General features: G+C 47.5%; 7 protein-coding genes and 1 long non-coding RNA gene across 11 annotated transcripts; 7 read left to right on the top strand and 1 right to left on the bottom strand.

Moving 5' to 3' along the window:
• The first annotated feature begins 1,483 nt into the window (after positions 1 to 1,483).
• LOC135911656 (solute carrier family 22 member 7-like) lies at positions 1,484 to 4,183 on the top strand. Its single transcript, XM_065443992.1, has 2 exons — positions 1,484 to 1,492; positions 2,786 to 4,183. Exons 1-2 carry the CDS (start codon positions 1,484 to 1,486, stop codon positions 4,181 to 4,183), a joined length of 1,407 nt encoding a protein of 468 aa, XP_065300064.1.
• A 50,151-nt stretch (positions 4,184 to 54,334) lies between these two features.
• Positions 54,335 to 59,725, top strand: LOC135911686 (solute carrier family 22 member 7-like). Its single transcript, XM_065444030.1, has 2 exons — positions 54,335 to 54,745; positions 58,124 to 59,725. Exons 1-2 carry the CDS (start codon positions 54,395 to 54,397, stop codon positions 59,663 to 59,665), a joined length of 1,893 nt encoding a protein of 630 aa, XP_065300102.1. The 5' UTR covers positions 54,335 to 54,394; the 3' UTR covers positions 59,666 to 59,725.
• Positions 59,726 to 80,214: 20,489 nt separating this feature from the next.
• LOC135911667 (solute carrier family 22 member 7-like) lies at positions 80,215 to 85,920 on the top strand. The gene is made up of 2 exons (XM_065444004.2): positions 80,215 to 80,821; positions 84,185 to 85,920. The coding sequence occupies exons 1-2, from the start codon at positions 80,471 to 80,473 to the stop codon at positions 85,724 to 85,726; spliced, it is 1,893 nt and encodes a 630-aa protein (XP_065300076.1). The 5' UTR covers positions 80,215 to 80,470; the 3' UTR covers positions 85,727 to 85,920.
• Positions 85,921 to 124,646: 38,726 nt separating this feature from the next.
• Positions 124,647 to 130,041, top strand: LOC135911685 (solute carrier family 22 member 7-like). The gene is made up of 2 exons (XM_065444029.1): positions 124,647 to 124,811; positions 128,192 to 130,041. Exons 1-2 carry the CDS (start codon positions 124,647 to 124,649, stop codon positions 129,731 to 129,733), a joined length of 1,707 nt encoding a protein of 568 aa, XP_065300101.1. The 3' UTR covers positions 129,734 to 130,041.
• An 11,729-nt stretch (positions 130,042 to 141,770) lies between these two features.
• Positions 141,771 to 153,771, top strand: LOC135911666 (uncharacterized). Its single transcript, XM_065444003.1, has 6 exons — positions 141,771 to 141,906; positions 143,463 to 143,566; positions 144,186 to 144,248; positions 144,694 to 144,756; positions 146,117 to 146,170; positions 153,628 to 153,771. Exons 1-6 carry the CDS (start codon positions 141,819 to 141,821, stop codon positions 153,715 to 153,717), a joined length of 462 nt encoding a protein of 153 aa, XP_065300075.1. The 5' UTR covers positions 141,771 to 141,818; the 3' UTR covers positions 153,718 to 153,771.
• A 10,480-nt stretch (positions 153,772 to 164,251) lies between these two features.
• Positions 164,252 to 172,988, top strand: LOC135911665 (uncharacterized). The gene is made up of 6 exons (XM_065444002.1): positions 164,252 to 164,586; positions 168,656 to 168,759; positions 170,906 to 170,968; positions 171,895 to 171,957; positions 172,089 to 172,142; positions 172,746 to 172,988. The coding sequence occupies exons 1-6, from the start codon at positions 164,499 to 164,501 to the stop codon at positions 172,833 to 172,835; spliced, it is 462 nt and encodes a 153-aa protein (XP_065300074.1). The 5' UTR covers positions 164,252 to 164,498; the 3' UTR covers positions 172,836 to 172,988.
• Positions 172,989 to 177,737: 4,749 nt separating this feature from the next.
• On the top strand, positions 177,738 to 274,405 carry LOC135911683 (phospholipid-transporting ATPase ABCA3-like). Of its 4 annotated transcripts, none has more exons than XM_065444026.1 (27): positions 177,738 to 177,860; positions 181,397 to 181,748; positions 184,591 to 184,869; positions 188,116 to 188,303; positions 191,432 to 191,596; positions 192,195 to 192,444; positions 197,829 to 198,029; positions 199,702 to 199,880; positions 205,488 to 205,616; positions 208,429 to 208,546; positions 217,573 to 217,727; positions 223,629 to 223,784; positions 226,172 to 226,382; positions 229,128 to 229,380; positions 233,830 to 233,882; positions 236,181 to 236,449; positions 238,737 to 238,924; positions 240,182 to 240,342; positions 242,056 to 242,352; positions 245,264 to 245,389; positions 249,509 to 249,787; positions 251,984 to 252,281; positions 254,998 to 255,181; positions 256,705 to 256,895; positions 258,014 to 258,187; positions 266,282 to 266,495; positions 273,816 to 274,404. In XM_065444026.1, exons 2-27 carry the CDS (start codon positions 181,454 to 181,456, stop codon positions 274,188 to 274,190), a joined length of 5,388 nt encoding a protein of 1,795 aa, XP_065300098.1. In that variant the 5' UTR covers positions 177,738 to 177,860; positions 181,397 to 181,453; the 3' UTR covers positions 274,191 to 274,404. The 4 variants fall into 4 exon arrangements, with proteins under 4 accessions (XP_065300098.1, XP_065300097.1, XP_065300099.1 ...); XM_065444025.1 differs by having other exon boundaries at positions 177,828 to 177,860; positions 181,377 to 181,748; XM_065444027.1 differs by lacking the exon at positions 205,488 to 205,616 and having other exon boundaries at positions 177,828 to 177,860; positions 181,377 to 181,748; positions 273,816 to 274,405.
• An 8,615-nt stretch (positions 274,406 to 283,020) lies between these two features.
• Positions 283,021 to 287,617, bottom strand: LOC135911682 (uncharacterized). Its single transcript, XR_010567420.1, has 3 exons — positions 287,461 to 287,617; positions 285,029 to 285,140; positions 283,021 to 283,179 (listed from the first exon to the last, which is right to left on the bottom strand). It is a non-coding gene; the product is annotated as an uncharacterized lncRNA (long non-coding RNA).
• Between the last annotated feature and the right edge of the window lie 741 nt (positions 287,618 to 288,358).

The raw sequence follows: 288,358 nt of genomic DNA, 5'->3' as shown, positions 1-288,358 counted from the left end.
AAACGGAGGCGCGCATAACGATGACGCTGATAAGCCTGAAGCATCCATCATACCCACTACGAAGGACGCGCCTATACGACGGTGTCGGCGGCAGCGATGTTGTCCGTAAGAAAACCACGCATTCCGATCCACGCGTACCCTCCGCTTGGCGCATCCATGGACGTTACTGAACTAAGTTAATTTGTCAAAGCAAGATGCTTCAGAAAACTCGTAAAGTATGAAATCTACACGAAGTCGAGATATGATAGCGTCGCATTGTCATTTGGATATACGAGAAAACACCATCCTGATACGCGGAAACGCAACCGCAAACGCCTTTTCCACCTGCCGTTTGAGGTCCATCTTTAGTAGGAGCGGCGCGCCCCAGGAAGCTCGCCTTCGTGCACAGCGTTCACCTGCAGCGTTTCTCGGAAAACATTGTGGCTACATAAACTGCAGTTGCCGGCAAGCGTGAGAAACTGTAAGGGATCTTTGAATGCTATGGCCTTCGCCTCTTAAAGACAAAACTTAAGCGACCTCCTAACGTCTTCTTTTATATTATTATTGCTCACTTGTCATCAGATCACACTTGACTAGTGCTAAAAATACATGGCTCATTTGTCTGTGCAGTACTATAAGATGAATTGACAATACTCCAACTCTTTCAACATACTCAATCACTCCGGATTTTCACTAAATAAATTGTACACCTTTTAAATGTATCAAATACTTCGTCGTCGTGCGCTACAGTTTTGAACGGAACAAATGGTGCCACTGACGGCACGGAGTGGTACTAATAAGTGGACTCTAAGCAAGATCGCAGCCGGCGGAAAGCATGACAGATCGCAAAGACTACGGTGCATAGCGGACAGAGATATGTGCCGACGCGTCATTTTGGCGTTGATGCTAGAAGTTAAAGAAAAATTAAACAGGTAGCGGTCACCGATCATATTCCGTCGAAATATTTATAGGACTTCAACTGAACTCATGAGCACAGCGCAGGCGGTTTCTTTCTTGTTCGTTTCTTCGTCCATGTCTCGCATCATCGCCAATGGCTGGCATCATTATAAACACTTATATCACGCAGAATTCTGAACTGGATGAGCGTCTTCAACTGTACGATTGACGTAAAACAGTCAATCTCTCTCCCGTAGCTCAAATAGTGTTCGGAGTGCAATCTGGGAGCATTGATTCGTTTAGACAATGGGGTCCCCACAAGAATGACCACGTTCTAGCCTGTTTTCCTGCTGGATGTTTACAATTACACTAACGATGCAAAAACAATGTCAGACTAAAATTTCGAGTGGCAATTGATAACGTGTGCCTCAAAGGGCACTACGACGCATTGCAATACCCAATCCCCTGTAGAACAATAGAGGTACATCCAACAGACATTATAAACAGCGTAAAAACGGCGAGCAAATTCGATGTGTCTTTCAGCAAGCCTGTTCATCACTCAACCGTGTACAGACATGATGTCCGCCTAGAGCCAATAATTGGGAACATGACCGGGGTATTAAGACATGATACAATTTCGGCTTCGCGCCTTGATCTCAACACATTTTGCTTAAACGAAAACTCTCGCGGGCATTCCTGACCGGAACGACAGGCATTCAGCGCTAGCGTAACCCATGGTCCAGATAACGTAGCGATTCCATTCCAATTCCAGATGACTGAATAATCGCCGGAATCTGATAGTTGTCAACAGAGAATCATAGAAACGAAGAGGAAGCAGCGAAACTAATCTTTACATAATTTCTTCTTAGGTTTCTGGCTCAGTGGATATGCGTCGTACTGTAAGCGATTGTTTTTTCTTTTTTTTTTGCAGTTTTACTGTAAAAAATTGATACCGTATGAAAGCGGGAACGGTACATTGGTTGGTGCTTAGCTTAAAATTTATAAATCGCACTCATTTCGTGAATTCAGCCACACTTTTGGTTATAACACGAATGCTGAGACCTGAGCAGGCTGATAGATTAGTTCAAACGAGTTCACCTAAGAAAATCAGGGATAAATTAAAACGGTGATGATGGACGATAAATATGAGCTCAAGATTGGTCAGTTTATGTTCTTAATATTTTCCTCTACTTCTGCATTCTTTATCAATGAAGCTAGTGCAGTATATTCATGAACAATGGTCCCCCTTAATGAGCACTAGTAGTAGCTGCTTTTACTTCAGCTTATATTTACTCAGTTTGCCAATCTATCCATCCTTCAGCCATATGGTCTATAACGATCAAAATTTCTGGATGCCAATGCAATTGTATGTCTCCGAGAGACATTTCCAAGTCTTTCAAGCATCTCTAGCAGAAAATGACGAGAAGATGGCAACACAAGGAAGAAGGCACTTACTTTCCTATCCACGATGCCCTCTGCACACAACTTTTGCTTGTCAACTGTTAACGCTTTTCGTTCGCTGATAATGGAAAAGTGGAAAAACGGGAACTGGAAAAACCTGAGGCAAGAAATCTTCAAGTTTAATTCTCATCTATGTCGTTGTCGGATCCCGCCGGTTGTATATTTCCATAGGCAGGACGTTCATTCCTGCATACAAGACCATTATTTATCTTTGAAAGCACATGGCGACGTCATGGTCCTAGATATCACGGTTCTGATGCAATTCACGCTAACTCAAGAGGCATCACGCATACAGCGACCCAGCCTACGAGTCTCTCAGTGATCGATATTTCTCTCGAACCTATTTTATTTCGATTGTGCAGACTTTTCTATAAACGTCAAGGAGTATTTGCTAAGGAGTATTTGCTAAGGGGCGATTGACGTCTTCGTTTATCTCCTTCTTTTTCAGGGAGAAGACCAGGACGAGCGTAGCATAGTACCCTGCAATCGGTGGGACTACGACACCGAGAAAGACGGCGAAAGCATCGTCAGCATGTGGAACTTGGTGTGCACTCGCGACTGGCTCTACTCCGTTTCGCAATCCGCGTTTGGACTGGCCCCCATGCTATTAGTTCCCATCGCTGGAATCGCAGCAGACCGCGTGGGTCGCAGACCAGTCTTGTCGATGTGCGCCATCTCCACATTGCTCAGCAGCCTGGTGGCCGCGGCGTCCCCCTCCGCGGGAATGTTCATCCTGTCGCGCATTGTCACTGCTGCCACGGCAAGCGCAACCATGCTGATGGCTGCAATTGTGCTCTACGAAGTTACCGGAAGTCAGCACCGGGCTCCCTATACCCTAATAGCCACCGGCGGGGGCGTACTTGTTACGCCTCCGCTGGTGCAGCTTCTTTCGACGCTCAAGCCAAGGTGGGTGCTCTCACAAGCCCTGCTCGTCACGGTCTCGGCGATAATGGTCTCTTGGTGCTATTACCTTGATGAGTCCCCCGTTTGGCAGATTGCCGCGTGGAGGCTACGGGCAGCTGAACTCACCGTACTCCGAGCAGCGCGGGTGAACAGGATAGAAGCTCGCAAGGCCACAGCAACATTTCAGGCATTGAAACAGCAGCTCCTGAAGCGAGACGCCAACACCACGTCGGTGACTGCTGGTATCACGAGCACAGCCCGTTCGGCTTCCCTTCGGCGGCGCGCATTTTCTGCACTCGTGACGTGGTTTAGCGTGAGCTTTGCAGTTTATGCCTCAAGCTTGGGTAGCCCGCTTGAAGAACTGTGGGCTCTCGCATCTTTTCTATGCAATGGGCTCATTCTCATCATAGTCATCTATGGCATGAAGCAACGAGGCCACCGCGTGACTCTGTCAGGCCTACTCGCTTTCCTCGGCGGCTCAAGCGTGCTGCAGATGGTTCTTTCGCATTGGCCCTGGGCCGCCGCACTTCCTCTGCCGAGAATAATGATGTCGGGCGCGTCGATGATTGCCATGTGTCTGAACTACGCCTACACCGCGGAGGTGTACCCTACGACGATGCGGTGCGTGGGACTTTGCCTATCGTACTCCTTCGGCCGGCTTGGCGTGCTTCTGGCTACACGGCTCGTAGCATCCTTGCACAAAGAACAGCTCTTGGTCGTTGGGGCCATCACGACAGCGTTGGCATTTGCGAGCGCAGTAGCGGTCCAGTGTCTTCCCGAAGTATATGTCGAGAAGAAGCCCGCCGAAGTCCACCCAGTTCTGAGCGAAGAGCAGCGTAAGGAAGCACTTAAAACATCTTTGACATCCACTACGGAGTCGCAGACGTCCCTCAAGCCACACAAACCGGGCAAGCGTCATAGCCGACGCAAGAGGATTTATTAATTAATTTATGAGGTTTTACGTGCCAAAACCACTTTCTGATTATGAGGCACGCCGTAGTGGAAGACTCCGGAAATTTCGACCACCTGGGGTTCTTTAACGTGCACCTAAATGTAAGTACACGGGTGTTTTCGCATTTCGCCCCCATCGAAATGCGGCCGCCGTGGCCGGGATTCGATCCCGCGACCTCGTGCTCAGCAGCCTAACACCATAGCCACTGAGCAACCACGGCGGGTGACGCAAGAGGAAAGCAAGCTCAAAACGCGGTACCGCGACCGAAATTTCAGCGGCAGCATCGGCAGGGGCAACATCGCCAGCGGCAGCCTGTTCCCAAGAGCAAAGTGTTGGCCCTCCTGAGCTAGCCTCAACGATGCCCGTGTGCAAAACGCCATCGCAATATCTCAAGAGCATCGAATATATGCGGGCTGATTAAGGAACACGTAACTTCATTTTTTTTTATTTTCGCGAACTCCAAGCCTTTACTATCCTTAGCTCAATTGATTTTGCGGTCAAGGGTTATTAGTGAATTCGGATACCTTCTGCTGCATTGTTTTTGTGGGCACATGTTCTTCACCTTTCCTTTCTTGTTATCAGTGCGTGTGAGTTATATACCAGTGGCTGCTTAAGGCAGATTTGCTGGCGCAGCTAATCTTTAAAGCCTTATTATAGCGTCTCGCGCATTCAAAAGGTAAAAGGTGTTAATTCTCAGCTGCCATATGAGTCTCATTCAATCTACCCACTGCATACTTAAGGTTCACGGGCTTTTTTTTTCTTCCTCAGTAATATTAGCATAAATAGTGCAAGGTAGCAGAGCCGTGCTTCTGTGAAACTTCCCACACTGTTAGAAAAAATGTTGTATCGGGTGCAGTTTAGACTAGAATCTATACCAAGTACTACTTCGAAACTGCCTGCTTGCTACCTTGGATAATTCGGTCTTAGTAGGAGATACATTTATTTAGCAGTTACAAGGTTTTACGGACCGCTAACTAAAAATCTCGAGCAAGTGCCCCTACCCATGCAACCACCCTATCTCCACTTTTGAGTGATTTGGAATAAGTACCAACTATCGAGCAGCTATTGCCAATTGTGTTGATGGGGATGATAATGATGATGATCGGGCAACTGCTCTTCCTTTTCTTCACCCTGTTCACCGCTATATGCGTTCTCACCGGACCACTTGGCTGCAGACTTTTTTGTCAATATTTACAAAATTGCATTTTAAATTACACAAACTGATGCAATTATTGAGAAAGAAATTGTTTAAGCGCACTTCTGCTGAGGCCCAATAGCTCACCGTAGCGAGGTGCATGCATAGCCATAGCTTTCGTCAGTCGCCACTTTCGTGAAATGTGCGAAGTGCAGTGCTTTGGAATATACGCGACGTAGCAGGCAAGAATGAATTCGTATACAGTGAAAAAGAAAGGTTAAGGTTGTGGAATAGTATCGGCGAACTGGGAGAAATGTGCGCGCAACTGCGCACCGTTTGGGAAGTTATATGCAATGACAAATGGAAAGGGCTTGCACCTTTGCCTCCTCGCCATTTGTGTCGGCCATCAACCTTCCAATTTTTTGGCAGCCAGTGTCTGAAAAATAGCGAAGAGCAAGGCGTGGGTAGGGTGGCTAGAATAGTGTGGGGCTGCATAATACTAGTGCGATTACCGGGTAATTAGTACTTGTTGCTAACAAATGCCAAGGCTAACATCGAGGAGCCAGCCAGCCAGCTTACCGCCGTGCCGACCGCCCAGCCCTATCATGTCACCGCCGCTGGTGACACAAACATTGCCTATAGGCCTCGTGCACTGCCTATAGAGGCGCCACTAATAGCCACCTAGCGGGCGCTTCCAACAATACGCGCGGGAGCAGTAGCAGACGACAACGCTTTGCAGCAAGGGTGACTGAAGTTCGCGGCTGCGATTTGTCCTTTGTTCGGGCGCCAGACTGCTTCTTCTGCGGTGACAGCTGTAGGGAAGGCGCAGACCTCTGTGGGAGCGCGTATGAACAATTGTTACCGGTGTTTGAAGCAACGTGGTCCACATACGCGCCAGGTGCGTCCCGCAGACAAACGCCATGAAGACCATTTACATGAAGTGGAGCTCATGTAAACTAGCCGACAAATTTTGTTGACTAATGCGATGTCTCGACCCTTGCCCTTCTACCCTTGCCGCAATGCTGCTTCTGCGCCTCAATAATAAGCACCCGTCATTAATGCAGACTTAGATAACAAATCCGCACGGTGCGATGTCTGCATATGCCGTTGTGATTTTTCTGCCGATGAATACATGTGACGCCACCGAATAAGTGTAGTGAAAGTCGCCTGAAGAAGAATAATTGCGAATTTATTGATAGAAACGCGTACACCATAGTCAACGAAGCCACCAAACGCACGGGTTAATAAAAGTGCGTGTTAGCGCTGTACCGCCGATGAACTGCCGTTCGCGCTGCAGTTTTCGCAATTTTAAATTCCCTAAGGGAGCTGCTTGGAAACGTACAAAGCTATAGTCTGACTAACTTTGCAGTACTTTTTTGAAATGTTACTAGAGAGAGGTGTGACATGATATATTTAAAGGCAGAGCAGCGCCAGTCAAATTAGATCCAGCGCTGGCGGCAAGGCCAGGATTAGTCCTATGCGGCATAAGCATAATAAGAAATAATTCAGTTGAGTACAAAATTCACTTGCAGGAAACGACTACGTTGTGAAACAAACATATCACTCGACGTGTTAAGTCTGCTCAGACAGCATCAAGGTGTGATGACTTACCAAACGTGACGCGAACCATTCAGCGAAAAATGGAACAAAAATACCATATGCAGGAACTATGAGCAATTATCGCCCTGAGCTACCTATTTTCTAAACACATTTCCCAAAAAACCACAATATCTAAGATGCCATCGGGCGAAATGAATAAAGCTGTTAAAGAAGCACTTGCTTGGTGTCATTCCGATAAGGCACAGCGTGATTTATACCCTTTACAAACGAGGCAGGGTGAAAACCTCGCAGCTCAAAATAATCAAGAGTTATGCATGAAGCAACTAGCAACAGTTAAACATGTGCGAAACCACGCATAATATAGATGTAAAAACATGAAGTGCGCGACAGCTGGTGCGAGGATTTACCGGGCCACATAAAACTAACAATTTCAGATCTTGCAAACTTCTGTAGCTTTAACATGCAACACAATGCGCCCATGCCGTCGTGCTGCCTAGCTAGCCCAACGCGGTAAAGAAGCGGAAAACAATATAAGCGGCAAACGGCATTCCGAACTTTAGCGAAATGCCTTTAAACCGCATGTTGCACACTGCAGAAGAACTTCATCGCTTACGCGACCAACTACAATCGAGTAAAAAAATAATAAAAAAAAGAAAATACACCGAAGCGACAAAGGAAAGGATGGGAACAAGAAATTGCGCACCGAAGCGACGATCCATTGCCACCGTTGCTCCTGCTGATGAGGCTTTGCGGGGAATCATTAGAACCGTATCGCCGGCACGTTTTCGCCGGTATTTGAGCCCCCCACCCTGCAACAATTCTTCTTCGTCATTCTTCCGAAGCTTTGGCCATCCCACACATGCGAAAGGTGTTGCCTATTTTGCTCTGAAAACACGAATAATACGGAGAAGCACAATCAGCGACGCAACAAACTACGGCGTGCTACGGCGCGCGGCTCGCTCCTCTCCCGTGCGTTTTGCGCAAGGCCGCCACCAGTGGCGCGGCCATCGGCGAGCACTCCGCGTATAGTATTTATTGCGATAACAATTATATGGCACTCCAGGTGCATTTCTGCCGTCGGCGTGATGTTTCATATGAGGTCCATGTACGGTTACATCGTCGCCGCGTGCCGTATGTGAGAGAGAAAGCACGCAAGCGTGAGCCGATGGTGGTGGCGCAATGTCGCACAATGCAAGGGAGGAAAGTGGGCAGAAAGCATGCCGTCTTCCGTCGCGCGCAAGGCACTGGGCGGACAGGGGGGTTTCTAAGGGGGGTTTCCTCCGGCGGCAGCTGCATAAAGCCACGACTGCGCAGGTCATATCTTTAAAGTGATCTGTGATAGCGACAGATCACAGGTGTCTCTCGATGGCTCATATCTTCGTGTGCACGTCTCACTGCTGTTTGCATTGAAGCAATAGGTAGCACGAAGGTCACCTCGCTCACTGCTGCTGCCGTGCTTCCTTGCACCAGCGTTTTGATAGCGAGCATTCGCGGTCATCAAGTGTGACGTGTTCATGGTTGCCTGTGCGTGCGTGACAGCATGCTTGTTAATTTACTTGCTAAGCGAATGTTTGCATGCTTATACGGCCGAAAAAACTAGTATCCCTAATTCATATAGCTCTCTAGTAATTTGCTATCGCTTTTGATGCTTTGCTTTGCGGGCGATGCAGTGACTTTTTTACATAAAACAGTTACCGGCAGAATAAACTCTTGTCTTAATATAATCTTTCATGAAAAATGCTTACGATTATTAAGTCAGAGTACCAACGAGAACTGCAGCACAGTCGAACCGGGCTATGTCGAACGCTATGTCGAACTCGCAAAAAAATGCCAATCAGTTCGATATAGAGCATAATTCTATATAAGCCTGGTAAATAATTGGATGTCATAAAAGCACATACCATTTACAAATTCACTTTATTGGTGAAACTAGCTGAGTTTCGCATGAAATGGTACTGCATTTTCTTCTGCTTGGGCAATTTCGCTGCCTGCGACGCACGCACTTTTTCCCATTGTCTAAGCAGTCGGAGCAGCTGAGGCTGCAACCATCCGCATTCGCGCAAAAGCACCGGACTAGTGCGGGCGCACCAATCACTTCGGAGGATGGGGGTGAAGGACCGTCATTTCTTTCCTCATTGTGCCCACTTTCATTTGTGCTCGGTACGGTGTCTGCAATGTAGTCTTTGTTTTAGGGCTTTCCCGTGGTCGCGACACCATCATTTGCACTCACAAACTCGTCCACCATCGATTTGTCAACGGCTTCCGGAAATTCTGACAGCTCGCTCCAAACTTTGCAGTCATCACTTTGCAGTGATGTCAAATTTGCAGTCATCACCGAGCATGCGGAAGCCGGCACGGCTGAAGCAATTTCGGGTGAACCACTCGTACACGAACCGTACGTAATACACGTCGGGCGCCACGGGCACCGGGTCGCGAGTTTCGCCGCTTTGGCCCTAATCTCGCCCTTCAAGATTGTGCAGAGAGTGCTCCTCGGAATCTTGAACGCTGCGGGGACACCCGACTTCTCACCGCGTTCGACCCGATTTATTATTTCGAGCTTCACGACGAAAGGCGAATTCTGCAGCTTCATCACGGCAACACTGCGGCAGAAGGCCCCCAAGACACACACACAATAAACCAGAAAAGCAGCAAGACAACTCGCACTTTCGCTATCTTGCGCGACGAGGGCACATGAGCCTATGATTGGCTATCCGAGCACGCGCTGCGGGCAGGCCAGGATCATTTTTTGCAGGTTGTGTCGCCGGTTCGTCCAAGGCAGCACGGTCGCGATAGGGAGAGCAGTTCAATGGAGGCTGGACTAGCGGCACTGACATTAGTGGTTTTTCTGATTACTCTTTTAATAAAATTTATCTATCGTTCTCTTAAATACTACACGCCGAAACAAAGCAACAGTGCTCGCATTCGATCCCAAAAATGAGGAATATATATATATATGTATATATATATATATATATATATATATATGTGTGTGTGTGTGTGTGTGTGTGTGCGTGTGTGTGTGTGTGTGTGTGTGTGTGTGTGTGTGAGGGAGAGAGAGAGTGAAAGAGGCAGAGAGATTTCACCGGGAAAAAATTGGCGTGTTGAGAAAATCCCGAAAGTCGACAGCATGCGAATACTTGGACTCCACATTCACAAAGACGGATCGGGAGCTGCCAGCCTACCGAGACTAGAACGCACCCTTTCGCAAATAACGCACCTCGTCAAAGGGATCTCAAGCCAAAGAAGCGGGCTCAAGGAGCAAGACACTCTAAGAATAATCGCACGTGTCCCGCGCAACATGCATCCCATATATCACAAGCGTTGAAGACAGGCTAGAGCCAACGCCATCAAACGAAGTTTCAAGCATGACCCGAATGCCCGCTACACCGACGAGGCCAAGTATCCGCATCGAAATGCGTGCGCTCTGAGCGTCGCAGACTCCCAAGGCTTCGAGCTAGCATCGGCAACGATCAAGGCACGCAACCCGGGAACGGCTGCAGAAGCGGCAATCGCTCTCTCCACCACCACATTCACAGACGCAGCGGTTACATTCACCGACTCTCACACAGCCTGCAGAAACTTCTTGAGGGGCCGCATCTCGGCCGATGTACTTCAGAGGAAGCCCTCCGCTCCCGCACCACTGCGTAACGTGGGTACCCGGACACGAGGGACTAGAGGGGAACGAAGCGGACCACGCCGCTGCCCGCGAGCACGTCAGCCGGGTTCCACTCTCCCCACGCGCTCTCGGACCCGTGACAGAAGAGGCGGAGGCCGTACCCACCAACTATTCGGCCATATTGCAACATTACAGGCTCGAGCGTCAAGTGTACCCTCCACCACACCCTAAACTCGACAGAGAAGAAAGCCTGATCCTTAGACGCCTGCAAAGTGATACGTACACGCACGGAACGATAATGCATCGCCTCTACCCGACGCTCCACGGCTACCTCTGCCCACTTTGCAGCGTACCCGACACTCTGGCACACATGCTCCTAGAATTCCCGTCACAGGAAGGTAGCGAAACGCAACCAGAAACACACGCAAAACGAGCAATAGAAGCAAACGACCTATTCGAAACGTGGCAGGCCAAGCTAACTCTCGGGGACCTGTAAGACCAACGACAACTCGTCACCAGGGCCAAGAGGGCAGTCGAAGCCAGAGGGTTCCTGAACTAAGGAGCCTTCCCACCTTAGGGTGATACCCGGCCTCGCTCGGGACACTGTTTCCTTTAATAAACGTTTCTCTCTCTCTCTCTGAGAAAATTGCATGAACAGGCCTGGAGTGCGACCTGATCCCGGTGACCAGAACCAGTAACGCAATCTGTCACCAGAGAAGGATGGGCCACCCTGGTACAGTACTTGGCGACAGCCTCCTATATGAATACAACAATCAAACCTCGGCCCTCAGTTCCCAGCAGCCGCGAAGCAACTGACCACGGCGGCGGTCAGATATGTGACGCAGCAGAGCGTGCTAAGAATACCTGGGTCCGAACAGGCTGCCATTGGAATCTGAACTTGGCAACGTTTAACGCTAGAATGTTATCTAGTGAGGCGAGTCTAGCAGTGTTATTGGAGGAATTAGAGGGTAGTAAATTGAATATAATAGGGCTCAGTGAGATTAGGGGGACAAAAGAAGCATATGCAGGGCTAAAAAGCGGGCACGTCCTGTGCTACCAGGGCTTAACGGAGAGACGATAACTGGGAGTCGGATTCCTGTTTAATAAGGACATAAGTGGTAACATACAGGAATTATATAGCATTAACGAGAGGGTGGCATGTCTTGTTGTGAAACTTAATAAGAGGCACAAATTGAAGGTCGTACAGGTCTATAGCCCTACAGCCAGTCACGATGACCAGTAAGTCGAAAGCATTTATGAAGGCATGGAATCCGCGATAGGTAAAGTGGAAACAAAATGCACTATACTGATGGGCGACTACAATTCCAAGGTAGGCAAGAAGCAGGCTGGAGACAAGTCAGTGGGGGAATATGGCATAGGCTCCAGGAATAGCAGGGGAGAGTTATTAGTAGAGTTTGCAGAACAGAATAGTAGGCGGATAATGAATACCTTCTTCCGCAAGCGGGATAGCCGAAAGTGGACGTGGAAGAGGCCAAATGGGGAGACTAGAAATGAAATAGCCTTTATACTCTGCGCCAACCCTGGCATCATACAAGATGTGGACGTGTTTCGGCAAGGTGCGTTGCAGTGACCATAGGATGGTAAGAACTCGAATTAGCCTATAGACTTGAGGAGCGAACGGAAGAAATTGGTACATAAGAAGCGAATCAATGAGTTAGCGGTAAGGGGGAAAACAGAAGAATTCCGGATCAAGCTACAGAACAGGTATTCGGCTTTAACTCAGGAAGAAGACCTTAGTGTTGAAGCTATGCACGGCACTCTTATGGGCATCATTAAACAGTGTGCAATAGAAGTCGGTGGTCACTCCGTTAGACAGGATACCTGTAAGCTATCGCAGGAAACGAAATATCTGATCAAGAAACGCCAATGTATGAAAGCCACTAACCCTACAGCTAGAATAGAACTGGAAGAACTTTCTAAGTTAATCAACAAGCGTAAGACAGCTAACATAAGGAACTATAATATGGATAGAATTGAACATGTTCTCAGGAACGGAGGAAGCCTAAAAGCTGTGAAGAAGAAACTAGGAATAGGCAAGAATCAGTTGTATGCGTTAAGAGACAAAGCCGGTAATATCATTACTAATATGGATGACACAGTTCAAGTGGCTCAGGAGCTCTATAGATATTTGTACAGTACCAGTAGCACCCACGACGATAGTGCGAGAGCCAATAGTCTAGAGTAATTTCAAATCCCACAAGTAACGCCGGAAGAAATGAAGAACGTGTCGGGAGCTATGCAAAGGTCGAAGGTAGCAGCGGAGGACAGGTAACAGCAGATTTGTTGAAGGATGGTGGGCAGATTCTTCTAGAAAAACTCGCCACCCTGTATGCGCAATGCCTCATGACTTCGAGTGTACCAGCATCTTGGAAGAACGCTAACATAATCCTAATCCATGAGAAAGGGGACGCCAAAGAGTTCAGAAATTATAGACCGATCAGCTTACTGTCCATTGCCTACAAAATATTTACTAAGGTAATCGCAAAATGAATCAGGAACACCTTATGCTTCTGTCAACCAAAGGACCAGGTAGGATTCCGTAAAGGCGACTCAACAATAGACCATATCCATACTATCAATCAGGTGATAGAGAAATGTGCGGAATATAACCAACCCTTATAGCTTTCATTGATTCGCGAAAAAGCGTTTGATTCAGTCGAAATCCCAGCAATCATGGAGGCATTACGGAATCAGGGTGTAGACGAGCCATACGTAAAAACACTGAAAGATTTCTTAAGCGGCTCCACAGCCACCGTAGTCCTCCATAAAGAAAGCAACAAAATCCCAAAAAAAAAAGCGTCAGACAGGGAAATACGATCTCTCCAATGCTATTCACAGCGTGTTTACAGGAGGTATTCCGAGACCTGGATTGGGAAGAAATGGGGATAAAAGTTAATGGAGAATACCTTAGTAACTTGCGATTCGCTGATAATATTGCCTTGCTTAGTAACTCAGGGGACCAACTACAATGCATGCTCACTGACCTGAAGAGGCAAAGCAGAAGAGTGGGTCTAAAAATTAATCTGCAGAAAACTAAAGTAATGTTTAATAGTCCCGGAAGAGAACAGCAGGTTACGATAGGTAGTAAGGCACTGGAAGTGGTAAGGGAATACATCTAATTAGGACAGGTAATGACTGTGGATCCGGAACAGGAGATTGAAATAATCAGAAGAATAGGAATAGGCTGGAGTGCGTTTGGCAGGCATTCTCAGATCACGAACTGCAGGTTGCCATTATCCATCAAGAGAAAAGTGCGTAACAGCTGCGTCTTATCAGTACTCAGGTACGGGGCAGAAACCCGGAGGCTTACGAAACGAGTTCTACTTAAATTGAGGAAGGCCCAACGCGTTATGGAAAGAAGAATGATAGGTGTAACGTTAACGTATAAGAAAAGAGCAGATTATGTGAGGGAACAAACGCGAGTTAATGACATCTTAGTTGAAATCAAGAAATGGACATGGGCTGGACATGTAATGAGGAGGGAAGATAACCGATGGTAATTAATGGTTATGGAGTGGATTCCAAGCGAAGGAATGCGTAGCAGGGGGCGTTAGAAAGCTTGGTGGGCGGATGCGATTAAGAAGTTTGCAGGGACAACATGGCCACAATTAGTACATGACCGGGGTAGTTGGAGAAGTATGTTAGAGGCCTTTGCCCTGCAGTGGGCGTAACCAGGCTGATGATAATGATGATGAACTAAAAGGCACTTCCTCTCCCATACATGCTTTGTTATTCGTGTTGTAGCTGTCTTAATGGGATTGTTTCACAAACTATAGTCCTTATCAATATGGTGTTTGAATATTCATATGCTGAGTTGTAGTGCACTTGTGCGCAGACTGTACCTTCTACAAATATAGGAAGGAAGGAAATCAACTTTAATCAGGTCCTGCAGGCCACGAGAGCTTTGGGCTCTCATGGAGTGGGCGTCTCCCACGACGGAACCGGGAGGTTGAGTTTCCTGGCGGCGTCGTGGACCTGCTGGACGGCCCAGAGTTGGAGAGCGAGTTCTTCACTCCGGATTCCCTCTTCAAACTTGCGCTTGTCCTGGTCGTAGTTTACGTGAGCTTGCGAGCACGGCCAGAGTAAATGATATACGTTAAGGGATGTATTGCAATTGGTGCAATGAGACTTGTCGTAGAGCTCAGGCATGTAATGGTGTAATCTATTTTGAGTGGGGTATGTGTCTGTTTGTAGCATTCTGAGTGTAACCCCTTGAGCTCGAGTGAGCGTGCGGTGTGGCGTGCTATACTGTCTGCGTTGTAGGTAGTAGTGTTTAGTGCTTTCATTGTATGTAGTGGGCGCGTCCTTATTCTCCGAGTGGTTGGGTGAAGCCGCGCGGTCTGTAAGCGCGCGCGCAGCCTCGTGTGCCGCCTCGTTAAGGTTGAGGACGTCGCCGATCTTTGGTCCTAATTTGTTGATGCGTCCGATGGCATAAGTTCCGCCGGTGCAACCTGTGCTCCTCATGACCCCGCGCACCATCAACCCAAATGGCTGGCACGCGGATCGTTCATCCTGCTCGAAATACGTGATAAGAAGATCCTATCCTATTTTGTTGACGCGGCACAGTACCTGACAAGGAAGGCCTTCGTTGCCACCACGATCCATAAGCAAAGTCAAGTCAGAAACGCTCTCACAGTCAAGACCCGCAAGTCCGAGAAAACAGAACAGGTTGCCATCGCACTCATGCTCACAGACCCGACCACCACCCACGTCTACAACGATTCACGCTCGGCCGTCAAAGCCTTTCAGAAAGGAGCCGTTGCAAGCCAAGCACTACAAATAATCAATAGATACGCACCGCTGCAGCATCACACCATCTGCTGGTTCCCGGCACACCTCGGATAGATCGAGGACGCCCCTCGCAATCTCAATGAGATGGCTCACAGGAGCGCGCGAGACCTAACCCTCTGCGACGCCACCTATTCTGGTCGTGACCATCCCAGCGAGAATCGGGACCCTCCCTCCAGATACAACGAGATCATAAAGCACTTTTATCTAGACCGCAGAGTATACAGCACACCTCACAATAAGCTCACCAGGCCTCAAGCACTGACGTTCAGAATGCTTCAAACAAACACGTACCCCACGCAGAACAGACTACATCACTACATGCCTGACCTATACAAAACATCATATTACGAAAATTACCAGAGCACACTAGACGTACATCACTTGCTCTGGCCGTGTGGTCGGACCCACGCAAACAAGGATCAAGACTCCGTGAGGCTGCAAGAAGCATTATGTAGCATGGACCAGGCGGAGCAGCTCTGGGCTGTCCAGCGAGCCCACGATGGGTCCAGGAAGTTACAACTCCCGGTCGCAACGTGGGAGTGGCCCGCTCTATGGGACCTTGCGCCCCGTAGCTCGCAGGACCTTTCAATAAAGCTACTCCATCCATCAATGTCTTTGGGCATACGGGGTGGTCATTTTTAGTTTTCGTGAACTTTCAAAAATCGCCTCTTGTGCACAAGGTAATTTTATTCCTTCAGCTGTATTATTCGGAGGTTCACATCACTGGTACAAGAAATCGAAGTACTCATTCGAATAAATGAAAAATAACCAATTATCTATTTAATAAATAACTTTATGGCACATATTGTAATTTAAGAATTGTAGCCAGCGTGATTGCAGGGCGTGTCTACCTGGATTGACATTCGAGTATGACACCACATTTGGGATATGTGCCACCAAACTCACCTTAAGAATGCACTATTTTTCCACTTGCTTTTTCTAGCAAAAACATTTAAAATTTATTGAGTCATGAAATAACTGGTGCGCACATTTATTTCATCCGACAATTTGGGCAATGATATCTCGAAACATGTGTGATCCTGGAGTTTCATTTCAAGAGGATGCGGCAAGGCAAACTCCCCGGCTACGATTTGTAAAATGCAATTTGTGCCGCAAAGTCAAGCTAATTAGTTTCTTTTTTAGTTAGCTGAATGTGTGTTTCGAGTTCTCGTATTCATAATCTGCGCCTCTTCAATAAAGCAGCTCAAATAGAAGCATTGGGCTATCTGCAACAGGCAATTTTTGAAAATCCCGGGAACCTTTAAAGCAATCATTCCCGTATGTGCACATATATAAGGTCGTTCTTCGAAACATATTGCGTACGTAGCATCTTGAACATTGTTCCGTGCGATGCGTTGTGCATCTTCGTCGGTTTTTTTTTTCTTTTTGTACAGTGCAGTCTATTACGCGCAACCTGATCCGGCCACACTAAACCCTTTGGTGCCATCATTTTATCGCCGTTAAATCTAACTAAACTCGGTGTTATAGCGATTCCCGTTTTCTTGTTGTGTTTTTGCTTGTTTCGCAAACTGGTTTATAACCCACTTTCAGCAAACCAGCGACCTAAATGATTCTTTGCAATGATATTGCCCTTTGTAAACAAAACAGGTCCTACTAAGTCAGTTGTCTAGCAAATGTCACTAGACAACTGTCGTTACTATGTATGGTTCGTAAACACTATACCGGTGCTAGTCCTATGTGCAAGCGCGTTTGCGCAGTAAATGGTGCTACCTGTGCAATTACTTCCCATGGTTACCAGGGTCTTCGTAAACTTTGGGACAAGCCTTTATTACCTTTGAGTTAGAAAGTGGCACGACCCTTCATTAATTGTATGGGTTTAACAGTTTTCCGCTACAGCGATATGTGAAGTGCGGTCCATTGTTAAAGTGAGCACTCAAATGTTTCGCTCTCACTTTCCTGGCGCCCTTGCCGCATATGGCTGCAGAGCAGTAGCAGTGCACTCCAAAGGTGTGTCTAAAGGAGCCACAACTACCAACCACAAGTTATCTTGCGCGTTCGCTGCACTCAAGTATCCCCTTTAACAGTAGGTCCCAGTGCACAAGTGTTCAAAAGAGGCATTCATTTCGTCGACTTCCGCTAATATGGACATCTACAGGACTGCCTCCTTGTGGCAGCCAACTTCCATTAGCATTGGAACATTGAAGTGCCGCTGTAGGGTGGAGCTAGGCTTTAATATTGGCGGTGTGCAGATGGCGCTTCTCGTTTAATGATCGTTGCCAAACATAACTTTTCGAGTCGTTCACCTTGGCCGTCAAATTTGAATAACTTTCGTATTAGGTAACCTGTTGTCACAACTGACCGGTAGGTGCAGAGGTATGTCTTATCGGAATCTAAAGACTTTGGTCTTTCTTTGCTGTTCACGCCTAGCACCATGTGCTAATTGAGTGAGTGAGTGAGTGAGTGAGTGAGTGAGTGAGTGAGTGAGTGAGTGAGTGAGTGAGTGAGTGAGTGAGTGAGTGAGTGAGTGAGTGAGTCAGTGAGTGAGTCAGTGAGTGAGTGAGTGAGTGAGTGAGTGAGTGAGTGAGTGAGTGAGTGAGTGAGTGAGTGAGTGAGTGAGTGAGTGAGTGAGTGAGTGAGTGAGTGAGTGAGTGAGTGAGTGAGTGAGTGAGTGAGTGAGTGAGTGAGTGAGTGAGTGAGTGAGCGAGCGAGCGAGGAAACTTTAGTGCAGGCCCGGCGAGGACGCGAACTTGTCGCACGCCCGGCTAGTCACACGTCGGGACCGGCAGGTCTAGCCCACCAGCCCGGTCACGGGCACGCCGGACAGCTAGGGTTTGCTTTTCTAGAGCGGGGCTACGCATAAGCGAGTCCCACTCCTCCTTGATGAACTTGGGTGTGTCGACCCGGACCCCCAGAGCGTGTGCGCTAGAGTGGAGGTCTGCCCGCAGGACGGGCACGCGTCGTCGCCATACACGTCGGGGTAAGCCTCGTGCACAACGGACTTGCAGGGATATGTGCTGGTCTGTAGACGTATAAGCGAAACAGCTCGTGCCCTATTTAACTTGTGATGAGAGGTTGGAAAAACCCTTCTAGACATGTAGAAGAATTTTATAATGTCGTTGTGAGTAGCGGGAGCGTTCCTGTGTTCGTATAGGGGAAGGGGAGTCAGCGATTCCTACAGAGGAAGCGCGGTCAGAGAGATCGCATTTCCTCTGTAAGGATCACATGGACTCGAGAAACTAGGACGAGCAGCTTGCTTGGTGATGCGACCCTTATGGAAAGCCCTAACTGCCGTTTTGGAATCACTATATATCTCGAACCCACGACCGTCTAGCAGGACGAGGGCGATGGCGGCTTCCTCGGCGACTCCAGTGTCTGAAGGGCGAATCGACGCGCTATTAGAAATCTTGCCGCCGGAGCCAACCGCTACGACGGCAAAGGTCTTCCCATCGCTGTACTCCGTGGCGTCGATGAAGCTTGCTATGATGTCTTGTTGCTTGATGCGTTTGAGGATCGCTGCTGCTCTGGCCTTGCGTCTGCCCTCATTGTAGACGCGATCGACGTTTCGGGGTACAGGGGTCACTTCGAACTTGTCTCGAATGCACCTAAGGATCGGGGTACTGACAACTCAGTGTAGACAACCTCCGTCCTATTTCCTTAACGTCATGTCTAGGCAAAACTATAGAACATGTCATCCTAAATCGACTCACGAAATACGTTGAGCAGAACAAGATCCCCCTATACAACTTGATCGGCTTTCGTCCAAGGCTGTCAACTCAGGATGCTATGCTGCTGATCAAACATCAACTTATACAGGCCAGCCCAGCGCATACGAAAACTCTTTTCGGAATGGATGTGGAAAAAGCTCTTCATCGTATAAAGCATAAGGCAATACTTGTGGTTCTCTCGGAGATGGGTTTAGGTAAGAGGCTTTTTAACATTATTAAGGACTTTCTTAGAAATAGAACTGCACAACTCATGCTGGGTGAGCTTAAATCAGAAGCTAAGAATTTGGGAAATAGGGGCACTCCACAAGGGGCTGTGCTCTCTCCCATGCTATTCAATTTAGCAATGTCCAAGGTAGCAAGATATCTGAAGAAAATTGCGGGTATACATTATGTGATATATGCCGACGACATAACCATATGGATTGCCAAGGGCAATGTAGGACAGACAGAGACCAGATTACAGGAAAGTTTATACGTTGTAGAGAACACACTGAAAGACATGGGGTTGAAATGCTCGGCAGCCAAATCGGAACTCTTAGTCATTAAACACCGCAGAAAAGGTCGTAAACCAAGAGGTCGCATTCCGGAAAATGAGCCAATAGTGTGCTTATACACTAATGAAGGATCCGCAATCAGGCTAGTTGAAAAAAATCAAGGTTCTTGGGTATCACATATACGGAAACAATACTAACTGTAGAACAATACAACATATCTCGAATAAAGCAGATGAAGTCATTAGGTTAATAAGGAGAATTGCCAATAGACACAGAGGCTTAGGGGAAGACAGCGCTCTGAGGCTAATACATGCCTTTGCTCTCTGTCACTTCGCTTATATGGCTGGATTATTCAAATGGAAGCAGTCAGAACTTAACAAACTTCATGTGATGCTCAGGAAGCTCCTTAAAGTAGCCCTAGGGATACTCAGTAACGCTGCAACCGACAAACTCATGAGTCTAGGGGTGCACAACACAATGGAAGAAATTGCGGAAGCCCAACAGCTAGCGCAACACGAATGATTGACAAAGTTACGAGCTGGCAGGAACCTATACAGGCAATAGGTGCAGAACTGAATACATCAAGGAGCCCAATAGAGGCTGAAGTAGAATTAAGGACTCAGGTTAGGAACAAGATCAGAACCAACCCTCTCCCCAGAAACATGCATCCAGAATATAATGTCGAAAGGAGAAAGGCAAAAGCTAATGCACTCTTGCGGGAAATAAAGCAGCAGAACCAACTGGCACCTATAGTTGATGCTGCCTGGGTGGAAGGTAAAGAAGCATATACGGCCACTGTATCAAGTTATCAAGGGGAGGTGCAACACGCTCTCACTACTTTTACCAAGGACCCCACGGTGGCGGAACAAGCGGCAATCGCTCTAGCCATCAGGAGTAATAATTGGGCCTGCATTTACAGTGATTCGAAATCCGCTGTAAAGTGTTTTGATAAAGGCTACGTAGCTGGAATTGCAGCTAAACTTTTTGAAAACATTGGGATTATGACAATTGAAATCCGATGGCTTTCTGCGCATATGGGGAAAGTGGAGGAGACTCGGGTAAACCTCAACGAAGTCGCTCATGACTTGGCACGAGGACTTGCTAACCGTGACAGTCACAACCGAGCCGTTCACCATCGATCCAGGGAATCTAGAGATCATTAATTTACATACAATGACGTTACCAAACATTACTATTTAGGACGCAGACAATTCCCATTGCCACATTCAAAACTGAACGGGGCTCAGGCAGTCTCACTGTGCTTATTGCAAACGGGCACATATCCCACACCGCACACCATTAATAAAATATATCCAGAGGGGGAGATTGTAATGGCATCATTGGAATCAGACATATGCTGGCGGGGTGCCCCGTGGCTCTCCCCAACCTCGTTGTAGAATGGACACAGTGGGAGAAAAGGATTCGAAGCCCATTGTTTCAGGACCGACTAAAGGCAGTCCAGAGGGCCCATGATGTCGCTGAAAGGCTTGGCCTATCAGTACCAACTTGGGAGATTTTGGCTTGGGAAGTCGAGCCTCCGGACCTCATTACAATAAAAGTTTTCACACACACACTGACCATCGCGAATGCCGTAGGTCGGTAACCCAGCTCTTCGAGGATGCGTTTACCTGCTGCTGTGGTGGTCACGCGAAGGAATTGCGTGCGTTCTTGGGCTTCGGCAATCTCCACGGTGGTATGTACCCCCAGCTTGAGGTGATCCTCGCTATGGGCCCTGATGGATAGCTCGAGAGCCCTCTTCACTACTTTGCGTATCACAGCGTTGAGCTTGTCTCGCTCCACTCTGAGCCATTTGTGCATAGAAATCGTGTACGTGAAGTGGCAAAGTACGACGGCGTTGATTAGCCTGAGGAGATCGTTTTCCTCCACACCTCGGTGCTGGCTTGCGATTCTGCGAACGAGGCGGAAAGCGTCCGTTTTCGCGATGATCTTGTGAACAGCCGTTCCGTTCCCGCCGTTGAATTCTACAAACATGCCCAGTACCGAATGACGTCGGCCCTAGGTATCACCCCTCCAGCACCTACTCACCCCCCCCCCCCCCCGTCAGAAGTGCGAAGACTGATGCTGCTTTCGGAGACTGGCGTCCAATCTTTGGGTCTGCCTCCCTTCTCTTTTCTGTAAAGAAGAAGCTCCGACCTGGCGGGGGAGCATAGAAGCGCGGTGGAGCGGAGATACTCCTGGATCACGTCAATCGCCTCCTGCATGGCTTCTTCAACTTTGCCCTTGCAGCCGCCGGAGCACCATACGGTGATGTCGTCGGCGTAGATGATGTGCTTGACGTCCTCGACGCGTGCCAACCTCTCGCAAACACCAATCATGCAGATGTTAAAGGGGTTGGGAAAATCCCCTTCCACCTCACACTCCATCACAAAGTACGTGGTAGAGCCACCGACGAAAAGAGGCGGGCGAGCGATGCCTCGTCACGCAAACTCTGACATGGTTTGGCTCAACACATAGTCACGGCGCAGTCCAAAGAAAAACGGCAATAAATGTCGCAAACCTTCACCCACCGATAAAAGTCAGGTATCGGCGTGTTTCTCTTCACTTAGCGGATTCGAAAATGTGGAAAGTTCAGGGGTACGCGCACCCCGAATTTCCCAACGCCAACGAGCTGGCGCACGGACGCGCGCGCCGACTCACGCACAGCGGCGATCGTGGCGAGTGAAGTGGCGGGAAGGGAGGGCCGAGTGAGCCTGAACCACATATGACGCGGTTCACTCGGCTTCTGCTTTCTGTCAAATTTTTCGGATGTTTTGGGCGGAGGGGAGCACCGAGACCCGCTGCTCACCTTCAACGAAATAACAATGCACTGGCAGCTGTCGAGGAGGACCTTCCCGCTCCCCCAAGATAAACTCACTAGACCACACTCATCGATATTCAGAATGCTTCAGGCAGGGTCGTTCCCCTCGAGAGGCAGACTGAGCTGTTATTCACCAGAAGTAGAGCCGCAATGTCCGGATTGTGGCGAATCGTACTGCTCGCTAGCGCGCATGCTTTGGCAATGCTCAGCGTTAAGCGGCACTGTGTTCGCTAAAGAAGAAGACTGGGTGGACGCCCTGCGAAACGACGACCACCAGACCCAGCTCCGGGCCGTCGAGAGGGCTCACGAAAGGGTGGAGGCTCACGGGCTTCCCGTCCCAACGTGGGTGCGGCCCGCAACCCCTGTCGACGACTAAACCAAAAGTGGGTGGGGAGGGGTTTCTCATAACTCAATAAAGTTTTTTCCTCCTCCTCAGGGGTACACGCTCGAAAAACATCTGAAAAAGTTGGCAGAAAGCAGAAGCCGAGTGAACCACGTCATATGTGGTTCAGGCTCACTACTGCCCTCCTCACCATGTGCTAATTGCCCCATGCCTACGGTGATATCATCACCTCTATTCTAAAGCTTTACGTTCGCAAGGAAACAATGGAAATAGCGAGAAATTTAAGGAGCACCAGCTAATCACTCCTGCCTGTGTGACTGTATGTAGGAATAAATTCCAGCAATAATTCAGCAATATTCCAACAATAATTCAGCAATAAATTCCAGAAATAAATTAGGTGTAAAATGCTTCGATGTATGATTACATGTATATTTGTTAATGCGTAAGCTTTAAATTTCGTCGACGTGTCTCCTGTAGTTATGAGGGCCACCCCGATTCGTGTTATGATAACACTAACACCTCCCAAAGACAGTACAAAATATTCAGTTGGTTAATGTATATGCAAACAAGGAGAAAGGCGGTTAAAGGAAGGGCCCGATTTTTATTAGTCATATCATCAGAAGCCAACAAGCAGTCACACCAAGGACAACCTAGCTGAAATTACTTGTGCCTAATAAATGAAACAAACAAGCGATACATTATTGTAAATGAAAGTGGATGAAGAAACAACTTGCCGCAGGTGGGGGGAACGATCCCACAACCTTCGCATGTCGCGTGCGATGCTCTACCAATGGAGCTACCGCAGTGCCATTTCCCCATCCACTTTCTTGGGTATTTCTGTTTCCTACTAGAGCGCTGGCAGTGTAAGCCAGCACCACCACTCATACACCTTGGTGGCAGATAAGAAACATAGTTTCTGCCCCAGGCGTCACGAGGAAGTGAATTTTTCGGGCTATAGGACGTGATTGTGTCGTGCTATATATGTGCGTGTGCATGCGTGCGCGAGTGAGTGTGCGTGTGCGAGTGAGTGTGCGTGTGCGTGTGTGAGTGAGTGTGCGTGTGCGAGTGAGTGTGCGTGTGCGTGTGCGAGTGAGTGTGCGCGTGCGTGTGAGTGTGTGCGCGTGTGCGAGTGAGTGTGCGTGTGCGTGTGCGTGTGCGTGTGCGCGTGTGTGCGTGTGTGCGTGTGTGTGTGTGTGTGTGTGTGTGTGTGTGTGTGTGTGTGTGTGTGTGTGTGTGTGTGTGTGTGTGTGTGTGTGTGTGTGTGTGTGTGTGTGTGTGTGTGCCGGAGTAGTCACGCGGCTAGAATTAGTGTGTGGTATCTGGCCGTAACCGCATAGCAGAATAGAGGTACCGCCTATCTGTTACCTACCCTCCTGTGGCTTGCAGTTTTTTAAAGCACGGTCGAATAGGCGGAAAGAATATGGGTCAGCTGTGCTGAGTTAGGAGATTTGTTAAAGTTTTTTAACAATTTATTCACTGCATCATCACCATCAGCCCATATTTATGTCCACTGCAGGGTAATACCCTTCCTATTGCGCTAGATGATTCCAACTTTCACCAGCAACTATTCTGATTTCTTCACTTCACCTAGTTTTCTGCCTTCCTCGACTGCGCTTCCCTTCCCATGGCACTCATTCTTTAACTCTCATGAACCACTTGTTATCCACCTTACGCAATACATGGCCTGTCCTGCTCGGTATTGTGCCTTAATATCAACTACAATGTCAGCTATCTTCCTTTGCTCCTTTCTTCCTGTCTCTCAACGCAACACCTAACATTTTTCGTTCAATCGCACTTTGCGTGGTCGTTAACTTGTTCTCCACTTTCTTTGTTAACCTTCAAGTTTCTACCCCATATGTCAGCATCGGTGGATTGGAACGATTGTAGTTTTCTTTTCAACCACAGTGGTTTGTTCTCGGTAAGGATTTGTTAATGTCTTCCGTATGCACTCGAACCTGTTCTATTCATCATCATCATGATCATCATAATTAGCCTTTCTTATGTCCACTGCAGGACGAAGGCCTCTCCCTGCGATCTCCAATTACCCCTGTCATGCGCCAACAGATTCGAACTAGCGCCCGCGAATTTCCAAACTTCATCGCTCCACTTAGTCTTCTGCCGTCCTCGACTGCGTTTCCCTTCTCTTGGTACCCATTCTCTAAACCCAATGGTCCAGCGGTTATCTAACCGGCGCATTACATGACCTGCCCAGTTCAATTTCTTTCTCTTGATCCGTTTGCTCTCTGATCCAAACCGCTCTCTTTCTCTCTCTTAACGTTATGTCTAGCAATCTTCCTTCCATCGCTCTTTGCGCGGTCCATACCTTAAAAAATTATATTATGGGGTTTTACGTGCCAAAACCACTTTCTGATTATGAGGCACGCCGTAGTGGAGGACTCCGGAAATTTCGACCACCTGGGGTTCTTTAACGTGCACCTAAATCTAAGTACACGGCTGTTTTCGCATTTCGCCCCCATCGAAATGAGGCCGCCGTGGCCGGGATTCAATCCCGCGACCTCGTGCTCAGCAGCCTAACTCCATAGGGCCCTTACCTTGTTCGCAAGCTTCTTTGTCATTCTCGAACTATCTGCCCCACGGTCCTATTGCGATAACAATTATAGAGACACTCCGAACGCACTTCAGGCATTCCAGGTGTCGTTGGCGTCGCCGTCACCGTAATAATAATATTTGGGGTTTTACGTGCCAAAACCACTTTCTGATTATGAGGCACGCCGTAGTGGAGGACTCCGGAAATTTCGACCCCCTGGGGTTCTTTAACGTGCACCTAAATCTAAGCACACGGGTGTTTTCGCATTTCGCCCCCATCGAAATGCGGCCGCTGTGGCCGGGATTCGATCCCGCGACCTCGTGCTCAGCAGCCCAACACCATAGCCACTGAGCAACCACGGCGGGTGCCGTCACCGTAAGTTTCCTTATAAGGACCATGCGTATCATGGCTCATTCACACCGGCGACTTGAGGAGGTCGCGCGACCATTTGCACCTCGCGATCAAGAAGCAACCGAAGGCAACTGATGTTCACACAGGCAAGCCCGGCTGAACGCGACCCGCTAGTCGCAATCCCGGAGATTATCGTTCTCAGCGAAAACTCTCGGAATCTACGCGGAATTTGCCGCGACGCGGGAGGAGGCACGATGTAGACACATGAAAGATTACTTACAGTGCGCCGCTGATTGGTTTATCAGTTTTGCGACCACGGTCGCATGACTGAAAAATTGCGCAGAGAGCGACTGGCCCAAAATGGACCCTTTTCGAGAAAAGCGACCTTTTCCGACCATTTGCGACTGGTCGCTTTGCGATCAACTTGGTCGCGCGACCACTGTCAGTCGCCGGTGTGAATGAGCCCTTAATACTTTAGCCGCGTACCCTGTGCTATATGTGTGAGAGAAAGCGTGCGAGGGTGAGCCGGCGAACGCGAATGTACGTCGCGCGCGCCAGTGAAGGAGGCGGGGAGGAAGCGCGCCGTCCTGCGTCGCGCGCAAGGATCCGTAAGGAGGGTAGGGAGAGGAGCTGGGCTTGCGTTTTACTACCGGCGGCTCGGGTGACCGCGCGCAGTGTTTTCCCGCTTACCTCGCGTTGATGCGAGACGCAGCACGAATGTCAATTCGCACACGGCTGCTGCCAGGCTTCCCGATCGACTCCAGCGTTCTGACAGCGAGTTTCCGCGGTCATCGAATGAGAAGTGAGCATGTCTGCCTGTGCACGCGTGAGACCATGCTTGTTAATTTACTTAGTATGCCTATTTTTGCGAGTGTATAGAAGCGATAAAACTAGTATCCTTACTTCGTTTACCTAGCTGTGAACTAATTCACTGTCGCAATCTCGGTGCTTTGACTTCCTGGTTAAACTGCAACTTCGTTAATCCTTCTGTAAATTTACTTTTGGTGATCACGGTCCCCTGTGAGTAACTAACTTAGCTAGACGTACTCCTGTAAGACACTAAAGGATGGCTGGCGATCCTCAATTCTTCCCTTCTTAAGTTATTGAAAATTATGATTGTCTTTTCCGTATTATACTGCAACCTTACTTTTCTACTTTCTCTGTTAAGGTTCCCAATCATTTGTTCTAATTTGTCTCCGGTGTTGTTGAACAGTACAATGTGATCTGCGAACCGAAGGTTGCTGAGATATTCGCCGTTTATCCTCACTCCTAAATCTTCCCTGTCTAATCCTTTGTATACTAATTCTAAGCATACAATAAAAAGCATTGGCGAGATTGCGTCTCTTTGCCTGACCGCTATCTTGATAAGTAACTTTCTACTTTTTTTGTGGAGAATCAAGATAACTGTGTAATCTTCGTAGATATTTCCCAAGGATTCTCCTCTGCCTCCTGTACTCCTTGATTACGCAATGTATCTATGACTGCTAGTATCTTTATTGGATCAAATGTCTTTTCATAAGCTATGAAAACCATACAGAAAAATTAATTGTACTCTGAAGATTTCTCGCTTACCTGACTGATAACACGGATGAGATCCACTGTAGAATGTCCCTTCCTGAAGCCAGCCTGTTCTCTTGCTTGATTGAAGTCAACCGTTGCCCTGATTCTTTTGGTAAGTATCTTTGTGAATAATCTCAACAATATTGAAAAAAAAGCGAGTTCGCCTACAATTACTAAATTATTTATCGTATTCCTTATTTTGGGTTAGTGTAATGTTGGCATTCTTCCAGCTCTTTGGCACATTTGAAGTCATGAAGCATTGCGCATGAAGGGCCACAAGCTTTTCAAGCATGACATTTCCTTCATTTTTGAATAAATCGATTGTTTGTCATGTTCTCCTGCCGCGTGTCCACGGCTCATATCTTGAAAGGCACTTCTAACTTCATCTCTAGTTATAGAAAGAGCCTGTTTATCCAGTTCATCTCTACTTCAAAAGAACATAGCATGGTTGTTCGTGGTACTGTACAGGTCTATATGAAATTATTCTGTTGCTTTAATTATATCATTGAAATTGCACATGACTATATCCTGCTTGTCTTTCATTGGATAGATCTTAGGATGTCGTATGCCAAGATTTCTTTTCACTGATTTCATGCTGCCGCCATTCTTTACTGCTTCCTCAAGTTTCCCATGGTATCACTTACGTTCTTGTTGTCGTTATTGTTTATTGATTTGTTCGGTATTAATTTTTGTATCCCATAAATCCGCATTCTATACAAAAGCAATATAACTTAATGGGGGGATACACTTTAGACCCACCAATGTGAGAGTGTCCCCATTTTGGTATCAGACTATATTTTTAAGCTTTAAAACGAAATAACGGCGAGCAATGTCTTAGAGATCCTGCGCGATACGCCACAAAAGGACAACCTTCAGCGTTTGTCGCTCCAAAGCCGCTGTCCGTTGCACTCGGACTACTCACCAGCACAGTGCACGAGCGATGGTGTTCATGAGCACACAGCGCATTACAACAGCAAAAGGCAAAATGCTTAGCCGATTGAGCGGAGCGTGAGGATGCGTTTTCCTTTCTTCAGCGAAATGCGCTGCACGTCTCACCCGTATCTTCTGACCTAACCTTTCAGGCGCAGTCAGCACATCAGTGTTGATAGCGTGACAACGCGGCGGCGGCGATGGCGCCTTGAGTGTCCATATAATTGCTATCACAATACAGTGGCGTAGATGACTACGATAACTGCAGTAGCTGTTTCCGATTCGGAACTGAAACGGCGGTCCATCGGCTGTGATTGCTACTCAGGCAAAAAAGTTAATTGTGACACGTACGTATCAGGGCAAAGCGATACAAACAAACAACTCCCAAGCCGCGTTTAGATGAATGCGACAGCATCACATCGCACTTCCGAGCGCACATGGGATAGGCGATGGAGCGTCGTTTACATATAGCTCATTAACTCTTCTGGGAACCTAGCGCCACATGCGTGAGACGACTCGGGCCCGTAAATCTACCCTCGCCTGGCGCATTAATGCGATGCGCCTTCCCGGGGCATTACAGCTGTTTACATGAACGCGATGCGCTAGAAATGCGACGCGATTCGCCACTAGCCGTGTTTACATGAATGCGACAGTAGCAAATCAAATATTCCAGCGTATCACAATTAATGCGATGCAACACCGTTTTCATGTAACGCCTCACCCCTGGTGCTATGGTGGCATCACACGCTGTCGCACATCGCAGCCAAAGCAGCGCATCAGACGCGTCCGACGCCACGCCACGTGGCGGCTTGGCGAGCGCTGCAAATTCGAACCAAATTCCATTTTCCTGGATTCCTAACGCGATGCGGTCACAGTTACATGCACTGCGAAAGTCGACTTCCTCGTATCAATCCATCCGTCTGGCGCATTCACGTGGCGCGCTTTCCTAGGGCATTATATTCGTGTACTCGTAGATGGTAGCGATTCGACTGTCCCATTCATCTAAGCACGGCTCCACATGTCCAGAAAAAATTTGGCAGAGACACTTAAGACTGCTTACGGGCCGGAACGGGAAAGCATTATAGTCGCTTTGGCAAAATGTTTTTGATCGATGTTTTCGGCATGAATTAAACAATTAAAGCGATAGGAGCACGCTTCCCCGACGCAAGGCATTTCCACGGTTCTGGTTGAATAAAGTTGTGCCTGGTGTGTGCAATGAAGCACGCACTAGGATACATGTGCATCGACTGAGCTCCTGAACTACACTTTGCAATGTGGTGAACGCGCTCTAAAGAGTGGGTGCGGAACCTCAAAGAGGTAGACGTAATTCTCACGTATTCCTCTTGCAGTTACCCCTAAATATCACGCAAACGTACCTCAAAATGGAAAACTCTGTAAAACTTTAGCGGTCACATGATTTGCTCTATTTTCTAAAAGTGTTTTGCGGCTTTTGTGGTTTGTGTTCTTCTGACAATTCTCATAGTTCATCTTGCCTGCATTTTCTTCTTTTGGCTTTCGGTGTTGGTTACTTCGATGTCAGAAATGCTATGTCTCACTGATAGGCGCATTCTGCTCATCACGTTAAACTATACCGTGAGTTCAGAGAGAGAAATTGAATCCACGAAAAATAGACGACGTATATTTCTCGAAGACATAGTAATCTCCAAGCACCGCAAGTTTTTCGTCGAATGTACGAGGGCGAAGTATTTCGAGCAGACTACAGTGACCGAGAACCGCAAGCGGAAAATTGCCATATTGAAGATAGCCGCTTGCCGATTATGCCTTTTTTCCAAAAGCCCATATAATCATACGGGATTCTGTATAAGAACTCACATGTTTCCATATAAACCCACCTGAGGAACATGATTATACAATAAGGCATATGTGTCGTTTTCAATGTGGTAATAATTTATTGCACTTTTGTAACTACTGCTCCATCATTAAGCGCGACAGCGTTAAGAGCCCCGTGTCGCATATTCTCCGTCGTCGGCGTCCGGTGCCGGCGTCCCCGTGTGTGAAAATTGCCTTTATGTCGAAGTGTGCGTCGATGCCATGCCTTGCTGCATGACACGCTGTATATGCGGGTTGTATTACCACGCCATTCTGTCACTAAAGTTGCTGCTACCTTGCCTTGCATTCGTGACAAAGTGTTTCCTCGCAATTTTTAGAATGTCACCGCACAAACTAATGTCATGAAACAACACACCGAGAGCACGAGCATCTTATGTGAACTCTTCTCAGACTGAAATATTGAAAGTGCGAAACAATAGTAGAAATGTGAAAATGACGAAATTTTACAGCGCATCTGAACGCAACCTCCGGTATCGGCTAACAAAAGACGCCGTGTTTCTACAAAAAAAAAAAGCTCGCCTTTATGCATAGCGTTCAGGGCCAGCGTTTCCAGGTAAATTTTAGGGTTACATAAGCTGCACTCCGCGCGAAGCGCGAGAAGCATTCAGAAATCTTTTAATGCAATCCCATTCCACTCTTAAAGGTGAAGCCTAAGCGTCCTCCAATTTTTTCTTTCTAATATAGGATAAAATTCAAGACTTCTTGACCGGTGGAATTTCACGCCGGAAACCTCAAGCTCCCCGAACACAAGCTCGGCAGTACTGGTACTACACAGGGTTCGGTCAACTCACCGTTGCTCTTTAACCTCGTCATGATCGGGGTAGCGAACGCAGTAGCGGGGACCGGCGTCCGGCATACGATCTACGCCGACGACATTACCCTGTGGGCGGCCGGCGGCACTGACGCCACCATCGAGCAACAGCTGCCAGCGGCGCTTACCACCATCGAGCAGTACCTTGACGGCACAGGCCTAATGGGTTCGCCCACGAAATCCGAGCTGTTCGTCCTCATACCACTTCAACCAGGACGGAAACGCGCTCCCCGTCGGGAGTGTGATCACATCAAGATTGTGACTGCATCGGGGCAACGCATCCCCGAAGTTCCCAAGATCAGGGTCCTGGGCCTGCTGCTCAACAAGAGCGGCTGCAACGACGAGACCATCGACAAGCTTACCACCAAGGCAATGGACGCCATCCGGCTCATAAATCGAGTCTCTACACGACGGGCGGGAATGCGTGAAGACAGTCTCATGCGCCTTGTCCCGCCGTTCGTGATCAGTTACATCACCTACGTTGCAGCCTACCTCAACTGGCACGTCACTGACAGGACAAAGATCAACACGCTGATCAGATGGGCTTACAAGACGGCGCTGGGTTTGATGGAGACCACGAGTACGGCTCGGCTCTTGCAGCTCGGCGTCCATAACACCCTAGAAGAAATAGCCGAAGCGCAGCTCACCGCGAAATTCGAGCGCTGCTCTACTACCAAGACGAGCCGAAATATACTGACGTCCCTCGGTTACAACCCACAAGCTCCCAGCTGGCAACCCTGCGAGATCACAGATGAGGCGCGGGCCCACATTTACGTGGACCCCATCCCCAAGAACATGCACCCAGAGTACAACCATGAACGGCGGCAGGCGCGGGCCAAAGCCCATCTCAAACAACACGCCCAAGACCCGCACGCCCGGTACGTGGCCGCCGCGGAATACAAGCGGGAAGGCTTCGCGGCAGTGGTCGTTGCGGCGGCTACCGGCACCAAGACAACGGCAGCGAGCGTGCGGTGCACGAACGCCACAGACGCTGAGGAGGTTGCTATCGCTCTGGCGATCACCTAGGCCGAGTGTCGCACCGTGCTCAGCGACTCGAGGAATGCCGTGCGCAACTTTGCCAAGCGGAGAATATGCGCGCCGGCGGCCGCCATCATCGGCAATCTCCAACTTCAAGACCGCGGCAGCACCTTCCGTATCAAGTGGTTCCCGGCGCACGCCGGCGAGTGTGCATCCTCACCGAACCACAAAGAGATGGCCCATTCGGCGGCGTGAGCGCTTACTTTGCGCGCCCCCGAGAGTGACCGTTTCGTGTGGTTCGAAACCAAGGACAGATTTACTAGTTATGCCGAAGTAACCACGTGTTACCGCTTAGCTCGACGGACAATGCCACCTCCCCACCCGGCACTCAGTCGGGAGGAGGCCGTAATCCTAAGGCAAATACAGACCGCGTCACTCCTCGCCACCGCAATGCTGCACGTGCTTCACCCGGAGCTCCATCAGAGTGAGCTGTGCGGTGTTTGTGCAGCGGGTCCGGCGGACCAATGGCACATCATGTGGGACTGTGCCAGGTTCCCGACGGCAGCTACCTCCAGGACTTACCCGCCCGAACTTCAAAGTGCAGTGCAGTCTGCAGACAAGGACTCCCAACTATGGGGCGTTCAGCAGGCCCGGGATGCGCTCGAAAAGCACATGCCTCATGACCCGCTACAAACGGACCCAACTGGGCTATTGCAGAGTAGGGTTTAACCCCGGGTCGACGCTTGGCCAGCGTCACGACGCGTTAAGCCGTCGTTTGCCGGCACTTTATTAATGTTATCCCTATCCTATCCTATAGGATAAAAGCTTCAAGAGATATCACACTGTTAATAATCTTCTAGCTTCTTTTCATTGAAGAACTAGACAGTTTTGGCCGAAAGGCTAAGCGTTGATATTGATGGCAAGGTGTAGCGTTCCTGTTGAACTTCAAGGACGATGTTCTAACTTTACTCGAGGGCACCATGTCAGCGTGATGGTATTCGCGAGGGCGCTGCTGGTGGGCAGGAGAAACAGCGCCCTTGCAGCCCCAAGCGCCTCACACTGGTGGCGTGCCAGGAGCGCCACCAGAGGTGTTGCAGACATCGCACCTCATGGCCCCATAAATGAGAGCGATGGGAACCGGTTGGCAATAATAAGTGCCAAGTGAAAAATTTCTTAACGTTACTTGGATGCTATAGCTCTCCGTTCGGCTAAGATAAGTGCATACGCACACCAACTCAGCATGAATGCTCTAGTATACATGCAGTGCGCAAGCGCACAGCGTCCATGCCGGCAGCAGAACGCTGACCGGTCTCCGGGCTCCGCCATCGATCTGATTCAACGGAGCATTGGCGGTCAGTCAGGTCTGCTTTATTTTTTTGTAGTGTCAAGAATGGCGAGCTGCGAAACAAGATTGCCACACAGTTACGACAGGGCGACACGACGCGCACCTCTCCCTCTCCGTCGCTGCAGCTGGGAGGCGTTCAAAGAAGCGGCCTTTGCGCTGGAATCCGCCGCCTTCCACCCGCCCCATCGACATTGCGACGGAACTAGTTCGGCGTGTGTGATCAATGATTCCGGAGTTCCCCAACGCGGAGCTGATTTGACACGCATGGACAAGCTGCCGTGGGGACGACGTATTTTGGTGCGTCTCACGCTTCGGCGGGGCACGGAACAACGAGCGACCCTCGATCAGCACCGATAGTTCCCGGAACGGCACCCCGCCAACGCCGTCGTCGGGCATCAGAGCGCGGTTGCCTTTGTGTCTGTAAACTGATCTGCAGAGCAGCGGCGAGTTGGTGATGAGTAAACGAACAGTCGCCGCGTCATAGGACCGGCGGATCGAGTGTATAAAAACTGTGGTTGTGCGAGTGCTGGGGACACTTCTCTTGAGCAGTCATGTTAGACTGAGACACTTCTCTTGAGCAGTCATGTTAGACTGAGACACTTCTCTTGAGCAGTCATGTGAGACTGAGTCACTTCTCTCATGCAGTCATGTTGGACTGATACTCTTTTTCTCAAGCAGTCATGTTAGACTGAGTTAATTTCTGTAAATAAACCCCTTTTCCTCGTTCTCGATGAGAAATAGTTCTTCACTTCATCAACGATCTCAGCGTAAATAAGTTGGACGACGGCATGGGCCAGCTACCTTCGAATTCATGCCGTACTCCATTCTTGGCAAAGGACCACGGACGATGGGATTCAGCCCCCAATCCTGACAACTGGTGGCAGCGGTGGGATGGACTTTGCGACATGGTGCTGTATCTGCGGTGAGTGCTTGGTTTTTGCTTTGACTCTCTAGGCTTCATTTTGTGGTTGTTCTGTTTAGAACAGTAGGGAAGCTAGATTGTTGTGTGTTAGCTAGGTTGTGTTTTCCTAGCTAGATTTAGAGAGCAGAATCAAGGCAGTAAAGCAGCAGTCATGGAGTTAAGGACACTGCTGAGAGACGAGTTGTTGATTGTTGGTGAGGAACTGGGCCTAGATGTACGCAAGGAAATGCTCAAATCGGAATTATTGGAGCTAATTTCCAATCAGGCCAGTGAGGCAGATATTGAAATGGGAATGGAACTTCTCAAAAAAAGAGAGAAACGGGAAAGAGAATGAGAAGAACGGGACAGAGAAAAACGAGAGAGAGAGGAACGCGATAAAGACCGCGAGTTAAGAAAAATGCAACTTGAACTTGAAAACAGACGTTTGGAGTTGTCTCAAGGAAGTGAAGGCGCTCTGGGTCGATCAAGTGAGGCAGAATCGTACCGCATGGACAGGCTATTAAAGCCATTTGAGGTCGGGACCGACATAGGCTTGTTCCTAAGCAATTTTGAAAGGACTTGCGAGAAGATGAACTTCGGCCCGAGTACATGGCCACAGCGGTTGCTGTCTATGTTGCCGTGTGAGGCGGCGGAAGTAATCGCCAGATTGAGTGTGCAGGATGCATATGATTATGCGAAAGTTAAGGCTAGTCTCCTGAAGAAATACCGCCTTTCAGCCGAAGCTTTTCGGCAAAGGGTTAGGGGCACAGGCAAGAAAGATAGCGAGGGCTATCCGGAGTTTGCATATAGCTTAAAGGCCAACCTAGTCGAGTGGCTTAAAAGCGCGGAAGCGTACGACAGCAGAGACATGATCATTGAATGCATGTGTCTAGAGCAGTTTTACAAAACCATCCCCCAAGCTGTGAAACTGTGGGTGCAAAACAGAGGTAATGTAAACACTGTGGAAAGGGCTGCTGAATTAGCCGAAGAGTACGCAACCCGTAGAAAGTTGAACGCCGAGGAGGGAAACTGGGACGGTCGAAATGGACCGCGGAAACCATTTCCGTTCAAAAAGGGTGCGCAAACTAGACGATCGAAGCCTGTAGACATGGCTGAAAAGCCCGCAGAAAAGAGCGAGGAGTAACTTAACGGAGAAACCGCACAAAAAGAACAGAAAGAAAATTCGAATCTGTTAGACCAATTCGCTGTTACAAATGCCACAAACTGGTACATATAGCTGTAAACTGCGAGAAGTCTAGCGTAGTTTTTTTTCCTACGTGGAGGAAAAGGATGAGAATATGGAACTTTTAAGTCCATATCTCCACGACCTGCAAGTTAATGGAAAACCATGCCGAGTGCTAAGAGACAGTGCCGCCACGCTGGACATTGTCCATCCGTCTTACGTGATGGTAGATGACTTCACCGGAGAAGTAGCATGTGCTAAGAGATTTATTAGCAACGGGCGCGAACGGGGTAGCTGTCACAAGCGTTCGGCGAAAGACAGCAACCACGAGCTCATGCCGGTAGCGATGGTGCTGTGGCGCAGGCGGCTACTCTTCTTCGTTACAATCGCCCTCCGCAGAAAAAGGCGCCATCCTGGCGGCTCAAGGCGAAGAGACTACTATTGGGTCGTAGTACGGCTTAAGGCGAGAGACGTGGACAAGTTCGCGGCCGCGATGGCGTAGGTCCGTCGATGGCGTGAGGGGCTCTACGATGTAATTGACGGAGGACGTTTGCTCGAGAACGCGGTAGGGTCCTAGGTACTTTGCGACAAGTTTTGAGGAGAGGCCGGGTGTAGTAGCGGGTACCCGAAGCCATACGAGAGAGCCAGGCAAAAAAGTTGGTGCAGAACGGCCGGCAGGTTGACGGGATTGCTGCTGCCACTGGTCCTCGGTGGAAAAAGAGCGGGCAAGCTGGCGGCATTCCTCAGCATGACGAGCAGCTTCAGATAGCGGAGTACTTTCGGACGCGTCAGGTGTATATGACAGAATAGTATCGAGAGTAGTAGAAGGTTCTCGTCCGTATAGGAGAAAGTAAGGGGAAAAACCAGTAGTTGCCTGGGTCGCAGTATTGTACGCATACGTCACGAAAGGGAGAACTTGGTCCCAGTTTGAATGATCAGAGGCGACGTACATGGAGAGCATATCGCCAAGAGTACGGTTGAAGCGCTCGGTCATGCCGTTAGTTTGCGGATGGTACGCTGTACTGGTGCGGTGAACGATTCGGCATTCGTCGAGTAGTGCCTTCAAAGCATCGGAAAGAAAGGCGCGGCCTCTGTCGCTCAGAAGTTCGCGAGGGGCACCGTGGCGAAGAACGAAATGTCGTAATAGGAACGATGCAACGTCGCGGGCGGTGGCAGTCGGCAGAGCAGCTGTTTCAGCATAGCGGGTTAAGTGATCCACTGCAACAGTAATCCAGCGGTTGCCTGCTGGTGTGGAGGGTAGCGGTCCGTAGATGTCTATGCCAACACGATCAAAAGGCCGACGAGGGCAGGGAAGGGGTTGTGACGGGTAGACTTGTCCGGGAGGTAATTTTCGGCGTTGGCACGGAGCGCAGGAGCGAATGAACTTTCTGACGTAGTTATACATGCCTCGCCAATAAAATGGGATGCGTAGTCGAGCATAGGTCTTGAAGAGGCCGGCATGTGCGCACTGAGGGTTTGCGTGGAAAGCGTCGCAGATAAGGTCACGGAGATGGCGGGGTATCACTAGAAGCCACTTGCGACCGTCAGAGAGGTAATTACGACGATAAAGAAGGCCGTCGCGAATGCAGAAGTGGGTAGCCTGGCGGCGAAGAGCGCGCGATGGTGATGAGGTGGATGGATCAGAAAGGATGCTGATGAGAGCACTGATCCAGGGATCCTTGCGCTGCTCCGACGGCATGTTGCGCAGTGCATGAGATGGAACTGTGGGCTCAAGGGCGGATAGGCAAGCGCAGTCAGCGGAGACCGGTGAGCGAGAAAGGGCGTCAGCGTCCGTGTGTTTGCGGCCGGAACGGCAGAGGACGCGGATGTCGTACTCCTGTAGCTTAAGGGCCCAGCGAGCAAGTCGGCCAGATGGGTCCTTAAGGGTAGACAGCCAACAAAGGGCGTGATGGTCAGTGATGACATCGAAAGGGTGACCATACAAATAAGGACGGAATTTTCCAAGGGCCCAAATAATGGCTAAACACTCTTTCTCTGTAACAGAGTAATTAGCCTCGGCCTTTGTCAGAGTTCGGCTCGCGTAGGCAACGACATATTCATCAAAGCCCGCTTTTCGTTGTGCGAGTACGGCGCCAAGTCCGATGCCGCTGGCATCGGTGTGGACCTCTGTGGGCGCTGCAGGATCGAAGTGGCGGAGGATAGGTGGCGAGGTTAGCAGGCGGCGTAATTTCGTGAAGGCGTCATCACAGGCGGGCGACCAAGCGGAAAGTTCTTTGTCGCCACTTAGAAGGGCTGTCAGGGGTGCACTTATGGAAGCGAAATTTCGAATGAAACGTCGGAAGTATGAGCATAAACCAAGAAAACTTTCAAGCTCTTTTAACTTCTTTGGTTGCGGAAAGTCGGTGACAGCGCGGAGCTTGGCTGGATCCGGAAGGACGCCGTCTCGTGATACAACATGGCCAAGAATAGGGAGCTTTCGGGCACCAAAACGACATTTTTTTAAGTTAAGTTGAAGTCCCGCGACAGTAAGGCATTTGAGAACTTGCTCGAGACGGCTGAGATGGGTTTGGAAATCAGCGGAAAAGACAACTACGTCATCCAGGTAGCATAAACATGTGTTCCATTTGAGGCCGCGTAAAATATTATCCATCATTCTCTCAAAAGTGGCGGGAGCATTGCACAGGCCGAAAGGCATTACGATGAATTCGTACAATCCGTCAGGTGTCACAAATGCTGTTTTAGGTCGATCAGATGGTGCCAAGGGGACTTGCCAGTATCCGGAACGTAAATCCAGCGAAGAAAAGAATTCAGCTCCCTGCAAACAGTCGAGGGCGTCGTCGATGCGCGGTAACGGGTAAACGTCCTTGCGCGTTATCTTGTTCAGACGTCGGTAGTCGACGCAGAATCGAATAGAGCCATCCTTTTTCTTAACGAGGACGACCGGTGATGCCCAGGGACTGTTGGAAGGCTGCACAACGCCACGCTTGAGCATGTCAGCAACCTGGTGGTCAATGACACGGCGCTCAGAGGCGGAAACTCGGTAAGGGCGCTGCCGTAAAGGTGCGTGACTGCCGGTATCTATTTGGTGAAAAACGGTCGATGTGCGGCCCAAACCGGAAGCATGGCTGTCGAAAGAAGCGCGGAACCTCTGCAGGAGAGCAATAAGCTGGCTTCGTTCTGAAGATGACGTGCCATCGTCGATGGAGCAGTGGAAAGCGTCGAGGAGTGACTGATCAACCGCAGAGTCACAAGTAAGTGCGCCAAGGCCCGCAGAAGTAGAAACGGCAGGAGTGTCAAAGATGCAAAAGGTGTCGACTGGTTGAACAAGGCCTAGGCATTCACCATGAGATAAAGCTAAAGGGCAGGCTGTGGGATTGTCGACGACCATTTTCGTGACGCCATTGCGAAGAGTAAGGAGAGCAAAGGGCAGCGGAGAACATCGGCGGCGAATGAACAGCTCAGAGGGCGTAAAGAAAACAGTGGCATCAGAAATAGCGGCGCACGACACAGGCACAAGCAGGGAAGAGCGTGGAGGGACGGAATTGTGTTCGGAAACAAACAGTTTAACACTGGAAGGGTCGTTGTCGATAGGCTCGACGTCTGGAAGTGCAGAAAGTTCGAGTTCGGCGTGACAACAGTCAATAACGGCGTTATTATTTGCAAGGAAGTCCCAGCCTAATATGATGTCATGGGAACAAGTGGGCAGCACGACGAATTCGACGGTATACAGTAGACCTAGAATGAAGACGCGAGCAGTACAGGCAGCGAGAGGCGTTATATTTTGAGCGTTCGCGGTTCGAAGGGAGAAGTCGGAGAGAGGCGTCAAAACCTTTCGTAGTGTGCGGCAGAGTTCGGCGGAAATTACGGATACGGCGGCTCCTGTATCTACAAGCGCCAGGACGGCGATTCCTTCGACAGAGACTTCGATGACGTTGGCTGGAGAGGGACGAGGACTTGGGCATTGCGACGTGGACGCAGTTCGTGCCTCGGGAACTGCGGCCATCAGTTTTCCTGCTCGGTGGACGCGGGACGACGCCGCATCGGAGAAAGCGAGCGACGGCGGGGAGATGGTGAGCGGCGAGTAGAGGCGGTTGGCCGGTCAGGGGAAAAGGAAGAAGTAGGAAGGCTGGAAGGCGACGAGGAAAACGGAGCGGGAAAGGTGGCGCCCGCCGGATGTTCTGAAGAGGAGGCAGGCCACGACGACAATGGCGCGCCACGTGACCAGCACCACCGCAAGCAAAACATATTGGGCGGTCATCGAAGGGGCGCCACTGGTGGGGGTAAGGTCCGAGTCGCGGTTGAGGATTCGGAAAAGGCTGTCGGTCGGGCAGCGGCATAGGAGGAAAATGCCGGCGGTCGTGAAGCGGCATAGATGGCGGCAAAAATGTCGGTGGTCGATGCATAGAGGGCGGCAGGGGCGCTTGTGGACGAGATCGGGAAACTGCTTCAGCGTAAGTGAGAGGAGCCGTGACTGGTGGCTGCTCAACGGCTGGAGGAACGGCTTGAGAGACTTGTTCTTGAATGAAGTCGCGGATCGTAGGATGCAAAGCAGGGGGTGGTTCCTGGACAGAAGATATCAACGATAGCTGGCGGGCGACCTCTGCGCGAACGAATTCCTGGATTTTGACGAAGAGAGTAGCATGGTTGTAGTCGTCGACCCCAAGGCTGGATAGAGAGTCGGCGGGCGGGGTGGGACGTCGGGTGTGAAGCCGTTGCCTGCGCAACTCGTCGTAACTCTGGCACAATTCGATGACTTCAGCGACAGAGTGAGGACTCTTCGATAATAACATTTGAAATGCGTCGTCCTGAATACCCTTCATTATATGTTTGATCTTCTCCTCCTCTGACATTGACGCATTCACCCGTTTGCAAAGGTCGACAATGTCCTCAATGTAGCTCGTGAAGTTTTCTCCGGTCTCTTGGGAACGTGTGCGCAAACGTTGTTCTGCACGAAGCTTTCTTACTGCAGGCCGACCAAAAACTTGGGTAAAGTTGGTCTTGAAGACCAACCACGAAGTGAGGTCGGCTTCATGGTTGAGAAACCATAGTTTCGCAACGTCCGTAAGATAAAAGGCGACGTTTCTCAACTTGGTAACGTCGTCCCACTGGTTATGGGCACTCACTCGCTCATAAGACGAGATCCAATCTTCAACGTCTTTGTCATCTGTGCCGGAGAAGATAGGGGGATCTCGCTGACGCAAGGCACCGGCACAAACCAAGGTGGCCGGCGCCGTTGGAGGAGCTGGAGGAGTGCGTGCGTCGTCGGGCATGATGGGGGGTAGAGTGCGACTCCGAAGTTCCAGGGTGGTCGAAACCCAGCACGTCCACCACTTGCTAAGAGATTTATTAGCAACGGGCGCGAACGGGGTAGCTGTCACAAGCGTTCGGCGAAAGACAGCAACCACGAGCTCATGCCGGTAGCGATGGTGCTGTGGCGCAGGCGGCTACTCTTCTTCGTTACACATGGATAAAACAAGTTGTAGAAGAACACAGCGTGTGTCTGCCCATGGCCAAAGTCAAAATCAGTGGACCATTCGGGGAGCTAGAGACTGAGGCTGCAGTTTCCAAATTTTTGTCACTGCAGTATCCCTACATCTTTTCGAATCGTTCGAATCAGTTACTGCGTGACAGAGGGCTCAAACTGGGAGAGGGCATAGTACAGGCATTGACCAGAGGCCAAGCTCGTAAGATCGCGGCGCTTTCGGCTGAAAATGCTCAAGCTCCTCCAGCTGAAGCAGAAAAGGGGATAGCTTCAATACCCGAATCCGAGCTAGGCCCGAGGGACAAAAGAACAGTTGAGGAGAGCCTGCCAGTTGACCAGCTCAATGAGAGCGTAGCACTAGAGTGTCAGAGTTCTAGCCTGCAGGAAGAGCAAGCAGACGCGCTCACAAGCGAGACAGGGTCGTTATTATCACCGGCCTCAAAGAACTTTGATCAACTCTTACGCGTGGATAGAGAGTCACTGGCAGCTGAGCAAAAGAATGATGAGAGCTTAGCTAAATTACGTGACACAGCTAAAGAAGGCATTGCTAGGCGCAACATAACGATACATGAGAGAGGAGGATTGTTGCATCGGCATTACAGAGATCGAAAGGGTAGGATTTTAGATCAGTTAGTCATACCTACTAAGTATAGGGAGGACCTTTTGAGTCTTTGTCATGGAAATGGGTGGTCCGGCCACCTAGGCATAAACAAATCAAAGGAAAGATTGCTTATGGAATACTACTGGCCTGGCTGTTTCAAAGATGTAGAAAACTTTGTAAGATCATGCGACGCCTGCCAGCGTTCTGGTAAACCAGGAGAGACATGGAAAGCTCCACTGAAGGTAGTCCCCTTAATAACAGAGCCTTTCAGACGACTTGTAATAGACACGGTAGGGCCTCTTCCAAAAACAAAATCAGGCTACAGGTACTTGTTTACCATGCTGTGTCCGGCTACCAAGTTTCCAGAAGCAATCCCTTTGAAAGAGCTCAGCTCCACCGAAGTAGTAGACGCACTTTTGACAGTGTTTGCACGAGTTGGGTTTCCAGCCGAAATTCAGGCAGATCAAGGGTCAGTATTCACGAGCGCACTGACTTCCACATTCTTGCAAAAGTGCGGGGTAAAGTTAATACACAGTTCTGTCTATCACCCTCAGTCAAACAGTGTAGAGAGGTGGCATTCGGTGCTTAAGCGAGTTTTGCGTGCGCTCTGTTACAAGCACAAGGAGGACTGGGAGAACTGTCTTCCGGCAACTTTGTTTGCTTTGCGAACGGTTCCACATGAGGCGGCAGGGTTCTCACCAGCAGAACTAGTGTATGAGAGGACACTCCGTTCTCCACTGAGAATGTTAAGAGAGATGTGGGAAGAAAGAGGGGAGATTCCGACAGTGGTTGAATACGAGCTAAATTTACTGGAACGGCTAAGCGCAACCCGAGAACTAGTCGGAAAGAACATGGAAATAGCTCAAAGGAACGCCAAATTCTATTACGACAAGAATGCGAGGCTTCGTACGTTTAAAGTCGACTTAACGATGAAACCGGAAAAGTGTAGGTTTGGTTGTTCGCAGGTTACTTATCTGGGCCATGTTGTCGGTCAGGACATGAGACGGCCGGCTGAGCTGAAAATAGCTACGATTGGAGAATTTTCTCAGCCGCGCCCGAAAACGGACCTTCGTTCATTTTTGGGACTTGTGGGGTACTATCAACGGTACATTCCGAATTACTCGCAATTGGCAAGTCCATTAACAGACGCCCTCCGAAAGGGAGCACCGAGTAACGTACACTGGGATAAGGACAAAGAGAACGCTTTCCAAAGTTTGAAAACGCTATTGGTTTCTCGCCCTGTGCTTCGCGCACCAGACTACACAAAAGAATTCATAGTTCAATGCGACGCAAGCGACAGAGGTATGGGCGTGGTACTTAGTCAGGTCGGCGACGATAACGAGGAGCATCCTATCCTCTACGCCAGCCGTAAACTAAATGTAAGAGAGGAAGCCTACAGCGCTTCAGAGAAGGAATGCGCTTGTTTGGTTTGGGCCGCCCAGAAGTTGTCGTGTTACTTGTACGGAGCGAAGTTCATCTTCGAGACCGACCACTGTCCTCTGACGTGGCTCAATCAAACGTCACACAAAAACGGCCGCTTGCTCCGATGGAGCCTCACTCTCCAAGAGTACAACTTCTCCGTTAGATATAAGAAGGGAAAGTTTCATAGCAATGCGGATGGTTTGAGCAGGCTAATTTGAATTCTGCGTTTGAGGGTCCCGCCTAAATTTTAGGGTTACTAGTGTTAGCTTTTCTTTAGGCGAAGAAAATCCCCTCTCATTCAGCAGCATTCCCTCCATTAATTGCTGAATTTGTCAGCAGGAATTTGCTTCAGAAATTGGCATAGTGAAATGTAGCATTTTTTTTGTTTCTGCAATTATGTTGTTGTTGTTTTTTTTTGAAGCCTAGCGAGTCTAAAGTAAGAGCCAATGCACGTCATCTCGGCGCAGAGCCGTGTTGTGGGGTTCATTTTGCAGTTGCCTGTCCTTGTTGGATGTTTTGGGGCGGTGACATCAATGCACAAGTGGTCGCTGCGAGCCAAGACATCAATCCCCCCTCCCTGACCAGCAGCCGTTCTCTTCCTGCCTAGCGGTTGTCAGCGCTAGACAGTCGAGACTTTCCGGGCCATGGAGGTGCTGTCAAGAATGGCGAGCTGCGAAACAAGATTGCCACACAGTTACGACAGGGCGACACGACGCGCACCTCTCCCTCTCCGTCGCTGCAGCTGGGAGGCGTTCAAAGAAGCGGCCTTTGCGCTGGAATCCGCCGCCTTCCACCCGCCCCATCGACATTGTGACGGAACTAGTTCGGCGTGTGTGAACAATGATTCCGGAGTTCCCCAACGCGGAGCTGATTTGACACGCATGGACAAGCTGCCGTGGGGACGACGTATTTTGGTGCGTCTCACGCTTCGGCGGGGCACGGAACAACGAGCGACCCTCGATCAGCACCGATAGTTCCCTAACGGCACCCCGCCAACGCCGTCGTCGGGCATCAGAGCGCGGTTGCCTGTGTCTGTAAACTGATCTGCAGAGCAGCGGCGAGTTGGTGATGAGTAAACGAACAGTCGCCGCGTCATAGGACCGGCGGATCGAGTGTATAAAAACTGTGGTTGTGCGAGTGCTGGGGACACTTCTCTTGAGCAGTCATGTTAGACTGAGACACTTCTCTTGAGCAGTCATGTTAGACTGAGACACTTCTCTTGAGCAGTCATGTTAGACTGAGACACTTCTCTTGAGCAGTCATGTTAGACTGAGTCACTTCTCTCATGCAGCCATGTTGGACTGATACTCTTTTTCTCAAGCAGTCATGTTACACTGAGTTAATTTCTGTGAATAAACCCCTTTTCCTCGTTCTCGATGAGAAATAGTTCTTCACTTCATCAACGATCTCAGCGTAAATAAGTTGGACGACGGCATGGGCCAGCTACCTTCGAATTCATGCCGTACTCCAATCTTGGCAAAGGACCACGGACGATGGGATTGAGCCCCCAATACTGACAGTAGCCAAGTGCACTCCACCTCTCGAATGACAACTTAAGTCGTACAGCACAAGCCACGCACGTTCCGTCAAGACCGCGACAGCAGGCCGCGGCGGCGGGAATGAGCCTCGAGTGTTCGTATATAATTGCGACCAAAATAATATTGGTTTCTTGTGATGTATTCACACGCTTTAGCGATAATCATAGACTATCTTGACTGCACCATGATTCAACACTGAATGATGACGGGGATTTCGAGGAGTCGAAGAAAAATCTGGAGGACGCTTAAGCTTCGCCTTCAAGAGTGGAACGCGAAAGCGTTCCCGTCGACCCGCCAAGGGATGTAAGACAATGGGCTACGGCGCAGCGACTACGCGCCCCGCATCGGACGCGGTGAGCGTCGAGCAACGCAGCGTTCGGCGCGGCAATGAAATGTGCGCCTGAGCAAGCGACGCACGCCTGAGCCTTAGAAACAGCTCGTTTCTAAGGCAACACCGCATTCACTAAAGGCGCGTTTGTACCGCATTGAAGCATCGAACTCGTGGCTCAGTGGACGCGTCTTGGCTACCGAAGTGGAAGGACGTGCTATCATGTGCTCCCTTGTAGGGGTGGTTTCAGCGGCCCGTGTGGGCCGTGGTATCAGGTGTACTGAAAAGCCGGCTGAAGACTACCAGGTTGTTCTGCCTCATCTGCCCACAGGTGCTTTTGTTTTAAACACCGTTTTTTCGCATGCCAATGTGAAAGCCAGGCCATATCGAGTGGAGCATGTCCGAGATAGCCTTGCACGTCTTTCGTTGCTGCCGGAAGTGGTGGCCCTCGGGGCATACCAAATGAATCACCTGTGGGCACTGACGTTTAAGGACGAGGAAGGCAAGAGGAAGATATTAGAAGCTGAAGCGTTCGACATTAAAGACCACCGCTGCATGGTCGTCGACCCGCGCGACCGAGGTGTCCGACTGAAGCTATACTGGCTGCTTCATGGCGTACCGGACGAAGACGTGCGAGTGGCTTTGGCGCCGTTTGGAAAAGTGACGGAAATTAGCAGAGACAAGTGGAAGGTCAAGGGCTGCATTGACAAAGGATCAACCACCCGCTCGGTGACGCTGAAATTAAATGTGGGCCTCACTGTGGACGACCTACCACACGAACTGCGTGTTGCTGAGGATATGGCGCTCGTCTTCGTTCCTGGCAGAGCGCCACTCTGCCTCCGATGCCGTGGCATCGGACACATCCGGCGAGAGTGCCGCGTTCCACGATGTGGGGTCTGTCGTCGCTTCGGCCACGATGATTCCCAATGTGTGCGCTCTTATGCCAGCGTTACAGGCCCACTCCAAAGGGACGTAGTATACGAGCACATGATGGACGCCGCAGATGCCGAAGAAGCTAGCAGGGAGGACAACGACGTGGCGAAGACTCCTGCAAAGCCCCTTGAACCCTCCCCAGGAGCTGTCCAGGAAGCGACCCTGGGGGGTGAGCCCTTGGCTGCAGCCCCGGAAACGAAGCCAGAGACTGCAACATGCGACGCAGGCGTGAAGGCAGCAAGCGCGTCATCGTCACTGCCGCAAGAAGTCGGCCAGGATGCAACGGACGTCGAGATGATTGCGACCGGAAGCATCGCTGCAGAGCGTGCTCACGAAGACACTGGCAATACAGGAATAACTACTGCGTCGGGCACCGGTGAACCTCCAACGAAGGCATCGACTACGCGGCGGTCTATGCGCAAACCGCAGCCGAACGTGCCGCCTGGCAGTAGGGTGGCCCCTAAAACGCCTCCGCCCTAGCGGAGGACCCGTTCCAGTAGCCTTCAACGATGACTACAAGAACCCCACAGCTTCGATGTGAGTAGGACGCTTGGCCAAGCAACCCCATGAGATGGCGTCTAACTTTAAATTTAGCCTATGCGTTGCGACATTGAATGTGCGAGGAATGTGTTCACGCAGGCGGCAGTGCCAGATTAGTCGCATGCTTTTAGAGAATGACGCTGACCTTCTGGCTGTACAAGAAACGAAAATTGAGAGTGAGGAGCAAACAGAACAGATGGTTCAAGTTTTTCGATCTAGATATAGTGTATGTGTGTGCCATGCTGTTGGACGGTCAGGAGGCTGCGTCATTTTTATTCGCAATAGCATATCGGTTGTAGAAAAAGTGTCCACCTGCGAAAGTGGGAGACTTGTAGCATGTGATTTTATTTTTGCTGGTCTACTGTGGCGCGCTGTCTGCATCTACGCACCGAACAAAATTCATGAACGCGAAATTTTGTTTAAGTATGCTGAAGGATTTTTGAAAACAGAACGACATGTTGTGTTTCTTGGGGATTTCAACTGCGTCTGTACAGCTGAAGATAATACGACGCGCCTCAAACTACGCGATAGAAGCGCTGAGCTGTTGAACGCGATAGTAATTGAGAGAGAGCTTGAGGACATTGGTTATGCAATGACGCGAGATGGCCAAGCACGGTATACGCACTTTCAAGGTGATTCCCATGCGAGGCTTGATAGAATATACGTACCGGCGAAGTTTGTACCACTGTGTTCCTCCTATGAAACACATTATCTCAGTTTTAGCGATCATAGTCTGGTCTCGATTACGATTGGCGAAAAACGAAAGAGTGTGAAGTTTAATTGGTTCCTGTGGAAGTTCAATGAAAAACTGCTGCAAGATGAATTGTTTGTCACGACAGCCAAGGAGTATCTTTCAAATGCCCTGCATACGGAAACCAACTTTTTCATATCAGTGTGGGAGCAGTTTAAATGCGACTTTAAAATTGCTGCCATCGATAGAGCATGCGTATTGCGTCACAAGGAAAGGCAACAAGAGGAACAGTTACACACTGAACTGGTGTACATGTTAGGGGTAGAACATGAAGTGCCTGGAGCGTTTAAAAAATTGGAGGACGCTTAAGCTTCGCCTTCAAGAGTGGGACGCGATAGCGTTCCCGTCGACCCGCCAAGGGGTATAAGACAATGCGCTACGGCACAGCGATCACTTACGATGCGCCCCGCATCGGACTTAGCGCCCACCTATCACGCGGTGAGCGTCGAGCAACGCAGCGTTCGGCGCGGCAACGAAACGTGCGCCTGAGCGAACGGAACGAACCAAAGAACTCGGTGTCTCGGAGGGGAAACGATCTACGCCAGCCAAACGTCGTGATCGGCACGGCCAGAGAGATAGATAGTAATCTAAACCGGGAGCACGGCGAAGCGTCGTCAGGGGAGAGGGAGTCCCGCGACGCGCCTGGCAGCGGTCCCAATGCTAGGGTGCCTCGATGCCTGCCCGCCGCGCCGCCGTTCAGGGTGGTGACAGCCCCGCGGCGCCGCCATATTGGTTTGAAGAAGCGCCTCGCGCGCCCGCCGAGCTATCGTTGCAGAGGGCAGGATTCTCACCAATCGCATCGGAAGCTGAAAATTTCTGGCATGTGTGGAATTATGCTTTCGGGCTGAAATACAGAGCTCATATTCTGTTGTAAAAAAGCACAGTAGTCATGTTGGCAGAGCGCTGCGGTGTTACAAGGAGAGGCGATTGGCGAGTCGGAATGTTAATTGAGTTTTCACTGTCGCAATATTATTTCGTTTGGACGGTGGAAAATTTTTTGACAAAACCGTTTGAGAAATTACACAACGCTTATCTGTTCACGTGTTGGTAGGCTCCCTCGAAACTTTGAAGCACATGTTTCGTTTGCTGCGTTTAACAGCAGTTCACGGCCTTATATCACAGAGTCCCAGCCGTAACACAGACGCAACACTAATTTTAAAGATGTTCTTGTGCACGCCAAACTACAGAAAAAGAATAAGTTGGGAACCAATCCCTGTGGTCGCCCCAGGTGCTCCACATGCAAACACATTCAATCCACTACTACAGTAAAAAGTACAGCGTCGAATTACACACACAAGGTAACTTCGGCTTTCACCTGCACATCAAGCAATGTAGTCTACTGTCTAGAATGCGCCGCTTGTAGCAAACAATACATAGGTGAGACCGGACAACAAATCAATACAAGACTCAATGGTCACCGCGCGGACACAAAACACAATTTACCCAAAGCAGTAGCCAGCCACTTTAATGAACATGGACATATGTTTGACAAAGCAAGGCTCTATATACTACAAACAAATTTCCGTTCCCCTCGCGAAAGGAAGTACACGGAATCATACCTCATACACAAGTTTAATTGCCTACACCCGACAGGAATTAATTTGGCACGCGGCAACTTAGAATCTTTAAAAGCTGTAACTTAAATCTGAAACTCTCATATCATCAACCAATACACAAAACACATTAGGCCACCAGCCAACTTTAATTCTTAACCTCACCTACTCTTTCATTTCGGAGGAAAAAAGGGGAGGGAGGAGGGAAAAGAAAAAAAAGAAAAAAAATTTCCTGCCTACTACTCAATTTAATGTACTCTTTCAGGATTTTACGTCTATACCAAGTGTACGATCCCCTCCTTCCATGTACACGTGCCCGTGCCCGCCTCTGCACGCGTCACCCTCCTGTTTGCTATACCGATTTCGCCCCCCCCCTTCCCCCTGCCCCCCTTTTTTAGTCCTTTTTTTTTGAAACCCCCTCGACAACACATTCCGAAGTCAATATGCCTTTTTCGGCGCCTCAACCCAGAGTATCGCCTTCTGGATGCCGCCGTAACGACACCTACGTTAAGCGCGTGGGGCAGTGCCCCTTGAAAGACCATGCCGCTGCCTTTCAGTCTCCCCACACATTGCACCGCAGACTCCTCGTCGCCACCTTAACTATTTCAAAATTACTCGACCTATTGCTTGACCGGCCGTTCTAATGCCTCAAAAACATGCCGCCAACGACTCCCCCTGAATTACTCCTAACCTTTCGCATCCCCAACACGCTCCCAAGCCCCCGTATTGCTTAAAGATTTCATTTTTCTCTTTCTTTTTCTTTCACCCCCCCCCCCTTTGTTGTGTCTTGGTACGGCCCTGGCTCCCCGCTCCTTTTTTTCCTTTTTCCCCTTTTTTCTGCTTCTATTTCTTTTCTTTCCTCTCCGCGTGCCCACTCTCACGCTCTTGTCCCTTCGTCTTGAGAATGAGGCTCACAGACGTCGGACGACAGCGCCTGTTCCCTCTTGTAATCTCTCTCTTTAAAACCAGCCGCCAGCGACAACACCCGCACGTGACGTCACTGCACTAACCCTTTAAAACTAACACGCCGAGGATGACGAGGCCGCCTTTGACGAAGATAGGTCCACCTATCGAAACGTTGGCCAGCCTGTCTGAGGTACTTCAACCCTGTTTAAAAAATTTTATACCACAGTGTGCCATTCCATCTGCCAGCCCCTTTCTTGTTTTTGGACGATAAGAATACTGTTACACTGCAAGAGCGTGTGCGAAAATGTTTTCAATGTCGGTTGCTCACGAGAGCACGAAAATGCCGCCTCACCAACTCGTCGACCGCACGGGAGACACGAGCAGCGGGCAGCAACGTCGAACCAATATGGCGGCGCGTCTGCCGAACGGCGGCGCGGAGCGGTACAAAGGCTGTCACCACCCTGAACGGCGGCGCGGCGGGCAGGCATCGAGGCACCCTACCAATGCGCGCGCGGCGCGCCTCCTGTCGGGGCAGCGCCGTACATTGAGAGGAGGGGGTCTTCTGTGTTTGCCGCAAGATGGCTCTGCGTGTGCGGAAAGCGCAGAAGAAATGCAGCGGAAACGCACTTCGCAACTCGTGTAATTGTGACTTCTGTACGTTACATGTTCATAATTACCGATATACACCGCAGTATAACTTTCCACGGCTCGTTTCGAAGGCAACACCGCATTCACTAGAGGCGCGTTTGCACCGCTTGGAAGCATCGAACTCGTGGCTGAGTGGTAGCGTCTCCGTCTCACACTCCGGAGACCCTGGTTCGATTCCCACCGGGCCAATCTTGGAAGTTGCTTTTTATTTATGAAGCGCCTGCCGTGATTTATCGCTCACGGTCAACGCGGCAAAACGCCGCAAACGCCGACGCCGACACCGACGCCGACGACACCGGCTTTTCTGCGACACGAGCTCCTTAATGGTACGTCCACACTAGCGACAAAAACGCGCGCGACACAACGCGCGCGGCGAGCGGTGCTGTCGCGCGCGGCAAGATTCACGAAAAGCGGCAGCAACGCGCGGCAAACGCGCGAATGGGTGCGAGACCCATTTTTCGCGGCAGACGCGAAACGTCCACCAATCAGAAGCGAGCCGCTTTACGAGCCGCGCTGTTGTGGCGCCACCTGTCGCATAAGCAAAGAATCATAATCTATGGGCTCTGAGACTGAACAGTGACACGCGCGCCGTAAAATCTCAGAGGCCATTTCCAGTCAAGGGGGCTGTTTTTGTTAAGCCTTACCACACCGCCACTGAGGCGTCGACGAAGAATTCGCCTCGCAATGGAGGCGTTTTTGGAAACCGTTCGCAGATATGCGTACCTCTATGATAAATCGAGCGTCGGACAAGGAGCTGCGCGCCAACCGCTGGCACATTATGGACAGCAGCTTGGCATGACAGGTGAGTAATTGGTGAAGGTGGGGAAGCTGAGTGTGCGCCTGGCCCTCAGTGTCCCTGTACCGCACTCAAAACTTTCTCGTCCGCTGTCTGGCACGTCGGCGTCGCACAAGTAAAGAACAAACAAGTATTATAGTGTTCACAGTCACCAGTAGCTCCTCGTCCGTATCCGACATGCCTGAGCGTGGCCGGCAGTGGCGCAAAAAAACACAGACACTTCCGATGGAAGACGAAATGGGCAGAACGGAGAGCGCGTTGTCGCGAGAAGTATCGAATGGAACGAGACAACGCGGGACTCCACGGGCCGCTGCCGCGTGCCGCAAAACGCGACTGTGGACTTGCCCGCACGCGTCTGCCGCGCGGGCGCTTGCCGCGTGCGGCGTGTCGCGCGCGTTTTTGTCGCTAGTGTGGGCGTACCATAACGCTATCGCGTTAAAAAGAAATACGAGAGGTGAAAGCGAAACTCGAGTTGATCGACGAAGATAAGTACCGCGGCGCAATGATAAGGGCGCGCACTGAAAAGTTGTGGCTCGGCGAAACGCCCAATAAGCATGTGCTAAGTGAAGAAAAGAAGCATGCTGCAAATAAGGAGATAAATGAAATTCAATATTACAATAAAATTACACGAGAAAGTGAAGAAATAAAACGTGCATTTGTTGATTTTTATACCGAACTTCTTGGAGGAAGAATTTATGACCCCGAGCACTTCAAAGCCCACTTTCTAACTCTTATGCCAAGATTAGAGGACACGGTTAGAGAATCACTGGAATCTGAAATTACCGTGGCCGAAATTGAAGCAGCAATCGATGACTTGGGTAATGGCAAGTCACCTGGGCCAGATGGACTGGATGCGGCCGTATACAAATTTTTTAAGGCAGAAATGGCAGTGGCTTTACACCGAGTGATCGCTGAATGCTATGAAAAAAAGCAAGCGCCTCTCTCGTTCAGGACAGCGCACGTAGTAATGATCCCCAAAACTGACGATCCTGCAAAATTACTTTCAGTTGAGTCCTACCATCCCATTAGTTTGACCAATACAGATTATAAAATATACATGAAAGTGTTAGCTAGAAGGCTCCAAAACGTTATTAAGTCCCTCGTTGGCCCGCATCAAACCTGTGGCATTAAAGGTAGAACAATTTTTACAAACATACACATAGCAAGAAGTATTCTGGAATGTTGTGACGCAATGCATGATCGCGTAGCTATGATTCAGCTAGATTTACATAAAGCGTTCGACAAAGTTGTACATGAAGTTCTGTTTTTATTGCTGGAGCACGTAAATGTTGGATCTGTAATTACTGAAGGCGTTAAAATGGTGTATCATGATTGCACAGCCAAATTAGTGATCAACAAAGAATTAAGTATGTCAATTCCTGTGCGGTCGAGTGTGAAACAAGGACGTGCGTTGTCCCCTCTAATTTTTGCGATATACTTGGAGCCATTTTGTTTACGTTTGCTTGCAACACCATGTATTCGAGGCTTCACTTTTTTCAGCAGTGAAGTTAAGGTCTTAGCGTACGCGGACGACATAGCCGTGTTTTGCACTGATGCTAGAAGCGTGCAGGAAGTTGTCAGTGTTGCTAAGGCGTTCTGCACAGCAACTGGTAGGGTGATCAGTTGGTCGAAATGCCTTGGATTTTTTTGGCATGGCAACTGGCAGAGCACCCCCGAGGTGTACTGTAATATGAATTGGAACGCCTCCCCCGGAAATTACTTCGGTGTTCCGCTAAATAACTACCTCAATGCTGATGAATATTGGTCTGAGGAAAATAAACGCGTCAAAAATGCTACCGATAAATGGGGTGGCCATAACTTTTCAATGTTCGCAAGAGCTTCCGTTTGTAATATGTTTTTAATTGCAAAAGTGTTCTACGTGTTGCAAGTGATGGCCATGGCAAGAACTTCGGTTCAAAAAATCCACCGAGTGTTTGCGACCTTTATTTGGGGATCGCAATGGGAGCGCACAAGCCGGTGCAATTTGTTTCACAAGGTGAAAAATGGTGGGCTAGGGCTCTCACACCTGTTTTTCAAGCAGCTAGTAAGCAGATTCTTCTTTGTGCGGGACCAAACTGATGTGCTTTTGAGAACTGTGATCCAGGCACGATTGCAGGATTATCTATCTGACTTTGTCGTGTCATCTGTTTCTTTTGGAGCTGGACCGCTCAGTCCTTATTTGCGTGAAGTGGTTACTTCTGTACGCCTGCTCAAGGCAAGGTTCTCATATGAATACGTGTGTGATGTCACGAAAAAGCGTTTGTATTCTGATATTCTCGATGTATTTTTACCATTACCAGTTTACCGAGCTGCCTACAGGCTAGGTCCTGAGCGCGATGTGCTAAAGCGCGTCAAAAAAATGCCAGTGAGACCCTCTGCTAAAACGTTCTTTTTTCAATTACATACCGACACTCTCCCTGTAAAGCCATGGTTACAAAGCAAAGGTCTTTTTGTACCTTGGTCGGTAAACTGCTTAGTATGTAATAAGCCAGAATCAATTGAGCATATTTTTATTGACTGCCATGACGCCGTATTTCTGTGGGACGTCCTACAAAGAACACTTAAAAAAGAATTGCCGATAAGCCCTTTTGGAATCCGGTTTCTTCCACGTGCAGAAACATTGGAAGCGCGGAGTGATATGCTAATGCTGCTTTGCATGCACAGCGTATGGAAGACGAGAATGGACATCAGACATTGTCATATACAGGCTCACTCAGCACGACACTATTTTGTTGAGAGCATTATATACACACGAGACTTGTTCAGAGCACTATGTGAACCCCCGGAATGGCTTCCTGTACTAGACCAATTGGCTTCTGTGAAGCCCTTTTAAACACCTTACACTGGCCGAGCTGTGGCTGGTGTTTTTAGAATATGTACATGTCGTGTAATTGATCTTTTTGTTTGCGTTTGTGAAAAGGCAATAAAGAAAAAAAAACTCGTGGCTCAGTGGTAGCGCCTCCGTCTCCCACTCCACAGACCCTGGTTCGATTCCTACCCAGCCCATCTTGCAAATTGTTTTTTATTCATAAAGTGCCTGCTGTGATTTATCGCTCACGGCCAACGCCGCCGACGCCGACACCAACGCCGACGACACCGGCTTTTCTGCGACAAGAGCTCCTTAACGCTGTCGCGTTAAAAAACAATTGGTCTCGAGAGCCTGCTCCAGCTGCCACTCATGATTTGACCAAGCAAAGCATTCTATCGCGCCTGGTGTGATTTATTCACCATTCCTACGCTGCGTTTCGGACATCAGGTGCAACGCTATGGAACCTACGCAAGAAGTTCGGTGACGAATGTGTGTGTCAGTGCACGCGTTCCATGCATGCTTTGCTACGCGCCAACGGCGTTCGCTAGCGCGAGCGTGCACGTGAGGATGCCGCGACGGGCTGCCAATAGAAAGGCGAAAAATAAACGCAATGAAAAACAATTTGGTCTAAAACAACGCCTCGCATATCCGTATATCACAGATTGTTTGTTTCTAATGATTAACGCTTTCAATACTGAGCGTATACAAAGAACATTTTCCCACAAGGACGTTAAAGAACATCGACTTATTTCTAAGGGCTGACGCAGCCACTGCAAAAAGTCCCTCTAGCCTCTACAGCGTTGCACCTGATGTCTGAAACAGAGTGTATTAATAGTCGCAAAGTGCCCTGCCAAAAATACTTAAACTTCCGGCTGTGAATGCATGCATGACACTAGAAGTAATCTTAGACGAAGAAGTGGAAAACGAAGAAGAAGAAGAAGACGGCCATACCTCCAAGCGCTTCTGATTCCTTGCCGGCTGATACGCCTTTTCGTGCTGTGTGATCAGTATCATGTCGGCGAAAGCGGCTGCTCATGAAGAGGCCACTCCCAAGACGGTGACCACTTCGCTCCTGGAAGGCTTCGAAAACGTGGACACGCAGGACTTAATCCAGCAGAACGTCTACATCATCCTGGGTCACGGGCGGTACCAGCGTATCGTCCTGGTCAGCACCTTGGTCGCTGTCATTGTGGTGCTGATGCACTCGTTCGCCTATTACCTCATCGGCCGTCCCGTAGACCACTGGTGCCAGCCGCCCGACGACCTGCGTTACCTCGGTGTCCAGGGCTGGAAGAACGTCGCAATACCCGTGCTGGCCGACGGCAGCTTCAGCAAGTGCACCGTATACGAGCCCCCTCTACCGGTGAGCTGTTCAGTCCCTCGCGCATTTCGTCCTACCTCACCCGGCTGTACCACGGCTGCTACATTGACGTCTTCTTGCTTAATACTTTTTTCCGAAGTGACGCAACGATTATGACGCATCCCGTAATGGACGAGTGGAAATTTCCAACCTAATCAACCTAAAATAATCTATACGGAGAATTTGGCATTGATGTTAGCTTACTATCTTTTCACAGGGCGACATGATTAAGATAGACGGTGCGGTTGCTTTTCGCGATATGAAAATGCGTATCCATGGTATCGAGATCACATGCAACAGTTTCTTCTTTCGTGCTGCCCCGAGCTTGTTGAGCATGTGTTCCGTGAAAAATAAACGGCTACATAAGGATGGTAACATGCAACCCCATGAAGCCCAGTTCCCGCGGCCTTTCGACGCATTTCTTCTTCATTTTAGATTGTCCATGTATTTGTTATTGCAATAAAGAAACTACTGCGGTTGGCCACGACAACATAATGTAAGCTACACTGACATTGTTAGCAAGACGGTGTTTTTCCTGCAAGTGTTCGTTGTCACGTTCCGGAAAACAGCGCCGGCAGCAAACGGAGGCGTGCATAACAATTACGTTAAAAATCCTCAAGAATTGATCATACCCACTGTGAAGGACGCGCCTATACGACGGTGTCGGCGGCGGCGATGTTGCCCGTTAGAAAACCACGCATTCCGATCCGCGCATACCCTCCGCTTGACGCATGCAAGGACGTTACTGAACTAAGTTAATTTGTCAAAGCAAGATGCTTCAGAAAATTCGTAAAGTATGAAATCTACACGAAGTCGAGATATGATAGCGTCGAATTGTCATTTGGATATACGAGAAAACACCATCCTGATACGCGGAAACTCAACCACAAACGCCTTTTCCACCTGCCGTTTGAGGTCAGTCTTTAGTAGGAGCGGCGCGCCCCAGGAAGCTCGCCTTCGTGCTCAGCGTTCACCTGCAGCGTTTCTCGGAAAACATTGTGGTTACATAAACTGCAGTTGCTGGCAAGCGTGAGAAACTGTAAGGGATCTTTGAATGCTATGGCGTTCCCCTCTTAAAGACAAAACTTAAGCGACCTCCTAACGTCTTCGTTTTTATTATTATTGCTCACTTGTCATCAGATCACACTTGACTAGTGATAAAAATACATGGCTTATTTGTCTGTGCAGTACTATAAAATGAATTGACACTACTCCAACTCTTTCAACATACTCAATCACTCCGGATTTTCACTCAATAAATCGTACACCTTTTAAATGTATAAAATACTTCCTATGGTCGTCGTGCGCTGCAGTTTTGAACGGAACAAATGGTGCCACTGACGGCACGGAGTGGTACTAATAAGTGGACTCTAAGCAAGATCGCGGACGGCGGAAAGCATGACAGATCGCAAAGACTACGGTGCATAGCGGACAGAGTGGGTGCCGACGCGTCATTTTGGCGTTGATGCTAGAAGTTAAAGAAATATTAAACAGGTAGCGGTCACCGATCAAATTCCGTCGAAATATTTCTAGGCCTTCAACTAAAGTCATGAGCACAGCGCAGGCGGGTTCTTTTTTGTTCGTTTCTTCGTCCATATCTGGCATCATCGCCAATGGCTGGCGTCATTAAAAATACTTATATCACGCAGAATTCTGAACTGGATGTGCGTCTTCAACTGTACGATTGACGTAAAACAGTCAATCTCTCTCCCGTAGCTCAAATAGTGTTCGGAATGCAATCTGGGAGCGTTGATTCGTTTAGACAATGGGGTCCCCACAAGAATGCGTACGTTCTAGCCTGTTTTCCTGCTGGATGTTTACAATTACACTAATGATGCAAAAACAATGTCAGAGTAAAATTTCGAGTGGCAATTGATAACGTGTGCCTCAAAGGGCACTACGACGCATTGCAATACCCAATCCCCTGTAGAACAATAGAGGTACATCCAACAGACTTTATAAACAGCGTAAAAACGGCGTGCAAATTCAATGTGTCTTTCAGCAAGCTTGCTCATCACTCAACCGTGTACAGACATGACGTCCGCCAAGAGCCATTAATTGGGAACATAACCGGGGTATTAAGACATGATACAATTTCGGCTTCGCGTCTTGATCTCAAAACATTTTGCTTAAACCAAAACTCTCGCGGGCATTCCTGACCGGAACGACAGGCATTCAGCGCTAGCGTAACCCATGGTCCAGATAACGTAGCGATGCCATTCCAATTGCAGATTACTGCATATTCGCCGGAATCTGATAATTGTCAACAGAGAATCATAGAAACGAAGAGAAAGCTGCGAAACTAATCTTTACATAATTGCTTCTCAGGTTTCTGGCTCAGTGGATATGCGTCGTACTGTAAGCGATTGTTTTTTTTTCTTTTTTTGCAGTTTTACTGTAAAAAATTCATACCTTCTGAAAGCGGGAACGGTACATTGGTTGGTGCTTAGCTTATAATTTATAAATCGCACTCATTTCGTGAATTCAGCCACACTTTTGGTTATAACACGAATGCTGAGACCTCAGCAGGCTGATAGATTAGTTTAAACGAGTTCACCTAAGAAAATCAGGGATAAATCGAAACGGCGACGATGGACAATAAATATGAGCTCAAGATTGTTCAATTTATGTTCTTAATATTTTCCTCTACTTCTGCATTCCTTATTAATGAAGCTAGTGCAGTATATTCCTGAACAATGGTCCCCCTTAATGAGCACTAGTAGTGGCTGCTTTTACTTCAGCTTATGTTTACTCAGTTTGCCAATCTATGCACCCTTCAGCCATATGGTCAATAACAATCAAAATTTCTGTATGCCAATGTAATTGTATATGTCTCCGCGAGACATTTCCGAGTCTTTCGAGCATCTCTAGCAGAAAATGACGAGAAGATGGCAACACAGGGAAGGAGGCACTTACTTTCCTATCCACGATGCCCTCTGCACACACCTTTTGCTTGTCAAATGTTAACGCTTTTCGTTCGCTGATAAGGAAAAGTGGAAAAACGGGAACTGAAAAAACCTGAGGCAAGAAATCTTCAAGTTTAATTCTCATCTATGTCGTTGTCGGATCTCGCCGGTTGTATATTTGCATAGGCAGGACGTTCATTACTGCATACAAGACCATTACTTATCTTTGAAAGCACATGGGGACGTCATGTTCCTAGCTACTACGGTTCTTATGCAATTCACGCTACCTCAAGAGGTATGACGCATACAGAGACCCAGCCTACGAGTCTCTCAGTGACCAATATTTCTCTCGAAGCTATTTTGTTTCGATTGTGCAGACTTTTCTATAAACGTCAATGAGTATTTGGTAAGAAGTTAATCAGAACACAGGTTTGTCGGGGCGATTGACGTTTTCGTTTATCTCCTTCTTTTTCAGGGAGAAGACCCGGACGAGCGTAGCATAGTACCGTGCAATCGGTGGGACTACGACACCGAGAAAGACGGCGAAAGCATCGTCAGCATGTGGAACTTGGTGTGCACTCGCGAATGGCTCTACTCCGTTTCGAAATCCACGTTTGGACTGGCCCCCATGCTATTCGTTCCCGTCGCGGGAATCGCAGCAGACCGCGTGGGTCGTAGACCAGTCTTGTCGATGTGCGCCATCTGCACATTGCTCGGCAGCCTGGTGGCCGCGGCGTCCCCCTCCACGGGAATGTTCATCCTGTCGCGTCTTGTCACTGCTGCCATGGCAAGCGCAACCATGCTGATGGCTGCAATTGTGCTCTACGAAGTTACCGGAAGTCAGCACCGGGCTCCCTATACCCTAATAGCCACCGGCGGGGGCGTACTTGTTACGCCTCCGCTGGTGCAGCTTCTTTCGACGCTCAAGCCAAGGTGGGTGCTCTCACAAGCCCTGCTCGTCACGGTCTCGGCGATAATGGTCTCTTGGTGCTATTACCTTGATGAGTCCCCCGTTTGGCAGATTGCCGCGTGGAGGCTACGGGCAGCTGAATTCACCGTACTCCGAGCAGCCCGGGTGAACAGGATAGAAGCTCGCAAGGCCACAGCAACATTTGAGGCATTGAAACAGCAGCTCCTGAAGCGAGACGCCAACACCACGTCGGTGACTGCTGGTATCACGAGCACAGTCCGTTCGGCTTCCCTTCGGCGGCGCGCATTTTCTGCACTCGTGACGTGGTTTAGCGTGAGCTTTGCACTTTATGCCTCAAGCTTGGGTAGCCCGCTCGAAGAACTGTGGGCTCTCGCATCCTTTCTATGCAATGGGCTCATTCTCATCATAGTCATCTATGGCACGAAGCAACGAGGACACCGCGTGACTCTTTCAGGCCTACTCGCTTTCCTCGGCGGCTCAAGCGTGCTGCAGATGGTCCTTTCGCATTGGTCCTGGGCCGCCGCACTTCCTCTGCCGAGAATAATGATGTCGAGCGCGTCGGGGATTGCCATGTGTCTGAACTACGCCTACACCGCGGAGGTGTACCCTACGACGATGCGGTGCGTGGGACTTTGCCTATCGTACTCCTTCGGCCGGCTTGGCGTACTTCTGGCGACATGGCTCGTAGCATCCTTGCACAAAGAACAGCTCTTGGTCGTCGGGGCCATCACGACAGCGTTGGCATTTGCGAGCGCAGTAGCGGTCCAGTGTCTTCCCGAAGTATATGTCGAGAAGAAGCCCGCCGAAGTCCACCCAGTTCTGAGCGAAGAGCAGCGTAAGGAAGCACTTAAAACATCTTTGACATCCACTACGGAGTCGCAGAAGTCCCTCAAGCCACACAAACCGGGCAAGCGTCATGGCCGACGCAAGAGGAAAGCAAGCTCAAAACGCGGTACCGCCACCGAAATTTCAGCGGCAGCATCAGCAGGGGCATTATCGCCAGCGGCAGCCTGTTCCCAAGAGGAAACTGTTGGCCGTCCTGAGATAGCCTCAACGATGCCGGTGTGCAAAACGCCATCGCTATAACTTAAGAGCATCGAATATATGCGGGCTGATTAAGAAACACGTAACTTCGATTTTTTTTTACTTTCGCGTACTCCAAGCTTTTTCTATCTTTAGCTGAATTGACTTTGCGGTCAAGGGTTATTAGTGAATTCGGATACCTTCTGCTGCATTGTTTTTGTGGGCGCAAGTTCATCACCTTTCCTTTCTTGTTCTCAGTGCGAGTGAATTATATACCAGTGGCTGCTTAAGGCAGATTTGCTGGCGCAGCTAATCTTTAAATCCTTATTATAGCGTCTCGCGCATTCAAAAGGTAAAAGGTGTTAATTCTCAGCTGCCATATAAGTCTCATTCAATGTACCCACTCGATACTTATGGTTTGCGGGCTTTCTTACTTCCTCAGTAGTATTAGCATAAATAGTGCAAGGTAGCAGAGACGTGTTTCTATGAAACTTCCTGCACTTTTAGAAAAAATGTTGTATCGGGTGCAGTTTATACTAGACTCTATACCAAGTACTACTTCGAAACTACCGGCTTGCTACCTTGGATATTTCGGACTTAGTAGGAGATACATTTATTAAGCAGTTACAAAGTTTTACGGACCGCTAACTAAAAATCCCGAGCAAGTGCCCCTACCCACGCAAGAACCCCATCTCCACTTCTGAGTGATTCGGAATAAGTACTAACTATCGAGCAGCTATTGCCACCTATGATGATGGGGATGATAATGATGATGATCGGGCAACTGCCCTTCCTTTTCTTCACCCTGTTCACCGCTATATGCGTTCTCACCGGACTACTTGGCTGCAGTCTTTTTTGTCAATATTTACAAAATGGCATATTAAATTACGTAAACTGATGCAATTATTGAGAAAGAAATTGTTTAAGCGCACTTCTGCTGATGCCCAATAGCTCACCGTAGCGAGGTATATGCATAGCCATAGCTTTCGTCAGTCGCCACTTTCGTCAAATGTGCGAAGTGCAGTGCTTTGGAATATACGCGACCTAGCAGGCAAGAATGAATCCGTATACAGTGAAAAAGAAAGGTTGAGTTTGTGGAATAGTATCGGCAAACTGGGAGAAATGTGCGCGCAACTGCGCACCGTTTGGGAAGATATATGCAATGACAAATGGAAAGGGTTATGGCTTGCACCTTTGCCTCCTCGCCATTTGCGTCGGCCATCAACCTTCCAATTTTTCGGCAGCCAGTGTCTGAAAAATAGCGAAGAGCAAGGCGTGGGTAAGGTGGCTAGAATAGTGTGGGGCTGCATAATACTAGTGCGGTTACTGGGCAATTAGTACTCGTTGCTAACAAATGATAAGGCTAACATCGAGGAGCCAGCCAGCCAGCTTCCCGCCGTGCCGACCGCCCAGCCCTATCATGTCACCGCCGCTGGTGACACAAACATTGCCTATAGGCCTCGTGCACTGCCTATAGAGGCGCCACTAATAGCCACCTAGAGGGCGCTTCCAACAATACGCGCGGGAGCAGTAGCAGACGACAACGCTTTGCAGCAAGGGTGACTGAAGTTCGCGGCTGCGATTTGTCCTTTGTTCGGGCGCCAGACTGCTTCTTCTGCGGTGACAGCTGTAGGGACAATTATGAACAAGTATGAACAAGTATGAACAATGGACAATGAACAATGGACAAGTATGAACAATTGTTACCGGTGTTTGAAGCAACGTGGTCCACACACGCGCCAGGTGCGTCCCGCAGACAAACGCCATGAAGCTCATGTAAACTAGCCGACAAATTTTGTTGACTAATGCGATGTCTTGACCGTATTTTTTTTTTCAATTCTACCCTTGCCGTAATGCTGCTTCTGCACCTCAATAATAAGCACCCGTCGTTAATGCAGACTTAGATAACAAATCCGCACGGTGCGATGTCTGCATATGCCGTTGTGATTTTTCTGCCGATGAATACATGTGACGCCGCCGAATAAGTGTAGTGAAAGTCGCCTGAAGAAGAATAATTGCGAATTTATTGATAGAAACGCGTACACCATAGTCAACGAAGCCACCAAACGCACGGGTTAAAAAAAGTGCGTGTTAGCGCTGTACTGCCGATGAACTGCCGTTCGCGCTGCAGTTTTCGCAATTTTAAATTCCCTAAGGGAGCTGCTTGGAAACGTACAAAGCTATAGTCTGACTAACTTTTCAGTACTTTTTTAAAATGTTACTAGAGAGAGGTGCGACATGATATATTTAAAGGCAGAGCAGCGCCAGTCAAATTAGATCCAGCGCTGGCCGCAAGGCCAGGTTTAGTCCTATGCGGCGTAAGCATATTAAGAAATAATTCAGTTGAGTACAAAATTCACTTGCAGGAAGCGACTACGTTGTAAAACAAACAAATCACTCGACGTGTTAAGTCTGCTCAGACAGCATCAAGGTGTGATGACTTACCAAACGTGACGCGAACTATTCAGCGAAAAATGGAACAAAAATACCATATGCAGGAACTATTAGCAATTATCGCCCTGAGCTACCTATTGTCTAAACACATTTCCCAAAAAACCACAATATCTAAGATGCCCTCGGGCGAAATGGATAAAGCTGTTAAAGAAGCACTTGCTTGGTGTCATTCCGATAAGACACAGTGTGATTTATACCCTCTACAAACGAGGCAGGGTGAAAACCTCGCAGCTCAAAAGAACCAAGAGTTATGCATGAAGCAACTAGCAACAGTTAAACATGTGCGAAACCACACATAAATTAGATGTAAAAACATGAAGTGCGCGAAAGCTGGTGCGAGGATTTACCGGGCCACATAAAACTAACAATTTCAGTTCTTGCAAACTTCTGTAGCTTTAACATACAACACAATGCGCCCATGCCGTCGTGCTGCCTAGCTAGCCCAAAGCGGTAAAGAAGCGGAAAACAATATAAGCGGCAAACGGCATTCCGAACTTTAGCGAAATGCCTTTAAACCGCATGTTGCACTGCAGACGAACTTCCTCGCTTTCGCGACTAACTACAATCGAGTAAAAAAATAATAAAAAAAGAAAATACACCGAAGCGACAAAGGAAAGGATGGGAACAAGAAATTTCGCACCGAAGCGACGATCCATTGCCACCGTTGCTCCTGCTGATGAGGCTTTGCGGGGAATAATTAGAACCGTATCGCCGGCACGCTTTCGCCGGTATTTGAGCCCCCCACCCTGCAACAATTCTTCTTCGTCATTCTTCGGAAGCTTTGGCCATCCCACACATGCGAAAGGTGTTGCCTATTTTGCTCTGAAAACACGAATAATACGGAGAAGCACTATCAGCGACGCAACAAACTACGGCGTGCTACGGCGCGCGGCTCTCGGGGACGCCTAGCACCATGTGCTAGTTGAGTGAGTGAGTGAGTGAGTGAGTGAGTGAGTGAGTGAGTGAGTGAGTGAGTGAGTGAGTGAGTGAGTGAGTGAGTGAGTGAGTGAGTGAGTGAGTGAGTGAGTGAGTGAGTGAGTGAGTGAGTGAGTCAGTGAGTGAGTGAGTGAGTGAGTGAGTGAGTGAGTGAGTGAGTGAGTGAGTGAGTGAGTGAGTGAGTGAGTGAGTGAGTGAGTGAGTGAGTGAGTGAGTGAGTGAGTGAGTGAGTGAGTGAGTGAGTGAGTGAGTGAGTGAGTGAGTGAGTGAGTGAGTGAGTGAGTGAGTGAGTGAGTGAGTGAGTGAGTGAGTGAGTGAGTGAGTGAGTGAGTGAGTGAGTGAGTGAGTGAGTGAGTGAGTGAGTGAGTGAGTGAGTGAGTGAGTGAGTGAGTGAGTGAGTGAGTGAGTGAGTGAGTGAGTGAGTGAGTGAGTGAGTGAGTGAGTGAGTGAGTGAGTGAGTGAGTGAGTGAGTGAGTGAGTGAGTGAGTGAGTGAGTGAGTGAGTGAGTGAGTGAGTGAGTGAGTGAGTGAGTGAGTGAGTGAGTGAGTGAGTGAGTGAGTGAGTGAGTGAGTGAGTGAGTGAGTGAGTGAGTGAGTGAGTGAGTGAGTGAGTGAGTGAGTGAGTGAGTGAGTGAGTGAGTGAGTGAGTGAGTGAGTGAGTGAGTGAGTGAGTGAGTGAGTGAGTGAGTGAGTGAGTGAGTGAGTGAGTGAGTGAGTGAGTGAGCGAGCGAGCGAGTGAGTGAGTGAGTGAGTGAGTGAGTGAGTGAGTGAGTGAGTGAGGAAACTTTATTGCAGGCCCGGCGAGGACGCGAACTTGTCGCACGCCCGGCTAGTCACATGTCGGGACCGGCAGGTCTAGCCCACCGGCCCGGTCGCGGGCCCGCCGGACAGCTAGGGTTTGTTTTTCTAGAGCGGGGCTACGCATAACCGAGTCCCACTCCTCCTTGATGAACTTGGGTGTGTCGACCCGGACTCCCAGAGCGTGTGCGCTAGAGTGGAGGTCTGCCCGCAGGACGGGCACGCGTCGTCGCGATACACGTCGGGGTAAACCTCGTGGAGAATGGACTTGCAGGGATATGTGCTGGTCTGTAGACGTATAAGCGAAACAGCTCGTGCCATATTTAACTTGTGATGAGGGGTTGGAAAAACCCTTCTAGACATGAAGAAGAATTTCATAACGTCGTTGTGAGTAGCGGGAGCGTTCCTGTGTTCGTATAGGGGAAGGGGAGTCAGCACTTCCTACAGAGGAAGCGCGGTCAGAAAGATGGCATTTCCTCTGTAAGGAGCACATGGACTCGAGACACTGGGACGAGCAACTTGCTTGGTGATGCGACCCTTATGGAAAGCCCTAACGGCCGTTTTGGAATCACTATATATTTCGAACCCACGACCGTCTACCAGGACGAGGGCGATCGCGGCTTCCTCGGCGACTCCAGTGTCTGAAGGGCGAATCGACGCGCTATTAGAAATCTTACCGCCGGAGCCAACCGCTACGACGGCAAAGGTCTTCCCATCGCTGTACTCCGTGGCGTCGACGAAGCTTGCTATGATGTCTTGTTGCTTGATGCGTTTGAGGATCGCTGCTGCTCTGGCTTTGCGTCTGCCCTCTTTGTAGACGCGATCGACGTTTCGGGGTACAGTGGACACTTCGAACTTGTCTCGAATGCACCTAAGTATCTCGGTACTGACAACTCACTCTAGACAACCTCCGTCCTATTTCCTTAACGTCATGTCTAGGCAAAGCTATAGAACATATCATCCTAAATCGACTCACGAAATACATTGAGCAGGACAAAATCCTCCCATACAACTTGATCGGCTTTGGTCCAGGGCTGTCAACTCAGGATGCTATGCTGCTGATCAAACATCAACTTATACAGGCCAGCCCAGCCAATACGAAAGCTCTTTTCGGATTGGATGTGGAAAAAGCTTTCGATCGTATAAAGCATAAGGCAATACTTGACGTTCTCTCGGAGATGGGTTTAGGTAAGAAACTATTTAACATGATTAAGGACTTTCTTAGAAATAGAACTGCACAACTCATGCTGGGTGAGCTTAAATCAGAAGCTAAGAATTTGGGAAATAGGGGCACTCCACAAGACGCTGTGCTCTCACACATGCTATTCAATTTAGCAATGTCCAAGGTAGCAAGAAATCTGAAGAAAATTGAGGGTATACATTGTGTGATATATGCCGACGACATAACCATATGGATTGCCAAGCGCAATGTAGGACAGAGAGAGACCAGTTTACAGGAAAGTTTATACGTTGTAGAGAACACACTGAAAGACATGGGGTTGAAATTCTCGGCAGTCAAATCGGAACTCTCAGTCATTAAACATCGCAGAAAAGGTCGTAAACCAAGAGGTTACATTCCGGAAGATGAGCCAAGAGTGTGCTTATACACTCATGAACGATCCGCAATCAGGCTAGTTGAAAAAATCAAGGTTCTTTGGTATCACATATACGGAAACAATACTAACTATAGAGCAATACAACATATCTCGAATAAAACAGATGAAGTCATTAGGTTACCAAGGAGAATTACCAATAGACACAGAGGCTTAGGAGAAGACAGTGCTTTGAGGCTAATACATGCCTTTGCTCCCTGTCACTTCACTTATGTGGCTTGATTATTCAAATGGAAGCAGGCAGAACTTAACAAACTTAATGTGATGCTCAGGAAGCTCCCTAATGTAGCCCTAGGGATACGCAGTAAAGCTGCAACCGACAAACTCAGGAGTCTAGGGGTGCACAACACAATGGAAGAAATTGCGGAAGCCCAACAGCTAGCGCAACATGATTGACAAAGTCACGAGCTGGCAGGAACATATTACAGGCAATAGGTGCAGAACTGAATACATCAAGGAGCCCAATAGAGGCTGAAGTAGAATTAAGGACTCAAGTTAGGAACAAGATCAGAACCAACCCTCTCCCCAGAAACATGCATCCAGAATACAATGTCGAAAGGAGAAAGGCAAGAGCTAAAGCACACTTGCAGGAAATAAAGCAGCAGAACCAACTGGCAGCTATAGTTGATGCTGCCTGGGTGAAAGGTAAAGAAGCATATACGGCCATTGTATCCAATTATGAAGGGGAGATGCAAGACGCTCTCACTATTTTTACCCATGGCCCCATGGTGGCGGAACAAGCGGCAATCGCTCTAGCCATCAGGAGTAATAAGTGGGCCTGCATTTACAGTGATTCGAAATCCGCTGTAAAGTGTTTTGATAAAGGCTACGTAGCTGGAGCTGCAGCTAAACTTATCGAAAACATTGGAATTATGACAACTGAAATCCGATGGCTCCCTGCGCATATGGGGAAAGTGGACGAGACTCGGGTAAACATCAATGAAGTTGCTCATGGCTTGGCACGAGGACTTGCTAACCGCGACAGTCACAACCGAGCCGTTCACCATCAAGCAAGGGAATCTAGAGATCATTGAATAACATACAATGACGTTACCATACATTACTAATTAGGACGCAGACAATTCCCATTGCCGCATTCAAAACTGAACAGGGCTCAGGCAATCTCACTGCGCTCATTGCAAACGGGTACATATCCCACGCCGTACACCATTAAAAAAATATATCCAGAGAGGGAGATTAAGATGGACTGCTCCAGCTTCCAATCTTTAGGTCTGCCTCCCTTCTCTTTTCTGTAAAAAAGAAGCTTCGACATGGTGGGGGAGCATCGAAGTGCAGTGAGGAAGAATCTCACTACGGCTCGGTTGTGACTGTTGCGGTTAGCAAGTCCTCGTGCCAAGCCATGAGCAACTTCATTGATGTTTACCCGTTTCTCGTCCACTTTCCCCATATGCGCAGGAAGCCATCGGATTTCAGTTGTCATAATTCCAATGTTTTCAATAAGTTTAGCTGCAACTCCAGCTACGCATCAATGAAGTTGCTCATGGCTTGGCACGAGGACTTGCTAACCGCGACAGTCACAACCGAGCCGTTCACCATTACACCACCATTAATAATACCTAATGGTGCTAATCGGCTTCCTGCGCATATGGGGAAAGTGGACGAGACTCGGGTAAACATCAATAAAGTTGCTCATGGCTTTGCACGAGGACTTGCTAACCGCGACAGTCACAACCGAGCCGTAGTGAGATTCTTCCTCACTGCACTTCGATGCTAATCCACCATTACACCATTAAAAAAATATATCCAGAGAGGGAGATTAAGATGGACTGCTCCAGCTTCCAATCTTTAGGTCTGCCTCCCTTCTCTTTTCTGTAAAAAAGAAGCTTCAACATGGCGGCCAAGATTACCAAAAAAACGGCAATAAATGTCACAAACCTTCACCCACTGATAAAAAACGGGTATCGGCGTGTTCCTCTTGACGTAACGGATCCGAAAATGTTGAAAGTTCAGGGGTACATGCACCCCGAATTTCCCAACGCCAACGAGCTGGCGCACGGACGCGCCCGACGACTCACGCACAGCGGCGATCATGGCGAACGAAGTGGCGGGGAGGGAGGGGAGCACCGAGACCCGCTGCTCACCTTCAACGAAATAACAATGCACTATCAGCTGTCGAGGAGGACCTTCCCGCTTCCCCAAGCTAAACTCACTAGACAACAGTCATCAATATTCAGAATGCTTCAGACAGGGTCGTTCCCCTCGAGAGGCAGACTGAGCCGTTATTCACAAGAAGTAAAGCGACAATGTCCGGATAGTGGCGAATCATACTGCTCGCTATCGCACATGCTTTGGCAATGCTCCGCGCTAAGCGGCACCGTGTTCAGCAAAGAAGAAGACTGGATGGACGCCCTGCGAAGCGACGACCACCAGACCCCGCTGCGGGCCGTCCAGAGGGCTCATGAAAGGGCGGAGGCTCATGGGCTTCCCGTCCCAAAGTTGGTGCGGCCCGCGACCCCTGCCGACCACTAAACCGAGAGTGGGTGGGGAGGGGTTTCTCAGGACTCAATAAAGTTATTTCCTCCTCCTCAGGGGTACACGCTCGAAAAACATCCGAAATAGTTGGCAGAATGCAGGAGCCGAGTGAACCACGTCATATGTGGCTCAAGCCCATTACTGCCCTCCTCACCATGTGCTAATAGCCCCATGCCTACGGTGATGTCATCACCTCTATTCTCAAGCTTTATGTTCGCAAGGAAAAAATGGAAATAGCGCGAAATTTAAGGAGCACCAGCTAATCACTCGAGCCTGTGTTACTGTATTTAGCAACTGTTTCCAGGAATATATTAAGTGTAAAATGCTTCGATGTATGATTGCATGTATATTTCTTAATGCGTAAGCTTTAAATTTCGTCGACATGTCTCCTGTAGTTATGAGGCCCACCCCGATTTGTGTTATGATAGCACTGACACCTGCCAAGGACAATACAAAATTATTCAGTTGGTTAATGTATATGTAAACAAGGAGAAAGGCGGTTAACGGAAGGGCTCGAATTTTATTAGTCACATCATCAGAAGCCAACAAGCACTCACACCAAGGACAACCTAGCGGAAATTACTTGTGCCTAATAAATGAAATAAAGAAGCGATAAATTAATGTAAATGAAAGTGGATGAAGAAACAACTTGCCGCAGGTGAGGCGAACGATCCCACAACCTTCGCATGCCGCGTGCGATGTTCTACCAATGGAGCTACCGCAGCGCCGTTTCCCCATCCACTTTCTTGGGTATTTCTGTTTCCTACCAGAGCGCTGGCAGTGTTAGCCAGCGCCACCACTCATACACCTCGGCAGCGGATAAGAAACATCGTGTCTGGCCCAGGCCTCACGAGGAAGTGAATTTTTTTAGCTATAGGACGTGATTGTGTTGTGCCATATACGAAGGCGCATATATATATATATATATATATATATATATATATATATATATATATATATATATATATATATATATATGTGTGTGTGTGTGTGTGTGTGTGTGTGTGTGTGTGTGCGTGTGTGTGTGTGCGCGTGAGGCGCGTGTGCGCGCGTGTGTGTGTGCGTGTGTGCGCGCGTGTGCGAGCGTGCGTCTGCACGCGTGTGCGTGCGTTTGCGTGTGCGTGTGTGTGTGGGTGTGTATCAGCGATTTTTCAGTAAGAGGTGTCGCTACTTTCGCCTTTCGCGCTGTCCGCAACCTTTTGAGCCGCAGTAGTCGCGCGGCTAGAGTTAGGGTGAGGTATCTGGTAGTAACCGCAGAGCAGAATAGAGGTGTCGCCTGTCTCTTACCTGCCCTCCTGTGGCTTGCAGTCTTTTAAAGCACGGTCGCATAAAATAAATGATCGAATGCAGCCCTGTTTTGCCCAGGAAGCTCAGTTGTGCTCTGTGGATGAGTTCTCTCGGACGCAGGTCTCAAAAGACAACACGTCGGTCATATCGTCAGGCATCCCGGAATAGGCGGAAAAACATGGGTCAGCTGTGCTGAGTTAGGACATTTTTTAAGTTTTTTAACAATTTATTTATGGCATGATCACCATCAGCCCATGTTTATGTCCACTGCACCCGCCGTGCTTGCTCAGTGGCTATGGTGTTGGGCTGCTGAGCACGAGGTCGCGGGATCGAATCCCGGCCACGGCGGCCGCATTTCGATGGGGGCGAAATGCGAAAACACCCGTGTACTTAGATTTAGGTGCACGTTAAAGAACCCCAGGTGGTCGAAATTTCCGGAGTCCTCCACTACGGCGTGCCTCATAATCAGAAAGTGGTTTTGGCACGTAAAATCCCATAATTTAATTTTTTTTTATGTCCACTGCAGGGTAATACCCTTTCTCTTACGCTAGCTGATTCCAACTTGCACCTCCAACTATTCTGATTTCTTCACTTCGCCAAGTTTTCTGCCGTCCTCGACTGCGCTTGCCTTCCCATGGCACTCATTCTGTAACTCTAATGAACCACTTGTTATCCACCCTACGTAATACATGGCCAGTCCTGCTCGGTATTTTGCCCTAATATCAACTACAATGTCGGCTATCCCCCTTTGCTCTTTTCTTCCTGTGTCTCAACGTAACACCTAACATTTTTCGTTCAATCGCACTTTGCGTGGTCGTTAACTTGTTCTCCACCTTCTCTGTTAACCTTCAAGTTTCTAGCCCATATGTTAGCATGGGTGGAATGCAATGATTGTAGTTTCCTTTTCAACCACAGTGGTATGTTCCCGGTAAGGATTTCTTAGTGTCTGCTGTATGCACTCGAACTGGTCCTATTCATCATCATCATGATCATCATAATTAGCCTTTCTTATGTCCACTGCAGGACGAAGGCCTCTCCCTGCGATCTCCAATTACCCCTGTCATGCGCCAACAGATTCGAATTAGCGCCCACGAATTTCCGAATTTCATCGCTCAACCTATTCTTCTGCCGTCCTCGACTGCATTTCCCTTCTCTTGGTACCCATTCTCTAAACCTAATGGTCCAGCGGTTATCTAACCGGCGCATTACATGACCTGCCCAGTTCCATTTCTTTCTCTTGATGTCAATTAGAATATCGTCTATGCCCGTTTGCTCTCTGATCCAAACCGCTCTCTTTCTCTCTCTTAACGTTACGCCTAGCAATCTTCCTTCCATGTCTCTTTGCGCGGTCCATACCTCAAAAAATTATATTATGGGGTTTTAAGTGCCAAAACAACTTTCTGATTGTGAGGCACACCGTAGTGGAGCACTCCGGAAATTTCGACCACCTGGGGTTCTTTAACGTGCACCTAAATCTAAGTACACGGGTGTTTTCGCATTTCGCCCTCATCGAAATGAGGCCGCCGTGGCCGGGATTCGATCCCGCGACCTCGTGCTCAGCAGCCTAACACCATAGGGCCCTTACCTTGTTCGCAAGCTTCTTTGTCACTCTCCATCTCTCTGCCCCCCGGTCCTATTGCGATAACAATTATAGAGACACTCCAACCGCGCTCCAGGCATTCCAGGTGTCGTTGGCGTCGCCGTCACCGTAGTTTTCCTTATAAGTCCATGGGAATCATTCCTCATTCACACCGGCGACCTCAGGGAGTCGCGCGACCATTTGCGACTCGCGATTAAAAGTGACCGAAGGCAACTGATGTTCACACCGACAAGCCCGCTGAGCACGACCCACTAGTCGCAATCACGGAGATTATCGTTCCCAGCGAGAGCTCTCGGAATCTACGCGGAATTTGCCGCGACGCAGGAGGAGGAAGGATGTAGACGCATGAAAGATCACTTCCAGTGTACCGCTGATTGGTTTAACAGTTTCGCGACCACGGTCGCGTGACTGAAAAATTGCTTAGAGAGCGACTGGCCCAATATGGACACTTTTCGAGAAAAGCGACCGTTTGCGACCATTTACGACTGGTCGCTTTGCTACTAACTTGGTCGCGCGACCACTGTCAGTCGCCGGTGTGAGTGAGCCCTTAATATTGTATCGGCGTACCCTGAGCTCTATGTGTGAGAGAAAGCGTGGGAGGATGAGACGGCGAACGCGAATCAACGTCGCGCGCGCCAGTGAAGGAGGCGGGGAGTGAGCGCGCCGTCCTGCGTCGCGCGCAAGGATCCGTAAGGAAGGTAGGGAGAAGAGCGGGGGGTGCCTTTTACTACCGGCGGTTCGGGTGACCATGCGCGGTGTTTTCCCGTTTACCTCGCGTTGATGCGAGACGCAGCACGAATGTCAATTCGCACACGGCTGCTGCCAGGCTTCCCGATCGACTCCAGCATTCTGACAGCGTGTTTCCGCGGTCATCGAATGAGAAGTGAGCATGTCTGCCTGTGCACGCGTGAGACCATGCTTGCTAATTTCCTTAGTATGCCTATTGTTGCGAGTTTATAGGGGCGATAAAACTAGTATACTTACTTCGTATAACTAGCTGTGAACTAATTCACTGTCGCAATCTGGGTGCTTCGACTTCCTGGTTAAACTGCAACTTTTTAATCCTTCTGTAAATTTCCTTTTGGTGATCAGGGTCCCCTGTGAGTAACTAACCTAGCTAGACGTACAGTCGACCAAAAAAGTTTACGGACCAAGAGACCTGACAAAAAGCGGAATATCTCCGCAGCCTCCAAATGCAGCCTGATATTCCCATTTCCAGCCTTTACTGGTATATACGAACAACATTGTGATGTACGGTTTTACTGGCTACCTTTAAAGGCAGCTCGTATATTTAGCATTTTCTGAGACCCCATGGTCCGTAAACTTTTTTGGTCGACTGTACTTCTGTGAGACACTAAAGGTTGGATGGCTATCCTCAATTCTTCCCGTCTTAAGTAACTGAAAATTATGATTGTCTTTTCCGTATTATTCTGCAACCTTACTTTTCTACTTTCTCTGTTAAGGTTCCCAATTATTTGTTCTGATTTGTCTCCAGTGTTGCCGAACAGTACATAGTGATCTGCGAACTGAAGGTTGCTGAGATATTCGCCGTTGATCCTCACTCCTAAATCTTCCCTGTCTAATCCTTTGTATACTAATTCTAAGCATACAATAAAAAGCATTGTCGAGATTGTGTCTCTTTGCCTGACCGCTTTCTTGATAAGTAAATTTCTACTTTTTTTGTGGAGAATCAAGGTAACTGTGTAATCTTCGTAGATATTTGCCAAGGATTCTCCTCTGCCTCCTGTACTCCTTGATTACGCAATGTATCTATGACTGCTAGTATCTTTATTGGATCAAATGCCTTTTCATAAGCTATGAAAACCATACAGAAACATTAATTGTACTCCGCAGATTTCTCGCTTACATGACTGATAACATGGATGAGATCCACTGTAGAATGTCCCTTCCTGAAGCCAGCCTGTTCTCTTGTTTGATTGAAGTCAACCGTTGCCCTGATTCTATTGGTAAGTATCTTTGTGAATAATCTCAACAATATTGAAAGAAAAGCGAGTGGGCCTACAATTCCTGAATTCTTTATCGTATTCCTTATTTTGGGTTAGTATAATGTTGGCATTCTTCCAGCTCTTTGGCATACTTGAAGGCATGAGGCATTGCGCATGAAGGGCCACAAGCTTTTCAAGCATGACATTTCCTTCATTTTTGAATAAATCGATTGTTTGTCATGCTCTCCTGCCGCGTTTCCGCGGCTCATATCTCGAAAGGCGCTTCTAACTTCATCTCTAGTTATAGAAAGAGCCTCGTTATCCAGTTCATCTCTACTTCAAAAGAACATAGCATGGCTGTTCTTGGCACTGTACAGGTCTATATGAAAGTATTCTGTTGCTTTAATTATATCATTGAAATTGCACATGACTATATCCTGCTTGTCTTTCATTGGATAGATCTTAGCATGTCGTATGCCAAGATTTCTTTTCACTGATTTCATGCTGCCGCCATTCTTTACTGTTTCCTCAAGTTTCCCATGGTATCACTTACGTTCTTGTTGTCGTTGTTGTTTATTGATTTATTCGGTATAAATTTTTTTATCGCATAAATCCGCATTCAATACAATAGCAATATAACTTAATGGGGGGATACACTTTAGAACCACCAATGTGAGAGTGTCCCCATTTTGGTATCAGACTACATTTTTAAGCTTTAAAACGACATAACGGCGAGCAATGTCTTAGAGATCCTGCGCGATACGCCACAGAAGGACAACCTTCAGCGTTTGTCGCTCCAAAGCCGCTGTCCGTTGCACTCGGACTGCTCACCAGCACAGTGCACGAGCGATGGTGTTCATTAGCACACAGCGCATTACAACAGCAAAAGGCAAAATGCTTAGCCGATTGAGCGGAGCGTGAGGATGCGTTTTCGTTTCTTCAGCGAAATGCGCTGCACGTCTCACCCGTATCTTCTGACCTAACTTTTCAGGCGCAGTCAGCACATCAGTGTTGATAGCGTGACAACGCGGCGGCGGCGATGGCGCCTTGAGTGTCCATATAATTGCTATCCCAATACAGTGTAACAGCATGGCGTAGATGACTACGATAACCGCAGTAGCTGTTTCCGATTCGGAACTGAAATGGCGGTCCATCGGCTGTGATTGCTACTCAGGCAAAAAAATTAATTGTGACACGTTCGTATCAGGGCAAAGCGATACAAACAAACAACTCCCAAGCCGTGTTTAGATGAATGCGACAGCATCACATCGCACTTCCGAGCGCACATGGGATAGGCGATGGAGCGTCGTTTACATATAGCTCATTAACTCTTCTGGTAACCTAGCGCCACATGCGTGAGAGGACTCGGACCCGTAAATCTATCCTCGCCTGGCGCATTAATGCGATGCGCCTTCCGCATTACAGCTGTTTACATGAACGCGATGCGCTAGAAATGCGACGCGATTCGCCACTAGCCGTGTTTACATGAATGCGACAGTAGCACATCAAATATTCCAGCGTATCACAATTAATGCGATGCAACAGTGTTTTCATGTAACGCCTCACCCCTGGTGCTATGGTGGCATCACACGCTGTCGCGCATCACAGCCAAGGCAGCGCATCAGACGCGTCCGACGCCACGCCACGTGGCGGCTTGGCGAGCGCTGCAAATTCGAACCAAATTCCATTTTCCTGGATTCCTAACGTGATGAGGTCGCATTTAGATGCACTGCGAAAGTCGACTTCCTCGTCTCAATCCATCCGTCTGGCGCATTCAAGTGGCGCGCTTTCCTAAGGCATTATATTCGTGTACTCCTAGATGGTAGTGATTCGACTGTGCCATTCATCTAAACACGCCTCCACATGTCCTGGGAAAATTCGGCAGAGACACTTAAGACTGCTTACGGGCCGGAACGGGAAAGCATTATAGTCGCTTTGGCGAAATGTTTTTGATCGATGTTTTCGGCATGTATTAAACAATTAAAGCGATAGGAGCACGCTTCCCCGACGCAAGGCATTTCCACGGTTCTGGTTGAATAAAGTTGTGCCTGGTGCGAGCAATGAAGCACGCACTAGGATACATGTGCATCGACTGAGCTCCTGAACTACACTTTGCAATGTGGCGAACGCGCTTTATATAGAGGGTGCGGAACGCCAAAGAGGCAGACGTAATTCTTACGTATTCCTCTTGCACTTACCCCTAAATTTCACGCAAACGTACCTCAAAATGGAAACTCTGTAAAACTTTAGCGGTCACATGATTTGCTCTATTTTCTAAAAGTGTTTTGCGGCTTTTCTGGTTTCTTTTCTTGTGACAATTTTCTTGGTTCATCTTGCCTGCATTTTCTTCTTTTGGCTTTCGGTGTTGGTTACTTCGATATCAGAAATGCTATGTCTCCCTGATAGGTGCATTCTGCTCATCACGTTAAACTATACCGTGAGTTCAGAGAGAGAAATTGAATCCACGAAAAATGGACGACGTATATTTCTCGAAGACATAGTAATCTCCAAGCACCGCAAGTTTTTCGTCGAATGTACGAGGGCGAAGTATTTCGAGCAGACTACAGTGGCCGAGAACCGCAAGCGGAAAATTGCCATATTGAACATAGCCGCTTGCCGATTATGCCTTTTTTCCAAAAGCCCATATAATCATACGGGATTCTGTATAAGAACTCACATGTTTCCATATAAACCCACCTGAGGAACATGATTATACAATAAGGCATATGTGTCGTTTTCAATGTGGTAATAATTTATTGCACTTTTGGAACTACTGCTCCATTATTAAGTGCGACAGCGTTAAGAGCCCCGTGTCGCATATTCGCCGTCGTCGGCGTCCGGTGTCGGCGTCCCCGTGTGTGAAAATTGCCTTTATGTCGAAGTGTGCGTCGATGCCATGCCTTGCTGCATGACACGCTGTATATGCGGGTTGTATTACCACGCCATTGTGTCACTAAAGTTGCTGCTACCTTGCCTTGCATTCGTGACAAAGTGTTTCCTCGCAATTTTTAGAATGACACCGCAGAAACTAATGTCATGAAACATCACACCGAGAGCACGAGCATGACTCTTCTCAGACTGAAATATTGAAAGTGCGAAACAAAAGTAGAAATGTGAAAATGACGAAATTTTACAGCGCAGCTGAACGCAACCTCCGGTATCGGCTAACAAAAGACGCCGTGTTTCTACAAAAAAAAACTGGCTGTGGCTTAGCTAAGGTTAAGCCCAGGATGCGAAGCATACTAGCCTTTATTTTAACGCGACAGCGTAAAGGAGCTCGTGTCGCAGAAAAGCCGGTGTCGTCGGCGTCGGCTCAGGCGTGCGGCGCTTGCTCAGGCGCACATTTCGTTGTCGCGCCGAACGCTGCGTTGCTCGACGCTCACCGCATCCGATACGGGGCGCGTAGTCGCTGCGCCGTAGCAAAGCCACCTAGAAACAGTCTCTGTAGCACGCCGCAACCTTCGCTTCTCATTCCAACGAGCAGCTCTGTCTCCAGGAGGCATCTCACCTCGTGACTATCTAGCAGAGGCAAGCGCAGCTGCTTATATACCGCCGCGACGCCGCGAGCGACGGCGCGAGTTGGAGCCCCGTTTCTCCTCTGTCGTGACGTCACGGTGTCACGTGGTATTGAAGGCGACACCGCCGCGCCTGAGGAGCTGGGTTGAGCTCTCGTAATATGCTTCGCATAAAAAAAGCTCGCCTTTATGCATAGCGTTCAGGGCCAGCGTTTCCAGGTAAATTTTAGGGTTACGTAAGCTGCACTCCGCGCGAAGCGCGAGAAGCATTCAGAAATCTTTTAATGCAATCCCATTCCACTCTTAAAGGCGAAGCTTAAGCGTCCTCCAATTTTTTCTTTCTAATATAGGATAAAATTCAAGACTTCTTGACCGGTGGAATTGCACGCCGGAAACCTCAAGCTCCCCGAACACAAGCTCGGCAGTACTGGTACTACACGGTTCGGTCATCTCACCGTTGCTTTTTAACCTCGTCATGATCGGGGTAGCGAGGGCAGTAGCGGGGACCGGCGTCCGGCATACGATCTACGCCGACGACATTACCCTGTGGGCGGCCGGCGGCACCGACGCCAGCATCGAGCAACAGCTGCAAGCGGCGGTTACCGCCATCGAGCAGCACCTTGATGGCACAGGCCTCATGTGCTCGCCCGCCAAATCCGAGCTGTTCGTCCTCACACCGCTTCGACCGGGACGGAAACGCGCTCCCCTTCGGGAGTGTGATCACATCAAGATTGTGACTGCATCGGGGCAACGCATCCCCGAAGTTCCCAAGATCAGGGTCCTGGGCCTGCTGCTCAACAAGAGCGGCTGCAACGACGAGACCATCTACAAGCTTACCACCAAGGCAATGGACGCCATCCGGCTCATACGTCGAGTCTCTACACGATGGGCGGGAATGTGTGAAGACAGTCTCATGCGCCTTGTCCCGCCGTTCGTGATCAGTTACATCACCTACGTTGCGGCCTACCTCAACTGGCACGTCACTCACAGGACCAAGATCAACACGCTGATCAGATGGGCTTACAAGACGGCGCTGGGTTTGATGGAGACAAGGAGTATGGCTCGGCTCTTGCAGCTCGGCGTCCATAACACCCTAGAAGAAATAGCCGACGCGCAGCTCACCGCGCAATTCGAGCGCTGCTCTACTACCAAGACGAGCTGAAGTATACTGACGTCCCTCGGTTACAACCCACAAGCTCCCAGCTGGCAACCGTGCGAGATCACAGATGAGACGCGGGCCCACATTTACGTGGACCCCATCCCCAAGAACATGCACCCAGAGTACAACCAAGAACGGCGGCACGCGCGGGCCAAAGCCCATCTCAAACAACACGCCCAAGACCCGCACGCCCGGTACGTGGGCGCCGCGGAATACAAGCGGGAAGGCTTCGCGGCAGTGGTCGTTGCGGCGGCTACCGGCACTAGGACAACGGCAGCGAGCGTGCGGTGCACGAACGCCACAGACGCTGAGGAGGTTGCTATCGCTCTGGCGATCACCTAGGCCGAGTGTCGCACCGTGCTCAGCGACTCGAGGAACGCCGTGCGCAACTTTGCCAAGCGGAGAATATGCGCGCCGGCGGCCGCCATCATCGGCAATCTCCAACTTCAAGACCGCGGCAGCACCGTCCGTATCAAGTGGTAACCGGCGCACGCCGGCGAGTGTGCATCCTCACCGAACCACAAAGAGATGGCCCATTCGGCGGCGCGAGCGCTTACCTTCCGCGCCCCCGAGAGTGACCGTTTCGTGTGGTTCGAAACCAAGGACAGATTGACTAGTTATGCCGAAGTAACCACGTGTTACCGCTTAGCTCGACGGACAATGCCACCTCCCCACCCGGCACTCAGTCGGGAGGAGGCCGTAATCCTAAGGCAAATACAGACCGCGTCACTCCTCGCCCCCGCAATGCTGCACGTGCTTCACCCGGAGCTCCATCAGAGTGAGCTGTGCGGTGTTTGTGCAGCGGGTCCGGCGGACCAATGGCACATCATGTGGGACTGTGCCAGGTTCCCGACGGCAGCTACCTCCAGGACTTACCCGCCCGAACTTCAAAGTGCACTGCAGTCTGCAGACAAGGACTCACAACTATGGGCCGTCCAGCAGGCCCGGGATGCGCTCGAAAAGCACATGTCTCATGACCCGCTACAAACGGACCCAACTGGGCTATTGCAGAGTAGGGTATAACCCTGGGTCGACGCTTGGCCAGCGTCACGACGCGTTAAGCCGTCGTTTACCGGCACTTTATTAATGTTATCCCTATCCTATCCTATAGGATAAAAGGTTAAAGAGATATCACACTGTTAATAATCTTCTAGCTTCTTTTCATTGCACAACTAGACAGTTTTGGCCGAAAGGCTAAGCGTTGATATTGATGGCAAGGTGTAGCGTTCCTGTTGAACTTCAAGGACGATGTTCTAACTTTACTCGAGGGCACCATGTCCGCGTGATGGTATTCGCGAGGGCGCTGCTGGTGGGCAGTAGAAACAGCGCCCTTGCAGCCCCAAGCGCCTCACACTGGTGGCGTGCAAGGAGCGCCACCAGAGGTGTTGCAGACATCGCACCTCATGGCCCCATAAATGAGAGCGATGGGAACCGGTTGGCAATAATAAGTGCCAAGTGAAAAATTTCATATCGTTACTTGGATGCTATAGCTCTGCGTTCGGCTAAGATAAGTGCATACGCACACCAACTCAGCATGAATGCTCTAGTATACATGCTGTGCGCATGCGCACAGCGTCCATGCCGGCAGCAGAACGCTGACCGGCCTCCGGGCTCCGCCATCGATCTGATTCAGCGGAGCATTGGCGGTCAGTTGGTCTGCTTTATTTTTTTGCAGCCAAGTGCACTCCACGTCTCGAATGACAACTTAAGTCGTACAGCACAAGCCACGCACGTTCCGTCAAGAGCGCGACAGCAGGCCGCGGCGGCGGGAATGAGCCTCGAGTGTTCGTATATAATTGCGACCAAAATAATATTGGTTTCTTGTGATGTATTCACACGCTTTAGCGATAATCATAGACTGCCTTGATTGCACCATGATTCAACACTGAATGATGACGGGGATTTCGAGGAGTCGAAGAAAAACCTGGAGGACGCTTAAGCTTCGCCTTCAAGAGTGGAACGCGAAAGCGTTCTCGTCGACCCGCCAAGGGATGTAAGACAATGGGCTACGGCGCAGCGACTACGCGCCCCGCATCGGACGCGGTGAGCGTCGAGCAACGCAGCGTTCGGCGCGGCAATGAAATGTGCGCCTGAGCAAGCGACGCACGCCTGAGCCTTAGAAACAGCTCGTTTCTAAGGCAACACCGCTTTCACTAAAGGCGCGTTTGTACCGCATTGAAGCATCGAACTCGTGGCTCAGTGGTAGCGCCTCCGTCTCCCACTCCGGAGACCCTGGTTTGATTCCTACCCAGCCCATCTTGCAAGTTGTTTTTTATTCATACAGTGCCTGCTGTGAGTTATCGCTCACGGCCAACGCCGCCGACGCCGACACCAACGCCGACGACACCGGCTTTTCTGCGACAAGAGCTCCTTAACGCTGTCGCGTTAAAAAACAATTGCTCTCGAGAGCCTGCTCCAGCTGCCACTCATGATTTGACCAAGCAAAGCATTCTATCGCGCCTGGTGTGATTTATTCACCATTCCTACGCTGTGTTTCGGACATCAGGTGCAACGCTGTGGAACCTACGCAAGAAGTTCGGTGACGAATGTATGTCAGTGCACGCGTTCCATGCATGCTTTGCTACGCGCCAACGGCGTTCGCTAGCGCGAGCGTGCACGTGAGGATGCCGCGACGGGCTGCCAATAGAAAGGCGAAAAATAAACGCAATGAAAAACAAATTGGTCTAAAACAACGCTTCGCATATCCGTATATCACAGATTGTATCTTTCTAAAGATTAACGCTTTCAATACTGAGCGTATGCAAAGAACATTTTCCCACAAGGACGTTAAAGAACATCGACTTATTTCTAAGGGCAGCCGCAGCCACTGCAAAAAGTCCCTCTAGCCTCCACAGCGTCGCACCTGATGTCTGAAACAGAGTATAATAATAGTCGCAGAGCGCCCTGCCAAAAATACTTCAACTTGCAGCAGTGAATGCATGCATGACACTAGAAGTAATCTTAGACGAAGAAGTGGAAAACGAAGAAGAAGAAGAAGAAGACCATACCTCCAAGCGCTTCTGATTCTTGCTGGCTGATACGACTTTTCGTGCTGTGTGATCAGTATCATGTCGGCGAAAGCGGCTGCTCATGAAGAGGCCACGACCAAGACGGTGACCACTTCCCTCCTGGAAGGCTTCGCAAACGTGGACACGCAGGACTTAATCCAGCAGAACGTCTACATCATCCTCGGTCACGGGCGGTACCAGCGTATCGTCCTGGTCAGCACCTTGGTCGCTGTCATTGTGGTGCTGATGCACTCGTTCGCCTATTACCTCATCGGCCGTCCCGTAGACCACTGGTGCCAGCCGCCCGACGACCTGCGTTACCTCGGTGTCCAGGGCTGGAAGAACGTCGCAATACCCGTGCTGGCTGACGGCAGCTTCAGCAAGTGCACCGTATACGAGCCCCCTCTACCGGTGAGCTGTTCACTCTCTCGCGCATTTCGTCCTACCTCACCCGGCTGTACCACGGCTGCTACATTGACATCTTCTTGCTTAACACTTTTTTCCGAAGTGACGCAACGATTATGACGCATCCCGTAAAGCACGAGTGGAAATTTTCAACCTAATCAACCTAAAATAATCTATACGGAGAATTTGGCATTGATGTTAGCTTACTATATTTTCACTGGGCGGCATGTTTAAGATAGAAGGAGCGGTTGCTTTTCGCGATATGAAAATGCGTATCCATAGTATCGAGATCACATGCAACAGTTTCTTCTTTCGTGCTGCCCCGAGCTTGTTGAGCATGTGTTCCGTGAAAAATAAACGGTTACATAAGGATGGTAACATGCAACCCCTTGAAGCGATGTTCCCGCGGCCTTTCGACGCATTTCTTCTGCGTTTTAGATTGTCCATGTATTTGTTATTGCAGTAAAGAAACTACTGTGGTTGGCCACGACAATATAATGTAAGCTACACTGACATTGTTAGCAAGACGGTGTTTTTCCTGCAAGTGTTCGTTGTCACATTCCGGAAAACAGCACCGGCAGCAAACGGAGGCGCGCATAACGATGACGCTGATAAGCCTGAAGCATCCATCATACCCACTGCGAAGGACGCGCCTATACGACGGTGTCGGCGGCAGCGATGTTGTCCGTAAGAAAACCACGCATTCCGATCCACGCATACCCTCCACTTGGCGCATCCATGGACGTTACTGAACTAAGTTAATTTGTCAAAGCAAGATGCTTCAGAAAATTCGTAAAGTATGAAATACACACGAAGTCGAGATATTATAGCGGTCGTATTGTCATTTGCATATACGAGAAAACACCATCCTGATACGCGGAAACGCAACCACAAACGCCTTTTCCACCTGCCGTTTGAGGTCAGTCTTTAGTAGGAGCGGCGCGCCCCAGGAAGCTCGCCTTCGTGCACAGCGTTCACCTGCAGCGTTTCTCGGAAAACATTGTGGTTACATAAACTGCAGTTGCCGGCAAGCGTGAGAAACTGTAAGGGATCTTTGAATGCTATGGCCTTCGCCTCTTAAAGACAAAACTTAAGCGACCTCCTAACGTCTTCTTTTTTATTATTATTGCTCGCTTGTCATCAGATCACACTTGACTAGTGCTAAAAATACATGGCTCATTTGTCTGTGCAGTACTATAAGATGAATTGACAATACTCCAACTCTTTCAACATACTCAATCACTCCGGATTTTCACTAAATAAATCGTACACCTTTTAAATGTATCAAATACTTCGTCGTCGTGCGCTACAGTTTTGAACGGAACAATTGGTGCCACTGACGGCACGGAGTGGTACTAATAAGTGGACTCTAAGCAAGTTCGCAGCCGGCGGAAAGCATGACAGATCGCAAAGACTACGGTGCATAGCGGACAGAGATATGTGCCGACGCGTCATTTTGGCGTTGATGCTAGAAGTTAAAGAAAAATTAAACAGGTAGCGATCACCGATCAAATTCCGTCGAAATATTTATAGCCCTTCAACTGAACTGATGAGCACAGCGCAGGCGGGTTCTTTCTTGTTCGTTTCTTCGTCCATGTCTCGCATCATCGCCAATGGCTGGCATCATTATAAATACTTATATCACGCAGAATTCTGAACTGGATCTGCGTCTTCAACTGTACGATTGACGTAAAACAGTCAATCTCTCTCCCGTAGCTCAAATAGTGTTCGGAGTGCAATCTGGGAGCATTGATTCGTTTAGACAATGGGGTCCCCACAAGAATGACCACGTTCTAGCCTGTTTTCCTGCTGGATGTTTACAATTACACTAACGATGCAAAAACAATGTCAGACTAAAATTTCGAGTGGCAATTGATAACGTGTGCCTCAAAGGGCACTACGACGCATTGCAATACCCAATCCCCTGTAGAACAATAGAGGTACATCCAACAGACATTATAAACAGCGTAAAAACGGCGTGCAAATTCGATGTGTCTTTCAGCAAGCTTGTTCATCACTCAACCGTGTACAGACATGATGTCCGCCTAGAGCCATTAATTGGGAACATGACCGGGGTATTAAGACATGATACAATTTCGGCTTCGCGTCTTGATCTCAACAAATTTTGCTTAAACGAAAACTCTCGCGGGCATTCCTGACCGGAACGACAGGCATTCAGCGCTAGCGTAACCCATGGTCCAGATAACGTAGCGATTCCATTCCAATTCCAGATTACTGAATAATCGCCGGAATCTGATAGTTGTCAACAGAGAATCATAGAAACGAAGAGGAAGCAGCGAAACTAATCTTTACATAATTTCTTCTCAGGTTTCTGGCTCAGTGGATATGCGTCGTACTGTAAGCGATTGTTTTTTTTCTTTTTGTTTGCAGTTTTACTGTAAAAAATTGATACCGTCCGAAAGCGGGAACGGTACATTGGTTGGTGCTTAGCTTAAAATTTATAAATCGCACTCATTTCGTGAATTCAGCCACACTTTTGGTTATAACACGAATGCTGAGACCTGAGCAGGCTGACAGATTAGTTCAAACGAGTTCACCTAAGAAAATCAGGGATAAAATAAAACGGTGACGATGGACGATAAATATGAGCTCAAGATTGGTCAGTTTATGTTCTTAATATTTTCCTCTACTTCTGCATTCTTTATCAATGAAGCTTGTGCAGTATATTCATCAACAATGGTCCCCCTTAATGAGCACTAGTAGTAGCTGCTTTTACTTCAGCTTATGTTTACTCAGTTTGCCAATCTATCCATCCTTCAGCCATATGGTCTATAACGATCAAACTTTCTGGATGCCAATGCAATTGTATGTCTCCGAGAGACATTTCCAAGTCTTTCAAGCATCTCTAGCAGAAAATGACGAGAAGATGGCAACACAAGGAAAAAGGCACTTACTTTCCTATCCACGATGCCCTCTGCACACAACTTTTGCTTGTCAAATGTTAACGCTTTTCGTTCGCTGATAATCGAAAAGTGGAAAAACGGGAACTGGAAAAACCTGAGGCAAGAAATCTTCAAGTTTAATTCTCATCTATGTCGTTGTCGGATCCCGCCGGTTGTATATTTCCATAGGCAGGACGTTCATTACTGCATACAAGACCATTATTTATCTTTGAAAGCACATGGCGACGTCATGGTCCTAGATATCACGGTTCTGATGCAATTCACGCTAACTCAAGAGGCATGACGCATACAGAGACCCAGCCTACGAGTCTCTCAGTGATCAATATTTCTCTCGAACCTATTTTATTTCGATTGTGCAGACTTTTCTATAAACGTCAAGGAGTATTTGCTAAGGAGTATTTGCTAAGGGGCGATTGACGTCTTCGTTTATTTCCTTCTTTTTCAGGGAGAAGACCAGGACGAGCGTAGCATAGTACCGTGCAATCGGTGGGACTACGACACCGAGAAAGACGGCGAAAGCATCGTCAGCGTGTGGAACTTGGTGTGCACTCGCAACTGGCTCTACTCCGTTTCGCAATCCGCGTTTGGACTGGCCCCCATGCTATTAGTTCCCATCGCTGGAATCGCAGCAGACCGCGTGGGTCGCAGACCAGTCTTGTCGATGTGCGCCATCTCCACATTGCTCAGCAGCCTGGTGGCCGCGGCATCCCCCTCCGTGGGAATGTTCATCCTGTCGCGCATTGTCACTGCTGCCACGGCAAGCGCAACCATGCTGATGGCTGCAATTGTGCTCTACGAAGTTACCGGAAGTCAGCACCGGGCTCCCTATACCCTAATAGCCACCGGCGGTGGCGTACTTGTTACGCCTCCGCTGGTGCAGCTTCTTTCGACGCTCAAGCCAAGGTGGGTGCTCTCACAAGCCCTGCTCGTCACGGTCTCGGCGATAATGGTCTCTTGGTGCTATTACCTTGATGAGTCCCCCGTTTGGCAGATTGCCGCGTGGAGGCTACGGGCAGCTGAACTCACCGTACTCCGAGCAGCGCGGGTGAACAGGATAGAAGCTCGCAAGGCCACAGCAACATTTCAGGCATTGAAACAGCAGCTCCTGAAGCGAGAGGCCAACACCACGTCGGTGACTGCTGGTATCACGAGCACAGCCCGTTCGGCTTCCCTTCGGCGGCGCGCATTTTCTGCACTCGTGACGTGGTTTAGCGTGAGCTTTGCAGTTTATGCCTCAAGCTTGGGTAGCCCGCTTGAAGAACTGTGGGCTCTCGCATCTTTTCTATGCAATGGGCTCATTCTCATCATAGTCATCTATGGCATGAAGCAACGAGGCCACCGCGTGACTCTGTCAGGCCTACTCGCTTTCCTCGGCGGCTCAAGCGTGCTGCAGATGGTTCTTTCGCATTGGCCCTGGGCCGCCGCACTTCCTCTGCCGAGAATAATGATGTCGGGCGCGTCGATGATTGCCATGTGTCTGAACTACGCCTACACCGCGGAGGTGTACCCTACGACGATGCGGTGCGTGGGACTTTGCCTATCGTACTCCTTCGGCCGGCTTGGCGTGCTTCTGGCTACACGGCTCGTAGCATCCTTGCACAAAGAACAGCTCTTGGTCGTTGGGGCCATCACGACAGCGTTGGCATTTGCGAGCGCAGTAGCGGTCCAGTGTCTTCCCGAAGTATATGTCGAGAAGAAGCCCGCCGAAGTCCACCCAGTTCTGAGCGAAGAGCAGCGTAAGGAAGCACTTAAAACATCTTTGACATCCACTACGGAGTCGCAGACGTCCCTCAAGCCACACAAACCGGGCAAGCGTCATAGCCGACGCAAGAGGAAAGCAAGCTCAAAACGCGGTACAGCGACCAAAATTTCAGCGGCAGCATCGGCAGGGGCAACATCGCCAGCGGCAGCCTGTTCCCAAGAGCAAAGTGTTGGCCCTCCTGAGCTAGCCTCAACGATGCCCGTGTGCAAAACGCCATCGCAATAACTCAAGAGCATCGAATATATGCGGGCTGATTAAGGAACACGTAACTTCATTTTTTTTTTATTTTCGCGAACTCCAAGCCTTTACTATCCTTAGCTCAATTGATTTTGCGGTCAAGGGTTATTAGTGAATTCGGATACCTTCTGCTGCATTGTTTTTGTGGGCACAAGTTCTTCACCTTTCCTTTCTTGTTATCAGTGCGTGTGAGTTATATACCAGTGGCTGCTTAAGGCAGATTTGCTGGCGCAGCTAATCTTTAAAGCCTTATTATAGCGTCTCGCGCATTCAAAAGGTAAAAGGTGTTAATTCTCAGCTGCAATATGAGTCTCATTCAATCTACTGCATACTTCTACTGCATACTGCAATCTACTGCATTTAATCACTGCATACTTAAGGTTCACGGGCTTTTTTTTTTCTTCCTCAGTAATATTAGCATAAATAGTGCAAGGTAGCAGAGCCGTGCTTCTGTGAAACTCCCCACACTATTAGAAAAAATGTTGTATCGGGTGCAGTTTAGACTAGAATCTATACCAAGTACTACTTCGAAACTACCTGCTTGCTACCTTGGATAATTCGGTCTTAGCAGGAGATACATTTATTTAGCAGTTACAAGGTTTTACGGACCGCTAACTAAAAATCTCGAGCAAGTGCCCCTACCCATGCAACCACCCTATCTCCACTTTTGAGTGATTTGGAATAAGTACTAACTATCGAGCAGCTATTGCCACCTGTGATGATGGGATGATAATGATAATGATCGGGCAACTGCTCTTCCTTTTCTTCACCCTGTTCACCGCTATATGCGTTCTCACCGGACCACTTGGCTGCAGTCTTTTTTGTCAAAATTTACAAAATTGCATTTTAAATTACACAAACTGATGCAATTATTGAGAAAGAAATTGTTTAAGCGCACTTCTGCTGAGGCCCAATAGCTCACCGTAGCGAGGTGCATGCATAGCCATAGCTTTCGTCAGTCGCCACTTTGGTGAAATGTGCGAAGTGCAGTGCTTTGGAATATACGCGACGTAGCAGGCAAGAATGAATTCGTATACAGTGAAAAAGAAAGGATGAGGTTGTGGAATAGTATCGGCGAACTGGGAGAAATGTGCGCGCAAGTGCGCACCGTTTGGGAAGTTATATGCAATGACAAATGGAAAGGGCTTGCACCTTTGCCTCCTCGCCATTTGTGTCGGCCATCAACCTTCCAATTTTTCGGCAGCCAGTGTCTGAAAATTAGCGAAGAGCAAGGCGTGGGTAGGGTGGCTAGAATAGTGTGGGCTTGCATAATACTAGTGCGATTACCGGGTAATTAGTACTCGTTGCTAACAAATGTCAAGGCTAACATCGAGGAGCCAGCCAGCCAGCTTACCGCCGTGCCGACCGCCCAGCCCTATCATGTCACCGCCGCTGGTGACACAAACATTGCCTATAGGCCTCGTGCACTGCCTATAGAGGCGCCACTAATAGCCACCTAGCGGGCGCTTCCAACAATACGCGCGGGAGCAGTAGCAGACGACAACGCTTTGCAGCAAGGGTGACTGAAGTTCGCGGCTGCGATTTGTCCTTTGTTCGGGCGCCAGACTGCTTCTTCTGCGGTGACAGCTGTAGGGAAGGCACAGACCTCTGTGGGAGCGCGTATGAACAATTGTTACCGGTGTTTGAAGCAACGTGGTCAACATACGCGCCAGGTGCGTCCCGCAGACAAACGCCATGAAGACCATTTACATGAAGTGGAGCTCATGTAAACTAGCCGACAAATTTTGTTGACTAATGCGATGTCTCGATCGTATTTTTTTTTTAATTCTACCCTTGCCGTAATGCTGCTTCTGCGCCTCAATAATAAGCACCCGTCGTTAATGCAGACTTAGATAACAAATCCGCACGGTGCGATGTCTGCATATGCCGTTGTGATTTTTCTGCCGATGAATACATGTGACGCCACCGAATAAGTGTAGTGAAAGTCGCCTGAAGAAGAATAATTGCGAATTTATTGATAGAAACGTGTACACCATAGTCAACGAAGCCACCAAACGCACGGTTTAATAAAAGTGCGTGTTAGCGCTGTACCGCCGATGAACTGCCGTTCGCGCTGTAGTTTTCGCAATTTTAAATTCCCTAAGGGAGCTGCTTGGAAACGTACAAAGCTATAGTCTGACTAACTTTGCAGTACTTTTTTGAAATGTTACTAGAGAGAGGTGTGACATGATATATTTAAAGGCAGAGCAGCGCCAGTCAAATTAGATCCAGCGCTGGTGGCAAGGCCAGGATTAGTCCTATGCGGCATAAGCATAATAAGAAATAATTCAGTTGAGTACAAAATTCACTTGCAGGAAACGACTACGTTGTGAAACAAACATATCACTCGACGTGTTAAGTCTGCTCAGACAGCATCAAGGTGTGATGACTTACCAAACGTGACGCGAACCATTCAGCGAAAAATGGAACAAAAATACCATATGCAGGAACTATTAGCAATTATCGCCCTGAGCTACCTATTTTCTAAACACATTTCCCAAAAAACCACAATATCTAAGATGCCCTCGGGCGAAACGAATAAAGCTGTTAAAGAAGCACTTGCTTGGTGTCATTCCGATAAGACACAGCGTGAATTATACCCGTTACAAACGAGGCAGGGTGAAAACCTCGCAGCTCAAAAGAATCAAGAGTTATGCATGAAGCAACTAGCAACCGTTAAACATGTGCGAAACCACGCATAATATAGATGTAAAAACATGAAGTGCGCGACAGCTGGTGCGAGGATTTACCGGGCCACATAAAACTAACAATTTCAGATCTTGCAAACTTCTGTAGCTTTAACATGCAACACAATGCGCCCATGCCGTCATGCTGCCTAGCTAGCCCAACGCGGTAAAGAAGCGGAAAACAATATAAGCGGCAAACGGCATTCCGAACTTTAGCGAAATGCCTTTAAACCGCATGTTGCACACTGCAGACGAACTTCGTCGCTTACGCGACCAACTACAATCGAGTAAAAAAATAATAAAAAAAAGAAAATACACCGAAGCGACAAAGGAAAGGATGGGAACAAGAAATTTCGCACCGAAGCGACGATCCATTGCCACCGTTGCTCCTGCTGATGAGGCTTTGCGTCTAATAATTAGAACCGTATCGCCGGCACGTTTTCGCCGGTATTTGAGCCCCCCACCCTGCAACAATTCTTCTTCGTCATTCTTCCGAATCTTTGGCCATCCCACACATGCGAAAGGTGTTGCCTATTTTGCTCTGAAAACACGAATAATACGGAGAAGCACAATCAGCGACGCAACAAACTACGGCGTGCTACGGCGCGCGGCTCGCTCCTCTCCCGTGCGTTCTGCGCAAGGCCGCCACCAGTGGCGCGGCCATCGGCGAGCACTCCGCGTATAGTATTTATTGCGATAACAATTATATGGCACTCCAGGTGCATTTCTGCCGTCGGCGTGATGTTTCATATGAGGTCCATGTACGGTTACATCGTCGCCGCGTGCCGTATTTGAGAGAGAAAGCACGCAAGCGTGAGCCGATGGTGGTGGCGCAATGTCGCACGATGCAAGGGAGGAAAGTGGGCAGAAAGCATGCCGTCTTCCGTCGCGCGCAAGGCACTGGGCGGAGGGGAGGGGGGTTTCCTCCGGCGGCAGCTGCATAAAGCCACGACTGCGCAGGTCATATCTTTAAAGTGATCTGTGGTAGGGACAGAGTCTAGGTGTCTCTCGATGGCTCATATCTTCGTGTGCACGTCTCACTGCTGTTTGCATTGAAGCAATAGGTAGCACGAAGGACACCTCGCTCACTGCTGCTGCCGTGCTTCCTTGCACCAGCGTTTTGATAGCGAGCATTCGCGGTCATCAAGTGTGACGTGTTCATGGTTGCCTGTGCTCAACGTTACTAGACTAGCTTCAGTTTTAAAACTCGGCGCCGTTGCGCGGAACCGCCACCCGCCCGCGCCTTCGTGGCGCTGCACTCGCGCCCGGCTTCACTTCCTCACTAGCCGGCTACGCGGGCGGGCCGGACTAAGCGCGCGGTGCAGCGTATTGTGTGGTTCGTTGTTGAAGGCGAATTTCAGCAAGCATGTAATCCACGAAACTGTAGCTTTCGCCGAGTTTGTTGAGAATATAAGCAGACGATGCCGACGTGCTGCGCACCTGGCTGCATAGGCGGCTATCGGAACGATGTCGACAGTTCGGCGCGCTGCTTTTTCTGTGCCGCCAGCAATGCGACGCTTCGCTCGGCGTGGAACAGAGCGATTCTGTTGTTGTTGTTGTTGTTGTCCTGAGTGGCCGTGGCACATACCCACAGTGGGGGATTGGCCAAGAATCGGGCGGTTTAATTAGGTGCCTAAAATAATAATGATAACAAGGGAGTTAACAATTTGGGCGTGTGAGTTTAAAAGTAAACGTTTTGTGTTTGGAGAAAAAAAGAAATAATCAGATGAAAACCGGGTATAAGATAACAATAATAATAATAATTCATAAAAGATAAGAAATAAAAGAAAGCTATGGTTGGGAGGGAGAACGATCAATCTAACATGGAAATCGATTAGTTTCAATGAGGTAATTTTGGATCGCCAAGCAAACATTTCTGTTGCTGAACCCAACAATGGAGGCTCCAAAAGATAGGATCACAGGCACTGATAAAGTCAGACCAATACAGCGAAGCGGGATTTCGAGTAGTCGTTTTCTTATAATAGAAAAACGTCTGCAAGACAAGAAATGGTCGATTGTCTCCGCTTCGCCACAGAATGAGCATAGTGGTGAAGGGACCAGACCAGACCTGTGGAGGTAGAAGTTCAATGCAGGTATACGGCAGCGCAGCTTCGTGATGGACACTTCAATTTTCCGTGTTCGGCAAAAATCTCTGTTCCAAGGGTGCAGGAGATGTCCGTACTCCACAGAGTTAGTAATTTCGGAGCCTGATACTAACTGTATAATGATACTCCTGCGAAATCTAGCTGCAGTTACATAAGCAGTCAAAGGGCAGCAAGGAAGAATCGGGCCACTTATCGATGCCTTGGCTAGAGAGTCTGCAATTTCATTAATGATTAGTCCATTATGGCCGGGCACCCAAATCAAACGCACGCTTCTCAAGTAACCAGGTACCAATGATTGAAATGTCCTCATCACGCGAGAATCACTAGAAGCAGTAAGGGATGAGCACAATGATAAAGAATCAGTAACTATCACGGCTGACGTAATTGATGGTCCTAATTTGCGTAATGCTAGCACCACGGCCATGAATTCGGCTATTCCTTGTGCCGGCACACGCGCTCGTGCCACTGCTCCTACGTTCATCGTCGTCTTCCACAGCTGGCTGCGTTGCCGTTCATCATTCCAGCGTAGAATTTCACTTCTGTCATCGTAATGGGGAGGCCGCGTTTACGGTGGGAGGGGCCATTGCTTAAGGCAGTATGAGCCACTCATTGTCTTACGTAACGGATAGATTTAATTTCTGAAGAAACTTAATTTTGAATAATCGCAAATCGGGCGAAAGCAGCTAATCATGCCTCCGAGCAAACTCGAGACATCGAACGCAAGCGACAACGGCGGACTACGGGCATATCGTCAGTGACGTCGTTCTCTCCGTCGCAGCCGATTGTGTGTGTTACCGCATAATTCAGAAATACTTTAATGAATCCTCTAGATTAACCCAGTGATAAACACGGGCCACACGTTTCAGCTTCGCTGGTTAACCATCTTCACGGAGTGGAAGAGCAGATGATATTTTTGTGTGTGTGTGTGTGTGGCTTGTGTGTTCAAAGACAGACCTCATCTTTCTTTTTGTTGCGCTTCTCTGGCGTGGCGAGAAGCCTCGGTGGGGATGAAGATCATCCTAATCACACACTTTGGCCAAATGTTCAGGCTTCTGAGCCTAAACTGCGCGAAACGTTAAGACGGCAGGAAAAAACACAGCTTCCGCGCTTCGCTCTATGCGTTTCTTTCTTTCGTGCTGTTTACCCTTATTACAGTATGAACCAACTGGCCCGATAAATCTTATTGCTGTAGGTGGATACCGCTTTCTCATGGTATCACTAATTCGGACAAGGGAGAACGCCAGCGAGCGTGAAACACGCGCAAACTGCCCGTCCGCACGGGCTGAAGGCTGCGGCGAGGCGTCTGCAGTGGAGCCCGATGGAACGGCGCTGCCACCTGGCGGCTGTCACAGAAGTGGCGACACCGGCTGTAAGCGCGCGGGCGGAGAGTTTTACAACTGAAGCTAGTCTAGTAACGTTGCCTGTGCTTGCGTGACATCATGCTTGTTAATTTACTTGCTAAGCGAATGTTTGCATGCTTATACGGCCGAAAAAACTACTATCCCTAATTCATATAGCTCTCTAATAAATTGCTATCGCTTTTGATGCTTTGCATTGCGGGCGATGCAGTGACTTTTTTACATAAAACAGTTACCGGCAGAATAAACTCTTGTCTTAATATAATCTTTCATGAAAAATGCTTACGATTATTAAGTCAGAGTACCAACGAGAACTGCAGCACAGTCGAACCGGGCTATGTCGAACTCGCAAAAAAATGCCTATCAGTTCGATATAGAGCATAATTCTATATAAGCCTGGTAAATAATTGGATGTCATAAAAGCACATACCATTTACAAATTCACTTTATTGATGAAACTAGCTGAGTTTCGCATAGAATGGTACTGCATTTTCTTCTGCTTGGGCAATTTCGCTGCCTGCGACGCACGCACTTTTCCACATTGTCTAAGCAGTCGGAGCAGCTGAGGCTGCAACCATCCGCATTCGCGCAGAAGCACCGGACTAGTGCGGGCGCACCAATCACTTCGGAGGATGTGGGCGAACGACCGTCATTGCTTTCCTCAATGTGCCCACTTTCACTTGTGCTCGGTACGGTGTCTGCAATGTAGTCTTTGTTTTAGGGCTTTCCAGTGGCCGCGACACCATCATTTGCACTCACAAACTCGTCCACCGTTGATTCGTCAACAACTTCGGCAACACCAGCAACGGCTTCGTTGCATTCATCAGAATTTACAGTCATCACCGAGTTTGCGGAAGCCGGCATGGCTCAAGCAATTTCGGGTGAACCACTCATAGACGGCCGTACGTAATACACATCGGGCGCCACGGGCACCGGGTCGCGAGTTTGGCCGCTTTGGCCCTAATCTCGCCCTTCAAGATTGTGCAGAGAGTGCTCCTCGGAATCTTGCACACAGCGGGGACACCCGACATCTCACCGCGTTCGACCCGACTTATTATTTCGAGCTTCACGACGAAAGGCGAATTCTGCAGCTTCATCACGGCAACACTGCGGCAGAAGGCCCACAAGACACACACACAATGAACCAGAAAAGCAGCAAGACAACTAGCAATTTCGCTATCTTGCACGACGAGGGCACAAGAGCCTATGATTGGCTGTCCGAGCAAGCGCTGCGGGCGGGCCAGGATCATTTTTTGCAGGGTGTGTCGCCGGTTCGTCCGAGGCAGCACGGTCGTGATAGGGAGGGCAGTTGAATGGAGCCTGGACTAGGGGCGCTGACCATAAGTGGTTTTTCTGATTATTCTTTTATTAAAATTTGTCTATCGTTCTCTTGACTACTACACGCAGAAACAAAGCAACAGCGCTCGCATTCGATCCCATAAATGAGGAATATATATACAGTGAAAGCTCGTTAATTCGAACTTCAGTAATTCGAATTTATGGATAATTCGAACTGTACGATTTGGTCCGGCCAAGCTCCACAGAAGTCTATGTATAAAAAAGTCCGTTAATTCGAACGCGAGAAGGTTCCCTCACGGATAATTCGAACTACGCTCGCCTGGTACACGGCCAGAGAAACGCGCCTACTGCCTACACACAAGGCTGTATTGCCTCCGAAACGGAGAGAACGGCGAGAGGAGGCAAAATCAGAAAAAAATCTTACCGACGCGGGGTCAGCCAGAAGGCAGCGGCGGCTGCCGCCTCTCCGTTCTACGTAACCTCCGAGACTTCTTGCCCATTGCGAATCTCGGAGGCTTTGCAAATCTTGTACAGCTGCTGATGTTGTGCGGAGATGGCACGGCAAGCTCCAAAACACAGCGAATCAAGTACGTCGCAGCTGCGCTTGCAATCGAGAACCAACGAATCAGGGCCTTCGCCACCTTCACCTGTTCAGCGTCTTTGTCTCGGCAGTCTTCATCGGTTGTGCACCTCTATTTTCAGCTTAGGAGGTATCGGCCGTCGCGATTCATTGTGATGGTGTTAAGCCTCGGCTAACGTTCGTTTCGGTGGACATCGGTGGTGTGGCACAGTCGGACCCAGAGCTTCGACTTGAAGATAGCGTGTGCCCGCGGCACACGCCATCACTTTCTGACACGCCTAATTTCTGACATGCCCTACTGCTTCCAAATCGCTGTGTACTGTTGCCCTCCTTCACTTTCGTTAGTTCGAACTTTCGTTAATTCGAACTGAAGCGGCTTCCCCTTGCGGTTCGAATTAACGAGCTTTTACTGTATACATATACATATATATATATATATATATATATATATATATATATATAGAGAGAGAGAGAGAGAGAGAGAGAGAGAGACAGAGAGATTTCACCGGAAAAAAAAACGGCGTGTTGAGCAAATCCTGAAAGTCGACACCATGCGAATACTTGGACTCCACATTCACAAAGACCGATCGGGAGCTGCCAGTTTACCGAGACTGGAACGCACCCTTTCGCAAATAACATACCGCGTCAAAGGGATCTCAAGCCAAAGAAGCAGGCTCAAGGAGCACGACAATCTAAGAATAATCGCACGTGTCCCGCGCCACATGCATCCCATATTTCACAAGCGTAGAAGACAGGCTAGAGCCAACGCCATCAAACGAAGTTTCAAGCATAACCCGAATGCCCGCTACACCGGCGCGGCCAAGTGTCCGCATCGAAACGCGTGCGCTCTGAGCGTCGTAGACTCCCAAGGCTCCGAGCTAGAATCGGCAACCACCAAGGCACGCAACCCGCAAACGGCTGCAGAAGCGGCAATCGCTCTCGCCACCACCACATTCACAGACGCAGCGGTTATATTCACCGACTCTCACGCCGCCTGCAGAAACTTCTTGAGGGGCCGCATCTCGGCCGATGTACTGCAGATACTAAAAAGACGAAGCCGTCCGCTCCCGTACTCCTGCGTAACGTGGGTACCCGGACACGAGGGACTAGAGGGGAACGAAGCAGCCCACGCCGCTGCCCGGGAGCACGTCAGCCGGGCTCCCCTCTCCCCACGCGCTCTCGGAGCCGTGACAGAAGACGCGGAGGCCGTACCCACCAACTATTCGGCCATATTGCAACTATACAGGCTCGAGCGTCAAGTGTACCCTCCACCGCACCCTAAACTCGACAGAGAAGAAAGCCTGATCCTTAGACGCCTGCAAAGTAATACGTACACGCACGAAACGATAATGCATCGCCTCTACCCGACGCTCCACGGCTACCTCTGCCCACTTTGCAACATACCCGACACTCTGCCACACTTCCTCCTGGAATGCCCGTGACAGGAAGGTAGCGAAACGCAACCAGAAACGCACGCAAAACGAGCAATATAAGCAAACGACCTATTCGAAACGTGGGAGGCCAAGCTACCCTTCGAGGACCTGGAAGACCAACGACAACTCGTCACCAGGGCCAAGAGGGCAGTGACCATAGGATGGCAAGAACTCGAATTAGCCTAGGCTTGAGGAGCGAACGGAAGAAACTGGTACATAAGAAGCGAACCAATGAGTTAGCGGTAAGAGGGAAAATAGAGGAATTCCGGATCAAGCTACAGAACAGGTATTCTGCTTTAACTCAGGAAGAAGACCTTAGTGTTGAAGCTAGGAACGACACTCTTATGGGCATCATTAAGCAGTGTGCAATAGAAGTCGGTGGTAACTCCGTTAGACAGGATACCAGTAAGCTATCGCAGGAAACGGAATATCTGATCAAGAAACGCCAATGTATAAAAGCCACCAACCCCACAGCTAGAATAGAACTGGCAGAAATTCCTAAGTTAATCAACAAGCTTGAGACAGCTAACATAATAAACTATAATATGGATAGAATTGAACATGCTCTCAGGAACGGAGGAAGCCTAAAAGCTGTGAAGAAGACACTAGGAATAGGCAAGAATCAGTTGTATGCGTTAAGAGACAAAGCCGGTAATATCATTACTAATATGGATGAGACAGTTCAAGTGGCTCAAGAGTTCTATAGAGACTTATACAGTACCAGTAGAACCCACGAAGATAGTGCGAGAGCCAATAGTCTACAGTAATTTGAAATTCCACAAGTAACGCCGGAAGAAATGAACGTCTCGGGAGCTATGCAAAGGTCGAAGGCAGCTGCGGAGGACAGGTAACAGCAGATTTGTTGAAGGATGGTGGGCAGATTCTTCTAGAAAAACTCGCCACCCTGTATACGCAATGCCTCATGACTTCGAATGTACCGGCATCTGGGAAGAATGCTAACATAATCCTAATCCATGAGAAAGGGGACGCCAAACCCAGTTGAAAAAGACAACAGGAATTCCTGTCGCAAATACAGAAATTTCTGTTGTACAACAGGATTTTTCTGTAGTAACTACAGATTCCTGACGGAGCGACAGACTTTTCTGATGTACAACAGACATTTCTTGTTGTGACTACAGAAGTACACTCTGTCGTATGTCTGTTGTTACAACAGAAAGCTGAGGCTCTACAACAGATTTTTGTAGTACTACAGAAACATCTGTCAGCACAAGAGACACCCTGTTGTCTCAACAGAAATGTTCCTGAAGTAACTCAACAAAATTCTGTAGTGCTACAGAGAGCTGTTGAAATACTACAGAAACCTATCGTGGCAACAGGCCCCCAATTGTCACAACAGACGTACTCCTGAAGTAATGCGAGAAACTTCTGTTGTACTACAGAGAACAGTTGGTGTACAACAGAAACCTATTGTTGCAACAGGCCCCCAATTGTCATAACAGAAGTGTCCCTGAAGTAATGCGACAAACTTCTGTTGTACTACAGAGAACTGTTGTTGTACGACAGAAACCTATCGCCGCATCATGTACCCAATGATGACAACAGAAGTGCACTGAAATTATGCGACAAGCTTCTGTAGTGTGTACTACATATATGTAGCACGGAATTTCGTTTTGACACATAACCTACTGTGAAGACATAACTCAGTTTAAAAAATCCTAGTTGAAAAAGACAACAGGAATTCCTGCAGCAACTACAGAAATTCTGTTGTGCGACAGAAGTTCCTGACGTTTCTTAATTGAGAGACATTTCTGACGTTACGACAGAGATTCTGATGTAGCAACAGAAGCATTCTGTCGCGAAGGCCAAGAGTTATGAAGTTGCAACAGAAACGTTCTGTCGCGACAACAAGAGTTCTGAAGTCGGAACAACAGCTTTATATCGTGACAGCGACCCCGACGTTACGACACCAATTCTGACGTCGTAACAGAAACATTCGGTCGCGACGGCCAAGAGTTCTGAAGTCGCAACAGAAGCGCTTTCCGTCGCGGCCCTTTAAAATTGTATGTCAGTTTCAGATCGGTGATGTACACTGTACTTTTCTCTTGCGCGGTATTCAATCGCGCTTCTCTGAAGCCGGCAATGCTGATAGCACCGACACCGGTATTAAAGTCGACGTGGCCAATACTTATAATTGTGCCGTGACGCCGCGGCACCAGCAACGCCCTGCCGGCCTCCTTAAAATCGGCTGCTGATCAAAATCGTACCATCTGCGGGAATGGCTGCGCATCCGTTTTGTTTTATTTGGTAAAATGTGGCACACAGGCCTGTGGACCTACATGTCCTGTTACACTGACACATTAGTTAATTTCCCAGGAATATTTCACAAGCTTATGCGAAGCGGAAAAGAAGTTTTGGGTTGTTCCACAATGTTGCGTGAAAAGCTGTCTCGCTCGGGTCACATTAATCGGGTACAGCGCTGCCGTGAGAAGCCAGTATATGCTGTCAGAAAGAACACTCATCCACGAATGTTTATGTAGCTATTTTGCATTGAACACACGAATTATATGCGCGCTCGAAAGTGTAAAGAAAGACAGACAACTGTCGAAATTAGCAGAAACAACCCTAACAGTTACCGTTGCCTATTTCTGAATTTCTTATTTAATGTGGATATCGTACATCAAAATCGATGTTCTAGCACTCCACCATGTACCGGTCGATGGTAAGAACACTCTTGCTCTTCTAGAGATGCGGCACTTGACGCGGTGGAGTGATAGCGGATCTTGACCCTTAAAACGCAAATGTAAACATCAGCGCATCAGCACATCGTACTCTTCACATGGCCAAAATTTACTCTCGAAGCACATGTCAGCGGTGGTGCAGTGGTGGTGCAAAAATACTGACAAATAGATTGCAGACAGTCATTACTAAATTAGTAGGTGATCATCAAACATGCGGAATTCGAGGCCGCTCTATACAGACAAATGTTCATATTGCACGTTCAGTCCTTGAATGCATAGAGGGTAGTACGGATCAAGTAGCTCTTCTCCAGATTGACCTCGCCAAAGCCTTTGATAAGGTTCCACACGAATTTTTGTTCCAACTACTGCGACATCTTCAATTAGGGGATGTATTATACAATGGTGTAGCACTTTGTTATAAACATTGCACCACAAAGTTAATTGTGAACCGTACCCTCTCAGATATAATACAAGTACAGTCATCCGTTCGTCAAGGTTGTCCGCTCTCGCCTTTACTCTTCGCCATATACTTAGAACCGCTTTGCTTAAGCGTGCTTTGCGACTCTAGCATTAAAGGATACATATATGCCGATGAGGAAATTAAAGTGCTAGCTTATGCAGATGACATTGCCTTCTTTTGCGTCGATAAGCCAAGCATTACTAAGGCAATAAACGCTACCCTGCGTTTCTGTGAGACTGCAGGAGCTACTGTAAATTTTGACAAAAGTAGAGGCTTTTGGCTAGGCATGTGGGCGCTCACTCCCTCTGTATTCGCGAATATTCATTGGAATCAGTCTCCGTTGCGATATCTTGGAGTACCTCTCGATAACTTCCGTAATAGTGGACCTCATTGGACGTCCACGATAACCACTATCCGTCGAAAGGTGACAACCTGGCAAGGCCGTGATCTCTCCATTTTTGCGAGAGCTAAGGCATGCAATACATTTCTCGCTACTAGGCTTCTTTATGTTCTGCAGGTCTTGCACTGCTCACGTGTCCATGTCCAGGCATTCCATAGAATATTTGCATGTTTTATTTGGCATTCATCATGGGAAGCCATGAGAAGGGACAACCTTTTTCTCCCGCTTGAAAAGGGAGGCCTGGGTCTTGTGCATTTATTTGTGCGACAATTGGTCATGCGCTTATTTTACCTTAAAAATGTCCGTCATCCATTCCTTCTCGCAGTTAATCGAGCACGTCTTGCGTCACACCTCCCTTTTCTTTTTGTCACGACAAACGTTGCTCAAGAACTACCGTTATGGGGCTTCTTAAAGGAACTTGTCGACACTATTTCATTCTTAAAAACCAGATTCAACCTTGAATATTTGTTTACCGTTAATCGCACGTCGCTAAATGTAGCACTTATAGATAACCTTTTCCCTGAACCTCTGTACCGAAAGCCGTATCTGTCTCTACTTGGTCAAGATGTTCTTTGCCGTGTCCGTAGAATGTTCATTGCGCCAGCAGCGAAAACGTTTTTCTTCAAGCTGCACACTTCCACACTGCCAGTTAAAACGTGGCTTCAGGAAAAAGGACTGTGTGTTCCCTGGAATACAAATTGTAGGCTTTGCAATCAACCCGAGACAATAGAACATTGCTTTATACTTTGTCGTGACGCATTTCTTTTTTGGGACATTTTACAAAGAACTATCAAAAAAGACTTTCCTCTCACATGTTATGGTATCCGGTTCCTTCCTTTCAAAAATACAGCCAGTAATACACCATATGATTTGTTTATGTTATTAGGACTTTATTCATTATGGAGAAGCAGAATGATCGACAGACATGCCGAGCCACCTCGCTCGACAAGGTCTATCTTCTGTGAAGAGACTGCTCAAGTCCGAAGTGTGGTGGCTACATATGATCCCGTCCCTGAATGGATTTCACGTCTGGACGCTTGTGTTTGTTTGCCAGAATTTTGAACTGACATTGGACTGTATACTATCTGTGAATTTGTTTCTCTTGTATGTTCATATATAATGTAACTGCGTTGGTCTGACAGTACCGATAATTCCATGCAATAAAGAACAAAAAAAGTCAGCGGTGGTGCAGTGGTACGATACTGGGCTCGGAATCGTGCGGTCGCAAGTTCGAATCCTTGCCGCGGACGTTTTTTTTAATTTTTTTACTTTTATATTTTTCTTTTTTTGTACTAACAAATTTACATAGCCTTAAGGAGGTCTCTGTCAATTTTTAATCAAATATTGAACAAGAACTACAGAGCTTTCTACTACAGGACGTCACACTACAGACAACAGAACTACAGGCAACAGAACTACAGGCAACAGAACTACAGGCAACAGAACTACAGAAACAGCGTCCCAAAATACGACAGACTGTCAAAATTTCCTGTTGTGTTTTTCAACTGGGAAGAGTTGAAAAATTATAGACCGATCAGCTTACTGTCCATTGCATACAAAGTATTTACTAAGGTAATCGCAAACAGAATCAGGAACACCTTATGCTTCTGTCAACCAAAGGACCAGGCAGGATTCCGTAAAGGCGACTCAACAATAGACCATATTCACACTATCAATCAGGTGATAGAGAAATGTGCGGAATATAACCAGCCCTTATATATTGCTTTCACTGATTACGAGAAAGCGTTTAGTTGTGTCGAAATCTCAGCAGTCATGGAGACATTACGGAATCAGAGTGTATACGAGCCGTATGTAAAAATAGTGAAAAATATCTATAGCGGCTCCACAGCCACCGTAGTCCTCCATAAAGAAAGCAACAAAATCCCAATAAAGAAAGGCGTCAAGCAGGGTGATACGATCTCTCCAATGCTGTTCACAGCGTGTTTACAGGAGGTATTCAGAGACCTGCGTTGGGAAGAATAGGGTATAAGAGTTAATGGTGAATGCCTTGGTAACTTGCGATTCGCTGGTGATATTGCCTTGCTTAGTCACTCAGGGGACCAACTACAATGCATGCTCACTGACCTGGAGAAGCAAAGCAGAAGAGTGGGTCTAAAAATTAATCTGCAGAAAACTAAAGCAATGTTTAATAGTCCCGGAAGAGAACAGCAGTTTACGATAGGTAGTGAGGCACTGGAAGTGGTAAGGGAATACATCTACTTAGGACAGGTAGTGACTGCGGACCTGGATCAGCAGGCTGAAATAATCAGAAGAATAAGAATAGGCTGGAGTGCGTTTGGCAGGCATTCTCAGATCACGAACTGCAGGCTGCCATTATCCCTCAAGAGAAAAGTGTATAACAGCTGTGTCTTACCAGTACTCACGTACGGGGCAGAAACCCGGAGGATAACGAAAAGGGTTTTACTTAAATTGAGGAAGACGCAATGAGCTATGGAAAGAAGGATGATAGGTGTAACGTTATCGAATAAAAAAGAGCAGATTAGGTGAGGGAACAAACGCAAGTTAATGACATCTTAGTTGAAATCAAGAAATGGACATGGGCTGGACATGTAATGAGGAGTAAGGATAACCGATGGTAATTAATGGTAATGGAGTGGATTCCAAGCGAAGGGAAGCGTAGCAGGGGGCGGCAGAAACTTTGGTGGGCGGATGAGATTAAGAAGTTTGCAGGGACAACATGGCCACAATTAGTACATGACCGGGGTATTTGGAGAAGTATGGGAGAGGCCTTTGCCCTGCAGTGAGCGTAACCAGGCTGATGATGATGATGATGAACTAAAAGGCACTTCCTCTCCCATACAAGATTTGTTATCCGTGTTGTGGCTGTCTTAATGGGATGGTTTGATAAACTATATAACAATATGGTGTGTGAATATTCATATGCTGAGTTGTAGTGCACTTGTGCGCAGACTGTACCTTCTACAAATATAACTTCATTAATTTGTTGATGCGTCTGATGGCATAAGTTCCGCCGGTGCAACCTGTGCTCCTCATGACCCCGCGCACCATCGACCCAAAAGGCTGGCACGCGGATCGTTCATACTGCACGAAATATTGATAAGAAGATCCTAGCCTGTTTTGTTGACGCGGCACAGTACCCGACCAGGAAGGCCTTCGTTGCCATCACGATCAATAGGCAAGGTCAAGTCAGAAACGCTCTCACAGTCAAGACCCGCAAGTCCGAGAAAACAGAACAGGTTGCCATCGCACTCGTGCTCACAGACCCGACCACCACCCACGTCTACAACGATTCACGCTCGGCCGTCAAAGCCTTTCAGAAAGAAGCCGTAGCAAGCCAAGCACTACAAATAATCAATAGATACGCACCGCTGCAGCATCACACCTTCTGCTGGTTCCGGCACACCTCGGATAGATCGAGGACGCCCCTCGCAATCTCAATGAGATGGCTCACAGGAGCGCGCGAGACCTAACCCTCCGCGACGCCACCTCTTCTGCTCGTGACCATCCCAGCGAGAATCGGGACCCTCCCTCCAGATATAACGAGATCATAAAGCACTTTTATCTAGACCGCAGAATATACAGCACACCTCACAATAAGCTCACCAGGCCTCAAGCCCTGACGTTCAGAATGCTTCAAACAAACACGTACCCCACGCAGAACAGACTACATCACTACATGCCTGACCTATACAAAACATCATATTGACACGTGTACTTATCTTTATCGGGCAACCACGTTTCGCCGCTTAACAACTGTAATCGCACAGCGAGGGACGCGCCTGCATGTATCCGACGTTTCTGGAAAGTTATCGACGCTTCTATCCGCGTGTCTGTTGTCGCCGAACCTTGTGTTATCAGATTTCATCGCGTGACACGAATGGTGTAGAACTTTGTGGAATACACGCGGGTCCCATCAGTTAATCTGGAACATTCGACGACTGATCTATAAAAGCCGACGCGCTTGACCCGCTGATCAGTTTTCCGACGATCGCCGACCATGTTCGCCGCTATCGTTGTGCTATAAGTGTAGCCTCTTTTTGTGGGCACAGGTTCGCCCAATAAAAGCTAGTTTTGTATTCCACCGTATTGCTTCTTTCTTCACCGTCACTACCACGTGACATGTGGTGGAGGTGCTTTTCGTCCATGTACAGGACGCCCCCGACAAACCGTGATCCCAGCCCAGACCGCAAACAGAACACCAACGTAGTCCCGGACCACCGAGCAAGCCGCCGTCTTCAACAGCTGCCCCCGGAGCACGGACTTCTACTTGAGAAGACCAAGAAGATTGTGGCCAAGGCAACCGCAATGGCAGCCCCAGCGTCCCCCATCGTGCTGCAGCAGCCCAGGGAACCACCGATGTTCCGCGGTTCCACATTTGAGGACCCGGAAACCTGGCTGGAAACGTATGAGAGGGTCGCTACGTTTAACAGCTGGGCAAGCGACGACAAGCTACGACATATCTATTTCGCATTGGAGGACGCCGCCAAGACGTGGTTCGAGAATCGAGAAGCCACCTTGACGGCGTGGGACCTCTTCCGAAGCGGCTTCCTGCAAACATTTCAAAGCGTCGTGCGAAAAGAGCGAGCCCAAGCTCTACTGGAGACAAGAGCGCAGCTGCCGAATGAGACGATCGCGATTTTCACTGAGGAAATGAGCCGTCTGTTCCGCCACGCCGACCCAGAAATGTCCGAGGAGAAGAAAGTACGTCTACTGATGCGTGGTGTAAAGGAGGAACTTTTCGCCGGTATGGTAAGAAGCCCACCGAACACCGACGACGAGTTTCTTCGTGAGGCGACGAGCATCGAGAAGACACTGTAATTGCGGAACCGGCAATTTGACCGACGCACCAAGCCTACAAGCTACTCCGGAATTCAATCACTGGCCATGGACGATTTATGCGAGACCATCAGGGCCATCGTGCGCGAAGAACTGCGCAAGGTCTTGCCATCGTCGCAGCCTCAAGTGGCCTCGATCGCCGACTTCGTGAAAGAAGAGGTGCACCGATCGCTAGGAGTTCCTGAGGCGCAACCACAATTACCGCAGCCCCAGCCAGAAGCGATGACTTACGCCGCCGTCGCACGCCGTCAAGCTCCCCCTCCGCAACAACGCCAGGGCCCTGTAACGCCGCAATTCCGTCGTCCACCGCCGCCGCCGCCAGCACGCCCACCCGTCGCCCAGCGCACCTACGCGAGGAAGACTAACATTTGGTGCGCCCCCGACCACCGCCCGCTCTGCTACCACTGCGACGAAGCCGGCCACGTGTACCGCCGATGCTCATACCACGACCTGGGATGACGACGCTTCGCCGTGAACGCACAGCGCCCGAGGGAACGTGAACGTGCTCGTGACATCGCCGACTACCTCGCCGCTACTCAGTGGAGCCCTCGACGACCGTCCCGTTCGCCATCACCAGGCCGGTACCTGTCGCCGCAGCACCGACCATACACCGGCCCAGCCCGGGGCCACTCTGGAGCCCATATCCGGAAAACTAAAAGCAGCAACCGATGGAGGCGCGGTTGCTGTTCGTCGAACTGACGAAGATCCTCCGCCGCCGACGAAGACGACGAAGAAACCATCTCGACGACTTAATGACGACCCGCCGCCGTCCCGACGAAGTCAGGAAGCCAAGACTACACCGGCGAAAGACGACTTGACGAAGCGACGTTCCATCTTCAGTTCAACACGACGAAGCCGTGATCCGACGCGACGACCTAACTGCAACGCCAGACAAAGAACCACCGACCTTGACGTGCTTCTCGACGGCCACGCAGTCACTGCCTTAGTCGACACAGGGGCCGATTACTCCGTAATGAGTGGACACATCGCCGCCCAGTTGAAGAAGGTTAAGACTGTATGGGAGGGCCCCCAAATTCGGACCGCTGGAGGGCACCTCATTACGCCGACTGGAATCTGCACGGCAAGAATTGCCATTCATGACCGGACTTACCCTGCCACCTTCGTTATCCTGCAACGGTGTTCACGAGACGTCATTCTCGGCATGGACTTCCTGAACCAACACGGCGCAATCATCGACCTGAAGTCGCAGTCAATAACGCTGTCGGAAGATCAAGCGATACCATCGGAGAGCCCTTGTAGTCACCACGCCTTGAGTGTGCTCGAAGATCAAGTGAGCATCCCGCCTGGCTCCAGCATCGTTATTTCGGTCGGCATCGAAGCACCCGCTGACGTAGAAGGCGTCATCGAAGGCGACCAACGTCTACTACTCGACCGTGAAATTTGCGTCGCAAGAGGGATCGCTCGACTGCATGGAGGAAACACGAGTGTTGCTGACAAACTTCAGCCAGGAGTTCAAGCGCATCAACAAGGGCACGACGATCGCATTCATCGAGGAAATACAGGAAACCAGCGATGCCTTTGTCCTCTCGGATTCTGTTGCATCTACCCCGACGACCGTAGTTCCCGAGCCAGACTTCAACATAAATCCAAGTCTCCCCGTGATTAAGCAGCAACCGCTCAGAAGTCTGCTTCGACGATACAAAGACTGCTTTTCGACGTCATCAAGGATTCGACAAACACCAGTCGCAAAGCATCGCATAATCACCGAAGAGAGTGCTCGAACACTACGCCAGAGCCCTTACCGAGTTTCGACGCGACAACGCGAAGCTACAAGACAACAAGTCGACGAAATGCTGCGCGATGACATCATCCAGCCGTCGAAAAGCCCGTGGGCGTCTCCAGTTGTTTTAGTGAAGAAAAAGGACGGAACCCTACGTTTCTGCGTCGATTATCGTCGACTGAACAAAATCACGAAGAAAGATGTATACCTCCTCCCACGGATAGACGACGCATTAGATCGGCTCTGCAATGCTAAATACTTCTCATCGATGGACCTCAAGTCTGGCTACTGGCAAAGAAGTCTACGAAAGGGATCGCGAAAAGACCGCCTTCATCACGCCAGATGGCCTCTATGAATTCAAGGTTATGCCATTTGGACTGTGCTCGGCGCCTGCAACGTTCCAGCGTGTGATGGACACGGTTTTAGCAGGATTGAAGTGGCAGACCTGTCTTGTTTACTTGGATGACGTCGTCGTCTTCGCCAGAAATTTCGACGATCACCTTAAGCGGCTTGCGACAGTATTAGAGGCCATCAAGTCATCAGGGCTCACCCTGAAGCCGGAAAAGTGTCGCTTCGCTTACGATGAGCTTCTATTCCTAGGCCATGTCATCAGCAAATCTGGAGTACGCCCCGACCCGCAGAAGACAGCTGCCATCGCAAAGTTCCCGCAGCCAATCGACAAAAAGGCAGTGCGCAGATTCCTTGGCATGTGTGCCTAATATAGGCGCTTCGTCAAGGACTTTTCGCGCATCGCGGAGCCGCTAACACATCTAACGAAATCTGATGTCGAGTTCAATTGGGAAACGCCGCAGGCCGACGCATTTCAAGAACTCAAACGACGCATGCAGTCGCCGTCGGTACTTGCACACTTTGACGAGGACACCGATACTGAAATCCACACTGACGCCAGTAGCCTAGGCCTCGGTGCCGTCCTAGTCCAGAGGAAAGAAGGACTTGAACGGGTGATATCGTATGCTAGCCGGTCGCTGTCAAAAGCGGAAAGCAATTATTCTACAACTGAAAAGGAATGCCTCGCCATCATTTGGGCTACAGCTACATTCCGCCCTTACCTCTATGGCAGGCCATTCAAAGTCGTCAGCGACCACCACGCGTTGTGTTGGCTAGCTAACTTAAAGGACCCTTCAGGACGGCTGGCGCGGTGGAGCCTCAGACTACAAGAATATGACGTAACGGTATTATACAAGTCCGGAAGAAAACACTCCGACGCCGACTGCTTATCACGCGCCCCAATCGATCCCCCGCCGCAAGACGACGTGGACGACGACGCCTTCCTTGGGATAATAAGCGCGGAAGACTTCACTAAACAGCAACGAGCAGACCCGGAGCTAAAAGACCTCGTCGAGTATTTGAAAGGGAACACCGACGTTGTCCCTAGGGCATTTAAGCGCGTGTTGTCTTCGTTCACGCTACGAAACAACCTGCTCGTGAAGAAGAATTTCTCACCAGTCCACGCCAGCTACCTTCTTGTGGTGCCATCAGCGCTCCGTCCAGAAATACTGCACGCCCTACACGACGATCCAACCGCTGGGCACCTTGGATTCTCCCGGACGCTGTCGAGGATACAGGAAAAGTATTACTGGCCGCGTCTGACCGCCGACGTCGCCCGTTACGTCAAGACATGCAGAGACTGTCAACGACGCAAGACGCCACCGACAAGGCCAGCAGGATTACTACAGCCGATCGAACCTCCTCGTCGACCATTCCAGCAGATTGGGATGGATTTGTTGGGGCCGTTTCCGATGTCAACATCCAGGAATAAGTGGATCATCGTGGCGACGGACTATCTCACCCGCTCTGCTGAAACCAAAGCTCTACCAAAAGGCAGCGCAGCCAAAGCGGCGAAATTTTTCGTCAAGAACATCCTGCTGCGACATGGTGCCCCAGAAGTCCTCATCACCGACAGAGGAACGGCTTTTACAGCAGAGCTCACCCAAGCCATTCTGCAGTACAGCCAGACGAGCCACAGGACAACTGCCTACCATCCGCAGACGAATGGTCTCACGGAGCGCCTGAACAAGACCCTCGCCGACATGCTAGCAATGTACGTCGACGTCGAGCACAAGACGTCGGACGCGGTCCTGCCGTATGTCACCTTCGCCTACAACACGGCGGTGCAAGAAACAACACAGATCACGCCATTCAAGTTGGTTTACGGCAGGAACCCGACGACGACGCTCGACGCCATGCTGCCGCACCTCACTGACGAGGAGAATCTTGACGTCACTACCTATCTACAGCGCGCCGAAGAAGCGCGACAGCTCGCCCGCCTGCGCATCAAGACCCAGCAGCGTACCGACAGCCGACACTACAACCTCCGACGACGCTTCGTCGAGTACCAGCCCGGCGACCGTGTTTGGGTATGGACCCCGATACGCCGGCGAGGACTCAGTGAGAAGCTGCTGCGACGCTATTTCGGACCCTACAAGGTCATCCGACGTATTGGCGCACTAGACTATGAGGTCGTGCCAGACGGCATTTCGCACTCACAGCGGCGCCGCGCACGATCTGAAGTGGTCCACGTGGTGCGCCTTAAACCATTTTACGGACGCTGATGAACTTGTTGATGATGTTGATGATGATGAGTTTGTTGTTTTCTTTGCTACGAGTGCTTTTCTTTGTTACTTTCGTTTGTTTGCAGCATCGGGTCGATGCTTTTTAAGAGGGGGGTAATGACACGTGTACTTATCTTTATCGGGCAACCACGTTTCGCCGCTTAACAACTGTAATCGCACAGCGAGGGACGCGCCTGCATGTATCCGACGTTTCTGGAAAGTTATCGACGCTTCTATCCGCGTGTCTGTTGTCGCCGAACCTTGTGTTATCAGATTTCATCGCGCGACACGAATGGTGTAGAACTTTGTGGAAGACACGCGGGTCCCTTCAGTTAATCTGGAACATTCGACGACTGATCTATAAAAGCCGACGCGCTTGACAGGCTGATCAGTTTTCCGACGATCGCCGACCTTGTTCGCCGCTATCGTTGTGCTATAAGTGTAGCCTGTTTTAGTCGGCACAGGTTCGCCCAATAAAAGCTAGTTTTGTATTCCACCGTATTGCTTCTATCTTCACCGTCACTACCACGTGACAATATTACGAAAATTGCCAGAGCTCACTAGACGTACATCACTTGCTCTGGCCGTGTGGTCGGACCCACGGAAACAAGGATCAAGACTCCGCCAGGCCACAAGAAGCATTACGCAGCACGGACCTGGTGGAGCAGCTCTGGCCTGTCCAGCGAGCCCACGATGCGTCCAGGGAGTTACAACTCCCGGTTCCAACGTGGGAGTAGCCCGCTCTATGGGACCTTGCGCCCCGTAGCTCGCAGGACCTTTCAATAAAGTTACTCCATCCATCCATGTCTTTGGGTATACGGGGTGGTCATTTTTAGTTTTCGTGAACTTTCAAAAATCGCCTCTTGCGCACAAGGTAATTTTATTCCTTCAGCTGTATTATTCGGAGGTGCACATCACTGGTACAAGAAATCGAAGTACTCATTCGAATAAATGAAAAATAACCAATTATCTATTAATAAATAACTTTATGGCACATATTGTAATTTAAGAATTGTAGCCAGCGTGATTGCAGGGCGTGTCTACCTGGATTGACATTCGAGTATGACACCACTTTTGGGATATGTGCCACCAAAATCACCTTAAGAATGCACTGTTTTTCAACTTGCTTTTTCTAGCAAAAGCTTTTTTTAAATTTATTGAATCATGAAATAACTGGTGCGCACATTTATTTCATCCGACAATTTGGGCAATGATATCTCGAAACATGTGTGATCCTGGAGTTTCATTTCAAGAGGATACGTCATGGCAAACTCCCCGGCTACAATTTGTAAAATGCAATACAGTAAAAGCTCATTAATTCTAACCGCAAGGGGAAGCCTCTTCAGTTCGAATTAACGAAAGTTCGAACTAACGAAAGTCAAGGAGAACAACAGTACACTGCGATTTGGAAGCAGTAGGGCATGTCAGAAAGTGATGGCGTGTGCCGCATTCAAGTCGAAGCTCTGGGTTCGACTGTGCCACATCCCCGATGTCCACCGAAACGAACGTTAGACGAGGCTTAACACCATCACAAAGAATCGCGATACCTCCTAAGCTCAAAACAGACGTGCACAACCAATGAAGACAGCCGAGACAAAGACGCTGAACATGTGAAGGTGGCGAAGGCCCCAATTCGTTGGTTCTTGGTTTGCAAGCGCACCTGCGACGCACTTCATTCGCCATGTTTTGGTGCTTGCCGCGCCATCTGCCGCACAACATTATCAGCTGCACAAGATTTGCAACGCCTCCAAGATTCGCAACGGGCAAGAAATCTCAGAGGTTACGTAGAACGGTGAGGTGGCAGCTGCCACTGCCTTCTGGCCGACCCCGCGCCGGTTAGATTTTTTTCCGATTTTGCCTTCTCTCGACGTTCTCTCCATTTCGGAGGCGACGCAGCCTTGCGTGTAGGCAGTAGGCGCGTTTCTCTAGCCATGTGTCAGGCGAGCGTAGTTCGAATTATCCGTGGCGTAACCTTCTCGCATTCGAATTAACGGGCCCTATTATACATAGACTTCTGCGGAGCTTGCCCGGACCAAAACGCACAGTTCGAATTATCCATAAATTCGAATTATTGAAGTTTGAATTACCGAGCTTTCACTATATGTGCCGTAAAGTCAAGTTAATTAGTTTCTTCTTTAGTTTGCTGAATGTGTGTTTCGATTTCTCGTATTCATAACCTCCGCCTCTTCAATAAACCAGCTCAAATACAAGCATTGTGCAATCTGCGACTGGCAATTTTTTTTAAATCCCGGGAACCTTAAAAGCAATCATCCCCGTATGTGCACATATATAAGGTCGCTCTCCCAAACATATCGCGTACGCATCATCTCGAACATTGTTCCGTGCGATGCATTGTGCATCTTCGTCGTTTTTTTTCTTCTTGTACAGTGCAGTCTATTACGCGCAACCTGATCCGGCCGCGCTAAACCCTTTGGTGCCATCATTTTATCGCCGTTAAATCGAACTAAACTCTGTGTTATAGCGATTCCCGTTTTCTTGTTGTGTTTTTACTTGTTCGCAAACGTCTTTATAATACACTTTCAGTAAACAAGCGTCCTAATTGTTTCTTTGCAATGGAAGTGCCATTTGTAAACAAAACAGGTCCCACTAAGTTAGTTGTGTAACAAATGCCACTAGACCGCTGACGTTGCTATGTGGGGTTCGTAAACATTCTACCGGTGCTAGTCGTATGTACAAGCGCGTTTGCGCAGTAAATGGTGTTACCTGTACAATTAGTTCCCACGGTTGCCAGGATCTTCGTAACGTTTGGGACAAGTTTATTACCTTTGAGTAAGAAAGTGGCACGACCCTTCATTAAGGGCATGGGTTTAACAGTTTTCCGCTACAGCCATATCTGAAGTGCGGTCCATTGTTAAAGTGAGCACTCAAATGTTTCGCTCTCACTTTGCTGGCGCTCTTGCTGCATGTGGCTGCAGGGCAATACCAGTGCACTCCAAAGGTGTGTCTAAAGGAGCCACAACTACCAACTACCGGGCAGCAGAGCCGTGTTTCTGTGAAACTTTGCACACTGTTATAAACAATGTTGTACTTGGCGCAGTTACTAGACTTTACTACCCAGTACTACTTCGAAACTACCTGCTTCCTACCTTGGACGATTCGGACTTGGTAGAAGATAACTTTATTAAGCAGTTACAAGGTTTCCAGACGCCTTAGTAAAAGGCACTTCCTCTCCCATTCATGGTTTGTTATCTGTGTTGTGGCTGTCTTAATGGGGTAGTTTGATAAGCTATAGTCTTATAAATATGGTGTGTGTATAGTCATATGCTGTGTTGTGGCGCACTTTTCTGCGCACTGTACCTAATACAAATATACCTTCGTGAATTCCTTGGTGAGTAAAAGGCAGAAGTTTACAACGGTGCAACCTGTGCTCATCATGACTATGGGTTTACGGGGTCATCATTTTTTGTTTTCATGAATTTTCTAAAAATGGCCTGTTGCCGACAAGATAATTTCATTCCTTCAGCTGCATTATTCGGAGGCGCACATTACTGGCGGCAGAAATCAAAGCACTTATTGGAATGAATAAATAAAATGACTAGTTACCTATTTAAAGAGTAACGTCATGGCACATATTGAAATTTTGGGACATATTGGCACATTTTGGTACATATTGAAAGCACCAGCTAATCACTGGTGCCTGTGTCACTGTATGTAGCAACAGTTTTCAGCAATAAATTAAGTGTAAAATGCTTCGATGTATAAATACATGTATATTTGTTTATGCGTAAGCTTTAAATTTTGTCGACGTGTCTCCTGTAGTTATGAGGGCCACCCCGATTCGTGTTGATAACGCTAACACCTGTCGGAGACAGTACAAAATATTCAGTTGATTAATGTATATGCAAACAAGGAGAAAGGCGGTTAACGGAAGGGCCCGATTTTTATTAGTCATATCATCAGAAGCCAACAAGCACTCACACCAAGGACAACCTAGCGGAACTTACTTGTGCCTAATAAATGAAATAAAGAAGCGATAAATTCATGTAAATGAAAGTGGATGAACCCACAACTTGCCGCAGGTGGGGGAACGATCCCACAACCTTCGCAAGCCGCGTGCGATGCTCTACCAATGGAGCTACCGCAGCGCCGTTTCCCCATCCAGTTTCTTGGGTATTTCTGTTTCCTACTAGAGCGCTGGCAGTGTTAGCCAGCGCCACCACTCATACACCTTGGCGGCGGATAAGAAACATCGTTTCTGCCCCTGGCGTCACGAGGAAGTGAACTTCTTGGGCTATAGGACGTGATTGTGTTGTGCTAGGTACGAGGGGATATATATATATATATATATATATATATATATATATATATATATATATATATATATATATATATATATATATATATATATATATATATATATATATATATATATATATATATATATATATATATGTATATATATATATGTGTATATATATATATATATATTGTGTGTATGTATGTATGTATGTATGTATGTATGTATATACGTGTGCGTGTGTGTGTGTGTGTGCACGTGCGTGTGCGCGCGTGCGTGTGTGCGCGTGTGCGTGTGTGCGCGCGTGTGTATGTACGTGTGTGTGTGTGCGTGTGCGTGTGTGTGTGTGTGTCAGCGATTTTTCAGTAAGAGGGATCGCTCATTCTCCTTTCGAGCTGTCCGCAACCTTTTGAGCCAGAGTAGTCACGCGGCTAGAGTGAGTGTGAGGTATCAAGTAGTAACCGCATAGCAGAATTTGAGGTGCCGCCTGTCTCTTACCTGCCCTCCTGTGGCTTGCAGTTTTTTAAAGCACGGTAGCATAAAAGAAATGATCGAATGCAGCCCTGTTTTGCCCAGGATGCTCAGTTGTGCTCTGTGGATGAGTTCTCTCAGGCGCAGGTCTCGAAAGTCAACACGTCGATCATTACGTCAGGCATGGTGGAATAGGGGGAAAGAACATGGGTCAGCTGTGCTGAGTTAGGAGATTTGTTAAAGTTTTTTAACAATTTATTTATTGCATCATCAACATCAGCCCATATTTATGTCCACTGCAGGGTAATACCCTGATGCCAACTTGCACCAGCAACCATTCTGATTTCTTCACTTCACCTAGTTTTCTGCCTACCTCGACTGCGCTTTCCTTCCCATGGCACTCATTCTGTAATTCTAATGAACCACTTGTTATCCACCCTACGCAATACATGGCCTGTCCTGCTCGGTATTTTGCCTTAATATCAACTACAATGTCGGCTATCCCTCTTTGCTCTTTTCGTCCTGTCTCTCAACGTAACGCCTAACATTTTTCGTTCAATCGCACTTTGCGTGGTCGTTAACTTGTTCTCCACCTTCTTTGTGAACCTTCAAGTTTCTACCCCATATGTTAGCATCGGTGGAATGCAATTATTGTAGTTTTCTGTTCAACCACAGTGGTATGTTCCCGGTAAGGATTTGTTAATCTCTGCCGTATGCACTCGAACCTGTCCTATTCAACATCATCATGATCATCATAATTAGCCTTTCTCGTGTCCACTGCAGGACGAAGGCCTCTCCCTGCGATCTCCAATTACCCCTGTCATGCGCCAACCGATTCGAACTATAGCGCCCGCGAATTTCCTAATTTCATCGCTCCACCTCTTCTTCTGCCGTCCTCGACTGCGTTTCCCTTCTCTTGGTGCCCATTCTCTAACCCTAATGGTCCAGCGGTTATCTATCCGGCGCATTACATGACCTGCCCAGTTCCATTTCTTTCTCTTGATGTCAATTAGAATATCATCTATACCCGTTTGCTCTCTGATTCAAACCGCTCTCTTTCTGTCTCTTAACCTTATGTCTAGAAATCTTCCTTCCATCGCTCTTTGCGCGGCCATACCTTAAAAAATTATATTATGGGGTTTTAAGTCCCAAAACCACTAGGCACGCCGTAGTGGAGGACTCCGGAAATTTCGACCAACTGGGGCTCTTTAAGGTGCACCTAAATCTACGTACACGGCTGTTTTCGCATTTCGCCCCCATCGAAATGACGCCGCCACGGCAGGGATTCGATCCCGCGACCTCGTGCTCAGCAGCCTAACACCATAGGGCACTTACCTTGTTCGCAAGCTTCTTTGTCACTCTCCAACTATCTGCACCCGGTCCCATTGCGATAACAGTTATAGAGACACTCCGAACGCACTCCAGGCATTTCAGGTGTCGTTGGCGTCGCCGCCACCGTAAGTTTCCTTATAAAGTCCATGGGCATCATGTCTCATTCACACCGGCGACTTGAGGAGGTCGCGCGACCATTTGCGACTCGCGATCAAGAAGCCGCCGAAGGCAACTGATGCTCACACCGGCAAGCCCGGCTGAGCGCGACCTGCTAGTCGCAATCCGGGAGATTATCGTTCTCAGAGAGAACTCTCGGAATCTACGCGGAATTTGCCGCGACGCGGGAGGAGGCAGGATGTAGACACATGAAAGATTACTTACAGTGCGCCGCTGATTGGTTTATCAGTTTTGCGACCACGGTCGCATGACTGAAAAATTGCGCAGAGAGCGACTGGCCCAAAATGGACCCTTTTCGAGAAAAGCGACCTTTTCCGACCATTTGCGACTGGTCGCTTTGCGATCAACTTGGTCGCGCGACCACTGTCAGTCGCCGGTGTGAATGAGCCCTTAATACTTTAGCCGCGTACCCTGTGCTATATGTGTGAGAGAAAGCGTGCGAGGGTGAGCCGGCGAACGCGAATGTACGTCGCGCGCGCCAGTGAAGGAGGCGGGGAGGATGCGCGCCGTCCTGCGTCGCGCGCAAGGATCCGTAAGGAAGGTAGGGAGAAGAGCGGGGGGGTGCCTTTTACTACCGGCGGCTCGGGTGATCGTGCGCAGTGTTTTCCCGCTTCCCTCGCGTTGATACGAGCCGCAGCACGAATGTCAATTCGCACACGGCTGCTGCCAGGCTTCCCGATCGACTCCAGCAATCTGACAGCGTGTTTCCGCGGTCATCGAATGAGAAGTGAGCATGTCTGCCTGTGCACGCGTGAGACCATGCTTGTTAATTTCCTTAGTATGCCTATTTTTGCGAGTGTATAGGAGCGATAAAACTAGTATCCTTACTTCGTTGAACTAGCTGTGAACTAATTCACTGTCGCAATCTCGGTGCTTCGCCTGCCTGGTTAAACTGCAACTTTTTTAATCATTCTGTAAATTTCCTTTTGGTGATCAGAGTCCCCTGTGAGTAACTAACTTAGCTAGACGTACTCCGGTAAGACACTAAAGGTTGGCTGGCGATCCTCAATTTTTCCCTTCTTAAGTTATTGAAAATTATGATTGTCTTTTCCGTATCAATCTGCAACCTTACTTTTCTACTTTCTCTGTTAAGGTTCCCAATTATGTGTTCTAATTTGTCTCCACAGTTGCTGAACAGTACAATGTGATCTGCGAACCAAAGGTTGCTGAGATATTCTCCGTTTATCCTCACTCCTAAATCTTCCCTGTCTAATCCTTTGTATACTAATTCTAAGCATACAATAAAAAGCATTGGCGAGATTGTGTCTCTTTGCCTGACCGCTTTCTTGATAAGTAACTTTCTACTTTTTTTGTGGAGAATCAAGGTAACTGTGTAATCTTCGTAGATATTTCGCAAGGAGGAGTTCTCAGCCCGACTCTTTTCAATCTTGCCCTTATTGGCCTTGCGGAAATAATTCCTGATACAGTACGCATTCGTACCTACGCAGACGACATATGCATATGGGTATGCGCAGTCACGCGACCACAAATTCGTGCCAGATTGCAGCGAGCTGTTTCTTTAACGCCTCAGTACCTGCAGTGCCAAGGACTGCAACTGGCCCCAGACAAGTGCGCTGCGATAGCGTTCACACGGAAGCTTATGTGTTGGTATCCACTTATGATCAATGGAAATGCCATCCCATATGTCACCCACCACAAATACCTCGGCGTTGTCATTGACCGCGGTGTTTCATTGTCGAAACATGTGGCAATGTTAAAGAAAAAATTACCTGGGCTTGCTCAAGTTTTTCGCTTTCTGGCCGGTATGAAATGGGGTCCATCTGAGCATTCGCTACTCCGGCTGTACCAGGCTCCCTACGTCGGATACATTCGGTATAGCCTGCCAGTTTTATCAAGTATGAGCCCGTCATGTTTGCGTACGCTGGAAAGTGCCCAGGCGCAGATGCTGAAAACATGTCTCGGTGTTCCACGTTGCACCTCAACCTACGGAACAATTGAGGAGGCTCGCGTCACCCCTTTACCTGTCTATCTACGATGCGAACCTCTTCGAGTATTCCTGCGACTGCTGTGCTGTCATGGACGTCATCCCTTATCGAAACTACCCGATATACGGCCGGACTCCACTTTTTCAAGAGCCGTTAAATGCCAAGCATCTGCCATACCAGCATACTTTGCCCCGGCTGACCTTCCACATATGCCCCCATGGGTAATGTCCAAAATACCGGTACGTCTATCTATTCCCGGAATTTCTAAAAAATCGCGAATACCTACCGTCGGCCTCAGACATTTAACACTTGAATATATGTCGAAAGAATATGACTCCTCGGTGAGCGTGTATACAGACGGCTCGGTCTCGTCGTATGCGTCTGGTGCGGCTTTCGTCGTGCCTGCACATCAAGTCATTCGACGGTTTCGTCTGAATAACAAGACGACTACAACATCTACGGAATTAGTGGCAATAAGAGAGGCCGTTCAATATATTGCGTGACAGCCTCCTCAAATATGGACAACAGTTTTCAGTGACGAAAAATCGGCTCTTCAACTACTTAGAGTGGTGTTGAAAGAAAGCGCTTACAGAGTGTTGGCTCTTCAAACTGCCGAGCTCTACACTTTAGCGCAAGAAAACGGCCACCAGATCGCATTTCAGTGGATTCCTAGTCACTGTGGTATACAGGGCAATGAACTGGCCGGCGCCGAAGCGAAGAAAGGACTCGAAGTACGAGAGTCACTGCTTTCAATTCCTTTTTCAAGAGCGGACGCCAACTGTCTCCTCTCCAGTGTGATCCGAAAATTGACAGCAAAGCACTGGGACAATCCGGATAATCGCCACAGACGACTCCAGAGATTGGACCCCACCAAGAATTTTAGGCTACCACCGAAAATTCAACGCAGCTATGCCAGTCTTCTGCACAGACTAAGGCTGGGGGTAGCGTTTACGCGCGGATACGTGCACCTCATGCGACGCACCGAGTCTCCACACTGTGAGGTGTGCAATGTGACTGAGACTAAAGGTCATGTGCTTTGTGACTGCCCTAAGTTTGTGGTAGAACTTGATAGGTTGGTCAAGGACCTTACACGTCTCGACAGCGCACCGTTGTCTGAGGACGTTATTTTAGGCCCTAGGCCAGACGCTCAGTCGAGTTTCAAGGCCATCAAGGCATTACTGAACTTTTTAAAAATTACGGGCCTGGATTGCAGACTTTGAGCATGCCAAATTGCTAGCCATATGTTCTACATCTTTCTTCTATCGTCATCGTCACCCATCATGCACCTCTTTCTTCCCTCTTTCTTTCCCTCTTCCCCTTCCCCCAATGTCGAGTAGCTGACTAGAGGAATATAGCTCAGGCCGACTTCTCCGAATTTCGTGTCATTAAACTTCTTTCTCTCTTCTCTCTCCCAAGGATTCTCCTCTGCCTCCTGTACTCCTTGATTACGCAATGTATCTAGGACTGCTAGTATCTTTATTGGATCAAATGCCTTTTCATAAGCTATGAAAACCATACAGAAACAATTATTGTACTCTGCAGATTTCTCGCTTACCTGACTGATAACATGGATGAGATACACTGTACAATGTCCCTTCCTGAAGCCAGCCTGTTCTCTTGCTTGATTGAAGTCAACCGTTGCCCTGATTCTATTGGTAAGTACCTTTGTGAATAATCTCAACAATATTGAAAAAAAAAGCGAGTTGGCCTACAATTCCTGAATTCTTTATCGTATTCCTTATTTTGGGTTAGTATAATGTTGGCATTCTTTCAGCTCTTTGGCATACTTGAAGGCATGAAGCATTGCGCATGAAGGGCCACAAGCTTTTCAAGCATGACATTTCCTTCATTTTTGAATAAATCGATTGTTTGTCATGTTCTCCTGCCGCGTTTCCGCGGCTCATATCTTGGAAGGCACTTCTAACTACATGTCTAGTTATAGAAAGAGCCTCTTTATACCCAGTTCATCTCTACTTCAAAAGAATATAGCATGGTTGCTCTTGGCACTGTACAGGTCTATATGAAATTATTCTGTTGCTTTAATTATATCATTGAAATTGCACATGACTATATCCTGCTTGTCTTTCACTGGATAGATCTTAGCATGTCGTATGCCAAGATTTCTTTTCTCTGATTTCATGCTGCCGCCATTCTTTACTGCTTCAAGTTTCCCATGGTATAACTTACTTTCTTGTTGCCGCTGTTGTTTATTTATTTATTCGGTATTTATTTTCTTTATCGCATAAATCCGCATTCTATACAAAAGCAATATAACTGAATGGGGGGATACACTTTAGACCCACCAATGTGAAAGCGTCCCGATTTTGGTATCAGACTACATTTTTAAGCTTTAAAACGACATAACGGCGAGTAATGTCTTAGAGATCCTGCGCGTACGCCACAGAAGGACAACCTTCAGCGTTTGTCGCTCCAAAGCCGCTGTCCGTTGCACTCGGACTACTCACCAGCACAGTGCACAAGCGATGGTGTTCATGAGCACACAGCGTATTACAACAGCGGAAGGCAAAATGCGATGCGCTAGAAATGCGACGCGATTCGCCACTAGCCGTGTTTACATGAATGCGACAGTAGCACATCAAATATTCCAGCGCATCACAATTAATGCGATGCAACAGCGTTTTCATGTAACGCCTCACCCCTGGTGCTATGGTGGCATCACACGCTCTCGCACATCGCAGGCAAAGCAGCGCATCTGACGCGTCCGACGCCACGCCACGTGGCGGCTTGGCGAGCGCTGCAAATTCGCACCAAATTCCATTTTCCTGGATTCCTAACGCGATGCGGTCGCATGTAGATGCACTGCGAAAGTGGACTTACTCGTCTCAATCCATCCGTCTGGCGCATTCACGTGGCGCGCTTTCCTAGGGCATTATATTCGTGTACTCATAGATGGTAGCGATTCGACTTTCCCATGCACCTAAACACGGCTCCACATGTCCTGGAAAAATTCGACAGAGACACTTAACACTGCTTATACGGGCAGGAACCGCAAAGCATTATAGTCGCTTTGGCGAAATGTTTTCGATCGATGTTTTCGGCATGTATTAAACAATAAAAGCGATACGAGCATGCTTCCCCGACGCAAGGCATTTCCACGGTTCTGGTTGATTAAAGTTGTGCCTGGTGCGTGCAATGAAGCACGCACTAGCATACATGTGCATCGACTGAGCTCCTGAACTACACTTTGCAATGTGGTGAACGCGGTCTAAATATTGGGTGCGGAACCTCAAAGAGGTAGACGTAATTCTTACGTATTCCTCTTGCAGTTACCCCTAAATATCACGCAAACGTACCTCAAAATGGAAACTCTGTAAAACTTTAGCGGTCACATGATTTGCTACATTTTCTAAAAGTGTTTTGCGGCTTTTGTAGTTTGTGTTCTTCTGACAATTTTCATAGTTCGTCTTGCCTGCATTTTCTTCTTTTGGCTTTCGGTGTTGGTCACTTCGATGTCAGAAATGCCATGTCTCACTGATAGGCGCATTCTGCTCATCACGTTAAACTATACTGTGAGTTCAGAGAGAGAAATTGAATCCACGAAACATAGACGACGTATATTTCTCGAAGACATAGTAATCTCCAAGCACTGCAAGTTTTTCGTCGAATGTACAAGGGCGAAGTATTTCGAGCAGACTACAGTCGCCGAGCACCGCAAGCGGAAAATTGCCATATTGAAGACAGCCGCTTGCCGATTATGCCTTTTTTCCAAAAGCCCATATAATCATACGGGATTCTGTATAAGAACTCACATGTTTCCATATAAACCCACCTGAGGAACATGATTATACAATAAGGCATATGTGTCATTTTCAATGTGGTAATTTATTGCACTTTTGGGACTGCTGCTCCATTATTAAGCGCGACAGCGTTATGAGCGCCGTGTCGCATATTCTCCGTCGTCGGCGTCCGGTGCCGGCGTCCCCGTTAGTGAAAATTGCCATTATGTCGAAGTGTACGTCAATGCCACGCCTTGCTGCATGACACGCTGTATATACGGGTTATATTACCATGCCATTCTGTCACTAAATTTGCTGCTACCTTGCCTTGCAATCGTGACAAAGAGTTTCCTCGCAATTTTTAGAATGACACCGCCAAAACTAATGTCACGAAACAACACACCGAGAGCACAAGCATCTTATTTGAACTCTTCTCAGACTGAAATATTAAAAGTGCGAAACAATAGTAGAAATGTGAAAATGACGAAATTTTACAGCGCAGCTGAACGCAACCTCCGGTATCGGCTAACAAAAGACGCCGTGTTTCTACAAAAAAAAAAGCTCGCCTTTATGCATAGCGTTCGGGGCCAGCGTTTCCAGGTAAATTTTAGGGTTACATAAGCTGCACTCCGCGCGAAGCGCGAGAAGCATTGAGAAATCTTTTAATGCAATCCCATTCCACTCCTAAAGGCGAAGTTTAAGCATCCTCCAATTTTTTCTTTCTAATATAGGATAAAATTCAAGACTTCTTGACCGGTGGAATTGCACGCCGGAGACCTCAAGCTCCCCGAACACAAGTTCGGCAGTACGGGTACTCCACAGGGTTCGCTCATGTCGCCGTTACTCTTTAACCTCGTCATGATTGGGGCAGCGAACGAAGTAGCGGGGACCGGCGTCCGGCATACGATCTACGCCGACGACATTACCCTGTGGGCGGCCGGCGGCACCGACGACACTATCGAGCAACAGCGGACAGCGGCGCCATCGAACAGTACCTTGACCGCACAGGTCTAATGGGTTCGCCCGCGAAATTCGAGCTGTTCATCCTCATACCGCTTCGACCGGGACGGAAACGCGCAACCCTTCGGGAGTGTGATCACACCAAGATTGTGACTGCATCAGGGCAACGCATCCCCGAAGTTCCCAAGATCAGGGTCCTGGGCCTGCTGCTCAACAAGAGCGGCTGCAACGACGAGGCCATCGACAAGCTTGCCACCAAGGCAATGGACGCCATCCGGCTCATACATCGAGTCTCTACACGACGGGCGGGCATGCGTGAAGACCGTCTCGTGCGCCTTGTCCAGTAGTTCGGGATCAGCCACATCGCCTACGTTGCGGCCTACCTCAACTGGCACGTCACTGACAGGACCAAGATCAACACGCTGATGAGACGGGCTTACATGACGGCACTGGGTTTCATGGAGACCACGAGTACGGCTCAGCTCTTGCAGCTCGGCGTCCATAACACCCTAGAAGAAATAGCCGAGGCGCAGCTCACCGTGCAATTCGAGCGCTGCTCTACCACTTAGACGAGCCGCAGTATACTGACGTCCCTCGGTTACAACCCACAAGCTCCCAGCTGGCAACCGTGCGAGATCACGGATGAGGCGCGCGCCCACATTTACGTGGACCCCATTCCCAAGAACATGCACCCAGAGTACAACCAAGAACGGCGGCAGGCGCGGGCCAAGGCCCTTCCCGAACAACACGCCCAAGACCCGCACGTCCGGTACGTGGGCGCCGCGGAATACACGCGGGAAGGCTTCGCCGCAGTGGCCGTTGCGGCGGCTACCGGCACCAAGACAACGGCAGCGAGCGTGCGGTGCACGAACGCCACAGACGCTGAGGAGGTTGCCATCGCTCTGGTGATCACCGAGGCCAAGTGTCGCATCGTGCTCAGCGACTCGAGGAATGCCGTGCGCAACTTTGCCAAACGGAGAATATGCGCGCCGGCGGCCGCCATCATCGACAACCTCCAACTTCAAGACCGCGACAGCACCGTCCGTATCAAGTGGTTCCCGGCGCACGCCGGCGAGTGTGCATCCTCACCGAACCACAACGAGATGGCCCATTCGGCGGCGCGAGCGCTTACTTTCCGCGCCCCCAAGAGTGACCGTTCCGTGTGGTTCGAAGCCAAGGACAGATTGACTAGTTATGCCGAAGTAACCAAGTGTTACCGCTTAGCTCGCAGACAATGCCACCTCCCCACCCGGCACTCAGTCGGGAGGAGGCCGTAATCCTAAGGCAAATACAGACCGCGTCACTCCTCGCCCCTGCAATGCTGCACGTCCTTCACCCGGAGCTCCATCAGAGTGAGCTGTGTGGTGTTTGCGCAGCGGGTCCGGCGGACCGTTGGCACATCATGTGGGACCGTGCCAGGTTCCCGACGGCAGCTACCTCCAGGACTTACCCGCCCGAACTTGAAAGTGCACTGCAGTCTGCAGACAAGGACTCACAACTATGGGCCGTCCAGCAGGCCCGGGATGCGCTCGAAAAGCACAAGCCTCATAACCCACTACAAACGGACCCAACTGGGCTATTGCAGAGTAGGGTATAACCCCGGGTCGACGCTTGGCCAGCGTCACGACGCGTTAAACCATGGTTTGCCGGCACTTTATTAAAGTTATCCCTATCCTATCCTATAGGATAAAAGGTTAAAGAGATATCACACTGTTAATAATCTTCTAGCTTCTTTTCAATGCTTAGCCTTTCGGCTAAGCATTGCTATTGATGGCAAGGTGTAGCGTTCGTGTTGAACTTGAAGGACGATGTTCTAACTTTACTCGAGGGCACCATGTCCGCGTGATGTTATTCACGAGGGCGCTGCTGGTGGGCAGGAGAAACAGCGCCCTTGCAGCCCCAAGCGCCTCACACTGATGGCGTGCCAGGAGCGCCACCAGAGGTGTTGCGGACATCGCACCTCATGGCCCCATAAATGAGAGCGATGGGAACCGGTTGGCAATAATAAGTGCCAAGTGAAAAATTTCATAACCTTACTTGGATGCTATAGCTCTCCGATCGGCTAAGATAAGTGCATACGCACACCAACTGAGCATGAATGCTCTAGTGTACATACAGTGCGCATGCGCACAGCGTCCATGCCGGCAGCGGAACGCTGACCGGTCTCCTGGCTCCGCCATCGATCCGATTCGGCGGAGCATTGGCGGTCAGTCAGGTCTGCTTTATTTTTTTGCAGCCAAGTGCACTCCACGTCTCGAATTACAACTTAAGTCGTACAGCACAAGCCACGCAAGTTCCGTCAAGAGCGTGACAGCAGGCCGCGGCGGCGGGAATGAGCCTCGAGTGTTCGTATATAATTGCCACCGAAATAATATTGGCTTCTTGTGATGTATTCGCACGCTTTAGCTATAATCATAGACTGCCTTGATTGCACCATGATTCAACACTGAATGATGGCGGGGATTTCGAGGAGTCGAAGAAAAAAATAATTGCTCTCGAGTGCCTGCTCCAGCTGTCACTCATGATTTAACCAAGCAAAGCATTCTATCGCGCCTGGTGTGATTTATTCACCATTCCTACGCTGCGTTTCGGACATCAGGTGCAACGCTGTGGAACCTACGCCAGAAGTTCGGTGACGAATGTGTGTGTTAGTGCACGCGTTCCATGCATGCTTCGTTACGTGCCAACGGCGTTCGCTAGCGCGAGCGTGCACTTGAGGATGCCGCGACGGGCTGCCAATAGAAAGACGAAAAATAAACGCAATGAAAAACAAATTGGTCTAAAACAACGCCTCACACAGCCGTATACCACAGATTGTTTGTTTCTGATGATTAACACTTTCAATACTGAGCGTGTACAAAAACGGGCTGTGGCTTAGCTAAGGTTAAGCCCAGGATGGGAAGCATACTAGCCTTTATTTCAACGCGACAGCGTTAAGGAGCTCGTGTCGCAGAAAAGCCGGTGTCGTCGGCGTCGGCTCAGGCGTGCGGCGCTTGCTCAGGCGCACATTTCGTTGTCACGCCGAACGCTGCGTTGCTCGACGCTCCACGCGTCCGATGCGGGGTGCGTAGTCGCTGCGCCGTAGCAAAGCCACCTAGAAACAGTCTCTGTAGCACGCCGCAAGCTTCGCTTCTCATTCCAACGAGCAGCTCTGTCTCCAGGAGGCATCTCACCTCGTGAGTGTCTAGCAGAGGGAAGCGCAGCTGCTTATATACCGCCGCGACGCCCCGAACGACGGCGCGAGTTGGAGCCCCGTTTCTCCTCTGTCGTGACGTCACGGTGTCACGTGGTCAGCCTTGAAGGAGACGCCGCCGCGCCTGAGGAGCTGGGTTGAGCTCTAGTAATATGCTACGCATAAAAACATTTTCCCACAAGGACGTTAAAGAACATCGACTTATTTCTAAGGGCGGACGCAGCCACTGCAAAAAGTCCCTGTAGCCTCCACAGCGTTGGACCTGATGTCTGAAACAGAGTATAATAATAGTCGCAGAGCGCCCTGCCAAAAATACTTCAACTTGCAGCTGTGAATGCATGCATGACACTAGAAGTAATATTAGACGAAGAAGTGGAAAACGAAGAAGAAGAAGAAGAAGAAGAAGAAGATGAAAAAGAAGAAGAAGACGATACCTCCAAGCGCTACTGATTCTTTGCTGGCCGATACGACTTTTCGTGCTGTGTGATCAGTATCATGTCGGCGAAAGCGGCTGCTCATGAAGAGGCCACTCCCAAGACGGTGACCACTTCGCTCCTGGAAGGCTTCGAAAACGTGGACACGCAGGACGTAATCCACTAGAACGTCTACATCATCCTGGGTCACGGGCGGTACCAGCGTATCGTCCTGGTCAGCACCCTCGTCGCTGTCATTGTGGTGCTGATGCACACGTTCGCCTATTACCTCATCGGCCGTCCCGTAGACCACTGGTGCCAGCCGCCCGACGACCTGCGTTACCTCGGTGTCCAGGGCTGGAAGAACGTCGCAATACCCGTGCTGGCCGACGGCAGCTTCAGCAAGTGCACCGTATACGAGCCCCCTCTACCGGTGAGCTGTTCAGTCCCTCGCGCATTTCGTCCTACCTCAACCGGCTGTACCACGGCTGCTACATTGACGCCTTCTTGCTTAACACTTTTTTCCGAAGTGACGCAACGATTATGAGGCATCCCGTAAAGCACGAGTGGAAATTTTTAACCTAATCAACCTTAAATAATCTATACGGAGAATTTGGCATTGATGTTAGCTTACTATCTTTTCACAGGGCGACATGATTAAGATAGACGGTGCGGTTGCTTTTCGCGATATGAAAATGCGTATCCATGGTATCGAGTTCACGTGCAAAAGTTTCTTCTTTCGTGCTGCCCCGAGGTTGCTGAGCGTGTGTTCCGTGAAAAATAAACGGCTACATAAGGATGGTAGCATGCAGCACCATGAAGCGCAGTTCCCGCGGCCTTTCGACGCCTTTCTTCTGCGTTTTAGATTGTCCAGGTATTTGTTATTGCAATAAAGAAACTACTGCGGTTGGCCAGAACAACATAATGTAAGCTACACTGACATTGTTAGCAAGACGGTGTTTTTATGCAAGTGTTCGTTGTCACGTTCCGGAAAACAGCGCCGGCAGCAAACGGAGGCGCGCATAACGATGACGCTGATAAGCCTGAAGCATCTATCATACCCACTACGAAGGACGCGCCTATACGACGGTGTCGGCGGCGGCGATGTTGTCCGTAAGAAAACCACGCATTCCGATCCACGCGTACCCTCCGCTTGGCGCATCCATGGACGTTACTGAACTAAGTTAATTTGTCAAAGCAAGATGCTTCAGAAAATTCGTAAAGTATGAAATCTACACGAAGTCGAGATATGATAGCGTCGCATTGTCATTTGGATATACGAGAAAACACCATCCTGATACGCGGAAACTCAACCACAAACGCCTTTTCCACCTGCCGTTTGAGGTCAGTCTTTAGTAGGAGCGGCGCGCCCCAGGAAGCTCGCCTTCGTGCACAGCGTTCACCTGCAGCGTTTCTCGGAAAACATTCCGGTTACATAAACTGCAGTTGCCGGCAAGCGTGAGAAACTGTAAGGGATCTTTGAATGCTATGGCGTTCCCCTCTTAAAGACAAAACTTAAGCGACCTCCTAACGTCTTCGTTTTTATTATTATTGCTCACTTGTCATCAGATCACACTTGACTAGTGATAAAAATACATGGCTTATTTGTCTGTGCAGTACTATAAAATGAATTGACACTACTCCAACTCTTTCAACATACTCAATCACTCCGGATTTTCACTAAATAAATCGTGCACCTTTTAAATGTATAAAATACTTCTTATGGTCGTCGTGCGCTACAGTTTTGAACGGAACAAATGGTGCCACTGACGGCACGGAGTGGTACTAATAAGTGGACTCTAAGCAAGATCGCGGACGGCGGAAAGCATGACAGATCGCAAAGACTACGGTGCATAGCGGACAGAGATATGTGCCGACGCGTCATTTTGGCGTTGATGCTAGAAGTTAAAGAAATATTAAACAGGTAGCGGTCACCGATCAAATTCCGTCGAAATATTTCTAGGCCTTCAACTAAAGTCATGAGCACAGCGCAGGCGGGTTCTTTTTTGTTCCTTTCTTCGTCCATGTCTGGCATCATCGCCAATGGCTGGCGTCATTATAAATACTTATATCACGGAGAATTCTGAACTGGATGTGCGTCTTCAACTGTACGATTGACGTAAAGCAGTCCATCTCTCTCCCGTATCTCAAATAGTGTTCGGAATGCAATCTGGGAGTGTTGATTCATTTAGACAATGGGGTCCCCACAAGAATGCGCACGTTCTAGCCTGTTTTCCTGCTGGATGTTTACAATTACACTAATGATGCAAAAACAATGTCAGAGTAGAATTTCGAGTGGCAATTGATAACGTGTGCCTCAAAGGGCACTACGACGCAATGCAATACCCAATCCCCTGTAGAACAATAGAGGTACATCCAACAGACATTATAAACAGCGTAAAAACGGCGTGCAAATTCAATGTGTCTTTCAGCAAGCTTGCTCATCACTCAACCGTGTACAGACACGACGTCCGCCTAGAGCCATTAATTGGGAACATGACTGGGGTATTAAGACATGATACAATTTCGGCTTCGCGTCTTGATCTCAAAACATTTTGCTTAAACCAAAACTCTCGCGGGCATTCCTGACCGAAACGAGAGGCATTCAGCGCTAGCGTAACTAATGGTCCAGATAACGTAGCGATTCCATTCCAATTCCAGATTACTGCATAATCGCCGGAATCTGATAGTTGTCAACAGAGAATCATAGAAACGAAGAGAAAGCAGCGAAACTAATCTTTACATAATTTCTTCTCAGGTTTCTGGCTCAGTGGATATGCGTCGTACTGTAAGCGATTGTTTTTTTTCTTTTTTTTTTTGCAGCTCTACTGTAAAAAATTGATACCGTCTGAAAGCGGGAGCGGTACATTGGTTGGTGCTTAGCTTATAATTTATAAATCGCACTCATTTGGTGAATTCAGCCACACTTTTGGTTATAACACGAATGCTGAGACCTGAACAGTCTGATAGATTAGTTTAAACGAGTTCACCTAAGAAAATCAGGGATAAATCAAAACGGCGACGATGGACGATAAATATGAGCTCAAGATTGGTCAATTTATGTTCTTAATATTTTCCTCTACTTCTGCATTCCTTATTAATGAAGCTAGTGCAGTATATTCCTGAACAATAGTCCCCCTTAATGAGCACTAGTAGTAGCTGCTTTTACTTCAGCTTATGTTTACTCAGTTTGCCAATCTATCCATCCTTCAGACATATGTCAATAACGATCAAAATTTCTGTATGCCAATGTAATTGTATATGTCTCGGAGAGACATTTCCGAGTCTTTCGAGCATCTCTAGCAGAAAATGACGAGAAGACGGCAACACAGGGAAGAAGGCACTTACTTTCCTATCCACGATGCCCTCTGCACATACTTTTGCTTGTCAAATGTTAACGCTTTTCGTTCGCTGATAATGGAAAAGTGGAAAAACGGGAACTGAAAAAACCTGAGGCAAGAAATCTTCAAGTTTAATTCTCATCTATGTCATTGTCGGATCCCGCCGGTTGTATATTTCCATAGGCAGGACGTTCATTACTGTATACAAGACCATTACTTATCTTTGAAAGCACATGGGGACGTCATGGTCCTAGATATCACGGTTCTTATGCAATTCACGCTAACTCAAGAGGTATGGCGCATACAGAGACCCAGCCTACGAGTCTCTCAGTGACCAATACTTCTCTCGAAGCTATATTGTTTCGATTGTGCAGACTTTTCTATAAACGTCAATGAGTATTTGCTAAGAAGTTAATCAGAACATGGGTTCGTCGGGGCGATTGACGTTTTCGTTTATCTCCTTCTTTTTCAGGGAGAAGACCCGGACGAGCGTAGCATAGTACCGTGCAATCGGTGGGAATACGACACCGAGAAAGACGGCGAAAGCATCGTCAGCATGTGGAACTTGGTGTGCACTCGCGACTGGCTCTACTCCGTTTCGAAATCCACGTTTGGACTGGCCCCCACGCTATTCGTTCCCATCGCCGGAATCGCAGCAGACCGCGTGGGTCGTAGACCAGTCTTGTCGATGTGCGCCATCTGCACATTGCTCGGCAGCCTGGTGGCCGCGGCGTCCCCCTCCGCGGGAATGTTCATCCTGTCGCGCCTTGTCATTGCTGCCATGGCAAGCACAACCGGCCTGATGGCTGCAATTGTGCTCTACGAAGTTACCGGAAGTCAACACCGGGCTCCCTATACCCTAATAGCCACCGGCGGCGGTGTACTTGTTACGCCTCCGCTGGTGCAGCTTCTTTCGACGCTCAAGCCAAGGTGGGTGCTCTCACAAGCCCTGCTCGTCACGGTCTCGGCGATAATGGACTCTTGGTGCTATTACCTTGATGAGTCCACCGTTTGGCAGATTGCCGCGTGGAGGCTACGGGCAGCTGAATTCACTGTACTCCGAGCAGCCCGGGTGAACAGGATAGAAGCTCGCAAGGCCACAGCAACATTTGAGGCATTGAAACAGCAGCTCCTGAAGCGAGAGGCCAACACCACGTCGGTGACTGCTGGTATCACGAGCACAGTCCGTTCGGCTTCCCTTCGGCGGCGCACATTTTCTGCACTCGTGACGTGGTTTAGCGTGAGCTTTGCACTTTATGCCTCAAGCTTGGGTAGCCCGCTCGAAGAACTGTGGGCTCTCGGATCCTTTCTATGCAATGGGCTTATTCTCATCATAGTCATCTATAGCACGAAGCAACGAGGACACCGCGTGACTCTTTCAGGCCTACTCGCTTTCCTCGGCGGCTCAAGCGTGCTGCAGATGGTCCTTTCGCATTGGCCCTGGGCCGCCGCACTTCCTCTGCCGAGAATAATGATGTCGAGCGCGTCGGGGATTGCCATGTGTCTGAACTACGCCTACACCGCGGAGGTGTACCCTACGACGATGCGGTGCGTGGGACTTTGCCTATCGTACTCCTTCGGCCGGCTTGGCGTACTTCTGGCGACATGGCTCGTAGCATCCTTGCACAAAGAACAGCTCTTGGTCGTCGGGGCCATCACGACAGCGTTGGCATTTGCGAGCGCAGTAGCGGTCCAGTGTCTTCCCGAAGTATATGTCGAGAAGAAGCCCGCCGAAGTCCACCCAGTTCTGAGCGAAGAGCAGCGTAAGGAAGCACTTAAAACATCTTTGACATCCACTACGGAGTCGCAGAAGTCCCTCAAGCCACACAAACCGGGCAAGCGTCATGGCCGACGCAAGAGGAAAGCAAGCTCAAAACGCGGTACCGCCACCGAAATTTCAGCGGCAGCATCAGCAGGGGCATTATCGCCAGCGGCAGCCTGTTCCCAAGAGCAAAGTGTTGGCCCTCCTGAGCTAGCCTCAACGATGCCCGTGTGCAAAACGCCATCGCAATAACTCAAGAGCATCGAATATATGCGGGCTGATTAAGGAACACGTAACTTCAATTTTTTTTATTTTCGCGAACTCCAAGCCTTTACTATCCTTAGCTCAATTGATTTAGCGGTCAAGGGTTATTAGTGAATTCGGATATCTTCTGCTGCATTGTTTTTGTGGGCACAAGTTCTTCACCTTTCCTTTCTTGTTATCAGTGCGTGTGAGTCCTATACCAGTGGCTGCTTAAGGCAGATTTGCTGGCGCAGCTAATCTTTAAAGCCTTATTATAGCGTCTCGCGCATTCAAAAGGTAAAAGGTGTTAATTCTCAGCTGCCATATGAGTCTCATTCAATGTATCCACTGCATACTTAAGGTTCGCGGGCTTTTTTTTTTTCTTCCTCAGTAATATTAGCATAAATAGTGCAAGGTAGCAGAGCCCTGCTTCTGTGAAACTTCCCACGCAGTTAGAAAAAATGTTGTATCGGGTGCAGTTAGGACTAGACTCTATACCAAGTACTACTTCGAAACTACCGGCTTGCTACCTTGGATAATTCGGACTTAGTAGGAGATACATTTATTAAGCAGTTACAAAGTTTTACGGACCGCTAACTAAAATTCCCGAGCAAGTGCCCCTACCCACGCAAGAACCCCATCTCCACTTCTGAGTGATTCGGAATAAGTACTAACTATCGAGCAGCTATTGCCACCTGTGATGATGGGGATGATAATGATGATGATCGGGCAACTGCCCTTCCTTTTCTTCACCCTGTTCACCGCTATATGCGTTCTCACCGGACCACTTGGCTGCAGTCTTTTTTGTCAATATTTACAAAATTGCATATTAAATTACGTAAACTGATGCAATTATTGAGAAAGAAATTGTTTAAGTGCACTTCTGCTGAGGCCCAATAGCTCACCGTAGCGAGGTGCATGCATAGCCATAGCTTTCGTCAGTCGCCACTTTCGTCAAATGTGCGAAGTGCAGTGCTTTGGAATGTACGCGACCTAGCAGGCAAGAATGAATCCGTATACAGTGAAAAAGAAAGGTTGAGGTTGTGGAATAGTATCGGCAAACTGGGAGAAATGTGCGCGCAACTGCGCACCGTTTGGGAAGATATATGCAATGACAAATGGAAAAGGTTATGGCTTGCACCTTTGCCTCCTCGCCATTTGCGTCGGCCATCAACCTTCCAATTTTTCGGCAGCCAGTGTCTGAAAAATAGCGAAGAGCAAGGCGTGGGTAGGGTGGCTAGAATAGAGTGGGGCTGCATAATACTAGTGCGATTACTGGGCAATCAGTACTCGTTGCTAACAAATGATAAGGTTAACATCGAGGAGCCAGCCAGCCAGTTTCCCGCCGTGCCGACCGCCCAGCCCGGTCATGTCACCGCCGCTGGTGACACAAACATTGCCTATAGGCCTCGTGCACTGCCTATAGAGGCGCCACTAATAGCCACCTAGCGGGCGCTTCCAACAATACGCGCGGGAGCAGTAGCAGACGACAACGCTTTGCAGCACGGGTGACTGAAGTTCGCGGCTGCGATTTGTGCTTTGTTCGGGCGCCAGACTGCTTCTTCTGCGGTGACAGCTGTAGGGAAGGCGCAGACCTCTGTGGGAGCGCGTATGAACAATTGTTACCGGTGTTTGAAGCAACGTGGTCCACATACGCGCCAGGTGCGTCCCGCAGACAAACGCCATGAAGACTATTTACATGAAGTGGAGCTCATGTAAACTAGCCGACAAATTTTGTTGACTAATGCGATGTCTTGACCGTATTTTTGTTTTCAATTCTACCCTTGCCGCAATGCTGCTTCTGCACCTCAATAATAAGCACCCGTCGTTAATGCAGACTTAGATAACAAATCCGCACGGTGCGATGTCTGCATATGCCGTTGTGATTTTTCTGCCGATGAATACATGTGACGCCGCCGAATAAGTGTAGTGAAAGTCGCCTGAAGAAGAATAATTGCGAATTTATTGATAGAAACGCGTACACCATAGTCAACGAAGCCACCAAACGCACGGGTTAATAAAAGTGCGTGTTAGCGCTGTACCGCCGATGAACTGCCGTTCGCGCAGCAGTTTTCGCAATTTTAAATTCCCTAAGGGAGCTGCTTGGAAACGTACAAAGCTATAGTCTGACTAACTTTGCAGTATTTTTTTGAAATGTTACTAGAGAGAGGTGCGACATGATATATTTAAAGGCAGAGCAGCGCCAGTCAAATTAGATCCAGCGCTGGCGGCTAGGCCAGGTTTAGTCCTATGCGGCGTAAGCATAATAAGAAATAATTCAGTTGAGTACAAAATTCACTTGCAGGAAGCGACTACGTTGTAAAACAAACAAATCACTCGACGTGTTAAGTCTGCTCAGACAGCATCAAGGTGTGATGACTTACCAAACGTGACGCGAACTATTCAGCGAAAAATGGAACAAAAATACCATATGCAGGAACTATTAGCAATTATCGCCCTGAGCTACCTATTTTCTAAACACATTTCCCAAAAAACCACAATATCTAAGATGCCCTCGGGCGAAATGGATAAAGCTGTTAAAGAAGCACTTGCTTGGTGTCATTCCGATAAGACACAGCGTGATTTATACCCTTTACAAACGAGGCAGGGTGAAAACCTCGCAGCTCAAAAGAATCAAGAGTTATGCATGAAGCAACTAGCAACAGTTAAACATGTGCGAAACCACGCATAATATAGATGTAAAAACATGAAGTGCGCGAAAGCTGGTGCGAGGATTTACCGGGCCACATAAAACTAACAATTTCAGTTCTTGCAAACTTCTGTAGCTTTAACATACAACACAATGCGCCCATGCCGTCGTGCTGCCTAGCTAGCCCAACGCGGTAAAGAAGCGGAAAACAATATAAGCGGCAAACGGCATTCCGAACTTTAGGGAAATGCCTTTAAACCGCATGTTGCACTGCAGACGAACTTCGTCGCTTACGCGACTAACTACAATCGAGTAAAAAAATAATGAAAAAAGAAAATAGACCGAAGCGACAAAGGAAAGGATGGGAACAAGAAATTTCGCACCGAAGCGACGATCCATTGCCACCGTTGCTCCTGCTGATGAGGCTTTGCGGGGAATAATTAGAACCGTATCGCCGGCAAGTTTTCGCCGGTATTTGAGCCCCCCACCCTGCAACAATTCTTCTTCGTCATTCTTCGGAAGCTTTGGCCATCCCACACATGCGAAAGGTGTTGCCTATTTTGCCCTGAAAACACGAATAATACGGAGAAGCACTATCAGCGACGCAACAAACTACGGCGTGCTACGGCGCGCGGCTCGCTCCTCTCCCGTGCGTTCTGCGCAAAGCCGCCACCAGTGGCGCGGCCATTACGTGCCCGTTCTTCTCGCGGGCTCTCTTTTCAACGTGGAAAAAAGTACTACGTGAGAGGTATCGCACAGTAAACTAGATCGGTGGTTCCTGGGGGTACTCTACAAGCCTGCTTATCATACTTAGGGTCCTCATCAAATAATTAAAATGTGAGGCAAATAAACGTAATTAGTGAGGTATGTGAGGAACAAAAATTGCTTCAGTTACTATTGCGAAAGGTATGTGTTCGGCGCAATTCACTTCCCACGCGCCTTTCAATTTTAATGTCCTGGCTCCAGTTCCGTCAAACACGCACACAACATATATATATATATATATATATATATATATATATATGCAGAAGCAACACCCGTTCACCGGTATCGGCTGTTCTATTCTGAGCCCTTCTTCGTGTTCCTCGCACTCCCAGTGCCAGCGCCCGAGTTCTGTTGCCGCTCTTCGTCACTACACTCCGCCACGCTGCGACTGCTGTACCCCTGGTATAGACGGCGCCGCTATAGAATTATCGACGGACGCACTTCCTAAGGCTCGACATATGCAAGGCAAAGTTATTCCGCCTTCGTTTGCCTCTGCGCTAGTCAGAAGCCCAAGACCGTATACGCCAAGTGTTCTCGCGCAGGCGTTCAGCAGTAAGAAGGGTGCCTCCAATTTTGCACAGAATTTGTTTGAAGAAGATGATGTACCCTGTTATACCCACACCTCGCCACCGATATTGTATTGCGGCGCCAGACGGCGGCGGTGGCGGCAGTACCACTTTTTGCCCGGTTGAGCATGTACAATCCACTGGCACGCCTCTGTGCAGACGTTGCGGAGAAGCGTCTGTCGTGTGTGCGTGTGTCAGGCGTCTAACTTTTATAGGCGTGTGCAAGCCGAATGTGTCACCTCGTTTTTGTAGTTGGCCGTACACATTCCCGTATGGGGATATTCCTGTAGAGCTGCGGAACACCGTGTTAATTGCGTGTGCAAGCCGCTTGAAGATGCTCATCCCAATCGGCTTCACCTGGCGTGTTTCTACAATACGGTGCTAGTGTACCTTGAATGGTATGGTTCGACCTCTCCGTCAGACCGTTCGCTTGTGGGTGGTAGGCGAAGGTGAAGTGATGCTGAATGCCCGCTAGTCGTAGGTAAGTATGGAGCTCGAGTCTGCGCAAAGTGGTCGACCTATCGGAGATGAGGTTGTTAGGGCACATTCACACCGGCGACTTGAGGAGGTCGCGCGACCGTTTGCGACTCGCAATCAAAAAGCGACCGAAGGCGACTGATGTTCACACCGGCAAGCCCGGCTGAGCGCGACCCGCAAGTCGCAATCCCGGAGATTATCGTTCTCAGCGAGAACTCTCGGAATCTACGCGGAATTTGAATGCGACGCCGGAGGAGGCCGGATGCAGACACACGAAAGATCACTTCCGGTGCGCCGCTGATTGGTTTATCAGTTTTGCGACCACGGTCGCGCTACTTAAAAATCGCGCAGAGAGCGACTCGCCCAAAATGGTCGCTTTTCGAGAAAGGCGACCGTTTGCGACCATTTGCGGCTGGTCGCAAAGCGACCAACTTGGTCGCGCGACCTCCTCAAGTGGCCGGTGTGAATGTGCCCTTAGGGAGACCGTGACTCCATTTGAGGCGGGCCGGTAGGAATCTTGTGACGTAACTTGTGTCAAGTTAACGCTAGGCGGCGACCTCTATGAGCTTGGAAAAGAATTCCATGTAGTGTTATCGGTTATCTCTGATCTGACCAAGCACTCGTGTGCGCAGGCTCTGTGACGTCATTGAGGAAAAGGAATAAAAAACGGCTGTCTAATAAACACGGGGCTTTTTGGGCACGTGGCAACATTGGAGTGGCTTCAGTCTTTCGCTCGCCCCGGAAAGGCGGTGGTCCCGGGTTCGAGTCTCGTACCAGGATGAATTTTTCTTCAACTGCGAGGCTTTTCTTTCGAGGAACCCGTATGGATTTCCTTTGTAGCAATTGCTACGAACCGGTGGATGTCTGATTTTCCCTTCAATAATTACTTCTCTCCACCTTGCGGGTTTCCGCAGAACTATTAGGTCAAACTGTTGCCTTTGCTTCATGTTATTGATAATTTCGACATCGCCCTGCCATCTGCTAGCCGCCTGGTTAGCTCAGATGGTAGATTGGCTGCCTCGGAAAGGCGGTGGTCCCGGGTTCGAGTCCCGGACTAGTACGAAGTTTTCATCAACTGCGAGGCTTTTCTTTCGTGGAACCCATATGGGTTTCTTTTGTAGCAGTTGCTACGAGCGGGTAGATGTCTGATTTTCTCTTCAATAATTACTTCTTTCCACCTTGCGAGTTTCCGAATGACCTTTATGTCAAAAGAAAGGAATAACCAACATGGCAGCTTTGAATATAATATTTATAAATTGTACAATAATCGCTTATCGGACTTCAAGCGATAGGCTGTTGTCTGGTGCAGAGAAACTATTAATTGTTTGCCTTGTTGTACCACAAAATCTACAATGTGTTGGTTGTTATGAAATAATACGAATGTTTAGTCTCCGAACACTCCTTATAGCACAACGACCCTTAAAAATCACATCTACATGTTCCTAGAAATTGAAAACGACTTCTACAATATATTACATTATTTTTTCCAACGCAATGCACCTTAAAAACTCAGAATGATAACAAACATAGATAATAGCTGCAAAGTTCTACCACTTGCACATCCCGTCACCACATTTTCAAAGCAAAAGCGAGCAATATTCTGAACAATGCCGCATAACCAAAGCATGGCTCATAGACAACTCATTGTCCTGTTCACCAAAACGTAAAACCAATCATTAAAGGGGCCCATGAGAAGTAGAACTAATGACTGTGCACTCTATTTGCACCCTCACCAGCTCCACCAAGCAGGCCCATGGGTATGGGGTGGCATGGAACTTTGGGATCCCACATGGTCATGCCTACGATTATGCGCCTTGAGGAAGCTATAGGGCACTAGGGAATTTAACTCTGCAACCAATGGATAACTCTGTCCAGTAATTTATTAATGAATTGAGTACTGTTGAGTGAAGTGCCTTGTAATAATTATTTATGTGTTCTCGTAAACATAACCGAGGTGTCACATATGATATGCTTAAAGCGGGTGCTTGATTGCATAGACTCATTACAAAACGTGCACGAGCATAGCGAACGCGACGTTTGCGCAGAGGGATTGAAAGAAGAGGCGGACACCTTTTGCTTGCGAATCGCGTCTGTTTAGAATAGAGGCAGGAAGCATTCACGGTTAGATTTCTCATTAGAATCTCGGGGTACTTGCCGCTGTGCTAAATTTGAAGCCAGGTACGTTTAAATGCATCATGAATTCCGAATAATCTTCTAAATCCACGATATCTATCTCTGAATTTTACCCCTCACTCCAGCCATTATCGAAACTGAGCGCATTGGTAGCACGGAAACGGTTGCCTAGATAAAGCATCAGGCGAAAACCCCACGTGGCGAAGTGCGTGACGAAGTTTGAATGATGGCATATCGGAGCAAATCGTGATACGGTCGTCGCGGCAGTCATTGGTCAGGCAAAAGCTGCCGCGTCCGTGTGTGCGCCGACTGGTCCCGAAGGTTCAGTTTCCAACTTTGTCACGCTTTTCGTCAAGAGGCATTTCCGTCGCGTCTGATGTGATAGCGGGACTGTATTTTCCTAGCTGCTGACGCGCTAGGGTTTTGATATTCGCGGGACTGAGCATTGAAACTTAAGCTATCTTCGGCTGGTCGTTTCTGAGCGCTCTAGAGCGCTCTCGCGAGCGGCGTTGTCTTCGGCTGGTTGAAAGAGGGTGCGCGCCCTGCGTTCGGCTGGTTCTTCTCCATTGCTCTCCTCCATCTTGGAGCGCTCTGAGGCGCTCCGAGCCCTGTCGTCGGAGCAGTCATCGAGACTGAAACGTCATCGCAGCGCCGCGACGCTGCTGCTGGCGACTGCCCACCGTAATCTTGGCAACCTAGGCCACTGCATGCTGGCGTCTCGAGGAACGCTCGTCCCGTCGGCACGTCCACCGGTTTTTCCGGCAGCGCCGGGAGCTTTGGAGAGGCGAATCATCGGACGTTGGCAGTAGTCACGTGGTTTCGCATCGGCAATTTCCTCCTCCGAGAGTGAGTCACACGTTCGGCTTGCGCGCTTGTCCTCTACCCTTGAGCTCGGGAAACGCGCGATCTACCCGACTCTGCTTCGGGGCATACAGGCGACCAGTCGAAGATACCATTAATAATGAATATTTCGGATCAGACGCGAGTCTCACATTTTTCGCCAACTTTTTTGCCGTCAAGATGTGACTGCTTCCAATGTGGCCACATAAAACTGCCCCAAATTTGTAAGACAGGTGTGTGAATTAAAACAAATTTTGCTAATTCTTTCTTTCTGAAACTTATGTTATTCTTTCCAAAGCGTGCCGCCTCGCCTCGGCATTCCTCGGCAAAAATGACACGCTCGTAAGTTCTTTCCTCGCGCATGGCAAGGCACACCTTCGACTAGGCATGGTCACGGGAGGACCCTATCAACTAGGCACCTGCGGCCCGCCGCAGGGTTCAGTACTCTCCCCACTCTTATTTAATATAGCCATGCACAAACTCTCCACTCGCCTCGCTGCAATTCCGAACGTGGGTCACGCCATTTATGCGGACGATATTACGATCTGGGCGCCGGGCGGATCGCTAGCCATGCTCGAACACTCGTTACAAAGCGCGTTGGAGGCTACCGAAAATTTTCTTTCAAACACGGGCCTTGAACTCTCCCCCGCTAAATCAGAGCTACTGTTATACCGCCAGTCCAGACAGGGGGTCAGAAATCTTGCGCCTCTGGAAACTCTACCGATAGAAATTCGAGCTAAAGATGGGCATCCCATACCGAGGAAGGACTCGGTCAAGATGCTAGGTCTCCTCATTGATGCCAAGGGCTGTAACTCGACGGCCCTCAACAGGCTCACTGGACAGGCTAGTAATGTCCTAAGACTTGTAGCCCGCGTCTCAAATCGAAGAGGCGTTCTTAAAGAAGATAATTTGCTGAGAGCTTATCAGGCATTCTTCCTGAGTCATGTCATCTACATCGCGCCGTACCTTAATTGGGGTAAAGCGGAAAAGGCCAAGCTCGACTCCCTAATCAGAACCGGTCTCAAGCGCGTGCTCGGCCTTCCGCAGTCCACAAGCACTGAGAAGCTGCTGGAGCTAGGACCCCATAACACCATCTATGAGCTAATAGAAGCTCACACAGCGGCTCAGATTATGAGACTTTCATCCCCTAAGCCAGGGATTCAGATTTTAGAAGCAGGAATCCAACCCAGACATGAACCGGCGACCAAAGTTAACTTGACCCGGGAAACCAGAGCTCGCATCATGGTTGAGCCCGTCCCGCGAAACATCCACCCAGTGCATAACCAGGGTAGAAGATTCGCGAGAGCGAAGTCCATCCTTAAAAATATCAATCAGCAGAAACTAGATGCCCTCTTTGTCGATGCTGCCAGATATGACAGTGGGGATAAGTTCGCTGTCTCGGTGGTAGACGCGGGGGGCAACCTGGTCAATGCAGCCTCTGTTTATACTAAGTTTGCCAATGTGGCGGAAGAAGCGGTGATCGCTCTGGCTTTTCACAGCTCAAAAGTTCCCGCTATCGTATTCTCGGACTCGCGCACAGCGGTTAGATCCTTCTCGTCCGCCCTCATATCTGAACAGGCGTACAGTATTGTGATCAAAGCACTTCAAAGGACTGGGGAGAGTACCGAAGAAGTATACCAAATCTCGTGGTTCCCAGCCCATCTAGATAGCTCAATTAACCCGCTTGGATGTAATCCGAACGAGCAGGCCCAATATAGAGCGCGCTATTTCACGCACCGCACTGTCGCGGGTAGCCAGGCTTGGAACGAGGTCAACATCCACAAAGATCCATTAAGTGCATTCCACGAAATTGTTTCCCATTATCGACTAGGCCTGAGGACATTTCCACCCCCTCACCCCAAATTGAACAAACCTCAGGCTACCACACTAATACTCCTGCAAACCCGTTCATATCCCACTCCTTGGTCTCCTAACAGGATAGATCCTGACCACTCACAGTCGTGCCCCAAATGTGGTCATGACTCATGCTCCTTTGACCACATGCTCTGGCTGTGCCCAGCCCTTAACGCCTCTCCACCCATCACGAAAGAACAATGGCAGGAATCTCTCAAGAGCAGCAATCTCCACATTCAACTCCAGGCTGTCCAGAGGGCCCACGACACTGCCGCGGAACTTGATCTCCCAGTTCCATCGTGGGCGGAGCCACCGACTTGATCTTTGGGAGCCTTCGGTTTTGGCTCCCCGAGGTCTCAGTCCCTCAGGACTCAAATAAAGTTCTTGTCATGTCATGTCGTAAGTTCGTAGCCGTTTCATAAAAAAATATGTACAATCTAATAGGAAGCACCCTGTGCGTATTGCGATAATATAGTGAGCTAGGAGGAACAATCTCTCTGAAAAATGTGAGTTATGAATCTTACTTTTTGTGGGGAGAGCTTGTTCCCAGAGAACAAGCCCACTCGAATCACAGCGATAGTGGCAACCACAATGGTCGGTCGTCGAACCAAATCTCATGCGTCTGGTCCATCCACTATTCCCGCATCTATCACCGAACGCGCTAGTGTTGTATTGTACATTGTGTATTACGGGCGTATTGTGCGTTCAAATATGTACTACGCCATTCGCGTCCCTTGCGCAATCTAAGTAGGCAAGTCTCTTTCGCTACTAAAAAGATGACAACATTCAAGAAATTTTGTACAGCGCGCCTTGTGCCTAAGAATAACTTCATCGCCATGATAACTCGACGAAAAGCCGTTAGAGTAGTTCAACTCCATTCGCCTGAAAATACGCTATGTGCGGTAACAGCTGCGAACAAGCGTTGCGTCATTCATTAAATCAGCTTAGATGAACCTATTTTTCTTGAACGACAAGGGCTGAATATTAGCTGCGTTTTTGAATACTCTGTTGCCCTCAGTGCATACAACTGCAACTACATGACGCCAGAAGACAATGGACTTTGGAAAAGCTTAGGGGGAAGTTAACTGTTTGTTTACCTGAAATGTAGACTTTACAAATTAAATGTATATAAATGTACATCACCCCCCCCCCTGAAAAAAAATAATAACAACAATGCCTAAGGCGAAATATATCACTATGAAATCCAGCATCCACAGTTCAGGAATCTCAATATGTGTGTCCGGTACGCTGCTGAAGCAGTTCTTTCTTTCCTGTTGTTTTGTTTTTGGGAGTGGTTGCTCTGGCTGACACTTCCACACCAGCACTTAATACTAAGACAAATTCCCAAGGAATTAAACGGGAGAACGGCCGCCGCAATGGTTCAATAGGCAAGATCACCCAACTCGTGATGCGAAAGAGGTCGGTATGCGGTTCCCAACTGGGTCAAGCTGTTTTGATTGCTTGCTTTTATATCTCATTTGTTTATCATTCTTACGCTCTAACTAAATAAATAGCATGTTCCGCAGTGCCTTCTTTGCATCCATTGTGCGCTTCACGTCGTTTTTCTCAAGAAATGATCTAGTGTTTTTTTTTATTTCGCTGTTTTACTTCTCGGTCATTGCTTAGCGAAGGTCCCCACTTCCGTCATATTCAATAACGTCCACGTGATCGTACAGCCCAAGGACGTGTCGGAGCTTTCTATATTGCTGGGCTCAACATGCACATTTGTTACCCATACATGTGAGGCGAACTCAAACTTGAGGGTTGTGTGCTTGTTTTACTAGTTCTCGTTTCGGCATTAGTGCTTGAACTGACACAGCTGGAACTGAGGCAGAAGTTATGATGGAATTCAAGTCAGATACTGTAAATATTGACGAAATTTTTACAACCAATTTGATGAAGTGTCATTTGTTGAAACAGGTTAACTAAACCCAGCATTTATTTGATTATGTCGGTCACGAAAGCGGCGTTTATTGAATAGTCTGGTTAAGAAATAAGGCAATCAGGGAAATGATAGTAGTCCGCGCTCTTCTGCCCGTTAAGTTATACGTTGTATCAAGACTTACAGTTACTGAACAAGGATGATTATACTGACCTCGCGCACTGAAAAAAAAAACGCTGCGTGTTTTCTGGCACGTGAAGGTTTATTCTTTTTGTTTCATTTTTAGTTCGTTGAAATCGAGCGTCCAGAATTCACGAATCTCACTGTAGTTTCTAACAAACATTTCTGCCTCATTCTCCAGCTCTGCCACCGTCGCGCTGGAGATTTCGAAATTTCGCTGGAACATTCCACACCTGATCAATGTCAAAGCAGGCGTCCTCTCGCCTCTCTCTCCGCTTCCACGCCGGCACGCGGAGAAACTGGCTGAATACACACGGGAGCGATGGATCCCACTACTTTTCCCGTCATCTCCGCTTTCTCAGCAGCTCTGAAACGCCGACGCTCCCGCTCGTCAGTCTCGTCGCCCCGCATGCTGGGCGAGCTGCTCAAACACGAAATATATTCGGCACAGACCCATCGCTTTCCGATTGTCATTAACAAGAAAAAAATGCAAAATTTAAAAGGTAGTGTGTATGGACACATGTGCTCCAGGTACCTTGCACGCAGCCTGAATGGTACGCGATTCTGCGAACTATTTTATACTTTATTTTATGGACATCATCCTACCTGCCTGTCAAGGCCAAGTTTCGTCATGAATTCGGCCTTCGTTACGATATAAACAGCGTCGTATCTGTTGCTTCGCTTCAGTCTTCGCCTGACCGTCATTAGTCGCTGTTCTGGTCTTGGTAACCGTTGGTCTTTGTGTCCATGCCAGCCGCCATGTTGGTAGTGCCCGCGGCCTTGTGCATCTTCTTCGCAGCTGCTTTCGCCGAAGAGTGCAGCAAAATTGAAGTCGGTAAGCATAAAGATTTTAGCCATCAAAGTGGTCTGTATGTAATCGGCAGTTTCTGTGGACATGCACTGAACCAACAAAAGATGAATGCAAAGTGGTTTCGGTCATGTAATCCCCATGTTGGCTAGTTTCCGCTACATTTGCATAACATGGGCTGCTGTCTTGAGCTTTGTAGGGGAAGTCCCAATAATTTGAGCTGTTGAATCTTTGAGACTATCAAGTAGCCTCGAGCAAGGCGCGAAAGTGCCTTTGTTCATTCGTGTAGTTACTTGTTGTCAGTCTTCTTAACGCCCAACAAAAGAATGGGTACTGACATCTCCCTATTATTTATCGCGATATTTTAATAAGTCGAGCCGATAAGATAATGAGCACCTGAGGTGAATGTTAGCAATAACTTCTGTGCATTAGTTTGTTCGTTTTATATACGTTTATACTATCTTGATTGCGCACTGGTGATTAAGATGTGAAAGCAATAATGACCATATATCTAGCCTGGATCGTTCGTTGTTCCACTACAGCCTGTGACAGTGTTTTTCTACTTAGTCTTACCTGCGTTGATCCAACCTCCGGTTATTTCTTATGATTCAATAGTTCCTTCCGTGCGCCCTAAATTTCTAAGAATTTAATGACGTCTAACGTTACCCACTGCCCTCATTTTATGGTACACATTCTAACGGCGCGTGTTGTCCTTTATTCAGTGTTGTATTAAATGTTGCTTGTCTGTTGTCTATAGCATCGGTTTCTCGCTCTTCTAATGTATTGTAAACCATCATACTCAATGCCTTGAACAGGCCTGTAAGGCATGTTAACTAAATGAACAAATACCTGTGTTTCTATAGACGTAATGTGACACACGTATTCAAAGTCGTCCTGTGAGTGCAAATCTGGTATTACTGAAGTCTATTCAATAGGCTATGCTTTTCGGAAGTGCGCGTGGAAAAGTTGCTGTGAGCTTGTTGGTGCTAATTTTCTTCTTTTCAAGTTCAACGGCGAGGTGAAATAACCACTTACACCTCTGGATTTATGGATGCCTGTAAAACTATATTGTTATGCCCGTCGTACTGATGCTTGCCATCGCATCTATTACACAGGAAGCCCGCTTCTATTATGAAAAGTTACTATCAGTTAGTTGAAATGCATTGAAACCTTGTTATTTCTATTTGTTTGCAAGATTGCGTTTATAAGCCTCAATGTTCCACGTATAATACATACATACATACATACATACATACATACATACATACATACATACATACATACATACATACATACATACATACATACATACATACATACATACATACATACATACATACATACATACATACATACATACATACATACATACATACATACATACATACATACATACATACATACATACATACATACATACATACATACATACATACATACATACATACATACATACATACATACATACATACATACATACATACATACATACATACAATACCACGCCCCCAAATACCAGTCCACGGTCATTGTTTCATTACATATACCTGAACACAGGTGTGTAAGAAGTACTTTTTCTGCAGATGATGCAACAATGAAAGAAGCTGGAGAAGTAGCCACGAAACTGATGAAAGAATGCGTCCACCTCCTCGACAAGTACCCTGCGCCCCTCAGCACAATCGCTGACGTGAGTTGACTTTACCACTCTGAACTACAGCGAGAAACACATGTCAGCTACGTAATCACGTAGCCGTCGAAGTTGTCTGCTGCGACCGTAAAAACGCTAACAGTATATATTTCACAGCCAACATGGTCGGTGTGTGACCTCCGTTGCGAAATTACAGCGTAATCTGTGATTCAGCGACAATTTATTGACGCAAAGTATTTTCTTAAAGCGGATTTGCTTCGATGTTCCGCAGACTTACACTTTGGTGCAGCAGACGCTACCATTAAATCCCGAACTGGTGGAGAGCTTAATCATAACCAGCAGGTGAACCTTTTAACAAATGCAGGCACCATTTCTTGAAGGATACACATGTGAGTTCCACTAAAGCATGGTAAGCAAAAGCACCTTGTCAGAGGAAAAGATAAGTAACAATGCTACGTTCTCGCTAGCCCTCTGGGTAACCGTCCACGCCGGACGCCATAATGGTGTGCTAAAAGTATCATTGTATCCAAACCGATACGATATCTTAACAATATTTTAAGGACTATCATGCTCTGGTCACCTTGCTTTGAATCTCACGAGGTCAAAGGTGAGCGATGAAAAATAGAAGCGCCAACCACCGTGTATTTGCCTCCAACAGGGAATGAAGATGCTGTGCGACGACTACGCTGACTGCCATGACAAGCACGAGTCTCTGACATCGGTACGAACATAGTTCTTCCTTACACACTTGACGCGTGTAGAATCGGTCCGCAGCCAAAACATTTATTGAGCGCATTTGCAAACGTGCTTCTCTACAGTCAAGCAAACTTAGCAAACGTGCACTACAACACACAATGAAGCCTTTTCGATCTACGGGTTCAGGAAACACGGGCAACCACGTCTATTGAGCATATATTGCTTTATAACGGCCAAATGTTCTCCTACTAAGCTGCTTGAGCTCGGACACTCAAGTTAACAAGCTAAGGTAGCTTTATATGAAGAGTTTTTCGGATATATCAAGAATATAAAGAAATGGGATGTGGCCATGATACCTGAAGGTGAAACTTGGCTCATGAACAAGCTGTCTGTGAACGCATGTGAGCTGTGCTTTCTCCGGACACAACAGTTGTTTTTGTTTTTTCAATCTTGCGGCTCTCTGCATGCAGAAGCCAGACGAATACAGAAAGGAGCTCATCAAGTGTGTCCAGCCACATTTCCTGAAGTTCTACGTAAGTAACCCCAGCTGGTGTCGCTACGCATAAATGGAATGTCGCTCTTCGTGGGAATAAACCATGGAACCTGATTTCTTCGCGCGAGCTAGATGTATCGAAGGGACAGTTAGTGAAGCGGTGTCTCAGGTGTTCTAAGTATTACCCATTACTTAAGCCAATGCCCTTCTGCTATAAATATGTTACAATGCTGTGACTTTATCACAGGCACATATGTTTAACTGTAGCCGACATTTTTACAATCACCATTGCACCTCCATGGCGAAGTCTCACTGCAAGCATGTATATGCAGACTTGCCAAGGACGTATTGAAGCAAACTTTCAGTAATTTGTTTGTGTACATACCGTAGTGCTACAGACGGACACAAACAAGAGCCTACACGCCTTGGAAAAAATCACACTATTTGTTGCGTTCCGCCTTCTTAGTTTGTCGACTAATAAAAGCTTCACAAGTCTAAGCAGTAGGGCAAGTCCTACTATAAGAAATATTTAGAGCTAAGAATCACGTGTTTCAGCACTATAAGCAGTAGCGTTTCCCGCGCCCTCAGAAATGCCTGCGAGATCTTAATTAGCCGTTTTTCTTGCCCAGATTGAAGTTCTCTCACACTTACCATGCATACATGAACAACGCAGTCAGCTGCCACTGAACAAATGACATGGCAGTGAAGATTTCGTGCTAATTGTTGTTTTGAGTCGCCGCACCTGTCGGTTGGAACAGCGCAAGCGAGACTTGGAGTGAGGCCCGGTGCCAAAGCCTTACAACTTCCTTTATGAAGTGTAGAAAATTATTTATAGTAAAAGTTAAGGAGTGTTGCATCGGACGCGGCATCGGACCCTCTACAACTTTATCATCAAAATTATTGCACTGAATTTATGAATATTATTTATAACCATTATTCAATCTTTGCTCATTATGGAATTATATATCACTTAGGAATAGTGTAACTTGCTTTCAAAGAGAGGACGGTCAAATGTTTTTACTTGGGTCCTCCTAACGAGTAGCGTCATAACTACAATACTTTGCTTAACCTAAGTGGAGTGCGGGCGAAAGCTGCTTTCAGGTTAACAGAACTGTTCCACCAGAAGGGAACCAATATTTCCTAGCGGCGCTGTCACAGAGATTGCATAGTATGGGATGATTGTGAACACAGTTCAAATTCACAAAAGTAATCAACAGAACCAACAGCAAGATGCTACAAAAGTGCAAAGTTTCCACGCGAAGTAGCCAGGATGGCAACAATGAGACAGAAGGCTTATCGTAAAGAATAGTTTACGATATGCTCAGATTTTCTTCGTAATACACCAGTGTGGCGAACAGCAGCACAAATTGGCCTGACTGACGCTAGTATTTCCTGTGCAGAAATCGAGACCCGAGCTGAAGCACGACCCCGAGCAGGTTGGAAAGGAAGTCAGCGTAAGTAAACAGCTCTCTGGGCTATCTCTCCTACCTCTGAAAGCGCCGCAGTGAGTAAAATGTAATTGCAAAACTACCAGCTTTTCTTACGCTAAATAATTCATGTCTTACTAAAAGTGACTTTTCTTATAAACAACAGCCGAAACTGCGCTGTTGTAGTAAAAGCTAAGTGGCCTTATGAAATGCGAATCTCATTCTGTTTTATACTCAACTCTATAGACACTGCTGTGCGTAAAAAAAGCCGGACTAAGAAGGGTCCCCATAAGACGTACAGGGACATTCGTACGATGTCCATTCTTCGTCCGCATTTCCACGCCCAACCCTGTCTGTAGTCTCGGAGCAAATCAGCTAGCTCAGCTTCATGATCAGTTTTAAGTTTTATGATCGGTTCCCGTCAAGCTAGAGCTTTGCACTTAACGTTTCCGGCTTCAATTTCTACATCCCGCCAAATTTTTGGCTTGCTATACGGTACTGTAGTAGTAACCTGCCCAAATGAAATGATTCGATAGTCGGTTACGGTATTAAGCAGTTCCCACACTTAGGCTCCGCACTATGCGGAGCAAAATTTGCGTTGCTAGAGAAACCGAACAAAACCACTGAAGCATTTAAAACTTTTGTAAGTATAGCGAGCACGAAAGAATGACGAAGAAGAAGAAGCACCGAGCAGTGCAGCAGTGCAGACGTATCGCATAAGGAATACCATACCATAACAGTGCAGACGTGAAAGCATCGGCTCCGGTTTTTTTTTTTTTTTTTGCCATGGTCCGCTCGCCAAGTCTGAGAGTGCATCGAAAAGAAGCATACTACTGGATCCGCGAAGCAACGGCGAATCGACTGACAGCAAGATTCAAGGCGGGGCTAGTATTTTCACAATTTTACGGGACTTTTTCTGCTCCTATACGCCGAGTTGAGCTTAGCGGAGCTAAGCTTAGTGAAGAATAGGGCCTTTGTTGGGCCGAGTAAGCCCACCTACCCGCAGGCATGGCGGATACAAACATGGAAGATGAATATTTTGCTGGAAATATATTGGTCAGGGCGACTTCGGCTGGCAAGTAGTAGCTGGCCGAAAATCACGAGCTTGCACAATGGCTGTGGACGAGGATGGCACATGGCCACGTAATCAGCGAGAGCATGGTATCAAGGGAACCGCCATCGGTGGAATGGTTAAGAATTGGGTTATCAAAGCTTCGAGAATGCTTCAATTGCCTGAGGAGAACAATAGGATCATTACACGAACTCGAGGAGGACTGAATTTGAACAAGGTATTTACCAGCACGATTGGTTCCGCAGTCATCGAGGTGTCAGGCCTAACCGAAGAGGATGTTTGTTAAGATGTTGTCTGCCAAACCTCACTCAAAATATCATCGTAGTCAGCACAACTAAGCCCGAAGATGTGGCGAAGTATGTTAGAATCAAGTCCTTCAAGATTATGGAAGCGCAATAGGAGATAAATTCATACGAAATGTCACTACATGCTACATGCAAAGGTGTCATCCGAAGAGTGGACATTCGAGACTCGCAAGCTATGATAACAAGAAATATCGTGCATGACTTGAACCCACTTGCGCTAGCTGCCAAGGGCATCAGGACATCGGGATCGATCACTGTACTTTTCGATGGACTCAAGGTGCCCAATCTTGTCAGATATGGATCCACACTAGCGAAATGCCACCTTTACAGGAAGCAATTCTACGTCTGCTTCACCTGCGGAAGGGTAGGGCACCGCTCTGATGTGTGTCCAACAGCTAACATTGTTCAATGTAGGTGTTTCGAAAGCGATCACCCTACCACTGAAAGTTTTGCAAGCAAAGATTTCAAATCCCTTACGTCGTACGACTCCATCAAGAGAGCGCAACAGAATCCGGTCGTCAACAAGAGAGCAGTCGGAGGCGCAAAAGCTGGCGCCCAACCATCACCCCGACCACAGGGAGCACTCACGCTCCAGGAGTCGCACCAGATCCAGGCATCGTTCTTTATCCATGTAGAGAAGCCTGTCCAAGTCAAGGGAAACACAGGTGCGCTTCGTGCGAAGGGGCTCAACACTTGGCGAGAAGAAGACGCCAGGAACCACCTGGGCTGACAAAGTGAAAGGTATGGCGAGGGTTGCTGGGGGCGTCTCGGCAGCTGTGGGCGGTGACAATGATGCCAGAATAGAGCAATTAGTTAAAGAAGTAACTTCTTTGAGAAACGCCAATGAAGAATTGACCAGGCAGGTAGTAGAGCTTCGTGAAAAAGAACAGTCGAGCCCTGCTAGAGTAGAGATGACTAGACATGTAAGCAAACGCAACGGTCCAAGGGAATCGAGCTCCCCTGCTCCTAAAAAGAGGACGGGGAGCTCTGAGGATGATTCAGTCTTCTCAGCCATCAGTGAAATAAAACAGGCAATTAAAGCGATAAGAGAGGCAGTGAAAATGGCTAAGCGGTCAAATTGTTGAAATGGAGGCTTATGGCGGAGAAAAGACTTAGGAAGATTGAGGCGTGAGGGGATGACAGTGAGTATCTGCCATCGGAGGCGCATAGTATAAAGTCCATTCCTGGATTATCGGGGGCCATCACAAAGAGGAAAACAACGTGTAATAGAAAGGCAGCCTCATCTAATAATAATGGACAGTAATCATGGATTTAACCTGTGGCAATATAATTGTCGTGGGTTCCAACACAAAAGAGCCGCACTGCGAAAGGTGATCAGGTCATCTGAGGCCAGGCCAAAGGTAATTATGCAGCAAGAAACCTTAGCGGACTAAATTATACTTACTGGGTACAAAGCGATATGTAGAGACAAAAAATAAGGAGGGGGTTGGCGACCCCCATGAACGAAAAGTTGTCATACATTGAGCATGATATTCATTTTAGACATTCCAGGTTTGAATTTATTCTAGTTGAGATAATACTTAAAAGGAACAGAGCTAAGATGCAAAGCATCTTCTGCTTGAATATTTACAGCAGTCCTAATGACTTGAGACAGAGGTTTAGAGCACTCTTCAGCAAGGTTCTTTCGGTGGTCAAAAACTCCCCGCTCATTATTGGAAGCGACTTCAATGCTCCCTATCACACATGGGGATACACTTGGAACACAAAGAAGGGAAAGGAGCTGTGGAGCCTCGCCATGGATCTGGGGTTATGCTTGACTACTGATCCGGCGTACCCCACCCGTTGTGGTAGGTCTACAAGCAGTGGCTCCACACCAGATCTTACTTTTGTGAACAACTGAAGAGGACCCAACTGGGAAAATTCAAACATGGATCTCGGCAGCGATTATTACATCATACACATGACCATACACATACCGAGACAGGAAACCAGAATCTCCAAATTCACTTATTGGGACCAGTTAAGGGAAATCAGGGTGAACAGTAGGAAAGTGGCGCCTTTAGATGCCGAGTAAGAGCCCCTTCAGAAATTGGTCATGCAGCTCAGAGAAGACATCAAAGAGGCCACTAAAGAAATCAGGTCAAAGGAAAATATTGAGGCTATAGACACTAGGATGGCGCATCTGACTGAGGCCAAACAGGCTATATTACAGAGATGGAAAGAGCAAAAACTTAACAAAAGGCTAAGGAAAAAAAAATTGCACGATTAAACCGAGAAATTGATGATCACTCGAACACGCTCGTGAAGCAACAATGGGATGGGATTCGTAACTCGGCTGATGGTAGACACAAATATGGAGGTATCTGGAACCTCCTCAAGCACTTGCTCAATGAGAATGAAACAAGGACAAGCAAGAGAACAGCCACAGCTAAGTTGATTCATCAGGAAAGCCAGTATAAAACGCGGAGGGATATCATGGACAGTCTCTCAGCCAAATATCTCCCACTTCAACAACCAAACGAAGGAGACGAGAGCCCCGAATGTACTGGAGGCATATGTGAAATACTTGACCGGGACTTCACTGAGAGTGAAGTGAGGGTGGCTGTTCACAGTCTTAATGGTAGACCGGGGGCTGGGTCTGACGGAATAACTAACAAGATATTAAGAAATCTAGATGATGAATCAATTTCTTATCTAACTGAGCATTTCAATGAATGTCGGAGAAAAGGGGTATACTCCGAGGAATCGAGGGTGGCCAATACTATCCTCATACCAAAGCCAGGCAAACAACTCACTCTGGACAACCTCCGTCCTATTTCCTTAACGCCATGTCTAGGCAAAGTTATGCAACATGCCATCCTAAATCGGCTCACGAAATACGTTGAGCAGAACGACATGCTCCCGTACAACTTGATCGGCTTTCGTTCCGGGCTGTCAACTCAGGATGTGATGCTGCTGATCAAACACCAACTTATACAGGCCAGCCAAGCCCATATTAAAGCTCTTTTGGGATTAGACGTGGAAAAAGACTGTGATCCTATAAAGCATAAGGCAATACTTGAAGTTCACTCGGAGATGGGGTTAGGTAAGATACTTTTTAACATGATTAAGGACGTTCTTAGAAATAGAACTGCACAACTCGTGCTGGGTGAGCTTAAATCAGAAGCTAAGAATTTGGGAAATAGTGGCACTCCACAAGGGGCTGCGCTCTCAACCATGCTATTCAATTTAGCAATGTCCAAGGTTGCAAGATATCTGGAGAAAATTGAGACTATACATTCTGTGGTTTATGCCGACGACACAACCATATGGAGTGCCAAGGGTAATGTAGAACAAACAGAGACCAGATTGCAGGAAAGTTTATATGTTGTAGAGAACACACTAAAGACATGGGGCTGAAATGCTCGGTAGCCAAATCAGAACCCTTGGTCATTAAACGACGCATAAAAGGTCGTAAACCACGAAATTACATTCCGGAAGATGAGCCAAGAGTGTGCTTATACACTGATGAAGGATGCGCAATCAGGCTAGTTGAAAAAATCAAAGTTCTTGGGTATCGCATAAAAGAAAACAATGCCAACTATAGAAAAATACAACATATCTCGAATAAAACAGATGAAGTCATTAGCTTACTAAGGAGAATTACAAATAGACACAGAGGCTTAGGAGAAGACAGCGCTTTGAGGCTAGTACATTCCTTTACTCTCTGTCACTTATGCAGCTGGATTATTGAAATGGAAGCAGGCAAAACGTAACAAACTTAATGTGATGCTCAGGAAGCTTGTTAAGGTAGCCCTAGGGATACCCAGCAACACTGCAACCGACAAACTCATGAGTCTAGGGGTGCACAGCACATTGGAAGAAATCGCGGAGGCCCAACGGCTAGCGCAACGCGATAGATTGATGAAAACACGAGCTGGCAGGAACATATTACAGGCAATAGGTGTAGAACTGAACATATCACGGCGCCCAATAGAGGCTGAAGTAGAATTAGTGACTGAAGTTAGGAACAAGATCAGAACCAACCCCCTCCCCAGAAACATGCTAATATTAAAACGAGAAAGGCAAGAGCTGAAACACTCTTGCAGAAAATAGAGCAGCAGAACCAACTAGCAGCTGTAGTTAATGCTGTAGAAGGATCGGCATGTGGGCGAGTTGGTACTGGTTGAACATCTTGAAGGGGCAGCGCAAAAAGACGATGACAGCATATACGATCATTGTATCAAATTATCAAGAGAAGGTGCAAGACGCTGTCACTACTTTTACCAAGGACCCCATGGCGGCGGAAAAAGTGGCATTTGCTCTAGCCATCAGGAGTAACAAGTGGGCCTGCATTTACAGTGACTCTAAATCAGCTATAAATTGTTTTGATAAGGGCTACGTAGGCGGAGTTGCAACTAAACTTTTTAAAGCCATTGGGATTATGAGAACTGAAATCCGATGGTTTCCTGCCCATATGGCGAAAGTGGGCGAGACTCGGGTAAACCTCAATGAGGTTGCTCATGACTTGGCATGAGGACTTGCTAACCATGACAGTCACAACAGTTCAGCATCAAGCCAAGGAATCTAGACATAATTTAATAACTTACAATGACATTACCAAACTATTTAGGACGCAGGCAATTCCCATTGCCACATTTAAAACTGAACAGGGCTCAGGCAGTCTCAATGCGCTTATTGCAAACAGGCACATTTCCAACCACCGTACCACATTTATAAAATATATCCAGAGAGGGAGATTATTATTTACTGCAACGATTGTAATGGCATTATTGGATCAGACATATGCTGGCGGGGTGTCCCGTAACTCTCCCAAACCTCGTTGAAGAATGGACACAGTGCGAAAAAAGGATTCAAATACCATTGTTTCAAGACCAACTAAGGGCCGTCCAGAGGGCCCATGAGGTCGCTGAAGGGCTTGGCCTGACAGTGCCAACGTGGGGGCGGCCCACCTTGGCTTAAAAAGTCGAGCCTCCGGACCTCATTACAATAAAAGATTTCGCACAGACGAAGGAATGACGAATTCCTTTTGTGCACAAGAACACGGTATATGTGAAGGGTAAATGCCTTTCCATATGACGGTGAAAGTTTCAGAAGAGAACTTTTTTTTGCGCAAAGCTTTTCGGTATACGCTTAAACCTGCTACCTTCAGACAGCCGGGCACAGAGTAGAATAACTACCTTCAGGAAGTTACCTTTCAAGTTTTAAACCTTTGCAAATTCTCGCTGTAAAATAATTCCTAAATTTATTATTTCATATGCATGACGTTACGAGTGCGCAAATACCGCTGCTTAACCCCTTTGCCTCGAACTTCGAGCTAGTAGCACTCCGTTATCATTTTTTGGCGCCTGGAATTTTGATATGGTACTTCGAGCAGCGCAGACGCTACACGGCATGGTTTGCTGCTCGCTCGCTTTATTGCTGCTTCGCACTGGACTTGCTTGCGCTATGCCCGGGGTGAAATAAGGTGAACTGAACGCGCACATAAAAAAAATATTTCAATGCGCTTTCACCTTCGGAGCATGTAACGTAGCGGCATATATAGTAAAACATCAGACCAAATGCACCCTTAAGTGCTTAAAACATAAATAAAGCGTGCTTAATTAAGCTTTCAGTGGCTTTTTACAACCTGAAACCTGCCGTTGCATCGCCTTGCGAGTAGGAACTTTACCCTTAACAGTGTGATATTTTTATTGCGCAGGGATATCATCCTAAAGGTTTAGCAAAGCGCTACATTCACCTTTAAAAAAATCGCTACATGACCAATATACCTAGTTAGCTACTGAGTCCTTCGTAACACTTCTAGTTTTGTAGCTAACATTAATGTAGGCAGCGGTAATGACAGATTTCTATAGCTAGAATTTCGGGTTCCACTGCTGCCAGAAAACAACCATGCTCATTATGCCAGAACTCGAGGTGCCGGCCAGCTGCACGCGCGGTAAATTTATTCATTGATGTTGCATCACATTTTCCCCGCAATTTCCGTAATCTCCAGTACTAAACGTTTTCTTTATTAAAATGGAGGAAATCATTATTACTAAAACGAAAAAATTTCTGCTCCATTCACATCAGTCGACAACTTCAATCGCCTCTTACACCTTTTGCTTACGTTAATTTTCAAACAATTTCGTCCTCGTTTTTTTCAGGAGTGCGTTATGGATCACATCCCTCTTTCAAAGAACATGGGAATGGCTGTCGGCAAATGGATCCTGAAGATTTTGGGGCACCAGGAATAGTTTGCATTCAGCACTGCAGTCTGCAGGCACTAAATAAAAGTTTTGGCAAGACAATCGTCGTCCTGTCCGAGGAACACGCTTATTAAAACTGATTGCCTTGGTTTCGCCGCAGCTATGGTGTCATTGCGATATAATTCAGCAACCTCTACACATCTTTTAGGACGACAAATTTCGAACTTCTACAAGTTCGTCCAACACAGCGTGCACTCAAGTAAATTATTTAGATTTAGGCTGGCGAAGGCGAAAAAAGGACGTTGAATGCACTGCATCTCTTTCCAGATTTTTGCTTATTTTAATATTTGCCGTGTTACAATACAGAATAAAGCAGATTTATGTACCCACGGTCGCCAAGCCATGATACGCTATATTCGAGCTTTTTTTTGTTTTCTTTTTTTTCGCCTCTTTGAAGAAGCAATGCCCTCAATCACAAGCCTGCGCGTAATTCCGAAGAGCGCAGTGGGCGTTCTTCTAAATACGCTGTATCGAAATTCGAAAGTGCAGGAGAAACTGGAAGAAGGTGATGGGCCGAGAAAATCCTCGTCACTTTCCATGCCTTGCCGGAACCATAGGCTCTGTGAGAGTGACACGAGGAAGTCGGAACTCATCCGCGGTTGTTGCGCTCATTCATTCAGCTCCTTCCGAGAAAATACTGTACGTGTGATGCGAGACGTTGCATTTAAGTCTAGTGTCACCAGATAACGCCGTCCTTGGCGCACGAGTAACAAGCTTGACGGAAATCGTCGTTGATATCCTGAACTCGGTGAGCTGCCGCGCTGCCAAACATATAAAGTACCAGTTAAAAGTGAGGGAACTATTACGTGCTCATTAGATGCACATGAAAAGTGGAAATACTTTCAGTTGGCAGCCTCTTGAAGAAGCTGCCTACTGAAATACTTTATTGAAGTGTGTCTTGAAAGCATTGAATCTCTGCAAATTCTAGCTGTAAGTTCATTCGGAACTTCATTTTTTTTCAATTGCTTGACGGTACGGGCGCGCAAATACTCTTGCTACATCTATTTGCTGGGGACTTCGAGCGAGAAGCAATTTTCCATCTTTTTTGTCAGCTGGCCATTAGGTAGCCTTTCAAAGAGGGTGCCTGATGAAAACGATAAGTTCCAAATCCGTATAGCAGAAGAAACAGGCAAGATTGGGCGCGAAGGTCACCTTTATGTGCACGGAATTATGTGCACAAATGCGCACGGAATATACGGACGGAAGGAAATCCACCTGGATATGCCGACTTGAACTACATGCTATACTCTGAGCTTTGCATGGCATATCTATCCAACTGCCACATAACATTATGTTGGGTGCCTGGACATAGATGCATTGAATGCAATATGCTCGTTGATCGTAATGCAACATACGTGCCCCCTGAATTCACGGGCAGCAACGTAGCAGTGCCAGTCCTCGACCTAAAACCTTTCCTGCGTATGAAGTTGAAAGAATACTGGCAACAACAGTGGGACAAAGAAACGCAAAATAAACTGTACTTGGTAGAGTCCCGAATAGGTAACTGGTTGAGTGGAAGGAAACCAAGGCAAACGGATGTGGCACTCGCCCGATTCAGAAAAGGACACACATTTGGGACGCACTCTTACCTTCTTAGAACTAATGGGGAGAGAGAGAGAGAGAAAGGCAAAGGAAAGACAGGGAGGTTAACGAGAGATTATCTCCGGTTTGCTACCCTGTACTAGAGGAGGGGCAGAGGGATTCGATACGTGAGAGAGAAAAGAAAAGGAAAAGAAATAAATTCCCCACAACATAAACACACACACACGTACACGCGATACACATGAACTGTTTCTGTGCATGGGCACTGTCACGCAGTCTGCGAAGGCATTCCTAGTGTTACGCAGTGTCACCGTCAAATCCTACGTCACACAGTGTACAGTCACAATTTATCAGAAAGTCCCCTGTCTTTTAGGTACTGCAGCAGCGCTTTCATAGCGGATCGCGCTGATGTTCGCGTAGGCCAGTTTCCAAGGATGTTGTTCTCTGTTATTGGGGGCTTGTCCAGTATGTCTAGGGTGGCTGAGAGGACTGCTCCTTGCACGTTGAAACGAGGGCACTCACAAAGAAGGTGCGCGATTGTTTCGTTGCACCCACAGAAGTCACAAAGGCTTGGCCAGTCTGATAAAATAAGGAGTACGCATTTGAAAATTCGACTCCAAGCCATAGGCGGACTAGAAGGGTGCAGTTACGTCGTGGAAGTTTTAACGGAATACGGAGCTGTAAATTAGGGTCCAGGGCATGAAGGCGTGCACTTGTAAACTCAACTGAATTTCATTGAGCTAATGTGAGGTCACACGCAAGTGCGGAAAGTTTTCTTGCTTCGTCGGCTCTCGAAAGAAGAATGGCAACGCAGTTGACGCTGTCATGGGCAGATCGGGCAGCTGCGTCTGCCATGTATGCCATGGTGACTAGGCAACCACTGATATATCGTGTCCTTCGAGAACTATGTGATGGTGGACTTCTCTGGTCTCTGCGACGAGCTGCTCATGTGATCCATGGTGCAGTGCTGAGACCACACTCTGCAGGGCTGCCTTTTAATCACTGAAGATTGACTATACATGCCGTGGTTCGTCCTGAATGAAATGAAGAGCCACATGCAGGGCTACCAGTTCAGCGGCTGTCTTTGATTTACATGTTACATATTTAGCTGTATTTTCACGGATCGTTTTGGTATCACCACAGCGGCGGCTGAATTTGCAGGTGTGACAGAGCCATTGATGTAAACGTGCACGCGGTCACTGTGCATCTCATGTAAAAGTGCTAATGTGGCCTGTTTCAGGGTGAACGACGGCATGTTAGCTTTCTTCGCGATTCCTGGGATGGTGATGCGTATTTCAGGTTTGTGCAGGCACCATAAAGGTGAGGATGGTATTCCTGCAACTCCTGCGACACGCAAGTTTCAGTCGTATAATTGTTGCCAATCGTACCTCGTTGCCATCGAACTACATGTGGGGAAATGCTCACTGTAGTACATGTCCTAACAGAATGCAAGCGCTAAGAAACTCACACAAAGAAATATTTCGCCAAATTTATTACAACTGTATCCCACTACATCCTGCGTTACTCCTTGGAACAGAACCACTCTTTAAAACAAGCACACTGAGGGCATTCTTCAGTGACGTTGGCGCATTGCAAATTATATCCACACAGGGATACTAACTAATGACAGGTTTGCAGCCCTTTCTTTTACGTGGAAAGGCGAATTGTTATCAACTGATAGTTGTCACTGGTCTCACTGCACCTGCTTCAGCAAGTGTATGACTATTTAGGAGGTCAAGCGACATCCTCGAGCCTTGCATGAATAGATATTAACTCATAACATCGCATGACAACTTACAGGCACTGTTCTCATCTTGTTTATCTGCGAACACTGTGAACTCTTAAACATTTAACGCTTCAATGTGTACATCCCCATACTTTTATTGCGTAGTGTTTAGACATTTTGCGGTAATTTTAGGCCCAATTACAGCCGTGCTACATGCACCATATTATACAGCACCATCTCACAGGATTAATAACATTGTTCTGGCGCTCTTTGGCCACAATTAGCCCTTGCGCCATTAAACACCACATATCATCGTCAACTACATGCTTAATCTAGGCTTGTTTAATATTGTTTCATATGAAAAAAAGGAACACAATGGTGCCGTACACTTTAGATGCGTGCATGTGTGTGTGTGAGTAGGTGTGTGTGTGCGCGCATGTGTGTCAGTCCGTCAACCTCTCTGTCCTTTCGTCTCTGTCTGTGTGTATGTGCGTGTGTGCGTACCTTACGCACATTTCTGCGTGTCGGCATGTGTGTGTGTGTGGAGCGAGCGGGGTACTTGCGTGTGCGTGTCATTGAGTTAATATAAACAACTCTAGAGAAAAAATGGCCAGTCTTAGCTTGGTTAAGCCAAGAATGCGTTGCATATCGCGCGGTCTTTCTTTGTTTTTTTTTTTTTTTTTGAGGGCGAGGTATCACGCGCCGGCGCAGCGCCCCTAGCGGGAGGAGCGGGAGTCAGGTGGTGGCTGCGGCTGCGCGCGACCGCGCGAGTTGGGGCCCAGCTTTTCCTCCGGCTGTCGTGACGTCACGTCACGTGGTTGCGCTCAAGGTCAATAGTGGCTGCCCGGCCGCGCCCAAGGGCTGAACTGAGTGTTTGCAATATGCAACGCATAAAAACCTCCCCATAGTGCCGATGCAGTGGAACCGGCGGCCGCACAGCCGCGGTCATCTTGCTACTCTGCGCCGGCGACGAGATGTGAGTCAGACGAGACGCGCCCTGAACGCGATCCCGAGCCTCCCTCAGTACGGTGGGGCCATCTAGTGCAGGCGCCTGCAAACTCAGCCTTTTACGCACCGTAACTTGTACACTTTCTGCGAACCTCCTGTCAAATATGCGTAACTACAGTCACACGTTGTTCTTACGTATGTACATGCTATGTGTTAGTCTTTGTTTTTGCATATGATTTTGAACATTTTTAGCGCGACGAAAATTTGGCGTAGCGACACGGCAGCGCCTTAGCAGTTGCCACTTTTTTCGCTCGGCTTTCCCTCTAGAGTTTGTACACTAATTCTATGGAGCGCACACGGTGTCTTGGAGCTCGATCATGACGTAGTTTAAATAACCGCATCTTTATTTCAAAGCGCCCACCGATTCTGGTAAGGATTTTTGTGGGACTGGTATCAGCAATAACGAGACACACAAACACATTGAAATAACAGAAAGTTATATTTCAGTAAAGACGGTGTGGAATTGACGAAGTTTTTGCTGATGGACGCTTAGTGGAGAAACACTGATTAGATGGTTAGATGTAAGAAGGGACGGAAAGACTAACGAGTGGATAAATTACAGATCTTTTTTTTAATTATAGGTAGTTCTTTTCGTCATGGTGGTTCCGGTGCATACTTGGACGTTTTCATTGTTCAGCATTCGGGAAGAATTTCGAGAATGTGTAACTACAGAAGCCTCTGAAATACTTGTAATCACTACTGTTGCACGAGCACTGAAACTAGTATCGTAATAAATTTGTGCGTATTGTGTTGGAACGAACTATTGTCTTGTGAATAAATATTTGTTCTACTTCTAGAGAAGTTCTTTCGCTTCTCTGTGTATGTGCAAGAAAAATATTAGCCATAATATACCGTATCATAATAATGCCTCTATGGCGTTTGACAATGCTCCTACAGTGCTGGCCTAAGTAACCGTTGAGGTTACATTTAACGTGAAGTCCCGTGATACTCACTTCGCGCTGCTCTTTACGGTACTATTCTTTTTTTTTTTGTAGCATAGCCACAGCTGATATCCGCTTTTGCACTTCGAACCCTTGCTCATACGACCCTCGCACGAATACGTAGCAACTGAATTTACGCAACTAACTTGTCGTGCCACAACATTTCGCCTTGAGCTCCACCAAATCCAGTCACACGTTTCTATATGGACATTGAAATAAGTCCCGCCAACAACAATTGTACTACCTTTAACTGCAGCTTGTCCTTGTAATATACTGACGACGTCAAACTTATGGCAGCTCTGTTTCCAGCCGGAGTCTAAAGTAAAAATAAAACATGATGAAAATTATTGTGCTCTCTGTCGGACTCAGCAGCCCCTACCCCCCCCCCCCCAATGTGTAAAATATCAAGCAAATTTTGAAAGCTAAAGAGATATTAACGAGCACTCTAGTCGGAACAAACAACGTGCCTGCCAGCTGCCTTTTGCAAACGCGATACCTCGCCCCCCCCCCCCCTCATCATATGCATCATTATTTATTTTTCTCCATATCAGCGTGCGTCCTTGCTTTTTTTTTTTGGAAGTGTATGGAAGGACCCTTTGAAGGATATGAAAAATAAGCTTTCATTATTTATGGCGATTATTTCCCGTCTGCACATGCTGCGGCCATCGCATCAGACAACAGATGAGCAAGAACTACATTTTTTTTTTCAGGGATAAAAAAAATATAATAGAGAGAAACCACCTCGCTTGCCGATAATTTCTCATTATATTGCACAGCGCTTGCCAAAAAAATTAATAAACTGGAAAACTGTGCCCTTGCTTCGTATCAGGCACGCTGGTCCTTGCAAATTCCACTTCTGTACTACGAAAAAACAGTGCAACTCCTTTAGACACTCACGGCTACATTATTCACAACTTTGTTAAGTTCTGCGGTATGGTATGAATAGGCCTGAATCATAAGATCAAAGGTAATCAGTATGAGGAGATGCTGAAAACTTCCTGTTTATTTACTGCCATATATTGTTGACGCCTCAGTCAGATCGCGCTTCGTCAGGACCTGCCTGCGATATTTCTGTTCTACGAGATAATCGGAACAAAGCATGCAATACGAAGTGTGTATGCGCACAGCTCTGCTTGTATTACTTGCATTGTATTACTTGTATTATTACTCTACTTGCACCACTCTGCTGGTGCAATCAAAGCAGCAAGCTCCCGTTCCATTTATCGAAAACTGCGAGCTCAAGACGATTCACCTAACGCGACTGCGGTGGCTTCACAGCGGGTACAGGCTTGACGGAGCTGATATGTGATGCCAGTTGATAAGAATCGCCCGCGCTGATGTCGGAAATTGAAAGGTGCGGGGCTTTTTTATTCGAATCATTCTTTGCCTCATTCTCGGTACTTTGACGGAGGTAGGTGGGTAGGTTCCTGTATCGCCTCACTATAATAAGAAAAGTGAAATTATCTGTGGCCGATGTGGGAGTCGAACCTCTGCCGCTGAGCCCAGCAGTCGGGGGGCTCTAACCATTAAGCTGTGATAGCGTGTTTTTTCTTCTTTTTTCTGTTTTTTTATTGCCGGTTTTGACGAGGCAAAACAGAGCGCGATTGTTAAAACGAGCCAGCCTATCTTTGCTGACACAATCTAATTAAAGTTTCTTTAAAACAGCCATTTCGTCGCGGTGCCGAACGCTGCGATCGTGATGAGCGATTCGCAGGCGGCAATCCGCGGCTTCGCGCGCGGTCGTGTCTCGCGGGAAGCGGCCCGCATACTCCAAATTTCTGACGACGGCGACTCGTCATCGCCCTCGCAACGCGAAAATTCTACGGTCTTCCTCCTCTGGACCCCGGCACATACCGATGTTCCGCTCGCGGGCAACGAGGCGGCCCACGCCACGGCTCGAGGTCTCACACGCCGAGCCGACGCTGATTATGTGGCCGCCTCTGCCCCCAAGAGCGGGGCATCGGATCTGCCGGATCGGGACACTACAACAGAAACACAACAAGAAGCACACTGAGCGTGGGGCGATCGCCTAACCACGTTCAGAGACCTCACCCAACACTACAGACTCGAAAGACGCACATTCCCGCCACCGCACGACAAATTGAACAGGAACGAGGCCGTAACGTTACGCTTGCTCCAAACACACACCTACCCTAGCCCCGCTATCTTACACCACTGCTATCCGCGTTTATATTCAACAGACGCGTGTAAAACATGCGGACAGAGAGCAACGCTGCGACACATGCTCTGGGAGTGTGCCGGCAACAACAGTAATCAGACCAGCTCCGTTGGCGACGCGTCCATAATCGCGGCCGTTGCCAGGGTGGGAGAAGGCTCGAGCTCGCTTCTTCCCGACGCCGCCCCGGATGCGGGAGCCGCCGGGGACCTTCTCCGTAGGCGTCGCCGCCGCTGGGAGGCGGTTATCAGAAGTTCAGAGCTGGCAGACCAGCTCTGGGCCGTCCGGCAAGCCGAAGATGCCGCTCGAGTCCAAGGACTTCGAGCCGTCACCTGAGGCCACCACAGCAAGCACTGCCGGACTATTCTTTATTAAAGTTTCTTCTTCTTCTTCTTCTAAAACAGCCAAGTCATTCTTCTCTCGTTCCAAAGACAGCGATATCTTTTCGCGTAAAGAATAGACACCCCACGACGTACAGGCACACATATAATTTCATAAAATTTACATGAATGGGTGGGTGTTTGGCCTTTGTCTTGTCCAAGTCGTTATCATAATTATCCTTATCTTTGTTTTTAGCTAACAAGCTATTCTTGAGTTGCTAATTATGTAACACCTTTATGGAACGATAATTAATTTCTTTTGTGCTGACACCAGGCCCGTAACCAGAGTGCCCCCACCCCCCAAAAATTAAGGGGCATACTTAAATATACTTAAAGCGGCTTTTTTAAATATCAGCCTCTGCATTTACCACAAAGTTTTTCAACATTTTTTTTTCCGCTAGATTAAACCGGTGCTCAGACACACTGCGAATTTTGTCAAGCACTCCTCTTCAGCGATTATGCTCATCCGAAAGGCATTCGGTGCCCGAAATTTAATTTCGATCCTTTCATTGATCTTACCTGATGATTAGCGTGCAAGATGCAAATATGTGCTGATTAGATATGCGAGGAACATAGCGAAATCTTGTTAACCTTCTCCTTGGCCCACATGCCAAAGAGAAACGTCCCACGCACCCACTGTCTGCGCAGGTTCTTGAGCATTTATCAGTGATGGCTTTCGTGAGTGAGCATATGCGCGGAATAATCTGCATGCCTGACCGAAATAACACCACGCACTAGTCTGCTTGGCGGGGGGCAAATCACAGCAGTACAGATTTAGGGCGAAGAAAAGGGGTGCGGCAATATTCAAATACAGAAGCCACCTGTTTTCTTTGATAGAGCAGTCAGTCTGGAAACCTAGCTGTACTTTTTCTGCATTTTTCGCGAAGGCGAATACGACAAGCAATGAGGCCATACTTTAAGTTTCTCGGGTCTGTTTTCTGACAGCACATACTTGTGAATTCTGCCTTCCCGAGCTTTCCTAACGAGCTTTTGCTTGCATAAACTCCTGGCCATACAGGTATGAGAAAACTTGCTGCGATTATTAAATCTTTTGCAAATGAAGTCTCGTCAACTGTTCTCTTTCCCGCGTTAAGCAGTCAGAAATTTTCAAGAACTTTTGTTCGTGCTTTGGAATTGTGTGTACAGAACCGCAGCGCTTAACGATAACTCGAGCTCACCACTTCATTACAGCATCTTTAGTGGAACAGTTGTTGCTCGCATGACTGTGCTTTACAGTGTATGAAGTTTGGGCGAATACACACTCCTACTCTATATATATCTACTCTATAGCGGCTCCTCTATAGTCCCTATATCACCCTATCTACCCTATAGCGGCTACTCTATAGTCCTCCATAAAGCAAGAAACAAAATCCCAACAAAGAAAGGCGTCAGGCAGGGAGATACGATATCTCCAATGCTATTCACAGCGTGTTTACAGGAGGTATTCAGAGACCTGGATTGGGAAGAATTGGGGATAAAAGTTAATGAAGAATACCTTAGTAACTTGCGATTCGCTGATGATATTGCCTTGCTTAGTAACTCAGGGGACCAATTGCAATGCATGCTCACTGACCTGGAGAGGCGAAGCAGAAGAGTGGGTCTAAAAATAATCTGCAGAAAACTAAAGCAATGCTTAACAGTCTCGGGAGAGAACAGCAACTTGCAATAGGCAGCGAGGCACTGGAAGTCGTAAGGGAATACATCTACTTAGGGCAGGTAGTGACGGCGGATCCGGATCATAAGACGGAAATAATCAGAAGAATAAGAATGGGCTGGGGTGCGTATGGCAGGCATTCCCAAATCATGAACAGCAGGTTGCCATTATCCCTCAAGAGAAAAGTCTATAATAGCGGTGTCTTACCAGTACTCACCTACGGGGCAGAAACCTGAAGGTTTACGAAAAGGGTTCTACTCAAATTGACGACGTCGCAACGAGCTATGGAAAGAAGAATGATAGGTGTGACGTTAAGGGATAAGAAAAGAGCAGATTGGGTGAGGGAACAAACGCGAGTTAATGACATCTTAGTTGAAATTAAGAAAAAGAAATGGGCATAGGCAGGACATGTAATGAGGAGGGAAGATAACCGATGGTCATTAAGGGTTACGGACTGGATCCCAAGGGAAGGGAAGCGTAGCAGGGGGCGGCAGAAAGGTAGGTGGGCGGATGAGATTAAGAAGTTTGCAGGGACGGCATGGCCACAATTAGTACATGACCGGGGTTGTTGGAGAAGTATGGGAGAGGCCTTTGCCCTGCAGTAGGCGTAACCATGCTGCTGCTGCTGCTGCTGATGATGATGATGACACTCCTACTGAAATGTTCTACATTTATTTTACTTGCACCGGTAAAAACGGGAATAACAGCACACATCAAGAAGAATCTTAATAAACGTGTCGTATTCCTTAAATCTTAGACGGAAAATTGTTTCGGCTAAAATGTCACCGTTTCGATACACTGCCGAAGAGAAAACATAAGCTTTATTTTTACCTATTTTACGCCCTCGTCATGCAGAACAATGCAAAAAAGTGCGACAATAGACTCCTCAAGCGAGATAGACTGGGCCGATATAAGCTTTGACAGGACCGGGGCTTGATGATTCCCTGGAAACGCTACACGGCGTCGGCTGCGTTGATATATTGATGTAGCTGCTAGAAAATGACCCTTGGGGCCGGCCATGGATTGTCACGCGCAAGCACATCTGTCTTCGTAGAAGCCGACGCGCGGCTCGGTCCACATATTTTCACAGGCAGCCAAGACCCCGCGCTGTTTTCCGTTAGCTCCGTCTCTACGACCTTCCTCGTTTTCTTTGTTTTCGGTGGTAAAAATGCCTTTACTCTGCAGAGAATAATGAGCGTGCTGGTCCCTCGTGATGACGTGTGAGTCCAGTACGCCGAAATTTTGCTGATAAAGAGCGTCGCTAGACTCCTGTCGGCTTCGTTCTACGGGACACAAGTGTATAAGGAGGCACGTTTTTAACGCATACGAGTCGTCGGTAACCATGGCCACACCCATGCCAGCCCTCGTCAGTTTGCTGCTCTTGGGACTCGTAGGGGTATCCTATGGTCAAGAATGCCTTAAGCCACCAGGTAACGTTTCCTTTTTTATTGTCCGGAAATGCAGATTCTTTTTTCCAAACTGATTCTCTGTAAGTAAATCTCCATTGCATTTCAATAGAGACGTACGAGTAAAGTACCTTAAAGCTACGCAAAAACAGGTGAATAATTTTGCTGCATTTCTGGAGTACTTTGGCATCAACCTTCTATACATATTCTAATTGTCAGACGTGCCCTTTAGGCTGCAATAAAAACGAGTGGCCGTTTAGCTTTTTTTACTTCAAAAAATGTGTGCTTAGAGCAAGGAACACGTGCTGATTTCGATAGGCATAGGTTTCATTGGCCTTTCCACGTGCACAAGAGGCACGGGCGCCATAGTGGCAGTGTCGCTGTCACTGCAAATAAGCTTAAAACGCGCAATCCTCATGACTCGCCGGGCGCGAAAAAAAATGAAAATTACAAGCAGCTGAAGTTTGCTACGGTAGAGTTTATTCAAGTGAGAAGGCTGTTTTTAATCTCACCGCACCCACATTGCTTCATCGTCCAACGGAATCATAGCCAGCAACGTAACTAGAGAGCCGTAAGCACCGGCACAACCTCAGCAGGACAAAGCACCGCTTTCTTCCTTGAGACGATCATGCCATTTTGAGTGTCATGCAAAGCTTCTACGTACCCGCTAGGGTGCCTAGAATTGACATACTAGAATGGTTTGCGATTAACTGCAATAGAAAACTTCAACAAGAAAGCTCTTGCTCATAACGTGCACAGAACTACCAATTATATAGACTCCCATGTGTGTCATTACGACGATTAGGATAGAGTGAACGCCAAAGGAACGTCTCTACCACGTTTCTTCATAAGAACACAGAGACACGCACACACGCACACACGGACCCTTGCCAAAGTGCGCCAAGTAGGTTATCAGGCAACTGAATCAGGAAACAGCGGCCAATTACTGCTGCTGAGTAGCCTCAAAGCTGGCATTTTCTGCAAGCTAAAGAGTTGAAATGTGTTGTCTTTTTTGGCCACCGAACCAAAGCACGATTCTCCAGAACAGCGAGTGCAAGAATGCTCCGGAATCTTTATTGTTGAGCTGTAAAGATTCAGTTAGCTGCCATAAAGGTGTACCTATTATCAACGTTCTCTATTTCTACTACCAGCAGACAACTCAGCGGAGATGTTCTCAAGATGGCATTTCAAAATTCATACGTGCGTTCGCAATTCGCCTAGTTCCGTAAAAAAATGAGTCGACTGATACAAACTACAGTGCGCGAGCAGATTACAAGACCTTCCTCAGCACGCTCGCCATGTAGCAAAAAAAGACTGTTGTCCTGAATTCGTCTCAAAGACTTATATTCCAGTGTCATTTGTAAGGAATAGAAACAGAATTCCGATCTGAACCATTCGTTTCCATGTCACTTACCCTTGCTACAATAAAACTTTTCTTCCGCTCCGTTATATAAAAAAATTGGTGGATCCCACGCATTGTCGCTACTGATGTAAGCGAATGTTTGTATACCGTTTGCTTTGATTACCATGGCAGAAGTGCTTAACTTTATTTGGCTTATGAATCTGTACATAATTGAATTAATTTTATAATTTATACATACATTCGTGGTCTGCACCACGTTTCGCTACGTAGGGAAGACGCTCCTGATTCGCGCGGCTCTCCTTTCGGGCCTGCGTGCCCTCGACGCTGAGTGCAAGCTAAACCTCTGGAGTCGTTTTTCTGGCGAGTTTTACGTACTACTTCTGCATACGTTGCCAGCATGCTGTTGAGATGCCAACTCTAAGCGCTCTCTTCAGGCTATGGGTGACTAATGCTTACTATATAAAAGCGCAGCACGCGACCTCCACAGTGCAGCACCTGCATTTTTGTCGCATAGGAAAGCAAGCCCAGCAGGTGCCATACACACAAACTGTGAAATGCTGCCGTGGCGGCGCGGTCGGGCATGCTAGGAGGCGAGAGCCATCTGTTGGCGTTGCAAGAAACCGAGCGGCGCTCGCAAACAAGGCCACAGCAGCAGCAGCAGCAGCAGGTCCCGGAAAGGCGGCAGAAGAGGCGAAGAAAGCTTGGCTTTAAAAAGCAATTTTGTACTCACTCCTGCAGCCTCTTCATCTCGCATATTCTCAACCGTCATCTGTGCCTTCAGTGAACACGGAGGGAAGTGCCATTAGTGACTCTACACACTTCTCAGCTATCTCTGTGATCAGAAAAACAAAGGAAGAGAACTTTATTCAAAAGAGGACAATTTGGCTTGACCCTCTGGCTTCTAACTGTCCAGCTATTTAGTATAGCATTGGGCGAAAACCTTAATTTTCTCAAGTTCCCCTGTTGACGTTCTACACTTGAAGCTACATGCCGTTAGAACCAAAACAAAGCGGATCAACCAAGGGGGCCGATTTTTATCAATCGTATCATGAGAAGCCAACAAACAAGGACATCAAGTAAAACACAGAGGAAAAGACTTGTACTTAGAGTTGTTTTTAATCCACTTCCAATGCCATTAATTTATCATTTCTTTAATTCCATCAATAAGTACAAGTAATTTCCCCTGTTTTTTTCTTGGTGTCGTTGTTTGTTGGCTTTTCATGATATGCCGTTAGAACCAACACACTCAAGTGATTCATGCTCTTTCAACATCAAGTCTAGCTACGTGCGCAGGTGTGAATGCCTTCAAGGGCACACAGGTTACAAAGCGAAGCAATGGTAGGGATCTAGTATAAACTATCGAGCTATCGCAACGAGCAAACTACTTTCTGTTCGCAAAAAAAGAAGAACGCGCAGTGAGTTTTATCCCCTCGTTCTCACTACAATCTAATGCATGCACGCGAACATTGTACAGACGCAAGACCAAACCGGGCTACTTTCAAAACGTCTGCCCCGTCCACGTATGTGCCTAGGAGCGGACGCAGAAATATTTTTAAAAGAAAACTATACCTCGCGAACCACCAGAACGGTCACGTAAGCGCAGCGTCCACATCATTTTCAGGAGCGGCGCTTTTCTACCCTTCGGAAAATTTGAAGCAGTGACTCAAGCTGCAAGAGATATCAAAACGATTCGTCTTATAAACGCAGAAATTTCTTCTCAAACAGCTGTTAGGATGCGGATGCAGAGTTCCCAATTATCTCTAGGCTTAACACTAGTTTCATGACAACTCGCCTAACTACAAGCCTAAGGCGAAAGAAGCGATACTCTACTTCGAGGTTTGGAACTTGTAGGGGCTTCAAGGTTTAACGTCATTTACTTAGCCGTCCCGCGGAACAGTGAAGGTCGAGCAGAGAGGCGCCTTGCCTTCTCCTTGAGCGTCTTAGTGATGTAAATTTGTTTAGTAGGTGGTCACTATACCCAACCGCCCGATGCACCGGGACTGCTCAATGGGCCGTGGTAGACTCGGTGGAGGGGTAGCACCCTAGCTTTTTTATTTGTCTGGTTTGTGTCGCTCTCGCCAGCCTTGTTGGTATTTCTTCGTAGTGTGAAGTTCCCGGCGACCATATTATGGCCATATTTACGGTTGCGGAAACATTAAACGCACACACACTGAAAGCAGACGATCGGGCGAAGCAATCACATGGGTGCCTCAACGCTTCAGCAGCCTGTGGCTAATATCGTCCTGTGCCTCCTCGAGCCAATTAGATGGCTGCAATGGGCTGATGCACCATTCCGAACATATTGCCCTTGACCGCCGCAATGATTAAGCAGGCATCCTATAGCCAGACACTTTCTTACCTGTTTTAAAGATCCGAGTAATAAAGATGCGAAAGAAGGAATGCCTAGAAAAATGTTTTATATGACATTTGTTGAAAGTGCCAATTCTAATTGGAAGTATAAACGAACAACAACTCACACTCCGTAGGTTTTTGAAGCGTAGCTTATTTCTTTGAGGATACGGTAAATAATATTTGTAGTTTTTGCATTCGAAGAATTACTGCGGTACTGAAGCTGGTATAGAAGGGTTATAAATATTTCAGCAGCTACCAATTATTTCTTCCCGTTCGGGAGAAAAAGAAATAACAGAAGTCAGTTCCTATTGAATTTCTCACGTTAGTAGCAGGAAGGTGTACAGTGACAGATTTCATCGTCAGCCTGATTATTTTCAGGTGAAGAAGTCATGAAGAAGGCTGGCGAGGTTGCAGCGGAACTAATGAAACAGTGCGTTCATCTGCTGGACAAACACCCGATGCCCCTCAGCATGATTGCCGATGTGAGTATGGTCGCGCCGCAGCAATAATCTTTCACAACAAAGGACTTCCCGAAGTAACGTAGCGCAGCCCCCTCGAGAGTTCAGCTTTGTAAAGTCTGACCTACGAGACTATGGAACTCCTAAAGAACCATACAGGACATAAGTCGACATTTAGTGATGCGCGAAATTTTGTCCGCACGATAGCATTACGACGTACTAAGTGCGCAGCTAAAGATGTGCAGCGCGACGGACAGATTTGCTTAAACTAGAAAAAGAAAATTTCACATTCCCATTGCCAAAACTAGTTTCGAACGATTCAATATACCTGGGTCCACCGCCTGAACTGCCGCCTATAAACAGTAGTGAGGAATAAACTTCAATTGGGGGATTGAGATTAATCTTGTGCCAGCCGGAGGGGCCCTGAGTCAAGGGCTCCTGAGTCCTAAGTAAGGTACCGAACGTGTGGGTGTGTGGGTTACTTTTGACCACCTGATGTTAAATTGGGGATATTTAACTACACTGACCCTTTCGCACGGAAATGTAGCAGTTCTAGTTGCGAATTAGAACATTGACCTCTCGTTCGATATCATGACAGAGTAACTACTGAAAAAAAATTATGAGGTATTACTTCCCAAAACCAGTGACTAGTGAAATAACACGGCAATGACACACTGTAAATGTGCTAGCATAGTTAACGCTGCCATGGTGACATTGTCCGGCGTACGCTTGAACGCTACGACTGAGTGCACCTGCAAAGATGTGCCGGGAATAAAACTCGCATATATGGCGAAATAGATGATTTGGTGAGAGGGTGGCGAAACCGCTTTATTCAAATGTTACGTATGGGTTAAACATTCCCTGTTCGAACCGCCCCTATACAAAACGGGGAAATATACATATGGGCAACACTCTAGAACAGCTTACATCCATCTTCTGCCGTGTCTGCTGCAGAAGGATTTCTCAAAGTCTTTTAGACTGCTTTCCACTGCTATTCATTGTCACCAAATGTCGATCACTATTTCTAGTAATATCAGTCAATTCACACTGTTTTTATGTTGTGAGGTTTAACGTCCCAAAAAGAACACGCAGGTGTTGAGAGACACCGTAGTGGGAGGCTCCGGATGAAGTTTGACCGCCTGTAATTCCAGAAGGTTCACCTGATTCACGAAACACGAGCGTTTTTTGCATTCCGCCCGCACCGACATGCGGCTGCTGAGACCCTAAATTGAACCCACCATCCCGTGCTCAACATCAAATTCACGTTTGCAATAAGCTTTATACAGTCAACAGCAAAAGCTTGCGGGATGCGCGAGCGAGTGGCAAAGCGACCCTCCTACCCTTCTAGCAGTGACCCCTTGTGTCGAGACCGACGCCTACACGCATGCTCGTCCCCCCCAGACTCCAAACGTGCATGTTTCCGCACTTCATCCTTGCGCGCCGGCGATATTCGAATGTAGCCGCGAGGTAGCCCTCTTGCGATATGCGCTGTAGCGGCTTCGACGGGCGAAACTGTGTTAAACGTATTTCGAAGCGTGAACTTGCGGACGCCACTGCGGCCGCTTTTTGTCGAGTCACGAGCGCTTACGCATAGGGCCGGCCCGGTGGCGAACGCAAGTCTTTTTTTTTTTCTGGGCTGCACCTTCCCCTGGCTAATCTTCGTTGTTTCTTTCTTTTTATGAACGGTGCGTTCTACCGCAGAAAAGTGTGGCAGAAGACGCGCTCTATAGAAGGAGACCAGCAATACGAAAATGGAAAACGAAGTTCTGCCCGTCGAAGCCGCCACGGCGCATATCGCAAGAGGGCTACCTCGCGGCTACATTCGTATATCGCCGGCGCGCAAAGCAGAAGCGCGGAAACATGCGCGCTTGCAGTTTCGGAGGGACGCGCATGCGTGCAGGCGTCGGTTGCGACACCAGGGGTTCACCGCTAGAAGGCGAGGAGGGTCGCTTTGCCATGCGCTCGCGCATCCCGCAAACTTCTGCTGTTGACTGTACGATCAAATCAGCACACGTTTTACACTCGGCCCGGGTTGCCGCCGAGCTAACGCGGGCTCTAGCTCTCTGCATCTTAGCAATGAGCGTTCTTTTTTTTTTCTGGAGCACACTACGCGAAACATAACACACGTGATGAATGCCACCAAATTTATCAGCGTATTGTTTTCTCCCAGGCCATGAAGACCCTCTGCGTTGACTACGCTGGCTGTCATGACAAGCACGAAGCTATGGCTAGCGTAAGTATGGGCCTTGGATAAAAAAGGCTGAAGTGAAAATAAAGAAACCTGTAAATAGCATCGTGATACAACATCCACCTCGCGGGATTCCACATAAGTGATTTCCCATACTGAGCGTTCCTGTGCTTCGATTTGTCCACTAATTCGCCATCGCGCTGTGATCTGCTAGGCTCCTGCTTAGTCTAGATGGGAGAGTGAGGGCCCCGGAAAGGCGTTTATCCCAGGTTTGAATCGCGGACCAGACCAAGTTTTTCTCAACTGCGAACCGTTCTTTTTGAGAAACCAGTACGCGTTTGTTTGGTAGCTTCGTGTAACATTCCGGTAGATTGCAGTATTTGCCTTTCATTATACTGTCCCGCCCCCCTTGCGGGATTCCGCAGAACTAATTGGTTATTTGCGCTGTTGTGGTCCCGTATTACACAGGAAATTTTTCACGCACGGAATCGGAGTGATGTGTTTCCCTATACTTGGCGAGTAATATATCGAAATAGCTATCTTGAAACGGAATAAGCTGAACACGTTCGTGCTTAACTTTGTCTATGTCTTCTGTCCAAATTTTCATCGTTCAAAATGTTTCAATATGCAGTGTTCGGTCTATATGACGCGAAATGCGACCTGCACGCCTATATTTTTCGGCCTTTACGCATAAATTCAAGTTGAACGCTGTAGCCATCAGCACCATGCGTTTAGATGGCTCATGAGACGTTTTAGAACAGTTCTATCAATTTCTATTTTAATTGCAACCTTCCTTCTTGGAAGGCTGTGCACTTTCTAGCTGACAGCTTTCATCTATGCTCTTATTATGATACTGAGCGCAAAGGTTGAAGTACTTAGTCTGACAATCGTTTACTGTACAAATAAATATTTCTTGAAATGCGCGCTGATTAACTTCCCATTTTCACTTCTTTCATATTTGGCACGTGCAGAAGCCGGACGAATACCGAAAGCTCCTGATTTCGTGCGGTCACCCACATCTCGTAAATTTCTTCGTAAGTTTGCTGCTGGAAAGGGCATTTCTTTTTCATTCCTTAGAAACAATGTGAAATAGAAACACAACATACAGCCATTTTCCTTGTTAAAGTATGCTTCTTGGGATCATATTTCCTTTTCTCTTCCACAGAAAAAGCAATCGGAATTCAAGCATGATCCAGAAGTTGTCGCGACGGAGATCGGAGTAAGCTTTAGTGTCTGTTTGCTATTAACAAAGGAAATCCTGCAGTTCCTGCAAGAAAAGTACTTTTTTTTTTTTTGAAGACGGCCACCATTTAATATTGGTGTTCATACAGCGTCGATTCATACTAATTAGATAACAGCTTCAAACCTCTTTTCATCCTTCTGACAATGAGAAAGCTTTCCACTAAATGCGAAGAACACTTGGATAGCTCACGAATGAAGAAATGAAAGATCGATCTCTGTATTATTCTTTTCCTTTATTGGCTAGAACTGGCCACAGTGCAATTAGCAAGCTGTGTTCATGAATCTTGTGTTTAACCCGCCGTGGTTGCTCAGTGGCTATGGTGTTGGGCTGCTGAGCACGAGGTCGCGGGATCGAATCCCGGCCACGGCGGCCGCATTTCGATGGGGGCGAAATGCGAAAACACCCGTGTGCTTAGATTTAGGTGCACGTTAAAGAACCCCAGGTGGTCTAAATTTTCGGAGTCCTCCACTACGGCATGCCTCATAATCAGAAAGTGGTTTTGGCACGTAAAACCCCAAATATTATTATTATTATTAATCTTGTGTTTATGTCTAACGCAAATACGGAATATTTTTGCAGACCTGCATTATGGACCATATTCCTTTGACCAAAGAGATGGGTATGGCAACTGCCTACTGGATCCTCAAGATCATGGGTGCACATGAGTGAAGAACTTCAATCAATGTGTTACGCCTAAGGCACAGCGTGCAAGAAAAGCATATAATGAAAGGAAAGTTCAGCTTTCAGACCCAAATAAAAATTCAATAGTTATAATCATTTCAGTGATCTCACTGCAGCATAGTAAAGAAAGTCAAACCTAAAATCCCCTCTCCAATAAAAACAAAATACTTTTCAGTAACTCTTCTGGTATGGCGTTGCCTGTACTGCTGACGCCGTATGTCCACTAGGTACCAGTCGAGGCAAGAAAAGCAAAAGAGAGAATATTCAAGAAAAGACACGAACTTCCACTTTATGCCCAATACCTATTCCTGACGCGAAAGTTACTTGCCGTCACGACACAAATTGCAGTTGTTGCAGCACTATCAGTTTATCTCTGAAGCAGTGTCTTGGATCACACCACAGAAACTTATGTTGCTAAAGTAAAAATTCTTTGTGCAACGAAAGCTGTGCGTTATAAAAGCCAACAAAACTTCATACGACATTTCGTTTTGCACTAGGGTAGCACTTTGTAGTGGCACGACGATGACAAAGCTTACTATTGGATTTCCTCACATCAATGCAAGAATTTATGACGCCATGCGAAAAAAGTCTACCGGCTTTCGCATATGCTATGGGAGTGCCCAGCACAGTACGCACAGACTAACACCACGACTCTCTCGTCGAGGTTGCATGAGGCTCTGCGGAGCTCCACCCTCGACGACCAAACCTGGGCGACCCAGCACGCCCGCGAGGCGGCGGCGAGGCAAGCCCTCGACGTCCCTTCGTGGGAGGCGTAGGCCCGGCCATCATAAAGTGCTGGTTCTGCAATAAAAGTTTATTCCTCCTCCTTCTTTTTATTTACTGGAAATGTGCGTTGCGCCATCCGTTATCTAAATTCATGATCCTGGTCCACCTCATCCGCGTTTAGTTTTCTTATTTTATGCGAAGCATATTACGAGGGCTCAACCCAGCTCCTCAGGCGCGGCGGTGACCATGAAATCACGTGACACCGTGACGTCACGACAGAGGAGAAGTGGCTTTGGCTCAACTCTTGCAAGACGGGCTGGGTGGGAATCGAACCAGGGTCTCCGGAGTGTGGGACGGAGACGCTACCACTGAGCCACGAGTACAACGCTTCAAAGCGGTACAAAAGCGCCTCTAGTGAATGCGGTGTTGCCTTAGAAACGCGCTGTTTCTAAGGCGTGCGTCTCTTGCTCAGGCGCACATTTCGTTGCCGCGCCGAACGCTGCTTTGCTCGACGCTCACCGCGTCCAATGCGGGGCGCGTAGTCGCTGCCCTGTAGCCCATTGTCTTACACCCCTTGGCGGGTCGACGGGAATGCTGTCGCGTTCCACTCTTGAAGGCGAAGAAGTAATGCATGAGTTGTTTCTTCGTCTAGCCGAACCAAATATAGCCAAGCAACAGCAGTTCACCAGGCTAAACAGTGGTTCAACAACTAAAATAAAGGCTAGTATGCTTCGCATCCTGGGCTTAACCTTACCTAAGCCACAGCCATTTTTTTCGGTCACCGATGCGCTTCTCGACGATCGTGCGTAAGTCCAGGCATTATTGATATGCGATTCGTTTAATTTGTTCAGAGTGCCGAGTCCCGCGCTCAAAGTCCCAGGAAGTCTAGAGTCCCGCGTAGGTTTTGCGCCGTCACCATCACCATGTTGGGCGCCGAAGTACTCAAATTCTGCACGAAATCCAGTCTTTTAATCCCAGCACGAACCCATCACATCTGCAGCCATAGTAACCCTCCCACAAGTAGCCCAGTTTCCCGCACCTCTTTTGCGAATGTCCCGCCATCCAGACGCACCTACAACAACTACCTCAATCGTAGCTGCGCATCCCGCGTGTTCTGACCGGGCTCGCCCGGGCGAGATCAGCAGAACACTAGCAAAATCTGGTGGTACATATCCATTGAGCAATGGATCTGTGCCAGTGTAACGCCAATGAATAAACGTACTGCGTCCAGTGACAATAAAAACATTGTTTTCGTCATCATCATCATCATCATCATCATCATGGTCCTCGTCTTCATCCACGCTCGGAGCTGCATGTGCGCCGTCGATACCGAGACAGCACGACGATAGTGGCGGCGCGAATACGCCTTTCGAGTGATATAATTGCGTTCACAATAAAAGCCGCGCATTCCGCCTTGTTCGTATGAGGGGCACATAAGGCAACTTTCTTTTTTATAATCAGAGTTGCCGAGTGGCAACTCCGGAATGGAGTTGATTCCGGAATTATTTCGCATTTTATGCAATCTGTGTGAAATGGGAATGGAAAGATGTCACCAAGCGGACAGATGGGATGGCAATGCAATGGGAGCCCGAGATTCCGGAATGGAGTTAGAATGAAATGGGCACAATCGTGAAACAGAAATTAACAAAGCTCTTCCTATAAAAGATTTTGCCGATCTAACGCGCATTTTGAGAACCTAGGTGAAACGATGCTTTTTGTGAAGTTGTTAATCAAATGTTTCATATTTGCCCATTTCATTACTGTGTCCTTGGGAAACTGGTGCATGCGCATGTGCTCCCGAGCACCCGTGGTCCGCAGTGGGACGCACGCGGAGATCAAATCAAATATAGCTAGTCGACATTGGCATGATAGAAGTGTACGTTTCTTTATTGATGTGAGTCTGTGCCTTTACACAAAGCCAATTGAATGGAAATATCATCGCCATTGCGAATGTATTGCGCCACAATTGTACAGGTAATAAAAAAAATCCGCTTCGATTCCACACTGTGAAAATGGCTGTAGTACAGCGAAGTTGCGTGGGCCTTAGGCAAGCACCACCAAGCCAACTGACGTTAGAGGATGTCACCACAGGCACCACGACCACAAGGTACCTACGTCACGCACTCACTAACATGTGCGGAAGTGCAGCATACATCCTAATTCTGCTAGGCTGTCAGCCAAGTGAAATGCCTCATTTAATTATTTAACGTTTAAAATTAAAATTCGCCAAAATATGCGTAAAGCACGACCTACACACAAGCTGCAGACGTGATACCTTCGCATTGTAACAAGAATATAGGATAAAATGTATTCGATTACGCTGAAACTGAAAACAAAACCCATTTTCAGCGGTCGTTCGAAGTCCATCCGCATTCTTGTAGGCCTTCTGCCTGGTGCAAGTCTGTTATTGAAAGAATCGAATTTCACAATCTGTCAGATAATCCGTAAAGTACGACTTACGCACAGGCTAAAGACACGATTGCCTCGGAATATAATTTGAATAAACGAGAAAACATAATTGTATTTCACGGTAACTCAAACACAAATCCGTTTTCCTGCTGTTGCTCTTTGAGTGAGCATGCCATGAAAAATGCTGACCGACTACACGATAACAGCTTCGCTGTAGAAAGAGCGATTGTGGCCTAATGGTTAGAGCATCAGGCTACTGTGCTGGCGGACTTAGGTTCGATGCCACCATTGACCAGAGATGGAGCTTTCTTATTTCGCGTGAGCTATTCGGGAAGATATCAGCACCCAGGTCATCATCCATATCAGCGAAGTCCAAGATTGCTCGCAGGAAAAGCTTCACTTTGAAGCAGTAGATATCAGAGAGAATATAGGAAACAACGTACTTATAAACATGTTCCTTGTGCGAAAAACATGCTATAATGTATTATTTGTAATGTGAAGACTTCAGATATATGTTTTATTTTTTTTTTACTTAGGAGGCACGCAGAAGAGTATGCAGTAAAGGAATATAGAGAAAGCGTTTCAGTTGTTGAATTGGAAGAATAGAATGGATGAGCTCAGCCATTCCTGGATTGAGAATGGTCCAACTCTCATAATTCTGAGGAGTTGAAGGGAGTGAGATTCATAATAATTTCCACTCTCCGCAATAGAACGTGAACTCCGCAGCTCTGGCTACACTCACTGATAATTACGTTCCCGTTGGCGCCGTCGCTGTTGTCTTGCTGCCCTGCTGTCGGCGTTGCATGCGGCGGATGCGGCCGAAGAGTTACAGTGTCTCCAGAGTCACGGAGCGCTTTTGGCTGCAAAAACGACTAAGCGATGTGCACGTAACGTCTCTGTTTCACTTAATCGACTCGTTGGCGTAGACAAAATGGTCTTCAGCCTTCCTCTGCTAGTTCAGGAGGAAGGTAAGTGTTCTAGCACACTGACGTTCCTGCAAACGCGGACCGGGGTTCTTGAATAAAGTTTATTCTCTCTCTCTCTCTCTCTCTCTCTCTCTCTCTCTCTCTCTTTCTCTCTCACAGCCAGCTGTGGAAGAAAACGACGAACGCATGAACAGTGGCACGAGCGTGTTCGCGTGGTTGCGCCGAAGGGCAGCAACCAAGAAGACGACGACGCTCGAACCATCGCTGATGACGATAATTTATGCCCGTAAACGCCACGAAACCCTGGCTCTGAGCCACATACAGCTCCCCTGTAGAAAGAAATTTTGACTTCGGTCGACTTGTGTGTGGGTTGAATCGAGACGTAAAGGTACAGGTTGCCCACGTAACGTTAAAAACCGCAGAATTTAGAAAACTCGTTTTAAAATTGTAAATTATGTCGTTATTCAAACGTAACACGAGAGCCGAGTTCAAACAATGAAAATTGTGAAAAAAGTCTCGTTGCAATCGGGAAAATACGGTACCTTTCAATTCCTAATATTATTATCCTAACTTCCTTCTCCCGAAGTAGGGTAGCCAACCAAACGCTTTTCTGCTTAACATTCCTGCCTTCTCTATTGCCTTTCTCGCTGTTCGCTTTCTAGATTCTTTATAATGTAAATTGTTCAAGGAATGTACTTCTTATTGTTTTTAAAATAGAATCATCCATTCACCTCATCTCACTTTCGAAATACTGTACTCTTTTAATTTTAGGTTGATTGTTCAAGCATACTGAAGAAGTTCTTTCTTTTTTTACTTTTCGTACAACCACAAAATTCCTGGCCGATCCCCCATTGAGTGCACTAGCCATGTCCTTAAAAGCGCCTCATCATCGATAACAGGAGCGCGTGCCTCACTTGCAGCGACAAGGAAGAAGCGAAATCGAAGGATCCAGGTGAGCTGTTTCCACGTATTTGCTCTCCGCGTGAGAACACTTTTACTTTTCAGGGAAACCGTTTGCGTAGACGTTCTGGTGTCGACTCTGTACACGCAGAAACTGTTTTTAGTTTCGCTAAATCTCTGTTTGACAGTCTTCTCTCTTGTGCCTTTCTAGTCAAATCACATAGGCCTCGATCCAGTGCTAACAGTCGCATATATATTTTTTACGTCCATCTGGATATGCGAACGATGGAAGTTGCTCACTATGTTTTCTGTTTAATAAGAGATACACGACTTGGAAGTTCCTGCCTGCAGCTGATAGCAGATTCGTAATTTCAAAAGTGAGGCCTGTGTGAGCGGCGCTTCACCTACTCGGCCACGCACTTGTCCGAGGCGATCCTATTTATGCGGCTCTTGAACGGTAACACTTCTTGTGATGAATGTGACAAAGCTTTTTGCTCGGAAGCATTGTTTGCTATTGGGCGAGCACCTGCCCCAACAATACGTCCGACATACCGAGTGTTCGGCACCTGCTCGTATGAAATGCTGTGCGTGTAGGCATGTCCTTGTAAATACCGTCTCTGAAACGCTGTAATTGAACGATTACATTCTAACGCTGTTACTTTTCCTGTTTCGTCCGTCGCCTCAATGGCCCTCCGCCCACGTTATGATCAGCATCAGTCGGCTATGAGCGGTGGCTATAAGTAATACTAATGAGGGAAAAGAATTTTTACAGTATAATTAAACTCTGTGGTTTTACGTGCCAAAGCCACGGTATAATTCGAAGGCACGCCATAGTGAGGGACTCCGGAAATTTCCATCACCTGGGGATCTTTGACGTGCCCCCAATGCAGGGGACATGGGCGTTTTGTTTATTATTATTATTTCTCCCTCATCACAATGCGACCGCGATTCAATCCCACGACCTCGTGCTTAGCGGCGCAGCACCATAGGCGCTAAGCCAACGTGGCGTGTTCTTGCATTATACCACCCTAGTCTGCTGCATGCGGTGTTCGTGTAATAATGGCTAGCTTTTCGTTTCTTAGGGGAATTTTCGTTTAAATACACTGAAGTAAACTTTGTGGCGGATGTCCAAAGCTGCAGTGGAACTGAACATCGCTGCGGATTTTTGCAAAAAAACATGCAAAATGCACTGTTAAAACTAAAATTAATTTAGAAATATTCGGTTTCTGAGTAAAACTAGATTAGCAGGGAAGCTGTCACCACTTAGTGCCATAGGTACACTGAAAATAGTCACAAATATTCTTCCAAGCATACGGCATTTAAATGCGCATTACCGTCGCGCAGAGTCGCAGACTTACGTCTTCACAGCGCATTACCATCGCTTAAGCGGATGCGGGGCTCAAAAATTGCGGTGATACGTGCAAGTTGTCACATTTATGCAAACGCCACTTATGACGGACAAATTGACTGTAATTAAATAAACGCAGTATTATAACCAAGCACACACTTCTTCCACCTCTACATTGTTGACAATGTTCTCCCTATGCGTCTGACGAGGTCCCATATTTTGATAAAATAGAAATAATCCAGAAAAAGACGATGTGTTTTATCTATACTTTCTTAATGACAGGAAGTGTATTCCGCATCCATAGCGACACAGAGTAACTGAAGCTGTTGAACAGATGAAGAGAGTCCCCTCAATAATTTCACGGAGCATTCCTCACTCACGAGGAACCATGTTTTGCCTATCGCACCCTGTAAGCCACCAAATGATTCGTTTAAACACGTTTTTCCCCCCTAACTGTTCAATATTGAAACTTGCTGCTTGGGACCATTTGTCTTCTCCCGCTGGATAACTTGTTGCTTGAAGTTGAACGTTATTGATTTGAACGCGAATTTACAAGCAGTTCTTACGCAACTCTGGATTGTGAGAGCATTTCTGAATCAATCTTGTTGCTGGACATATTAATGTCGAAAGTGGTGAGCTGATGGCCAAAGTAAACTGACGAACAAATACCTTTGTGGAATCCACCCCCGCTTCCTTTTCTTTAACATCTCTGTATGAGCATTTCTCTTTGTTTCTGATGATGTTTATGTGCTGCATATATTTCTATCATATCCCCTCCTGGCTTAGCTCTAAATAGGGCTGCAGTACTTGAAAAATAAACAAAGCTGATATAATAAGTGCAGAAGCTGCTCAGGGTTCTGGCCTGTACTTTAATTGTTTTCCTGTGCACCTTTTACTTTGAATTTTGTGCACCATGTGGTGTACCAAACATTGGCTAATCGGGGATGAACACTTGGATAGTCCGGGCTCCATTATGTACTTTCCTTCCTTCGTCTTTCTTGTTCCTTGAATTGTGTCAGCACCTCAAGTTATTCGGCTGGGCTTACATGGATTGACGGAACCAACAAAAGCAACCAGCATGGGTTGATGGCACTAATAACTGCTACGTAATGCGAAAGCGACTTTGTATAAAAGAAAGTCTCTTTCACCTCCAATTAAAAAAAAGTGGGAACGGGATAGTAAGCGTCACAACGTCTTATGCATATCAACGGCACAAGAAAACATCACGTTGTTATTACGCAACTTAAGCAACTTAAATCACCGCGACGCAGTGACTCTACAGCTGGTCCTTGGACTACGTAATCTTGACGAACGTATCTGTGGATGTCGGGTTCTCGTCGTTGTGCGCCGAACTCAAGCGTTAAAGCACGCGTCGCGCTCTACATGCTTAAAATCGCATCTGCGCTCTTAATTACTGTGCATAGCGGGCGGGCTCGGGAAATGCAAGGCACGATGACAAAAGCAGGGGCGGTTGTTGAGCTTCCTTCCCCATGAAAATACTTGACCCGCCGTGGTTGCTCAGTGGCTATGGTGTTGGGCTGCTTAGCACGAGGTCGCGGGATCGAATCCCGGCCACGGTGGCCGCATTTCGATGGGGGCGAAATGCAAAAACACCCGTGTGCTTAGATTTAGATGCACGTTAAAGAACCCCAGGTGGTCGAAATTTCCGGAGTCCTCCACTACGGCGTGCCTCATAATCAGAAAGTGGTTTTGGCACGTTAAACCCCATAATATTATTAATATTATTGTGAAAATACTTCGCAATGGGTGGTCATTTTTTCGCTCGATAGGTGAACGCACAGCAATTTGTTTTCTTAAGGTCGTATAGAGTTGCATTTCTTTCGACAGCTGTACCAATACTAGTCATTCAGTAGCAATGTGAAAGTAGATACAGTTTTACTTACGCTTGCAATGTACAGACTAAGGAAAGGGTGCAGAAGGCGGCACACAACCTGAATGAGGATTGTTCTTGCAGGTTTCTTCTGCTGCAGGAACAATGACTCCTGCAGCAGCTTTAAAATTGCGGCTTAGAACATTGAAGCAAACGAAACCAATACAAAGCAAATAAATTAACTATATATTAAACATACTACAAATACGTGAAAGTTAAACACGAACACAGCAAGAAAAAATAACAAACGAATCAGATTAAAAAATAAATCATAAGTAATACAGGTAATTCTTTTATTTATCTGTTCTTATAAGTTTCGATATGTGCAGTTAATGATGTGGGCATCCAGGCTGACGTCCGAGTACTTCGCCCGCTAAGCCAGAGGTTCCGGTAGAGGCGCGCAGTCATGCAGCAGCTGCAAGCGTTGGCCGTCGTGCTGTGGAAGAACCTGTGGGTGCAGCCGTTCCGGCATCACTACGTCAGCACGGCGTCCGAGATGTTCATCGTGGTGCTGTGCTTCGGCGTCCTGTGGAACCACGAGAGGCCCGCGCCGGGAACCCTGAGGCGCTCCGCCGACGCGGTGCTCTACGACGAGGAGCCGGCTCTCGACGAGGCCTTCATCGAACAAGAGCACGTGCTCGTCTACGGGCCGCGCTCCGCCTACGCGCAGGATATAATGAGCGCCTTTCGTTCTACGAAGAGTACGTGTAACGCAGTCATGCATGCCAGTTGCTGCCCCGACGAGGACGAGCTCCCTCGTCGATAAGTTGCCAAAGGGCCCCTCACCAGGTCTGGCCGTTTCGAGCTGACAAGCTCAGAGCATACAATGAGCGATAACGATCGTGTCTACAAAGTATTACACCGCCACGCGCTGAGGAAAGATTTAAAATTTCAAACCGAATGCCGTTTTCCCTTCTCCTCGCGGTTGCCGCGCTCCAAGCCGTGGGGTGACGTACACGCGCTAGTGCGCCTATGTACACGTGTTTGCTGTGACGTCGCTCGCGTTGACGCGCGACTTCGAGAGTTATTCTAGGTGATATCGGTTATTTCTGTAGTATGCTACTCGAATAGACCACATAAACGTAGAGAAATAATAAACCACACAAGCCAAATGTCTGCACGTTTTTCTTTTACTTCGCAACGCGGCAAGAGAGATGTAGTTCCGTTTCGTGTGTTTGTCTCCACCGTCATTCAGTCGCGGGCGCAGTAACCGAAAGTATGTCATTTTCTGCCGTTTTACAACGCGGGAGCATGCTCTCTGATCAGCTTGTGTCTGCCTCAGTATTCGTGTAGAACTGCCTTATACCGCTACTCAGCTGACCTCATGCAACAGTGCGCAAAATCGTGAGCTCTGGAAACGAGACTCGCGACAGCTCGCTCGCGATGCGGTCACCGGAAGGGCGCCGCGCCGCAAAAAAAAGCGAGGAGAAAATAAAATGAAGGCGGGGCCCGTAAGGTTTGCCTCACACGATCCTCGAAGTTCCGTATGGGAAAACGCAGGGAAGGAATTTCGCTTGCGGAGGCTAGACAGCACAAGTGGAGAGAGTGTCTCGCTTGGCACTAAAGCTCGCCTGCGGAAATCACGAGTCCGCGGCACTGAAATATTTCTAGCTCGGCCATTAATGAGTTGATTGAAAATTCTTGCGTCAGAATGCCCCCTAAGGACACGTAACAACTTACAGCGTATAATCGAAATTTGCTACGGGGCCTGGTGAGGGGCCTTTAAAATGACATTCTTTTAGCTATAGCTAAAAGCTATAGCTAAAAGAGCTTTTTAAATAGCTTTAAAAATAGCTAATAGCTTTTTTCTATAGCTTCCATCTTTTTTTTTCAACTTGAGTCGTAGCAGCAGCTTTATGTTGAACAGCAAACGATGATTTGCGATTGGTATTGGTCTCGAGGGCCACTACTGGAGAGACGGGTGCTGCCATCGCTGTGACACAGAAAGGGACATCACGTAACTCGCGTTTGCCCCTCTGTCGCAGCCGAAGCAGCTCGCTGGCTGGGCGATAAAAGCATTCACTATAGGGTTGTAAACAACGAGTTTCACCCCCAAGGCAGCAATTTAGTTGCTCAACTTACTGCATGGTTTACATCTCGGTGTAGCAGTGCCGGACGTGTTCGACCGAGCGGAGTGTGAGTTTTCAGGCGTACCCAAAAACGAACCGTCGGCGAGATGCTTGGCGGATAAAGGCACTGAAAACTAAATAATATGGTGATCTTAATAGACGAGCAAGCCATGAATACAGTGCTTGTGTCCTGCTCGCTTGATATGAAATTGGCCAAAATACCCTTCGCAGAGATGCATGCGACTTGCACGCGCGCACACGGAGGAAGCGTGGATTGAGGAGACAAAAATGTAAGTGGTGGAAGTTGCACGCATTTTATTAGTCCGGTGATAAGTTATCGTGCGGCAATAATTCTGGGGAAACTTACAAGCCACCCTCCCCTCGACGAATGCTGCGAAAAGTACTGTTATTGGGGCAAAAGTTTGCATAGCTACTTTTATGAAAGACCATGAGTACTGAATAGTCAAAACGACAGTATCAGGTTGCGTGCTTGCTAAAAATGTTTTGCTGCCCTATACACCAGCCAGAGATGTAGGCGCTGGATTGTTTCGCAGCCAAGATGCCAGATGTACGATGCTTAAAGCATGCAAACACTCGGAATGAACCGTAATTTACCGGTTGGAGATGACGAACACCTCGCAGCTGGTGTCACGTAATGCCTCTTTCAATATCACCGAGAGATTCCAGCAGATGGTGCCATGGTATGTCCTCGAGGACAATAGTGGCACAGCCGGCGTCAATAGTCTGTGGACGTGCGTATGCGGTCGATCCCACGGAACGGGAGGTTGACAGTGTTGTCGGAGTGCCTTTACGAGGTTAAGCCTCACGTGGTGGCCGGATAAAATTTCATGGTAGCACAGACTCCACGACACGAATGTCCTATAATTTGGCAAGAAGGATAGTGTCAGCGAATTGTTTTAGGAGTTCTTTTGAACGCAGCCTTAGCCGCAAGAATGATGAGGCCGGAAACAAGTTGCTTCCTTTGGAGCATAAAAAAAGCAACGATTTGCAGTGCGAACGTTTGCAAGCGTATTTATAAGCAGATCCAACGTGTTTTTCCTGTTTAGCTTTGCAAGCTCCGCAGCAGCTCGGCACAGCTGTATACAAACGACGCTTCTTTTTTCTATTATGGCACACTAATGTAGTCGAGGCGATCGACGAGACATGCAACTGGGCACAGCGCGAGGCATTGCGCATGGCGGTCCTCAACAACGAGCCGAGTATCCCGCTAAACTTTGAACAACTGCCGCAGCGTCGGCACCTTTACGGGAGTGGGGAAGCATGCGTGCACTGTAAACTGAGGGAGAAACCTGTCTCGAATGCCGAGGAGGCGCTTAAGTTGGAGACAGAAAATCGCCCGTGGAGCGGTTTTGTAATAGTAGGCTTCTAAAATAATTGTGAAGCACTTCAAGTGACATGTATTTTCTCCGACGTCTAAAGCAAGTCTCCATTTTTCACCTTTTCTCAATCACAGGCAGGCGCAACAGCCCTGGAGTCCCGCAAAAGACAGGGCACAAAATGGTTCACGTTGCCAATGAAGCTGGCGAGGTGGCCCTCTTGTGCGCCGAAGTACGGCGTCAGTTCCACGGCCGCGACCAGCACGTGATCTGCATCGAGTTTGGCGAGGACACCCAGGGGACGAAGCTGCTCAACTACACGGTGCACGTGACCACCCAGCACAAAGGCGACTATTCGCCTGGCGTGAAGTTTCCCTGGACATTCCGGGAGCCGGCAGAAGACATCGACGTTTATGGTACGATGCTGCCTCTCTTCTGTGAGCTTGTCGGTGTCGGAACCGAGAAATGTTCGCGTCCCATTTCGCCACTATTCTAGCCCACCACGCGATAAGTACGGCCACAGTGTTGAATTTTGGGCCACGTACGCACGCAGGTAATAAATTTAGCTCAAGTTCAGGTGACGTCCCAACTCGACGCCTTCCTTCTTAGGTCCCAAAAAAGTCATCCAAGATAGCGTGCACTGATCCCCGACTGTTTAGCTTGTTACACTGACTAATTGGCCTACGCCGTGAATCTGCTCTTTATTTGGTGAAGCCATTCTATCGCAAATAAGAACCAACACAAAGAAACCTCCGCCGCAGGTTGGCCCAACATTGCATTACCTTTGAGATGCACCTATGTGTATGCAGAGCGCTTAACGCTGGCATCACCTCCACCGTGGGTGGGCCCGGTATTGCACTATTCTTTAACGCCTGCGTCACCTCCGCCGCAGGTCGGTCCGGCATTGCACTACTTTAGGGCCGCCCCGCGGCGGAGGTGAAGCACTTTGCTCATCGTCTGGGAGCTTTGACTGTCGTCAGCTTTCACTGCCATTCCATCTTTACACAGTGGAATGGCTGTCAATTTTTTTTTTTACTGCTTTTGGGTGGCGGTAGTTATCGGCATCTCCTAGGGTATGAAGGCCAGTTTTCTCCTCATTTCGGTACCCGCACTATTAACTCGATATGAGCTCAGTTGTTACCATCAATTCAACAATCACGCGCATCACTGTTGCTTCGTTAGTTCAACCATCTTTGTTTAAACTGATCCAGGGACCAGGAAAGCGATTCGGTTCGTAGTCAGCCGCTCTGTATGCTTGTGCAACGAGTTGCGGCCGGAGAAAACACCAGTTGCGTTTAACTTTTCCTTTTGCTTCTTTATTTCTTCGAGTGACGGCTCGCTGCGACGGTGACAGATCCTCGGAACGATACGGGGTGACAACCCGCGATATTGGTTAGATAAGGTGCAAAAAAAATTGGAGGACGCTTAAGCTTCGCCTTCAAGAGTGGGACGCGACAGCGTTCCCGTCGACCCGCCAAGGGGTATAAGACAATGCGCTACGGCACAGCGATCACTTAAGATGCGCCCCGCATTGGACTTAGCGCCCACCTATCACGCGGTGAGCGTCGAGCAACGCAGCGTTCGGCGCGGCAACGAAACGTGCGCCTGAGCGAACGAAACGAACCAAAGAACTCGGTGTCTCGGAGGGGAAACGATCTACGCCAGCCAAACGTCGTGATCGGCACGGGCAGAGAGATAGATAGTAATCTAAACCGGGAGCACGGCGAAGCGTCGTCAGGGGAGAGGGAGTCCCGCGACGCGCCTGGCAGCGGTCCCAATGCGCGCGCGGCGCGCCTCCTGTCGGGGCAGCACCGTACATTGAGAGGAGGGGGTCTTCTGTGTTTGCCGCAAGATGGCTCTGCGTGTGCGGAAAGCGCAGAAGAAATGCAGCGGAAACGCACTTCGCAACTCGTGTAATTGGGACTTCTGTACGTTACATGTTCATAATTACCGATATACACCGCAGTATAACTTTCCACGGCTCGTTTCGAAGGCAACACCGCATTCACTAGAGGCGCGTTTGCACCGCTTGGAAGCATCGAACTCGTGGCTGAGTGGTAGCGTCTCCGTCTCACACTCCGGAGACCCTGGTTCGATTCCCACCGGGCCAATCTTGGAAGTTGCTATTTATTTATGAAGCGCCTGCCGTGATTTATCGCTCACGGTCAACGCCGCAAACGCCGACACCCGACGCCGACGACACCGGCTTTTCTGCGACACGAGCTCCTTAACGCTATCGCGTTAATAAAATAACGTGAAACACCGTCCATCATGAGAGCCTGCAATAACCGTTAAGCCCATAAAAAATATGTCTGTCACCCGTTACTTCGTCTGGCTTTTCCCTAATTGTAGAACACCTATCGTGCAAAATTGGCAACTGCAAACAAGAATCGCAAGACGTTGAGAAATTAAGCGAGCTACTAAGGGACGAGCTACTAAGGGAGGAAGGCAACAGTCAAAGAGGAAGTAAAAGCGAAAATTAACAAATTAAACCGTTGTTTGTGAAAATATTAATGGATTAGCAACTTTTTATTTAAAAAGGAAGTAGAAAAACGCCGCCTGAAATGGAGAATAATTCTATGTGTTTTTAATGACGCTTCCACACTTATTAGCCGAGCCATCTGATGTAGCGAATTCTCTGCTGTGCGTATGTAAGGGTTTCTTTTAACCTTTCGCGGTGGGCGCAGTACGTCTAAAACCTCAGCGGCCTGCCCTCTACGCGCTTGTATGAGACTGGTGACCACGCTTCATTACCCAACTTCCCAAATAACAACAAGAGTCGATTTTGGCACTTAAATTGGTAAAGCAGTAAACGAGGGATCCAAAAGAACTTCAGCCAGTTCAGCCAAAGCTAATTTAAAAAACGCTACTAGAAATCTTTATTTTACACTTTCGCTTGTTTACTTGTTCTCGGCAGTCTTGTTCTTGCGCTTTTTTCACGCGCGAGTCCATTTGATGTCGTTCTTTGTTTGCCAAGTAAAGAAGAGATGTATCTGATAGGCGTACCTGTGAGATACACCTTATTTTAATTCTATTTTGCGGGTTTACGCATCTTTATGGTGAATGGTGGGCATTATTCACATTTGTACTAGTAAAGGCACCTCTCCCCCCCCCCCCCGCTCATTCGCATAGAAAAGTTACCTTATGTTGCGCCCCCCCACCCCCGAAGAAAGATCCTGGGTACATGCCTGATACACAATGGTATCACTTCAATCACCAGGTTCTTTAGCATGCAGAAAATTGCGAGTGCGCGAGCTTTTTTGCATTTCGCGCGTATCGTATTGCAGCCGACATGACCGGGCTCGATCGCGCAACCTCGTGCCCAGCCACTCAGCTAGATATCGTCGCGAGTTAGAAACGTTGTACTATCGCAAGACATATAGAGCCACGCTATACTGTAGTTCGCTGCTGAAAATAGTAGTCCGATCGAAGTTACGCTTCGGTGAAGGAAATATACTCAGAACGTCAAATGTGCGCTGCTTTCGCCATTTTTCAACGCAAAATAGAGTCGCCTACCCATTTTAATGTTGAAATAAGCGCCTTGATAAAAGTTGCTTTGCTCAGAGTGTATGCCCCAAGGCATTTTACTTGTGCGATGATCACAGCCTGCTTAGCGCATGGCGGGGAAAAAAAGGCGATTCTGTCCTGTTTTATCCATACAGACCATGTGCAGAAGATAATGGCTGTAGTGGAGACAAGGCACATTGAGTTGCAGACGAGCAGAGAATTTTCGTATCAGGACATCTTCGACAGACGCCACGTCGAGAATTACGAGACAGACATGCCTGGCATTGAAGAGCTCAGGTTGAAGGACAAGAAGGAGCACTGGCCACACAAAGGAGCAGCGGAAGTAAGTGGACGGAATGTTTCACACTCAGCGTGCCGATTGATACGAGAAGTTGGACTGAAGCGATCATTAAAGGCCTGCCCGTCGTTATGTGTCGCTTAAAGCGAATACATTCTTTAGCTGATTTAGCGCGTTTCTGTGGTTCGTCGGTGACAGAACTCGGTAAGAAAGTTATTCGTTGGCTCAATCACTCATTCAATCGTTCACTCACTATTCGTTCGTTCGTTCGTTCGTTCGTTCGTTCGTTCGTTCGTTCGTTCGTTCGTTCGTTCGTTCGTTCGTTCGTTCGTTCGTTCGTTCGTTCGTTCGTTCGTTCGTTCGTTCGTTCGTTCGTTCGTTCGTTCGTTCGTTCACCTACATTCACAATCAACGTTGATGCTGTCGGCATGGTTTTAATCACCTCTATGTTTATTTTATGTTTATTTTAAGAATTCCTGCTTCACACAACCTGCACACAACCTTCGCCTCCTCTCTACCACTATCATGACTAACTACTCCTTAGGACACTGTCACTCTTCCCCTTAGAGGTTTGTGCTCCTCATCCTTGTCGAGGAGAGTGAGCTACGTGTTATGTGTAACATAAATAGGAGCGCGAGGTACACAGTGCAGCTTATGCTAAACCACCATAGCAAATTTGTGCTGAATATTTTGCACAGAGGTGGCATTTTGTATAGAGAGTTTATTACCATTAATTCGTAGCATCTTACCACGTTTTGTTGCATTGATAACAATTGCCCTCCGCAATAAATTCCAACTGCGCGTCGTGCGTGGAGACGCCACTCACATATTTTGATTCCGCGGCAACGGGACGGTTGAGCGCATCTGTCAATGAAAAGTCGAAAACACGGTGTTCGCCGTAGCCTTTACACATGGGGCATGGTAACCCACATCTTGAGTGATAAGAGAATACTTTCACGGCTTATTACCACCAGGTCATATTCCAGTGCAAAACAAAAAAAAAGTTCGCATTTCGGGGGATGCAGTCGAGACACGTACTTGTTGCGGGCGTAGGCTTCGTGCGGATCTCTGTTGTTCTGTGGTAGTTCTGACTGACTGCTGCTTCTTTGCTTATCTTCCCTTAGACTCACTATTTGAGTGGTTGTGAGGCTGTGCACAGCCGTTAATTCTTTCTCCCCTCTGCGGACAGGCTCGCTCCGATGCCTTCTCAGCGTCGTAGGGTAATTGTCGCTTTCATACTGTACACGTCCACCTATTGCTTTAACAGGATGACATAGCTGATGTCATTGCAGTATTCCGTGGCACCTACGTTCCAGCTCACCGTACCTGCTTTCCCGTCTTCGTGGTGCTAAAGTTAAATTTTGAAGTTCTAGGGTCCAGTATCCCACAGCGATGCACAGACTATCGTAAATACCACGGGAAAGTGGAACGCGTGCAGGAAAGGGGCGCGCTCCACGTTAACTTCTTGAAGACCTCAGCCCATCACAAGTGACAGTCGCCTTATGGCTTATGACAAGACCTTCTTTTCTTACAACATGATTAGCCATATTTTTCCTTCAATTTTATTTTTCACAATAGTTGCATAATTCTTTGTTCTACCATGATTCTCTGTTTATAATAGTTTCTGTATTTTAACCAAGTGGTTTCGGCACATCACGCTAAGAAAATTAGCCGATATTATAGTCTCCCTGGAAAAAAGAGGGCTCTAAGAAGGTTAATTTTGAACATCTTGGCTTTTTCAGCTTAATCCTAATTCTGAGTACACAAGCGTTTTTGCATCCTACCCGAACCGGATGCGCTCGCCGTGGCCGGGAATCGCATTTGTCTCACTTCGCCCTCGTCTGCTTAATTCCGTAGCCGTTGTTTTGTCTCGTGTTTGCCCGACCCGTGAAGTTCCCAGAGGGAAACCTGGGCACCTCCTTTCGCTTGCGAATGTTGTTTCTAAATGCGCCTTCCAAGGTACTACGAAGTACGATGCGCTTTCCTCCGTTGGCCGCCTAGACTCCCATCCAAACTGGTTCATAATAGCCGATACAATGTCTGCAGCGGCAAAGCGTCAGTTTTTTATCGTCAGGGTTAGGCCCGTGTCACCGGGGCGCACGTAACACCGCCTCTCAGTGCGCCTTTGGCATTCAGCTTCTGTCACATTCATTGACAACGGGAGAAGCACGTGTCACCTGGCCCCGATCTGCATCTGCACCGCCGAACCATGAACAAGAACTTCCGTATAACATGCGATTGAATATTTAGCACTTAGCGAACTCGTAGTAACAACGTCTCATTATTTATTGGTCTGAGGCACTGGATCGCACGCATGGCTTCGTTCCCTTTGGCAGGAACCGTCCATGCCAGGCCTGGTGATGAAGCATGGGTGAAGAACATCTACTATAGAAATCAAATTAGAAAAATTAAAACAGTAAAAAAACACACCTAATGAAGCCGCAATTCGAACAGAGGACTTCACACTCGCAAGTGCGATGTTTCGTCACATCGCCGAAAAAGAAGAACGGAGAGGAGGCTTATCTGCTGTCGATTAACGCAAGTCGCGCATGCGCACAACGCTCGGCCAAACGCATCAAATCAGGTCTCCAAGCCACGGCTGCTTGCTAGTGGCAGCAGCCAACGCCTACGCCGCCGCTTTGTCACATCGCGTTCTTCTCCGCATTTTGCGCTACAGCTTTCAAAACCAAAAAATATAGCTGTGGAAAATGCAGCTAGTTGAAAACTGTTCAACATGATATTTTCGCATGCGGACCACAATTTGGCGTTAGAGATTTAGCAAATAAAGTGATTATAAACATAAGCGAAAGGCTTTTAGCATTTAAAAAGTTTTTCTTTTACCTTACGCAAACCGAGTGCAAACGAATCGTTCACCATGCACAAGGTCACTACCAGCTCAACTTTGGTCGCTTTTTTGTGCACCTTGGCTGCGATATATATATATATATATATGTCACAAAGGAGGAGCGCACATACTAGAAACATGTTTTAGTCTCAGGCGTAAGCAAGTAAACATGCCTTTTTCTTATGTGGGCTCACTCTTTCTGACCTACGTGGCTGATAATCAATGTTCTGGATGCCGCCACACGCGTAATTTACAAGTAGTGGTGGGAAACACGGCAGTAAAACAGGCAGGCGCGCAAAGGTTGTTTAATGCATTTCCAAACCGACAGGGGACCATCGTGAAGGTCAGCCTCCGGCGATTTCCACATCCGAGCATGCCGGACGACTCGGACAACTACCGGGCGAGGGTATCATACATCCTGGGCATCGCCTACCTGCTACCCTTCTGCATGCGCCTCAAGGAGATAGTCCAGGACAAGGAGACCGGCATAAATGTGAGTGGCAACTACTGAGGGTTTCCTTCCCGCACCTTACGCGCACAAACACACACAAAGAAAGAGAAAGAAATGAACACAACATTAGTTGATTTGATTTCACCCTGGAATAACTGCAAATATTTCTACTTCACCGAGGATAAAAAGTGAAGGGCAGAAGAAAGCTAAAATCAACAGGTCGAAGCACCTGTCGCATCCGAGCAGCACATGTTTCGTTATAGTAGTGACATTCTTTATACTCCGTCTGTAGGTTTCCTTAAGTGCAGATAACGAAGTTTAATTGACCTACCATGTTTCTGCCCGATATTCAGATCCAGGCTACCTTGAACAGGTAATCTGTTCACTCAGCGCTGGGCGATGTTGTCGTTACCCTTCAGGTATCATACACCCTTGGTCGATAGTTTTCGGGGAGCCTTCAATGTTGCGTGAAGTAACGTCCAGCGCAGCATCTCGGTGGTGTCGCGGAACCTGCTGTCCGCGGCATTATCGAACGAACACGCACTGAAAGTTACACGCTCAAAAACCTCCCACAGATAATATATTGTGGGGTATGTATAAGTGAGACTTGAGCTTATCCGCCTGATCTACGTGCTTGCAGGAACTGCAGATGATCATGGGCTTGTCTAGCCTGGTTCACACCCTGGGTCACCTCATCACGGGAGTTGCACTGACAATGCTATACTCCGTCGTCCCCATATTCTGCATGACCGTGCTGCCGAGTGGAGGACCTGCTGCCAACCACGCGTACCTCCAGGGTGCCAGTGTCACGTTGCTTCTGTTTGTGTTCTTCATGTTTTCCGTGATGCTGTCATTCCACGCGCTCCTAGTCGCCACCATCTTCATAAACAGTAAGAATGCGCTTATTGTTCCGTCGCGTAGGTGGTAATTGATGTCTTGATCCGCAACTTCCGTTGCACTGAAGTTCGGCATACTCAGCGCTGCAACGGTGGTGCAGGGGCGGTAGGTTTCTGCCGCTTAACACATAGTCGAAGATTTGATTCCCCGCCGAAAAACGGCCTAGCTCATGCTTTGACGGGGGCAGGATACAAATGCGCTAGTGCATGCCACGTGCATTTTGTGCTCTTCAAACAACTCCGGGAAGTCGAAATTAGTCCACAATCTTCTAAGTAATTTATTTTATTTCTTTTTTTATTGGGGGGGGGGGGGGGTAGAAAAGTTCAACGACACATTGCTCCTAAAAAAACTTAAATTGTGATGAATCATTGCCGTTTCACTGCCCCAGTGCCGCCGACAAACAAATAATCTTAGTTTGGAGAGCACACAAAATGTCTTCAAGAAGAGCGTTTTGCAGATTTTGTGGTGTCCTGAAGCGCGCTTTGCAGATTTTGTACTGTCCGCATTTTGGTTAACTCCCAAACAAAAAGCGTTTTGGCTACCACTCTAAGAATAATTTGCGCCAAACTACAGGTAAAAAGCATCAACTCTACGTAACAAGCAGGGACCTCAACGTTGTGATTTGGAAAAAAATGCGAGAACGGAACTTGGCAAAATGTTGGCCAAAGTTGATTTTATATTGTTTCATCTCCGCATCTGTAAAGAGCGCGATATTTAAATCTTGCCCGCCTGCTTTCATGAAAGACGTTGAAATTATAGGCGAAGATCTTCTTCCTCGTCGCCCTGAGAAGTGTACGAGAAGCGCTCAAGTTCGTGCATGTTGCTAAATTAGCGCTATATTAAAAGTCTGTCTTTGAAAAAAGTTTGTCCTCGATTCTCCGAAATTTCCCAAATTAAGTTCATTGATGTGAGCTAACGCATTCTTGAAAAATTGGTTGTTTCGTTGCAGAATTACAAAGTGTGAAATGTGACCATATTGTGAGACGCTGACGAGGAGGATGTTTTAGACTTGGTTCGAAGAAGACGACGCTCTGGACTTCGCGCGCTGTTTAACACCTTGTCAGCAGGCAGAATTATTGTAAATATCCTGTAAATATACTTATGACTTCATTTAACGCCTTAACATTTTGGTAGAGGTTTGAGGATGAATATCAAGATGGATTTAAGCAGCGGGCCCTCCTTGGCTGCATCTACAATGCAAGCTCAAGGCGACGATGCTTCGGGCACGTCGGCACCCACGTCCACCGTCATTCTCTCACCCAGCAATCTGAGACCCTTTTCAGGCACCGACTACACTGATGTTGAAGACTGGCTTCAACTATAAGCGGGTGAGCGCAAGACCACCATGCTCGTTAATTTGATATTTGACCTCGCGGGCACCGCACGCGCCTGGTTTCAGACCCATGAGGAGGAACTTACTAGATGGGTTATTTGTAAACAGAAGCTCAAGGATTTCTTTGGCGAGCCTGTTGGACGTCAGCGTACCGCCAAAAAGACCTCGCTTCGCGTGTGCAGATGTGCACTGAATCCTAGCTAACGTGTACCCAGGATGTCTTCGCTCTGTGCCGCAAAGTGGATCCGCAGATGTCGCAACCTGCTAAAGTCCCGCATGTCATTAAGGGCATAGCAGATCGTGCCTTCCACCACCTTGTGTTCGAGAATTCTTTCACTGTGCAAGCCGTTATTACTGAGTGCCGGTGGTTTGAAGAAGCCAAGAGTCGCCGCATTGCTCACCCATTTCCCCGTCTACCCAACACGGCTGCTACGTCCACCTACGAAGACCTCCGCAGTACGCCTACACCCAATCGCTCTGATGACATCGTACATATCATCCGACGTGAAATAGAAGCCGGATCGCCTGTCACGACCCCAACCCATGGCCCCGACAATGGCCAGGCAACCGTCTCATTGATCCAGTCCGTCGTGCGCCAGGAATCGGCCAACGTTGGTTTGACTAACTTCTGCTCAATTAATTGGCCTGACTACACTCCGTCCAGCACTCTCATACGCAACCGCAGCCTGAACGCTCGTACGTGGTATTGCAAACCGGCCGAATTGCGCACTCCAGACGAAAGGCCTATATGCTTGACTTGTGGTCATATCGACCATATTTCACGACCCCCTGTCCTTACCTCCCATCCCACAACCCTCAGGCTGCCCTCGGTTCCCCCCGCAAACACAGCCAGTAAATTCTGACAACACTTCTCTTCCTAGCCGCTCTAGCCGCTCTCCTTCGCCACATAGCCGCTTCTCCCGATTGCCCCCATCTCGTCAATCGCCGTCCCCTAGCTCCTTCTGGCGCACCCATCCGGAAAATTAATGGGTGCAGCACCTGGTGAGGATGCACCCATAATGACCCGACGCAAAAATTCTCTTCTGGCCTTGCCCAGACATCGGAACCTCATCAAAGTGAACGTGGATTGTGTACCTATTACGGCTCTGATTGGCACTAGCGCGTACGTATCTGTGATGAATGCTAAGGTGGAAATTGTCTCAAAGTCCTCACTGCTGCCCCTTCGGCTGTGGTCCGAGCCGCCGTTGGTGGAACAGCAGCCTTTATTGGCATGTGTCCAGCTCTCGTGAGTGTCACCCAACATCATACTTCTCTTTTATTTGTTGTTCTAGAACACTGGGCCCTCAGGACCTAGTCCTGGGACTTGACATTGTCTACACATTCCGCTTTGATAGACCGTTCTGTTGGCGTTGCGCAACTCGCTGTACCTGCTGCTATTGACCCTCCCAATAGTGCTCCGATATGGCTGTGTTCCACAAAGCATATTCGCCTCCCTCGTCGTGCCGTTAGCTACATGGGTGTTTCACTCGTTGCACCTGCACCAGACGGTGACTACATCGTATCCCTTAATCCAGATGTCCTGCTCTCGCATAACGTCGTTTTTAATCACACCGTCATTACCATTTCGGACAAGTCCTGCCTTCCGTTTGTGAACCTTGGACTTTATACACAAGTAGTCGCGCGCGCAATATCTCTGGCGCAAATCATGCCGGTCCGAGACTACCACATTTCGGCTTTAACTTGTGACAGCTCGTGTGCAACTGTTGCTTCGCCTCCAGCCCCTTCAGACTTGAATGCGCTAAATAAATTGATTGCTCCAGACCTTCCGCCCCAGCATGCTCAAGAACTACGTTGCCTCATTGCCTCGTACTGGGACATATTCGACCTTGGAGAGCGCCCTCTAAGACAAACATCTGTCGTAAAACATCTAATAACACCGGTGATGAGAGCTCGATCCATCGGCGGCGACCCTACCACGTCTGGCCTACTCGTAACATCATTGAACCTTCTTGCAACCCATGGGACGCCATGCGCGTCCCCTGTTGTACTAGGTAAAAAGGACAACAGTTGGCAATTTTGCGTGGAATATCGATGCCTCAACAAGACAACAGAGATGGACGTCCATTCCCTACCACGCTTTGACGATGCCCTGGATTGTCTGCATGGAGCAGAATATTTTTCATCCATCGACCTTTGCTCCGGCTTCTGGCAAATTGCCGTCGATGACATGGACCACGAGAAGACTGCTTTTATTACTCCTGATGGCTTTTATCAGTTCAGAGTGATGCCTTCCGGTTTATGCAATGGCCTGGCCACATTTGAACGAATTATGGGCGCCCTCCTACATGTTTTCAAGTGGTTCATCTGCCTCTGTTACCTTGGACGACGTGATCGTTTTTTCTCCGACTTTTGCGACGCAACTCAAACGCCTATTGACGATCCTATCTGTTTGCCGTCACGAGGGGCTACAACTAAATTCATCCAAATGCCACTTCGGTCGTTGTGAAATTTCTGTGCCCGGGCATTTCATTGATTCTTCTGGTGTACGCCCTGCATGATCACGATAAAATACGGGCAGTCAAAGACTTTCCCGTGCCAACATGTGCCAAGGACGTTCGCAGCTTCTTGGGCCTCCGCTACTACTTCCGTCGGTTTGTCCGAAATTTTGCGGACGTTGCACGCCCTCCTAATCAGCTCCTCAAGAAAGACGCCGCCTTCAATTGGGGCCCTGAGCAAGCTGGTGCTTTGACAGAGCTGATAGGGCTGCTTATACCTCCCCTCCAATTCTCGCCCATTTTGATGCGTCAGCTCCAACCGAAGTCTGTACCGATGACAGTGGCCTGGCATTGGTATTAAAGCTAGCCTGGCCCAGAAACAACAAGGGCGAGAACTTGTTATTGCCTACGTCAACCGCGTTCTTTTTCCTGCTGAGCAGAAGTATTCTATCATCGAACGCGAGTGTCTGGCTCTCGTTTGGGCAGCGGTTGAATTCCGCCCCTATTTCTATGACCAGCAATACATAGTCATCACTCATCACCACGATCTGTGTTGGCGTTCGTCCCTGAAAGATCCTTCCGGGCGCTTTGACCGCTGCGCTCTACGCCTTCAAGAATACAACTTTTCAGTTGTATACAAAACCAGCAAGTTATATCAAGATGCGGACTGCTTGTCGCACCATCCTGTCGACCCACCTGACGTTTCTGCGACCGGCATACTTGCCACCGTTCTCTATCTGGCTGCTTTCCCGATATTGGAGCCGAACAACATTGGGACGCCTCCTTACGAGACCTGATTCAACGGCTCACTTCAGCGACGCCCGATCCTTCCCCTCGCATGTTTGAATTTTACGATGACATATTGTACAGCTCTAACACGCGCCCGGACGGCCCTGGCTGACTTTTCTTTGTGCCTGAGCATCTGGGTCAGACTTTTCTCGCCCAGCTTCACGATGTACCGACTGCCGGTCACCTTGGCGTGTCACGGACTTATCACTGCATTCGTTGGCACTTCTTTTCGCCTGGTCTACACCATGACGTCTGCTGTTCTATCGCTACGTGTTACCTTTGTCAACGACGCAAAAAGCTGACCACACTCCGTGCTGGCCGCCTTTAAGCACTTGATGGGCTGTGGTATAAAGGGGCGTCTTTTTTAAACGACTTATCATTGTTGTAATCGCCGAGGAACCTAATGAAACACAATGTGTGTGGTTACTTTAGTATAATAGTAACGCTGACTTCAATCGGAGTAGCAGGTGAATATCATCGAGTAGAGCTATAAATCGTAATGTCCTATGCTATTACGTGCCACAACAACAATATAATTATAAGGTACGTCGTATATTTGGAGACTGGGAATTCATTTTGACCACCTGGGGTTCTTTACATGCACCCAGTGCACGGTACACGAGCATTTTTGCACTCCGCCCCCATCGCAATGCGGCCGCCGTGACTAGGGTCGAACCCAAGACCTCGAGCTCAACAGCCAAATGCCATAACCACCGCGCAGGGTGAAGGGGAGCTCGGGAGCTATAGCCACAGGATTAAAATTACCACTGCACGTAATATGCTCGCACTCCATTTGCAGCAAGCATGGCGGTCATGTTTGGCGTGTTCTACTGGGTGGTTCTGACTCTGGCTGTGCCGCTGATGATCATCGATGGCATCACGCCTTCGCTGGCGCATTACGTGTTCACTTCAGAGTCCAGAAAGTACTACTCGTCTTACACGCCCTGTCTTGGCACTTACTGGATCCTTAAGATGATAGGCATCGCCGTTGACTTCGATGGTGAGTGCGACAACCTTTCGCCATAGGTTTTGTACGCGATAAAGAAAGAACATTGCAGCCATAATAAGGTACTTTAATAAGCACTTCAAACAAATAATGAACGCAATAACGCAGCATACAATGTGTAATATTGTCACAAAAATCACCCATGCATTCCTGTGCCTACTTCCACTTCACAGCATCCTTCAGCGATCCTGATACTGCAGTTTGGACCCTACGACAATTGAATAAATTTCGGAATTCGTCTCAACAAAACATTGCCATCTTGAAAGCAAGCAAATTGTTGATGATGTTGTTATTATCCGCAGTAGTTTTGCCACCAAGTCTATGATCGCTGAGTTTCATTCAGTTACACTTTTCGGAAAAATTATCCTCCAATGATGCATCCTCCTCCATAAGGCTGCATTGTATCCATGGAAATCTGACCGTCTCACTTGCATTCTGTTCATATGCACCTAGACAGTATTTCTAATACGAGATTGCAATACGGAATTTTTATTATTACGAAGTTGAAGTTGTATACCAGATATCCATTACGATATTGTATTCCTTTCAAATAAATCCTTCCTCTAAGTAGCTGATTACGGCTATAGCAAAGGTGCGGTCTCGTGTGTTCCGATTACTAAAGGAGAAATAATGTAAAATGAAAATCTTTACAAGATATGAGCCGCGGTGAGTGCTTGTGCCTTCTAGTTTTCCGCAAGCACTTATACCGACCTGAATGCAACTGAAGCCACCACTATCTGTCAAGGCATAATAGGTCGATTGCAACTCTCTGCCAAGGTCATTGAGGAAACAGGACGAAGAAGACTATATATGTCGCACCCGCAGTGCTGTATAGGTTTGTAAATGTAAGGGTGGTAGCGCAAATGGTTCGCATGCGTTGTGCGAAGTGCAGTGAAACTCGTTTTAACAACCGCACTGCCGACTAGCATGCTTATAACAATACAGGCTGCAAGTGTGTGCGTAAGCGTCTACAAAAATGGAATATAACGAACGACCAGACCCGTTCGCCTACATTAGAGTGTGTTGACGCAAACAGAATCGAGCGCGCTCCGACGTTCTAGCGCGTCATTGTCCAGCCAAGCGAAACAAGGCTCCGCCCCTTCAGTAGAAGTAGGAATTTTTTTGCATTGATCACCTATGAACGACAGCGGCTCGAAACCGCAAAATGTTACATTACCAGCCATCTACGTTGTGTGTTGCGGCTTTGCTGTTAGCTCAGCAAATTTTTCCGTAACTCAACTGCTAGGCGAGCGTGACGTTTCGTGTTTAGCAACTACGCTATACAAAAATGACTGCAATAGGCGTAAGTTTGATGTCCATTGAGGCTCTCTGCACCTGGAGAAAAACAGTAGGCGGCGCCAGTATGTAGCGGCGGTTATAGTTCCATTGTATGTTATATAGCGATAGCTCTGCTGCAGCAATGTCGCAGCAGTAGTTGATCATTCAGTCATTAAAAGTGGTAATGCAAATGTCGATCGGAGGTTCTATTGCAATACCGTCGTTCGAGCGAGCCACATGGATCTTACGGCTGTTTTCAATAAATTCGTTTAAATGCCAGAGACGGTGCCTTCCTAGACTATGTCGAAATGAAGGTGTTTCGGCATTGTATACCTTGACCATATCTCGATCTCGACGCAGATTTGGAAAGACTCATGTTGTTTTTCAGGAGCTGCTGGCTGGGATCTGTTCTGGACGTTCGCATTTGGCTTGGACAGCATCACGATCGGCTACGTGGTCACCACGATGGCCGAGAGTTTTGTCTTGATGCTGTTTCTCATCTGGTACCTATCCCTAGTGCTTCCCTGGAACAGCAAGACACCGCGGCCTTTCTACTTCTTGCTGCAAGTACGGGACTCAAACCTTCCTATAGCCGACACACACCAGGCTAGGAGAAGCCGAAATTTTGCGAAAAGGTTGCTCGGTACAAGCTTTCACTTAAGGTGTTTATTCTTCATCAAGTGTTTTCGCGCTTTCAGCTTCTGGAAAGAGAAGCTTCCAATGAGCCCTGTGTAGAAATTGCAGTCACATCTTTCAATTCGTATTTTATTTGTAAATAGTATATTTCTAACTGCAAATGCTTTTCTTAAACATATACACAAAATATATTGGACTTACGCCCCTGCAGATAAATCAACTGCCCAGGAGAACATAATTTGTATAAAAGTTCAGAAAAGTAATACCTTATTTAAGCTAATCACATCAGTTACCTTGTTAGCACAAACTTTCAAGCAAACGCTTACACTCGAAAGTTGAACGCACTAAGTCTCAGAGAAGTCTAACTGCGTGTCTCTACATTTCCGGAAGACCATGTAGATCGATGCAATTGCCATCAAGTTATTTGTTCAATTCAGTTCCTTACGCGCGCGACGCTTCAACGCGGGGCTAGCTGTCAAACCCATCTCTGAAGATAGGAAAGCGGCACAAAATTAAGCCGCCACCGTGCTTAGCCATTCCCACGAGGTGACGCGGCATTCCGTGCATCTGCCGGCTAAGCGCATTGTCACCAGAGGCAAAGCGCACCGCTTTATTGCAGGGTTTGGTGAAGCTTTACTTTAAGTCACCCTGCTACGTCACAGCGGAGTTGGACAACAAGCATCACCTCACATTCCTGCGTGCTTATGTTGTCGAGTGAATAATTTGATGGCAGTTATTGGCGCAAAAGCGTCAAATAGCACATTGAGCGAAAAAACCGGCCTCTGTATTCTGCAGCGGTGAACCGTAACCTAAACTCCCATTGGCCGCAACGCCAAGTCATGAGCGCACCTCGACAAATTTCCATTGGCTGCGAGGTCATGGCACGAACGCGCTTCGATGGAGCAGAGTGGGCGAAAAGGAACACCTTTTGCCGTGCTCGCGCGACAGATTTTGCGCGAGGGGAGAGGGCATTAACGCGACGCCACGTCACCCTCGTTTTCGCTCTAGAAAGCCGGTGTGCGACGCCCGTGCCAGTACCCCAGGCTGCTGCTGCTTGCTGGCTAGGCCAGCACGTATGCTATGGAAGCATCTGCATCGTCGGGGACCGCAACATCGCGAGTAGGGAAACGTGGCCGTCCACGCCAGCACACTGCAAATGAAATACGGAAGCGGAAGAACGCAGCAAAACGAGCGATGAGGCAGGCAGCGAAATGAAATCCACGATCGTCGTCAACTCCCCCGATACACGGGGGGCAGAACGGGCAGCAGCGCAACGCGCTAGAAGACAGCACCAAGTCATTAACGGATTGCCAAGCAAAGCGTCTCAAGTGGCCGGAGGACGGAGCCCTTCGACAACGCGAAGCCGTAGCGCAAGGCATTACAGCACGAAGACAGCATGAAGCATTAATGCATTCGCATTCACAACTCATCGGAAGTGCTTAGGTGCCCTCGGATTTTTTTTTTCAGGAATGGGGTACGTTCCGAAGACTACAAGCGCAGAAATAGAATTTCATCGCAATGTCTTTTACCTTTAATTATAAACCTGCTCCGTAATATTTGTATTCAAGCAGTTAATTGGTGTAATTTACTCAGTGAATTGATAGCTGCAGTTCTTCTGGCAAATTACGGCCCTTTGGACAGGCAGTTCATCTGCAGTGACGCAATGTGAGTTTAATAGGTAGTTTTCTTAAAGGCTTCGAATAAAACACGTGCACTTGTCACGAAATGAAACGCGACATAGAGCATTTAGTTGAACCTTGCATATGCGCAAAGTATTGAGAGTACTCTGTCATGTCGCTAGTTCTCTGGTCACCAAAGGTGACGTGGGCTCCTATCTAAGCGTACGCGACAAAATTATGTCACTGTGACTGTGAACTACAACCGGTAAAAACAAAAGTACGCGCATTAGTTAGCCCTAAAGGGACGCGTTTCATTCTATGAGCGATGTGCACACTGCATAGTACACACCGCAAGAAAAACATAAGCGATGGTATGCAGCATCAGACACCGCGTGATTATTGTGTAATGAGAATAACCTATAATTTTAGAACGGTCACCTTTAAGTCACCGTTATAACGAGTAACATTTACTGCAATAGCAATTATACAGGTGCTCGATATGCTTTTGCACCATCGCCACTGCTGCTGTCGACGACGCATGCGCACACGCGGGGGTTAAGATCATATAGTGTTTCCTACAATTACAAAAGGAAACAGTGGCGCTAGTGTCCACGTGAGCTGCGAGCAGGGTGCAGGCTGCCAGTATGGGACTGATGTTGAGTACATGAATTTGCCGAAACTTCGTCCCTAATGGTTTCGTGGCTTTGTAAGGTCATAATTTTCAACAATGTACTGCATTCTAAATAATTAAAGAAACATAATTAAAACTGTCCGACGGCAGGATGCGAACATAAGAAATCCAACACAGAGGCCGGATATTGAAAGCATTACGTCACGGAAGCAGGTGTTTCTCGTGAGCAAGCCAGCGTGTTGAGACGCTTGGCGCGTTTCGATTTGACGACCTCGACTGGAGGAATCGCTGCAATTAGTAAGGATAATGCACGTTCTCAGTGTCTCATTGCCTTATCCATTTAGTAAACATATAAACTGCTTAGAAATTTAGGCGCCAGAGCAAGGTGATAAAACATGACAAACAAAGCCAAAGCAGAGTGTGATGCCACAAGCACTAAGGTCACACAAATCTATGTACTGATCATCATATCCATGGTGGGTGAACGATCGCAGCGGCAGAGTTCCCTCTGGTAATTATGGTAGGCAACTCTACGATTTAGACGGTCTACAGAGACACTGAGTGCGCTCGGCTGGAAAGATTACTCAACCAAAAGGACGCACTGTCAAAGGTCCGCTCAATCAGCTCAGTGGCAGAGCCATGACGGCGTCTGCCTTCCGCTGTTACTAGGGGAGCTGTGTGCTCGCAGCTGTAGGCATGCTAAATTTCCTGTTGAGCTGCGTTGCATATGCCCTGGTCAGAGCGAAATAGACAGGGACAGGAGACGTATTCTCGGACGGCCACTTTTGGCGATATCACTTTCAGCCTGCGCTTGTCGTCTGGTCGTGCTAAACCAGATGAGCTGATAGGATGGTTGAGCGCTGTGTGTCCTGAAAGCGATAGTACGCTGAAAGTGGTTATCCGAGGATGCGTCCCCAGTAAGCGTCAAGTTATCGCTGTCTAATATTTCACTGGGTGCAGGCTAACGGCGACGGTTTCCCGTCCGTCTCATCTCGTACGCCACCGACGTGCGAAGCTTCCAAAGCAGTTTGAGGCGTCTCATTACGTCAGTGTTGTGAAACACCTGGTAGCTGCCAGGATGCTCTTCTGCCCAGCAGCAGTTAGTTGCCTTGCGTGCTGTGTGGTGCCAGCACGTTGCTTGCGCGTATGAATGCAACGCAGTCCGACGAGTTCACGCGCAACGCTGAGCGACACCGCCAATTTCTTGCCGTGGCAGTACGTTCGACATTGATTGTGTGGCAAGCTATTGCGCAAATGGTGTCTGTCTGTCTGTCTTTCTTTATGTCTCGTCCTACTGACGTCTCCTCCGATCAGCCGAAGACTCAAAATAATACAGAAAACAAAAAATTCGCCGACTTCATCATAAGGCTTAACAGAAAAACCTCAGCGGTCAGGAGGACAATAGCGAAGATTTAGAACCTTTCATTGCTAGAGTCTTTCATAACAATAATTTCACCGAAAACACTAAGCACAAGGTTGTGACGTTTTCTGCGAGAACGCGTGCAGCTTTAGCTATTCGTATTCATGTCGGATCTTACACAGAGAAGGGTACACGCATGACTACGATGTTTGTACACAATTTCTACAAAAAAAAAAACCTTTGCTGACCAAAGCTACTTTGCTCAGTCATTCCTTGTAAATTGTGAATCTAGGTATCGTCACGCTGTTTGTCTGCCACTGTATGTTACGCTACACAGGTCGCATTAAGACTCACCGCATTCCAGTGAGTCCTGCAGGTCGCGTGACCAAGTTTGTCACAAATCGACTATCGCAGTCAGTCACTTTTGTCGAAAAGCGGTTGTTTTGGATCAGTCACTTCCTGCTCGGTCATTGAACTCCGGGACTAAGCTCACAAGGGTGCTAAGCTCTCAATCAGCAGTGCATGGACATGACGTCTGATTGCGCTGATGTTTATGTTACTTGCCGATGGTGGTGGGAGCTGACACGTGCGTCACAGCCGGTCGCGTTGTTCATTCTTTTTTTATGCAGCAGGGATCACGAAAGAATACCTGACCCACCTGACAAACTTATTAAGTGGACTTAATGAGCTCGTCATGGGAGTATAGGCAGGTGAGGAGAGCGCCAGAACACAAGTGACAAGCAATGGCAGGCCAGCATATCTGAGCCGACAAGGTGTAGACTCTCGTAGGGACTGTTGGTGCAGATGACAGAAATGTTTCTATCTTTAAGGTAAACAACAGCACTTATTGCGCTGCTTTTATGCCGCTCACTGATGAAGACCAAACTTTTAGTGCGAAGGCAAGCGCCAACGGCACCAATCAGTGAGGATTTCAGTGTGGCGACTGGCAGACAGCGCTGTGTGATCCTTTGTCGTACGGAGACTATGCCCAAGCGCTCGCATGAAGCCTCCAAAATAGGTCGTCCAGGCACCTAGTGCTGTCGTTTTCTTCTCCATTTTTCGTGTTTTTTTTATGTCATGATGGCCGCCAAAACTCGCTGCTTGAACGCCAGTCGCAGTCGATCGTGCTGCCACTGCCATTCGACGGTGTGAATGCGCCTTGATGCGCACTTTGGCAACAAAGGCATCACAAAAGTAAAGGCTGGAACTTGCAGTTTGCAATGCTCCAGCGTCTTCTCGTAAAAAACGTAGGTTTACGGGGCATTTCCGCAGTAGCGAAAAAAAGAAAATACCACAGTATCCTCTTTAGCTTTTGATGAAGCGGAAGTAACGCTCGCAGTAAATTACGGCGTGATTGCGCTAATTCCATTGCTGTAAGTTGCGATTGTACAACCAGACGACGTTTTGCTCGATGATAGTATACGTGCACTCAGAGGCATAGCTGCCTGCATGTTTTAGGCATTTGTCGGTCCTTCTTCTCTGTATATTGTTTTCTCTTTTTTTTAAGGGGGGGATAGCTGCATACAATAAAGCTTCTGTTATGCAGCGCCTAGCAACGCCAGCTCCTCCATAACCCACTCCAACCAACCGTTTCCTAGCTGAAGTACTTCATCACGATGAGACTTGTGACGTCGGTGTCTATGCGAAAGGTGGGATGCTGCAAAAGCGGTTCAGGGAAGAGGCGTCTTTGTGACTGTAGGGACACACATGTTGTCCAACTCATTCTTTCAGCTTTGTTTCGCATGGAAAAGCTGCCTTCAACTGTGATGCTATAGACTCTCCCACCCCTCCTTCCCGAGATTACCGTGACTGCGTCCTGTACGTAGAGTTCTGTTCTGAAATAAAGATGCGGAACTCTTCAAAGGAGCTTGAAGCGCGCAAAGTAAGTTAATCGTGTAATCGCAACATTACGTCAACACGATTCCCAGGTCAGCTACTGGATTCCCACAGAACAGAATGCCCACTGTACCCGGTCTAAATACAAGCGGATGCACTCGCACCACGAGGAGCCACCTGAAACGGCGCTGGTCGTGGCCAGTATTCGGGCGGTGACGCTGGTGAGGCTTGCATCTGCGGTGCTTTGCCGACACCCAATCTGTTTATGTTTACTCTGTTCTATTTGCCCTGCTGCGCAGATTACGTTCTGAACATGTGCGAACGTAGTGATCAAGCAAAAGTAGCACGCTAACTCGCGCACAGCTCTTGGTTTTTTTTTTGTTTTTTTTTTTTTGCTGGGGGTGGGGTTGATATCGATGGTCTGCTATTGAGCAACAAGGAGCCTTGGTTGCATCCCCGCTCTAACGTAAGCCTATCATGCAGCAGGTGATACGCTCTTCGTACCCATTCTCTTCTGGATATGTTGGAGATAGTGCGCCGATCTCAAAAGGTGTAGAGCACATGAGAGAAATAGAGGCAACGAGATCTTGTTCCAGCACCGGAGCTCAATCTCCACTGACAATTATTTTCTTCAACCTCTGGCGCCAGCTAAGCTACCACGCCGCTCGTGGCGCCGGCTGCACCTCGTCTATGTCGCTGGCGCCACAAAGGACCGAACCAGGCTCGGAGTTCTTTCAAGATTGCCTTGTTATGCGTCGATGCCATCAAAACGCCAGCGACGATTTTGAGCAGTTCCTGGCGTTTCGGCTTTTCGCCTCTCACAGCACGTCAGCCGACGCCGGCAGAAACGCCAACTGTTGGTCATTCTATTCAGCTTGTCGGGGCACACCGCCAGGCATGTAAATTAAAATTTACTTTTCCGAGATTGATGTGATCGTCCGGAGCAACATACAAAACATACCAAGTGCAACAAGTTGCAGCGCTTGCAAGCAGCCTGGTACGTCACCTCTTATCCCCGGTCCCCCTACTAAGTTGACCACAATGGGATACCACTGCGGAAAACCACAAAACGTATTTGGATTCGCAACCTCGTGAAACAAAGTCATAACTCATTTTCGATAAATTTCTGTATGAATCTACGTTTAACGCGACTGACAAATGCGACCCTGCGCAGCAACCACTCACGTGGTTCACCTCAACGCCTTGACCCGCAACAATTCGTCCACAGTAATAATCCATCTAATTAATTCAAACTTATTCAATAATAAATTGGGGTTAGTTATTATCTATTTCGATTTTCATTAAAGTAATGTCCGCCTCTTCGAGTATCCAGCTCAAGGAATAGAATTATGTTACCTGCCACAGGGGATCTTAAAATTCTGTATAATAATAAATAACGTATATAGCGCCATATAACTTACTATCCACTTTAGCAACGTAGTCAAGAAACCCAGTTCTTTGAATATACCAACAAAGGGGAGAAAGGTCACTTACTTGCGCCCCATGAACATGCAGTGGGGTCCATTATCCATTAGCATGACGGTCAACTTCTGCGTGCGCCGAGGCGGTTCGATCTTGAAACACCGGAAAGTGTGGCACACGCTGTTTAATGCAATTTAGCGTCACAAAAGACTGTTTCGTTTAGCATAGCATATCTATTTCATTAGTGCAAAAGTTGGACAAAGAGGTGTTATATTTCATGGGGAAGGTGATAAATGCAAAACAGCAACTCGATCCTGTTCAAGAAATGAGAATAGTTAATAATTCGTAGCAATCTTTCGCTCAGTGTTCGGTGTCATTTTCGGCCCAGTTCTGTAAGTCCTTCCGTTTCGTGTAGTGCCATATAAGCTTGATCAAGTGAATCTATGTGAATACACCAACATTGCGCGTTCACCTACACTATTTGTGGGCGCACGAATCTCCCACGCGATATTTTGTTAAAAAGCTGCCAGGTGCCTACACACATCTATCTAAAGCCCAAGCTATTGCTAGAATTTCCTAGAATTCACTACATGGCAATTGCCCACTGAGGTTTCTGCCCCAGTTTTGTACAGCGCAGCTCTTAGGCGCCTGTTCCTGCGGTGAGCGTCGGCGTATTACCTCGTAAAAAAGCGAACAAGCACAGCACTGGACGAGAGTGAACGCGGAGCGCAGCGGGACATGAAAGAGGCGATAGCGAAGAGAGCGCGAGGGGGAAAGCGCAGGAGGGGGTATTGCGAAAGCGGGAGAACAAAACCGTAGTGCCGCACAAGACGGACTCCGCGGCGACGATGGCTACGAGATGGCGCCAGAGTAACGCGCGTCGTCTGTAAACCAAAGCGCTGCATGAGCGCTGGTCTGTCTGCGGCGGCTGCTGCTTTGAATCGCGCCCACGTGTCTCTCACCCACTGCGTCTCGCGATCTCCCGATTAGCGAGGCAGTCGCGTCAAACTTCGCTCCGTTTGGAACGTGCCGCACGAGACAGATTGTCCGTGCCAGTCAAGACATGCCGAAATGAAAACACGTCTTGTGCGGCGCTCAAATTTTGCATTACACAGTATCGTAATCATCGGTGAAGTTTTTTTTTTTTTTTGTACTCGTGTGGGGTTCTAACGATGTCAGTTCGAGCCTTTTATTGGGTCATATGTTGTCATTCCGAGCAATACGTTTCACTTTAAACACTGGACATTCCTAACAAGTTGTGTTCACAGGGTTCACTTATTTTTACTGAATGCTGTGTCGATGTAGCCTATGCGACGCGACGACACGCTGAACGCCGTGTAACCAAGATGAACGTATTGTCGCTCATATTTATAGCTGGTAGAGCACGAACATGAGTGCTCATTGTAATGCGGATAAAATAAATGAAACCGAAAACTCATTGTTTTCGCTGGTAAGCATATGCATCCAATTATCTCTCCCCGTGCACGTTTGCAGAAAGTTTGCTTATCGTCGCGCACAATTCATCTGTAAATATAGTTCTTGCGTAGGCTCTTCAAGTTCCAAGTTGTACACACTTAGCAGCCAACTCAAACGCAATTTCTTCCTACGCAGAAATTCGGAAACTTGACAGCACTCGACTCCGTGGACCTCAAAATCCTCGACAAGCAAATCACCGTCATCCTCGGTCACAACGCAGCAGGCAAGACCACCATCCTCAAGACATTGGCCGGTTTGTATACGTCTCTGTAGAAATCATCACTGCGGTAACAAGTACATGCGTTCGAAACGAGAAAGTGTGAAATGAGAGATGCAAAATCATTAGTGGGTTAGCACGCTTAGGGTACCGCACGCACTTTGGGGGGTAACTATGTCTCTATCTTAGGCATTCTATACACACTGCCTGATGTTGCCCAGAGACCCGAACCACTACCACCTTGGCACACCTTTCCCAGTGTAGGTGACTACACACTGACACAATTTCATAAAAAGCAAACTCCACGTGAACATATAATCCAAGAATTTTTGGCGCTAGACAAAAAGTACAAAGAACGCACAGCATTTTATACTGATGGTTCTAAAACACCACTTTACGTCGGAAGTGCTGTAGTGCAAGATAAATGGGAAAAGGTAGTCAGGTTGCCTCAGTGCGCGTCAATTTTCTCAGCCGAATGTCATGCCATTTCGGTGGCTGTATCAAAAATAGTCGAGATGAACATTCAAAACAGCATTATCTACACGGAGTCGCTAAGTGCAATCACAGCACTGAAAGCCAGGAACGTAACGGAACCTTTAATAGGAAATATAATCCATAACATAACTGCTCAAACGCGAGGACACGAAATTAAGCTGTGTTGGGTACCAAGCCATCAAGGAATCAGAGGCAACGAGAGAGCTGACGCGTGCGCCGCTCAAGCCTGCCATAAGGATGTCAGTACTGTAAATATACCCTATGCAGATTGCATGAAGTTAGTAAAAAACAAGCTTAAAGCAAAATGGCAGCGTACATGGAATAGCGAAGGAAATAACAAACTACATTTAGTAAAACCTATTCTAGGAGAATGGAGATCATGCAGGCATCAGGAACGTTTTATTGAAGTAATTTTATGCCGCCTGCGCATCGGACACACCCACTTAACACACAACTTTCTACTGAAAAAACAAGACAAACCCTTATGTGAGAAATGTGGCAATGAACTCACTGTAAATCACATTTTATTCTCGTGCGCACAACTCGAACGGCTAAGGAAAAAAACATTTTACTGTATTTTACAATGAACGCATTCCCTTCCATCCCAGTCTGCTTTTAGGAGATAACCCACTAGTAGAAACTTCATCTGTTTTTAGTTTTTTGAAAGACGCATCGATCCTAAACGCAATATAATATATCACAGAACTACTAATTCTAAAATTTATTACCCGGTTTTTACACGCATCTTATGATGCACCTCACCCATTTTTTCAGTCCTGAGAAGAAGGCTGAGGTCTTCAATTGGTTTGTTGGGCTCCTCAGAGTCCTTGTCTGGACAAGGACCTCGCTAAGGATACCCAATTTTTGAAATAAGTTATACCGTGTGTTTGGCGCATGATAGCCTAAGTTGCTTATGCGCCATAAAACCCAATACAATACAATACAATATCTTTCTATGTATGTATGTATTTTTCCAACCGCTTTCCTGCCTGCCTGGGACATAGGGTAGTCCATGGTCAAATCCCAGGTAGCAACAACCCATCTAGAAGATGTATACATGTGGGCATGCGCAAGCCAAGAGGTCGTCTAAAATCCGGCTTCTACAAGCCGAGCAACAGCGATAGAAAACTCCACAAGCACTCCTGAAGCCAAGCTAATGCTCCCTCCGTATTCTTCTTAGGGAAATCTTGGCAAGCAAGCTGTTCGTTAGGCTATATGTAGAACTTACTTATGAAGGTTTATTTTCTTTGCCCGAAAGATATGAAATCTGCACTGCAAAAATAAGTTAACTAATGCATATGTTAATCGTCAGCTAAATCAGATTGCTACTACAAGTGTGCTTTTCTTGGAACCGGTCGCGTGATACAAAATTTCTAGGATACGTACCTATACTCAATACGAATGACTTTGCCTTCCATATTTAAGCACGCCACAAGACGCAAATCTGAAAAAGTTCAGCAATGTGTCCTACGTAAATGCATGCTTTTGCAAAGGCATACATTGTTAAAAGTAGCTGCATAAATTCTAGTTTGTCATAAATATGTAAAAGTACAACATTCAGTGCCTGTGTATGACATGCAAATGTATATACATATGGCAGCCATGCATTTCAGCACTGAAATGAAATTCATCAGAAATTAATAGACTCTCGACAGCATGATTACACTTTGCAAGGGAACAGAACTTAAAAAATTTGGGTATGCTGCTAACACAGGAAAAATTCATGCAAGACACAAGGGTGTCGAACGAGGCACATTGAAAAGACATCTTGTAAACACACTCCAGAATTCCTCTTCCAAAGCCAGCATTTCATAACAATATTTAAGGAACAGCAAAAACAGCAAAATACAGTTTTCATGTTGCAAATTACGTACATGTGCTTTCTCTGTGTAGATTGTGACATAATATATGCATAGATAATGAATGGCATGGAATGCTTTGCCTTCTTTAACTACAATACATATGTTATGAATGACATTTCTAGAAAAAGTATTTCCACATTAAAACAGGATAAGACGGAAGAAGAAAGGCATGTCAGCTGGTGGAAAGCGCTGTGGCTTTAGAAGAATCTGGGATAGTTAAATAAAGGAAAAAATGGACAGACTCACTTGCAGGAAAACCAGTAATAAAGGTCAACATGCCTAGCACAGGCACGACTAAGAAATACTCACTACATATATCTTTAAATAGTGAAACACTACGTACCGAGATATTTCTCCCCATTGACAGCTGTCAAGCGTATACAACTGTACATTTTCAGAAATGCACAACCCATTTTCAAAAATTTTGGGAGTAATACCATGCTAGATGAACATGCCAGTTATGAAATTACCTCTCAAGACCTCAATTAGAACACATCGTGTTTAGTTGCTTGTTTTACGCATGGCTTTTCAGTGACTGTCCTCGCAAGATAGAACAATGGTGTAAAAAAATACGACACAAACAACCACCATCATTCAGGTACCAAAATATAGAAGTATAAGTATAAGCATAGCGCCAGAAGACCGGTACAATTCATTTTATAACTTAATATGGCAATTCATGTTAACCCCACGCATCTAGCCTGTTCTTTTGCTGCCAGGAAGTAAACAGTTATTATTGGCCTCGAGCTCCACCACTGGAAAACCTGGCGCCACCGTCGGCGTGACGTGCTATTAGGAATCACCTGGACATAGCGGCCGCGTGCGCTGCTTCGGGAGCGCCGAAGCGAGCTGAAAATGAGAGTTTAAGTTCCCTCGTACGCTGCGGTCCTCATTTAGCGGCGAGATTTTCCCGCTTCGAGTGTCTCCTTTACAACGATTGAAAGCACTAGAATAGGTAGAGGCTGCTTTTGAAGGTGCGCAACATGGTAGGCTACTGCTAGGTGCCGCAGTGCCGGACGTACGCAACGGAGCCCGGTGTCAGCCTTATTCATACGTAGCCGCAGGACAAAGCTGCGTGAAGCTTGGTTCGCGAAACATAACACCGGCAAATAGTCGTCGGCTACAACTCGGGTATGCAGCAAGCACAGGCGCGAGGAATATTTCTGCTTCGGCGCCGGCTCTGCAATGTTAGAAAAACGCGCACTGAGACGCTCGCTCGAGTCCGCTGCCCGACTAATGTCATGACGGTTTGGTCTATGAACTTGTCGATGCTATAGATACTGGAAAGTTCAATGGAGTGGACAGGGAGCGGTAAGAAGCACATAAAAGAAAGCATGGCCTATGGTCATGTTTGTGTTATGAATTAATGCACTGGATTACAAAAAAAGCAGCAGCGGGAAATCGCACGCTGAGAACACCGATAAACATATAGTGCGACGCAACTCGAGAAATAATATTAAAACGTCCAAGAATTTAGAAAAGAGCATTGAAGTGAGCGCTGACAGCAAAACCTATGAGGAGCGCGCCCCGTGATCTCTCATACTACGCCAGCGAGGTGCCTCCGATAGATGGTGACTCCGTAACTCCTCGCCGCCAATAGCTTTCCATTACTTTGCATCTTGTAAGCAAGTGGACCTGAGCATCAGTTACAGCTGTAATAACTGCATGTAATCTTCCTAGTTCGGTTCCAAGATTTTTTTTTTTGTCGGAAGTAGAATCCGCCAGAATGTGTACAAGTTTCCCTATGACCATTTTAAAGCGCCATTTTGCTACAGGATGCGTAGATGGTCCTTCGAAGTTATCTGGCCATTGTCAACAGGCAGTTGAAAATAACATGTGATGGTTGACTAAAGTACAGTTTAGAAACGCAAGACAAAATATTGTTCCGTTATCATTCACTTAATCCTTATATAAAACCAACAGTCATTTTAACGAGATGTAAACGTGCTACATGACGCTGATTTGGTTAATTATATCAGAGTAGTATAAATTTCTCTAAATACTAACTGAACACTAAGCTTAACTTAGTATGCCTGCTCCCTGTCCGATAGCAAAGCGCAACTCTTCCACCAGGTGCCTGCTGTTTGGCGAATGTCACGAGTCGTCACATTTTCCCACGTGGGATATCTTCGAATAGCTTCTGGAATAACAGACCACCTAGTCAAACAATGCAAGTAGCGCACAGTATCAGCAGTTTTACCTGATACTCGTATCATTGTCACATAAGAACAATTATGCGATTAAAAAACTATTTGTGGAAAATCAGTTCTACGGGACTGCAAATGGGAAGATGGTTTATAATAGAAAAATTGTCATCGACTCGCATTAGCTACACTGGGTGGATAACAACTTTCTTTTTCTCTTTCAAATGTGTCTATCTATTTGTATATATATTTTTTTTCATCCCAAACGCCATGAATTTTGTAAGAGTCACCGCACTTATGCCTATTCAATCAGCAGCCCTCTAAACTTAACTTCAATGACACTGTAGACATGCAAGTCCCTGAGGCTGTTTTTCTGCCGCTTGCTTAGCGTGCTAAAGTTTCCGCCCAAGCTGTCTGAAAATCGTGGATAGGATTTCTGCAATAAAGCTTATTAAGTCCCGCCCCCACGTAAAAGAGAGCCGTTGTGTCTGAAAAAAATCAACATGAGAACAAAATTAATTCAAAGCATAAAACGCAAATATAAATATGGTGGCTTTTACAATGGCTGTAAGAAAGCAGGAATGAAAGCCCCAGAAAAAGTAAGCAGAACAGCAAATGACGCTGGATGATATGCGTTAAGGAGAAAAACTGGTGCAGCAATATGGGCATAAAAACTGCAAGGTGTAAACAGCAATGGTGTAAAAAAGTCATACCTGAAATTACTGCGTAACGAGAACTCAAAGACATGAAGCCAATGAACACACAACATGTCAATAAAATAATGGAGTCACCTTTACGTGCATATGAAAGGCATTTGTTGCACGTGGCCCGAGTTACTTATAAAGAAAAGGTGCTGGTATTTTATATACATAAAGCGTTTGATTACAAGGTATCGAAAAGCAGAATCGGAGCTCTGCCTGGATCTAATGTGGCAACATTTTCTTTGTTCTCCAAGGGCAGCTCGTAATCGGCCATGCCATTCTGCCAGTTTCGTTTGGAACATTGACAGCTGCTAGGAGCCTCTTATTTTGATGTCTTTTACTCTTCTCATGTCTGTCATTAGTGCGTAAATGTCTGAAAGCACTAAAAAATCGACAAGAGCCAGGAACATTTCGATAGCTTGGACGGTGGCTAATAACATGCCACGCGACGCACCTTCAGCATGCATAGCTATACCCTATATATCTGCGCATGTTCTATCATGCCTCTAAAGTCTCTAAGTCCGATCTGGACTCTTTTTTACTAGTATTATCATTCCCCATTTGAGGTGCAACGTGTCTCGATATTATGTCACTGTGACTGGTATTCTTCGCTTAGATATTGACCTCACTGGACCACAGGCAGAATTCATCCGGGAGAACGCTTGCATTGAGCAGATCTTCATAATTTTTCTCTCTTAAGAGCTTGGTTAGTACACGAAAAAGCATGGAAGCCTATTTTACACAATGGGCAACAACGGTGTTCGCACAAAGTCTCACATTGTTTTTATGCGCTGCTTTGATTTTTGTTCTTCACAAGAAAAAAGCAGTGGACGTATATAAAAAGCACGTGTCTCTACGTCTCGATGTAATGAGTTGGAGGGACGCGTATATTATCCGTATCGTGATGAAGTTCTAAGGCCTTCAGCAACGTAATATATGTCAACAACCGGTATAGATCACGTTTACATATAAACAGCATTAGCTTAAAAAGTTGCCAATCGTCGACTATGAGGAAACTACGCGGCGCGTTGGTGACAAGCGGTTCCCGCTGTAAAAAATTCAGCACTGACAATTGATGACAACGGCATTGAATAATACTGCGCCAACCAAAATGTTATCTCATTTAGATTAGTTTATTAAGTTGTGTCCGCAACATCCGACGTGCGGCAAGGAAATTCGAAACGAAATTGAGGAATCGTTCCACTCTGTGAAGGTGGAAGACCAGCGAAGCTGTAGCACATCACACAGGGTTAGACAAGGGTAAACTTTTTTTAATCCTTTTTAATGGCAGTAACGATAGATTTGTGATTACTGTGATACAGACTGATTGCTTCGGTTACAACCTTATACAGAATCTTGCTGCAACTTAAAGAGCTTACAAGAGCTTTGTTGAGTAGTTGAGTTGACTCTGAGTAAACCATTTCTTGTCTGGATTTCAAATGTCCTCATTGAAGTCACCAACGATGATCACAGGGGTAGTGTCATCACGGCTAACCCATCCAAAGTACGTGATCATGAACTTCTCGATATCCCACTCGGGTGTGCCTGGAGAGATATGAGCAGTGCTTATCACAATTCTGTCATTCGTTCGTACCGCACAGACGTCCATCGCCACAGTCGCTGGCATTGTCTTCTTGCGAGTCAAGAGGACAAATGTACGTACATTTTGACCTTTGCGTGTATGGCAACGCCTCCTGCTCGCAAGTCAGGCTTTGAACCGGACGGGGCTATGTATTTTTCGCTTGATTACGGGGGTATGAGCCATTGATGATCACTGTTTTCGACATGTTGTTTTCTATGTTGTATGCGTTATTAGAAAGTATGTAACCACTGTTTGCTTCATTTTGATGAGTGTCTGTAGTCTCTGCCTTACGAGGCTATGAACCATTGCATTTTTTTCTCATTTAAGGGGCTATGAGTGCTTACTAGGGTATGAGCCATTGATGATGATAGTTTTTGTTGGCGCATATATACAGCTTCGCTGTAATAACCGGCATGCGCTAATTAATGTGAAACGATAATCCAAGATGTCAATGGTGGTAAAATCGTGCACCAGAGCATTCAAAACCGGCAAAGACATTGATCCCTTACTTGAATGATGATTCACCTTCAACGCAAAAAGACACAGAGAATGCGATGCACGCATAAACTTGACCTATTGAACCCCTTAGGAAGCGAGGAAGCCAGGTGGAAGCAGTGTATGAGAGAGCCAGCATTGGAAGCGGCCAAGCAACAGAAGCGCAGCAACTGTTTCGCCACGCCATTCTATATTAGCATGTGAAACTTATACAGCGAAGTTTTCTATGGCTAGGATCCTGGGAATACCTTGTGCCTCAACGGCGACAGAAAACGATCATCATCAATGGCTCGTACCCGTAAATGCAATAGCTCCTAACCCCGTCGAACCCACGTCCCAAGGGTTTCTCAAGGACAGCAACCCGATGCTTTCTTTAGCACGCTGCGCCACAAATCCACTGGGTATATGCCGCTTTTCAATGAACCTCTCGCCTACTTGGGTCACTCAGTATGTGTTTCTGGGTGTGCGGCAAGCGAGGGAACAATTGAGCGTGAGCAGGCACTGGTGCTCGACGTTTGCCGTCTCCGAGGCCCGCACGGACTTCTCGGCAGCGCTACTAGAAGGCGCTGGGGAAGTGCGAAAGCATAAGGCGATTGGAGGATTGGTGGCTCAAAAGCAGAGAGGTGACATAAGGTTAAAAGGGTAGGAAGACGTATTTAAAGAAAATCGAGAAATTCAATAACACACAACACAGCTAAAAATACAAGGCAAAATAAAAATCTGAGCATGGTGGCAACTGCCATTGCCCCGTTTCAAAGGGGACGCTCCTACCTTCCATCCATCCATCCAGAGGAAAATAGCAAGAGCTTGGCGGCGCCACCCACCAAAGGGGACGCTGATAACATCTATCCATCCATCCAGAGGAGTCCCGCTGGAGTACACGCCTAGTATATAACTCGCTTCAGCGGTGATTGATTCAATGCTAAACGCATTGTCAGCGAAAGTCAACTAGAGGTGGATTCTGCCGAATTTTTGTTGTGGGCAGGCATAGCAGTGCTTAAAAAACATGAAAAATCTTTATGTGAGTTTTTTGTGGAAAATTCTTGCCATGGCGACTGGACGCGGCTTTTGAAAGCGCTACTGTAGTCTCAAAGAGGTTATATTCGCTATCATGCCTCTGAACGTCTTTAACAACCTTTGCAACGCTACTTTCTCGCGTTTTTGGTTGTTTTACCACATTGAGATGAGGCGTCAGCTGAAAGAAACAAAAGAGAACACCTCGCACTGCTCTGCTGCAGCCTATCCTAATTCAGAAGAGGGGCTACATGCGCTATAGGTTCTGAACTAGGCACCTTTGAACGTATCGCGCCATTTAGTTCCACACAGACGAATGCGCTAAGAAAGATGCACGTTCCCATTTATTTTATCACGTTCTGAATGCTGCGATTCGAAGTGGCGCCTATGTATAGTATCGAGGCACCATCCTAGCCTCCCACTGGATGGGTGATAATCACAATATGCATTCTAGCTAGTCAGTAACTGGTAACTGCTGCATTCAGCATGGGAAAAGGCAACAAAAAACTGCAAGCACGAATTTATTTCCTGGTTATTTTGTCTTTGTGTTTCTCTTTTACCGCCTGAAATTAGTATGTAAATTTTTTTTTCAACTTTGCAGCACGGTGAACTAACTCTATGGCCTGTTTTACACATTATTCTCTTCGTTGCTTCGTGATGATATACCAAGGACTTTGAAAATAGGGCCAATCGTGTTCGTACTCAGACGGCTGCTTATTTTCGTCCTTCTCTTTACGCTAGCGTGCTTCTTCCTTTTACCCATGTGCAGGCATTGTGCGTCCAACAAGAGGATGCATTCAAGTTTGCGGCTATGACATGGTGACCCGTTCGTCTTTTGCGCGGAAGAATATCAGCTTCTGTCAGCAGGACGACGTATTCTTCGCCGACCTCACTGTCTACGAGCACCTCATCTACTTTGGACTGGTACGACAACTACACCGCACTTGTTAAGAAAATTCATAAGCTCGATTCGCAAAAGTAATTTTTACTCCGGAGCGCTGTTTATCATTGGCCGACCGCCTTCGCTAATGCACCCTCATGATTGGTTGGCACTTGCTCTTATGAACAGGGATAGCCTCAGATCTGTCTGTCTACGGGCCCTCACCTTTCGCGCCCTCATGAGGTTTTCCATGGAGGGATGGGGGAAAAGGAGGGTGAGGGTTGGCTGATTTATTTTTCAGATAAAAATTATTTTCACCGGTCAACTACAATACCGTTCAGCGTGACTGCCCATAACGAGTGAACTACCGCCGCATCTGAGACGTGCGTTTATAGTTTTTGCGACTCCTCGCAACACTTCCTTAAACAACGCTTCGGTTTTTCAACAGTTCCTCTAAGTGATGCTGTAAACTTTGTTGAGGTGTCTTCTCGCGAGAACACGAGGTGAACTTAAATGCCTCACTTCTCAGCAGGTTTGCTTCGACGGATATCGATAAACATGGTCGCTATAACGTGAAGCTAATCCAATCTGTTTCTACTCGATTTCTGCCATAAGCAATCCATTATTGGTCAAACATTTTTCGGACCACAACCACATTGTTTAGCTGCCACCCAACGTCATGAAAACCGTGAGAACACCTCTACTCATATGACGTACACAGTGATCATGAAAGATTACACAGAAGAAAAGAAAAAAAGTTTTGATATTACGCCTTTTCGTGATTATTCATCCGCTATTTGTCAAAACGTCTCGCAGTTGCGCCGCGTTCGCCTGTTTGTCACGCAACGTCGCTAAACCGCGGAAACTTACCATGTAAAGGTGACGTGTGCGCACTAAGCATGCAACAATATTTTTAATTATTTACATGCTCCGTTTCGAACGCAATATGAGATGGCTGTCCGCCGGTCACTGGCACTAGATACCCAGAGCTGTTAGGTTGAATAGATTTCTCAGCACATCGTAAAATATTTTGTGTGGCAGATTAACGTTGTCAAGCCATTTCGGCACGCATATAAAATCACTCTGCCAACTCTTTTAAACTGTCATTTTACGTCGCCGCGATTTTCGACCAGCCCGTTCAAGCTAAGCAAGGAGAAGTGGACCAATCGCAGACGCCGGCACCGTCCTCCTCATCCAGTTATCTACTTTCGCTGCGCTTTTGCCGAAGCCCTCTCTGCTTCTGCGTGCTCTTCACCTCTTGTCATCCAGTTAGATTTTTAAAAGCTTTCAAGCTGGGCCATACTTTTTGCTTTAAAAGCCAACAAACGGGGCCTCGTCTTAATGAGGACCAAGGGGAAACAAAATGGGGAGACATAGTAGGCGAGCTGGGGGGGGGGGGGGGGGCAGTTGGAGGAGCGGTGCAGTTCCAATACCACTCTGGGTCACCGCCCGATGTCTGCGCCTGTAGCTACGTAAATGAGACATTAGGAGATTGGAATAAAACCAGAAAATAAAAGCTTTGCGTTTTACGGACCCATGACTGCATAAATACGAGACAGGCGCTTTTCTACGCAGCAGGAATTCACAATAACTTGTAAAGCAGTTTCCATGACGGCAGTATTCAGAGGAACTATAGGTCTCCTCGGTGGTACCTTGCATCTCACATAGCGTGCAACACGCATCCCGTAGCTGAATCATCTATCCTGAAACACTTAATGTTCTTAGATGAAGACAGCATTGCTAATATTAACTTCTTGAACGCCTTGAGTGGGCTCGGGTTTAAATCATAATGGTTGCGACGCTGGCAAGATTTTCTTATATTTATTTATTTCGCAATAATTATAAGCATTTAAGAACATATCAGATCCTCAGAGATCTCATGTATTCCACTGTGTTGAATATTTGACTATTCAGTCAGAACGGTGGTGACGCAAACGTCTCTACAAAAACTTCTCGCCTTCAATCCTCCATCAACACCACTGGATAGCATTTAATGTGCTGGGAAAGGGCCACTTGGCCATCACTCCATTTATGCTTTTCGTTGTATTGTAAACCCTTTCGCAGGGGACGTTGCTCTAAGAGGAACGAGATGGCGCTAGCGGCGGCGCGCCATGCGTTGCCTCCGGCGAAAGCGTGCAAACGCCCACGAATGCGAAACTGTTACCACTTCTACCTTGCTACTGTGTGATCAGCTGTCAGAAATCACTAACGACGTCGCTAACGCACTATGCTCTATTTACGCTTCAAAATGTAAATAGGGGAGGGAATATTGCGCAGTACTTGACTGTAAGAATAATACTTTCGTGTAGAAGATTACATGCATCTGTGTCGCCGAGTTCATGGGCCGTTTCTTCACAAGGACTGCCTGTGTTGCCGGTCCTTGGCGATGCACAGCTTTCCTCAAGGGTAAAAAAAATATCTACACATCCACGAGAGTCGTATCGCTATAACTCGAACCGCATAACTCTAGCAACAGTGAGTGCCAGTAGTTACACAGTGGCAAATGAGTGGCGCCGTTTCCGGGCATAGTAAGTTTAGCGCACCTTATCTACACACACACACACCCCAACAGCTTATGCCAATTCTATCACGCACGTATCCAGAATAGATGAATGTAATCAATGCGCTGAAGCGTGGGCGACGACTACACGGGCAGAACATGAATGTTCGAAGTTGAGTGTTTCGTTACGGTCCACACAGTAAGCGAGTTATCAGAGATAATACGTCTTTACTACAACTATTACAAAGTACACAACGTCTGTGTTCCAAGCTTTAATTGTGCGTGGCACGAACAATTCTACCGCAACCTATCACACCCGCGAGACATTATCAGAAAAGAACCAATTAGATAGTGAGCGCACAGAGGAACGTTACCAAGTAAGAAACATGAAAAGCCATTTATTGAGCCAAGCGTGGCAAATAAAGAACAAACGAAGAGCACAAAACAATATATTCCTGACCAAACATAGGAGCGCCCATTGGCTTGCTACGAAATGTGTCTATAACTGTCGGGTTGAGTAACGTCCTCTTTTTCTTGTTCCTGTAAATCCACAGCTCCTGTCGCTATCACCCCATGAATAAATCTTCTGGAGCTTCAAAACCGGACTGAAGTATTTTATTTTCGTGGCCTTGCGTCTTGTGTTCAGGCTGCCCCATTAAGGTCAAAGTATTTACAAGAAAGCGATGAATTTGACCGCTGTGACAGGGATGATGCGCTCTTAAAACCAAGCGTCCTGCCTGAGTACGGACTTGGTGCGTGTTCCGCCGGAAATTCGTAGAACGTGCGTGCTGAGAAGCGCGGTCAGGACTTCGGATCTCCGGCTTGGCGAGCTTGGAAAAACCCAAGGTGCAAATAGAAAAAAGCACAAGGCACAAGAAAAAGGTAAACGAGGATAAATTTTCAGTTAAGGAAATTAAATTTTCTTTAGTGAACATTGCCAACAAGGTGACTGCACCAACCGAATCAGCTGAGTACGCCCACACAATGTAAAAATGCACGATGCACATTCCTGGGCGCCTCACGCCGGCGATATCAGTAGGTTCACTTCAAAAATTTTCGTCATGCTCGTCGGTGCCTTCGCTCTTCCAGGAGGTGAGAGCGCAGCTCCCGTTAAGTGCAATCACTGCAGCTCTCGGTGTGCCCAGCCAAACACTGCGTTGACTAAAAACGGCAAAGGACCTGCGTAAGCAGCAAATATTGCACGAGCGGTGCATCCATCACAGCGCAGGCTTTGCATGTCATAGGCTTATCGGCACTAGAATAATTTTCTATACCAAAACGTCGACATCAGCCCGCTACGAACAATATTAGTTCTACAGAACCCACGAGGGGAAATCAGCGAAGCCCTCTTGATATTAATTAACAAAGGTAGTTGTACCCCATACCAATAAGCAATAATAGAGGTACGAATAAAAAAGAGAGTTATAAATGAGAAGTTTAACTTTAAACGGCAATAGTGATTTACATTTCCACGTCATGCCAATGACCCTAGATAACTGGATTGTGACTGCGTCAATGTGTTCGTCCCAGAGCATATTACTCGAAAACGTTACGCCGAGAGTTCTCATACTAGTAACCATTTCTATCGTTTTTTCCCCGTACATAATTTTAATATTTGAATTCACTGGCCTATTTTTGGGCCTAAAGAGCACAGCTTTGGTTTTGTTTGTATTTATTTCTAATTGGTTCATTATTGACCAGTCCCTCAGCTTAGAGAGCATGAGGTTCGTTTCATACTCTATATCTGTACAGTTTGTTCCTGAAACAAATATACTGGCGTCATCAGCATACAGGACATATTTCGCGTTTGGGTAAATATTAGTTACATCATTGATATAGGCGTTAAAAAGAAGGGGCCCCAAGACACTTCCCTGTGGAACTCCTTTTGAAATAGGCTTCATACTTGAACAATGCATATCTATCTGAACAAATTGCTGTTCAGATAGATATGCATTGTTCAAGTATGAAGCCTATTTCAAAAGGAGTTCCGCAGGGAAGTGTCTTGGGGCCCCTTCTTTTTAACGCCTATATCAATGATGTAACTAATATTTACCTAAACGCGAAATATGTCCTGTATGCTGATGACGCCAGTATATTTGTTTCAGGAACAAACTGTACAGATATAGAGTATAAAACGAACCTCATGCTCTCTAAGCTGAGGGACTGGTCAATAATGAACCAATTAGAAATAAATACAAACAAAACCAAAGCTGTGCTCTTTAGGCCCAAAAATAGGCCAGTGAATTCAAGTATTAACATTATGTACGGGGAAAAAACGATAGAAATGGTTACTAGTATGAGAACTCTCGGCGTAACGTTTTCGAGTAATATGCTCTGGGACGAACACATTGACGCAGTCACAATCCAGTTATCTAGGGTCATTGGCATGACGTGGAAATGTAAATCACTATTGCCGTTTAAAGTTAAACTTCTCATTTATAACTCGCTTTTTTATTCGTACCTCTATTATTGCTTATTGGTATGGGGTACAACTACCTTTGTTAATTTGCATAAACTACTTGTCTTGCAAAAGAAGTTTGTTCGGCTACTCTTTAATGTCCCCTACAACTCCCATACTATAAACTTATTTCAGGAAGCCAACATAATTTCTGTGTTAAAGTTATACCAGTACAAGTTAACAACTGCATTTATGCGGGAAGTAAAACTGAACTGCTCCTTTCTACGAGAACTTTCTAACCTTGAACTTAATGACAAATTTTATGTTACCCGTCATAAACAGATATGGCGGGTGGTCACACCCAGAACAAATTATCTAAGGGAGAAGCTGTCACACACAATGCCAATGCTTCTAAATAAATATAATATTCTAGGCGTTGATATCACCCAAATAACGGCCCAACAACTGAGAGACTTGTATATGCATGATTTTGAAATTACTGGTTGAGTGTATATCCTCTCGGCTAGTATCTATATAAAGTGTGTATATATGCTTCTGTATATGTGTGTGTGTGTAGGTATGCATACGAGTGTGTATGCATATACGGGTATATGAATGCATGTATTTGTATATATATGTGTGTATATAATGTTCAGCGGCGTATTCTTGTCTCATTTGTATTCACCACAAGAGCCACACAAGCTACCCTAAGTATTTTTGGTTTAGTCACCAGTGGCTCTGTATCGATATAGGTGTGCATGTGTAAATGCGAGTATGTGGGTTCATGAGAGTATATACGAGTATGTGTATATATATGTATGTATACATATGTATATGTGTATGTGTATATATGTATGTATGATGCATATGCGCTTGCATGTATGCTGTTGCCGAATATTCTGTAGAGGGGGCTGCGGGCCTCGTCAAGCTGCCTACTGGAGCAGCTTTTACTTGCAGCCTCCTCCATCAAGTAGATGGAAATAAAGCTATTCTATATCACATCTGCTGTCAAGGTTTGCTGACACACTCTTTTGACCTTCTGCGCAGCTCAAAGGTGTTCCGTACTCGTTGATCAAGCAGCGAGTCGAGGAAGTGCTCGATGACCTTTACCTCACAGACAGCCAACACCAGCAGCCATGCCACCTGTCCGGAGGCGTCAGAAAGAGGCTCAGCGTTGCCATTGCTGTCGTCTTGCGTCCCAGGGTATACGCTGAACCACCCTTCTCGAAGTCACTCCTTGTGGTGGTACATTGCCACTGCTATGCTATGTAAATTCCATGGCTCTGTAGGTCGTAATAAGCAAATCAATGCCTATCACCATATGTCGCTGACAAGAGAAATCAGGCTTCTTTTGATGCACAATGTGCTCCTGATCGTTCGAAGAACAGAAGCTCTTCAGAGTTATGAACTTAGTATAAGAGAATGGGTATAGCAGCCCGTATGCACTTCGACATCTATTACCAACCGAATAATATGACTATAGCATCTCAGTTTGAAGGTAAATGTTCGTTACACACTCGTGCTTGAAGGTCAGTGTACGCCGTCGTTCATGTGAACAAGCGTAGCTCGGCTCTTACGTTGCCCGCATGAAGGACACCGTCGTTCAGGATGGATGGATGGATACAACTTTCTTGTACGTCCGACAAGGTCTAACGCGATCCGGGCTCAGGTCTCTGAAGCCAGAAGAATAATGGGAACCAAGAAGCTTGATTTGCCATATTCGTCTCGCTCATTGCACACGGTGGTCTCGACCTCGGCAGACTTCATGCCATGAGGCATCGTACAAGGGTTTACTGATCATTTTCCTACAGCTGAGTTCACATACTCTTGACGCCTGCAGTTCAGACTTTTCCACATCTACTGCCACAGCCATGAGTTGCACTGGCTCTCCCGAGGCCACATCTAGTACAAATTAAAAAAAATGGTTGTGGCTTAGCTAAGGTTAAGCCCAGGATGCGAAGCATACTAGCCTTTATTTTAGTTGTTGAACCACTGTTTAGCCTGGTGAACTGCTGTTGCTTGGCTATATTTGGTTCGGCTAGACGAAGAAACAACCCATGCGTTACTCTGCTTATTCTTTTTTTTCAAACCAATAAATACGCTGTGGTAATCAGTAAAGTAGTGGCTCTTTGTTTGAACATCACTTATCTCGTATTTTCTCGCCACATTTCTGTGCAGGATCAAGTCCAAGCTGCTACCAAACGAGCTGTTTCTAAGGCTCAGGCGTGCGTCGCTTGCTCAGGCGCATATTCCGTTGCCGCGCCGAACGCGGCGTTGCTCGACGCTCACTGCGTCCGATCCGGGGCGCGTAGTCGCTGTGCCGTAGCCCATTGTCTTACACCCCTTGGCGGGTCGACGGGAACGCTGTCGCGTTTTGCAGCTGTTATGACGCCATATGGTAGCTACGCGGCCGCGCGCGGCGCAGCAAGGAAGAGCGTGGTTGTGCGGCTAGTATGCTTCGCATCAAAAATACACAAGGAGCGCTGTCGCCCCGATAGCTCAGTGAAAGAGCGCCGCACACGTAATGCATAAGGTGAGGGTTTGATTCCCAGTGGCGGCAAGTTGTCTGATCGTACACTTTCATTCGCCTTTTCCTTATTCTTTCGTAATTTCAATTTAAACGAACAATCAATGTCCACAAAGGTTTTTCTTGGCCCTACTGTATGTTGGCTTCATGTTATTGTTAATGTGCTTCAAGAAATTCAGCTAACATATGTTACTAATAAACCTGGAGGGTAATGTCAAGGACTCTAGCTTTCGGAGCAAGTGTCGTTTATTATAAATTTATAACAAAGCCTCGGAAAATGCAACAAAATGGTGACATCTGGAGGCTTCGAGAGATGTTTTTCTTGTCCTATCCACGCAGTCAATCCTAATTGATTAGACCAGCCCGCCAGGCCTTGAAGAAAGCGTTGTGATGCCTCCCGAGAAGAGAATAATTGATTCATTTCTCAACAGACCACGTTCAAGCAAATCTCATGAAAGTTACAATGTTGCTCTAGGAGTTCTGTTACGTTTTCGCAATGGTGCCCCAAACACAAGCTACGCACAGTTCTTCTAGAGAGTGCATCATAGTCGTCGCGTACCTCTGTTCGGTTTCCTTCAGTCTTGCCAAATCGGTTAACGATGTGACGTGGTGCCCTCGTTTACTTGTTCGTCACTGTCTCGCCGGATTCTATTATTAACAGGCACTTAAGTATAAGATGTGATCCCGTAATTAACAAAGTCATCTGAGAAAATAGTTGAGGCAGTTCTCGTTCCCTCCACAGCCCACTTTAGAAACACGAATTTTCAAGACCAGGCTGACTACAGATACCGCGTTCCTGTGCCATTAAGAAATGAGACCATTTAAAGACAATGGTCGAAACGGGTAACAATAATGCGTGTGATTACTGCTTACTGCAAAACCTTCGTACGTGCTGCTTCCTTTACTTGCGTGCACACAAAACCCAATGTGCTCAGAGTTACTGAAAAGGAAACGCTATTGATCCTCCACTCAACGGCCCGATTTTCATTGCTCTTTCCTCATCTCGAACACAAGCGACGGCACTGGCTGCCACAAAAGCTGCAACGTTGGGTGGTGCGCGCAGGTGATCCTCCTGGACGAACCGTCAGCGGGCATCGACCCGGAAAACCAGGGCGACCTATGGGACCTGCTGCTGGACATTCGACAGACGTGCGCGGTGGTCGTCACCACCCACGACCTGCAGGAAGCCGACGCGCTCGCTGACCGCCTCATTATAATCGCATACGGACGAGTGCTTTGCTCGGGATCGTCAGCCTTCATTAGGAAAAACTTCGGTACGAACCGCCATACGATCACGCCCATAACGCTAGTACTAGGTCACGATCAAATCAGCGCGCGAAAGCAGGCAAGCTATATTTTAAAGCAGCCTTTCGCCGCACGTAACTGACCTCTTTCAGATCGCGCCACTGGGTAACAAGAACAAAATCCTCGCTTCTCACAGGCGCACATATTTGCGTAGAACAACGGCGAAATATTCATGAAATCCAAGCATCGCGCTTGACGCTACGAAGCAAATTCCCAGTCATCATTTTTTTGTGTTTTATATCCTCGGTCACATTGAGTATGACCAGTCTATTATGCGGAATCTTGAAACGTGGTTAGGTTTCGCAGAAATGTAGCGGCGGAATTATGTGAATTTTAATTATGCGTGCTACTTCACTGCAATAATGAAGTGCCTTTGAATTCGGATACACTGATGCAATTATATTGCCGTAAAGCCTCCCCTGAAGGATATTTTTGTATGTATTCGCAGTCCTGCCATTTTGTATTTGTGGCGCGCGGTTTATGAGCAAATATTTGGTATTGAATTACTTGTGCACTCCTAGAGTACGCTTCTCCAATAAGAAAAATGGGACACATTCCAAAAGCACGCCTTCACGTGTTAAAAGATGTGTTACCAGCATCAGAACCCCGTGACGTCAGAGATTGTGGGAACGTTGTGGGAATTAAGTTCAATGTCATTAATAAAACCACATTCCTCCATTCGCATTCCAGAAGAACCAACATATCTTCATTGCAGCATATATCGAGTTTCCAGTATGAAAGAGAGGCACGTACCCATCTACACCGTAAACATTTGCACAAGGAGTGTCCTGGCAACCGTCGTATTTTAAAGGCAATAATCAAAAAGAAAATCTGATTTATTTTCTTTACCATTGAACAATAGCTTAGTCCTGAATAAAGTAGTAGTTTTCGAAGCACTACTTTACTGAACAGTGTACGTTGGTTTCATTTTTCGTGTTTTGTTTCTCTATTGGGCACTGCGATCTTTTTTTTTTCATGTCCTCTTCCCTTGTTATTATTCACATGTCGCACTTCCGAAGTATTGTCGCAGTAGCACTTGTTTTCCGGGTAACCGGAGCACGTATTTACGAAGAGCTCTCACGCTGTAATTATTTGTAAGAGCGAATTCTACCAATCCTAATGCTAATTAGTGAATGTAGTTGGCCAGTGGCGAAGATCATTTACGCATGAAAAGCTTTGTAAAATCTCTCTCAGCAGAGCACTATCTTCCTTAAGCCAACAACTTCTTGAGCAATTGCCCTGACGAAGAAAGAACTGAGGAGTCCCGGTTCGCCCACTGTAGATAAATTTTCATCCGCCTTCCTGTGAGTCATGGCCTGTATTCGAGAAAGCTCTCTAGCCACAACTGTTCGCATTGGCAAATAATTGCCGATCCTGACGGTGGACGTATTTTTTGCGAAGGTGACCAGTCAACGGGTACCACCACTTAAGAACGAGAAGCTTTGTCAATCCGGCCCCATTTGTTTGAATTACTCTCGCAGGCGTAGTTAATTCACACAAGACCAATTTGCATCAGACCTGAAAATTCAGAGTCCGCTTACTTAGAAAAGCTCAGAACATCCGTGGTAGATGCGCAACATCCTTGGTAGCCGTGTTGTGATGATTCACGCAGTGTTTAGACTGATGGCTACACGCGAGAAGCTTCGTCATGAAGCCTTTTACAAGCAGGGCCACATTAGGGGAAGCATTCGACGTTCAAATAGCACGCTGTTTGATTATCATGTTCTGACCAAGGAGGCTTTTTTTAGAACATCTTCCACGCCGCTTTTGCAGGTTATAAATAAAAAAAAACATTAGACTGACGTGCCTGCCTTAAGGAAGCGGTGTGGTTAGGTACTCAGTGTCAATGCCAACTGGTTCTTGAAACATGTATTTTAGTAAAGATTACTTTGACGGGCATGCTCTTTGGCTCATTGCGTTGCAGAAAATCTGCTCGAGCACAGCAGTCATCAAAGAACTGCATCACCGATGACCATAGTGTGCCATCGGAGAGTCATAGAGAAGCAGCTGCAACTGGTTTAATAATTAATCCAATGGTTAAATTAACGAATGCTGTTCTAGTTCATTATTTCATAACTTTTTTTCTCTTTACATTTTCCTAAGCTTTCTCATGCATCAGGACGCTGACACAGAAAATAGACGCATGCAAACACAGATTGTATAGGTGAGAGCTTGTTTTTCTCAGAGTGGTATGAACAATTCGCTACGTCACAGAAACGCGCAAAGATAAAGCGATAGCTCGAAGCAGAAGCTAAAATCAACATACCACTGCAATCAAGCATGCTTTCGAAGAAATATTCGCTCTGTGGTTGACAGGGCTATTGAGGCAAACTGACACAATATTCACCAGGTCTCAATACCTTTTTCGCCTTGCGATCCTTACTTTCTTTATATACTTAGTTTACTGCACTGTCTTGTCTGAAAATCCGTCAGCCGAGAAAGAAAGTGTGTGACACACAACTTTCACGAAATTCACATGGTATTCCTTTCTAGGACAACGATGTAGACACGTGCTTTCACAATATAGAATGCAATTGATTACGCCCGTCTAATACAAAACCGTGAAGTACCAGAAATAACAATAACGCCCCCCAAGAGGCTTACTCACGTCGCGAGTGCCGCGAATGTGTACGGATAAGTAGTACTAACAACAGCAAGACTCCGCGCTTTCATTTTTGTAACGCCACTCGTGTACGATGCATTCGCGATGCTAGGTCCGGGCTACCAGCTCATCATTAGCAAGAGCCAGGCGCCGTTCAACTTGGTGGAAGTGATGAAGATAATCAAGAACACCGCACCCGCGGCTCAGGTGAAGGCCGTGCGCCCCGACGAAGTGGACATCGATCTGAATGTGGTTGGCACCGAGGGCTTTGACGTCATGTTCGCCCAACTCGAGCGGGCATCCCGTTCTTTTGGGATCAACGCCATCTCAGTTACGGCCACTACCTTGGAAGAGCTGTTCGTCAGGTGCGCTGCGGTGAAATGCCTACTTTCAAACCACCGCTGTGACTAGGGTGCAGCTAGAGCGTTATCACAGGGGTTACTCAATCACGGATAACTCTGAAGTCTTCCATCTGCCGTCACTTTCGGGTATACACCAGAGCTGTTGCTGGAAACTCATACCCGCAGCATGCGCATACGATCCTTCTCTGGGCCACGTTCTCGGCTGCAGTTGGCATAGCAGTTAGCTTGGCTTTGAGATTCAAGTGTAATATGTGTCACGCTTCAGTTATCTGCAACAACAGATATACACAACTGAGCCATATCAGTGCAAGTACCTCAATATACAGGAAGACGCGATAAATACAGGACACAACTCAGAGAATATATTATTAAGCCTTTCGTGTTGACGGATGTGCAAAGTGCAGCGTCCGAATATTCTTTTAATGTTAACATTTCAGTTGTTCCATCACGTTGTTAATCTCGACAAAGACCTGAAGGACCGTCTACAAACCAATTTTGTATATTCAATTTCTGAACAATATAAAAGTGCCGCCTATACGAGCCATCTACGACGGTCGAACATGGGATGTGTGGATCCAACGTTTCGGCAAAGCAACTTGTCTTTCTTTTTTCTCAGGTCAACCACTGCTTTCGTTGGCAGCGCCTATGCAAATCACTCTTCCTCCCCTCCCCCTACTATGAGGAGAGTGAAGTCGTGCGTAAGGTACTAAGAGAGACGTAAACGAATTCCGATCCAGCTTAGTGTAGCACAAAACTAGGAAAACTCGTACGGAGTTTCTCACAAAAACAGCGAAATTCGTACTAGTACCGACCGCAAACCAGGAGGGATGGCCTAGCTTTCCCAGGGCGTTCTTTTTGTCGTCTGTGCTAACCATGGAGTAGCCGATCGCAGAGCGAGCGCGAATCGATCGGCAACTCGAAGCGCCCCGGCATGTGAAGCACATGGTGGAACAACCCTTTTTGTGACTCTTCATTCACCTAGCTGGTTTCCGAATAAGTAATTCACTACATTGAAAATACTGAAAACGTTCAATAGATGGTGACTGCATGGAGGGGGGGGGGGGATATCGACTGTAGTCATTAAAGAACATAGAAACCCCTCCTTTGTCAATATGCCGCATAACCTCATTTGTAAGGTTCCGACTTCCCTAATTCTACTTTGTGCGTCCATTATTCTCCTACCCCGTTGTGTGCGAATGAGCTATGTTAACCCTTTTGAAGAAAGCAGTTATCCCCTTAATGAATACAGTTGCCTACATACACAAGTCATTACCAGGGGTTGGTTCGCCCCCTGTTAACGCTAAAACCTTCCTGCCAACGTCTTTCTATACTATCCATGTAGCTCAACCCTTAACGCCCCAACACAACGTCCGCTACTACTGGGGCACTATAACGTAAAACTATTCCAAACTTTTCTATTCCAATTCTGCTATCAGCCCTCCGCGATTGGTCAAAAACTTTTTTCGACCACCCCCCATTTCACCTGTCTGTCACGCGACGTTACAAAAACCGCAATACCTCCCCATCTGATATGATGTGTGCACACTGATTATGCATGATTTGACAGAAAAAAGAAAAACAGTTATTTCTGATTCGACCCCTTTTCGCCATTAGCCCTCGGCTATTGGTACAAAGTTTTCGGGCTGCAGCCACTTCACCTGCCTGCCACGCGACGTCACAAAACCGCACGAACTCACCGCGTCAAAGTGACGTGTACGCGATAAAGATGCATTAATATGCCGAACAAAACTGAATTTTTTTCGGAATAGCCGCAGGCTGCCCCGATCCGAAAGGAATAAAAGATAGCTGCTGCCGATCGCTGAGACGCTGGCTACTCGCACATGCCGGAGAGCATGGGTGTATTTGCGTATGATAAAACTTCTTGCGTGACCGTGTAACGTTTTTAAGCACTTTCGACACGTTTACTACCTCATTCTGCCAACTCTTCTTTGCTGAGGGTCAATTTTAGCGTCATTCTTAAGCTTCCGTTGCATGCCGCCGCGATTTTCGACCAGCCACCACAAGCTAAGTAAGGGAAAGCCGACCAATCGCAGACGCCGGCACCACCCTCTTCATCCGGTTATCGGTTTTCAGTGCACTGGCTCTGCCCTAGTGAATCCCTCTCCACTTGAGCGTTCTCCTCGCCTCTTGTCAGCCAATTAGATACAACAAGCCGCTCAGTGTAGGCAATGTTATTCGTTTTTCAAGCAAACAAAAGGGACCTCCTATGAACGAGGACAGCGTTTGATTGGTCTGTTCAGACAACCCTATGGGTGACCACCCGGTGCTTGCGTCGGTGGTTACGCAAATTTGACGTCAGGAAATTGGAATAGAAACATATTGGAATAGTTTTACGTTATAGGGCCCCTGGTGGGCATCTCTCTCTCTCGCGATTCGTCCCACGTACATAGCACGTCGGTGCAGCTGCTGTGCTAAGTCATATAGCTTGAGCTACCCTTCGCGGGGAAGTTATGTTGAAGTTGTTTAGGATCAGTTGCCACGTGGTTGTGGAGCACAAAACTATACACACTTACATATTTGAACTATCGAGGGTTCTCTTACTAATCTTACTAAAGGCCTAATAAATTCTCGTAGTTGTATTCTTGCCGTCTAAACATGTCCAAATCCGTAGATTAAGTATTCGAGAACATGTCTTCGAAACTCGCCTTTATTGGCTTCGAACGTGTCGCTCTTTGATTAGCTTAACATGGTCAATATGAGTAACTGGCATTAGGATAGATTTTGCCACTCCACTCGTAGCATTCGCAGCAGATGAAGATTTGTTCAGTACTGGAACACTGTAGTCCTTGAACAGCTTTGAGAATTTACCATTCTAATCTTCTTGAACAAAGTTCGAAAGCCTCGTACTAATTTCTGCGTTGAATAAATAACTGTCACATTTATCAGCGCCCAGCTCTTTCACCATCAGCATGGTTTCCTTCCCGTAATAAAGCACTTGACGGATAAAGACGCGCTTTGAAGCGTACCTAAAAACGATAACGCTAAATAAAGCATGAAATCGTAACAATCGTAAAATCGTTTTTTTTCAATCATCCCAATATTTATTATTATCACGAGAAAGTCGACCGCACAGAGTGTCAGTGACCTTGTAACAGCAAGAGGCACTCCGAAGCGAACAGGGCAGCGAATGGCACTTGACCTGAAAATCCCCTTGCACGCCCACGTATGCTGTCGCCGATCCCGAAGCGTTTGCCGCTGCAAGGCCGCTGAGGCGCCATGCGGTCGACGCTCTGGCGATAAAAATATTTCCGTAGTCTTTATTTCCAACATGATTTCAAAGTGCAATAAAGCACTACCTTGTAAGAAAGTGTTTTAAAGCAGAGTTGTCGCGAATACTTAAGTCCAATGAAATATGAAAAACTAGCGCCCGAAGTGTTCGACACACCGAAGCCGGATTATGTAACATACAACTTGTCCAGTGAAACAAGAAGAAGGTAGCGAAAATCTTGAAGCTGAAGACACTGCAACGAAAAATATATAGCTAAAAAAACTAAAACAGTGTTTATATAGCTGCTGTCTACGTTTTCTCTTTTATATATGAAGGAAGCCCCCCGGCAAAAAAAAATCGACCCATTGCAGTGTTTCTACGCAAGTACATTTGTGCCATGTCCCTTTCGCCCAGACTGAGGAAGACGAGTAACTAGCAACCCTCTGTCTATAGGCATTTCGCATTACACGCAAGGTTAATGCTTACAGCGGAGCATTTGTTGTTAGTTTCTCGATGTTAGAATCATTTCCTTGGGCCTTGCCGCTGAATGTAAATATCTGGCATTGTTGCGACCACGACATTGGCACCGATTTCTCCAGCGAAACATTAATAGCAGTGTGACAAAATGGCTAGCCTCATAAGCTTGGCTGATGTGCTTGATATTTCAGTCGAACGCACGCTGCCTGCCTGCCCAGAAATTCCTACTTCAAATTTAACAATTCTATGAATTGACGGGCACAAGTTCAGTGCACATAGCTTGCGCCATGCAACGTTAATTGAAACATAAGCCGTCAGAATTTTTGAAGTAGCTTCGATAGCTAACTTATGGTTTCCCGGCTATATGCAACAACAAATGGCTGCACCGGGTCAAAGAATACGTTGGTAGCGCTCAAGTTATTTTTAGAAATTGCTTTACAGACCCCATTCCCGGCATTGAGTCAGGGAGGTATCAAGAAAAATAAACTTGATCAGTGCAAACAAGGCAAAATAAAACACCGTAAAGTGTATCATAACAACAGTAAAACGGCAAAATGAAGTATAGGCGGCATTTAAAGTTTAACGACATCATTACTAAACAAGGTACCGAAGGACTACGATCAAGTATACCTTGAAATCAGTGCATAATCGCAAATTATTTAGTGTGGTGCTGTAGCATGCATTGAACTTACTCTCTTAGTTCAAAAGGCTATCTTGCTTTCTATTTCTTTCTTAATCTCTCTCAGGATCAACCTCAGCGAGCTGTCTGAACATGAGCGGGGCGCATGGTTGAACAAAGGCAAGAATTGTCATTTTTGTCAGTCAATTCAAGGATGTCTTACACGTGCGTCAAAGATCAAGGCCAGCTTTTTTAAAACGCTGGTAAAAAGAAGTACTGACCATCTCGTAGCCAGGCTGATCACTCGCGCTTACTAGCCATATATTACATCGTACAAGACACGTCAAACTGCTCGTATGAAACGAACTAATTGAGGCCACCAGGCTAGGCTTCACAGTGATATCTTTAAATCTACACGTCATGGTGACACCGTGTCAATGGGAATCTCATTCTGCTCACAAGAGCAAAATAGGAAGATTGACTGTTGCCTGTGGCGACTGGGAATTTGAACGAGCATCAAATGCAAGAACAACGTAGCTATATCGATAGTTCGATACATCCACCAACCCACATAGATCAAAATTTTCTCGGGACCATCCAATCCACTACGGCTCTTACATAATCATGCTGCTGCATTCGGACAAACTCAGCCCGAAAGCACGCAGGCATGCCATTCAGCCAGTCAGGCAAGCCAATCAACGAGGCCAGTCAGGCCTGGTTAATTCAATCAGGCCAGTAAGCAATAACGCCAGTAAGTCAATCAGACGAAACAAGTCGGCAATTCACTAAGGGTGTTTTTCACCGGTTGACCTGGAAAAGTATTTCTTGCTCGAAAGCGACGAATCAGTATTTCGCTGGTCCGTATTTCAATCAACTCGCTCCGCGCTGGATCGCCCTCACTTGCTCCTTTGCCGAAGCACGGATTCGGGCATAAATAAGACTAGAAGCGTACCTCACTTCCGCTCGCAGTGGGACGGCGACGTGCGCATAGACTTCGGATATGATCCACTCAGGAGCATTTTTTCTATCTGCTGGCAGATTCGTATTGCTGAAATCCGAGTACTCGTTCGAGGATTTCGGCAGCAGCTCCAAATCGACCAGTGAAGAAGACAATAAACCAGGTGATTATTAAACCAGTCAGGCAAGTAGTCAGTCAGTCCGGAAGGCAGGTCAGATAAGTTATTCAGTGAGACGGTGAATCAGGCAGTCAGTCACGCAGTCAGGACGTCAGTCAGTCAGTCGGTCAATCGGTCGGTCCGGTCGGTCGGTCGGTCGGTCGGTCGGTCGGTCGGTCGGCCGGTCGGTCGGAGGAGGAGAAGTAAGTAAACTTTATTACTCTAAAAAGAGTAATTCAGCGGTCAAGTCGGATGTCTTCATCTTCTATTGGTTGATGACAATCTCCGGCCTGCATGGCTGGCGCCCCTATTCTAAGGCACCACTGAGCGTGGCTGCTCGTCGGGCATAATCCACCAGCCTCCGTTGGAGGCTAGGGTTGCCTAGGGCTAGGGCTAGGGCTAGGGTTGCCGCTGGAGAGCACGCTCTCCCATTGCTCCGCACTCGGATTTTCTATTTTGTTGAATGCCTTATTCGTATTGCACTCCCATGTAATGTGATAAAGTGTGGGTATTGCGCCACACCACGGCCATGTGTCCCTGTATTGACTTGGGAACATTTTGCTTAATGTATGTAAATTTGGGAAAGTTCCTGTCTGCAGCTTTCGCCAGTAAACTGCCTGTTGAGTGAGTGTATTGTGGGGTGGGGGATACCTGAACTTCGTCCCTCTGTAGTAATTTAGTATGTCAGAGTACGTTGGGGTCATTGTCATGAAATCCTGAGGATCTCTGTTTAGGTCCGCTCGGTTTGTATGCTAGCGAGCGATCCTATCAACACTTTGGTTGCTCTCAATCTCAGTGTGCCCTGGTACCCAAAAGATGGTGTGTCTAATGCGTTTATTCTGTCGGCCAGCGCGGAGGAAGATTTGGAATGCGTTTTGACCTATTCTGCCGTTAATGTAGTTTCGGGAGTCTGTTGGAAGAATTATAAGGGATCTATTTGTGCGGCATCTCTCTACAGCTGCTAGAGCAACAGCCATTTCCTCTCTCTCCTTTACCGTACAATCCCGTGCCGACGCGCATGCGATTTCCCTATAGTCCGAGTCTATTACTGCCGCTACGACTCTTTGTTCTGCCGTCGGTCGGTCGGTCGGTCGGTCGGTCGGTCGGTCGGTCGGTCGGTCGGTCGGTCGGTCGGTTAATCGGTCAGTCGGTCTGTCACTCCGTCAGTACTCCGGCTATTCATCTTTAGCGCAGCTTTTTTAGCAGTCTAGGATTCCAACAATACATGAAAGCGTACATCAAAACGTCTATAGGAGTGTGATCCCATAACAGCTATCTGTGTAGAGTTCATCTTATTGATTTCTTTACCGCGTAAGAGGCCCAGAACACGCCGTTGCCACACCCTGTCAGTCTCGATTTTCAGACGACGACGTCAGCACGGCCAGCTCGATGGTCCACGTTCAACCCGAGTTTACGCGTACGCTGGCGGCGCTGCTGTCCAAGCGTGCCATGTGCCTGACGCGAAGCTGGACCACGCTGGCGCTAATGTGGGCCGCGCCCTTCGCCATCTTCTGGGTGCTGCTGCTCTTCGAGAAGTCTGCATTGCGCGGAGTCACACCGTTGTTCACCGACCGCGTCCTGGTGCCCTTGACGCTGGCCGGTGCGGAACTCGACGAAATCGACTCCCCCGAGGCGAGTTAGACAACACATGTTCTACTGGGCAAAAAAAAAAGCTGATAGCTGAATTATAAAGCTAAATACTAATAGCGATATATGAAGCTGCGAGTGAAAAAAAAACCGTTTCATAAGTCCGACTGGTGGGCATCTGTGCCCTATCCGCCACGCAAAATCATCATATGGCCCTAAATTTTCTATGGTCCCTTAGGGCCCTATAACGTAAAACTATTCCAATATGTTTCTATTCCAATCTCCTGACGTCAAATTTGCGTAACCACCGACGCAAGCACCGGGCGGTCACCCGCAGGGTTGTCTGAACAGACCAATCAAGCGCTCTTCTTGTTCATAGGAGGTCACATTTGTTCGCTTAAAAAACGAATACCATTGCCTGCACTGAGCGGCTTGTCGTGTCTAATTGGCTGGCAAGAGGCGAGCAGAACGCTCAAGTGGAGAGGGATTCACTGGGGCAGAGCCAGTGCACTGAAAATCGATAACCGGATGAAGAGGGTGGTGCCGTCGTCTGCGATTCGTCGGCTTTCCCTTACTTAGCTTGTGGTGGCTGGACGAAAATCGCGGCGGCATGCAACGGAAGCTTAAGAATGACGCTAAAACTGACCCTCAGCAAAGAAGAGTTGGCAGAATGAGGTAGTATAAACTTGCCGAAAGTGCTTGAAAACGTTAGACGGTCACGCAAGATGTTTTATTATACGCAAATACACCCATGCTGTCCGGCAGGTGCGAGTAGCTAGCGTCTCAGCGATCAGCGGAAGCCATCTTGTATTCCTTTCGGAACGGGGCAGCCTGCGGCTATGCCGAGGAAAATTCAGTTTTGTTTGGCATATTAACGCATCTTTATCGCTTACACCTCACTTTGACGCGGTGAGTTTGTGCGGTTTTGTGACGTCGCGTGAGAGGCAGGTGAAGTGGGTGCAGCCCGAAAACTTTTGACCAATAACCGAGGGCTAATGGCGAAAAGGGGTCGAATCAGAAATAATTGTTTTTCTTTTTTCTGACAAATCATGCATAATCAGTGTGTGCACATCATATCAAATGGGGAGGTATCGCGGTTTTCGTGACGTCGCGTGACAGGTGAAGTGGGTGTGGTCGAAAAAAGTTTTTGACCAATCGTGGAAGGCTGATAGCAGAATTGGAATAGAAAAGCTTGGAATAGTTTTACGTTATAGCGCCCCTAATGTCACCTGCCAACTTCGGCTTCATTGTAATAAGCGACACCTATTCTGCGACGTATTAATAAGCGACCCATTATGCGTCTCGTACGGACTGTGCGACCATCCCTTCACATTATCATTATCCTTATCGATTGTGGAATTACTGGCTAGAAAAAGAATAGCTGACGCTGTCCTATCTTCCGGTGACGAAAATCACGAGTCTCCTGTCTGCCGACTTGATTTTACTACGTTTATCCGGCGTTGATGATCTGATACAGCCATTTCCCCGCACGTGCCTCTTGGCCGTTGGGCTTCCGGTCTTTTTTATCACCTAAGCATAAATTAAACAAGAAGAATGCCCGAACAGTTTCATCAACTTTATTCACCATCTTCACTGGACGAATCAGACTTCAGAATATATATTGGCACAAATCCGAACACGAGCACGTCGAAAACGATTTGAATGCGTTGTTTCGTTTCAAAGTTAGGCCTGCCTTTATGGCTTGATTGAGGCATGGAAATGTATATGCGCAAAGTAAGATATGGCCACGAAAGGTAAAAAAAAAAACGCCTGAACTGCAGCATAGAGTACAGCCTACGTGCGCGCGTTGGTCGAGTAGGATTTATTGAGGCCATTCCACGTTTCGTAAATGGGCTAGGAAAAACTTTACCCGCCGCAATGGGTCGGCGGCTATGACGTTACGCTACTAAACACGACGTCAGAGATTTAAATCCTGGCCGCGGTGGTTGCACTTTGATTGGGCCTGTATGCAGAAAACTTGCTTTGGGAGAACCTTGAGGAACCCTAGGCGGCTCGTTAAGAAACCGGAGGACTCCCTTAGGGCGTCCCTCGTAAAATTCATCCCGGAATGTCGGGACGTCAAAACCCCAAATCCTTGTAATCAACTTTAATTGTTGGCTGATGCTGTAATTTCTAATATTCTGCTCCCGCGGCTGTATGCATACATCAGGAACTACACTATGCTTAAAAAGCGGCCATGCAATTGTGAGTAAAATGTGTTTTATTATCCATTTGACTTTCTGGCTCTTCATCGGGTATTGAATGACGACTTGCGGTCGATATGCGTATTGCGTAGAATGCGTTTTCAACGCACGCGTGCGCCTTCGTGCAGGCGTTCGTGCAGTTCGGTCGCGACCAGGTCATACCGGCGGCCGCCTATCGCGCCCTCGTCGAGCAGCACGGCGCCACGGTCACCACCTTCCTCGATGCGCAGGAGCGGCTGCTGTTTCTGGCGAGCCAGGATTTCGTCGCCTACTCGCAGCAGCTGCTCGTCGGGGCTGTGTTCGACGAGAACGGCACGTGCGTGCGGTGCCACTCGTTTCACGTTCTGTGCGATAACTTCTCGCGTGAAGCGATCCGAGACGAATACGACTCCTCGTTGCGCGTATATGTGAAGACTGTGTCGCGACTCAGTGAAGAAAGAAAAAAAATGAGAAACGGTGTGAGAGGAATGTTCCGACAGAACTCCGGTGAGCCAAGTGTATAAATATTCTTGTAAGCTCTTGGAAAAACGCTAGAAGGCTCACCGACAACCGAAATGATCGCGCAGGTCTCGTGCAGCGGCAAACGCGCGCTGTGCGCGCAGCGCCATGCGTTTGCGAGCGCTACAGGCAGGACACATCAGACTGGCTTGCCCCGCAGCATTTCCAGCAACCAAAAAAAATTAAGAGAGCTCTGCCGCTAGTAGGTCAAAGGGTTCGAAGGTGAAGTATGGTGGCTCAGCTAGCGTGAAGATACGCCTGTTCTTTAAAGCTTCGTCTGGTGACATTGCACTTCGATCATTTTCAGCAAAACAATGTGCTTCAAGTTTAACAGTTCGCAGTGCTTTACATGTGCGCCGTATGCAATGACCTTCGTACACTTAGCAACCATAAAGATAAATTATATTTGGGAAGGCACACTATGCAACGTCGCAAGAATGTCTGAAGCCACAAGACGTAGTCTAGGCAAATCCATGCACTAACGATCATTTTCATAGTAGCGTAAGGATCGCAGAATCCGCTTACCGTAGTAATTCGTATTGATTTGTAGGAAACGCTTGCGATCCACACACGCGAGGTGACCTCCTTCACAGATTTAGCATGTAGCCGCCTTGTTACTTTTTTTTCTTTCGCATTTCCTTCATCAGCAAGAGAAGCCGACTAACTAGTGCAGCGTCTGTGGGGCGGCGCGATGCGCACATACCGTAAGGTCGTAGGCACCGCGCCTACATCAACTTAGTGCCTCAGTTCACGCAGGACTGTCATAAAACTAAATCTAGCCAAGAAATTGAACTTTTTGCACTTAGCACAGCGGCTATATTATTATATGGTATGGAAATCCCGGATTGGGGAAAGTCCACTCAATGCTGAAGAATATATGTACGTCCATTCATTAGAAGCCTCAGTATCGCCGGCGTTCGTTCATTTTTTTTTTTTGCGAAAACCGCAGCATTTAGGACCGCGCTGGCAGAAATCGTGCACTCTGTAATTTGGCGTTGTCGTACCAAGCTTCTCTATCGCACGTCGGCGTCGGTGCGTGTAATGGACAGTGCATGGGGGCGCGGCGGGTTCGCAGCGTGGAGGCCTGGTTCAACCAGTACCTGCGCGGCGGCAAGGCCATCGCCATGAGCATGGTGCACACGGCCCTGCTGCGCAACTTGACCGAAAGCAGCAAGGAAGTGCCGCCGGGATTGGCGCCCGCCGCGCTGATCTCCTCGTCAGAGTCCGTGGTCGAAGGTTTGACGCTCGCCACCTTCTCTCACGACCGCGGATAACCTGCGCATTCTTTCAAGAACGCGCAATTAAGGACGAAAGCAGCGTAGGAAGACCGATAAGAACGAGCGCAAACTCGCAACTGGGTCATTGAAATGAAACGCAACATTTTTTTTACCATTTTTTTTTCTGGCAGACAAATTCCACATAAAAGCACCTGATAAATTTTTAAATGAAGAAAATAAAGCAGCCAACACCTGGATTGTCAATAACTCGCATGACAGGTGCACAAGCTCTACGTTAGAACCGCCGGGTTGACGCACGTCTCCAAGCATTCTAATGTAAAAATCTACTCCAACTATCAAGTCTGTTAGAGCCACCCTTCAACACATGTTGTGGGGATGTGAAATTTGTCAAAATAAAATGACAGTCTCCTCGGAAAATCTAAGGGCGCGGTGGTCGGCCACGCTGTTCGGCTCAGAACTGCAAAACCAACTTTGGGTCTATCGAGCGAGCCATGGAAGCCACACGGGAGCAGCAGCTCCCAGAGGCCATCTAGGCGGCCCCAGGCCCACGCCTCCCAATCGCCGGATTCCAAATAAAGTTGCCACACACACACAACTAACAATAACAGACACATGATTTGCGTACCTTCGCAGCCGCTGTAACACGAGTGATTAAATATTATTGGCGTCATTGTCGTTTTACTTCTTTCTTTTCAAAACTGATCAGATAGTCAATGTAAGAGACTCTACAGGTATACATATTTTACAATTCTTCGTTGCCAATAAATCACTTGCTAGCCTCCGGACGTCGTTGTCAGTCTTTGACGCTGGTACCGTCCTTAAGTGCGTACTTTTGAAAAATACAAGTGTATCAGCTGGCCCCGTCGTTAATAGTTTCAACCCCTTTGTATTCACATGGCACGCCTTGACTCGATCAAAAAGAAAGGGGGGGGGGGAGGGAGTTGATCGCCGTTCTTTGCGCCTCCACCTCTAGCCAGGCCGTGGCTGTGCATGCCAGTCCATGCGCATGAACGCATACGTGGCCCAATAGCCGTATCACGGATGTAATATGCGGCAGGTGCGAACTTCGAGTGAGCCGCGGCAGCGGGTCGCTCCTTCATGAACTCAAGTATTATTCTTCACGGAAGTATGAGTTTCCTTTTTGCCACAAATGAAAAAGTGAAGTCCCAAATGCGATACGAGGGGAAGCTCTAGCACCGTAAGACAGAAAAGAATTAATTTAATGGCCGTAATACGAGTCAAACACAGGTTTTTTCATCAAATGAATAAATTGCATAAATCCCTTAAGTCTTCCTACGATACTTTCCTACGATACAAGAAACAAAGTTCTTTATATCTTAATGATTTTGTACTGTTTTCGCGCATAACAAAATGTGGTGCATACGCTGAAGATACGACTTTTATATTTCGTGGAAATGCAGTCGCAGGAGTAGTTTTTGCTTTTGGGGGTGACGAGGTAAAACGCTCGTCAGGCCGAATGAAGTCTATCAATCTAGCCCAACATTTACTACAGGAAACACGCGGTTTACCGCTCTGCATGAAAGTGTGTCGACAGCACATGATTACCAATTCGCGTTAATTACAGTGTCCTGAAGCAAGTGGACTGGAAAAATATAGTGGAACTGGAACGGTAAACTGCACGTTAATAAAGTCGAGTAGGTCGCCGACCCGCGCTGCTGCCCACTCGTCCTCTATATACACGCACACGCAGGCACCTTGGGCAGCCTGGAGCTCGTGGTGTCGGCGCTGTCCTCGGCCAGCGCGATCACGACGGCTGCACGCGCCCTGTTCCTGCCGCTGACCGCGGGTCTCCTGGTGGCCGCGTTCGCGCTGTTCCCGACGGCCGAGCGCGTGAGCCGCGCCAAGGACATCCAGATGATGACCGGCATGTCCGGGCGCACCTTCTGGATCGCCAACTACGTATTCGACCTGCAGACGTACCTCATCGTGTGGGCGCTCATGGGAGTCCTCCACGCCTTCTACTACGCGGTCACCACTGAGACGTTGTGTGAGTCTGTAGGCATGGACGTGTCGCCTTGGTTCCGCACCGCCGATACTTGGATGCTTTGAGCGTGACAATTGCGCCGCCTTTCACTGACACAAAGCCTTTGAGTTAATATTTATACTAATAATGTATTACCTCCAGGTATTTTTCGTTGCGCTATTGCAAAAAAAGAAATCAGTCCTAATTCAGCGCTTTGTCTTGTCGCCTTGTTTTCCCATGGTGTCCTCCCGTTGCGAAGCTGAAGTCATAAAACTACAGCGCGGTCCGCCGTCAAAGAGAACAGATGAGTGTAGAGCACGTGCGCATTTTTTCTTTCTGGCATGAGTACAATCGCGAGACTTTGGAATGGACCACCGCCATTTGGTGGTGCTGGAACCATTCTAAAGACCAGTGGGATGCATCGGTATATCTTGAACCTGTACTGCCACTAACGCACCAGAAAAATAAACCTAATATAAAGGTGTTCGTTTTTAACAGTGGGGCGCACTTTACACTGAATTGTTCAATTTTGTATTAAAAAAAAAACACTTCGTCACCTCTCTAGCACACCTGTGTAAATATTCGTACATCGCGAGCCGCATCAGTGGAGAGTGAAACCACAGAAAAACTTATATACTGTCTTCGAATATTGTCAATTTTCTCAAGGCTCATCCAAGTCTAAAGTTTTGTATGCACACCGTCAGAAACTGCAAGATGACTCTCCGCTGGTTACCGCAACACCGTCCCGCTCAATACCAATGGTCGCTGCAACTTTGGTACTCGCTCGGCAACTTTTCGCTTAGATAGGTTTGCTCGCAGGCGTGTGAGGACTATTTGTAAGTGCACTCACATGCATAACATCCCCTGTCGTCAGGAGTGGACCATCACTGAATGTTATACTCTACGTAATCATCCACCTGCCTTGCGCATATTTTTTTTTTTTTTTTGAGCTCGTGAATTACATGCGGGGAAGCGGCAGCGCCTGCTAAAACGATGCGATGAAGGGTGCGTTGTTGCTGTCACCATAAATACCGATTCATCCGCATACCCTCTCTTAACGCACTTCCTTTAATCATATTACCTAGCATTTTATCACCACCACATGATATTTTTGCGATATCGTAGGAGAGCGTGTCGCCATATATGAGGTGTGATCAATGAGTGTGGGGGGGGGGGGGGGGGTACACAAGTAATTCTCTCTTTGAAACTTTAACCCTTGCTACAAGTTGCAGTTACCCGACTACTTAGCCCTGCTTCCCTCTTTGTCCCGCCAGGTTCACTAGCCTTATCTTGACTACCTGAACCCCTATTTGAGTGTACACACATCGACACACGGTGAAGAGTGGGCAATGTCGAGGATAGTTATATAAAGGTTAATGAATAAAGCTGAAAGATAACCTAAAGATTGCTATCGGTCGAAACCCCTATTCATGAGCTTCACGTCTGTGTCGCAGTGACGGTTGTGAATTTTTTGAAGTTTCGCTAAATCTTGTGGATTTCTGGCTTACCTAAAGGTCAAAACGCACCAGTGGCGAACAGTCGATTTTGTGCTCAACTGCTTATCTATGGAAACTTTTATACAGCCTAATTTAAGCCATGTAACCGCGTAATCGCTCACAGAGGAAAAATCACAATAGATTTTCACCTCGCCATCGTTCCTTCATTTTGGGGTGTTTCTTTCAAAGAATTCCACTGTAATCGGCCCACCTTATGCTGAAATGGCAATATCTCTTCAAACAGCTTTGTCTTTAATAACATTGACGTCACGATGAAATAATCTTTCACGCAACTCTTCCTGTACGTTTTACCCCAGAAAGCATAGATAGATATTGAACTAGGATGTTCTCGACTTAAACAGACACCCATTTGTTTTATTAGTGCAGCCGCCTATAACAGCTGATAGGTGCAGACAGTTCTATCGTTTATTTGGACTATGTCGCGTACATAAAAAATGCGCACTTGCAAGCAAATAGTCGGTAAGTTTTTATGATGAAGACCGTGATGATTTACGCGAACTTTCGTGTGTTACATTTTTTATTCTTTAGTTGTTCCCAGATGTCATAGTTTATATACTATACTAATACATATATATATATATATATATATATATATATATGACAGTGCATCATCTGGATATAAATATTTTTGTTGGAAACTGCCCATATCCAGATTCACTAGGGCAGTGTGCGCTCGCTGAAGACCTCGCAATTTATACAAAAGTCGCTCTGACAATGCCGCTGGACTTGCTAACTCACCGGCAACAAACGTCACTAGCTCCAAAAAGATGTTGACCTTGGCATGACTAAAATCTTGGTATATTTTGCGAATGTCTCGCCTAATTACCAACACAGCGTGGATGAATCAAATATTCCTGCTTCGTATACTTACCGCGCGCGTCCTCGGAATTCTTTATAGCGCATTTCGCACGAAATCTGATGCCGGTGTGGGACATCGCTTGGCGAAAAATCATTCGGAGGCCACGCAGGTCCTCCGCGTGGCGCAGGCGCGTTGCTGAAATAATTGGACCGCTCAAAGTAAGATAGGTCAGTAAAATCGTAAAGTACGACCAAAACACAGCCCGCAGACATGATAGCGTCGGAGCTTTAATTGAATATACCAGAAAACAGAATTCTGTTACGCAAAAACGCAAACACGAACCCCTTTCCCGAGGGGCGTGGCCCGCTCGGTTCCTCGCAACACCACCATTGTTTTCGGCTCCGCGCAACCGCAAGAAGACTGACTATACGGTTGCCGGGAAGCGTGACAAACAGTCAGGAATCTTTGAAATATATTGCGTTCCACTCTTAAAGGCGAAGCTTAAGCGTCCTGCAATTTTCTTGTAAAGGATTCGCAAAGCTTTATTACTTTATCCTTGCAGATTTTTTTTTGGTTTTTAATGAAATCGTTTACAGAAAACTTCCAACGTTTGTTGCAGTGGCGCTGGTTGTGGCCGTTCTGGCGTTCTCCCTCGTCGCGCTGCCCATCGCCTACATGGTGTCGCTCTTTGCCAGGACTCAGCCCGGAGCTTTTTCTTTGATCGCGCTGAGCTTTACGATTATTGGTGAGCGATCTTGTGTTCGTTGGATTCATACAAAGTGCGACGTTTGTCGTTGTTGTCGTCGTGTCTACACCAAGATCCAATAACAGGCGCGTAAAGCACTAGCAGTAGCATTACCACCACGAGCACAAAGAAGTGGTATCATGTTACCCTATCACTAACGCTGAGGTTATTGATTTAGCTGTGACCTAATAACCCTACGAACGAATGCTGAAATAGGCGCCTGTGTCTGATAACTTCATCGAAAGTCGTTTAACTAGTTTAATACAAAAGTGGTAAATGAACGGCAATGTATAAAAACGCACGAAAGAAATTATTCTAAATAACTCAACGTCGGATTGTAGTCTCATTCCCTTGAACATTTGCATGTCTACTCCTTATGAATGTAAAAAACAAACCACGAGTGTATGGATCCTTGATATTGTGCTAAACTTTGATGAATCGATCAAACATTATAGCTCTCCCAAGCACTTAATAATAAAGCATGGCTGTTTTCAAAGTCCATTTGCAAATGCACCGTTCTCAGCTAGCAGAACGAACAAACTTAAAAATCACCTTATAACATTAGCTCTGTTGGGGAACAAGTGCATTGTACAGAGACGCAAATGAACTTTTTCAATGCGTTCTTAAACATATTCGTACGGGACCACCGAACATAAATGCCGCCTTAGCGGAACTGCATTGAAGAGGAGGAAGACGGAGTGGCGCCTATCTCTGTCGATCGCCATTTTGATCGCGCTTGCACTAACACTGCGAATACACCTTGTGAACAGCTTTCTGTCTGTGTTTCATGTAAAATTAACAACCTTTTCTAGCATCACTTGACGAAGTCGTCATCACTATAGTTTAATCATGTTCTTCAGCGACCCACTAATACAGTATGCCCGCCGTCATGGCGAAGGTTCGTTGCCATGTACAGTTCCCGTAGATTATATTCCATGTTACACCGTGAAAGAGTGCTTGATTGCGTGAAGCTGACCTGAGCTGCGCGGGCTGTTAAATGTAGTCAACTGAAGCATGACCTGTACGGAGGAAGAGCGTTCGATGCACCATGCGACTTGAGTAATTCTGATCAGCGATACGTTGGCAATATATTCGCTGGTTCTGAGGAAGCAGCCAGTTTTTGCAGCAGATGAGATCGAAATCGGCTTGGCTATTACAACATCGCTCATGAGCGGCTCACGTGGATCGAGGCGCAAGGGCAATGACAATGTATGCCACAGAATAATTTACTGTGCACGAAACAAATATCAATACTTGTGGCCCAGAGCACGTGGTCCTCAAAATATTAGCGGGTGAATAAAACTAAGCGGCAGTTTGTAATAATTCAGCACGGCACCCCATGCATCCCTCGGACATTAGCACAGAGGAACTAATCAGGATTTTTTTTTTTTGCTAAATCAAAGGTACCTTTGCAAGGCCTCTCGGACTTTTCCAATCATGCCTGCTAGCTGTTGGCCGCATAGCGCACGCTTACAAAAATAAATTGGGTCCCTGATGCTGAGATCATACCTCGGTCCCCCACAAAGCAGCTCGATGCTCTAACCAAAAGGCATTACAATTGCGCCTACGCCAAATAGCTCTAACATTATCACCACGTGCTGGTGGTAAGGATGATTTCTATACTATGGTACGCACCCGCGACGGAGGAGTGGCCAAGAAGGGGGCGATCCATTTCAATTAAATTAGAAGAAAATAAGAAATACCAGCCAACATTAGAGTTGTCGCCTTGCGTAGCAGCTGCGTGTGACAGCCCGGGCGCGTGCGCCATTTTAGCTGACGCTAAAGACGCAGAAGTTTCATGGGCGAACTCATAGACCCATTATAGTAAGTACTGCTGCGACTTGGGGGTTCGAAGACGTGGCATGCTCTTTCCTCGTGGAGGAGTGAGTGAACGTGAGGCTAGGTCCAATATTCAAGACGTTAGACGAACACGTATATATTTACATATGTGCAAGAAAATGCAAAGTAATACAGAAAAGTTTATGATGAAGTGGTAGTCGCCTATTCTCCCGCCGTCCGTAGCTCCTTTTATGCCTTGCGTGATTATTGTTCAGTCACTTCCTCCAATCCGGTGTCAGGAGGCCGATGACATCAGGTCCCACCAATCCGGATGTAGGTTGCCCTTTTCGCTGACTCCAATCGTACTCTGACAGGTGATGGCCGGATCATCGCACTGACCGCGTCTCCGGCTTGGACATGCCAGTTTGTGCTGCTGACATGTGACAGCCGTATCGTTGCTAATTGCTCAAACCTCTCCTGAACGAGGTATTCCCGTGCTAGTCATAATTCATCTGTGTCGAGAACCATTTTGACAAGGCCGTCGGCTCGTTCCCCATAATCGTGCGAGCCGTGAGTAAGGGGTGTCGCGGATTGCTCCAGTACGTTTCGCCAAGACGCCGGGCATCGCTTGGTACTACTTATTGGAAATTTGAAACAGCAGAGCAAATACGTGCTCTGTCGTGAACTGCCTGAACTCAGACAGGGACTTGAAGGCGACGAATTTCACTGTATGCGAGCTTCATCCACCCCGGCCCCACAAGAAGATCCCGTGTTGAAGGCCATTAGTCATGCACGCTTTTGCTCAAGGCGAGTGCCGCAAGCTGTACCTGTCAGCACTGAATAACCAATTGACGGCAATGACAGCCAAGCTAATAGCTCCTGCAAGAAACAGCACAGTGTTACCGCCACAGCTGGCACAAAATGTCATGGTATGTTGAACTTCGATAAGCCCGACTGACATACTCCAGCAACTTTACTTTGCATAAGAGCGAATTCAAACGTAATATAATGGGCGGGCACTGAGAGTTTTCTGTCAGCGCCGGAAATGAAACATCAGGCGAGCGATCACTCGGCCACTTACAACATTTTTGTCCACGCCAACACGAATGCATCTTAATCGGCGGCGTAAGTAATCAGAAAAAGCCTATCTATGTTATCACATACGCGTTGCCGACATGAATGACGATGTCGGAACAAACCACCATGGTCGGAGAAGCTCACAAACAGGCAATTTATGCACGCGCAAACAAGCCTATTCCCGGAGGAAGTTGTTGCACATACACTTCAGGAAGGCAGCAGCCCTACAAACATATCACTGTTGATACTATGGTATACTATAAGGGGTGAAAGCAAACATGAGGTTACATTCTTCGCCTTCAGCCGGTAAGCTTGCACACTAATAAGATTGCAGGCCAGAGAGAATGAAAATTCACCGAGGCACTTACGGGCATTGATTGCGAAAGTATTGTCGCTCATCCGCGCGACATTTCTCACTTGGTCACGTGCTCAAATTGGGCAAACTCAAATTTGAGCGTGGGCCATCCGTAATTTAGGGGATGAGTCCTAGTTATTTTGGGAGTGAGACAGGTCTGTTTTGAACGCGAGTGAACTCAATTTTCCATTTGGGAAAAGTCAATTTTTTTTCGGTGTGGGCCACGGCATTCGACCGACCCTATGGCTGTTGACCGTGTGAATTCGCAGTGCGAGACGCAGCAGGTCCAGCGGCGGGAACACGATGTAATCACCTGGCCACGTGGCTTGCCATCCAATGCTATCGCCAGATTTTCCGCTTAATGGGGCATATAAGGATTTCGCCTTAGTAAATTTAAGGCATACTTACCCTGCCGCTACACTACTGGCCAAATTGTTGTCGTCGCTCACTGCTCACTGTCGTAGTTGCCGATATACGGGATGCCTGCGCGAGTAACAAGCGAACAAATTTCGATCAGAATGCGCTTAATAGCGGGCGTTGCCGCTTTACCAAATAGGGGGGCGCCAGTGGGTATGGTGCTGTCACCATACCCACTGTCCATAAATTTTGTCATTTTATCTACACATACCAGCGTGATATAACAAGTTTCAAACACCAGGTAGCTTTAAAAAACATCGCAATATGTCCGTTGGCTCGTTGACTGCAGACATTCTGTTTAGTTGGAGCACGGACCTTCCATGCATTGGCCACGGAAGTCCATAGGCTCGTTCGTACAAACAAGAAAATATTTTCCTATGGCAGAGTGCGCCTCCAGTGAGCCATACAGGCAACACGCATGCCTGTATAACGCGGCTGCACTCAAGCTCCGCAGCGCACGCGTCAATAGCGGGCTGGTTGTCCCCCGGCAGGCACGGCGCTCATGTGGAACGGCCTGATCCGGTCCGCGGAGCGGCGACACCGGGGCGAGGACCTCGTCAAGCACGGCGTCTACGAGTACCTGATGGCGCTGGTGCCGGCGTTCGCCTTCCCGCGCGCCCTGACCAAGGCGCTGGAGCTGGACGCAGAGAACCGGGACTGCCTGAACCGGCGCAACACGCTGCTCGCAGGCAGCAGCCTGCTGTGGCACATGTGTAGCCGCGACCCCAGCTACCACTCCCTGGGAACCGGCATCTACTACTGCTGCCACAGTGGGTCCTTGTGCGGAACGCGCTGTAGCCCGCGACGCAGAGTCTAATTCTATGAAAGAAAAGAAAAAAAGTTCAACGAAAAATATAGCGTACGGAGACGACAGGATGAGGCTGGAAATAGCGAAAGAAATTTTGTGATGACAATTGTATAACCTCCGGCATAATGCTTCAGTTTTCTCGCTCGAGCCTCATTCCCATGCGGTCTTATTCCTCGAGTGCATTTTTCTTTACTTTCAATCATGTAGCGTACGGCTCACAATCCTGTCGCGACGTGCAGGTATTTATTTACCCTCGTAACTGGCACAGCTCTCAAGTTTGCAGAAACGGTTGGCACAGACGACAGCCCTAAGTCACGCTTACAACTGCAGATATCGAGCAGACCTGTTGCCAGACTTGTTTCTCGCCCAGGACGAAGTCGAGGAAATAACAAGGACAGTGCTGTTTCTCGACTTTGTCCTGTTTTCTGCGCTCTTAGCTTTACATTTCAGAGCCGCACAAACTTGGCCACTTCGATACAATCTCGCAGTGTATTCCATTTGTTGGGCTTTGTACTGACAATTTACTAGAGAGTGAGAACGTAGGTTCCCCTATAGAATAGCTCGATTGATTCGCATACAGAAAGAATGCTGCTGAACAGAAGAATAATTATCTTCGGGCGGCGATCATTCTCATTACGCTTTGATTGAAATCTTATTTCTGTAGGCGTAAACAGCTATGCCAGCGGCCATTGGAATGCAAAAATACCAGAGAAACACCAGTTGACGTGTTTAATTAACTGGGGAGGCTAGTGTTCAGGGTAGCACTACCCAGTAACCACAATAATAGCCTCACACATGATGCAGATAATGAATCCCTGGATACTTTAGCCCTTCTTTTTTTTTCAGCCACTTTCACTACACTGGGGAATTTCAAGCAATCTAGGTCAAATTTGTTCTTATGTGATAAAGCACGGATTTGCACTGAGTCGCCAAGGAACAGCTCTTGAATACATTTAGTAATAAATTCACAAAACAACAACTTTTACGGACTCATTTTTTAAAAACTTTTTGTGCGCGAACACACAGGGACAAAGAAGAGGAGCAACGGAAGGACGAGCGCTTTCTAACAACTGGTTTTATTTTCGAAGAACTTCCTGCTTTAGTACCCGCAGATCTGCGCGATCTAGTCAACAGAGCACGCCTATAGCACATATAACACTTGAGATAAGATGCCATGGACCAAAGCCACCCGGTCAACATAAAAAACAGCAAGATGCATGTAACAAGCACTTACGATGAAAATGCGTTGAAAATACTAAGACACGGTGAGCAATCGTGTCCTTGACAATACATTGCCGAATGCGTACACGTGCGACCTTTTAGAATAGATAAGTGTTCCCTTAGTCTCGTGTTGATGCATCTCGAAGTCTGCCCTACGTATACATGACCACACGTCATAGGAATCTGATAAACAACGTTTTCGCGCATTCAACAAATTGGTTCCTACGTGGATGTTTAACACTACATTCATTCCTTGCATCATCCTTTCTTTCAAACTTATTTTTAACCTTAGAACACACACTACCTATCTTGTTTTTTGCCGAAAACAGCACATTTACTTCTTAATTCCCAGCCACCTTTTTAAGTCTGTGTGAAAGGCCGTGAACATACGGAATCACTGAAACCTTGGAAACCAAATCCTTCTGCCTTTGATTATTTGTGCATTGTTCTTTATCCTGTTTAAGTTTTTTTCATTAGTCTATCGCATGAGGCCAGCATCACAGCGAGCAACGTCATAATTTACGTCACAATTCAAAGAAACCATCAGTCATCTCAGCCGCATTTTCTTCGCTCACGCTTCCCTTGTATATTATCTACCCTAATCGCGGCATATGGGCTATCAATAAATCAACATAAATATTTACTTACACAGTTACAATTCAGGATAATTTAATTTGGGCAAGTCAGGCAACATCTCCGACAGATAACATTTCAGCAACAGAATGTGTGCGAGGATAATAGAAATGCAGTCGAGGACAGCAGATGATTAAATACTGTATCGATATTAGGGATACTGCAGGATTGGGACGCTAACGACTCACGCGCGGTAAAAGTGGAACCGCTGGAATGAAAGGGCTCCATGCCTTCTGCTAGCCTTACGTAGGCCGGTGAGAGGGTGACCGAAGATTTCCGTCTCTTTCCTGCTTTGCAATAAAAGTGGAGCTGACCAACAGCACGGACTGGGAGCCCCTGAGCCCTTTCGGGTTGCACAGCAGTGGCATCCTGCCCGAGCTGCTGTTCATGCTGGTGGAGGGCGTGATGCTGTTCGTGCTGCTCGACCGGTTGGACTCCGGCCGCTTCCTCTGCGCACCACGGCCTCCCGCTCCCGCAGGACAGGGCGCCGAGGCCACCGCTGCCGACGAAGAGGTGCGCGAAGAGCGGAAGCTGGTGGACGCGGTGGTCGCCAACGGAAAGTTCACTAGCGTCGTCATGGCCGCCAGGGGCCTCGAGAAGAAGTGAGTGAATGCACACTGGGCCGTGCTACAAGTGAAAAATCAAGTTGAAACAGTCACTTGGTGCGCGGCCATCTCTTACCAGGTTGTGTTATCTGGTTGATTGACATGTGGTCTCATTTGACGTCCCAAGTGAGGCGGGGACTGTGAGAGCAGACACCGCTGGCAGGAGGCATCTGGGTGATCGTGACCAGCTCAGTTTACTTAGCGCCCACAAAAGCCTTAGAAAACTTGAAGTTCTGGTAATGATATTTTGCAGATAATTTGATTATTCACAAGATTTACTCTCTTCTTTTATCGCTGCGAATTGCAATAGCAATGCTAGTTGTTTAGTAATACCTTTCGCCTTTTCCATCACCATGACTGCCAGTGTAAACGTTTAATTACCCGTAGTTCCTGAATTATCCGAGCTGAATAAGCAAAATGGAATATTTTCTTGAATGCGGATGTATATTCAAATGTCGAGTCCAGTATGGCAGCGCAAAAACTAAACACAAAAGGCTTGGCATTTTTCACGTGGTCGCACACACACCTTACAGGCTTTACAGAGCTGCTTTTGATTAGAGGGCGCAAGAGTCTTGCTTTCCGCTTGGGTCCCAGCAGAACACAAAGAAAACTTTGGATTCTTGCGTGAGCATTCTACTTGGGTCCGTGATCTCAAGACTTTCTATCGACAGCTCATTTCATATCAGCAAATTACTCCCTTCTCCGCTAGGTTAAGAATTTATATAGTAGTGACCTTGATAATGTATAGCAAGCATTTTGCAACACTGAGCAAGGCTTTATCGGGCAACTTGTCCACTCTTCAGTCCCCGGCGCAATTGTCCATAAGTGAAAATACAAGAATGCAGGGAGGCTTCTCTTGAAAGAAACGTGGCACGCATGTCGGTCATGCCTTCACCTTTCCACAACTAGTTACCTTAGCATTTTTACCGAAGCGCAAAAGACGTATCCCAGTTGTTTGGTAAACATCTCAGTGTTTCCAGCCCTAGTTTTTCAGCAACCGATGCTTACAGGACGAAGAGCCCAAATCACCAAATGTATGGGCCGAAGAGCACTTGCAGCACTTACGGTTTAGATGAACAGGTCCAGGAAGTACATCTACCTGATCAGTTCAAATCGACATTTCGCACCACCCTTAACCACCATCCCCTCTATGTAGGATACCCGCATACATGCACGCGCTCAAGCACTGGCGTTAGGGTACGTACAGAGGCTCCCTACATCATCGTGTCAATGCACGCCATGGCCGTGAATATGCACCACGACAGGCTGAATGACCTCGTTGACATCTTTGCGATAGGTACCACCCCCTATTTCACGAACCCAAAGCTCCCCGGCAGGGCGGGACTTTCACTACAAAGAAGCACTTGCTCATGGCAAAGGGGGGGGGGGGGGGGGGGGGCATGGATATAATCACGGTTAGGAAGAGAGATAAACTTGGAAAAGGCGATTCGGTGGCCCATGTAGAAATATGTTCTCTTTATGGGATGCTTGCAGCTACGTTCCTGGCTTGTCACTCAGCGTGCGAACGGCGTATAGCACAAAGTTGTGCCATCTACACCAGAGAGCTGTAGGGAAGTTCTTAGGATTGCTTCCTGACTACCAGGCCTCCACTGTGCCACCCTGCTTTGTGCAGCGAATACACCGGACTCACAGTACATTTGAATGGCTCGTACCCCGCTCCAACTGCATGGCGTTAGGAACCCACTTCAGACAAGAGCTAGAGGTAGATGCAGCTTGCCGAATACTAACGTCCGTCAGCCCACCAGGGCAAGCGGAAGTCAGGAAAGCAAACGCATCAGTGCTGCTCTTGTAGTAGAGAAGCCGACGGACCGCGCACACACAATGCTTCTGGGAAAACGAAAGTATTCCGACTCAACGCTAATTAAAGCTGCAGCAGGTAAAGCTGGATTGACACGATGGAACCAAATGACCCGGACAGGAATGACGTGGCTGAGCCGCCACAAATTGCACTACCAGCAGCTTGTTTGCTTTGTGCTTGTGTGCGACGTAATTGGGCGGCAGTAATTGGTATGATGCTCATACTCAGAATTTGATCCCTCGTGTCAGTCCAGCTTAAGTGACCAGAACATTGCCGGAAATCAGTCGAACTCGCAGCAAGGAGGTCACAGCTACTCCAGGCTCTGCGAAGTGCAGTGCTCCGAATAAACTCAGGGAAAGGAAAATGACACATTCACCCAATCGTAGGAATCGCTACAAAGGAAACCCATACGCGTTCCTCGAAAGAAAAGCCTCGCAGTTGAAGAAAAAATTCGTCCTGGGCCGGGACCTAAACCCGAGACCACCGCCTTTCCGGGGCAGCAGCTCTGCCATATGAGCTGACCTGGCGCCTAGCGGGTTTCCCCAGAACGATTGTCAAACTCTTGCCATTGCTTCGATTTGTTGTCAAATTCGACTTCGCCCTGCCATATTCTAGCTGCCTGTTCATCTGACGTCCTCTGATTGTCAGTAAATTCCCACCTTATGAACTTCGACAGTTCCTACAATGAATAGGTGGTGTCAAAATCAGACATCCATCGACAGCTCCACGGGAGTAACAAAATCTGATCTGTTTAGAGCATTGCAAGCGACGGACGGGGTTTCTGGAGCTTGAAACACGTCAGGATCACCCATGTTTACGGACACCGCTTATGGCAGTGCGGACACCCTGCCCCATCCTTCCTAGCCAATTGACACGTCGACGGTCCTTGCGCAGGTACGGCACGACCGAAGCGGTGCGCAGCGTGTCACTTGCTCTGCGCACCACCGAGTGTCTCGGCCTGCTGGGACTTAACGGCGCTGGAAAGACGACCACGTTGGAGATGCTGGCTGCTCTGCTGCGGCCCAACAGCGGAGACGCATACATTAGCGGCCTCTGCATGTCACAAAATCCCAGGAAGGTACTTATATGGCAGGACGGCACCTGCGAGTGTACGCAGGGTGGGACAACACGAGAAGCAGCAGCTGGAATCCGGCGCTCGAGAAAAACCTATTACGCTAGAATCGTTCTTAAGAGAAACGTTAAGCCAATTCTTATGCTATACGTATTATAAGCAAAGACGGCCGGCCAATGCCAGCGAGCTCTTACGAACAAAAAAAGCTTCGTGAGTTTGGCCCCTGTTTTACAGAGAATCATTGCAATTGTTCGTTTTTCTTCTACATAGGCTCGGTGCCACAACGCCGCCATTATCACTTGGCGTGGCAGACGACAAAAAAATTAATGGTGAAAAATAAAATGGTACGTTACAAAAACATGGGCACAAGTTTTCATTCAAGGACACCGAGTGTTGTTAGTCGCCTCCTGAGAAGTAAAATTACTCGGCAATTATATTTCCACGTTGACTGTTTCTCGAATGCAGAGACCGTGTTCCCACTCATGGCGGGGACCACCCTTTTGACAGCCCGTTTATGGGTGCTATTACAACATTATCACGCCCCCTCCTACTCCCTTCGAGCGCAATAATGTGATGCCAAGTGTTGAAACAAAAAAGCTCGAACGCAGCATCTTTGTTACATTTGTTTTTAATTGGGGAAAATGAGATTGTACGGCCGCGGCGCTTGTTATACCCGCGGACAACTGGAGGCCACAGAACTACGGTAAACCTACTGGCACCTTGCTGATAAAACATGGCCTCCGAGCTTGCTTGCGGAAATTATTGAATGGACATTAAGAAACTGTGGAAAGGCTTTACGTATACAAGGGGCTCAACACAAGACAAAACGCACAATTGTGATTTCCTTACCATGAATATAAAAGAGATAACACTAACGGCACACCGCATGGGTTTAAGCAAACATGCCTCTCCACCCAGTTTGCATCGACGCCTGATCGTTAGGCAACAGGCACGGGATTCAATAAATTCATAACTTCTTCAATTAGGACGCGTAGGTGAAGCTTTCTTTTCGATATTATAACGAATCGCCGTGCCCCCTCCATAGTTGTATCGAGATGCGAACGTATATATTAAACGTGGGTTTTACTTGGCCATCAACGTGCCTTAAATCATTGCTCGTACGCTTGGTTCACAAAGCCCAACGCAGCGCTATGTGTGACCATGCACTCTAGTTACAAAGGCCACAGATAAGTCGCGTTTAACCAGCTTTGTAAGCTTTCCTAGATTTAGAAACGTTGACATTTAATCTAGCCGATAGCCTTCTGGACCACATACAATGCTAGGACACTAAAATAGACAGTGTTTAGAAGAAAAAAAGTATGTCCTTGCGATGCTATTATGATTAATTCACATGGTTCGGTTTCAACAAAAATGTCGGCAGCACGAGCTCTAATTTCCCATCCAAGGTAGTTGTTTGGGCGGACTGGCACTGTACGTCGAAATAATGCCAGCGCGAAACAGCTCACGTGTATTGTTCTCCTCTGTGCCGCGCCAATGTAAAAAGGATGAATGATTTACCTCCCGCACAGTGGCAGTCAGGCGTGGGCTACTGTCTCCAGTCGGGCGGCCTTCTCGAGCAGCTGACGGGCTCCGAATTTCTGCGGCTGATGGCCAACTTGCGTGGCATACCCCTGTCCACCGTCGAACTTATCGTGAGCAGCCTGCTACGCGTCGTTGGCATTGACGAGGACGTAGCTAGGCTGCCGTGTGGATCCTACAGGTACTGCACCGTTGATCGTGCACGTTATAGACTGAAGGCCTGGCACTTAGCTGCCAGGCTAACGTTTTTATTACGGCGAAAGCCCTCCTAGGCTCATGGTGAAGTTTGTGTCAGCAGAACTGGCCGCCGGAGGGTCCGCCGGAACGTGATCACGCCATATGAAGTCAGATTAAAGACAGATCAAAGAACGAGAAATTATTGATAGTGACAGATAGTGAAGGATAATGTTATAATGACGATTTGTAGCGGTTAATAATGACTAGTAATGACTAATAATTAGACCAATTCTTGAATACACCTTGGTGGTATGGGACCCGTAAACACTGAAGAACATTACACAATTGGAAAACATTCAAAGAAAATATGTTAGATTCGTATTCAACTGTTATAGCTGGCACGTATCTCCAACTGTTCTTATTAACAAAACCAACCTGGAAACATTAAAATTAAGGCGATATAGGGACCGACTGAAATACATGTGTTTACTTTATCATGATATGCTGGGGATAGATAAGGGTATGTATATTACTGTAGTTACCAGGCGTGCAACACAATGTAATCATCCGAAAAAAATAAAAAAATAAAGGCCGCACAAACGTATTTAAAATTTTTTTTCTAGGACGATCGGTGAGTGGAAGGCGCTCTCCGCCATTACAGTGGAATGCCCGACCGTCCAGTCATTCTGCAACGTGCTGATTAGCACGTTTCATTTAGACGTGATATTATATGTATGCGTATGCATATGTATATGTATGTATGTATATGTATGTACAAATATAATTTCTTTTCTTTTTGATTTACATTACACCCAAGTGCTTCTTTCGCTTGCTTTTCATTATTTGTAGATTGTTGCTGCTCAACCAACCGAGCATGCGCGATGTCTTTCGGCATACCAGTATGAATGCGACTCCTTGTTACCAATATCGCGTTGTTATCAATATGCTCTGTACAGCTCGTACGGTTCAATGAATAACCGTATTTTTGAGCTGATGATGGCATTGAAATCCCAAAGAATCAACTAAGTAGCGCAGATTTTCAGTGATATGCAGCGAACCTGACCTATGGCTTCTGCATGTGGCCGACCTTTCTGTTATCGTTCTTTCACCCTCTGTTTGCAGCCATGGCGACAAGCGCAAGTTATCTGTGGCAGCGGCTATGGTGGGGCTACCGCGACTCGTGTTCCTTGATGAGCCCGTGGCAGGCGTGGACATCTTGGCGCGGAAGACGATCTTTCAGGCACTCCAGGCTATCATCACAAAGGGATACTCGTCCATTATCCTCTCCTCCAACTCGTACGTTCAGCGGGAGGAGCTTTCCTTACTCAATTTCACGTCAACATGATGCCACAAATTAGTTTTTTTAACCTTTGTAACTTTTTTACTTCGTCTTTGATCGCTTTTTTTTTTGTTTGCGGACCTTGTGCACCGATTTGCAGGGCGCGCCATGGAAAAAAGCAATACCATTTTCACACAGCAAATTTTCTTCTTACGAGGGCTTTGCTTTCTTCATCCGTCGTGAGTACATTGAATTCTAAAACAAAAATGCAGAAGTTGGGTTAGTTCGGCAACACTTGTCCGGGCGCTATCACAGAACACTGGGTCTTTCTGATTTACACCTTGGCCCGATAAAATGATTGATGCAACGGTTAATTAATTGAGGAACAGTCACAATTAATTATGCCACGTACTAACCCCCTACTATGTATGCTACGTTCGCGCAAGATCCTCCATAATTTACGAAGGTACCGACATTGACTCCTATAGTATTAATATTTTTGGAGAAAAAAATTCACTGTGTCATGGAGCCACAGTTGGTCATAACCTGCTTCGTTTGTAAATCTCCCAAACCAGTGCCAAAAAGGCCGGAGCTTTAGTGTCAAAAGTTCCGTTCTAATACCTGCGTTTGCAAATAGCGCTGAGAGGCCAATAGAAAAAAAGAGAGACGGAAGCGCTATAGAGAGCCTGCACTGAAGTCTTACTATCACGAGTTTAGCTAGAGACTGTGTATAAGTACTCATCGTACCCGAATTTTCCCGCGCAATTACCGCCAACCAACAGTTATTCGTCTCCGATTGTATGGTTTGCGTCCTATTTGTATAGCTTTTCGTACTATAGCTCATTTTTATTCTGAGTCGCAAAAATTCACCGATGATTTCGATGCTCCCTAATGCGAATTTCGAGCGCAGCTTCTTAGGTGTTTTGAATTCGTGATATGTTTTGAACAAGAATTTGATTCTGAACGAAGGGGTCCTTTGGGCTGTGGCGCTGAGCATTTTGTCGGGCAGCTCGTTTACCAGCAGCGGCAGACGAAGCATTTCCACCGGTTGCGTTGCTCATTGTTCAGGAAGAAAGCGTGAACATGGAAATGCGTGGCTCGCGCCGAGCGCATTCTCTAGCAGCGGCGGCGGAGGCGAAGTAGCGCATGCACAGTGGATTCGAAGACCACGCCCGTGCTTTGTTTCCCTATGTGGCATCGGTGGACGCACTCGCCGCGTTCCTGGTCGCGGCCGTCAAGCACGTCTCGTGCAGCAGTCCGCTTTCCTCCTTACCCTTTCGGCGTACGCTCCCTCGCTTTCCTTCTCGTGCTGTCTTTGCACTCGCCATCTTTCAACCCCCCTCCCCCCCCCCCCCCGCTGTGCTCCGCGTTCGCTCTTTCACCTTTCACTGTGATCGTTCACTCGGTTACGCCGACGGACGACGACGACGACGACACTCAACGCAGGAAAGCGCACCCAAAGGCTGTGCTCTAGAATTGATCAAAATAAACATTACTACGGTAGATTGCTCTCTGTCAACTCTAGTTGAATGTTTCTCTTTTGCTGAAGAATGTTAGGAGAGCATAAAGCACAAAATTCTCCACCGTTTTGCATTTACGGACAGCATGACGTACCTAATTTCGCGGCATTCTCGCTCATTTCAGTCATTCTCTGCGGCCGAAGTGCCCTGAAGTTCTGAGACCGTTCTTTCTCTTTTTTTCCGCATGCATTCAAATTTAATGCACTCACTTTCTTAACTGCTGAAAACTCACTCAGCACACAGCAAAGGGTTGCCGAAATTCATAGCAGCATCAGCGAGAGTGAATCTGTGCTGGTTCATGTAAAGAACACGAGGAAAAAAATCTCACGTTGGCGTCGGATTGAAGTGCTAGAACACTCCTTCAATTAGCATGGAAACGGCACGGGCAGTACATATGCTTGTCTAAATTCTGCCATCGCTAGAATGTTGTCGATTCTTGCATCAATGTTCCTGAAGTTGCTATTTTATCACTAATTCATTGTACGAAAATGGTCTTATTTACGCTCTAATTTCTACCATGCACAGGGTTTCATGATATTTCAAAGAATAAGAAATCGTTTAGGATATAAATATTACTCCACGCGAGTGTTAATTAACAAACATGTGCCGAGCATTGCATATTATAAGCACCAAGTATACACGACTGTTCCACGTAAACAACTAGCTGGTTTCCGCTCGACTTTTTGCACGGATGTAGCATAATGCAAAGGTTCAGATCAATTCGGCGTTACCGAGAATTACCTGTTTCGTTCGCACTATAGCCGTAGCGCGCGCCACCTGCGGCAACACCACTCGAAAACTGCACTTGGCATCATACATTTACTGTACTACTAACGTTATGTTTCGCAGCGATAGAATTCCGGCGCCGTCTACGACCGCTGTGGCGAAATACCCCTTTTACCATGGCCGTGACAGATGGTGCCGCTGTTCTGCCGTGACTAATGCGAAATTTTTTATGGGTCACGGTAGGTAAGGGTGACCCGCGTTTAGCCTATATTTTGAAAGAAACAGACACGGCTACAAGCACGGCTATAAACAGAACCCTTGTGCACTGCCGAATACTATAGACCGTTTTATCAAGGGCGCCGCACTTTGCGATCACAGCGTCGTCTATCCTCCAGCGCCATGCTCGTGTGTGAACGCCATGCTGGTGTTAGTGGTGCAATGCAGGTGTTACTAAGCCATGAACTTCGTATAGCCGCCACATCTAACGGCGATGGGTCTAGCGGCACGGCCACAGCTCTTACCGCGATCGAAATAGGAGGCGAACCCAGTTTCAACATTGTCGATACGTAACATACGTGCGGCGGGTTATTCTTGCATGTCTAGCCTTGAACTCTGTTAAAGTATCACTAAGGTTAAACCAATCAGAGGGGTCCACGTGTGCGAATCGGTGTGCCGCACCAGCATACATACTGATTCGGGTAACTAGCGAATTAAGCTACGAGGAAACACGCGTTGATAGGTTTCGGGCTCCTAAAACTTTCGCGGTACGATTTTCTAAGCATGTTTACCTGACACGCGGGCATCAAAGTTATGAAAGAAAGAACTTTAGGATAACTCGGCTTGGGATGTCCGTTAACATATGGAGTATTCAATAAGACCACCTGGTGACAGTGGCGACCCGCCGTGGTTGCTTAGTGGCTATGGTGTTGAGTTGCTGAGCACGAAGTCGCGGGATCGAATCCCGGCCACGGCGGCCGCATTTCAATGGGGGCGAAATGCGAAAACACCCATGCACTTTGATTTAGATGCACGTTAAAGAAACGCAGGTGGTCAAAATTTCCGGAGTCCTCCACTACGGCATGCCTCATAATCAGAAAGTGGCTTTGGCACGTAAAGCCCCATAATTTAATTTCTTTTTTGATAGTGGCCACGAATATGCCACGATCAACCGTATGCATGCAAAGTGTTCAAAAAATGTGTGCACTCTTAGGTCACGAGTGATGCCTGTGCAAAGGCGCCTCACCGACTCGAGAGAGCTGAAAAAACGAACTACTCTCTGCAACAGCTACTTTATTTTCTGAAGTATAATGCAGCCTGCGATGCTCGGCGTCGGCCGGGCATCTTGCCGGTGAGATTCGGAAGCACCGGAGAGCCCGTGTAATTTATAGGGCTGGCCGGCACTCGGTATAGGCATGGATGGCTTTGGTTTCCAGGAGGAAAAAAAGGCCACGCCTTCATTTTCTTCGTCGGCACGTACTGTTTTCATAATACGTCTCTAGCAAACTTCCAGTAGAACGTTGACTCCCAAGTGTCATAACCTTGGAACACATTTGAACAGAATAACTTTAATGCGTGTGCATGATGAAATAGTTGACGTCATCTATTCGAACTAGTTGACCGAATCGAATGCGCACCTTTCGTTTATATGTCAGTTTGGTCATGGATGCCGAGTTGGAAACAAGATCTTCTAGGGGCACCACCCTGAATCTGCCTTTGTATCTTAATAATAAGTATGTTTTTATCACAATCATCATATCTGAATATGCATGTGACGAAGGTTTGGGCGTCAAATTCTTTCTGCTTATACTGGCAATCCAAAGCCGACGCTTATTTTCAACCAGAGCGGCGGAGTCCACGAAGTAGCGGCGTCTGAAGGGGCACTTCCCTATCACTTCGAAAGTTATTCTTGCAGCCAAACACCATAACAGTTGCAGCCGTGGCGTAGAGGTAGAACACCCGCCTCGCGTGCAAGAGGTCCGTGGTTCGAATCCCGGTGCCGGCAATTTTCCACCGGATCAAAAAAAAATTTTTTAAAAATCCGCGTGTTGATAAAATTGCACAAACAGGCCTGGAGTGTGGCCTGATCCCGGTGACCAGAACCGGTAACGCACTCCCTCACCAGAGCAGGATTGGCCACCCTGGTGCAGTACTTGGCCACAACCTCCTATATGAACAACACAATCAAACCCCGGCCCTCAGTCCCCAGCAGCTGCGAAGCAACTGACCACGGCGGCGGTCAGACCTGCGACGCTGCAGAGGGTGCTAAGAATCACTGGCTCCGGACAGGCCGCCAATGGAATATGAACCTGGCAACGTTTAACGCTAGAACGTTATCTAGTGAGGCGAGTTTAGCAGTGCTGTTTGAGGAGTTAGAGGGCACTAAATGGGATATAATAGGGCTCAGTGAAGTTAGGAGGCCAAAAGAAGCATATACAGTGCTAAAAAGCGGGCACGTCCTGTGCTACCGGGGCTTAGCGGAGAGAAGAGAACTAGGCGTCGGATTCCTGATTAATAAGAATATTGCTGGTAACATACAGGAATTCTACAGCATTAACGAGAGGGTAGCAAGTCTTGTTGTGAAACTTCATAAGAGGTACAAAATGAAGATTGTACAAGTCTACGCCCCTACATCCAGTCATGATGACCAGGAAGTCGAAAGCTTCTATGAAGACGTGGAATCGGCGATTGGTAGAGTGAAAACTAAATACACTATACTAATGGGCGACTTTAATGCCAAGGTAGGCAAGAAGCAGGCTGGAGACAAGGCAGTGGGGGATTATGGAATAGGCGCGAGGAATAGCAGGGGAGAGTTATTAGTAGAGTTTGCGGAACAGAATAATATGAGGATAATGAATACCTTCTTCCGCAAGCGGGATAGCCGAAAGTGGACGTGGAGGAGCCCGAACGGCGAGACTAGAAATGAAATAGACTTCATACTCTGCGGTAACCCTGGCATCATACAAGATGTGGACGTGCTCGGCAAAGTGCGCTGCAGTGACCACAGGATGGTAAGAATTCGAATTAGCCTAGACCTGAGGAGGGAACGGAAGAAACTAGTACACAAGAAGCCGATTAATGAGTTGGCGGTAAGAGGGAAAATAGAAGAATTCCAGATCAAGCTACAGAACAGGTATTCAGCTTTAACTCAGGAAGAGGACCTTAGTGTTGAAACAATGAATGACAATCTTGTGGGCATCATTAAGGAGTGTGCAATGGAAGTCGGTGGTAACTCCATTAGACAGGGTACGAGCAAACTATCGCAGGAGACCAAAGATCTGATCAAGAAACGACAATGTATGAAAGCCTCCAACACTACAGCTAGAATAGAACTGGCAGAACTTTCGAAGTTAATCAACAAGCGTAAGACAGCTGACATAAGGAAGTATAATATGGATAGAATTGAACATGCTCTCAGGAACGGAGGAAGCCTAAAAACAGTGAAGAAGAAACTAGGAATCGGCAAGAATCAGATGTATGCGTTAAAAGACAAAGCTGGAAATATCGTTACTAATATGGATGAGATAGTTCAAGTGGCTGAGGAGTTCTATAGAGATTTATACAGTACCAGTGGCAACCACGACGATAATGGAAGGGAAAATAGTATAGAGGAATTCGAAGTCCCAAAGGCAACGCCGGAAGAAGTAAAGAAAGCCTTGGGAGATATGCAAAGGGGGAAGGCAGCTGGGGAGGATCAGGTAACAGCAGATTTGTTGAAGGACGGTGGACAGATTGTTCTAGAGAAACTGGCCACCCTGTATACGCAATGCCTCATGACCTCGAGCGTACCGGAATCCTGGAAAAACGCTAACATAATCCTAATTCATAAGAAAGGAGACGCCAAAGACTTGAAAAATTATAGACCGATCAGCTTACTGTCCGTTGCCTACAAACTATTTACTAAGGTAATAGCAAATAGAATCAGGAACACCTTAGACTTCTGTCAAGCAAAGGACCAGGCAGGATTCCGTAAAGGCTACTCAACAATAGATCATATTCACACTATCAATCAGGTAATAGAGAAATGTGCGGAATATAACCAACCCTTATATATAACTTTCATTGATTACGAGAAAGCATTTGATTCTGTCGAAACCTCAGCAGTCATGGAGGCATTACGGAATCAGGGTGTAGACGAGCCGTATGTAAAAATACTGAAAGATATCTATAGCGGCTCCACAGCCACCATAGTCCTCCATAAAGCAAGCAACAAAATCCCAATAAAGAAAGGCGTCAGGCAGGGAGATACGATCTCTCCAATGCTATTCACAGCATGTTTACAGGAGGTATTCAGAGACCTGGATTGGGAAGAATTGGGGATAAAAGTTAATGGAGAGTACCTTAGTAACTTGCGATTCGCTGATGATATTGCCTTGCTTAGTAACTCAGGGGACCAATTGCAATGCATGCTCACTGACCTGGAGAGGCAAAGCAGAAGAGTGGGTCTAAAAATTAATCTGCAGAAAACTAAAGTAATGTTTAACAGTCTCGGAAAACAACAGTAATTTACAATAGGCAGCGAGGCACTGGAAGTCGTAAGGGAATACACCTACTTGGGGCAGGTAGTTACGGCGGATCCGGATCATGAGACGGAAATAATTAGGAGAATAAGAATGGGCTGGGGTGCGTTTGGCAGGCATTCTCAGATCATGAACAGCAGGCTGCCATTATCCCTCAAGAGAAAAGTATATAACAGCTGCGTCTTACCAGTACTCACCTATGGGGCAGAAACCTGGAGGCTTACGAAAAGAGTTCTACTCAAATTGAGGACGACGCAACGAGCTATGGAAAGAAGAATGATAGGTGTAACGTTAAGGGATAAGAAAAGAGCAGATTGGGTAAGGGAACAAACGCGAGTTAATGACATCTTAGTTGAAATCAAGAAAAAGAAATGGGCATGGGCAGGACATGTAATGAGGAGGGAAGATAACTGATGGTCATTAAGGGTTACGGACTGGATTCCAAGGGAAGGGAAGCGTAGCAGGGGGCGGCAGAAAGTTAGGTGGGCGGATGAGATTAAGAAGTTTGCAGGGACGGCGTGGCCACAATTAGTACATGACCGGGGTCGTTGGAGAAATATGGGAGAGGCCTTTGTCCTGCAGTGGGCGTAACCAGGCTGATGATGACCATAACAGTGGTGGCACGCTGACCTTGCTCCATCTGATATCGCAGCAATTACAGACGAAACACGTTCGCATCGTACTAATTCGTAATCACACCGCTACCGTTCCAAAGCTTGCGCTAGGCGAAACGGCGATCTGCGCATACCAGTGCAATTAAGGAGGAGCGGCTCGGGGCGTTGGCTCCAGGCTGCGTTCCTTCTAGCCGATATAACGTTCTACACCTCGTTGCGAAATTTGAGTGCAAATTAGCCGGGGGTTTATGCGGAGTACTCATGCATTGCCACTCGTATTTATGCAGCAACCGGGGGCTGAATTTAAAAAGAAAAAAAAATACTTTCCGTTCGTAAGTGCTATTTGCCATGGCCTGGCCACCTTCGTTAATTTTAGTAAGTGCCGCATCAGGAATGGCGGAGCTTTGCTCTAACGAAATGCGAGCCCAATATATTGAGCAGCACCCATATCACCTGTATCCTTTTAAGGTGGCGTCGCGGTGATGGGGATAGAGATGATTCGTGAGACTAAACAAGTCTTTCGTTTTCGCGTACGACGGCGGGATGATTCGCTTACTTGATACATTTCAGAAGTGCATATACTATGCGATCACGGTGTACGATAATACTTCTTTTTTTAGCGTTGAACTAAAAGTGTGACGACAAAACTTACGAAAGCTGCACCGACTTTGTTGACGACGAACGGCACCACTGCAACTCGCGCGCGCCAACTTGCGCCGCGCTCTTTTCTTCAGCATGGACGTGTGCGAGGCGAACTGCAGCCGCGTCGGTATCTTGGTCTCCGGCCAGCTGCAGTGCCTGGGCAGCGTGCCGCAACTGCTGGTGCGCTTCGGCCGCGGCTTCACGCTGCAGATCAAGTGCGTCGCCAAGGACGCGAGCAACGCGACCGCCCTCGAGGAAGCCGTGGCCACGCTCTTCCCGGGCATCCTGCTCACCGACGTGCACCCGGTACGCGCTCGCAACGTTACAACATACATCAATGCATGGATGGACTGGTTTTACGAACGTCGTCCCTCCGGTCGGTAATCCGTTTGGGACGCTCGCTGGCGCTGCCGCCGCTTTATTTCGATTAAAGCGAAACTTTCCCAGTGAATCCAGCCGGACATTACTGACCGTGACTCGCGAATGCTGCTACGGTTGTTGCGTTGCCGAGTGTGTCGCACACGAATAGAAAAATAATCACGTGCCCCAATGGAGGGATCAGGCCTCGGTCTCCAAGCGCCGCAGCCCCGTGTATGTTACGATGAACTATGGGCCACAATTATTTTATGCGAAGCATATTACTATAGTCGGATACAACTTTAGAAAAAAGGGGAGGCCCCGCCCAGATGACCGAAGCGGCGAAGTCACCGGCCGTCCGGCGCATGACGTCGGTCTAGAGTGCGCGCCCATTGGTGGATGCTCGTGTGCATCCGCCTCGGAGGAGTAAACGCCCCCTTTTTTCTTAAGTTGTATCCGACTATAGAGCTCAACCCAGCTCCTCAGGCGCGGCGGTATCGCCTTCAATGACCTCTGACCCCATGCCATGCCACGTGCCACCGTGACTTCAAGGCTGACCACGTGACACCGTGACGTCACGACGGAGGAGAAACGGGGCTCGAACTCGCACCGTCGCTCGCGGCGGTATATAAGCAGCTGCGCTTGTTTCTAGGTGGCTTTGGCTCAACTCTTGCAAGATGGGCTGGGTGGGAATCGAACCAGGGTCTCCGGAGTGTGAGACGGAGACGCTACCACTGAGCCACGAGTACGATGCTTCAAAGCGGTACAAAAGCGCCTCTAGTGGATGCGGTGTTGCCTTAGAAACGAGCTGTTTCTAAGGCTCAGGCTTGCGTCGCTTGCTCAGGCGCACATTTCGTTGCCGCGCCGAACGCTGCGTTGCTCGACGCTCACCGTGTCCAATGCGGGGCGCGTAGTCGCTGCGCCGTAGCCCATTGTCTTACACCCCTTGGCGGGTCGACGGGAACGCTGTCGCGTTCCACTCTTGAAAGCGAAGCAGAGTAACGCATGAGTTGTTTCTTCGTCTAGCCGAAACAAATATAGCCAAGCAACAGCAGTTCACCAGGCTAAACAGTGGTTCAACAACTAAAATAAAGGCTAGCATGCTTCGCATCCTGGGCTTAACCTTAGCTAAGCCACAGCCATTTTTATTGACACGTATTCTTCTCTCGTGGCAGCTCCTAGCAGTGCTTTGAGGCGTTCGTCACTTCCATCACGTCGCGTGGTATGCGTGCGCAAGGAAACTGCATTACGAAATCTTCGATTCACATATAATCCAATATGGGCGTTGGATCTGCATAATTTCATTACCTTAGGCTACGTCTGCTATTGGCACTTAAGATCCCTTGTTATTGCCCGCGACAAACCATCAGGTTTTACAACATGTAGTACCTTGGAGTGGTACCATGTAGTCTTTTCTTTTCCGTCTGGGTGTTGCGTCTAACCTGAAACCACTCCTCTAGCAGCATTCTCATAGCCTCAAAGGCAAACTCGTTCAAATTAGCCGCTAGAGTCGCTGATGTCCACAGCATCGGCGGCAAGGCAAACAATTGTGCCGAAACCATCGAATATTGTTGTAAAAAATAAGCAAGGCCTTCCTTCTCGTTTTACGGCGAAAGCTGTTTCACCTGCTGAGTCACTCTTATGAGGCGGGAAGGGTGCGACACTTACTGTCCTGAAAGCATGTGATAGCCATGTCTGTCTCAAACAAGCGACGTTTGTTTTTTTGTATTGTTTTGTTTTTTAGCTGCACGAAGTTTTTTTATTTAATATTTCCTGTAGCCGATAGCAAAACTCTAAATTACGATTTCAATTACTTGATGAGGCAACCATTACTACAACGAGAAATCGAAATACTGGACTAATACAACATAACTGCACTAATTAACTTTCAATATAATTACGGTACATATTTCAATCTACGAATTGTAGCTACTGAGTATGGAAGGCTATATCCACTTAAAATAAATTCTGAGAACTACATCAGTTTCGAGATATTCATTTTTAATGTGTCGAACGAAATGCATTTTTGTTCCACTGGCTTTTGTGCTTCAATTCATAAAACAGCGTTTTCTTGAAGAAGTGGAAGCATAAGCATGCCCTATTTATCGCAAGTCTGACGGCCCGTATCTCGGAATCGGTGAAGTCAATTAACTAACAAATGTGCTACGGCAATGGCTTTCAAAGCGTCCAATTACTTGAGCATTTAAGCTTACAAGATCTAGCCTTAGTAGTGTAAGGCAGCGCCACCCATAGCCAAGGTGAGCGGATGTGGAACATCCTTTTTGCCTAAAGGCATCACGTAACACGTCATAGTGCAACGCACGCGTAATGCAGAGGTTATGGGTCCGGCTCCCACGGCGACACGTTATCTTTTCCTGCTCTTTCATTTCCCTAGCCACTTTATTATTTTCTACATTTCAATTTCAACTACAGCTAATTTCGCCGATGAATTCCATGGCTTCGTTATCACCTGGTTATGATTTGCAATATTGAGCTCTTCTGTTGCCCTTCTTTCGTTTATTCGTTGCGAGGGTCTCTAATATGACAGCCTTGATGTCATTACGTACAACACGTGGGTTTATTAGCGACGTTCCCGCTACCCTAACTAAGGTCACGTGTTACGTGACGCCTCCAAGCAAAAAGGATGTTCCCATCAGCCCACCTTGGCTGTGAGTGACACTGGCTAACACTCCCAGGGATACATCTAGTGAACATTAATGCCGAAGTTAGTGGACGTTTTTATTGCCGTACGCACGCGTAATGTGGAGGTTGTGGGTTGGGCCTCCCGACGGCGACAGGTTATCTTTCCGTGCTATTTCATTTCCCTTTCTTTGTCACTTTCTACATACATTTCAATTTCAACTACATCTCCGATGCTTTACTTGGCTTCAATGGGCTTTCGTTTTGTTATGGTCCCTATATATATATATATATATATGTATATATATATATTATTATTACTAATATATATATTAAAAGACTACAGTGCAGCACAAAAAATTTGGTGTGTATATATATATATATATATATATATATATATATATATATATATATATATATATATATATATATATATATGTACCAACTCCAGAATGGTGCAGAATGGTGCAGAATGGTGCAATGAATGGGATATGATTATTAATTATGACAAAACAGTGCATATGTGTATTACAAATAAGTTAAGAAAGCTAGAATACTTGTACAAAATAAAGGATAATAAGATTAGGAAAGTAGAAAACTGCAAATACTTGGGGATAACATTAACTTCACGTCTATCCTGGGTGCCTCACATAGACAATATAACCTGTGCAGCCCGAAAAAGATTAGGATTTCTAAAGTTTAAGTTAGGTGACTCCACATCCTCATTAAGATTAAAAGCTTATAAAACGTACGTTAAGCCTCTCTTATAATATTCGAGTATCGTTTGGGATCCTCACACAGTGGCAGGTATTGAAAAATTAGAAAGAATTCAAAGGTTAGCCGCGCGCTTCATTTATAAGCGCTTCAAACGACGTGATTCTCCAACGAGTATGCTGGAAGCCGCAAACTTGGAACCACTAACTGATCGAAGAAAAACTGCCACATTAAACTTCCTTCGCCAGCTTTATTACGGGAAACTAGGAATACAACCGCGTGACTATATTATTAAGGACACATCTCGAATTTCCCGCCACAAACACAGCCAGTATTTAAAACCGATCTTTGCACGAACAAACATTTTCAAAAACTCATTCTTTCCGAAAACAATCAATGATTGGAATGCCCTACCTGGAAATTCCCACTGGTTACAGCCACCTACTTGATGAATCTTGTTGACTGTAACCCTTGTATATATTGTATGTTTGCTTATTTTTGTATCTGCTCACGTAGCCCCCTCCTGCTTGGACAGATGTCCGCAGTATTGTGAAAATAAATGAAAATAAAGAATATATATATATATATATATATATATATATATATATATATATATATATATATACACCAAATTTTTTATTCTGCACTGTAGTCTTTCTAATAAAGAAATAAAATATGATGCGTCCTATTGTGTTTATTTTTATCGCATGAAACATCCGCCCTGGTTGCTTAGTGGCTATGGTGTTAGGCTGCTGAGCACAAGGTCCCGGGATCGAATCCCGGCCACGGCGGCCGCATTTCGATGGGGGCGAAATGCGAAAACACCCGTGTGCGTGCTTAGATTTAGGTGCACGTTAAAGATTCCCAGGTGGTTGAAATTTCCGGAGTCCTCCACTACGGCGTGCCTCATAATCAGAAAGTGGTTTTGGCACGTAAAACCCCATAATTAATTAATTAATTATTATCGTATGAAACGTGTGACGATATGCAATGTATATGTTTACGCCCCGCGAATGTCACAAGGTTAGTTTCATGTAAAAGTTACCTTTATACTACACTGTTCACAATGTTGACACTGCCGCACATTACTGTAACTTTGGTTAGACTACTATTTTTGTTCGCACAGCTAATAGAGATTCTAGATATTTAGTAACAACCAAACTTATGCCAATCACTGGTCGTCGGTAAGCTCTGGTAGGTCAACAGCGGCGCTTCGAACTTATGCCAATCACTGGTCGTCGGTAAGCTCTGGTAGGTCAACAGCGGCGCTTCGCTACTGTAATGGTCGATTTTCTTTTTCTCGGAACTGGACCTGTACTTCCCTGGAACGCCGGCTTTTAAAGTAAACGCGGATAACCTTTTTTTTTGTAAGTGGAACTAACATGAATTGTCAAATAATGTTGCGATTTCCTACCCAGTTACACGAGGTCTGTGTTTGCGCGCTCACCGTGGTTTTCGGTGCGTTCGGGTTAAGTCATTCCGAACCACATATCGCTTCTCATGACACATTGCACGTGCCACTGCTGAATTGTTGACAAACTTTACGTGCCAGAACCTCCATATATTTGAGGCACGCCGTAGTGAGGAACTGCGAAATAATTTTTAGCACCTATTGTTCTTTAACATGCACATAAACCTAAATAGACAACCGTTTTTCTTTTGCAATTCGCTCCCATAAAAATTTGGTCGCCATGTCCGGGAGTTGAACCCGCGAGCGCGTGCAATTAGCGGAGCAAAGCCATAACCGCGAAGCAGACCGAGCGGATGCGACATGTTAAAATTGAGGCTGAATGGTTCCTGCGTTATTTTTACACGATAGGGAGGCGTGGATAGTCGTTCATCGGCAAATATTCTTCGATGGTTATCTGAAGTGTTCACACGCATGATTCATGACTTCGCTCTCTCCTCCCACTAATACAAAGGCGCGTCGCCTACCCCTTTCTCTTCACAGTATCTCTCTCTTTGCTTTTTCTCTCTTACAAAAACCTGCAAAAAAAACATCATACTGAGCGCTGCCAAAATCAATAAATATTAAGAAGGAAGCAGCAGAAGCAAAATACAATAAATGTACTGCACTCTTAGGAAAAAGCTAGTAGTACTAGCTACCTTTACGGTAGTAAGTGCTCGCCACATATCTTACTATGCTGTCAGTAACTGGAGTTGGTAAAGGCAAGGGTAGTAACAGTTACTAATTGCTTTTCGTAAGCGCAATGATAGTACCTGCTTTACTGCCCTTGCCTTATTTACTAACTCTTGTTAGCAACAGGGAAATAACATATGTGACAAGTAGTGGCATGTGATGAGATGCATGGCTACATTGTTGTGTGATTATCTGAATTATCTGTAAACAAGCTATTTGTTCTAATAAACTTTCTCTGGCATCATCCCCTTGGCACAAGCACATGACACGGTGGTACAGTTTTGACGGCGTTGTGCTGCTGAGCTAGAGGTGACGGGTTCGATTCCTGCCACTGCGGCTGCATTTATTTCACAGTGCGATGCAAACACCCTCGTGTAAGATTTAAGTGCAGATTAAGGGGAAGCTTTAGCACGGGGGCTCCAATCCAAATACATAGGATCGGAGAAATCGTTTTTCTCGGTAACCACATGACCACATTGCGTGAGGTTTATAGTATGTAAAATATAACGTTAAAATCTAGTGACTGTTGGAAGCGAGATTGTTATTTATGCCAGCAATGTATTTAATAACTCTTTGGAAACCGAAACTACCGTGTTTACAACTTTGTAACTCAGCAATGAAGAACCGTATCACTATTCGGTGAACTGCATCTAATAGTACGAATAAAGCAGACAAAAGTTATGTATTATACACGGCTCTCAAGTACACCACTAGTACACAGGAGAACTTTTGCGAAACCCCCGTAACCATCGCACCAAATTCACATAATTGAGGTATCAGAAATGTCCGTTTTATATGCTCTAATTTACAGAACTGCGATATATCTTTATGGTGCATGCAGAGTTACGGATTTGTAAACATTGCGCTTCTGTTTTTTTCTAAATTGCTAATCTCTGTAAATTTTTCCGTTCTTCAGTAAATTTTTGAAGGCCTAAATTGAAATTCAGCTTGTTAAACTCACTATAATTCAACTTCCGCTGTCAAATGCAACAAATTTCACGTAACTCGGTCTTGAGGTCACCTCATGAAGTTTTCGGCGTTTTACATGTATTCAACTTGATCTCTAGGTAAAGCTTCCTCTTATGCAACCGCAGCTGGTCGAGATTCAGCCAAAATGTTTAAAAAACAGCGCTAAAAACGTGCACCGGACAACAGAATAGAGGATGGTACACACACGGCGCCGACTTCCAACTGCGTTTATTGGAAAATACACGATGGTTTTTACAGCACAACATCAAGCGTGCGCGCATGCTCGATGTGAGAAAAAGCACTTGTCATTGCCAACACATTGCCTCGTGGTCGCGGGTGAGATTAACACGGTTGTTCATCCCGGTTCAGCAAGCCCATTTCATTCGAAGATAAGTTTACGGAAGGCTGACTAACGCACCCACTACCTTTTCTCATGTAAAATGCGTCCGCCACTTCCCGTGTAATGATATCATTGTGCACAAACAGGATTTTTGCGTCATCAAAGAACAGTTTACACAGTGCTCTGCCAGGTTTAAAGATTTCTTGTCTAAATAATTCTGGTGCTCCGATAGCCTCATAATACTGCATGGGCCTGTCTGCCATATGTGTACGAAAGGCCGCATGACAAATGGGTTTGGTAAACAACAGCAATCTTACAAGGCACGGGCTTTTTCCTATGGTTTATCCGTAGTCTCTTCACTATGGGTGCTTCATAATGCGAATGTGCCGTAGCCCAAATTTCTTTGGCTTTCTTTTTTTTTTCCATGGCACAAGTCTCACTGTACCTCCGCCACCCGCGTCCGCAGGGCCTGTTCCAGTTCGCCATGAAAGAGATGCTCCAATGGAGCGTGCTCTTCGCTCGCGTCAACCAGCTGCACCGGTACTTCCAGCTCGAGTACGTGAACGTATCCAGCACGGGACTCGAGGAGGTCTTCATCGACTTCGTGCGCGATACGCGCCGCCCAGCACTTGCGCCCCCAGGCACCGCGCCCCACGACTCTACACCGGCGGCCGCCAAGGTCCACGCGGCGGCGGTGGCGACGCCGGCGGCAGCCGTAGTTAACGCCGTTGTTCCGGCAGGAACATCCAAAGGGATCGCCGCCGCCACCGCGCAAGCCAAACGGGCTGCGCCTTCCACCAGCGCTGCGACGGCCAAGGGCGGTGCGGCGGTGCGGCCTTGAGAATTTAGGCACTCGAGTGCGCCGGCAACGCATCCTTGGACTCGAACCTTCGCGCGTAGTTTGTGCGTGTTAACACGCACCGAATTTCCGCCGCGACGAGACTATAATGGCTTGTTTATGCGCATGCAAATACATAAGTGGAACTAACTAGGTGTCCTTGTTGAGTATGTCCTCTTCTGTCGATCTTATTTTGCGCGAGAAAACCAGTTCGCTCTTCTTTAGGAGAACCGCTGTTTGATAACCCACATGGAGGAGATGGATACATCCGCATACAGAAGATTGTGTATAACGTGCCTTCGGGCGTGAGCTTCCCTGCTCAAACGAAGAAGAACGTGAGAAAAAGCTAAATAGAGAAACCGTCCTGCAGGACGTGTTCACGACGTGTGAACCGCTGCTGCCGACGTCTTGCTTGGCCACGGCGGCCAGATTCCAAACGCTTAATTCCACGCTGACTGTGAACGCCCGCAAAGTTCTCTTGGAACGAAGTGAATTCCGCGATCTCGAGGTGAAGGTCACTCCAGTAAGTGACCACGCAGAGATAGAGAAGAATTCACAGCCAGAGCAGCGTCTCAAGGCACAGCGACTGGCTGTTGATTCTCTCGTCATTTTTGTCTTTCTTTCTTTTTAATGAATTGTTGAAATTCACAATCCTATGTATGCTGCACAATGTTTGCTTTTCTTATTACTCGTTTGCTGTGGGTTCGTATGTAAATGCCATTACCAAAAGTTTTCGGAGCATATATTTTCTTAACATTTTATGTCTCACTGTCCTTGTTGTGCAAATATTTCTTCAAAGTTTCGTGCACTCATTTTGTTCATACAGTGCAGCAGGCACGCAGTCACTCATAGATTATTTAGTTTTTACCACCAGCCCTGTGGCAATATTGATGCAATGTCACAAGCGCAGTTCAACTTCAATCGTACTGCCAAACCATACAAGGCAATTCCTTCTGATTATAACTTTCTCAATAGAGATTTCGCATTGTCACGCTGCACTATTTCTCGCGTACCGTCACTCCACTTTCTTACCTGCACCTGCGCAGCAAGACACGCGACCTCTCATGGCCATCAGTCATGTGTGGGATGTACTAGTTCCCGTAAGTTCGCCGAGGCCAAGTAATGTTGTTCTTGGCGATATTGCGTAGAGGCAAACCCGCGGGGAAGGCCGAACGCTTGTGACTTTTCACCTTTCAAGTAAATGCTGAAGCATTTCACACGAGCGAGAACTTGGCTAACTCCACTACAGTGTACGCGCTGGTTTGTTCCATCTACAATGAACAGGAACACAGCCCAGGAGCAAGCAAGATCGCAAACTCGGTGTGCGAGACAGTGCTCAACCTGAACCAGTGCTCTTCGCTGCGGGCCTCTCTAGATTCACGGCGCACGTCCAATACACATCTTTTCAAGTAGCCGATGTAATGCGGTCACCGCAACGCCTGCACCCTGGATCCCGCACGTGCAGTCGATCATGCCGGCCGATGCGCCCCATGCAGCAGACGCCACCACCACCGGCCGTCCTTAGCTCCGGCGCGCCTCGCCAAAGAGACCCCACTGTGTTCAGCGACAAAGACAACCATTACCACGTCGTCGAAGACTGGCTCGCGTAGTACGAGAGGGTGAGCACGCACAGTCGATGGCGTGACACCATGAAGCTGAATAACGTGTTCTTTTACTTCCAGGACATGGCAAACTTGCGTATAAAAAAAACACGAAATGGACTTTCCCAGCTGAGGCCCTATACCGTAAAACTATTCCAATATGTTTTTATTGCAGTTGCCAGGCGTAAACTTTACGTAAGCGCTGACGCCAGCATCGGGCGCTGACTCGCACCGTTATCTGAACGGGCCAATGAAACGTTCTCCTCGTTCAAAGGAGGTTACTTCTGTTTGCTTTCAAATCGAATAGCATTGCCTCGCTAGACAGATTTGTGTTACCTAATTGTCTGACCAGAGGCGAGGAGCGTCTAGAAGAGGAGAGGATTTCAGGTAGGGTGGGGACAGCGCAGTTAAAGTAATTAACCTAACGAGGAGGGTGGTGCCAACGTCTGCGATTGGCCCACTTCTTCTTGCTTAGCTTTCGGTGTCTGATCGGAAGTCACGTTTTCATGCATCGGAAGGGTGTCAAGAATGGCGAGCTGTGAAAGAAGATTGCCACACAGTTACGACAGGGCGACACGACGCGCACCTCTCCCTCTCCGTCGCTGCAGCTGGGAGGCGTTCAAAGAAGCGGCCTTTGCGCTGGAATCCGCCGCCTTACTCCAGCCCCTTCGACATTGTGACGGAACTAGTTCGGTGTGTGAACAATGATTCCGGAGTTCCCCAACGCGGAGCTGATTTGACACGCATGGACAAGCTGCCGTGGGGACGACGTATTTTGGAGCTTCTCACGCTTCGGCCTAGCACGGAACAACGAGCGACCCTCGATCGGCGCCGATAGTTTCCCGGAACGGCACCCCGCGCGGTTGCCTCTGTGTACAGAGCGCGGTTGCCTTTGTGTACGTAAACTGGTCTGCAGAGCAGCGGCGAGTTGGTGATGAGTAAACGAACAGTCGCCGCGTCGTAGGACCGGCGCATCGAGTGTATAAAAACTGTGGTGGTGCGAATGCTGAGGACACTTCTCTTGAGCAGTCATGTTAGACTGAGTCACTTCGCTCATGCAGTCATGTTGGACTGTTACTCTTTTTCTCAAGCAGTCATGTTAGACTGATTTAATTTCTGTAAATAAACCCTTTTTCCTCGTTCTCGATGAGAAGCAGTTCTTCACTTCATCAACGATCTCAGCGTAAATAAGTTGGACGACGGCATGGGCCAGCTACCTTCGAATTCATGCCGTACTCCAATCTTGGCAAAGGACCACGGACGATGGGATTGAGCCCCCAATCCTGACAACTGGCTGACAGCGGTGAGATGTACTTTGCGACATGGTGCTGTATCTGCGGTGAGTGCTTGGTTTTTGCTTTGACTCTCTAGGCTTCATTTTGTGGTTGTTCTGTTTAGAACAGTAGGGAAGCTAGATTGTTGTGTGTTAGCTAGGTTGTGTTTTCCTAGCTAGATTTAGAGAGCAGAATCAAGGCAGTAAAGCAGCAGTCATGGAGTTAAGGACACTGTTGAGAGACGAGTTGTTGATTGTTGGTGAGGAACTGGGCCTAGATGTACGCAAGGAAATGCTCAAATCCGAATTATTGGAGCTAATTTCCAATCAGGCCACTGAGCAAGATATTGAAATGGGATTGGAACTTCTCAAAAAGAGAGAGAAACGGGAAAAAGAAAGAGAAGAACGGGACAGAGAAAACGGAGAGAGAGAGGAACGCGATAAAGATCGCGAGTTTCAGTTAAGGAAAATGCAACTTCAACTTGAAAGCAAACGTTTGGAGTTGCCTCAAGGAAGTGAAGGCGCTCTGGGTCGATCAAGTGAGGCAGAATCGTACCGCATGGACAGGCTATAAAAGCCATTTGAGGTCGGGACCGACATAGGCTTGTTCCTAAGTAATTTTGAAAGGACTTGCGAGAAGATGAACTTCGGCCCGAGTACATGGCCACAGCGGTTGCTGTCTATGTTGCCGTGTGAGGCGGCGGAAGTAATCGCCAGACTGAGTGTGCAGGATGCATATGATTATGCAAAAGTTAAGGCTAGTCTCCTGAAGAAATACCGCCTTTCAGCCGAAGCTTTTCGGCAAAGGTTTAGGAGCACAGGCAAGAAAGATAGCGAGGGCTATCCGGAGTTTGCATATAGCTTAAAGGCCAACCTAGTCGAGTGGCTTAAAAGCGCGGAAGCGTACGACAGCAGAGACATGATCATTGAATGCATGTGTCTAGAGCAGTTTTACAAAACCATCCCCCAAGCTGTGAAACTGTGGGTGCAAGACAGAGGTAATGTAAACACTGTGGAAAGGGCGGCTGAATTAGCCGAAGAGTACGCAACCCGTAGAAAGTTGAACGCCGAGGAGGGAAACTGGGACGGTCGAAATGGACCGCGGAAACCATTTCCGTTCAAAAAGGGTGCGCAAACTAGACGATCCGAGCCTGTAGACATGGCGGAAAAGCCCGCAGAAAACAGCGAGGAGAAACTTAACGGAGAAACCGCACAAAAAGAACAGAAAAGAAAATTCGAATCTGTTAGACCAATTCGCTGTTACAAATGCCACAAACTGGGACATATAGCTGTAAACTGCGAGAAGTCTAGCGTAGTTTTTTCCTACGTGGAGGAAAAAGATGAGAATATGGAACTTTTAAGTCCATATCTCCACGACCTGCAAGTTAATGGAAAACCATGCCGAGTGCTAAGAGACAGTGCCGCCACGCTGGACATTGTCCATCCGTCTTACGTGATGGTAGATGACTTCACCGGAGAAGTAGCATGGATAAAACAGGTTGTAGAAGAACACAGCGTGTGTCTGCCCATGGCCAAAGTCAAAATCAGTGGACCATTCGGGGAGCTAGAGACTGAGGCTGCAGTTTCCAAATTTTTGTCACTGCAGTATCCCTACATCTTTTCGAATCGCTCGAATCAGTTACTGCGTGACAGAGGGCTCAAACTGGGAGAGGGCATAGTACAGGCATTGACCCGAGGCCAAGCTCGTAAGATCGCGGCGCTTTCGGCTGAAAATGCTCAAGCTCCTCCAGCTGAAGCAGAAAAGGGGATAGCTTCAATACCCGAATCCGAGCTAGGCCCGAGGGACAAAAGAACAGTTGAGGAGAGCCTGCCAGTTGACCAGCTCAATGAGAGCGTAGCACTAGAGTGTCAGAGTTCTAGCCTGCAGGAAGAGGAAGCAGACGCGCTCACAAGCGAGACAGGGTCGTTATTATCACCGGCCTCAAAGAACTTTGATCAACTCTTACGCGTGGATAGAGAGTCACTGGCAGCTGAGCAAAAGAATGATGAGAGCTTAGCAAAATTACATGACACCGCTAAAGAAGGCATTGCTAGGCGCAACGTAACAATACATGAGAGAGGAGGATTGTTGTATCGGCATTACAGAGATCGAAAGGGTAGGATTTTAGATCAGTTAGTCATACCTACTAAGTATCGGGAGGACCTTTTGAGTCTTTGTCATGGAAATGGGTGGTCCGGCCACCTAGGCATAAACAAATCAAAGGAAAGATTGCTTATGGAATACTACTGGCCTGGCTGTTTCAAAGATGTAGAAAACTTTGTAAGATCATGCGACGCCTGCCAGCGTTCTGGTAAACCAGGAGAGACTTGGAGAGCTCCACTGAAGGTAGTGCCCTTAATAACAGAGCCTTTCAGACGACTGGTAATAGACACGGTAGGGCCTCTTCCAAAAACAAAATCAGGCTACAGGTACTTGTTTACCATGCTGTGTCCGGCTACCAAGTTTCCAGAAGCAATCCCTTTGAAAGAGCTCAGCTCCACCGAAGTAGTAGACGCGCTTTTGACAGTGTTTGCACGAGTTGGGTTTCCAGCCGAAATTCAGGCAGATCAAGGGTCAGTATTCACGAGCGCACTGACTTCCACATTCTTGCAAAAGTGCGGGGTAAAGTTAATACACAGTTCTGTCTATCACCCTCAGTCAAACAGTGTAGAGAGGTGGCATTCGGTGCTTAAGCGAGTTTTGCGTGCGCTCTGTTACGAGCACAAGGAGGACTGGGAGAACTGTCTGCCGGCAACTTTGTTTGCTTTGCGAACGGTTCCACATGAGGCGACAGGGTTCTCACCAGCAGAACTAGTGTATGGGAGGACACTCCGGTCTCCACTGAGAATGTTAAGAGAGATGTGGGAGGAAAGAGGGGAGAGTCCAACCGTGGTTGAATACGTGCTAAATTTACTGGAACGGCTAAGCGCAACCCGAGAACTAGTCGGAAAGAACATGGAAATAGCTCAAAGGAACGCCAAATTCTATTACGACAAGAATGCGAGGCTTCGTACGTTTAAAGTCGACTTAACGATGAAAGCGGAAAAGTGTAGGTTTGGTTGTTCGCAGGTTACTTATCTGGGCCATGTTGTCGGTCAGGACATGAGACGGCCGGCTGAGCTGAAAATAGCTACGATTGGAGAATTTTCTCAGCCGCGCCCGAAAACGGACCTTCGTTCATTTTTGGGACTTGTGGGGTACTATCAACGGTACATTTCGAATTACTCGCAATTGGCAAGTCCATTAACAGACGCCATCCGAAAGGGAGCACCGAGTAACGTACACTGGGATAAGGACAAAGAGAACGCTTTCCAAAGTTTGAAAACGCTATTGGTTTCTCGCCCTGTGCTTCGCGCGCCAGACTACACAAAGGAATTCATAGTTCAATGCGACGCAAGCGACAGAAGTATGGGCGTCGTACTTAGTCAGGTCGGCGACGATAACGAGGAGCATCCTATCCTCTACACCAGCCGCAAACTAAATGTAAGAGAGGAAGCCTACAGCGCTTCAGAGAAGGAATGCGCTTGTTTGGTTTGGGCCGCCCAGAAGTTGTCGTGTTACTTGTACGGAGCGAAGTTCATCTTCGAGACCGACCACTGTCCTCTGACGTGGCTCAATCAAATGTCACACAAAAACGGCCGCTTGCTCCGATGGAGCCTCACTCTCCAAGAGTACAACTTCTCCGTTAGATATAAGAAGGGAAAGTTGCATAGCAATGCGGACGGTTTGAGCAGGCTAATTTGAATTCTGCGTTTGAGGGTCCCGCCTAAATTTTGGGGTTACTAGTGTTAGCTTTTCTTTAGGCGAAGAAAATCCCCTCTCATTCAGCAGAATTCCCTCCATTAATTGCTGAATTTGTCAGCAGGAATTTGCTTCAGAAATTGGCATAGTGAAATGTAGCATTTTTTTTTGTTTCTGCACTTATGTTGTTGTTGTTTTTTTTGAAGCCTAGCGAGTCTAAAGTGAGAGCCAATGCGCGTCATCTCGGCGCAGAGCCGTGTTGTGGGATTCATTTTGCAGTTGCCTGTCCTTGTTGGATGTTTTGGGGCGGTGACATCAATGCACAAGTGGTCGCTGCGAGCCAAGACATCAATCCCCCCCTGACCAGCAGCCGTTCTCTTCCTGCCTAGCGGTTGTCAGCGCTAGACAGTCGAGACTTTCCGGGCCCTGGAGGCGCTGTCAAGAATGGCGAGCTGTGAAAGAAGATTGCCACACAGTTACGACAGGGCGACACGACGCGCACCTCTCCCTCTCCGTCGCTGCAGCTGGGAGGCGTTCAAAGAAGCGGCCTTTGCGCTGGAATCCGCCGCCTTACTCCAGCCCCTTCGACATTGTGACGGAACTAGTTCGGTGTGTGAACAATGATTCCGGAGTTCCCCAACGCGGAGCTGATTTGACACGCATGGACAAGCTGCCGTGGGGACGACGTATTTTGGAGCGTCGCACGCTTCGGCCTAGCACGGAACAACGAGCGACCCTCGATCGGCGCCGATAGTTTCCCGGAACGGCACCCCGCGCGGTTGCCTCTGTGTACAGAGCGCGGTTGCCTTTGTGTACGTAAACTGGTCTGCAGAGCAGCGGCGAGTTGGTGATGAGTAAACGAACAGTCGCCGCGTCGTAGGACCGGCGCATCGAGTGTATAAAATCTGTGGTGGTGCGAATGCTGAGGACACTTCTCTTGAGCAGTCATGTTAGACTGAGTCACTTCTCTCATGCAGTCATGTTGGACTGTTACTCTTTTTCTCAAGCAGTCATGTTAGACTGATTTAATTTCTGTAAATAAACCCTTTTTCCTCGTTCTCGATGAGAAGCAGTTCTTCACTTCATCAACGATCTCAGCGTAAATAAGTTGGACGACGGCATGGGCCAGCTACCTTCGAATTCATGCCGTACTCCAATCTTGGCAAAGGACCACGGACGATGGGATTGAGCCCCCAATCCTGACAAGGGTAAAAATGCAGCTAAATCGGATCCTCAGCAGAGAAAATGGCATAGCGCTGTCGTGTTTGCGCTGAAAGGGGTCGCCAACGTCATACTGCCTTGCAAATTTTTTTTTATTAAACACAAATAAATTCATTGTCCCCGGCAGCTGCGAGTAGTCACTGCCAAAGCGACTGGCAAGCAGCCGTCTTCTATTCATTTGGAACACGGCAGTCGCCAGCTATTCCAAAAAAATCCAATTTAGTTCGGCGTATTAATGCATCTATAACGCGTACACGTCCGTTTGACGCGGTGAGTTCTCACGGTTTTGTGACGTCGCGGGACAGACAGGTGAAGTAGGCGCTGCTCGATATCATTTGACCACTTAAGGCATGATGGTGAAAAAAAGGTGTACAATCAAAAAAATATTTTTCCTTTGTTCGGTCTAATTACGCATAATCGGCGTTTACAGCTCATATCAGATGAGGAGCTTTGGCGGTTTTCCTTACGTATCGTTACAGACAGGCCCATAAGAAAAAATTGACCAGTCGCGGAGAGCTGATTCCAAAATTGGAACACAAAAGTTGCTCGGGCAGAATATCCCGAAGTCATCGTCATCGACTGACATCGCCATTTTGCAGATTGTTTTACCCTGGCGGCATCCCAGAGCAATGCTTGGCGCAAATCTAAATCACATCACCTGATAGTCACAAGGTGACTATCATTGAGTCACTAGGATCTCCATCTTCGTAAGGGCGTTGCTTGTGGTTTTGATAACTTCAAGTAACCTTGCTCGAACTTCACGAAAACACTATCGGCAGGTACACATTGTACAAGGGTGTTACTATCACTTCTTAGTCCCCGGTTTATTTTCAAAGGGGCTTCAAAGTGTCCGACGTGTGAAACGTAGTTACTAATGATGATTGTGCCTTCATTGAAGGAAGCAGGCCATGGCGTCCAGACGTGCGTGCAAACACCGAAGCATAGAAGGGCCAAGCATTTAAATGTCACAGAATAAAGGAAGAGGCCACAGTCTCATTTTCTCGCATTGCGTCTTTTTATTATTATTCGCCGCTCCTCACGCCGCGATTAAGCTTCATCACTGTTTGAGCAGCAGCTGGAACCGTCAAAGTCGCTTAGATGTCGTTTCCGTTTTTTTTTCTTTTTTTTATTCGATGACTCTGCTCCGAGTTGCATCTGCAGACAATAAAAACAACATTGTTAGAACAGAGATCAGGTGTGTTGTTTACTGTGCGATAAAATATTTCTTGCACCCCACAAAACCCAACATATACCGTATTTTCGCGATTCTAAGCACATTCCGATTCTAAGTACCCCCCTCTATTTTCGCGAAAGAATCGGGAAAAAAGTTTGCATGCGAATCTAAGCACACCTCTCCCCCCTCTATTTGTTAGGAAGCGCGCGTGGCCAAGGCCGCAGGGCGCTTGCTCACTCTGTCATCGAGCCGGAGCAGTCGGAGTCCCGAGGTGGCATGGCGTCCGCGGCGCGAGTACGCCGTACAGCCTGACTGTATACGGATGTATGGCAAAAGCTGCAGAAAGCGTCCCCATCAACCATCGCAAAGAGGATTTCGGACGCTTGGAAGCGGGTCCAAGTGGACGTTGTGGTCAAATCATTTAAGAACTGCTCCATCACAAACAACTTTGACGGAACGGAAGACGACCTGCTGTGGGATACCGAGAGCGGCGGTTCAAGCGGTGCGATGAACTCGAGTGGCAGTGTATGCGCTGCATCCGACACAAGCGGTGGGTTCACTGTGTGCACCGATTCTTCTTTTCAATGTTTGCAAAATAAAATGTTATTTTTCGCACCCGTGTCGTCGTGATGTCCCAGCGAAAAGAGGCAGTGGGGGGGGGGGGGGGTCATTCTAGATTTCTCGAATCTAAGCACCCCCCCTCACTTTGGGCATCGCGATCGTGAAAGAAAGGGGGTGTTTAGAATCGAGTAAATACGGTAATTGTGTATAGCCTAGGGAGACGTTTGAGTGGAAAAATCATTTCATAATTATTTACTACACCAGATATATTGAACGATTAATTCTAATTGAAACAAGACGCCCGCTGAGTTGCTTAGCCGGCGCAGAACTCGTCATTAGGAACTATTGTTCAAGTTACTTATACAGTATAACATGCTGTAACAAACAGACACAGACGGGCGTGTCCGGCCAGCATTGGGCGCTAAGTTACCCTATAAGGATTGTAGCTGGGTAGCTCGCAAGACGAATTCACTTGAAATGGATTTCCAGGATGACACCAATTTCTAGATATTATTTCCCAAAGTGTCGGATGAAATACATGGGCATTCCATGTGCTTTTTTGCCTCAAAGTATAAAACAATGTTTTGTTTTAAAAAAAGTAAATGGAACAACAGTGCATTTTTACGGCGAGTTTGACGGCACATATCTCCAAACTGCTGGTACCCTAGAAATTTATGCCAAGTGGACCCGCCTCGAAAACTGACCGGCTACAATTCCTAAATTTCCATATGTGCCATACATATGAAATAATTAGCGTAATTAGTGAATTTCAGTTAATTCTTTGAATATGTGTTTCCATTCCTCACGCAATGTCGACCTCTCTGAATAATCCTGCTGAAAAACCAGAATTACGGTACCTGCAACAAGCGATTTTTAAAAATTGCGTGGAACTTTTAAAAAAATGATCACCCCTGAGTTAGAATGCAAGAGCAACGAGCCCAAAAGTCCATTTTGTTGTTGTGAAAGTCGGTGTGTAGGTTACCGATTTATATTTCTTTGGCGCAAAGTGAAAAACAATAAAACAGAAAGAGATTACGTACACATACACAGCTGCAAACCACCAGCTATGTTTAATGGCGAAATTATTTCATGACAGAAGCTTTAGTCAGATATTTCTATCTGTGTTTCTTTTCATTCTTTAATTTTAGTTGCGCTGTCCCAAGAATGACATCGCGTGGCTTCACGTTCAGTCATTGCGCTGCCATCTGGTGCAACACCTGCCTTCGATCGTCTTATTTCTTTGTTGTTGTTGTTTTATTGCGTGCTCACCTTTTCCCCAGTGTTTCCCCATGCGTGCACGTGCGACGCTACTTGCTGCATCTTCCGCAGCCGCATCGCCCCGAGCCGCACTGGCAGGACGATGTGCAGCGGCAGTTTGGGTCTGCGGGTAAAAAAGCGAAAGAACACGTTACGGCACGAACGAGTTCTGTCAACGTTAACTGGGGACGCTCCCATGTAAGCGCCATCGACTAGATAAAATGTGCAGCAAACATCAAATCGAGAGTCGGGCACTATGGAAAAAAAAACGGCCACTTAGACATCTAGAACCACCATCTACATGCGAGATAACCAGAGGCCGAATTCACAAAGCTCTTCGTTCCTAAGTTCTGTTTTTCGTTGGCTGATCGCCTTCGCTAATAGTATTTCCTACATCGGTATTGGCTGGCGCGAACGCTTTTAGATAGGGTAAGAAAGTTTTGTGAATACAGGCCCTGATTACTGACGAACCACAGACATGATTGAAGACGAGATCTCGAGACAGAGCTTCTTCACACGTCACGTCACGCATTTTTGCACAGAAAACATGTATTATAAGGGCGTACTTCGCACGAGAAATGTCTCTACAGTGAGTGCTTACGAATTTGTTTTATTACTTTGTGTTGTCTTTGTTTTTTTAAGTTTTCGCCTCGCCTGCCCCGTCGCGACGTTAATGCTCCTACGTCCTAGTGTGATCGTTGCGCTTGGAAAACCGGCTCTTAATTATCCTCCCCACTATATACGGCCCCCTTGCGCCTTCTTCAGCGTCATAATTGTGCTCTCTGAGTTTGTGGCTCGTGAGTCAGACTGACTGCCCGGCGAAGAATTTCAATTGTTATAGTACGAAAACAGTCTCAGTGGTATGTCGCCTGAATCGATGAGGCGACATGCCACTAATCAATCAGTCAATCGAATGTGCTTTTACATTTGGGCAAGATGGTATTTTAATACACCGATCATTCCTCATTGACAACGCTCAGCCGCCCATCTTAATCAAACACTAGAAGGACAAAAGTATCTGAGCTGCATTATAGTAACCTACCCTTCTTCCACTGTTCACCAAAAACAGCCGCTCTTACTGCGAGAAGAGGCCTGATAAGATAGAAAATACTCAAAAAATGAAAAATGGGCGGTCTTTACGTTCGCACTTCAGCTGTTTGCGACGTGATAAATTTCGACGGCCTTGCATGGGACTAGTCAACTATATTCCGGTAAGGTGAACTACATTGTATTCTAAGTGAGCCCAACACGTAACTTGGTAAGTTTCAAGAGCATCTACTAAGCCCACAGCAACCCAAATGCAAAAAATACACTGAAATCCCGCTTGTCCCACTGAAGCAATGACGCTGGGGTTTCGGCGTGATATTGAAAAAAATGGCGCTTCAACCGGCGTTTTCGATTAATGAGCTTATTACGGCAAAGTTATATATATATACACTTTTTTTTTCAGTGCATACTCTACCAGTCTGAACTTAGTGCTTCTCTTTACATGTCCCTTTAATATCTCCGGTTAGAACAGTTCTTCGCACCTATACTGCATCTCACAAGTCATTTACAGCGCCGCCGAAGGGACAAGGCGCACATTGGCACAATTAGAGAGTTTTGTTTTTGCTTGGTATATGATGGGCATGACATGATAGGGCCTTTGCGCATAATCATCGCATACTTCGAATTCAGCAACCGCTATGCAGAAGACGCGTCGCGGATGAACACATCTCAAGGGACATTCGGCCATCCTAGTGGCTATGGAGTCCTGTGGATTGCACAGTGCTGCAAACGACTTGCGGGATTGAGTATAAAACTGAAAAACACGCGGACAGCGTATGCTTGCCAATGTTAGGGTGCCTCCATTTCAGTACATTAAGACTTAAATTAGTCACCAATAAGACTATACACGTAGTTTCTTAAAACGTAGATTCTCGGCGATTTCCAATCTTAGAATTTAAAACTACTCACTCTTTGACTGGCACATGCGAGTAGTATCTACGTACCTGTAAATGCACTAGCCGAATTTCGCGCTACCTGATGAACGAATCGACGAATCTCCGCAAGTATAGCCAGCCTACTCTTTAAGAAAACGAACAAAAATTTGGGCCGCTAGTTATCGTGATTATCTCACTCTTTCTTATTTTTGCATCGCATGTCGTCTCGAGTAGCTGATTCCGGTTTTAAATTTAGGAGCATGGTTCCGTGATGCTCAAGAAGCAAACTGTAATACGGATTATTTATCGAGTAAGCCAAAAAAAATGCGAAAATAGGCCTCTATAGGGCAAGTTATTCCAAAGTGTCAAGCATGATCCAGGAAGATGGAAAAAAGAAAGACATGCTAATAACACATAACAAAGCCAAAACAACGTGAAGCCATAAAAGCGGCTTCATGAACACGGTCTCTGGCTTTACTCGATTGCTTGCAAAAATTATTGACCAAAGTGACGCAGTCTCACCACCACACTTGCAAGGTCCGTCCATGTCTATAGCTCTGGTGTAAAGTATGCTTCTATAAGGGCGCTGCTCCACCGATCGTCTACAGACGTGAGAATCACATCGGCAGCGGTGAGCCCGTATTTATACTGTGATGCCTTTTGTTTTTCAAGAGGGAAAGGGTGCGCCCATGGGTTGCCGTGCGCAAAGCCAACTCTGATTGGTTTTCTCCTCTCTTCGTTTTGTTTGTTGCCGCCTGCTCCGCCCAACCACAGGCGTCGTCTGCTAAGCCCAGATGAGCACGCATTCGGGCCGTCCTGGCACAGCGCCTCCTACGAGCACGTGTTATATCGTTGCGCGCTTGAAAGAAAGCGCAACTCTAGAAAAAAGAATAATCAAGCGAGCGAAATGGCGGTGGCCGCCGGCAAGTAAACATCCGCGGTATAAGAGGGTTGGGTTCGGGGAAGCCGGTGGTGCGCTGAAATGAATTACAATTCGGCAAAAACAGTTGCTATTAAACTTGCCGCAGGGAAAAATGAATAAGAACGGTCTTGAAGCCGGGGCACGGTTTTCGTGGAAGCCGTTGTCCTATACGCCGCGGTCTTGCCAGGGCAACGATGAAAAAAAAATACATCATTTTTTTTTTGTAGTCTTTCACTCGTTTCGTTGAACGAACTAACCAGACGAAGGCGAGAAGACAAACGACGCTCCTAAAGTGACTCGAGGCAGGGTTCGTCGACACACTTCATCGGGCGTGCGTCGAGAAGGTCAGTGCGGAGCCCTCACCCACTCTCGTATACCGTACCATCGCAAGAACAACCAGCCCATCCTCTTTTTCTCGGAGACCTGCAAGCCGTGCATTGGTGGCTCTGAAACGTATGTTTGTGCGTTCTGATCACGCTTACTTCGATCGCTTATTGT

This window comes from Dermacentor albipictus, chromosome 2 (assembly GCF_038994185.2).
Source record: "Dermacentor albipictus isolate Rhodes 1998 colony chromosome 2, USDA_Dalb.pri_finalv2, whole genome shotgun sequence".
NCBI classification, from domain to species: Eukaryota; Metazoa; Arthropoda; class Arachnida; order Ixodida; family Ixodidae; genus Dermacentor; species Dermacentor albipictus.
This window is presented reverse-complemented; position numbering and strand designations above follow the sequence as displayed.

What these genes read in the sequence shown, in the direction of transcription:
- LOC135911686 (XM_065444030.1), top strand. Translation starts at nt 54,395, where the DNA reads ATGTCGGCGAAAGCGGCTGCTCATGAAGAGGCCACTCCCAAGACGGTG. An exon ending in TATACGAGCCCCCTCTACCG is followed by an intron (nt 54,746 to 58,123) that starts GTGAGCTGTTCA and finishes CTTCTTTTTCAG; the next exon opens with GGAGAAGACCCGGACGAGCG.
- LOC135911667 (XM_065444004.2), top strand. Translation starts at nt 80,471, where the DNA reads ATGTCGGCGAAAGCGGCTGCTCATGAAGAGGCCACGACCAAGACGGTG. An exon ending in TATACGAGCCCCCTCTACCG is followed by an intron (nt 80,822 to 84,184) that starts GTGAGCTGTTCA and finishes CTTCTTTTTCAG; the next exon opens with GGAGAAGACCAGGACGAGCG.
- LOC135911685 (XM_065444029.1), top strand. Translation starts at nt 124,647, where the DNA reads ATGCACACGTTCGCCTATTACCTCATCGGCCGTCCCGTAGACCACTGG. An exon ending in TATACGAGCCCCCTCTACCG is followed by an intron (nt 124,812 to 128,191) that starts GTGAGCTGTTCA and finishes CTTCTTTTTCAG; the next exon opens with GGAGAAGACCCGGACGAGCG.
- LOC135911666 (XM_065444003.1), top strand. Translation starts at nt 141,819, where the DNA reads ATGCCAGCCGCCATGTTGGTAGTGCCCGCGGCCTTGTGCATCTTCTTC. An exon ending in AGCACGAGTCTCTGACATCG is followed by an intron (nt 144,249 to 144,693) that starts GTACGAACATAG and finishes CTCTGCATGCAG; the next exon opens with AAGCCAGACGAATACAGAAA. An exon ending in AGGTTGGAAAGGAAGTCAGC is followed by an intron (nt 146,171 to 153,627) that starts GTAAGTAAACAG and finishes CGTTTTTTTCAG; the next exon opens with GAGTGCGTTATGGATCACAT.
- LOC135911665 (XM_065444002.1), top strand. Translation starts at nt 164,499, where the DNA reads ATGGCCACACCCATGCCAGCCCTCGTCAGTTTGCTGCTCTTGGGACTC. An exon ending in CCCTCAGCATGATTGCCGAT is followed by an intron (nt 168,760 to 170,905) that starts GTGAGTATGGTC and finishes GTTTTCTCCCAG; the next exon opens with GCCATGAAGACCCTCTGCGT. An exon ending in TTGTCGCGACGGAGATCGGA is followed by an intron (nt 172,143 to 172,745) that starts GTAAGCTTTAGT and finishes ATATTTTTGCAG; the next exon opens with ACCTGCATTATGGACCATAT.
- LOC135911683 (XM_065444026.1), top strand. Translation starts at nt 181,454, where the DNA reads ATGCAGCAGCTGCAAGCGTTGGCCGTCGTGCTGTGGAAGAACCTGTGG. An exon ending in CATCGCCGTTGACTTCGATG is followed by an intron (nt 198,030 to 199,701) that starts GTGAGTGCGACA and finishes GTTGTTTTTCAG; the next exon opens with GAGCTGCTGGCTGGGATCTG. An exon ending in GCCAGGGGCCTCGAGAAGAA is followed by an intron (nt 252,282 to 254,997) that starts GTGAGTGAATGC and finishes GTCCTTGCGCAG; the next exon opens with GTACGGCACGACCGAAGCGG.